At 38.9% G+C, this 203,135-nt stretch overlaps 17 protein-coding genes across 25 annotated transcripts; 7 read left to right on the top strand and 10 right to left on the bottom strand.

Annotated features, from left to right (window-relative positions):
* The first annotated feature begins 17,701 nt into the window (after positions 1-17,701).
* prickle2a (prickle homolog 2a) lies at positions 17,702-59,363 on the top strand. Of its 2 annotated transcripts, none has more exons than XM_004070528.5 (9): positions 17,702-18,206; positions 49,316-49,500; positions 53,829-53,942; positions 54,040-54,177; positions 54,293-54,496; positions 55,422-55,608; positions 56,118-56,272; positions 56,385-57,180; positions 57,256-59,363. In XM_004070528.5, exons 2-9 carry the CDS (start codon positions 49,369-49,371, stop codon positions 58,206-58,208), a joined length of 2,679 nt encoding a protein of 892 aa, XP_004070576.1. In that variant the 5' UTR covers positions 17,702-18,206; positions 49,316-49,368; the 3' UTR covers positions 58,209-59,363. The 2 variants fall into 2 exon arrangements, with proteins under 2 accessions (XP_004070576.1, XP_078806624.1); XM_078950498.1 differs by lacking the exon at positions 17,702-18,206 and adding an exon at positions 18,427-18,576.
* A 971-nt stretch (positions 59,364-60,334) lies between these two features.
* LOC101168782 (uncharacterized) lies at positions 60,335-68,847 on the bottom strand. Its single transcript, XM_004070529.5, has 6 exons — positions 68,521-68,847; positions 66,929-67,035; positions 66,602-66,852; positions 63,831-63,889; positions 61,524-61,682; positions 60,335-60,830 (listed from the first exon to the last, which is right to left on the bottom strand). The coding sequence occupies exons 1-6, from the start codon at positions 68,557-68,559 to the stop codon at positions 60,648-60,650; spliced, it is 798 nt and encodes a 265-aa protein (XP_004070577.1). The 5' UTR covers positions 68,560-68,847; the 3' UTR covers positions 60,335-60,647.
* Positions 68,848-69,762: 915 nt separating this feature from the next.
* Positions 69,763-73,797, top strand: LOC105354401 (receptor-type tyrosine-protein phosphatase V-like). Of its 4 annotated transcripts, none has more exons than XM_020704746.3 (11): positions 69,763-69,942; positions 70,268-70,337; positions 70,571-70,670; positions 70,758-70,848; positions 70,945-71,021; positions 71,127-71,261; positions 71,986-72,108; positions 72,188-72,345; positions 72,441-72,576; positions 72,686-72,747; positions 72,841-73,797. In XM_020704746.3, exons 3-11 carry the CDS (start codon positions 70,572-70,574, stop codon positions 73,046-73,048), a joined length of 1,089 nt encoding a protein of 362 aa, XP_020560405.1. In that variant the 5' UTR covers positions 69,763-69,942; positions 70,268-70,337; position 70,571; the 3' UTR covers positions 73,049-73,797. The 4 variants fall into 4 exon arrangements, with proteins under 4 accessions (XP_020560405.1, XP_078806623.1, XP_020560406.1 ...); XM_078950497.1 differs by having other exon boundaries at positions 69,765-69,942; positions 72,441-72,557; XM_020704747.3 differs by having other exon boundaries at positions 69,765-69,942; positions 72,441-72,557; positions 72,838-73,797.
* Positions 73,798-73,801: 4 nt separating this feature from the next.
* On the bottom strand, positions 73,802-82,500 carry LOC101169034 (transcriptional regulator QRICH1). Its single transcript, XM_004070530.5, has 12 exons — positions 82,240-82,500; positions 81,320-81,609; positions 79,884-79,982; positions 79,668-79,808; positions 78,805-79,593; positions 78,547-78,721; positions 77,718-77,872; positions 77,207-77,321; positions 76,750-76,858; positions 76,484-76,632; positions 76,300-76,390; positions 73,802-75,152 (listed from the first exon to the last, which is right to left on the bottom strand). The coding sequence occupies exons 2-12, from the start codon at positions 81,572-81,574 to the stop codon at positions 74,966-74,968; spliced, it is 2,265 nt and encodes a 754-aa protein (XP_004070578.1). The 5' UTR covers positions 81,575-81,609; positions 82,240-82,500; the 3' UTR covers positions 73,802-74,965.
* A 993-nt stretch (positions 82,501-83,493) lies between these two features.
* On the bottom strand, positions 83,494-91,188 carry qars1 (glutaminyl-tRNA synthetase 1). Its single transcript, XM_004070531.5, has 23 exons — positions 90,964-91,188; positions 89,673-89,823; positions 89,470-89,579; positions 89,303-89,378; positions 89,149-89,213; positions 89,016-89,069; positions 88,672-88,729; positions 88,523-88,597; positions 88,347-88,432; positions 88,172-88,258; positions 87,982-88,081; positions 87,824-87,902; positions 87,503-87,742; positions 87,174-87,266; positions 86,950-87,087; positions 85,825-85,912; positions 85,578-85,724; positions 85,340-85,441; positions 85,139-85,231; positions 84,857-84,984; positions 84,710-84,776; positions 84,484-84,609; positions 83,494-84,055 (listed from the first exon to the last, which is right to left on the bottom strand). Exons 1-23 carry the CDS (start codon positions 91,072-91,074, stop codon positions 84,005-84,007), a joined length of 2,325 nt encoding a protein of 774 aa, XP_004070579.3. The 5' UTR covers positions 91,075-91,188; the 3' UTR covers positions 83,494-84,004.
* Positions 91,189-91,521: 333 nt separating this feature from the next.
* Positions 91,522-94,719, top strand: ogg1 (8-oxoguanine DNA glycosylase). Its single transcript, XM_004070532.5, has 7 exons — positions 91,522-91,809; positions 91,880-92,202; positions 93,047-93,226; positions 93,676-93,854; positions 93,933-94,080; positions 94,170-94,219; positions 94,302-94,719. The coding sequence occupies exons 1-7, from the start codon at positions 91,697-91,699 to the stop codon at positions 94,494-94,496; spliced, it is 1,188 nt and encodes a 395-aa protein (XP_004070580.1). The 5' UTR covers positions 91,522-91,696; the 3' UTR covers positions 94,497-94,719.
* A 3,744-nt stretch (positions 94,720-98,463) lies between these two features.
* LOC105354422 (uncharacterized) lies at positions 98,464-115,291 on the top strand. Of its 2 annotated transcripts, none has more exons than XM_023956685.2 (4): positions 98,464-99,275; positions 107,501-108,378; positions 108,966-109,238; positions 111,387-115,291. In XM_023956685.2, exons 2-4 carry the CDS (start codon positions 107,577-107,579, stop codon positions 113,378-113,380), a joined length of 3,069 nt encoding a protein of 1,022 aa, XP_023812453.1. In that variant the 5' UTR covers positions 98,464-99,275; positions 107,501-107,576; the 3' UTR covers positions 113,381-115,291. The 2 variants fall into 2 exon arrangements, with proteins under 2 accessions (XP_023812453.1, XP_023812454.1); XM_023956686.2 differs by lacking the exon at positions 98,464-99,275 and adding an exon at positions 106,066-106,197.
* Position 115,292: 1 nt separating this feature from the next.
* On the bottom strand, positions 115,293-118,460 carry LOC101169780 (cytosolic sulfotransferase 3-like). Its single transcript, XM_020704750.3, has 8 exons — positions 118,358-118,460; positions 117,939-118,077; positions 117,683-117,811; positions 117,492-117,592; positions 117,295-117,421; positions 117,101-117,198; positions 116,852-117,026; positions 115,293-115,456 (listed from the first exon to the last, which is right to left on the bottom strand). The coding sequence occupies exons 2-8, from the start codon at positions 118,075-118,077 to the stop codon at positions 115,344-115,346; spliced, it is 882 nt and encodes a 293-aa protein (XP_020560409.1). The 5' UTR covers positions 118,358-118,460; the 3' UTR covers positions 115,293-115,343.
* A 1,532-nt stretch (positions 118,461-119,992) lies between these two features.
* Positions 119,993-122,922, bottom strand: LOC100125514 (cytosolic sulfotransferase 1). Its single transcript, XM_011477262.4, has 8 exons — positions 122,778-122,922; positions 122,219-122,357; positions 122,012-122,140; positions 120,917-121,017; positions 120,644-120,770; positions 120,470-120,567; positions 120,199-120,373; positions 119,993-120,115 (listed from the first exon to the last, which is right to left on the bottom strand). The coding sequence occupies exons 1-8, from the start codon at positions 122,886-122,888 to the stop codon at positions 120,003-120,005; spliced, it is 993 nt and encodes a 330-aa protein (XP_011475564.2). The 5' UTR covers positions 122,889-122,922; the 3' UTR covers positions 119,993-120,002.
* Positions 122,923-124,473: 1,551 nt separating this feature from the next.
* On the bottom strand, positions 124,474-130,192 carry LOC101170268 (cytosolic sulfotransferase 2). The gene is made up of 8 exons (XM_078950495.1): positions 130,090-130,192; positions 129,763-129,901; positions 129,546-129,674; positions 128,434-128,534; positions 125,404-125,530; positions 125,227-125,324; positions 124,929-125,103; positions 124,474-124,841 (listed from the first exon to the last, which is right to left on the bottom strand). The coding sequence occupies exons 2-8, from the start codon at positions 129,899-129,901 to the stop codon at positions 124,729-124,731; spliced, it is 882 nt and encodes a 293-aa protein (XP_078806621.1). The 5' UTR covers positions 130,090-130,192; the 3' UTR covers positions 124,474-124,728.
* Positions 130,193-131,129: 937 nt separating this feature from the next.
* On the bottom strand, positions 131,130-154,830 carry LOC144994086 (cytosolic sulfotransferase 3-like). 4 transcript variants are annotated; one of them, XM_078950492.1, is made up of 8 exons: positions 154,718-154,830; positions 148,512-148,650; positions 148,305-148,433; positions 132,307-132,407; positions 132,025-132,151; positions 131,852-131,949; positions 131,582-131,756; positions 131,246-131,498 (listed from the first exon to the last, which is right to left on the bottom strand). In XM_078950492.1, the coding sequence occupies exons 2-8, from the start codon at positions 148,648-148,650 to the stop codon at positions 131,386-131,388; spliced, it is 882 nt and encodes a 293-aa protein (XP_078806618.1). In that variant the 5' UTR covers positions 154,718-154,830; the 3' UTR covers positions 131,246-131,385. The 4 variants fall into 4 exon arrangements, with proteins under 4 accessions (XP_078806619.1, XP_078806618.1, XP_078806617.1 ...); XM_078950491.1 differs by lacking the exon at positions 154,718-154,830 and adding an exon at positions 149,057-149,221; XM_078950493.1 differs by lacking the exons at positions 148,305-148,433; positions 154,718-154,830 and adding an exon at positions 149,057-149,235 and having other exon boundaries at positions 131,130-131,498.
* Positions 150,148-159,661, top strand: wdr46 (WD repeat domain 46). Its single transcript, XM_004070537.4, has 14 exons — positions 150,148-150,277; positions 150,514-150,696; positions 151,327-151,407; positions 151,490-151,602; positions 151,687-151,774; positions 152,943-153,004; positions 153,418-153,522; positions 153,633-153,783; positions 154,074-154,309; positions 154,642-154,795; positions 156,392-156,539; positions 158,295-158,485; positions 158,588-158,701; positions 159,235-159,661. Exons 1-14 carry the CDS (start codon positions 150,179-150,181, stop codon positions 159,352-159,354), a joined length of 1,845 nt encoding a protein of 614 aa, XP_004070585.1. The 5' UTR covers positions 150,148-150,178; the 3' UTR covers positions 159,355-159,661.
* Positions 159,662-163,542: 3,881 nt separating this feature from the next.
* On the bottom strand, positions 163,543-164,502 carry b3galt4 (UDP-Gal:betaGlcNAc beta 1,3-galactosyltransferase, polypeptide 4). The gene has a single exon (XM_004070775.5). It carries the CDS (start codon positions 164,500-164,502, stop codon positions 163,543-163,545), a length of 960 nt encoding a protein of 319 aa, XP_004070823.5.
* An 8,992-nt stretch (positions 164,503-173,494) lies between these two features.
* nr2c2 (nuclear receptor subfamily 2, group C, member 2) lies at positions 173,495-183,425 on the top strand. The gene is made up of 15 exons (XM_023956689.2): positions 173,495-173,691; positions 175,741-175,825; positions 175,960-176,055; positions 176,177-176,377; positions 176,505-176,610; positions 176,746-176,925; positions 177,806-177,962; positions 178,052-178,142; positions 178,263-178,408; positions 178,569-178,746; positions 178,870-178,991; positions 179,090-179,229; positions 179,617-179,754; positions 179,868-179,973; positions 181,225-183,425. Exons 2-15 carry the CDS (start codon positions 175,766-175,768, stop codon positions 181,397-181,399), a joined length of 1,896 nt encoding a protein of 631 aa, XP_023812457.1. The 5' UTR covers positions 173,495-173,691; positions 175,741-175,765; the 3' UTR covers positions 181,400-183,425.
* A 484-nt stretch (positions 183,426-183,909) lies between these two features.
* On the top strand, positions 183,910-185,819 carry mrps25 (mitochondrial ribosomal protein S25). The gene is made up of 4 exons (XM_004070538.5): positions 183,910-184,139; positions 184,488-184,594; positions 184,685-184,772; positions 185,366-185,819. Exons 1-4 carry the CDS (start codon positions 184,006-184,008, stop codon positions 185,553-185,555), a joined length of 519 nt encoding a protein of 172 aa, XP_004070586.1. The 5' UTR covers positions 183,910-184,005; the 3' UTR covers positions 185,556-185,819.
* Positions 185,820-186,500: 681 nt separating this feature from the next.
* On the bottom strand, positions 186,501-194,885 carry rbsn (rabenosyn, RAB effector). The gene is made up of 12 exons (XM_004070777.5): positions 194,746-194,885; positions 192,647-192,919; positions 192,278-192,412; positions 192,095-192,195; positions 191,978-192,023; positions 191,729-191,890; positions 191,375-191,637; positions 191,201-191,271; positions 189,647-189,733; positions 189,452-189,554; positions 189,197-189,301; positions 186,501-189,111 (listed from the first exon to the last, which is right to left on the bottom strand). The coding sequence occupies exons 2-12, from the start codon at positions 192,807-192,809 to the stop codon at positions 188,014-188,016; spliced, it is 2,334 nt and encodes a 777-aa protein (XP_004070825.1). The 5' UTR covers positions 192,810-192,919; positions 194,746-194,885; the 3' UTR covers positions 186,501-188,013.
* Positions 194,886-196,072: 1,187 nt separating this feature from the next.
* On the bottom strand, positions 196,073-197,681 carry trh (thyrotropin-releasing hormone). Its single transcript, NM_001104734.1, has 3 exons — positions 197,634-197,681; positions 197,130-197,334; positions 196,073-196,714 (listed from the first exon to the last, which is right to left on the bottom strand). Exons 2-3 carry the CDS (start codon positions 197,320-197,322, stop codon positions 196,095-196,097), a joined length of 813 nt encoding a protein of 270 aa, NP_001098204.1. The 5' UTR covers positions 197,323-197,334; positions 197,634-197,681; the 3' UTR covers positions 196,073-196,094.
* Positions 197,682-203,135: the final 5,454 nt, after the last annotated feature.

Raw genomic sequence — 203,135 nt, 5'->3', positions numbered from 1 at the left:
CCAGCCTTATGGTGAATGTGTTTATATAGCCCATCACACATGTAAACATTTAAGGAATAAATAGTTGGGGACATTCTTGTACCAGTGGAGGAGGAAAAACGGTTTCCTTAACCCTTGTGCTATCCTAGGCACTTTAACATTGGGAGTTGGGTCATCTAGACCCACTAGACAGTGCTCTGAACCTTTTTTCTTCAATGATTTGTGATCTTCACTGGTGTCCATGGATTACAAGAAATCTTTCCACCTTTATCCACCTTTGTCATGGTAGGAAGAACACGTCAATGTGAGGGTGGGGTCATCTAAGATAGCACAAGGGTTAACAGATTAAAAGAAACAAAGATTGTTTGAGTAATTTTTTTTTTTTTTATCATGGGATGAAGGGACCTGGACAAAGTCTCAAGAGAAAGCAGAATATGTTGATCAGGGCTTTGAAGGTGTGTCAGTGGAAAAAATAAAGTGACTTCCAAGCAATCTGAGAATAAAGGAATGCCATTTTAGTCAGACAACTTATAGAGTAAAGAAAATTTATTTCCATATTTCCAGAAAGAAGCGTCATTTTTAACTGTTCAAAAAATTCATGTAAATGAGACAAAAAAGGATCACACATAACAATAATAATATTAATGAATTGTATTTATATGGTGCCTTTCTGGGCACCCAATGTCGCCTCACAGGTACAAAACAATCATACAAAACAGTTACAAGAACAAAACAGTATTAAAAGTTTAAAGTAAAAAAAATACATATTCATTGTATAATGTTCAGGCTTGCTGGCTCATTATGAAACCCTGTGAAAAATTAACAAGAGCTACAAAGTGTGAAAACGGTTTGAAGATATCTAGGGGTTGACTTGAAAAAAGCAGACAGATTTCTCCACAGAAGCATCAGGACCCCGCAGCTCCACTATTGTATTCTCGGGCCTGTGTGATGATTGACATGGCACTTGGCCAGCAGGGAAAATGATAGCTATGACGAAGCAAAAACTAGAAAGCTTTTGGCAGTTAGAAAGATAGCACTCTCAAAATTAAACAAGTGTATTTCTTACTATCTTAGGGTACTGGAAAAACTTGGCAAGTTACAAAAAGACAGGACTTTAAGAAAGAAACATTTTGCCAAAATTCAGATTCTTTCATAATTTAACAAAACCACATCTCAGGATATAGAGAATTGGAATTGTACATTTTTCTAGTGTAACTTTTTTTCCGCTTCTTCCTTTTAAATTAAAATATTTATAAATCCCTGTTTTTCAGATGGCAGGATCCATGTACATGCTGATAGAGACTATTTTTCTGTCTCTTCCTGACTGACAAACTGACCAAAAAATGTCTGACCACTTTCAGTAATTTGGGACTACCATTTAGGGCTTGGTAACACCACCAAATTTACAAAACACTTGACCAAATTACAGACTACAGTTTAACTTCACTTTAGTTTTAACATCCACGAAAGACACGACAGTATGTAAAACTACTAATTAATTTACCAATACAAAAATAATGGATCAATACATACCTGTTTGTGCTGTGATTATACGTATATGTTTAATTCTAAAGTTCTGCTGAACAACACAAGTCATTACTTGTGGACACTTTTTTAACTGTGCTACCCCTGAAACTGTGTTGTGTAATAAAATGACTAAATAAAAATAGTATACCTTCCAGGGATAACAGCCACGGGTTGGTATAAAAATTCACTTAAGTTGTCAACAAATCATCATGTCTTTAAAAAAGAGTTGAAGCATGTAAATATGAATTATGGAGACCTTAAAACAATTCGCTGTCTCATCTGGACGTATGTCACTGAAGAGACAGACTTGCGGACTCAGACTTGAGCTGCAGTTAAGTTTCACAAGCAGTTAAGACTTATTTGAGATGTAACCTTTGTGCTATCCTAGGCACTTTAACGTTGGGAGTTGGGTCATCTAGACCCACTAGACAGTGCTCTGAACCTTTCTTCTTCAATGATTTGTGATCTTCACTGGTGTCCATGGATTACATGAAATCTTTCCACCGTCATCCACCTTTGTCATGGTAGGGAGAACACGTCAATGTAAGGGTGGGATCATCTAAGACAGCACAAGTTTTAAGGATTTGAACTGAAAATGAAGTTTAGTTAAACCACTTTCCCATTTTAATGATAATTTGTGTCAGCAAAATACACAATTTTTACTATAAATTTTAAAAATTTAGACTGGATTTGAAGTCTTTGCATGGGCTTGCAAAAAGGGACTTTTGAGCATTTCTGTCTCACTGGGACTCCAAACTTTAAGCCAGGCCTGATTGGGGCTTGCAGGTGAGTGCCTGGTAGCTTAGCATTGTCCCGATTGACCTGAGTTCAAGGGATTGCCTTCCTGTCAGCCCAACTCCCACAGGACAACTCACAAGGGCCACTGAACTGTGGAATTTATTGTTCTACTAAAAGACTTCAACACACATGAGAGCAATGACCTTAATACCTGGTATTAAGATTCGCACCGATGACCTGTCTGACTTGAAGATGATTATTTTTTTTCTGTGCCAGTAACAGTTTTCCCACAAACACCAGCACAAGATGTGTCCATCTGTGCACAAGGAACTACGTACCCTTGGCAGGAGGCCAATGATTGACTTTGTAGTTGTGTCATCTGACCTTCAGCAGTATGTCTTGGACACTCGGATGAATAGAGAGGTGGAGCTTTCAACCTGCCATACATGGTGGTGAGTTAGATTCACTTGCAAAAGAGAAGGCTGGAAAGATTCAGCAGATCAAAATGCCTTGTTGGAGTCTGCTGGGAAAGGTGAGGTTGAGCAAACTGTCAAAGAGGTCTTTCTTGGTGTTCCAGCCACTGCATCAAACAAAAGGCAAAGCTCTTGATTTACTGGTCAAGCTATGTTCCTATTTTCACTAATGGTCATGAGCTTTGGGTAGTGACTGTCACTACCAGACACTAGCACATGTACTCACAGTTGGAAGAGGCTTGGTGCAAAATGTCAAAGCAGTGCAAATCTCATGACTCTTGCTCCTGGCTTTTTTTTTTTACAGCTCTATTCCAATGTGTGAAAAACTTGGTGTTGTGTACTTCCAGCTGGGCATAAATCGCTAGAAATAATTTTTTCCTCCTGATCAATTTTTATACGGTTGGCACTTCCTTGAATTAAAAGGAACGTCATCCAAACGTCACTACCAAATCGGAGTCGCTGATTGGTCAAAGTTTAATTGGTTTAACTTTCAGCACACTTTTAATGGCCATGTCTTCTGTATGTAAAGTCCAAAAATAAACATGGCAACGCATGAATGCAAGGATTTGAACAAGGGAGCTAGAAGCGTGCAAATACACGTATTTACATAGACATTTCATTAGAAGTTGTCGTTTAAGTTTCCGAGCCCAGGGTGAAGGTAGAGATAAGGTGAGGAGCTCGTAGTGGAGTTTCTGCTTCTCCATATTGAGAGAAGCCAGTTGAGGTGGTTTGAGCATCTACTTTATTTTATTTACCTACTTGTAGTCTTGTGCTAACAGGTTTTTATGGATTCAATCTTCTGAAACGTGCACACATCCCACGGGCTGCTACTACATTTGGTAAGTATTTTGCTTTTGTGCTACAAGCTGCTTCCAGTGTTGACGCCTCCTCTCACCCAGTTTGCCTGTAGTCCTGAAGTTGAGTCATGGCATCTGGACTTATATTGTTCTCAGTTTCAAGATAACGTCATCTGGATGAATGAGAGTTTTTATCAACAATCTGTCCATACGTCAAGTTTTTGGGCTGTGATTTATTGTTATTAACTGAGTACCGTCAGAATAGACATCCAAATAAGAAATTAAAGAATATAGCAAAATAAGGGAAGCATATGTTCACAGTTAAGCAATTTAAAATCAGTGAGGGGAAAGGAAAAAGTAGATACTGCATTATCACAACAGGTGTTAGAAGGGTGACCACATGCACACTATCAGACGTGTATCATTTTGTCTGGCTTTCTGCCTTTGGAGGATACTGTCATCTCGAACAACAACTCCTTTTGCCTGTTCACAAAAGCCAGACAGGCTTTGAAGACAGTCATGAATGACAGATGGTTAAAACAGACTCAGGTGTACATTTGTGTTTTCTCCCTGACTGCATGTATTTGTTTGTGATAAACGAAGCCCCATTTTCTTAGTCATTACTAGAAGTTGATGATAGGATCCTCCGCTTAGTAACTAAAGGTATTCATTCATTGTGGTCATTAAAATGTTTTACTTTGCACTCGATTCATGAAGTGCACAAAATTTTACCGTTTTCACTTCTTCACAAACAATGAGCACAAACCATTGCTTCTTTTAATTCTTTCCCCTCGCACTCCTAAAAGCTAATTTTAGACTAGTCCTTTTAAAGGGAACAAACAAAATTATGACAATACAACAATCCCTGGAAGGCTCAGAAATAGCCAAATATGATCATCCAGAACTTAGCTGCATAAATGTTGATGCTGACACAGACAACGATCAGGACACTGTCTTTCACCCTTGCTCATGGTACTTATAATCCGACACAGTTTTATCTGTGTATTCTGGTTATTGCACAACACTCCCCTAAATCTCCGAGCTCATCCAGGAGCTCCTCACTGCCTGCTACAGTGTGTCACAGATCATGCAGAAACAGGGTGCTCATGTTCTTAACAGAGTGCAGAATCAGTCTGTGCAGTTTAAGCCACAACACGAGCTCCTGCCAGAAACACTGGCTTTATTTGAGTCTTGTTCTGGCTTTGAACTGGATTGCAGCAACAAACAGAGGGTTTATCTGCTCTGTTTAGTGAGAAAAGCCTCTGCATTGATGCACCAAAATTATGAAAAGAAACAGAGAAAATAATCCAGTGGTTAAAAATCTTACTGTAATGAAACAAACTCTAAAATACAGGAATACTTTGAGTTAACCCCTGTGTTATCTTAGATGACCCAACCCTTACATTGACGTGTTCTCCCTACCATGACAAAGGTGGATGACGGTGGAAAGATTTCATGTAATCCATGGACACCAGTGAAGATCACAAATCATTGAAGAAGAAAGGTTCAGAGCACTGTCTAGTGGGTCTAGATGACCCAACTCCCAACATTAAAGTGCCTAGGATAGCACAATAGTTACATGAAAAAATTAAATCAGAAATCACATTAGTTTAGTTGATACACTTCTTAAACTGTTTTTTAATAAGTGGATAATGATAAACACAACTTTTATGCTTTTGACAATACAAAGAAATAAAAATAAAAAAAATGCTCCAAAGTTCCAAAACTCTAACTGTTGATTCTAACTTCCTATATCTGTTAGTTATATGTTCTTTATTCAGACTTTCACCGGGCTTTGAGTGTCTGAATCATCAGACACTCAAATGTCTCAGATGCCTCAGATGTGCATAAGGAGCTGTGTTAAGGTTTATTTGTGCCTCTAATGCCAGCAAGCATTCAAGTGAGCTTATAAGGCCTTGATATTTGGCTCTTGGCCGCAGAAATAAAATTTTTCCATCAGCTAAATGATACCAGAAAAAAATCCAAATTTTACCAAGGTTTCATTAGTCCTGATCAACAAAAGCTAAAAAACGTTCCTGTTCTCTCTTGCCATAAAAATTATACAAAGAGAATAACATGAAGGCATTTAAAACATACTTGCATGTAAAGGTAGTTGAAACTACTTTGACAAAATGCAAAAAAGTCGCCTCAATCAGCTTTTTCCTTCGTTGGATGGCCAACATATTGGTTCATTTGGTTTGGGTTCAGAGACAACCTCACTGCCATTTGCATGCTATTAAAACCTTTTATGAGCATGTCAGTGTTCCGCAAAAAACTGAAAAACAACAAAATACAGGCAACCAGTAAGTTGCTTATTTAAGTTGCAATTACTTTGAATACATTCTACCAATCTGTCTGTTTGAGTTAAATTATTACGCAGTTCTGAAGTCATAAAAGCATATTTCTGATTGCTCAGTTGTTAATTTTGCTTATAGATCTCTGTTGGTATCACACTACAACATTTCTTCATTATTTTCCAATCAATTTGTGCTAAATATCTTACCCAAGTATGTATTTGTTTTTTGTTTGTCCTCTTTTATCTTGTTTACAAAATTATTGCAAAAACCATAACTGATACTCCTTGAAAGAATATTATTCTTTTCCAGTGTTGTTTACACAAGGGAGGGTGCAGCTACTACCTCCTACTTGATGATTTTAATGGCTTTCCCAGGTGATCATTGTAGCATCAATCTTCTGTCATTAGCTTCTCCACCCAGGACTGTTAGAGGATGCAGTTGATTCAGCTTATATGAACTGCAGCAATGTTCACTATTCCAAAAATAGCAAGTATGGCTACAAGAGAGCTGCGATGAGATAGCCCATTTGGCAGAAGATGGGATGAAGCCTTTTCCTATAATATGATCCCTCTGCTGTTGATCTAACACTGTTAGGGTCCTCTGCTCCTCTGGTTATTTTACTGAAGCTGGCAATCTGTGGCAGTCATACAGACATGGTAAAAAAAAGATGTATATGAAAATACAGCTTCATCAATTCTTGTTAAGAAATCTGTCCCCGGGGTCTTTTGCTTGCTACCTTCTTTTGCACAGTATAGTTTGTAATCTAAATAAAACTGCACAAGAAGTTAGGACTTTAAAGTTGCTTTTTGCAGTCTGTGTCACCCCATGAGAGGGTTAAAATGTTTTGGGTTGCAGTTGCTAAATCAATTTTGTAGGAGACTCAATCGGCTGTGATTTGCTGCTCACACCACCAGACAAATGGCTTTACAATGAAATAAGTCAGCTGTTCTTTAAATGCAACACGTTTCAGTCCAGCACTTCACTATATTGTGAATCTATTAAGCATATAGCAAATAAAGAAGGGCTTAGAGTGGTTTTGTTGGACTAATTTGTGAAATAAATAATAAAATAAATTGTGTGTTACTAGAATTTTTACACGCCAAAAGGGCCAATGACAACAAATATTTTTTGGTGAAAAATATTTTTTTGTTGTTGGTCAAGCAAAAAACTGCTTTTGCTTTTTCACTCCTTTATAAATTTGATGTGTTTTATCAGAGGATAGCTCATTAATATGATATATAATATTGTGTGTAAGGCAGCCATGTTGCAGAGATAGAGTGGTCGACCACTGATTGGAAGATCACAGATTCAATTCCCATCCCTGTGTCAATGTCTTTGGGCAAGACATTGAACTCCTGATTGCTCCTGGGGGTTAAAGGTTGTTGCCAGTGTTAGACAGCAAAGCTGCCAATCAGCGTGTGAATGTGTGTGCATGGGTGAATGGGACTGTGACTGTGAAGTGCCTTGGGCCTTAAGGTAGTAAAGTGCTAAATAAGTATACGCCATTTACCATTAATAAAAGCAAGTTATTATTAATTCATCCATTTTACAGGGTTTTTATTTGGGAAGGAACTGTATCTGGTATTTTAGAAATGTTTTTGTATTCTATTTTAATTTATTTAGTGTTTTTTTATTTTATTTAACTTAATCTTGACTTAGAGACCCAATGTTAACTCACATATGTTTATAATGTGATAATATGTTTATAAGAACCAAACAAAGAAATCAAAACGGAACTCTATTCTCTGTTAGGGGCAGGAAGGGAGCTCAATCATGGATGAGAGCCAACAAAGACATTTTGGACATCTGGTTTGGCAGTGGGAATGGGAGCCCTGGATGTAGGACTCTGACTGCCGTCTGCCGGACTAGGAAAAATTGAAGGTAGAATAGTGTAGCGACCTGGGGGTTGGCCCCGCCTTCAGCCCCTTAGGCTCATGGGAAGTGGGGAGTTTGGGGGTGAAAATCTTGAGTGAGAGGGCTGGAAGCAGAAGTGACCTCCATGCTGTTTGGGCTGTTTGTATGTGCTTTTGAAAAAACGGGCTTGATGCTGAGAAGGAAACTTTGGTTCTCTGCCTGTTGATTTCCCTTTGAGACTGTCTGGGGTCGTGCGGTGTATGGGGCACAGACAGTTCTCCAATGAAGCCATCCAATTAGCAGCTTGGCTTTTACTACCCAGCTAAAGTGACGGTCTGGCTGGGTTGTTACATTGGTGTCAGAAGTGGGATGCTTAGACGCTGTGAAGCTCCTGTCCCTAGGAGTCGGGTCTTCCTTCCAACGATGGACCATCTGGAGCAGACTGTGATGACGGTGCACAGCCCAGCTGAACTTTAACGACGCAATGGCTTAACACCGCTGGAACCACACCTGGCTCAGGTCAGCCTGGCGATTGACCATGAGGGCTGGAGTCCCAAGGAGACTTGTATCACACCCAGGCCTGGCGTTGGAGGGCGCTACACTCCTGGCACTGCTGGACCTCTCCTCTGCGGAGCTGCAAGACCTGTCGGCGCGGACAGCAGCATTAGAGCTTCGGTTTGGGGAGCAGGGTTCGACCGACGCCGACAGCAGCTGGAGTCTCGTCGCCGTAAGGACGAAGATGAACGCCTGGGAATGCCTGGGAATCTTCGCTGCTGATGTGCAGCTCTTCGCTCGGAGAGGGTCTGCTCCCCCAAGGTGACGTGCACCCTGTTGGTGGTGCTTCCACGGAGGCTGGGACTGATTCTCCTGGCTGGGCACATACTGACATGGGACTGTGTCAGTGACAGATGTGCTAACCCGGCTAGTTGGGAGGAAGACTGTTACACTGTGATGGTTGGAACCCAAGATTGTGCGAAGGAGTCTTCAGCCAGTGTGTTCATGTGTTTTGATGTTTGTGTTGTTGTTCAGTTCTACAGCTATGTGAGGGTTGTGGGGACACTTAACCCTCTTAGGTGGGGGCAGTGTAGCGAGGTGAGTGAGAGGGCTGGAAGCAGAAGTGACCTCCATGCTGTTTGGGCTGTTAGTGTGTGCTTTTGAATAAATGGGCTTGATGCTGAGAAGGAAACTTTGGTTCTCTGCCTGTTGATTTCCCTTTGAGACTGTCCGGGGTCGTGCGGTGTATGGGGCACAGACAGTTCTCCAATGAAGCCATCAAATTAGCAGCTTGGCTTTCGCTACCCCGCTACAGTGACAGTCTGGCTGGGTCGTTACAATAGAATAAAATAAAAAGAATGGTAAAGTTGTTAAATGCTGACATGAACTCAAAGTATGACTTGAAAAAATGATTTTTGTTTTTACATTACAAAGCAAAGGGTCACTGCTCATTTTGCCTTACACAAAAGTTAGTGAATCCTATATCTAAGCTATTCTTACCTGAAACAATTAACGTAGATAAAATCTGATGTAGGAAAGTTTGACTTAAGACTTCACAGCAAAACTCCAATCTCTTTCTTTCTAGCCCACTTTTTAAGTTCATCTCATAAATTTGAAATGCAAATTTTTGAGTCAAGCAACTCTTTCAAAGTTTAATAATTCTGTTTTATTGACAGGGCATGTGCATGTTGTGTTTGTCTTTTAGGCTCTTTTTTGTGGCCATGGAGTTATCAAGCATTTTGCCACAATCTTTTTTAGCTTTATTTCATTTGAGCCATTATAACTGTAAAGAATTTTTTTTTCTTGCTTGGGCTAATACAAGTCAAAGGTGGATGTACATGTAAAACATGGTTTTACATATGTAGGTTGATTGATTACTGGCAGGAAATGTTAGAGTCATGCTGTGTAGAAAAGAGAGGGTATTCTTGCATTTTTCCTTCCTAAAAACATGTTTTTAACTTATAGCAGTGTGTTGTACGCCTTCTATCGTATAACAAGCTCGCATCCAATTCAACTTAAAAAAAAATTTGATTTGAATTTCTTGATTTGGGTCATTTCTTTGACTCATCAAGTGGATTATGTTTTTCCAGTTTTTTCTCCTCCTCCTCTTTTGTAGCTGTGCAGTTGTGCACTGAGTCACCAGGGAATTGATGGCTCATCTTCTAAAAGCTCTAAGAGGTTTAAACATGGGTAGTTTCACAGATTATAAACCCCATGAGAACCTCAAATTTGACATGATATTTACTGGTTTTAAAATTAACACCAGCTGTAAACAAACAAGTATTTTTATTCTCTCAATTTGTTGAAACAAGGACCCAGGTATTGTACAGCATCTTTAAATGAAGTGTTTAAATTACCTCAATATCAAACAATGTTCCAACGTGAATCTCAGTGAAAAATAAAATCCCTCTTAAAATGAGTGTATTAGGAGGAAACGTTTGTTTGTCTGTATTGTAATTTGTGGGGTACCGCATCCCTCAATCTTCTACATTAATTGGATTGGTGAAATGACTTTCAATTAGAAAGTCTTTGTAATATTCCAATCAAAAGTGTCTTCAAAGAAGACGTTACTTCATCCAAAAAAACAAATGCAGACACAGACTGTTCAGGTCTGCTAATTAGAAAAGGGATGCTGGGACCTCATCACTCCCTCACAGTTGTGGTATGGCTTGTAAATATTCACACTCTGGTGCCACAACATAGCGTCAACTGGAAGTAATGATGTTTTGTTAAGATGCTTGGGGTCATCTATAAAAAGCAGAAATGCAAAAATGAGCACAGCATGTGTCTCAGGCCACACTTTCACAGCAAAATGTGTTTTCACCCAGAGGAAATTCTTCATGTTGGTATTTTTACGTATTGTATTTACAGCTTTTTTCAGGGATACAGATGAAAAGTCTTTCACCCATTCAACACTGTGAATTGTGCGGGATCTCAGCTGAATAGTGGCAGCTTTGGCTAGCCGTTTTTTGTTGTGTGTTGGATTCAGAGTTCAGAATAACGGTTGCTACAAAGTCTCATTGTGTATTTTTTTTATATTTAAAGTGAACCTGCTCTTACTTTTCCTGAATGTTTTAGAATGATAATAAAAAGTAATGTTGATTTAATTGTTTTAAAGTAATGATAAACCGTAGGAAGGAACTTTAAAAAAAAGCTGAAAAGAGCTAATATATATATTTCATATATATATTTGCTTTTATGACAGTTTAACCTAGATTTTTTTTTGGAGTAGCTGTCTGATATCTTTAGAGAATTCTGACATTGGGAAAAAGACAGCAGTTAAGCTATTCTGTTGTGAATATCTGTGAGAAAAAACATTGTATTAATTCTGTTCCTATAAGATGGCAACATTTTATTAGTTGCCTTTTTAGGAGAACTAGCTCATAATGAAAAAAGACGTGGAGAGTATTGCATAACATTGCCATCTGTCATATAAATGGTTATGTGTTTTATGTCCTAAACCTTTATCACAAACCCTAGGTCTCAACTGTAATGTGATAATAGAAATTCAATTCTATTCTTTTATAAAGCAGTCATTTACAGCTGAGGAAAAGAAAAAACATCAAACAGAGCTTTGCAGTTGTTATGCTTCTTTTTAATCCAAATCTATTTCACTCCAGAACATTCTGAAAAGGTCAGACTGTCTTAGCTGTCTAATAAAAGTTTAGTTTAATCCCTGAATTTTGAAAACAAATGGGACAGTGGAGAAATCCATATGAAGCACAATACACTTTCCACAAAATTTCAAAGTTAGATAGAACCTCCAAAACGGCTTCTCACACAATATTTCTGACATGACTGTACAGGTATCCCGTAGGTCCCAGTTTACTAGACAAAAATACATTAGTATTGCATTAGTAACCAGCAAACCAGAAACATGTTTCTTGTATACAAATAGTAAGATGTTTTAGGTACAGTTTGGGGATTGTTGCTTGTCAAAAACGTAAATTCAGAAAGGTTTTACATTATTATTACGCTTGGATGTACAGAAATTGTAGATTTAGTCTGTGAGTTACCTTGTGACAGACTGGCTAAAGGGATATTGCCGGTCAAGAAAATGGATGAATAGAGTTCACGAGTATAAACTATCAATTTTGGTCAACTAAATTTTGACTCTGCATTTACCTAAATGGTTGTTGCCATAACATTGTACTGTGTAAAACAGTAAAAAAAGGTCATTCCAGGTACACAACCCTGAATGGACAGTTGTTACACAAAGCAGTGAGTGGGAGTATTTTGACATTTTTACTGTAGATATAGTAATTAAAACAATACCGGGAACAAGAATTCTCTCTGAGTGGGTTTCTCAGAAATATGCTTTTAAGAAAAAAAAAGTCTGCTGTCAAAATAAATAAATGACAAACTTTGTTTTACAGTGAAATTCTGAGACAATTGATTGATTCTTTTGGGAAAAAAAATCAAAATCATTGATCCTATTAAACAAAGGAAAACTCACAAATTACTTACAAAAGAGAGGTTTAACTCAAGGAGATTTGATAAAAATTCTTTCCCAGTATACATGTGCATTTGTTAGCATTATCAATGCTTTTTATGCCCTGTTAAGCCTTTGTGATTATTTGTATAATCGAACTGAAGGGCATGCAGCATGACAAAAGCTCCAGTAGATGAAGCACATCATTGTCATTCTCTTTATCTTGCTGTGTTTCTTCACCCCCTCTGTCACACTTCTTCAGAAATGTGGAATTGAATAATGCAGCCAAGTGGAAACGTACTGTATGCTGCCTATGGTAATGGTAAAAAGGAATATACTGTATAAAAAAACAAAAGAATCTGTTAAGTGATTCACATTGAAAAAAAAATGTCAATGTTCTTTTTTAAAATTACAAAATGTTAGATTATCTGACATTTTCTAAAACATTTACTTTAAAAAGTTTCATCAAAAGAAAAAAAAACACCTTAGAAGCAGTGACGTGCAGTCAGGAGAGGCAGGTGAGGCACAGCCTCACCTGTCATTATGGGAAGAAAAGAGAAAAAATAAATTCAATTATTATATTTAATCAGTAAGTTGTGCTTTGCGGTCATTTTCCATTTAAATGTACCATTTTTGGGTGTTTTTTCTTTTCAAAATCGCTGAATTTCCGCATTTGCCGTTCAGATACTAAGTGACCTGCGATGAGGCACCAGCCCGCTGAGCCTCACCTTGGATTGCGCAATACCTATGCAGTCAGACGGTACTGCTGTCTCTCTGTATGTCGGTTCAATCACTTGTACTATATGAGCTGAGTTTAAATAATTTAGCAGATGTATATGATGCACAGTGCTTGTTTTTATAAATAACTGTATGTGAGGGACGTGTTTCTTGTGCTGAGCGCTAAACGACGGCGAAAAAGCCGCTGGGTGAGGCCAGACATTCTCGTGCCTCATGTTGCAGTTCTCGTGCCTCATGTTAGGGGGCGCCGGTGAGCCCTGAGATTATGACGCTAAAAAATACTAGAAGAAGTGATAGCAAGCGGCAAGTCATTTTCTTCAGAAGGAGCGGCATATGGACTTTATTTACAACTAAAGGTAAGACGATAATAACGTTTGTGCTTTTTTCTATGCTGCAGTTTGTATATGAAAAAAAACATGTTGAAATTATATTTTAAACAAAACGTTAACTGTTGTCAATCAAATGGTGAATAAGTTACTCAGTTATTTATACTCATGGTTCATATGTTTGTAAATCTGACTGATGACGTCAGTGCCTCACCAGCCATTAACCTCACCGCACGTCACTGCTTAGAAGCAATACTCAATTAAAACTTAGTAATCCAGAGAGATGAGTAATGTCTTTACTTCATGGCAGATATTTTCAAGCCTGGATTCTAAATGTCAAACAAAGTTCTACTGGATTTGGCTGCCCAACCATCTCTCACTCTCAGTTGGATGTTTTTACATGATCTTTTGTTGCATGGAGAGGAGGAAAAAAAGACTCCAGCAAGACTTGAGAGTGTGAGATTCAAGTTCTTCATAAAAAGCATAGTTTATCACTGGCGCATAGCAGAAAGCTGACTTGAGTGAGACTCCCTCTTTTAGTGAGTGCAGAACCTGCAGGAGAATCAGTGCCGGCTAAGTTCTGGTTTGACCTAAAACTTGTGATTCTTGGTGGTGGGGATTTGTTGGGGGAGTGGGGAAGGAAAAAGCGAAAATTAAAAAACTAACAATTCAAAGAAAGGCCAAAAGAGTAATCTGTAAGGTTACTCAGGTTCGATAACAAAAATGCAATGAATGTGAACGATGGCAGAGACTTGGTCAAGGACAGAAAATGAGGTCTTGATAAGAAGAACCGGCTTTAATCTGCTGGTACCACAACCTGACCAGTCAATGACTAGGATAGGAGACAGCATTCAATAATGCAACACACACACGTGAACTGGCTATGTGGATGGGATACCAGGAGGACCATAACAAATGCAAAGAGTAGAATAACCTGACAAATAAATAAGTATTAAAGATTTGTTGATTGTTTTATTCATCCCCTTTATCTGTTACATTTTTCACATGTTATGAAACTCTAAACCATGAAATCTATGGTTTTGTAACTCATTTGGATTTTTCTATTCAACGCAGGTGTGGGTTCCACACAGAAGGGTCCCAGCAGGAATTCAAACCAAAACCTTGTAATTGTGAGGTGAGGGCACTAACCACTACACCATCCTGCAGTCTAGTGGAAAACCATAAAAATGTAAATTGAATCAACGAAAACATTACATTACGCATGACCAAACTTCAACTCTGATTTAACTGAAAGATGACAGAGTATACAGAAAATTGTAACAAGAAAGACTGACCACCTCAAACTACAGATCCAAATAAACTAAGACCCAATCAATGAATGGCTGGCAGCTGTGGTGATTACTTACAGAAACCAGGCGTGATGGGGGGGGGGGGGGGGGGGGGGGGAGGGGAGTAGACATGCTACCCCAGGGGTGTGGAAACCAAGGGGTGTGGAAACCAAAACAACATGGTGATTTTGTTTCTGTTGAGCGCAGCTCCTTTTCATAATCACACCTGTTTTGCATTCTCATCATCACAGCTGTTTCTTGTATCCTAATTACTCGCTCTATCAATGTAAAATCTTCAGTTTATTTCTTTTCAGATAATTTCTTATTTTTTTATTACAATTGGTTTCTCCAGGTTTTCTGCTTGACACATGTAGTTCCGTTGTCTATTTTTTTCATCATGCTTTAGTTTGTTCAAAAAATAATAATAGGGTTGTTAGGTTACAGTGTTCCACCAATCAAATGTTTGTCATTGTCACTAGGCCCTATCCCTAAATCTAATCCAAATCTAATCTTAACCCTAAACATTCCATGGCGGGATGCTAATACACAAGTATTTATAAAAGTTTCTATATGCTACCACAAGACATTCTGCAATATTGCCATCAAAACATGACATGCTCTGGCTGCACTTTAAATGTATGTGCAATAATCATTCATTTTACTGTGCAGTCTTGCTTAAATGTATAGGTATTTATTTAAAAGAGCTGCGGGAAATAATTTTGTTGTGCACTGCATAATGATAATAAAATATTCTGATTCTGATTCTGAATATATGACAAAACGTAAGCTGAGCAGATATTGACATATTTATTATTTAACTGAATGGGAATTGTCTGCTTAAATAGAATGTGACCTGAAGGCCACAGTATTTAAATATTTACATTTCTTTGTCTTTTTTTGTCTTTTACCCTTAATCTCATTTGTGTTCATTCACACTTTCATTCATTTTTTGCTTTGCCATTCAAAAAAATCTTAAGTAGGTGATAAATTGATCAAGTATAATAAGTGTTTAAAATATTTTAGATTAAAGCTGAATACTGAGAAAATTGTATGGCAAGTCTATTTGCACAGCTTTACGTGTTTCTGTTTTAGGGCTAGTGAGGGATCTATCTTGTCGAATATGTGGCACCTTTTCAAAAGAGGCACACTTAATGAAAAGAGGTGACATGGACAAAAAGGATGATTTTTCTACTTTGTAAATCAGTTGCATATAAAAAAGGTACATGCAGATGCATGGACATTTCAGGAATATTTGGGCTTTAAAAGGCTCTATTATCTCTTTAAAGTGGTTAATGGGTAGCATTTATATCTTCTAGTCTACTCAAACACTTAATATATTTTAACACTAAATGGCTCAGTGATCTTGGATCAACTAGATTTTTCTGTACACTGTACAACATTTTTCCATTAGTCTATAAGTGCCAATTTATCACACTCCCACAAATGCCACCGTAGAAGGTTAAGTATTTTACCAAAAGACACCATTGACTCTTGGTCATGAATCAAACCAATGACAATTGGATCCGTACATGACTCCAATTCCAACTACAGACATTTCTCAGCATCTTCCTCGTTTACCGGTATACTTTTTCATGTAGACCAGTGGAAAGTTAAAGTCCCATTAGTTGTCGCACATTTTGGGGTGTGAAGTTTCTTCTCCGCAGTTGACCTATCCCCTGGGGAGCAGTGAGCTGCTGTCACAGTCGCATTTGGTTTAGTGGTTTAACACACAACCCCCCCCAAATCCAACAACTTAATCCTCTAAGTGTCAAGAGAGGAGGAACTGAGTCCTGTTTCATTAGCCTTTGGAATGAACTGACCGTGGATTAGAACCCACAATATACCAGTCTTGGGGTGGACACTCCTCCACTTGGCCAGTAAGTGGGCATAAACTGTACAATTCTTTTAAAAAGGGCAGTAGGTAACAGTACCAAGCAGCTTAGTTAAATAATGTGTTTTCTAGTATTTAAATATTTTAAAAGCTCCCTTGTGAATAAGTGTTAAACAATATTAGTGTTATTTATAGTTTAATAAGTACATTTCCTTAGCTGTTTTTCCCAGCATTCGTCTTTAAATTTTGAAATACATCCTGAAGTACTCAGTATGTGAATATTTCTTTTGGAATTTTGTTTCAGAGTCATATCCTATTCGACTTGATTTTTTCGTAAAATAGACGATTTTGCATAAATAAACTGTACATGTGTTTTTCTTTAGATTTACCTTGAAATACATATAAGTAGCTGAATGACTCAGTTTGCTACATGTAGAACTGGCACATGGGAAACCAGGGTTTGTTTCCCTGGGGGGGGGGGCGCAATGAGCTTCATCCAGTGTGAGTCCTTGGGTAAGACCCTTCACACTACTGCCTAACTATGTAGCCTCAACCCTCTTGTGGCCAAGTCTGGGTCTCCCTGTGCCGGTCCCCAGCCCGGATTAAATACATTGTTGTGTCAGGAAAAACATCCCGCATAAAAGTCTCTGTCAAACCACCTGTGCAGATCAGTGAAAGCTGATTCATTGTGGTGACCCCTGAAGGGATATGCCAAAAAGTGAACAACAACAATGATATACGTAAGTAACAAACTCCCTAGCAAACAGTTATGATTCAATTTCTTCTTCTTCAACCGAACCTCATTTTAGTCATAAATTTATAAAAGACAGCTGGAAGAATTATAAATCTCAATTGTAAAGCATGAATTTCTAAAATAAAGCACATTCATTTTTACTTCTGGACTCCCGAAATAGCTCCTCCCACTTGATTACACACATCTTTGTTGGTCAGTGCGTAGGTACAGATTGCACAAGCAGTCATAAATGGTTTTATCTTTTTTTAGTCATTTTCTCTTAAGTTTTCAAGGTAAAATCTAGTCATGACTGAGTGAATCATGTCCCCTTCAGCCACATCTTTAGATGAGCTTTGATCAACACAAAACTATTTTCATACATAAAGAACAAAAATCTTTCAGCAGAATGAGAGCCTCCTTGATCACAACTCATACTTTCTTAATCACACACACAAAAAAATCTGTTCTTTTAAAATAAAATGCGAGGTTTTCATAAAACATTCTACGGCCACTAAAAATTAAATGACACGCTGCTACACAGTTTTTCCATACAATTTTAAATTCCTAATCAGACAGCATGAATACTCTTGTTATTTTACTCTGTGAGCTGTGTGCGTTCACATGATTGGCTAATGGCTGATGACTCATTTCAACAGGCTGGTGTGGGGCTGACAGGATGCAGGGAGGGTAGGTGGTTGTGAAAAAGGGGGAGAAGGAGGTGGGAGTGAAGCTCTCCTTCTAATGCCCACATGCTTGTATGCAGCATTGTTTTCAGAGCACATAGTCACACCTCAACACACAACATAAGTACTTGTAAAGAGGATCAACAAATCTGCATTGTCCTCGCCGTTTTTATCTTTATTTCCTGAGCCGTGGCTGTCTGAAGCCATACTTGAGGAGAGTCGGAAAGCCTGGAGGAGAGGCAGAAAGAAGAAGAGGCTGGTGCTAATCACAGACTCCGCAGCCCCCAGCATTCCCTCTCTTGCTGCTACAGTACGTGTGAGAGGCAGGGAGGGAGAACCGACGGAGGAAGAGCTGCTGTTTGCCTCTGACACTTGCAGGAAAGAGGAGCGAGCTGAGCAAAAGGAGAGCACAGCAGAGCACGTCAGGCTTTTCTCCAGTTTGGGCAACTCATCCCAGCATCTGCACATCTCTGCTGCTGTCTGCATCGCTCACCAGGTTTCAACCACACAAACAGGTGAGTCGCGGCAGCCTGGGGATGAAGGGCTCAACAGTGCAGGGCTGGTCTGACTTGTTTTTGTTTTGATAATCATCAATGAGCACTGATTATGTAAACACAATATTTATTTATGTTACTATATTTGTATAAGAATTTACAGTTAAAAAAAAATCCTACATGGATGAAACTTAAGATTGGAGGTTTATCAACTTCTTATTTTATTGACAGGGTGTGACTGTTTTTTTTTTTTTTCTATGCGTCCTCCTGTGTCTCAGAAGAAAAAAAGACAGCGTCTTGAGGAGGAAAGTGTTCATATAAAAATGTATTTGATTTCTACCTGGTTTCTCTGGACAAAAATCCATGAGTTATTCACATTAAATATTGAGTGGTGAGTGGATTGCTTCTTTTTTTTGGCATTATTTTTGCTCTTGATTTTGTTCACATTATAAACAGAACCAGTCAATATGATGTGCTCTAGTAGGATTTCATTAGGTTCCAGACTGCACGTATGTGTTAGCCTGTAGAGTGTCTGCGAGGAGTTTTCCGGCGCTGTCAGGAATATCTGCAGGTGTTTACATCTTTTTTGAGCCTATTGTGAGCTTATGATCTCAGCTGCGCAAAGGAATGGAGGAAGAAAAAACTGCTGCATTGATTCCTAACTGTTGTGGCACTGACACAGTGAGAAGACTGCAGTACAAGCCTGTAGCCAGTTTATTACATAATAATTATCAGCATATCTAGAATCAGAGTAAAGCTGCTTTTTAAATTGTTGTTTTTAATTTTATATAGAATCCTTTGCACAGATCATTTGTTAAGAGTGGATGTTGCCAAAGATCCATTTTACTACACAAACACATTATTTTAAACTGCAACAGGTGACAGCTTTGATTTATTAATGTTAATGCAGTTTGGTTTTTATGATTCATTCAGCTACAACTGAATGCACATGAGCATGCTTTGACTTTGCATCTTCTCTTTGTTTTTAATCATTTGAAATGCTTAATGCAGCTCCGGGCTATTTGTGACGAGGAATTAACAACATTTTCTTTTCTGTTCCACAACTTGTTGATTCCGTCTCATTACGTTTATCTCTGACATAAGTCTGCATTTACTTCTTTGAACCCTCTATGACGTGTGAGAACAGAACAGATTTTTGAAGAGAGGCATAGGACTGAATAAAGTTTCATAGTTGGTCATTGTCAGAGTCTGGATGCTTTAACCTCCTGAACCACGACTGCTGTCTCAGCTGCTGCCGACAGTGAAAAATGCCCTCAGTGTTTGTGTCTTTAACTGGCCGCTGTTGTTGTTCGCCTCTGGCTGTCAGTCTGTCACTGACTGGGATGTTGAAGGATCAGCCTCAGTTCCCCATTGACTTTCTGCCAAATCCCTTTATCACCCACCCTTCAATATAGCTGTGCCCCCATCAGTCTCTATCCGCCCCCCACCCCCCACCCCATGTTTCCACCACCAGGTTTTGAAATGTTTGTCTCTCCACTTTTAGCGAGCACCTCCCTCCACCCCTCTCCGCTCTGGTCGCCACAGAAACGGCTGATTCAGGAAAGGTGGGCGGGTGTCTCTGAGCTTTTTCTGATCTGCCCCATGCAGTGCTTTCACAGTACATTGCTGCTTCTGTGCTGCTTTTACGGCTCTGACGTGCTGACAGTTGAGGTGGCTCAGTCAGATGTTACACAATTTTATTAAATACACAATGCATGTTTGTTTCCCCAAAGGACATGCTTCGGGATTCATTTGTGCCTTGATTTCCTTTGTCGAGGACTACCAGGTTCCTCTCTACTGACCAAAAGTGAAACTATTTTTTATCTTAGCTGAATTTATAAAAGCAGGAATAATTTGCGCAACCTCAATTTCTGTCTCCTTCAAATCTTCCAAAGTGATTTAAGACTTAACAAAGACTTATTTTTACTTAAACATACATGACAGCATTTTTAGTCAGTTTTCTTTGAAGCTGTGGTAGGCTAATCAATAATGTAATATACTGGCACTAAGATATTCAATAATAGATAGTCTATGACCTTTCTCTTACATAAGGTTGATGAAACAGAGGAAGAGTGATGAACTGCAGGATTGTAAGGACTACTTAGTCCAGAGTACAATTTCATCTTGTGTAAACTCATTTTAAAATCATCATCATCATCAAACAGAAACGACCAGATCAAACTTTGGATTCAAACAACAATTCTTGTTAAATGGCCATATTTTGGGTTGTTGTTGTTCGTCTTTTGGTGGTTGTTTTATTTTTTTTTTACAGATCTTTCTGGTTGCCATGGCAATAGTTTGTACAGTAAGCACTGCTTTTTTAGAAAAGCCTCCTGGATAAGGAAATTAAACCTGCATTGCTCTGCAGTCAATTCCAAACAGGACCCTATGAGTTTGCCTGCAGTGCCTGATTAAATTAAAGTGGGAGCTGGATCCACGGCCGCGATAACAGCTTCTGTTTATGTTTTCATGCTTTGTGGAAATCAGGCTTTGATGTTACAAACAGGTTATTGATCCAGGCTTTTTTCATGTCATATTCATGACAAATTACCTGTGTAAATACTTCCTTTCAATTGATTTTGCCCTTTCAAATTCCAGCAGAATCTGTATAGTGGGCTTCCCAAACTATTTCGTTGTTGTCCTGTTTCCTTGAAAGCGTTACATCTGCTGAAAATGTATTTCATCTTGAGAACAACCTGTAAAGGTGCAAGTTGCAGTAATATTTCTACTCTGCATTGTTCAGCCATTACAGTCAGTAGTGACGCAGATGGAGACTCACACTGCAGACTCGTCACAGGACTCAGACAGAACAAAGAGAGCTGGCTGTCATGCAAGTGAAGAACTCCATGCAGAGACAACCTTCACGCAACAACAAAAAGAAAAAAAACATGGCCATGAGAAAAACAAAAGGTCTGACACACAATTGTGACACTATGTGCTTAAACCTCTACTTTCTCTAAGCCACGGCACACAGTACCTTAAGTAGAACATTTTTAGAACACATCGGAAACATTGACTCATGTATAAAAAGTGCTAAGGTTGTTTAAGGACATCAATAATTGGTTAAGTAAATGTAGCTGTTTTAAGAAATTATGCAACACCATGATTTAAAATGTAAACTAAAGCAAAATGCGAAAGGATTGTCTGAAAAAAAAAAAAGCTTCTTGCTCAACAAAGAAATCTAGAGGGTAAGCAGCTGCCATGGCCTGAAAAAAGTCTTTGATTAGTTGATCAACAGAAGGGCTTTAAAGTACATTTTGGCTGCTCATCGGCTTAGAACAAAAAATATGTGTGTCAACAAAATGCCAAGGGGACTTCTGCCAGTGATGATGTTAGAAAAGCAATTGATACCGCCTACTTATGTAGGAGAAATTATAAAATTGTTTCAGTAGTTTTACACTGATTAGTCAGGCTTTGATTCTTAAGGATCTTCTCAAGGTCACCACAAGGTTATATCATGGAGTGTTCTTTAGAGTCCTACTCCAACCATCGATTCTGAGTACATGGATCTATTTGTCTGCAAGTGGATGCATCAGAATGGAGCAAAGCAGGGAACTTGCTGTTTGCCCAGTATATTTTCTACATGAAAAACAAGCTCTTTTTCAAACATGTTTTCATCTGCTTCTGATTCACAACAATTTAAATGAAGAAATACTCAGAGAGAAACACAATTTTAGGGTTAATTTTCTGTATATATGTCCTCCATGATGAGAACATGTTAATAACAGCAAAATTACAATTTTCATTACATTAAGTCTTTAACTTGTTTCAATCAGAGAGCAGCTGGCAATCACATTTCACTATGAAATCTTTCTAAGGCCATCATTTTATTTATTTTTTTAAACAATGTTTTTTGTTTCATAGGGTAACTAAGCCAGACAGAGTATTTTAAATTAAACTCTTGGAGTAAAAATAACAACGTAAGAGACTTATAAAGTAAAAGGGGACAATACATTACATTGTAGTTATCATACATACTATAATATTTGAAATGTTTTATTTTTGCACCTCACATAAAGCGAAACACTGTTCCAATGCCCAAACCAAAAAACAACAAGGCAAAAACTTAAATAGGCTCTCTTACCGTGTCCACACCTGCCTTTAGGAATTGCTCGATGTCGTTTTGATCTTATTTTAATTGAATGGTAGGAATTCAGCATCACAAAACCTGGGTTTTGTTTTTGGGGAAACTGGCCTGGCAGTTGTGATAAAACAAGATGCAGAAAATATTACAGGAAAACTTAAGGACTCTAAGTAAAATTGAAACTAAAAAACCCTCAAAATGATCAGGGTTTCAGTCTCAGTTGAATTATTGTCTAAGTATCGCATGTTGTAAATGAACTGTTTTGTGTTTGGTATCTGAGGTGCTTGTAGATGACCTCTCATGTCTCTATAGAATAAAAGGTAACCATTCACCCAACAATGGCTCTTCTATATTCAAGCATCAAATAAAATGGACCGTGGACGAGTTCCTGTGTCTCATATTTGACTGATGTTCTACCAAACGTTACTTTTGTGAAAAATCCCTAGTTTTGAAATCTTGATTCCAAGGGGGAGGCTCTTTGCTGTGGCTGAATTGTTTTCATCATGTATATTTTTCTGATTTAGCTGAGTGGCCAAAGAATCTGATCTCCAACCTGCTTCTTCTCTACTGATCAGTTACTATATATGAGCTTTTATTCTAACATAACTTATTCTTTCATTTGTTGAAAAACGTTACTAATCTGTAATAACAGAATATGATCAAACTGATAGATGTGAATTTGACTTGATTACTATTTAAATTGGGATATCTTTTTGGCTTGCTGTGTCTTGACTTTTCTATTGTTTCCCAAAAAGTGCTGACTCATTTATAATTTGGATGACCGTAATAACAAGTCACTCTCAGTCACAAAAAGAGCATTTCCCTTAAATTAAAAGCTACAGCGAGAATACGTCCAAATGAAAGAGTATGGATTATTGCCAGCGGACAGGGGCAGCACTGTTTCTGCTCGGGGATTGATTATGATTCTGCTTTGGCCTCACTCTTTGATATGAGAAAAGTGAACTCAGGGGTAATAAACTACAGTGCCGCTGAGCCCTGGGGTTTATTACTCTTTCTGCGCACAAATGACTTTTCTGAAGTCATTTTTGTACGCATGGAAGTTCACAGAAAATCTGAGAAATGGACAAAGAATGCCCTAAAATACAAACTGCATTAGTCATGCTAGAAGTTCCTGATTTGGTTTTCTTCTAATTATTTTCACAAGTATGACAATTGTAAGGGGAACCCTGGTTTTTCTCTTGAAATACCATAGCCACAAAATATAATGTTGGGAACTTGGAAAAAAACTTTATTACTCTGCAGTACTATGTTTAATATGAGCTCAAACACAGTGAAAAACAATAAAATGGCTGTCCGTTGAACGTACCATAACACACACATTTTGTTTGAGTTTTACATTGAATTTGAAGGAGCTAAATTACATAGAGCCAAGAACACCTAATGTTTGGCTCAATCACTAATCTGCAAGGGGATAAATGCAGACTATGATCAAAAACATTTTTGAGATAAAATCAAATCTTTCACTCTTCAGGCTTGGTGTTATCCCTAAACTCATTCAAGTCTACAAAAATTGGTGAGAAAAATTAACATATTGACATTTTTATGCACCTACTATGTTCTTATGTTAGTATTCTCTTTTTTGATTTTATATTGTTTGTGTTTGTAAATTAACATAATGACCTTTAATGTCTTTTTGTCGGTCTTGGACTTTAGTCTTACTCAACCTTTGACAAACATTAACAATTTCAAATTTAATGTAAACATTAAGGAAAACAATAAAGATGTTAAATTAATTCTATTTTGTCAAACCTTCAAAAACAGATCTTTCCACTTGTGTGCAGAGGTCTGTGAAGGCAAAATATGTATTGGTCTGGTAAGTTTAAGTGTGTGCTCATACAATGCCAAGAGGCAAAGACATGATCAGTACTCTCAGAGGAGAAAATTGTTGCTGCACAACAATGTGAAAAGGTTTTTTTTTTTTTTCGAACTGTTTGGAGTCTTGGAGATTTTTCAGAAGTGGAATTGATTCAAAGGCAAGGGACAATCTTGTAGGCACCAAACATTCAAGCAAATTAACCCCAACGCCAACATAAGAGTTTGAAAAAAAACGAGAAAAACATTATTTTATAACAACTTGACCAAACAACTAAAAGAACAAAGATTTGGTTGGTTAGGGACAATTTCTTGTATATTCTCTACACTGAACTAACGTTTTTAGCACAACTGCATCTAAAAACAATTAGTTTGAAACAATGTCTTACAAACAAAAATGTTCAATAATTGAAACAATTCATCAGAATTAACCCAGAAACCAGAATGATCTGAATCATTTATGTGGTTATGTTATTGTGTCATTAACTGAAAATGGTCAAATGTAGGTCACAGCCATGTGAGGTAGGAATAAACCCATAATAGAAACCACTTCTAAGCTTGTTTATATGGGTTTTCTCAACTTGTTCTCAACACGTTTTTTGAATGAATGAATTGCATTTATTGTCACTGCAGCATAGAACAGGTATAACAAAATCTTTTTTTTTTTTTTACTTGTCCTGTCCAACAGCTGGGCAAACAGATGAGAGATGAAGGCCTCTTGTGTTGGACATATTTTATTTTATAAACAGGGGTTGTGAATCTTCTGACAAACCAGTGTGTCTGAAAAAACCCCTTTAGTAATCGAGGCCAAACTCTATTCATTTTAATCATTTTTGAAAATCTTTTGTGTTGGACCGGACGGAAAAGGAAAGGAGAGAAGAAGAGAGAGGGATGTTTGAGAGGGTGATTATAGGGGGGTGGGGGGTGGGGGGTTAAAACCATGAAGCAGCATAAAGCAACAAGTTGCTGGATGTTTATAATCATTACAGGGAGGTTCAAATGTAATAGAATTCTATAAGGGCTGGGCCTGTCCACGCACACACTCCAATGTTATAAAAATACCTGTAAACATACGCAAAATATTAGTGCAAAGGTGAGCTAACACCTGTGCTAGATTGAGTGTTTATGTTCTTCTAAAATGGATGAAGGAATGTAAAAAGAAGGAGGGAGAGTACCAAGCATCCCCACACCAAGACCCCCGCCGTAGCAGCATAGGCAGCCAGAACCCCCCAACACCCGTACGGTAGCAGATAGAGAACAACCGCCCCCCGGGCGATCATATCCGCCACCCAGACCAGGGCCAGCAGGACCGCCACGGGGGATAGAGAGCAGAGGGGCATGGGGGGACAAAGAGTGCAAGCTCCAGCCCAACCAGGAGAGCAGCCCCCCCCCCCCCCCCCCCCCCCCCGCCACGCCTGGAGGGCCCAACGCGGGGCCCCGCCCCAGAAGAGCCCCCACAGCCCCAGACGAGCACCTCACCACCACCCAGGAGTTCCGGGCATCCCCCCACACCAACCCCAGGTACGAGCCAGGACCCCCCAAGGGAGACCCGCCCCACGCTCCAGGCAGCCACCCAGTCAGCCCACGGTTGGTCCAGAAGAGAGCAAAGCTGGGGGCCAGCCGTCCCCGCCCAGGAGGAGAAACACGCAGGAGAAGAGGGGTCCACAAGAAGTGTTGCAAACATGGCCCAACCAGGCTCGCCCACATTTGGAAATTTGATAAGGCCCAGTGCTCAGGGGCAAGGACCAAAACCCACACCCCAGGGACACGGACACCCCAGGTTCAGATGTAATGTGATCCCCAGCTCTTGGTCTTGCCAGAACTCAAGGATCCCTCTTCCTGCGTGGAGAGAGGAGTGCCGGGCCCAGGAAGCCAGCACCCAAGGGACACGGCCGCCGGTGCAGAGGGCGTGGTACAGATGGTCCGAGGTCCCACCTTCCTTGTGAAATGCATGTATGTGTGGGTGTGTGTGTGCGCATATATGTGTGTTTGTGTTGGAGTGTATATTTTGAGGGGTAAAGGGGGTGTGTACTATAGGGGTGCAGGTAAAATTGGCAGGTAGGGTACTGAGAGGACATCTCCTAATTACTCACAGGGATGCCCCATCACCCTCCCCACCAAGGAGCCCTAAATGTCTAAGGTGCAGTTAAACTTGGGTAGGGCGCTGAAAGGACATCTGCTCCTTGCTGGCAGTGTTGTCCAAGCAACCCCCCCCCCCCCCCCCTATCAAGGGTCCTACATGTCTAAGGTGCAATTAAAACCGAGAAGGGGGGGCGCTATTCCATCTGGCAACCATGGGAGGAGGACCACTGCCATGTAGCTCCTCCCCCCCAAGGTGCATCACAGGCTGAACATCCCAATCACCCTAATAAAAGATTATATGAGGAAGAGGGTAAGTCGGGGACAGCTGGTAGACTGTCGCCCCCCCCAGCATAGGGCCCACCATGGGGTATAACGAAATTTTAATTGTCATTTATGGAGAGCGGGGTTAAAATTTTGGTTACATAAGTTTCAATGTGGAAAGGTTAGGTTTGTCTAAAGTTGCATTTTTTCATCAGAAACCTCAAAACAAGCAGATCACGAAACATAATTAGACTACACAGACACTGCCCATGGCAGCGTGCGTTAAAGCAGCCAATTTCAATGAAAATGCCAACGTCAGCAACACAAGTTTCGGGCTATAGTGTTAAAAAAATTCATGTTCACACGTCGCTACGCACATACAAAATGTGTGGCCATTGAACGTGCAAGGCCAGCTAAACCAGATTGAACTTTGACCAATCAGGGACTCTGATTTGGTAGTGACGAGGTTAAACTCGCCAAACTCAGAGCCTAGCTTGTTTATATGTTAAACCCAGACACAGCAATGAGCCTGACAACAACTGTGTTTGTATTTCAAAGATAAACCAAAGCCATGCTCCTTACATAAAGGTTATCCGTACCCGCCTTTCCAAGGAAACAAGCAATGAGCCAAACCATGTCATGCTCAAATCGTGAGGGTTGCACCACTAAGAAATTTCCACGAACCCTTTTCCAACTGTATGTGCTAGACATGTGCTAGGAAACAGTAGAAAAAGAAATAAAGGAGGTGACCCTCCCTGTCCAATGTGAACACCATGGGCTAAACGTATGTTCAAGAACGTGCACCAAATATCCTGCCTGCGTAGCCTTAGAGAAGAGAAGGAATAACTTTTGAATCTGTACTATATGTTGTGCACCACAGAACAGAATATGTGACATTAACCTCACGGGGTTAAGCCGCAGATGTGCAGAGCCATTATTTAAAAGGTTTGAGGGAGCTCCCATAGAGACAAACGGCTGCTTTTCACTTTTCAGCAAAAATAATGGCTGAAGTTTTTTGTTTGGGGACTTTTTCAATGAGGGGTAGCAAGGATGACCTGATGTCAAAAACAACTGTGGATCAAGTACATTTTTAAATTGACAAATAATTCAATCTGTTTTTGATGCTCAGGCTCGTTTCTCATAATACAGAAGAGCTTTCATGATTTGCAATAATGCAAAAACTTGGCTCTTGAGTCCCAGCTTATGTAAAAAAAAAAAGATTCTTCTAGTTTTTCTTTTCTTTTTTAAATTTAATATAATAAATCATTTTCCATTTACTTCCATTTTTACCATCTCACTTTTAATTAATTTTTTTTCAGGGAGAATGTTGAATGAATGTTACATGGCAGTAGTTTTATCCCTCCATTTCACAGCCTCCAAGAAAAGATGAAGCATCTTTAATAATAAAAGACAAACCAAGTTCGACTGGCTGCTTTTCTACCTATTACTTTGGTTGAACAACTCTGGATGAATAAAAGGCTACACAGATAATATCATCAATTTAACGGTGCATGCCATTCAAAGTCAATACATTTAATGAATTTGATCGCCTTTAAGGAAAAGTTATCAAGGTGGAAATATATATCTCTAAGCAGCTTGAACATTAAAAAAATCTGGGGCTTTTTTCAAGAAGCCAAAAGATTAATTCTGTTCAGAGTCTTTAACAGCTCCACAAAGGTCTAATTTGCAAAGTAGATTAGACAAATTAACCCCACTGAAGTGTGCCACTCCTTTCCAACAGCCTTTGCAGGAGTGTGTGAGCTGCCATGCTGGTGGAACAGCTGTGTGGTGCAAAGCAGCTAAGGAAAAATATTCTTGTGGCAAAAACACCAGCTAATGTCAAACACCTCATCTGTTTTTTTCTCCTTTTTTTTTAATTTGCGGTTTGAAGAGCAGTTGTACAGCTGTGATTCCATCCCATTGTTCATTCACAGCTTTGGTCCGAAACAACACAGAGAGAACCAGAAAACAGCAGTTTTAGGTGAATTGGGTATGCTTTTTGCAGTCTTAATTCTAACTACAATCCAGGGAAAGAGGGCTATTTTATTACTGATCATACATAACTCAAAGTTCCATTGGCCATTAAATTAGTTTTGGCCTTCCAAGATAACAAATGCAGCATGAATAGCAGAGTTAGCATTTTGCATCACAGTAATTTCACTAAGTCCACAGGGAAAATTAGTTTGTAGAAACATTTACACCAGTTTTATGCCAGCTGAGAAGCTGGAACACGATGATGCAGTGACAAGGCTAACAATTTAATCTCCTTTGTCAAAATTACACATATATTCACTCTGCAGCCCTCCACCTAACGTCTCAGCAGAACGCGATACATGTTAATCCTTTTGGCTGATCCCATGGTGTAACAACAATACTGCAGGGCTAAGCTCTTCCCTAAATGCTACCCAGAAGCAATGACTACAAAGAGGGACTGTCTGTCTGCACACTGATTTTATGTCTCTCTGTCCAACCTAAAGTTTCTATTGCTTTTTAAGTCCAACCTTGCTCTTTCCTTTACTCTATTTAGTTTATTTGTCAGCCATGGGATTGATGGAGATGTCAGGTCCTTACAAAATACTTGTCTTTATGGGAACATAATCACATCTCAAATGAGTTTGACAAATTAAATGAATATACGGTGTGTTAAACATATCAAATCTATTTTATTTTTTTTTACCTAAGAAAGGATATGGATTATTCAAATGAAATAAGAAAAATTTGGCAAAAGTGAAAAAATATTCAAATTACATTAAGATTTACATAAAAAATTTCTTGATATCTTGTTAAGCATTGTCACCTTTAACCCTCAGTAGTTTTAGGGCCTTCTTGAATGTTTTCTTACTTTACAATTTGTTCTAATAATTTACCTTTAAAACTGCTATTTGTGGCACTACTTGACACCCATCTGTCTCATACAACCCTAGCCTCTTTTTTTACTGATATTTTTTGCACAATAATTCCACAATCAACCTGAACCTGTACAAAAACCTAAATTCCGAGTGGCAAAAATGATAAAAGTTGAGTTTAAACTGTTTTTATGTTTTATAACAAAGATCTAACATTTATAGATAAAATGAAAAAATGTAAAACGGAAATAAAAACAGTACAAAAGTAAAAAACAGTCAAATGTTTTTAAAAAAAAAAAAGGCTCCAACGATTTATGCCAAGGGGTATTACATATGTAATATAATTCTTGTTATGTTTCTTTTATTCCTAAATTTCAAAGCTAGTGTCTTTTTTGAACCCTACACGTTAAATTTTGAATGAAAACTATCCTACTAGTGAGTCAATCCTACATCATTGCAAACAGCCTGTAGCCTTTGCAAATGCACCAGTGAATGTAAAGACTAAGGTGACATAAAATGTGTCAGTAAAGTCGATATTTTAACTCAAAATACTTTATGAAAGAGGTGTTTTTCTCCCACCTGGATTTCGTTGCAAACTCCCAATTGTGTTGCTTTATTGATGAAGGCCCCTGATTCCTGCTGACTTCTGTGTCACAAATGAAGGGGGGTTTCAGAAGTTATTTTGGCCATCGGGGCCATCAGTGAGTATCAGGATCAAATAAATATTGAACGTGTGTTTACAGCTGATGATTTTCCCAGCACCATGACTCTGGGGAATCTGTCTCATGACAGCCCTGCAACAATCAGAAAAACTTTAGGGAAACTAAGCGCCCCTCTGTCTTTTAACGGGCATAAAGTTGTTAAATCTTGAGCGCCAACCCAATTCAAACAAATTCTTTGGGTATAGGAGCAGAACAATACATGTTAGATCACTCTTTTAGTAAAACATTATACTGCAAGACAATAGTTTATTACTATCTATAATTTTAAGCTCTGTATGACCTGCATTTTCCTCAGAGTGACAGATTTGTTTTCATATTACCTTCAACATTGATTTATTTAAACTTGTAACTTCTCAGCTCTAAAATGGAGAGGCCTCTCCCTCAGGCACCTTGTCTCCTTGCCTCCTTTGTTAGCCTTTCATCATTTTCATGTTGCGCCACATAATCTGTTTCACTTTCTGTCTTCACTTTCACTAATTCCCAGTCTGTTATCTTCCCTCTATTAAAATGTCTTATATATTTATTTTCTTTTTCCAGCTCAGGAGAAGCTCTTATCACAAAATGTCTTAGTATCATATTTGTTCCTGTTCGCCTCAGTTTCAGCCCTCAATTTTAACACACACTCAACACACACACATAGCCAGCCCTGCAGGTCCGTAACCCATTTAGGTGCGACATCTTGTCGAAGCCTCTCAACTGCAGAGACTCGGCTCTAATGGCCACCAAGCTTTTCTCATTAGCTAATCATGCTGTGAGATAAAGTGCATAGCTTTAGCCCATTGCCTTAATTTGCTTCTGGGCTTTTTTGTAACTTATCACCTCTGCACACAGACTAAACCGTGTCCTTTTCCTACCTCTGTTTGTCTTTTTTTTCTGCCCATCGTCTGTGTCTGACATTCCCCATTCAGCCGTACAAAGAAGCATCTGCATTGGCACAAAGCCAAGCGACTGAAGTTAGAAAACACACAGAATATTAAAGATTCGTGTAGACAGTAATGACAGCCGCTGATCTGGATGCTAGAAGTGACATTATGTAATTTCTAATGGATTCAGATGGAAAACTAATGAAGGTTCTGCAGTCGGTGAGGCACTTATAGCTCATGGCGGTAGCACTTATGTGTTACTCAACCCAGCCATGTTAATCTTCACAACTTTGAATTTGTTAAAAACGGTTAGTCCTTGTTAAACAAAATTCCCCTCTAGTCCTTACAGCAGTTTAGAAAGGTTCTACTTTAAATGGAAACTTTATGCAGGTGAGATCTATTGCTTCTAAGTCAGTTCCTTTGTTATTCTCTAGCAATTCCCACCATTTAAAAAAATATAACACAAAAAATATAACACAAAAAATATAACACAAAAACATTAAAGTCCCACTCCAGTCATCTTTTTATCTATTCTCGAAGCGTTTCCAGTGGTCTTTTAATTGTGAACATGCTGTTTTAAGGAAAAAAAATTAAAAAGCTGTCATTTTCTAGGACATAGTTTCTCCAGAGCAGCAGTGGTTCATCAGAAGTTTGCCTCTGAGTTGTGGGCAGGACTGTTGGAGCAAACCAGGTGTGGTCAGCCAATTGGAGCAACTACGTTGCTGCTAGAAGGTTTTTCTAACTGCTTTGTTGCTGAATTTTCTTCATGTATGTCTTGTCCATGCAATTAAATGCCACAAGAACATGTTAAAAACACCAAAAGTATGATTTTCATTGGAGTGGGTCTTTAAACTATAGCTCACTGCAACCAATAAGACATATCATAGCAAACAATCACAGCAAAGTCCTTTCAAGGAACCTCTTTAGAATTTCTTACCAAACAACCACAACATGCTGAACAAGACAATATTTAAACTTAAAACAGATGCCAGAAAGTTTAAAGAAGCTGGTTTTATTCTTTCCCTCCAGTTTCAAAGATTCCACTAGAAGATTGCATTTGACCAATTAAAAAAAAAACAAGAATCTGTCTTTGTATTTCTTTGGTGGAAGCAACAGGAACACCGAATCCCCAAATGACTTCCGTTTTGTCAACACTGACCTGAGTATTAATCAGTTTAATGCCTTTGAAGCTGGGAGCTCTATGTCCTCATAATTAGCTAAGCCGCTAACATTGAAGCTTTTTCTGAGCCACAAAAAAACAATTCAAGTAGCCTTGTGAGTGCTGTGCTTAAGCTTGCATTTGCATTTTTAATAAAGCAGCATAAACATTCTTTTTACCATTTCGTTTTTCACCAATAGTTAACCTGATGTCCTAAATTTTTTTAAGTGTAACCATTAAATCAGCTCTCTGATAAAATATATTTTAAAAAGTTAATTGCTTTAAATTTATAAATGGAGTTTTTTAATGGAAGATGGCAAAACATTTAAACCACATTCACGAGCCTGCTGGTATTTCTGTAAATAGCTGATTTTACCAGGACACAATGTGTTCACCTCAACACACTTGATTGGTCCACTTTCCGGCCACAATTGAGTGCAAACACCTGCGACGGCCACACAATTTAAAGACCATCAACTAATTTACTGAGAACTGATCGATTTGTCCCATCTCATAGTCTGCCCTATTTTGCGCTGTCAAAGTCAATTTATATGTCTCTGTTTGCCTTTGAACGACTGTCATGAGTCATCATTGGCCCATTGTTGACTTTTTTGCTTCACAAAGGAGCTGTTTTTTGGTGACAGCGGGTGTCAAATTAATCATGCCTTCAGTGGCAGCTCTCTGTGTTACTTTAAACCTAGGTTGATACCCCCTCAACACAGAGAGTTCTGGCTTTCTGGAGTCAGTATTCACTCTAAATCCTGTGCATATCTTTAACCCCACAGATAAACTGGGATTCATGAATGCACGAATATCATCGAACCCTCCAGACTCATAAGTTTGATATGGTGAAATGGAAAAAGAAGACGGTGACTGAAACAAAACCAAGCTAAAATGATGAAATCGAAAAGTGAGACTGGGATTTTTCTATTTTACTTTTTGTATTGCACTACATTCAAAATATGGCTATTGTGAATGCGAAACATAAGAAAAAAAAGTCTGTCTTAAGATGGTGTGCAAAGAGTTTTGTAATGTGGCTTTAGGAGGAGAAAACATTTTGGGATCCTTCTCAGTTTCTGGCAGCAGATGACAGTTGGCCCGTTGAGAATTCACAGGACAATCCAAGTACAGCCAACAGTACTTCGGACATCTGTGCCTTTCTCTTAATCATAACACTGTTTGATCCAACATAGAGGTGATGTGTTTATCAGCTGAAAAGTGAGCACAAGCCTTCTTCCATCTCAGTTGTTTTGAACTGACGCAATTTTCCACCTATTTTGGTATAATCTTACATTTTATTTGTTTGTTTCATGGTTTAGCTTTTTGCTGTTGGCTGAAAAAACTGAACAGTTCTGCTTTACTTTCCTTTTTCCTTTTTTTTGTTTTGCTGCTGATTTCAGAAATCCAAAATCTAAGAAAAAATTCTTATGTTCATTTCTATACAAACAGAGGCACAGATTAATGTTTTTTTAAAGAATCTAATATTTGTAACAGATGGATTTTTGTTATACATCATTTTATAGATACGATAATGGACATTTTTTTTTACTTTTCTCTAGGTTACTTTGGTTTATTTGCTTGCTCTAAATCTTCTAAAAGGCATACTTTCCGAATTGCTGATTATTCTACTTTGTCCTCTGAGCAATCTTGAAAAGTTTCAAATAAAAGTGTGCCACTGCTATAGACTGAACATCAAAAAGGCCCATATGTCTGTCAGATGAACAACACCCTCACTCATGCAATGACAGGAGAAAATGTGTCCCTTAAAGCTGGATCCACTTCATTCCCTCCTTTCTGTTGGTAAAAAAAAAAGAAATTTAAAGCAACTCTACTGACGTCAGAGAGAGATTATGGAAATCTATTTAAATAATGACTATAGTTCCAGAAAGAATATGGGGAATGTGGAAGTCAGATAGTTCTCCCAAATTATTTATGTCAGAGAAGGAGAAAGAACGTTTGTACTTGAAATAAATGAATCTCTTAATAGTTTATGTCACCACTTTTATAATATTAATTCTTTGTTGTGTGAAAGTCACTGTAATTGTGAGAATATATTAGAATTGCAATATTTTTTTTAAAAAAGTAAGAAGATTTACATCAGGAGCACAGAACAAAATAAAATTCTTTTTCAAAATAAAAATGACATTGTTTTGTAAAATGCTTTAAAAATCATGCATAATATTAGAATACATTTGATTTTGTCTTTAGGCTAAAACCAGTGCAAATGGCATTGTCACCTATAGCAATTCCTCATTTTTAAACATGCAAAAAAAAAAATTAGGAGGGTCATTAGCCAAAGAAAAAATCATTTCCTATCTGTAATAACTTCATAATCTAATGTGAAAGGGAACACACAAAAAAGGTAATCTATTTTTTGTAAATCAAACTGAAGGAAATTTATGAAAAAGTTTGAAACCAGAAAAAAACGGGCTTTAGCTTTTGACTGGTAAAACTAAATAATGTTCATACTCTGGCCAAAGGTTACTCATTTACTTCCACCAAAAGAATGGTTGATACCTTCAATGTTCATACTCAACAAAGGGGATTAAACAGCTGCAGGTTAGTTTAGGAAGGCGTAAAGTTTAGACAGAAGTGAGATTTTGTTTTAATTTAAGCAATTAAAATTAGAATTTAAAGGAAAATCCTCAGAAATGCAATGACAGAAAGCAAACAATAATACACAATTCACAGTTTCTATAAATGGCAGTGATGTAGCAGACATTTGTATCTGAAGAAACTGATATAATCTGGTACACCTTAACAAATGAGTGTTGCTTTGGCCGTTGACCAATTGCTACTTCCTAGCTTGCATAATTACACAATTTACCTCCATGACGCGAGTCTTCACTACATTTTGAGGATTGATCTGACAATAAACCCCTGAAATCCTTCCTTTTGTTCTAAACTTGGAGTCCATCAAATTAATGGAGGGATCTAAAAGAAACAACAGCAAGCAATAAAGGGGTTCAAGCCCATATTCCTCAGAGCATCAAAATGGCTCAGAAAATGCTTTGATTGCTCACACGATGGTGCATCGCAGCGAATCGGCCCTGCTACGTGTTTTCAACTCTTCTCTGCCATGATGTTTCATGTGAAGAGACCAGTGGGAGGATGTGTAAAAATGCATAGCAACAGACTCTTTCTCTTCTGTTCCTTCTCTACCTCTCACATTCTCACACAGGCACATTAACACACACACACACATTTACAGCCGAATAAATACATGCCTATCCGGATTTAGCACACATGTACCCTGCACCCCGCCAGTGACACAAGCCTCTGAGGAATCATAATAGCCTCATATTGAAGGGTAAACCCCCCTGGGCAAATGATGTAAATGGTATCACACAATAGGAATTAGCCTCAGTTTATAAATCAACAGCAGTCATCGAGTGAAATTGTGTGCTGCTGGCTGCCAGGCTACACTGCACACAGGTCACAGTGTGGACACCGATCCAAGTGTGTATAGATGTTTTTGTTTTGCCATTTCGGAAGGCTTCTCTCCTGTGGCAGCCCGCTGCTCTTCATCCTCGCCTGTCATCATACCTGATCGCGCTTGTCTGTCAGATCATTTGGCACATTTCCCACAAAAATGGCCGGCTTTCAAACAGAGAGTATCCATTTCCCTTAGCTGAGCTGCAGGATGGTGCCTGCAAGTGCAGTGTTGTGGAGTGTGGTTTGCCAGTTAAAACCCTGCATTTCTATTTCAGGCCATCCCACACACAGTGGGAGAGGAAAAGAAACGTGGCACCCTTTAATTACTGCAGTTCAGGTCTTTGTGAAGGTTTGAGCTTTTGTAGCTAAATGAGTCCTATGTTGGATTTAAGGAACACACCTCCAGCAAATAACACGTTAGAGACATGAAAGGTGATGTGTGTGTTTGCGTTTTAATTGGTTTCTTTTAAGCTTTTGTATTTACAATTCAAATCCGATGCTTCTGAACGTTTCTTCATGGTGCTGTGATGTGTTTGAAATGATCTTAACAGTAGATTCTTGCTGAGCTTTCCTCACTCTGTTCTGTCAGCTGAACTCATTTCATTCCTATAGATTCAGCCTCTTTCAATTAGTTTCTTGTTAGTCCTTCTCCAAATAAGCTGCAGTAAGAATTTAATCCTCATAACTGGATTATGAGATGATCAGCGCCACAAGAATGCTGTTTGTTAATGAAATGAGGGGTTGTATAATTTTGGATGGTTTATTGACAGCCTATAGGAATGGATCAGTTCATGAGCAGTTGCGCGGTTAAAATAATTGGCTTTTATTTTACATACACTGTCTGCTTACATGAGTGTCCTTGAAAAACAGACTGAAAGGTGTACACACAAACCCACACGGAAACACGCACAATCACCTCCCTTTTTCAGGAACAAGATGGAGGAATGAAGGACATGAAACATACATGAAAGATTCCATTTTAAAATGTGAGTCCAGTGCAGAAACCTTTTTGATTCATCTTGTATTCTTGACAAAGAACACACACACACAACGTGCAAACTCTTTTATATGAAGGAGTTTTAGGGCAATGTCACAAACAATTTCTTTTTTAATTTACAAGAAAAAAGTCATACAAAAATCACAAAAATAAAGTTGTCTATGACTTTCTATTAAATTTACGAGAAAAGATTTATAAATAAAGATTTATAAATTAAAGAGGAAAAACACCAAAGTTCTCTGTTTATCTGAGGCTTGCTCGAAGATGAAAGATGTGCAGCGTTTTGTGAAGGTTTATTTCCAGATGGGTTTCAAAAACAAAGAAGTTCTGAACCTTTTGGCGACTCAAAACCAAATTATTGTTAGGTTAGACGGCTTTCCGGGGTTTGGTGTCGGTAAAGCAGAGTTTTATATGTAAATTAAAGAGCTCAGAGACTTGTTTGAGTGTAGAGAACTGCTACTTTATTCTCCCCTTTTCATTCACATGCCCAGAAGTCCATCCAACTCTCATGCGAACAAGAAATCCAATTCAATTTTAATAGCCCAAAATCACAGCAACAGTCGTCTCATTTTTTGTGGCCCTAAAACTCTGTCGTACTTTTACACCCCCCCCACCACCATCTTTATAGACCAACATTTACTATCTGTCTATTCTCCTACTAGGTTGCCACATTATCACAGAAATGTTACTTCATGTACTCCAGAAAGACTCAGACATGTATTTGTTCAACCAGGTTGATTCCATGGCGACCAGTTCTCATGCCATCATTCACCACAGAAGGTTACTGTGCTCCGACACATTCGCTCCCTGCTGTGCAAGACGATTCCTCCATCACAGGGGGAGATGGGAAAGGAAAGCCTTTAAATTGTGTCAGTTATTCATAGCGTTTGGATAGGTGTGTTGGTTTCTATGCTTTATTATTAATCAGGAATAACTGTGAGGTCGGCAGGGGAGGGAAAAGAGGCCAAGGGTTGACATTTTGGGCTGCTGTTAGTCCAGCAGGGAGGCTCACACAGCAGCGTCAGTGAAGCAGTGGGTTACAGTTTATGTCCTTCAACACTGCTTTGTTCTGTCCCTGCAGATGCTGTGAATGCTCTATTTTGGTCCTAGGTCAAAACATATTGGGTGACATCAACGACAACATTACCCAGCAGTAAACTTTGAGATTTGTCACAGTCCAAAAGTATTGATGAGTGAATACTTGAGCTGCTTGAAAAGAAAAGTATAACAGGGAACTGATGGAGAGGAGGAGGACGCTGGATTCAATCATGTTGGTCATGTTAAATTGACCATATCAGGTGATTATCTAGGACGAAGGAGACATTTCTACACTTGTTTCAGTCTATAACACATTGCATGCATGAAGGGTATAAATGTCAGTGAATGAAGCTGATATTAATCAAGTCCACAACAGAAAGAGTCAGTTCAAACGCCTTTTATACTTTATAAAAGCTACATTATAATCCGAAATCAACTCCCTCTGTTGCACTGTGACTCCAAGCTTCCTGCAAATGTGCTCTCAGCCCTGATGACCTTTAGAAGTGCTTTGCGATAACAAAAGTCAGGTGCACCATGTCTGAATGTTTTCCTCATAAATGAGCTGGAAGATGCACAACTGACTTGGAGCTGTTCACTTGTGTACTGAAGACAAATGAGCAAAACCAATAAACAAACAGTTTGAGATGTAAGCAGTGTTTGATCATTTTTTTTTCTCATGTTTGCAGTTTGGAATTTTGATTCAAGACTTTCTGACATGTTTTAGTTTTGTCATGAGGGCTGAAGAGATGCACACACAGGTGGCATTGTTGTTCTACTTTGTAGGCCGCTTTGTCAGACTCATTCCAAACATGAGCAGTTGGAAGGCACACAGAGGAAGAATATCCTTTCTCTTTTTTCCTTTTTTTCACAAATCATTGCACATTTGGTAACTTTTTTTAGTCTCTGGACGTGCCTTCAGAAACCGTTAATTGAAAATTGTCAAGTTGATATCTGTTTTCTCAACATTCCATCAAGCATGCTAAGCCTTTAAAAAGTGAACTGAATATGCCGATTGTAGCCATTTTGTGCAACACAGTAGAGTCAACACTGTTCATCAATGTTTACCTAAGTCTCTCTGCTGTGTCTGTAACAGGCAAAGGGTGATTAATTATTGTATGTTGCACTAACGATCCCCCTCATTGTTTGTTTTATGTGACATAATTGCCTACATGCAGCACTGACAGTCGCTGAAAAACTAGAACCTGCTGGGACAATTAGCATCCTCTTTTGTTCTGCCTGTGTGTCGGGGAAATCAATCTACGATTCTGCCAGTTTTTTGTTTGCCTTTTTTGTCAGAAATGTACTTGAAATAATAATGTGCTCATTTGTTAGCTTAATGATGTAAATACAAAACACCATGAACATTTGAGTTGCCAAATAGATATGAAAAGTCCACTTTGGATTCATTTTTTTTTTTTTTTTTACATATAGGCTGGACACTGGTTCAGTACCGACTATAAAGGGTTAACAAAGCCTCAGTCCAACTTCATCCAAGCAGCTTCTCTCATGTCAGCTTTTACATAAATAAGAGCTTATTCTCTCCATCACTCTTCTCCTTCTCTTTCTCTCATGCACACCCACACAGAGCCTGTCAGCGGCACATGAGTATGGGTGGAGGAAGGAGAGGAGGTGGGTGAAGCCTGACACGTGAGGAGGAACAGCGTTCCTCTCAACGCTGCATGTACAGCCTTTTATTTGTTTTTTTATCGGTATTATTGTTTTCCTCCATTTTTTCCTTTCGCTAAATGCGTTCAAAATAATTTCGCTCAATAGCTATTAGCTGTTCCAAGCCTAACCCCAAAGCCTTTTCTCTGAGTTATCAGAGAGGAAAAACACATTTTAAATGATCCTCTCTTTTCTGCGAAAGAAGTGTTGATTGGTCTCAGTTAATTTAGTTTGTAGACTCTTTTTAGACAATTTGATTTACCTGATGGAGAGGGCAATGATTAGGACAAACTTTTACAGGTGATGAGAAGGACACATGATGTGGTTTACATACAAATTCCTCCTTTTTTTCATTCATTAAAACTGTATAAAATGTATTAACTTTCCAACGAACAGCATTCAGGACAAATTTTTTTTGAACATATTACTTGTCTGTTTCTATGATACTATACTTGTGTTTTATCTAATAATACTTGTTTTATCAAATCTGAAAAATCATACAATTTTACAGACCTTACTTGTTCAAGACTTTGAAAGCCAGTGGGTTGCTGTAGCAACCAGCAGATTTTCCTTTCAGCAGGACTGCAGTTAGCTGACTGATTCCTCACATGGTACACTTAAGATGAGTTGTGTGTACTTCTGTGTAAAAGTCATTGCACTTGGCTACAGGATTTCTTCTATCTGTATCCCATATTAGTAAGAAATGTACCTTCAGGTGTCATCTAAATTTCTTTGAAAGCAGCTAAAGTTGGTGCAAACATATTTTAACATATCTTTTTTAATATTTTCTTGTGAATTCAAGAATGGGAAATTAACCTGAAACGGTGTATTTTTTTTCTTTAAAGTCCCACTGTAATCATATTTTGATCTATTTTGATCCCTGGTGCTCCTTTAACAATGACTATTCATATTATTTTTTTGCAAAATAAAAAAAAAAATGTTGATTTTTCTAGGACAGTTTTTGCAGAGTGGCAGGAGTTCATTAGAAATTCGCCTCCGAGTTGTGGGCGGAACCGTTGGCGCGGAGTGAACTTGACCTCATTACCCATCATCCTTTTTTTACACTCTCCAGCCCCTCACAACCCCAACCTCAAATTAGCAGTGCCACAAAAATAGCGAGCAACATTAGAACTATCCAGCTGTACAGTTTTGAGCCAGATGCCAGCTCAGACAAAGAAAACGAAGACGTATGGATCTATTTGTCTGCAACTGAATGCATCAATTTGGAGCAAGCTTGTAGTCTGCCGACTGTAAGGCCTACATCACTGCTATAGACTTTTTCCAACAGCATTTTTTCATCTGCTTCTGATTCACAACAATTTCAAGAAAGAAATACACGGAAATGCAATTTTAATCTTAATTTTCTTTATATATATCCTCTATCATTAGAAAAATTCCACAAGAACACGTTAAAAACACCAAAAACACGATTTTTCATTGGAGTGGGTCTTTGAATTATTCATCAGAGAATTGTTTTTTATTAAATATCTATAGAAATCTATTAGAAGATAAAGGTTTTGTCATCCACCGATGGTAAAACTTATCGTTTACTCTAAACGATAAGTTGGCAAAGTCTGGAAATAGACACCTAAAAACACAGCCACAATGTTTCCAGTTCATTGGGCACCCCCTATGTCCAGTCAACTAAATTATTCATAAACAGAAAAAGCATCTAAATAAAGATATCCATTAAAATCTAAACAAAAATAGAACTGTGATGGAGAATTTTCATTTAGTAACTTTGATGCTCAATGTCGCTCAAAAGCAGTTTTATCTTTGTGCTTCATCATCTCTTCTAGTTTCCATTTCCCTGCCTGTGGCCTGGAAATTAACATCTGTGATGTCATAGAGCAGAGATGAATGCATGTAGTCTTTGCAGAAGATTTCTTGTCTGCCATGAAGCATGAAAAGGAAGTGACATATTATTTCACGCTGCTCTCAGAATTAAATGCAGATAAATAAGATGTCCTCAACAGTGTGAATGTACACTTTACAGCAGTGGGATAGGACAAAACATCATGCTGGCGATATAGCCATGCCACATGTCGAATATATTTATTGTGCTATTAAAAAGACGGCTGTGTGAAGGCTCATTTATCTCATCAGCCTGGATTTCAAATAGAAACAGCTTAGATGTTGGAGGAGGAGGGGTGTGATGTGATACGTGATGAGAGGATTGACACTGAGAAGTCATCTTCTTTCCATTACCATTTTCAATATCAAGATAAATAATGTAATTTCTCTTGAATGGCAGTAAAGATTCAGTAAGCTCTGCTTATCTTTTAACTTGAACAACTAAGATAAATGGTGTCACATCTGTCCATATGGTTTATGGACAGATGATGACTGGTCAACGTTGTGTTAAACTGGCTGGCACTGGTAAATTTGTCACGATTAGCTCTTAATAATCTGTTTTATGTTCTCAGTGGCTACTGGGATGTGTCAAACTTTAGTCCTGGAGGGCCGTTGTCTTGCTGGTATTTGGATTTATCCAGTCTAACTGCTGCTGATCGCCTGGATCTGATGTGTTTTTTGCCAATAAGATGTTAGGACACACAGCCTGCAGGGACTGAAGGTTCACCTGTTCATGAGGACTGGGTGCCTTACTGAGAAGGCTTTCCATTTTGATGTGACCACCACACTGCATGCTGCTGATATGTAACAGAACAAACTAAAAGAACACAAAGATCAACAACATTTACATTTTCCATGAATAGAAAAAAAATTGCTTAAACAGTTTTTCTGTGACAAATTGACCAAAGAGGCAACCTGTCACAAATTAAAAAAGGGAAGATTGAGTTATTTTTGTGTTTATCCACAACTTTGTCTAAGGTTATCACACCCAATATTTGCTGTTTTGTATTTGTCTGGAAAACTGCCAGAAAACATAAGGTTCTCACCCATTATTTGTGAGTTTACCTGGTTACAGCACAAATTTCTGAACACACTATAATGGTTCAGAAAATAAACTTACTTTTTTGCATGTGGTAAAGTCTTCAGTTGTATTTAATTGTCTAATCAAGTTGATGGATCAATATTTAAAAACTGTACAGCCAAAAGTGGAATTACATTAAATTGAAAGCAATCACAAAAAAAAAAAGCATGGCCATTCCAACCTAAACATAAAGTATATCCTTTATGTAGCAGATATTTAGAATCCATAGACCACTTCATTTCACAGCTATCCCAATAACCACTGTTTACTATAACTGACAGGTGATTACTAAACACTACAGACAAGTAACATTTTCTACAATAAAAGCACTTGAGTTCAATTATAAATGGGCTCAAAAAAGGAAGAGACGGAAAGAAATTAGAACTTATGATCAAAAATGTAATTTTTGTACTTTTTACCTTCAAGTCAGAAGTTGATGGTGTGCATGAAGATAAACCTGTAATTGCTGGAGATAGAGACTGTGACAGTGAAAAAAAAATAATTTTGTATTGTACCCCTTTGCTTACAAACCCAAAATGTCACCTAAAAAAGGCTGTTCAAATGTGGCTCAATAAACAAATATTTTTTGACTGAGTTTGATTTAAATCCCATCCAGCAAGACTATGATTTCAATTTCTTTTTACATGTTGCATCCGTTCTAAAACTCAAAAAGATGTGGCTCATCATCAGTTAACACAATATCATCTATTGAACCATGAAGGTGTTTTGGGGTCAAGCATTTAATGAAAACCTGGGGGAAATCAAGAAACATTGTTAGATGCCTGTCAGCAGTTGGTTTAGTGAAGGACACCGTCTCCTTTTACTGCAGCCAGTCACACCTTGAGGTAATTTCACTGATTAATTCTGTGTAGCAAGCTTGAATTGTGTTGATTGGATGGGCAATCACTCGGCACCTTGCTAATTGAAAAAACGCGAATCCTTTCTCAAACCCCCCCCCCCCGCAGCTGAAGTTGAACACCTTAGGTGAGCTTCACAATACATTTTTTATATTTTCAAAATGACTTGTTCCAAACATAAAAAATGTGTCATGGCATTAAATTAAATGACTTCATAAATGTCACAAAAGTTTCTTCAGCTTTTTTGGGATGTTCTCAATTAATAAAATGTTCAGATACTGTTAAACATTGAATAACGCAGATTGATTTAAAATGCATTTGTCAAAAGCAGTCACCTCCAGGAAACAACACTTCTCGACGTGTCTCTGTCCTGTCCCTGTGTTGCCGGGGAAGAAAAGAAAAGAGTGTGATGACTAACCAGTCGGCCTCCAAGTGTTTATTACGTCAAAAAGTCACACACTCATCAGTAGCCTTCTGTACAGTCCCAATGTGTATTCAGTCAAAAAGTTTGGGTGCAAAGATGACACATTTCTTTGAAACCATTGGACATGAAAGCTGTGTGTAACAATGTGCAGCAGTACATCTACTGGAAAAAGCACTAAAGCTCTTGGATTCTACAAGATTTCTTTTGTTTTTTTACAAATCCTTGCAAGAGAAAGAAAGGGCTACATTTCGAAACACAACAAAGGCTTCAACAGGTTTATAGTCTCTAACATTGAAGAGCAGAAAGGCATCTGAAATACATTTCTGAACCAGCATTGCTCTTGTCTCCAGTTTGTGCACATTTGTGGTTTTCATGTACAAATACTTACCCACATGTCCCTTTTATTTACCAAACTTTATATTTTTAGAGATTCTTTTCTGAGAAATACTCACTTTAAAGCTGCTTGCATTGTAAATGTACTGAAACTTTATTCCATTAAAATTACACTTAAATAGCAGCATGTAAAGACATGTTTTACCCTTTTACATCTTATTTAGAAAAGTTTTTTTACTTGACTTGTACATTTTTTCTTTTTAAATAATGACTGATTAAACTGAAAAGATTACATTTAATTGGGGGGAAAAAACTTGAAATTTGCCTTTTTGCTCCATCTGAGTATAAAACCTGTTTCTTGCCTTATTATAGCTGTTGTAGATGTTTTTAAAACATCAATATATATATTCAATGGACTTTTCTGATAAATTTGTTTCCCCAGGAAAGATCCAGCTATTGTGCTGAAAATTACATACATTTTGTTGTGTCATGTCAAAGAAATCAATTTAATAAAATATTTCAAGTTGTAAAATGAAGATGTTTATTGTCTTCCTAACCTTACGTTTTATGACTTTACACCAGCAGTTGACTTTATGATAGCTTAAAAAGTGAAACATTATTTTGGCTTGTTTTTGTCTTCCAGAAAATACCCCAGCCAGGCTCAGAATGAGTCTCTAAGGTGTTGATGTAAGCACATTACCGTTAAAGCTCTTAATCAATACTGGCTGTATTTTGACTGACAGAGGTGGGGCTGTCTATCTTCTTCATGCATAGAAACATTATGGAAAGAAAAACTTGAAATAAAAACTTGCAATATTCATTTTTCTGAAGCACCAAATGAAACTATTTTGCCCCAGGTCCTATTAAACGCTGTAAAATTTGTCTTAATTTTGAAGTGAAAGTTGAACAGTGTCAAAGAGATGCACACATCCTCACATGCATTCTTTTTTTTTACTCAAAATACCCTCCAATTTGCTGTCAATTCAGCTTCCGTTGAATTTTTGTTGATATATCTGTAATTCATGAAGCAAAACATGAATCTGACCATGTTTCTGTCAGATTCAAATAAACTGCATCCACTGTTGTACTGTAGAAATGTATTTTGGTAACAAACTGCTTCTCCTTCCTAACAGCCTAAGATTTTGCCAAGGAAAGACTAACGCCTCAGTCACAACTGCCCTTGTGGCTAAATACAGGTTGTCTGTGAATTGTGGGTGATTTATGGGTAAAGAGGGGGTGCAAGGAAGGTCAAAGATCTTTGACACCCCCCACCCCTTCCCCTACTCAAATCCAGGTGACTGTATCAAGGAGCCATGAATGTTATTCACATGTTAAGTGTGTGCTTCTTGCATGCATCTTGACTGTTAGAAAGAAGGAAATTCAGCAATCAGAGCATGATTTGTGTGGGAATCCTACAGGCATCCCATGGGCAGTTACATATCATGTGCACACACCTACGCATGTGTGCGGCACTCTAGTCGCGGCCGAACGACCAGAGTGTGCCATAAGGACACAGACGATGACAACGTCATCTTTACATCATAAATTATGCAACACACAGTAGCCTAATGAAAACTCAGAGTCCACCTATGACAGTTTTTTGTAAAACATTCACAGTGGTGTTTTAATTATGATTATGACGTTTTAATCAAAATCCCACAAGCTAAATGTCTTAAAAAGCCAAATTTCATGTCCATCTGAATCCACTGTTTCCAAAATCTCCTCCACATGGGCGTGTCCATTGGTGCTGAGTAGCCCCGCCCTTGACCCCCCCCCCCTTTTCTGCAAGCTATGTTTTGCATGAGTGAAGAACTTGACACAAGGGGGGCACAAATGACAGTCTCAATTCTCAAAAGCCTGCCTTTAGTCATAAAGAAACGCTGAAAAGTGACATTTTTGCTTCCAAATCGACACGTTGCAGAATGACAAAACAAAAATGCATACCAGACACTGCCTTTAAAAAAATTATACACTAAAAAGAACTTTGAAAAGCCCATGAAAAAAGCTTTGAATGACATAATTTAGGATCCATTGCATTAGCAAGCACTGGCTGTGGCTCAGAACTGATTAGATGCTGGCACAAGCAGTTTGAGGTATTCAAATAAAATGAAGTGCCAGAGAGAAAGTGACTATTTGCACGCAATTTTAGGAATACATGTGGTCAGTGCTGAACTTTTTTCTTGGCCACACAGACCCAGACGGGCTTCAAACTCGGTCAGAGAGAGAACACAAATGCAGAGAACACATCTGGACTTTAAGTTTAATTTTAAATACGTGCGGCCAACAACAAAATCCAGCCTTGGACGCACTTAAAATCCGTGCAGGAAATGCAGCAATGTGCCATCTTATCTTCTCTCACACCCGAGCTTTTGCACGCCAAACGGGGCAGATCTGGGAGCTTGGACAATGTGCATGCACTTCTGGACCGTCATGACATTACAACGGCTCATTAATTCAAACAGAGCATCTTTGCGTCAGTTTATGTTGACAACGATTTAAAAGGAGGAATACTCAGAAATGCAAATATTAAATGATTTTTTATTACATTAGTCACAAAAAAATGTTTTTAACATTACACCTGTGCTCCTCTTGAGATGTGGCCACTTCTCTAAACAACTCTCTACAGTCCCCTGGCAACCCAAAAACCCACAACACCCGTACAGCCCCTCTCTATATGGGTGCATGTGACTAAGGCTTAAGGCAACCATCTCCACTTTGTCCTGCTGTTGCCTGCTACAAAACAACGAGCCTAAACAGCACATCGTTTTTATTATTTATTGTAGTGGATAGAATTCATCACTTGACAAATATCAGCCTGTCCAAAATGGCTGATATCTGCCATCACCAGCATATCGTAATGAAAACCATGAATGACATTTTTCATCTGAAGTGGTCGATGCCAGAGTGCGGTGATTATTGTCAGGCTATTCAGCTCTAAATCTCTCATCTGGCTTCATGGTGCCAGTAGAAGTCCTGTTTGAACTGATGGCAGTGAGGCTGCAGGTTACCCAGCGGGAACATTTGCCCGGTTTCTATAGACTAATGATGAAAAGCCAGAGGCCAGGCTTGGTACTCAAGGTTACATACCAGCAATTGTTTTTCACAAAGAGCTCTGCAGCACCCATCTTAGAGAGATAAACCGCACTCATCTCTGCTTGGATGGAGGCTGACTCACAGGCTCAGTCTTTGGAAATGTCTGCTCCTCGACCAAATCACAGCAGTTCCAGTAATATCTCATCTGTGGGAAATGATTTCCTTGTATCAAATGTCCAGAGGGCTCCTATTTTGTGGGTTTGAGAGAAATACTTTTGAAATCACAGATGTCAGGACCTTTCTGCACTTTTCATCCAGTGATGTTTCAGTCTCTGAACTGTTAATACCCTCATACGTGACCTACAGACAATAAACAAACACCTCATCTGTTGTCATAAAGTCCCCACTATAACATGTCAGATAGCACTCTGAAATGGCAGCCTCAAGGTATACAGTCACCTTTAGTTATTTTCTCCTTTTAAAAAATGAATGAAAGAATTTTGGCAATTCTCGATCCACAGAATAAAAATTCTGAAATGTCTAATTATTGTAATCCAAATCTCACTAGAGGTGGATATTTCTTGCTATAAAATCTATTAATTTTTTACATTGATGGTGGGGGCATACCTGTCATGTTCATTTTTCACATGTCAGGAGTATTTGCAGCTACGCTCCAGTTAAATAAAATTGAGAAAAAGACATAATTGATCTTTAGTGAGCATGTTAAAAAAAAAGTAACTGGAGATTCCGTGATATTTGCAGTGATGGTGTTCTGTGGCAGCTTTATATCGCTTTTATTAGTAATGGAAATCTTTCAGTTGGCCCATTTTCTCTGGGTCTAAATGAAAAATATTTGGAGACAACTTGATGCAGTCTGTTTTTGAGATGCTATAGGCCTTTCTGCTTTTCATCACATCCCCCTTTTCTATGATCATCTGAGATTCCCGCTATGCTGGAAGCAGAGTCTGTGCCAAAGAAGTAGGGGCTGTACTGGTTTTCCTGGGCAAGCAGAAGAACTAAATCTAATGGGCAAGCTCCCTGCATCTATTACTGTTGAACTGTGATCAGTTGTCACTAAAACCCTCTTCTAGCATTCCACCTCAAGCAAAAATAAGTCATGTGTAGTTTAAAGTGACATTTCTAAATACCTAAAGTTGAGAAGCAAAAAGGAAACAACTGTTGTTGTTTGTGTCTGAATAAATCTTTGATTGTTTCCTTTCCATTGCCTGTCTAGCTGAGATCTTTAGTCGCCACATCCAAGTATGTAGTGGTTATTCTGAAATTTCTGGACCATAAAGTATGTGTACCGCTGTTCTGCTTCCTTTTGAGGCAAATCCTCTCATCAACTCTGTTCCTGTGTGTAATAACCAGGATGGGCGAACTTGTGAACTTGTCTACAGCTGCACTTTGTGGAACGCCTCACATCTATCTTTGAGCTCAACAGTTCTCATGGTTGTTAACCCAGTGTGGCAATGTCGTGAACATATTTACTCGAGTAGTTACTCCAGGCTCTTTTCAGCTCTCGTACATTGTCTAAAGGGTTTCAGATTGTAAATTGCTGACACTTCAGCTGAGTCCAGTAGGATGTCAACTTTGTTGATGACCGGGGAAGAATAGCTCTTCATTTCGTTGACACGCACATGTCTATTTTAGGTTTCAGGCCAACTGACTCAAGTCACTCCAATATCTTGTCCCTCCTCTGATAAGCTATCTCAGATCCCCTCAACAATGCATAACAATTTCATACGTATGAAGAAAACTGCAACTCCATGTAGACTTTCTAGAGTCTCCAGCATAGTTTTGAAAAATATAAACTTATTGTTTTTTATCACTTAGCAATACACTGAAACTGATCAAAGATGGAAATAAATAAATAAATGAGTATTTTAGAAAGCTTTATACCTTTTGGAAAAAGACAACAGCAAGGGTGTCTGTTCCTAAATGAAAGAGGTGCTGACTGAACTAAGACATGTATTTTGGTTTAGCACCAAAATACATGGCTGACCTCCTGACCCAGTATGTACCAGCCAGACCTCTCCGCTCTTCTGGATCCAGTCTTTTATCAGTCCCTAGAGCCAGAACTAAGCATGGCGAAGCTGCATTCACTTTCTATGCTCCACAGATCTGGAATGGACTTCCAGAAAACATCAGATCTGCTGAAACACTTAGTGTCTTTAAATCCGGGTTAAAAACGTACCTGTTCTCAGCTGCATTTAATTAATATGTATTCAAAAGTTTATGTCCGCACTGTTTATTTATGCTTGTTTTTAATTCAAATCTTGTTTACTATCTTTTAACTTTATTTTAATGATCACATTTTTACTATTTGTTTTTAATTGTTCTTTTAATTTTTTATGTAAAGCACTTTGAATTGTCTCTGTACAGGAAATGTGCTATATAAATAAACTTGCCTTGCCTTGCCTAAACAAGCCCAAAAAGATAAAAACTACAATGTTTACATTTTTTAGATACAAAAAAACCTTTTCAATATTTTCAAAACCATTTTTTTCCTCCATCCTTTCCTTGTGCTTCATACTTAGTGTCCGGTCTGTTCTCTCAACAGGATCACCTGTCTCTACTGAAGCAGTCTGTGCAGCGGAGCATGTTGTGACAGCCATGTCTCTGGAGATGGAGAAGACCATCACCAAGCTGATGTACGACTTCCAGAGGAACTCCACCTCTGATGACGACTCTGGATGTGCACTTGAGGAGTACGTCTGGGTTCCTCCAGGCCTCAGCCCTGAGCAGGTGCATGGCCTCACTGCTATTGCAATTTACATTTGTCATTTTTTTACAGACTGGGACTATTTATTGCTTCTTCTTTTTTAGCATTTCAAGACTATTTCTAATCAAACCAAAGCTGTTGGTAGAAACGTTTATCAGGGCTTCATGCATCATTTTCCTGATAGCATATGAATTTTTATATACAAGCAATAAATAGTGATTGTTGTATGTCAGCAGTATTTTAGACTGTTTGGACTCTAAATAGGGGAGAAAGCACAAGCACAAATCAAGGCTGTCAGGCATTTTATAGACAAGTAATTGAAAGGACATTATTCAGCTGTCAAAGTTGTTGTGTAGGAACTAAAATCAGAGTTAGACAGGATGACAGCCATAACTGAAATCATGAAAAGAAACCACACAATGAATAATTAATGACATGCTCTGGGAAATGATTTTTAAGGTAAAATGCTCGATTCCCTCTGATTAAGAGTTCATCCAGTAAAAGTTTACAGTTTCCGATGACAGCCAGCAAAAGTATGATTACCTTTTTAGTAATTAGATATCTAGTTTAAGGTTTTATGACTTTTTGCATTTTTTCCCCTTTCGCTGCTTTTTTCTTTCTTCAAAGCATACGTTTGCAAACTTAAACCCAGTGGAAACTAATTAGAGTTGGTAAATGTTTGCTTAAATCTAATTGAATTTTTGTTAGTTTGCAGGTCTCATCTGCAGTTTAAATTAACTTTAATTGCATGCTAAATGAATCGCGGGAAAATATTTCCTCTTAGGTTTTTTTTTTAAATTGTCCTCTTTTTCACCCCTTCCGCCATAAAAAAAAACACATTATGTATTAACTATTCCCATTCACGGCTCATTCAGTAAGAGAAACCCGATAATGCAACAGACCTCCTGTAGGGCTGTGTTAAGAGATGACAGGATGGGCTGATAACAGTCATTTTCTCCCGTCAGCCATCTCGATGGGATGCTGAAAAAAGGCTACAGCCTTTGTCTTCCAGCAGGAGGTGCAGGAAATTGTAGCTGTCTGGTTTTTATTTTCAACTCACTTCAACTGTTTCAGCCTATTCACTTGCATGTTCTGTCTTTACATTGACATTAAAAAGGAAGTCACAATAATATTTTTTCAAGTGCAGCAGCTCATTGAGCTGTCAGAGGTCAAAAGTGCTTACATTTACTTTGTCTCCAATCTGCAGCGATGTTGAGTCCTTATGGATGTGTTTTCTTTATTTATTGACTTATCATTTCTTCCTTTGTTGAAATTAAATATTTCATAAATGTTCAACATCGTGTCAAGAACATTTAAATTAAAGAATCTCACCCCTGAAATTCAAGAGACACTTCTCTTAGTGTCTCTTCCTCATTTCTTAGTGATATCCTAAATGCCTTTTTTGTGTAATACAGTCAGGACCATAAATATTTGGACAGAGACATTCTTTCTAATTTTGTTTCTGAACATTACCACAGTGAATTTTAAATAAAACAACTCAGATGCCATTGAAGTGCAGACTTTCAGCTTTTATTGCATGGGTTGAACAAAAAGATTGCATAAAAACGTGAAAAACTAAAGCATTTTTTTAAACACAATCTCTTCATTTCATGGGCTCGTAAGTAATTGGACAAAGGAAATAACTGAAAACAAAATGTTCATTTCTAATATTTGGTTGAAAACCGTTTGTTGGCAATGACAGCCTGAAGTCTTGAACTCATGGACATCACCAGATGCTGGGTTTTTCCTTCTGAATGCTCTGCCAGGCCTTTACTGTTGCTGTTTGTTTGTGGGCCTTTCTGTCTGAAGTTTAGTCTTCGACAAGTCAAATGCATGCTCAATTGGGTTAATATCAGGTGACTGACTTGGCCATTCAAGTGTACACTCTGTTATGATGTATGTTTTGGGTCGTTGTCCATCTGTATTATGAAACGCCGCCTAATCAGTTTGGCTGCATTCACCTGGATCTGCGCAGACAGTAAGTCTCTGAACACCTCAGGATTCATTCAGCTGCTTCTGTCCTGTGTCACCTCATCAATAAACACTAGTGTCCCAGTGCCACTAGCAGCCATGCACGCCCAGACCATCACACTGCCTCCACAGTGTTTTACTGAGGATGTAGAGTGCTTTGGATCATGAGTTTCTCCACGCCTTCTCCATACTTTTCTCTTGCCATCATTCTGGTAGAGGTTGATTATGGTTTCATCTGTGCAAATAATGTTTTTTCAGAACTGTGCTGGCTTTTTTAGATGCTTTTTAGCAAAGTCCAATCTAGCCTTCCTATTCTTGAGGCTTATGAGTGGCTTGCATCTTGCAGTGTACCCTCTGTATCTACTTTCATGCAGTCTTCTTTTGATGGTAGACTTGGATATTGATACGCCTACCTCCTGGAGAGTGTTGTTCATTGGTTGGCTGTTGTGAACGGGCTCCTCTTCATCATGGAAATGATTCTGATTCTCATCCACCACTGTTGTCTTCCGTGGACGTCCAGGTCTTTTTGTGTTGCTGAGTTCACCAGTGCTTTCTTTCCTTCTCATGATGTACCACACTGTTGATCTTGCTACTCCTAATACTGTAGCAATTTCTGGCATGTTTTTTTACTTTTTTTTCAGCTTAATGATTGCTCCTTTCACCTGCATGGAGAGCTCCTTTGACCGCATGTTGTCTGTTCACAGCAAAATCTTCAAAATGCAAGCACGAGTCCTCTAATCAACTCCAGGCCTTTCATCTGCTTCACTCATAATGACATAACACCTGCATGCAATAGCATGGAAGTCAATTGTGAAATTACTTACGAGCCCACGAAATGAAGGGATTGTGTTTAAAAAATGCTTTAGTTTTTCACATTTTTATGCAATCTTTTTGTTCAACCAATGGAATAAAAGCTGAAAGTCTGCACTTCAATGGCATCTGAGTTGTTTTACTTAAAATTCACTGTGGTAATGTACAGAAACTAAATTAGGAAAAAGGTGTCTCTGTCCAAATATGTATGGTCCTGACTGTAAATGGACCCACTAGATTTTAGAATTTTTGATCAAATTTCACTTGTCAGAACTTCCAATTTGAGCAGAGCTAGTGCGCCAGATAACAGAACAAGTCCAACTCTGCCCCTTTTGTCTTCTATGAAAACACCGGGAGAGGTCTCACTAAAAAAAAAGGCTTTCTATTAGCGACATGCAAAAGAAACCACTCTGAGGGAAACATGACCAAATAATGGATCCATGCACCATGGATGTTACAATTAATTTAAATTGTTGTGCTCATTCTGCAAAACCTTTGACTGTTTACTTAATTTAATATGTTAGTCGTGCTGCACAGCCTTTAATAAAAAGAGTACATTCAAGGGCAGAAATGTTGTTTTTCTGTTCCCCACTGCACCTTGCGTATTATGCAGACAAAATCAAGGAAACCTGGCTGAACACAAACAGATTTCTATCAAAATGTAAAAAAAATCTCTGAAGTAGCAGATCTGCATTTCCTCCATTTTACGTTTCTGCTGGTGCCTCACCTGCAAATATGCAAGGTAAAAACTGGGAAACCAGGGAAACCATGCTCTGGATGTGCTGATTAACTATTCATTCTGATGAGAATGGGTCACTGTCATTTTTCTTTAAGTAATGTGTACACATGATGCTAAAAGTAAGTATTTTAAACTCTTTGAGAATTTTTTTACATTCGACTCAGAGCCCAATATGCTGCCTTGCTTTTCTATTTTCCAAAGGCAGACATGTGAGGGCATCAATCAAAGCATGGACTACAGATAAAATGTGGCGTTTTATTCAAAACAATGTTCAAATTCACACCTATGGTTCTAATACTTTGTGCAAATAAGTATGTTTAAAAACTAGCCCATCTTTATCTTGTTTTTCCCACATGCACCAACACCATTGTGCAAGCCTCCTCTTTTATTTTCTGGCACTGGCTCACATAACAGAGTGTACAGTAACAGGGTTGCTTATAATACTCTGAGCTGAAAGAATACATTCTCTGCAGAACAGTGGTTCTGATTGCTTCCCTGTGTCCTGCTGCTTCACTGTCTCAGTTCGATCAGAGAGATGAGGTTATTCACATGTTCAGTGGAGCATTTAGTTCCAAAAAAAGCTTTTGGAAGACACAAACATTCAGATGAAAGAGTGTTTGTATTTAAGCTGCTCTTATGAATTTGCCTTGACAAGCTTGTAATGGCAGATAAAATGAGTTCATAAAAGCAGGTTGCATAAAGAAGCTTCTGTAAATGATGATGTAAATGATGTATAAGTTTTAAAAAAATGTTTTTAAAAAGCTGAATCCTCTAACTGTAATAAAAAAGATACTTTTTTAACAAATATGTAATATGTTGTGTATTTTTCAGGTGCATCAGTATTATAATTCCCTTCCAGAAGAGAAGGTCCCCTACATCAACAGTCCTGGAGAAAAATATCGCATCAAGCAGCTGGTTCACCAGTTACCACCACATGACAACGAGGTAAGACATTCTTAAAGCTAAATGCCTTATGAAAGCATGTCTGACTTGCAGTCAAGCACCTTTTTCTGCTGCTTGATGGTGGGTCAAAATGTTCCAGGTACGCTACTGTAATGCCCTGGATGAAGAGGAGAAACGAGAGCTCATACTGTTCAGTAACCAGCGAAAGAAAGATAACTTAGGGAGAGGAAACGTGCGGCCTTTTCCCCATAACATCAGTGGAGCGGTCTGCGACAAGGTAAACAACTTAGATTACTTTTATTTTCTTTGTAAAGTCAGAAAAACTATGCATTTTGGTTAATTATTTTCTCCTGGGGTTTTTTTGTCTTTTTTTTCAATTCCATTTTTAACAGTGTGGCACTCAGATAAACGGAGGGGACATTGTAGTTTTTGCTGCCAGGGCAGGACATGGAAAATGCTGGCATCCCCATTGCTTTGTCTGCTGCACATGTGAGGAACTGTTAGTGGACCTTATATACTTCCACCAGGATGGCAAGATCTATTGTGGCCGGCATCATGCGGAAAAGCTGAAACCCCGCTGCTGCGCCTGTGATGAGGTAAGTCTGCCCGGCCCTGCCTGGAGCTCTTCATGGTCGGACGTGGCTGGGTAGTTCCAAGCTGGCAGACCTAAATGGGGTTTTAAAGAAGATATGTGTTGGAATTAAACAGGCTGCCTCTGAAATAAATTGTTTTTTTAAAAATGGTGTAGTTACTTTATAAAAGTGGCCTTGTGATAGAGTGTCCACCCTGAGACTGGAGAGTCGTGAGTTCAAATCCACGGCAGAGACATAAAAACTGGGAGCCAATGCCTCCCTGCTTGACACTCAGCATTAAGGGGTAGGATCGGGGGGTTCAAACAACAAATGATTCTAGAGCGCGGCTGTGTCTGCTGCTCATTGCTTCCCCAGGGTATGGGACGAATGCGGAGAACAACTTTCACACACCTAGTGCGAGTCTTCAACTTAACTTTAACTTAAATTCATGATAAATCAGTCTATGGACTACCATATTAGCTTGCAAACAGTAAAGGTCTTATTTGTACCTTATTTATCAGAGTCAGAAACCTATTTGAATGCATTTACTTTTTTTTTTTTTTTTTTTTTTTTTTAAATTTTTTTGTAAATGCATTTACTTTTGATTAAAAAAAAAATCACACCGTTTCAAAATAACAACATGAAGTTCTTCTCAAAAGTTTTTAATGTCTTTGTTTCTGGGATTGAACAGAATTGGATTATCCCCAAAAGGGGACTTGATCACTTGTTCACCGACATGCCTCATCATGAACACTAAAACCAAAACACCTTCCTACCAATTCATCCCCTCCCCTTCATTAAATGTGTTAATTAAATAAACCAAGTGATCAATTTACACAGTTTAGTTTAATTGCTTTTCCCCTTTGGAAAAAAATCTATTTTAGGAACATCATTTGAAACTGTCACATGCTCCATGTCCGCTGACGGTTTTAATGTCTGGATCCAACAGATTATCTTTGCTGATGAATGCACCGAGGCTGAAGGAAGGCACTGGCACATGAAGCACTTCTGCTGCTATGAGTGTGAAACCACTCTCGGCGGCCAGCGCTACATCATGAAGGATGGACGTCCTCACTGCTGCAACTGCTTTGAGTCTCTTTACGCAGAGTACTGTGATGCCTGTGGAGAACACATAGGTATAACCCTGTTTGTGAGCTTTTCTTCGTAGCAGAAGTGGCCCAACAAACTCTACATGTTACCAAACACTTTATTTTCCATTAACCTTGTATAAGACCTCGAACAGCCGCTTCATGTTAGTATGGTTGTGACCAGCTTTGAGACTTGTATGCCACAGCTGCAGGGAGGCGGTGCAGTGTAGTGAGAAGTGGATGATTATTATCATCTCAAGCTCCAGTAGCAGTGGATGAATGTGTTTTAGAGAGTTCTCCCAGATGGGAGCTGTGTAAAAGCTCGAGAACAGAGCTGATTAAATGAATTTATGTTGTTTTAGAATGATGTGACATGGTATGGGCATTTTTTTGCATTTATTTTGTTCTGTTAAAATCAAAAAAAGAAAAGCAAAAGGGTTAGCTTAATTACAAAGGACATAACTTTTGTACATAATCTTCTATAGATTTTAATGTAGGAATTTCTACGTGTGCCTTGTATGATGAATGATAGAAACAACTCTCTCTGTATCCCAAAGGTATTGACCAAGGCCAGATGACATATGATGGGCAACACTGGCATGCAACTGAGGAATGTTTTTGCTGTGTTCGTTGCAAACGCTCTCTGCTGGGCCGTCCCTTCCTGCCAAAGCAGGGGCAGATCTTCTGCTCACGCTCCTGCAGTGCCGGACAGGTAAGGGAAACAAAAAAGGACTTCAAACTTGATCAGACTGCTTTAATAACTGGTTATGTCTGTTGAACTGGACATTTGACCTTTGAATTCTCATGTCATTGTAATCAATTAGGATCCAGAGGAGTCAGACTCCTCAGATTCCGCTTTCCAAAGTGCTCGGTCCCGTGAGTCTCACCACAGTACAAAGGTTGGGAAGAAAGAACGTAAAAATGCTGAGCAGGAGCGGCGAAACGGCGAAGCTCGCCAAAATGCGCCTCCGCCTTTGCCAGACCGTCTTTCTGCTGAAATCGATCCTCTTTCTGTTCAAATGGATCGACTGAGCCTCTCTTCTAGCCAGACTCCAAGCAGGACACCCAATCGTACACCAAGTCGCACTCCGAGTCATGCCCCGAGCCTTAACCAGGTATGGATGAGCAGGGATGAACCCTACATCCCTCCCAACTATGAAGGCCCACAGAGGGATCCCTCCCCCACTCCAGCACCTATACATCTCTTGGGTCAGTGTAATGCCAGGCAAGGATACAATCTCAACACAAATGCCACTGGTCAAAATCCTGCCAACCAAGGGAAGAGGCCTGATTCTTGGGGTAAAGAGCAGGGCAATGCTAAGAGGACCCCTATGGCTGCCCTAAGAGGGCACTCATTTAATGAAAACTGGATCCAACACAGCCAAGATGACTTCCGCCCCAAAAAGCTCCGTACCCAGATGAGTTTCAATGAAATGTCTAACCAGAATCAAGGCTTCTCTGACAAGAGGAGCATCAGTCTGCATGGATTCCAGAGAAATGGTAGACCCCCACTGACCAGGAGGAATCACATCACTGCCATGAGCTTTAATGAGCCCCTCACTCCTCTAGAGCAGACCCCTCGCGGATCCATGGACTCACTCACAATGTCCAATGCTACAGGTAAGAGCTTTTCCAACATTTTTCAAACCAAAGTGACATTTCAAAAGATATAAAACGTTTCACTTTTTTTTGCAGGAAACTCTCTGGATGGAGTAACTAAGCGGCAGGAACATCTCTCGAGGTTCTCCATGCCTGACCTGAGCAAGGACTCTGGTGTTAATGTGTCAGAAAAAAGCAACATGGGGACCCTTAGTTCCTCAGTCCAGTTCCACAGCACAGAGTCCCTGTCCTCCTCTCGTCCATATAACAACAACATGTACACTCCACAAAGAGGTGGCTACCCTCAGCAGTACTGGGACGGCCCACAGCAGCTCAGCTTTGATGGAAAAGGGCGTGTTGGAGTGATGGGCAGCAGTGGTAATCTACGAATGACCCCCATGAGTGACAGAATGCCCCGCCGCCGCATAAACGGTCAAGAACCTGCATCACAGCCACAGCAGCCACAACCAAGGCACCGTAAACACCATCGTGGAAACCATGGTAATGGGCAGCACCGCAGCGGTCGCCACCACAAACGCTCTCGCCGTTCCCGCTCTGACAATGCTTTGCATCTGGTGGCAGACCGTCCCACTCAAATGGTGGAGCTTCCCTACAGACGCATCCAAGAGGATTATGATCGTTTCCCCTCTGGTCATGCTGCTCGAGAGTTTTTTGGTCTGGAGCCTGGGGGTTACAGGCAGCAGTCCCATCGGCCTTGCCCACGCACCACCTCTGATCTTACCTTACAAAATGCTGGCTGGCAGCCTGTGGGACTGGGTGGGCCATGTTGGGGTGATGGGTATATGGAGGCTCCTGATCCTTGGTGCTCAAGCTGCTCCTCATCCTCCGAGTCTGAGGCAGATGAGAGTTATTTCATGGGTGAACCAATTCCTCGGCCAGTTCAGTTGTGTTACATCAACAACGACGACCTGCGTCATCGCTACAGCCCCTCTGGGATGGCTAGCCATCATGGACCTTTGCACGGACCAGTTCATGGCCAACTGCACAACCGCCAGAGGAGGAAGAGCAAAAACTGCATAATTTCCTAGCTTCAAAACATGAAGAAAATGGGGAAAGATGAGAAGGAAACTGAAAGAGGTTAGAGAAAAACAAGATGGTAGAGGAAAGCAGCAGAGAAGGAGCGCAGGGAAAAAGGTGAGATTGAGATAGTTGAAAGTGAGAGTGATCAGTGTGTATATGTGTGTGTGTGTGTGTGTGCATTTGTGCCTGTGTGGTAGGGTTTAAAAGGAAAAAAAAGAGACACATTTATTCTGCTTGTAAGCTTACACAACTCTACACTGGATAGTGTTTGTGTACACCTACACAGGATGATCTAATAACAAGCGGAAGCTCAGCAGGCTTACACAACCCGAATGTTTACAAGAATGGAGATCATCTCCAATGATGGAACCAGCACTGATGGATTTGACCGCTGACCATAATGTGGTCAAGGTGTACAACATGATGTATGTCTGTTTGTGAGTTTAATCGTGTCACGGAGAGATTCTTTTCGGTCTGAAAAGGAAAGTAAATCTGGTAAAACTGCAGCGTTTCAGCAGTTTAGGACACAGCTCAGAGCTACAAGTCCTGAGCAGTCAACTTATTTAATGTAGACAAAATGAGAAATTGTGTTGGGATAGTAAAAGCTATGTGCTAGATTCCAGGCTCTGTCATTGTTTACCTCAGTGGAATGCAATTGCTGCTGGAATATAGTGTTGGCTTGCTAGCCCTCCTATCACCTTGTACAAAACTAAAAAAAGTCTGTTGAACTTTGTGCTCTACATAGCCAGCTCTCCATGCTTTACCAAGGACAGAGCGCTCGGCAGCCTCTGCTCCTTGACCATTCAGGCGCAGTAACGTCAGGTATGGTCCCGTTTTCTCTTCTGCAACATGCTTTGTTTTTGGAAGTTACCTATGGATTGCTACCTATACCAGTATTAACAATAATAATAATCATATTAACAGTAATGATAATAATGAAAAATTAAATATGAAATATTAAAGAAAAATACCTGTTAAATGTATATTTAGAATTAAATAATAATAGATGTAATGCTGTAAATGTTTTGTAAATATAGTCTTAAATATTTATATATTTTGTAACTAAAGAATCATTTGTATAACATGGTAGACATAGGGAAGTTTGCATGGTAACTTGTTGTTGTTCTCTCATACTGAAGAATAAAGTGTACTTCAAACAAAAAGGAAATCATTTCTGTAAGCTGTGCTGGGTTTTGGGGCCTCTTCAAAACTGAAAAATCACTTCTAGTTATTAAAGGAATGTATTTGTTCAACAGAAATCACCATTTCTCTGCAGGTTGAACAATTATGAGTCAGAGAATCACACCCAACACACATTTTTAATCAAAACAGAAATGCAAACACAGCAGTTTTCCGCACAGGGCTATTATTATGAAGGCTTTGTCACTTTTTTTCTTCATTTGATTGATCTTCTGTGATTTGGTATGGACCAACAACCTGTCCAGAGTGCACTGTGGCCCTTGCCTGATGACAGATTGCTACTGTCACGTCAATTAAAAAGTCTTATCCAACGAAAGTCTGGATGACTTCAGGCCAAATGAGCACAACCATTTTTGTACTAAAGATTAATAAATCAACTTTGAAGGAGACTGCGTAATATTTCAAGGGATTTTAACGACCCACTACAATTAAAATGGTTTCGATCATGTTCTTTGGCAATTTTGTCATGATGGAGGACAAGAAAATTAAGTTTGAAATTGCATTTCTGAATGCTTCTTTGTTCAAACTGGAAATCAGGAGCAGACCAAAAAATGCTGTTTGATAACGTACAATCTACAATCGGCAGACCCCAAGCTCCCTACTCTTTCCCATTCTGATAAATCCTCTTTAGGACGAATAAATGTACATCTTAGTTTTCGTCATCGAAGCTGACATCTGGCTCAAAACTATAAGACTGGATAACTCCGATATTGCTCGCCATTTTTGATTGCACCGGTAATTTTAGGTTCGGGGTGTGAGGGGCTGTAAACAAGCCACTCTGCAGAAACCATGTCCTAGAAAATGACAGTTCTTTTTTTTAATTGTCTAAAATGGCATAATTATAATTAAAAGACACTGAGACCACTTTAAAAATATATAAGAAATGATGGGAGTGGAACTTTAAAATATTTCAATAAGTCACTGCAAACAAATGTTTATGTTTTATATAAAGTTTATTTATCAAACATCGGCAACAGAAAGAATAAATTATGAAAGATATAAAATTATTTTCCAATATACTGATTATGACATTTTTAACCATTCAAATGTAGATTTCAACCTGATAAATCTGTGAAGTCTCTATTTAATTTTCCACTGGCATTGCTTAATGGTCGTCTTAAAAGAAAAATGTATAAGATGGTCCACTATACAAAAACATCACATATAGGGAAATAAAACAAAAAGTTCTTTCACATGAAATTACATACAACATCTCACAAAAAAAGGAAAACAAGGCTAAAAGCTGTTTAGTTCAGAAGATCCCTGGAGTCATAGTCCTCAATAAATTTCTTCATGGCCACCACACAGCGCTTGCCAACATCCCGCAGGTTTTCCTGCAGGGAGGACTGAATGGGACCTTCCAGGGATGGATCTTTGGCGATCAGCATCTTCACCACCAGGCTGAACATTTCACACTCCTGATAGTACACCTAAGAGACAAATATAATTGTGGATTTCGGGAAAAGGATGAAGGAGAAGAGGAGGCACAAAAGTGGACAGAAGCAGAAGTGAGATTGTTGAAGGAAAAAGACTAACAAGTGAGGTATGTGAGGAGTCTCATCATGTATTACCACTGAATGGATTCACGATCCACAGAGAAACTCACATGCATGCAAGTGTCAAGTGTGTGGAAGTTATTGGCTTTTTTTGCATTTATGCAACGAAAAAGACATCTTCACTATTAAGTGGGTAGAAACAGAGGAACAAACACAGGAAGCTCTAAAATGATGTCTGTCACACTGATGACAGATTAAAGCATTTGTCAAAAGCTTATGGGATGCAAGTGAGTTTGTGTCACTGTCTGGTTTAATGAGCAATTCAGAAGAAAAACATCAACAACCATGTCAAACAACATCTTCTCAACCAGACTTAATAATGTAAAACCAATAATGACATCTAAAAGTTGCCTCAAGTTCAGCACTTCAAAATAAATGCTTTAGACTATAGAAACAAACGTTGTTTTCAATGTTTTATTGATTCTCAGAGCTGTCTAAAGGCCGGTTATTCACACTTCCTTTAATCTCAGCCTGTACGCTTTTTTTTCTTTCTTTAGCTGTGTATAATCATCCCTTCTCTCAAAATGTGTGTGTGCATGTGTGTATGTGTAATTACACTTCCCCCACCTCATCTATCTCCCTCCTCTTCTGCTGGATGGCTCTGTCTCTTGCTGCTGTCTGGCTTGCAGTTAAAGGAAGCTCCATGTCTTTGCTCCATTCTCTGTCTTTACTTTTGGATGCTCTCTGATCTCTTTCGCTGCTTTGGTGTCTGTCACTCAGAGAAACCTGTGAGACAACAGGGTAAAAATCAAAATAGATATGGATTTTAGCCATTTGGAATATCTCAGCGAAATATATGAAGTAGAGCTTTCAGCTTTAGAGGGTTATGACATAACGCTCTGCTGTTTGCAGGATGCTTCCACCACCTGCAAGCGAACAAAACAATCCGTTAATCCAGAGATAATGAGTCCCTGACTTCCTCACCTCTAATTAGCTTTAGGTCAGCAGTTTATGACCAAGAGGAAGCAATAATGGAAAAAAAAGTATGCAAACGGTATTACGTTTTTTATTTTTAATGATTACAGGAATAAAATATAATTAAAAGAGAATTAAACTAGAAGAGGAAATGCCTTTAGAAATATCTCACAAACTCAACCTACCAAGTCATTTCTGATACCTTACCTGTCTAAATACAAGCATGTTTTGCAATTAATATGTGTATGAGGGCAGGTATGACTCATTAGTGCTTGACATGGAAATAATTGTTGACACATAATGCCTCTAAATCACCAAAATCTAACACAAAATTGAACACAAGTATCATACTGTAAGCAAGACATGAAAGGTTCTTTGCATGTCTTTCTAACAGTTTGTAATGGCAATGGAAAATTATTCTCCCATTGGAACCTTTGTGCCCTTAAATTTGAACTGCTTTCATTTGTTTTAAGCCTGTTAGGTTTGTTTGTGCAGCGAGTACAAATTTAATGAATTTGCTACACTTAACAGTCTCAGCAGGCTGTATTGTCCTTCTGAGAACAGAAAATGTACCCTGTTGCTCATTTTAGCAGCAGTGACATCAACAGCTAACAGCAACGAAGACACGTTTGACCTTGTTCTGCTGGCCTTCACCACGTTTGACAGTTGATGTGGTACACTTTGGATCATTCCCACCTTCTCTTTTTTCTTTCCATGTTGGATACCCTCCCATCATTTCGCTCCATCTGTCTAAAAAAGCTGGTTGCAGGACTACTCGGTAGAAATCAGGAAGGAATACTTGGATTGCATGCTTAAAAAAAGATTTTGTCTACAGGGGTCAATACTTCTGCCTTGTTGAGACAATAGCATATTTATAACCAAAAGAATTTCTCAATCTTTTGCTTTGGTTGCCTTATATGCTCAGTTAACTAATGAATGTTTCCTAATTGTTAACCTTTTTAGAGCTCATTACCAAAAATGACCAAAATTAGCAAAAATGTATCCTTGGTATGAAAATTCACATCTGTAGAACCATAACTAATATTTATTTATTGTAAAAGCTAATACAATCAGTTAAAAGCACTAAATATAATCTATTCTTGTTTATCTGTTAGAACTTTAATATTCATAGATAAATAAAAAAATAAAAACACCTATCTTAATTATTTGCTCTGCTCCCATATAAAAAAAAAAGCTTTTGAAAATCTTCTGTAAATATATTAAACAATATAATCAGAATACATCAGATATAACTTTTTTCTTATAGCTTTAAACTTTTTTTAATAAAGGACTGAAGTAAGCCACTCAGCTCCACTCCTCTTTTTTTCTGTGAAGTGTGTCTCATTTTGCATCCGTCCTGTGGATTCAAATGACAAAAATAAACCTGGATACATATTACTTTCAAGAACCCTTCAGGTTTTTTGTGTCACATTAGGGAACATACAATACGTTGCTAGAGAGCTGCATTAGCTCAGAGAACACCACTACCACACCCCAAAATGACTGATCATGTTATTCTCAAGTACCTGCAATTCTCTCATCTTTAGAAACAAATTAACTTTAACTCACAAACTGAACTGATTGGTGTTTTTTTGTCCATCATAAAATGTGTTTAAAAAATCTAAACGATAAAAACAACAGTTCACTTCTACTATTCGACAAAGTGTACATCGACCTTGTTATCTAGCTTTTAATCAAACAAACCAAACTATTGCAGAGCTAAAGGAAAAAATAAATAAACTAACAGCAGAGCTAAAACTAAAGGAAACACTCCAAGCAAGCGCTTTCAGAGTGGCTTCCAATCTAAGGTGATCCTTGAGCTGCCAGCTGCCCAGGACGCTCTTCCCGTGGACTCTGCAGAATGTGCTCGGCCTTTATCCTGCTACACACCAGGAACCGCTGTCTGTTTGAATTGCACAACTTTGGAGTTAGAAAAACTGCGCCTGCTTGTAAACTTACTGTAAACTGCACGTCCTTGTCTCTGCTGGAAGTGGCTCTGGTGAAGACAGGTCTAGGAGCTGGAAGACAAGCAAACCACAAGGTCAGCAGCACAGCAAGTGTTCATGCGTAACGTAAGCCAAGTCACTGACTCATTCATTTGCTTTTTTTATTTCATATTAAACAAAGCTTACAGGTATTTAAAGTTGTTTCTGTCACATCTAATATTATAGTATAGACTTCAGATGGTTTGTCGAGTGAAGGCGGTTTGAGTTTTGTGTGAATCCGTCAATATTCTGTCCATCTGCCATCAGTATTCCCATTAAAAGCCATATCTTTGTTATGGTTCATGATAGGCTGCAATAAGCGCTCCTTCTCGTCTTCTCTCGCACTCTCATATACACACAAAAGTCGGCGATGAGTCACCATCATCGCACCATCACTCAGGCACACAAAAAAAAAACCTGTTCCCCTCTCACACATACACAAACACACTCCTCCACAGTGCTGCAGTATGTGCACATATAAAGCGGCTGTGTGCAGAAAGACGATCAAAGATACTCAATAGCAGCAGCAGCACACTTCATACTAGCAACAATCTGCTATGTGGATTTAACAATTAGTCTTACAACCACGGAAGCACAATGAATCTTTCCTGTTTACTTCCTTCCAACAGACTAATGATAGAGGGGGTTTCTTACGTACTTCATAAACCTACCTCCCACTAAATGACACCTTTAAACTGAGGTCGCATGCACAACACAAGTATATCACTGGTGACATAATGCATTTCTGGAGGAGGGACGGAAATATTCCACAACACTGGTTTGATGTTACCCGATTGTAAAGATGAATCAACCAACCATTGGACGTATCAAAAAGAAAGAAAAAACTGCCTTTCAATTATTTGTGATGGAAAGTGCTTGGAAACATTAGTGCCTCTGCTTGGTTATACTGCCGCCCAGTGGTTCAGGCTTATATTTAAATGCTACGTAATGCATAAGCATATTTGGTGGAGGTGGGGGTGTTTCAGGGGGTACACCGTCTGCAAGCTGTTGCAACACAAAGAACACTTGGATTTAAGCATGCCAACATGCATTGCAGCACTTCCTCTTCCAGCAAAAGCCTTCCCCATTTTGGTCTTTCTTCCCATTCAATCACAATATTTTTTAAACATGTTTCATAAAATAGATTTCATCTTCTTTGGCTCCTAGTTTGGTCTTTCCATGACTACAAATTCTCGGGTTAATATTCTACTTGCTTTTTTCTCACCTTCTTCCTTTCCTTTTGGCTTTTCCTTTCAGGGGTCGCCACAGCGAATCAGCTTTCTGATTCACATATTTGTGCCCTTCCTGGCACAAACCTCTGTAATTATCTGAGCTTGGGAGCAATGAGACCCTGGCTTGGACCCCCTGCTTTTACTATCATTTTACATCCAGCCCCCTGGGCTGGCTCTCTTTCTGCTTTACATCTCAATGCTTTATGTTCAGATTTGGTTTTTCATACAGGTTATTTTAAATATTTATCTACATGTTTTTAGCACAGTTTCTGCTTCATGATCAGCAAACACACGAGTATAATATACTCCTTAAGCTGAAGGCACATCTACATTATAATTTTTGGTACTAAAACAGTAGAATAACTCTAAAAAAAGTTCAAAATTGCTTTCTTTTTTTTATTTATCTAGCTTGTCTAATTTGTCTGATTTTGAATCCTGAAAATAAAGAAAATGCATGAAATTGGAGATTTTCTTTGGGACTTTACTCACTGAGAACATTCCATCCCTTTCGGCAAAATCATTTAGTTTTGTTGAGAGGCCGTGCCTCATGGAGAGCCATGTGTACTGCTTCACACCCATGATCTATGAGCAGTGCCGTGTTCAAACACAGAGCTGTTCGTAGTAACAATAGATGTGAAAACTTGGTTCCATAAGTGAGATTACACTTAACTGCAGATAATGCTGAGTCAACATTTTAAGTGCAGCAAGTAGTTTACATATGGGAGCAAAATATTCTGCTTTAACTCTGTGGTGTGAGTTTCCATTTTGTCATTAAAAATAGTCCTCAAGATTTTCAGCATTGCTGATTTAAAAAGTAGGACATGTTAAATACCCCTATTTTTGTCACTTTTTACTCCAATTACTGCAGTAGATTGCAGTATTTTGATTTGAAACCGTTTGAGAATTTTGTTTCTATGGAGAAAAACATTAAACATTAAAACATATATTTTTTCAACTATTTTATTTAATTTTAAAATGTCTTATATTAGGCTGCTAATTCAATTCAATTCAATTCAATTCAATTATACCATAATAATATACCATAATAAACGACACATTGAATTTTATAGATGTGCTCTGATGGGCCACAGTACTGTTGTCTTGCAGTGTTACAGTTTGTTATAAATGAGAACAAAATAGTTTTGGTGAAAAGCATTATTAAATCAACATTTCTTAATCAAAGAGAAAAAATATTTCTTAAAGTTTTACAGTTTTGCATATTAGACTTTATTTTTCAGTATTTGATAAACTCTGATATTTTCATCCAATGTGTGTGGACTGATTTCCAGTCTTGTCATCGGTGGATATTCAAGTAAGAATTTGAATAAAAGTGCAAACAGAGTATTTTACCAACCCTGAAGTTGCAAATGTGTCAATAAGCTTCAAATCAGAGCAGTTTTGTGTGGGCCCTGAAAGAAATCAATGCAGCAACAGTGAAAACATACAAAGAAAAAGCTATGTCTTTTCCAGGCATGTGTACTATAGCATGCATGTGCTGTATTCATCCACTTACTGCAGCTTTGTCTTGTAGGTGAATTTCTTTCGATAGTTTCTCTCAAATCAAAATGCTCCTTCCCCCTTTCATCCTTCGGTTTCTCTTTCTCTTTCCGTCTCTCCATGTCCGCCCTCCCGTCGTCCTTCTCCCTCACAGGGATTCGGTAAGGTTTAGGGGGGAGGTAATCTTTGCGAGAAATGCCTAACCGGGGTTTGAAGTAGTTATACTTATAACCTCCTTTGTAGAATGAATGGTCATCTCTTGGAAAGCTGAATGTCACAAGAAAAAAATACAGGTGAGCCAAATCATTGAAAGGTAAATTTAGGGAAAGAACTTCTAACTTACTGAGGTTTGTAAAATCCTCTTCCAATTCTTGGTTTGTGAAAATTTGGCGGATGCCATGCCCGTGGCCTGGACGGGCTCCGCACTCTCCTGATTGGTCTCTTTTCCTCCTGATTTAATAAAATACAAATAATTACACAACACTGTGACATATCATTTTTTTACTAACAATTTTCATATCTAATAGGGGTGAAGCAATTAATTGGCTTTATCGATGGATTGATTTATATCCCTACGTTCGATCTGTCGTTAATTAAATCGATCTATACAAACATAAAATCATTTCAAAATAAAATAAAATGATTTTAAATGGTACTGGAAATTATCATTTGGATAGAGGCAGGGTGGGTTTATATTATTATAACATTAAAAAGTGTGTTTTCCACTATGATGGCAGCAAAAAAATGATCAAGCCATCATTACAGTCCAATGTGTGGAAACACTTTGAATTTTACAGAGATGTGTGACCATACAGTGTGGTTCCAATAATGTTCCCTCTGGATTATTTTGATGTGGAAAAACAACTGTGAGCTGAACTTTATGAAACTAAAATGTGAATAAATTTGAAATTTATTCTTTTTGTTTGTTTGTGCACATATTTAATTTACCCTTGGTTATCTTGCAAGAAATACAGGGAATCTGGAAAACTGCACCCCCATTAAGTCCTCAGATATTTATCACTGAGTCACACTGGTTGAATTTTGGCCAGAGATGTCCTGGATCGTGAATCAGATCTAATTGGATCGCTCAAAATGAACCAATATTGTTAAAATGCATCATTACAGCCCTAAAATCTAATCTAGAAAGCGCAAAAGGTGTTCCAGAGGTGCACTTAAAAGATGTTTCGATAAAACAATGTTTATTTTGTGAGGATTTGTTCCTTTTCTTTTCTTAGCACATAATTAACATGCAAATGACTTTACAAAACAATTTCCAAGGAAAATAGACCCCCGACATTTCCACCAGCGGAATATTTCTATGCTATAAAGAGACTAAATGTATAACAGCCATAACACACTTTGTTTTGTTGTTTTGCACCCACATGTGCAGTGACTGTAGCTCATTGAAACCGTCACAATTTAACCCACCCAATGCAAATAGTGCTGACATGGTGCACATTTTTATCAAACTTCAACTGGACTAGACCTGTTATTGTTTAAAACAAACTGCCACTGGACTTTCTCTGGTATTTACCTGAGGAATCCTTGATTTAAATCATATAAATCACTAACACCTTTGGTCTTCCCACCCGCCCCCCAAAAAAAGAAAAGAAAGAATGAAAAAATGAAGAACAAGCTTGCTGCACATTGTTGTCTGGGATCAAAGTGTAAAAAAGATTCCAACAGGAGTCCAGGCTGTGTTTATGAGACTCATAAATAATAAGAGGCCTTCAAATGGCCTTTTCAAACCTGATATTGTCTTTCTCGTTTCAATCTGTAAAAAAAAATGCAGCTTTGGGGGTCCTGCAATGTATTTCACCTCAATGTATTTCACCTCACAGTTTATGTGGTTATAACAAAAGGTCAAACCCAATATTTGTTCATTCCTACACAAATGCAGATTTATGTGTGACCATTTTTTCTGTTTATTATTACCTCATTGTCCTTCGTGTTTTGCGCTCGTGGATAATCCATGTCGATCTTTGAATGAACGGCAGGTTGTTTATTCTTGTTGTGGTACTCTCACCTGGAGGAGCGTGCGACCTCCCTGCTCCCGTCCGTCCACATGGACGAGGAAGCGGTTGTTTAAAATGTCAAAACGACCAGCAGTCACTCACAAAGGTTCCAAATTAAAGTGTGCAGCTCAGACTCTGACGAACTCAGCATAAAACGTCCAAATACGATCGTTTTTCCCCTGGTTTATTGAACAAAACCATGTACCGCCGCACACTTCCTTATTCTGCGAGCAGCCAATCAGGATGCAGCTTTGCTGCTTCTGGTTGACGCTGCTGTCAAAGCGAAAGAAAAGAGATGATTGGCAGTGAAAGAGGCGCTGTGTGTAATGCGGCTCTACCTGATTGTGACGGAATAGATAAATAAGTATCGCCTTTGGGTGTACATGATGCATCTAAGGTTGTCAGACCTGTTTCCATAGATCTGTTGTTTTTTTAAGTTATTTTATTGTGAAAAACTTTTTTCAAGCATTCATTGTTATTACATTTTATTTTTATTTAAAAAAAAATTAAAGTAAGCTTTTTTTTACTAAAAGTAATTTAAAAGAATGTTTAGATGTATTCCTTTTCTATCTTCTACAAGTTTCGTGTTCATTTTAGTTTGGGTGTATTTTGTGTTCAAAAATCGAGTACTAATCTTTTTAATCCCTTATGCCTGCAGGGACACAGATTTCCAGATTCTTTTTCCTCCTTTTTTTTCATTAGTCTAAGGTGACCACGTGCCTCTGCAATAAATTCAAACAGAAAGAAAGAAAACCTAAAGAAATTGGGGACAAAATGAGCAAAATTATCAAATTAAAGAAGTTATCAATCATGTTTGTACTTCTGACTGCTCAAATGTATTTTCAAAGAAATCACCTGACAATCATAGCTTTTAGGTCAGAAAAAAAGTCAAATCCCATGATAATTGTTGGGAATTCTTGGCAGTGCAATTAAAAAAATAAGTGTCACAACACCAGTAAATGTTTTTAATCTTTAAACTAAAAGAGGTGCTTGTGTTTACATCCAAAATGCCTGCAAAGTTCAAACCAAGTATGCTGATTGCCTCGTATTTTTTAGCACGTTTCATAGAAGCAGGGACATTTTTTTAAGGTAGAAGACATAATAAGGAGGCAAAACAATACCTCCTACCATCTTGAATACTAACATCCCTCCCCTGACGTTTAGTGTTCCTGTCTCCACCCATTGTCTCCACCCACCATCACATTCCTTTTCCTGCCAGAGGACAGACTCAGAATCATAACCTGACCACTTTGGCATGAGTTGGATTGGGACAATTGTCTGCCTTTGCTCTTCATCCTCCTGTGAGTGACCCAATTCATCTACCCGGCTTCATACAGGAAAGGTAAGAGTAGAACTTTGTATGCCTCTGAAGCTGTTTTGTCTCACTGTTGCTGCTTGGGTTTCAAAGCTTGTTCAAACAGGTTTTTTTTCTGCCCAGGTGAGTAAAATAGTTATTGTGTTCTGTGAATGTGGAGCTTAGCTTCTTAGTCTCTCATAGTCTAAGCCTTCTTTTTCTTAAATGTAAAGTTTTTGGTTAACTTCTTTTAATAGAGAAAAATAGTTGAAGTATAGATAGATTAATTTTGCATATTCATTACTATTTTGAAGGAGGAAAGGATGCACAAATGTCGTTTCTGACTTTTCAATTTGACTTTTTTTTCTCACAGAACTTTTCCCATGATCGTCTCTAAAATCCCTCCAACTTCCTTCCTTTTCAAGTTCTAAGATTTTCTTGAGGTAAAATTGACAAAGTTATGGAATTCTCTTGTCTTAATGTTATTTTCATGCATTCTTGGCCTTCAACTGTAAACTCAGGTTAAATTATACAGTTTGTGTTATGCACATTTATTTAATATTTTTAATATATGCGTATCCATGCTTTTAAAATATGCTTTTCTTGAAGCAAGAATGGAATAATAAAATCAGTGTTTGAGTAAAAGCACTGGCTAATTTTCCTTCTTGCTTTTCAGGATGGAAACATTCTCCAGGTCTGAAATTTTGCAGAAGTTGAAATCAAGATGTGTCTCGCTTGCTGCTAACAACAACCGAGGCTTTAAACAAGAGTTCAGGGTAACCAAGACAAACAGAAATACAACTTGCATCAGATCCGTGGTTTGTGAGGTGTTCACACGTGCTCCCATCTTTGGCTTTATGCAGGAGCTCAGTGAAGTTGGGAAAGACCTCCCCACCAAAGCAGGCGCCGCAGACGCCAACAAACAGAAGAATAGATACCCTTTAATTTTGCCGTGTGAGTGTGAAGCCTCTGATGTTTGAAATCTTTTCGGGAAGTGTTCCTGACCAAATGTGACACTAATGTCTGTCCGCTCTCCACATTTGATTGTAGATGATCACAGTCGGGTGAGGCTGTCCATTCAAAACCAAGATCCAGGCTCTGATTACATTAATGCAAATTTTGTGCCTGTAAGATCTCTCACTTCCAGACTCATTGTTATGGGGTGTTGGTTTTACTACTCTTGCGTCTCGCCTGAGGTCATTACCAGTCTGTGTTTGTGTGTCTGGATTCAGGGCGGAGGGTCAGAAAGAGACTTCATCTGCACCCAGGGTCCTTTACAAAACACCTTGCCAGACTTCTGGAGGATGGTGTGGGAGCAGAACGTCAGGATAATTGTCATGGTGACATCACTGAAACAAAAACACACTGTACGACCCCTGTTTAAAACTCTACACTCAAAAGATGGAATATTAACTGAAGGGCTTAGTTTTTTTTTAAATCAACTGATCAAAAAAGAACTTGGATTCATTTGCTTTACAAAATCATCACAACTTCAATTGAAAATGACAAATCCCTTTTTAAAAAGACATTTTCAATCTATAAGGAGCAAGAGGATATGTAATTACTTTAAATATTGTGACATAACTTTAAACAATTGCTTTGGTCTGCTCTGACCAAACAAAACACTCTGGAAAAATCTTTAAAGCTCACCACAGACTTATCGGTTAAGAATGGGATTGCACTTTTAGGATTATGAACTAGACTGTATTTCAACTCTAAAGTGGCAAAACAAGTAGTAAGGAATCCCTGCACCCAGACAAAAAAGAAACACAGTCAAAGTAGATTTATGCATGTACACATTTTTATTTCTTTTTGTTTTGGCAGAGAAAAAGTTTTATTTAATGTATATCTGTAACGTATTTAGCTTAAGATGTTCAACTCGAGTCATCTTTAATTAATGAATATATCCCAGACATGTTTTGTATTCAAACACAAATTTGTTGAATTTGAATCTTGGTTACATTTATATGTGATATTACAAGAGCCAAGCACTGTCCTTTTTAAAACAAATGATCGTGGCATTCCAATAGCTTGGCGGATTCTTTTATTTTTTTGACTTTTACATCTCTAAAATGACACTTTTGTTTTCAGATTATGTGTGAAAAGTACTGGCCTCTGGAATCTAGGACCATGTATTATGGATCAATTCAAGTGACAACTGTGACTCGCAAACAGGCTGCAGATTTTTTCATAACAACCATAAACCTGCAGCAGGTGAGTCAGCTGCCTCCTGGATGTCTTCTGACTTCTGTGCTCGTCACCTGTGCATTCAAAATGTGCGCTAACATTTCAGAGAGGAAACCCAAATGACAGAATAATTACACATTACTACTATCCCACCTGGCCAGACCAGGATGTCCCACTCCCTTCGTCTCTGTGTGTGTTCACTGAGCATGTGCGGCAGCATTTGGAGGCCACTCCTTGCCTGGGGCCGGCCGTGGTGCACTGCAGGTGGGAGTTTGACCTCTGAAGTCTATAAGTTAGCCCCCATATTTGTCTGGTGTCAGTATTTTTCTGTAAATCTTGACTGTTTTTTTACAATACAGTGCAGGCGTTGGGCGGTCGGGGACATTTGTCACCTTGTTGTGGCTAATGCAGCTGTGTATGCGAGGGATCCAGCCGAACATCAAAGCTGCTGTGGAAGACCTGCGGCTCCATCGAATGTACATGGTTCAGACTCCTGTGGGTCAATGCTCTCATCATCCGCTCTGGTGGAATCTAGCCACATTTCTAAAATGAATGAGTTTTCCATGACTCGCTGTAGATCACCTGCTCAACTTTGTGTTCCCAGGATCAATATATACTAATTCATGACTGTCTGATACAATGGCTCAGTGGAGGAGCGATAGGAAGGTGAGAAAGCAGGACATGCTCAAAGAGCTCCAACAGGGAAGGCAGCATTGGTTAGTGCAACCTGTAAACCGCATCTCCACTTTCTATCAGCAGGCCTCAGAGTCAAGGAGCCAACCCACAAACTAAAGTCAGCCCTCAGAGCTCTTCAGGACGAGGAGACAAAGCAGGAAAGAGGAGACAATCCTCCCAACGCCCACCTCAACCATCACAGAATACAGTGCAGCAGATTTTAAAGCCCGGTAACCTGCTGAGGAGGCTACTGCCCTCCGTATCGAATATGAAGACGTCAAACGGCTCCTGATGGCATTCCAGAGGATGGCCAGACAGGATTCTGGCCCGCATGAAGCACCTCCAGTGGGGGCAGCGAAGATGAAAAAAAAAAGTGCTTTGTATACAATACAAGGACATTTCCTGCAGGCAGAAAACTGGCCTAACATTTCTGTTTAAAAGATTTGTACAAAAAGACATTAAATGACGAGCGCCATCGCACAACCATGACAGAACAATGAATGTATCAAAACTGTTTTCAGAAATGATGGCAAGGTTTTCACTGTTTCTAAGAAACTTTTTTTGGTAAACTCTCCTGCACAATTGTTTATTTTATACGTTTCTGGGCATGGCTGTTTTTTAATTGTGACCATAGCATTTTTAAACATAGCGAGGTCAAGAGGTCTCTCTAAAGGAACAATTACATATTTTATAATCGGTACAGATTTGCTACTTACAGTCTACTTGTTCCTTACGATCCAAGTGCAAATTTGAAGGTTTCTTTTGTTAATCTGATGTTGCAGTTCCATTTTGAATGTACTTACTCATGTGTCTGTGACACATTCGTTTTTATGTGAAGGGAAAATGAAATAACTTTGCACTTCTAGTCAGACCTGTTATTCTACTCATCCCTTGAGTTTCACAAGAAGTAAAGGTTCCTACGTTTGCACAAAGACAAAAAAAACTGCAGGCAGAGCAAGTTTCAGGCCATGAAGAAAGCCTTAAACAAGATCTGCATTGTGCTGCAAAAACAACTAGCTTTATTAAAAGTCTGCCCCAAAACTGCTTTAAAGGCTGTTCTTATTTTTTATTAAGTTCTTGTATTGAAAACTCATTGTGCATGAATTCATGTCACACAAATGGTTATCAGCACTTCAGGATGCACATGACACTAAAAACAGACACGTACAACGACTGTACAAAAAAAAAACCTGATCCATGTTCAAAAACATACAGGCACTGTCATTCATTTCAGATGATTAAAATCCATCAGAGTTTATGAAGGCGCTATGATTAATATACATTGTGGAACATTTTAAGGGCCAACAAATGATCATCTTTCTCCTGTTTTGCAGTGAAAATCAGAAAAGAAGTTCCTTTTCAGGAAAAGAAAATGTTGGAATTGGTAGCCTCCTGAGAAGAGAAATGAGGATCAAGCAGAGTTCAGCATCCTGCCCCTTCCCTGGGTCCCGCCTCCGACATACAGCAAGGTCTACACACTGCAGGATGACAGGTGGTGGTGGGTTTCCCTTAAAAGCACAAAATCCAAGGCGGATTTTTTGTCCTGATGTGATTTACTGCCCGAGCTTGGAGGAGAAACACCTTGAGCAGCATTTCCGGAGTCCAACAGGTACAAATGAGAGGTCAGTTCAGCAAAGACAGGAATATATCCATAAAAAAAGATTTTACACAACTGTACGAGTTTTTAGGCCAAAGCCTGGCTGCTCAAAGCAGCTTTAATACCACAAAGGTATTCACTGGGACTCGGGCTGTGATCAAAGCAGGAAGAACAGTAAAGAAACAAGAAGAACATGAATAGCAGCATAGCACAGGCCAGCCCAAGTGAGGATATATGCAAAAATATATTACACATTAAAATAAAGAAAATACTTATTACAAACTATTGGTGAGAACAACCAACTGTTAAAATAACACTTAAATTAGAGTTCAGGTCCAATAAAATTGTTAGACACTACATCCTTTGGCCGAAACAAAAAGTAAAAGGTAACTGAGTGACTGCCTGAAGGAGACAAATCATAATCTATATGTGTTGTATGCCTATGTACAGTTTGTGTAGAAGGTAAGGTAACACACGGTGAATATAAACATATACATGCCTCCCCTTAGCACAACAGTGTGTGTGTGTGGGGGGGATTTGATGAGCAATTGAAGGCTAGGTGAAGAAAAGAAGGAGGTCTCTTCATTTTTTTTTAATTCCCTTCTGGTCCCATTAATGCACATTTTCCGACATACTAATGGCTTCCTGGATTTCACGAACGAAAAGGATGCGAGCCAGCATCTGCTCCAGCTGCTCTTTCGGGATTGACTGGGTCGAGTACCAGATGGGGCTGTTTGGAGCCACCACAGGCTCCGGAGTCAGATAGAAGGTATCGTTGCGACCTTTGGCGCTCTGCGGACTGACAGAAAACAGAAACGTGTAAGAACATTTCTGGGATGCCCAGATGTTTTTTTTCTAAAAATTTCTTTAGAAACAGACGGGAAAAACTTAGAGAGAGCATATCAAATGGGTGGGGGGTCTGTCACCAAATGTGAGCTTTGAAATAAAAAAACTTTAAGTATGATTTTTCATCTACGTGGATTAAAAAAAAATTCAAAGACACAGCAACAATCAAAGATGCTCTAAAGTGCTAATAATTATGCTGAAAGTGAAAATACAATTACTGACCTTCTGGAGAATAACAAGGAAAGATTTCTTAGGCGTCCATGTTTTTCAGTTGCTTAGCAACGACATTTCTCACATTTAGATTTTTAGCACACAGTACAAGGTTTACTGCACCCACCATGCCAATTACACAAACTCAATGTTTTATTTAAAAAGCAGCAGCTCTTCTTCAAATAAACTAGAAAAACAAACCCTGACAGAGTAGAAGGTGAGAAATAGTAGAAGTGTTCTGCACTCAGGCCTCTGAATTTGCATTTGTACCTTGTAATTTAGAAGCTACATTTAATTATGTTAAATCATGCATCAGAATAAAGTGGAGCAGGGAGTTTGTGGCCGTAACAAATACAATATTTTTTTAAATATACTCCGCATTCACAATATGTAAAATATATTGGGTGGGCCACAAGCCCCCTGCCCCACTTTATCTGATGCATTGACTTGTAGACGATACACGTAAGTCTTTGGTTTCCTCCTCTGAGCTGAAATCTGGCTCAAATCTGTACAACTGGATGGCTCCAATGTTGCTTTTTTTTTGTACCAGTAATGTTAGGTTGGGGTTGTGATGGGCTTTAAGCTAGCAGGAGTGGCATTACGGGAAACTCTGAGCAATGGGAAGGGGGGGGGGGGGGGTGTTTGCTTTGCGCCAGCAGTCCCGCCCACAGCTCGGTGGTAACTTTCTGATGATGGCCTTCATCAGAAAAGTGCCACAATATGTAAAAACACCAAAAACATGATTTTCCTCTTACTGGGTCTTCAAAGCATGTTAAAATCTGTGGTTAAGAAATTTGCACGGTTAAATTAGCTAAAAAGCAACATTAAATGACACCAGACTTTTTCATCTTTTTTTCCCATGGATTCCTCATCATCTTCTTCATATTTACCATTTGAAGAGGTAGAAATCATAGAGCTTGATGGGGCATCGTAGTGGATTCTCTGGGTCTTCCAGCTGTTCTGCATACATGTCGTCTGTTACTGTACAAAAAGCAGAAAGGACGACATTGTGAATCAAAGCTTTTGCTAAAATGTGTTTTTTCTCTTAGACATTTGATCCTCTGATGCTTTTACCTTTCTGCCCAATGAACCTCTCTGTTGACTTGAGGTATCGGATGCTCGTGCTTTTATCTTTAGGGTTGTTGGGACTCTTTCTGGTGTGTCTTAACACTTTTGAAAAGGCCACTTTCAAATGCTGATCCACTGTTTTCAGATGAAAATACCTAGAAATGCATACATATTAGTTTATAAGGCACATATGTAAAGTTTAAGGGTCAATGGAAACAGCCCGTCTGATCTCTATCATAAGCAAATGACAGCACTGACCCTCTAAAACTCACTTTGTGTTGAAGAACATGAGAGTGGTGAGCAGTGTGGAGGGAGAATGAGCTCCCAGCTGTTTACATTCCCACAGCATTTCCTCCGTCACATGACTGGGGATAACGTAACCTGTTATGGAAACGTAAGGGAAGATGATAAAGAACTGCAGTGTGATACTAAGCCCACACCCACTTTAAAATGGACTCTGTAGGAATTGAGAACATGGGCATTAGCTACCTAACAAAAAAGTAAGATGTTAACAACAAATTATGTATAACTACACCTATCAAATAAAAATATAAATACATTTCCTGTTAATTAACAAAATAAGTTACTAACTGAACTGTAAAAGTAATAAAGAGTTGGGTTTTGTTTTACATTTACCATCCAGTTAGAGGAAAGAACACTGTGTTTTATGAGGAAAGAACATTGTAACAAATACACTGGCTTTAAAAAAACCAAAACATTTGGTGGTACCTAAAGGATGAACAGACGGCCTCCAAGGTTCCAGGATTTGGTGAAGACTGTGTGCAAAACGAGTGTAGTACTGATCTGAGAAGATGTCATCCACTCGACCATTATCGAACAGATACTACAGGGGGGAAAAAGAAACATGGTCCATAACTTTGATTACATCATAGCAGTCAGCAATGGAGGATTTTAGTGTGGTGGGTGTAATGACAGCCATCACCACAAATAAAGCCGCTAAATCCAACCAAAATCCTGCAATTACACAAAAACCCCTCCCCATTTTTAATCATTGGAAAGCCTTTCTGCTTTACCTTAACATGACAGAGAGAAACAAGTGACCCCTTGTTTTGTTAAAAAAAAAAAGAATTCAATATAAACATCCCACTAAATATTGGTTTTACCGTATCCAGGACTATTCAGTGTTTGTTAAGGGATTTCCTTCTTGTACAATATACATTACAATTACAAAATGTTATAATGAACAGGGTGTGTTTTTGTGTGCCTTTGAGGAGCTCACTTTTTGAATACACAAAAAGATATAGTATAGGACATCAGCCTCATAAGACTCCCCCTCCAGTCCCCGAGCCTCTGTTGTCATCAAAGACAGACCCATACAGAGCTCAGCCACCGCACAAGACACCAAGTCTTCCTGAAAGCGCAGTGCCTGCCGTCCTGACAGAAAAACAAAAACACCGTCCATCAATATCATAGAAAAGGGTGGAGGTGATGACAATAAGCAGCCAAGTGAATAAATATATATTTCATCTCTAATTTATCTGGAAAATAAACAACTAATTAGCCATTTCAGCAGCAATTTGTGGGGAAAAAACACGTTCTACGTGGTGTTTTAATGACATTACTACAACAGTGTGGACCTGACTCCATCGTCTCTACTCAACTTCTGGAACACATGAATGAACAAAAAGAAAACACAAACTGAATGAAACCAGTCAATCACAAAGCTTGAGGAATTCATAAATCCTCATAATGTAGGCTTTTTGTACTGGTGGGTTGGTGTGGTTGTGATGAACTAAAACAGTGCTTAAACATTTCCATTTTGCACATTTAATAGCTGTAGCACATTTCTTCAAATTCTGCCACATTTACATAAATTGTGTTGATGTGTTGATCAATTTGGATTGACCTTATTAAACAGACAATTAAAAATGGTATATAGATAGCTTTTGTTAGTCAACAACACTGGTAAATTTTGAGTTGTTTACCTGAGAAATGAATGATAAAATTCTTGTAAATAGAAGGGGTGCACTATATCCTGACATAAAAAAACACTTGCATAAAGTTAGATTTGCACCAAAACCATCTTTTTTCTTTAATCTTTAACTTACGGCCAATGGGGGCAAGTTTGTTCTTGTCCGACTTGTCTAATTCAGCGTTCTTGCGCTGCGCCCAAAGCCGCCATACATCCAACCCTTCCTCTGGCTTCAGTGTAGCAGGCAAAAGCAGCTCTTGGACCTGCACCTGTTGGCCTTGACCGTCTACTTCTGCCACCACCGTCTGACCCTGTTCAGACATATCAACTGTTCACTGTGCTGTCAGCATAAACGCATTTAAAGGATTTTTAAAAATGGATGCTAGATGCATACCTGTGCTATTACTTGCAGCTGCTGGGCTTCCTGTCCCGACAGACCCTGTGTGTGCAGTACCTGCTGCTGGGGGTCCCAAATAAGTGACTGTGTGGTGTTTGAGTAGCCCTGCACAGCCACAGGGATGTGGATGTTCCCATTCATCAGTTGGGCAGGAAACAGGGTGTTTGCGGACAGTGTGTGCACCACTTCCTCCTGGTTCCCCATGCCACCGGAGCTTGTTATGCTGGAAACAGCCTGTGCTGTCTGACTTTGACTAGTCACATTTTTAAGCTTGTCATTCTCAATCGTGACCTGTGTAGGCATTGTTGTCATCGTTGTAGTGTTTGCTCCAGCAACCTGCACTGTTCCATAGGCCTCTTGGGGAATGGCAATGTGTGTGACCTGCTCACGACCCCCAGATCCAGCAGGAGCAGAATAAACAGGGATGGTCCAGGTCTCCCCTGTAGGACTGGTGATAGTCCCAGTGGCGCTGTAAAGGTGTGAACTGTCCACAGTTAGGAGATCTGGTCGAAGGGACACATAACTCTGCTGCTGTCCCTGACCCTGAGGAATAGCCAGGACTGTGGCTACCTGCTGGCCGGGAAGAGCATAAGACACCGTGATGGGCATGTCCACCTTGCGTTTCTTGGCTGGCTGGAGAACACCTGCTCCCTGAGGTGCAGCTATTGTGGTCCCCATTACTCTTCTCTCAGTACCATCCTGTTGCTGAGTGGGAGAGAGGGCCCCTACAGTCTGGATCTGGATTTGTTGACCTCCTGCAACAGCTGCTACCAGCTGTGCTTGTAGCTACAACATAAAGGGTTGATTAAACATTTAATTTTTTTGTAATCAAAACATTGTGTTGCTGTTTGTGTGCAAACCTGTTGGTGCTGCTCTTCTGTTAGCTCCCCTGGCTGAATCAGCTGTGCCGTGGTTACACCTTGTAGCTGCTGATGTGAGCTTGAGGGCACTTGGAGAACCTGGCCCAGCATCTGGCCTTGCTGCTGACCTTGAATCTGCACCTAAAAAAAGCATTAGACGTGTGATTTAATATCCCAAATTAGGAAATACATCTCCAGATAGACAGAAATACAAACCTGCACTATCTGTTGTTCTGTATTCTGCTGCACAGACTGCTGCTGGGCTGCAGACTCTTGTATCTGCTGTTGCTGCTGAGGCTGAACCTGCACCTGAACCTGTATCAGAAGATACTACATGTCAAAATTCTTATACTCAGAGGAAGAACTTCTCATAGGATTGTTGGAGACTATTAGAACGGCAGTTTATTAAATAAAAAAATTAATTAAAAAAACTAAAATTAAGGTTTGTTAAAACTTAGTGAAAAGAGTTTTAATAATTGCCAGATGCTAGAGAATTACAAAGTATATAGAATTTTTTTTCCAAAATTTAAACTGTGTTTATGTCCTAAAAATGTGGAGATGTTCTGTCTAAAATGAGATTCAATTCAGTTGAAATATCTGTTAGCTGTTTGCACCAAGAACAAAACAAAACAATTTATTCTTGTGAGTATTACGCCAACATTTATGGACATGTCAACTCTCCACTGAGCCAAAAAAAAGAAAGAAAAAGTTTTGTTTAACTTTGTAAAATAAAAAATATCATTCTTAAATATTTCCAATTTCTTCTTGACTATAATAAACGCAAGTCATTTTTCTTTTTCGCAGCAAAAAATGCATAATTTATAATGCAATACAGCTCTATCTGATCTAATTTGGGGTCATGTGTTTTAAATGTAAACATTTTTAAATACAAGTTATTCTAGTTGCAAATGAGAGGTATATTTTTACAACAGTGTCAACTAGGGCTGCACGGTATGAAGAAAACTCACGATATGCAATATTAGTGATCAATGTTGTGATAACGACATAACCTGCGATAAATGAACAACTAGCAAAAACAACAAAAACATTTCCATTTCACTGCAAAAGTTTAATTTAAATAAGAGTCAAAATACCTTAAATTATTCTCCAAATGACGCTCGTCTAATCAGGAGGGCAACATCTAACATAAGAGCTCCAATTGGTTGGTCAAATGCATAAAGGGATTTGTTCAATTCATTAAATAGTTCAAGTTAATATAAGATTGTGACTACGTGAAACTATCATGTTTCCAGGTCATCAACTCGTTTTATTTTTTACAATAGATTTGGATAAAGAAACATACTTATCAATGAATAATGAGGGAAACCAATGTATGATCGCTTTGCCAAAGTAAATACCTAAATAGTCTTAACATTTACATTAAAGTGTTACAGATCTTAAAGAGTTGTTGCAAAAGGAAACTGACTCAAAACAAGGTCCCACAGAGAGACATTGCACAATTGCAACAAGAAGGTAGTTCCTTTCAACCAAGGCTAAACAGAAATCTTTAAAAACAAAGACAACCCCACAGTTAAAGTAGCAAATCAAGAGTTAAATGAAGACACTAGAAGTATACCAGCCAACGCTTAACCAAAGACTAAAAGTCTTTAAATCATTGTTTCATCTGATTCAATATTGTAACACTTATTTACCGGACATGCCAACTCCAACAGTGATCCTGCCACTTCTGTGCTGTCGGTGTAGATGCAGTTGGTCTCCTGATGGTAAACCATGGTGGAAGTGGTGGTTGTAGTGTCTCCACTTTGTTGGCTAAACTCCTGTAATGCATCTGGACCTTTGCTGGCCAAAGACTCCAGGAACTCCTTCATGCGATGCTGGGGGATGCTCCGAGCTTTCTGTCTCATTAGCTCTTCATAGGAGCCTGTACTATCCATAGAGTTGTTCATTACTGCTGATAGTGTCCTCTGATGTCAAATGCAACCTGTGAAGTAAATATGGGCTTCAGCAAACTTAGAAACTATTAAATATGACACGTATAAATGACTAAATACGTTTTCTTTTCTGTAATTAAAAAATTCTGACACATTATAAAAAAAATGACAAGAAATATATTTAGAGATGTGACATGAACCTGAACTACAGCTGAGCTAGTGTGCCGGTAATGAAACAGGGTAACACGAAAGGGTTAACCCTGCAAGTCAAAACGAGCTGGGACAAAAGCGCGGTCACTTTCCAAATCTGACGCAGCGAGTAAAGTCGGAGTAAAAACAACTGGCTAAAACACACCAGTTCAATGCTGCTTCTGCGTCATTTTTATCTAAGGTAACCTAGCATTACAACGTCTAATAAATACAGGTGATTACACAACATGCTAGGTTAGCTACAGTAAAAAGTGCTAACTAGCAACGTGTTGTTTCCAAATTAAATTCAAGGTGTAGCAGAACATTTTGTCAACGAGTCTATGGTTGGCAATCTGTTTGCTTCGTGATTTAAGGTACCCGTCGTAACAGCACACAATAGCATCAACCCTTCTTATTATAACGTTACGTTAACATTATGTTATTTCTTAAACGCTAACAAGCTAGCATTAGCAACTGAGCGCTTAGACTACCTCTTTCCTCTACAAGCCGAGGTTTGAGCTTCCAAAAACCGTTATCTGTCTCCGAAATGTCCCTCTTCCTCAAACGATAGGGGGAAAAAGTGGTATTATTGTTTTCCTAGTCTTTTTTATGCTGTACTGTTTTCTTCCGAAGGTTAATTATAGTTTTTTCTTTCTTCACACCACTAATATTTCTCAGGGCGCCATCTTACAACAAACATCACAAACCAATCAGAAATCGAGTTGTATTTGACAGTGCTCTCGCGATGCTTAAGACAGGTGTTATCGCGACATCTCGACGTTTATCTACTGTAATTTAAAGGCAGCTCACTCGGGGAAAGTAACTTGAGCAATAGCATAGATACCAGTCCACCTTAAAACGAGTTGTTGCCAGAGAGAGACTCGGAGTGGCTCGCTTTCTTAATAATCTTTTAAGGTGGCCTCAAGAAAATGCATTAAATTTTTCGCTGACTTGACTTTAAATGAATGAGTGTCTAAGGCCTCGGGGAGTTGAGAGTTAATTCCCACGCATTGAACCAGTGTAAACCCGCACGTTATTGCAAAGTGCATGCTTCATTATCTTAATTTAAACTATGCGTTTAACTTCATCTCTTTTCAAGAAAAGACCATTTTTGACACTTGAAATCTTCAACAAAAAACAGTTTATCCATTGGATAAATTAATTTCTAAAGTACTAACAATGTATTGAAAAGTTAACTTTTGTGACTAAATATTTTAAGGATTGGCCACTTGAAAAAAAGAAAAGTAGTATTATAATAATATAATAATAACATTGTTCACCTTTCGCCATAACCCTTCAGGGCTCACCACAGCAAATCTGCTTCCACCGAGTCACTCTGGTGGTTTGACAGAGTCTTACGCTGGATTCCCTTCCTGACACAACCCTGCATTTTATCCGGGCTGGGCACCGGCACATGGAGACTCAGTCTTAGCCCCCCCTTGTACTACATAGTTAGGCAGTTGCAAAAAGGGCGTTGCCAAAGGACCCACAGTGGATGAAGCTCATTGCGCCCCCTGAGAATCAAACCCACGTGCAGGTCATATGTTTAACCAATGGTGATATTATTATATAAATGATAATATTATACTAAAATGTAAAGAGTATTTAAATGTATTAACACAATTATGGGTAATAAATAAAGTTTTCAAAAAAAGTCACATCATACAAGTCCAACTCTGGATCAATTAATAATTACCTCCCATATCAAAATATTTCTTTTCAATAAATAAATATAAATCAGAAACTTTCTTTTTAAACAGATTCATTTATTGTTGTTTGTTATCAAAGGACCCCCTGAGTCTACAAACGGTGTAGTGGACCACTACACCACACCCTTTGCAAGAAATCGAATGGCATTTGAAAGCATCTTCTTTTGTAACACCAGCTGAGTCAATATCAAATTTATGAAAGATTAGCTGAAATGTGGAAAACAGTGGAAAGCACTTATTAATAAAGACGGCACTGATTGTACAGAACTGAGATAAATAAAGTTCTTGCAGTTAAGTTCTGCGATTGTGCTGCTTTGAAGAAATCACAACCAAACTAAACTGCTGTCATAAGAGCTTTAGAAATTTTGCAGTGGGAGGCTAAAACAAAAACAAAAATGATAGCAACATCAAATAAAGCTTAGTGTCAGCTAGCTTAAGTTTGTAGCTCACACTAAACAGGCTGGGGTTACAAAATAGGTGATGCTATAAAATTGCATATGTCTAAGGACTCATGGGAAGTAAGAAGAGCAGCTTGATCTAAAATTAATTAGATCTTTCCAGGGTCTTCTTTGAGAGTGACTGTTCTGTTGAAGATGAGCTGTAGTGAAACAAAAAAGATTTATGAAGTTAGCTCTCATCATGCATAAGTATTTTAATATTGACCTAAATCAGTGCTTCTCAAATAGTGGGGCCCGCTAGTAGCGGCTTTAGGCACAGGTAATACAGGCAATTGTCTGGGGCGCAAATTTAACAGGGGGGCGGTGGCGGCAGCAGCTCAGTGCTTGGAAAAAAATTTGCTCCACTATTGGTTTACTATTATATGTTATATCACAGAGTTTGTAACAGCCTGAAACCTGGAAACTGCCATCCTTGCAGCTGCGCTCCTGCCTCCTTTGCGCAAAACATTTTCTTTTTCTTAGGGGGGGCCTTGCAAAACATAATTGAGAAGCACTGACCTAAATAAACAACTATTTTGTAAAAGCTTAAACTTTTTCATTCAGTATAAAAAAAGTGACCCTTTATTACCTTGTTTGCAGTGCTGTCAGGGTCCAAAGAGAAGTATCCAACTCTCTCAAATTGGAATTTGTCAAAAACTTTAGCTGTCTTGACTGATGTGTCCACCAAGGCATTGCGGATCACTTCAAGGGAATGCTGAATTAAAAGAAAAAAAATTGAAAATTATATCAACTTTAAATAGAAACAGTTGGCCAGAGGCAATCCAAACAAGCCCTTTCATGCTATAGGCACTCACAGGGTTGATGTCGCTCAAGAAACCATTCGGTACTTCAGATGGATCCTCTGGGTGTTTGTGCAGGAAGCTAAAAAACATGACATTTTTAGATTCAGTGAATATTCCGAATGTAGAGCCATATGCCGGTAACTCTGATTGGAGACTTACAGCTTATCATACAGACGCACTTCGCACGCCAGTGGTTTGCTGACCCAGTGGATAAAGGCCTTTGGTTTTTCTGCAGTCTCAGAACTGCAGCAGGTCACCTCTAGTTCCGCCACTTTACCCTCAGCGTCCTAAAAAAATAAAGAGGAAAAAGTAAAAAAAATAAAACAGCAATGCTGATAAATTATATGAATATTTAGGTTATTTAAATGTACAAAAAAAATAATTTGAAAAATTCTCAACATTGGTGTAAAAGTAAAGCTGAGATTCAGCTCCAAGTCTCACCTTGATGATCTTTTGGATAGAAATGACGTACCCAGCATGTCTCAAACCAACGGGCTGCTCTGGAGTCAGGCGCTTGTAGCCCTTCTCCATCACCTGGTAATAGGGGGGGGGGGGGGGGGGGGAAGTGCAGTTAGCCTTTTTCCCAATCCAATGATTTTACAAAAAACTTGTAGGCAACAAATTGTATTATTATTTTCTAACCTCTCTGAAGTCACTCTGTTCAATGAAGATGGTGCGTGTGAACGGAACCGTGTGGCTTCCTTTGGCCTCATTGGCAGGAAAGTCTGGTACTCGAACATCTGACTAAGGGATCATAAAACAGGACTGGGATGATGCCGTGAAATCAGTCGTTGGGTAAAGGACATTTTATTGAAAGCTCAAAAGAACTTCTGTTGGTTGTCTTCTGTGAGTTTGAGTGCAATCAAGTTATTGTACAAACCTTGGCATTTTCAGGAAGGTTGGTTATGGTGACTTTGAGAGGTTCCAGCACTGCCATGGCTCGAGGAGCAGATTCATTCAGCACGTCCCTCACACATGCCTCCAGCAGGTGGGGCTCTGTGGTTGTCTGGGAAACTGTGACTCCCACCTTGAGCAGAGAGTGAAAAGCTCAACAACAGCATTGTGTTTCCAAGTTTAAGGTGCGTCTTCACCTTCAAGAACCTAATCATCCCATCTATTCAACGTACTCGTGCACAAAAGTTGTTGATAGCCTCTGGAGGGAAACCTCTTCTTCTCAGTGCGGTTAAAGTGAAGAGCCTAGGATCATCCCAGTCCCTGTTTCAAAGAAACATGTGACACTAGAAAACAGCAAACTGGGCAACAAAGCACTACATAAGGACTCATGACCAAAATGACTCAGAATTAGGAGTTTGGTAAAACGATGTGATGCACAATGTTTTAGATCCCTCTGCACCAATAGACATCAAAGATGAAGTGCATAAAAATGGTAAAGTAGCTTACATAAAGGTTGTTAAAGTGTCTTTTTTATATTAAAGAGTTATTTCTTCTTCATGAAATGAAAATAGTGAGACGGTTTACATATTTACAGCCCTGAGGGGTATTTCAGAAAATGTTAATGCCTCCAGAATAAGATAAAAGTCCTAGTTTCATCTTTTCTTATCTCATCCGGGTGACATGTTGACCAAACCAGGATAATAAAGATGCAGTTGAATTAAGCCAGATGCCCATAAAAGTAATACATTAATCAACTTTAAGACTACAGAAGTTCACATTTGGATTATGGATGGAAAATGGATGATAAAGAAAAAAATTATGTAGCAGCTTGTTATAAAGAAATATGAAAAAGTAAGATAAACTGTGCTCATCTGCGTTACTTACAAAGTCAGTTACAAAAAAAAAAAAAGAATTGTCACCGACAGTGATTTAACTCAACATTTAAAACACAAAGTACACAGCTGTGCCATTTATATATAAAAAAATAATATTCCTTAAGAAATCCTGGATGAAACTTTTCTCCTGCTAAAAAAATACAAAACATTTTAACATACTAGCTGAAGTCATCCTACTTTAATATAGGCCAGTCTGTAAGACAGCTGAATTTTATTTGTAACAACAGCATCAACCTCCAGGATGAGTAGACTTCATTGCTCTAGCCTTTGTGCTATAAAATAAAGGATCAGTTTGGTTAAGATGTCTGGAAAGTTCCGGCAAACTCACCTATCTCGGTCATTTATGACCAGTGATTTATTTGTTATGGTTGTAAGTACTAGTTATTAAATAATAAACAAATTTATGTATTTACTATACATCAATAAGACTGGAAAATATATATATATATTTCTTGTTTTTACCTGACAACACCGGTCTCAACCAGCTTGATGATTTTCCTCTTTGACACAACAGTGTAAGTGAGGTTAAGGCGTCCATATTCCCACTGAACAGGGCAGTACAGATCCAGAGCATTACACAGCCAATAATACGATGAACGTCTGATGGATGACAACCATGAAATGGTAAGAACAATATCATACAGCTTACCAAGAGGAAGATCTGTCATAAAATAATCTACACATACCTTGCTTGAAACTCTTTGGTACAGAGAGAATGTGTGATGTTTTCTATGGAGTCACACAGGCAGTGGGTGTAGTCATAGGTGGGATAGATGCACCTTCAGGAAATTCAATTCAATTTTATTTATGCAGCCCAATATTACGACACAGTTGTCTCAACAGGCTTCACTAATTGCACAAAACATAAAATCAGTTGTAAAATACAATAGGTAATGGCTAAACTAAACTGAGCATCACTGCATTTAACCCTCCTTCTCAGTAAGGAAAAAAAAAACAGTAAGTGAAGAAAGTCTTTTATAAATAATTTGGTTAGAAAAAGAAAAAGGTTTTATACCATTCATCTCCTGTCCGATGATGAGGTGTATACTTGATCCGGTAAGCCACAGGATCCATCTTTCCATCCTCCATTACCATCTTCATCCTGAGCGTGGCTTCTCCCTCAGCAAACAGACCTTTCTTCATCCTCTCAAACAGGACCAGCGACTCTTCGATGGGGCGGTCTCTCCACGGTGAGGGAGGGACATTGTGGCCTTTCAGCTCTTCGCCTTTCTGATGGCACACATAGGCATGTCCTCTGTTGAAAAGCCAAAAAGCAGAAGTCAGTGTTGCGACTGTTGGGCAACCATGCACACATACTGCACAGGTTTACCCCTACCTGCGGATAAGATCCACAGCAAGGTCGTAAAGCTTCTGGAAGTGGTCCGACGCGTGCGTCACATCGTAAGGAGTGTAGCCTGCATACCAGCAACACTGGTAAGAGATTGCTACATGCCGTGATAGCTAACAAATGTACATCAAACAAATGAAACTCACCGAGCCACTCCACCATGTCCTTGATTGCAGTGAAGTACTTTTCCTCCTCCTTCTCTGGATTCGTGTCATCGTATCTTAGAAAACAAATTCCATTGTTGGCCTGAAAAGAATTTAGAAGAAGTTGGGGGGAAAATGTGCTGAAGTGATTGAAAAAGCTTTTCTGACTGTTGCCTGACATGGTGGCTCTTACTTTAGCGTAGCCAAAATTGAAGTTAATGGCTTTAGCATGTCCAATGTGAAGAATGCCATTGGGTTCCGGAGGAAAGCGGGTACGGATCTGAAGAAAGTCACACAAAAAGATCAGATTGTTTAAGGATAATATTCTTGATAATGTGTTAAAGTAACACTTCGAAAACAGTTTCTACCTGCCCACCGGTGAACTCCAAGTGCTTTTTCAGCAGGTTCATTGTGTTTGGCGTGACCACATAACCCTCAGTTGTAAAATTTTCTCCTGCCAAAGTGAAATATTAGGACCAGGAATACATCAATATACTTTTTAATGCAACAAAATGTAACATGATCTAAGGTTTTCTATTTGTACCTGGTTTATGGAACTTGAGCGCCTCTCCTCTGAGCTGCTCCATTAGAGACTTCGTCTCTCCAAAGCCTACATCACCTTGGAGAACAGTAAACATGATTAAAGCTGCTTCAACAGAACTAACGGCGTGACTGACTTTATTTACTTCTTACCGTTCACCGACATCTCCTGGTTCTTTACGTCATTCTCCACAACTTTAGCTTTCTGTGGCTGATAGATTTTAAAAAGTCAGAGTGCAATAAATAGTGCATGTGAAACATGCATGAAAAAGAAACCAAAATTAACAATCAGTTCAAAAGAAAAAATATATTGTGACAAGTAGATAAAAAAAAGACATTTTTTAAAGTTATTGAATTGAATTCAGCTGTTAGGCAAATTGGCAGATCACTTAGAAGAGGCCAAATCTTTTCTAGGCTGCACACAGAAAAGTGCAAATTGATTAAATGGCCCACAAAAATGACCACACTTGTCTCCTGAAATTAGGTGCTTAATTTACCTTGGGCTTTTTCTCCAGGTCTGCCTCCGTTTTAGGTCCCAGGAGATGCAGCACCTTCGAAACAAGAATCAGTTTGTTGCAAAACAACAGACATTTGCTTTCAGTCATGTAAAAAAATAAAAATTAAAAAAACCTGCATGTCCACTTCATTTTTTATCACTTTTCCATCCGCCCACTTGAGAGCTGAACGCGCTTCACCTGCAACATACAGACATTTAGAAACCCCGCTGGTCCGTAAGGGTTCAATGGAAGTGATGACTTAGAACCAAACAAGTGTGATCTTATACCCATGAGCAACCCCATGTTGAATCGGTACCTCTCCTTTAGCAGCTGTTCTTTGTGTTTCTCGATCACAGACTCGACCTGCACATCATTTTGCTGTCACTGAACACACTACGACTCCGATAATTTGGGCAAATGTATAATTTTAGTCAATGAGGAATCCTGCACTCACAGCGTCCTCAATCTGCTCTGGCGTTATGACTATTCCCACGCCACATGCCTCGTCAAACTCTGACTGGCTGATCGGATCTTGGGGGTGTGACTTCAGAAACTCCAAAGCAGCTTTAAAAAAAAAAAGGGAAAGAGCCAACAAATAACTTGCTTTAATGTTGAAGTTATAACCAGAAAAGAAGTTGCAGTATATAAAAGAATTACCTGCGAGCTGCAGCTCTGAGCTGATTTTTCGTTGAGCTATATTGATACTGAGAAACTCGAGGCGTTTGGTGTCTTTGAGTCGAGATGCCATACTGTACAACAATGTCCCAATGGTTTTGTCCACCCCTGATGTACCGAGGACATTTTGAGCCTACAAAATATAAACCGCAACAATTGTTAGTTCTCTTCCTCAGAATCCTACTCCTTCCTTTTAGTTGCTTCCATCAGTGGTCGCTACAGAGAATCATCCATCACTCTGTGCTCTTCTTCCTCATTGACTATAACCATGAACCTCTTCTTTGGTCTTCTTCAAGGCCTTTTTTAGTAGACCTGCATTTCTCTCAAAAATATCTAACATGAGTTGTTCCTCTGATGATCCTATCCATCCTCATCATTTACAAAGAGAACCTCAACATCTTCAGCTCTGCCTCATGTCTCTATTCTCATAGCCACAGTCTCTAAGCCAACAGCATGGCTTCTTTCCTTTCATTTTTCTGTCCTTCACCCATTTCAACCTCCTTGCCCACGCCTCACTCTTTCCTTTCTTTTTTGATGCTCTAGCCTGTTGACCCCAATTACTAAAAGTCCTCCACCTTCTTTACTTCTGCTCCTTGTTACCTCACCGTTCCACTTGAATCCCTCAGTCACACACAGGTACTTTCTAGCTGTGGCTGATCTTCATTCCTCTTCTCCACCTTTCTAAATGTTCCTCTAACTGCTCCCTGCTCTCACTTCACATCACAATGTCATCTGCAAACATCATGATCCACAAAGATACTTTTTTTTTTTTCCATCCACAAAGATTCTTGTCTAACCCCCCCGGGCATTCAGTCCACCCATCACCACAGCAAACAAGAAGGAGCTCAAAGCTGATCCTTGGTGAACTCCGCTCTCACAACTTTACAGCACATCTCACCACTGTCTCTAAAACATGTCCTACACAACCCCAACACAATTCTCTGCCTCTCCACACCTTCGTATACAAACCACATATCCTCTCTCTGTATCCTGTCAGACTTTCTCTAGGTCTACAGAGAAACAATCCAGCTCCTTCTGACCTTCTCCAGAACCATTCAATAAAATCTACTTCAATTAAAATGCTAAAGATCTTTTTTAAGTGAGAAAAGTCCAGTTATGCGGGGGGGGGGGGGGGGGGGGAACGAAAGAGAAAATATGAAACTTTGTGTTGCAATACTGCGCGTGTTATTAAAATAGTATAAATATAGCAAGTGAGCTGTCTACAGTCTCATCAGTCTTATTCCACAGCTGACATGTTCTGCAAGGCTCGTACCTGAACTATTGCGTCCCTTAAGGTGGAGCTAAGCGCTCCATTTTTTAGGGTTTCTTTGGCTTTCTGCTCGCTGAGCCCAATCGAAGTGAAAAGTTCCAACGTATCCGCCATTGCTTCGCCAAATATACCAGCACCGCACAGCCACGCCGCTACTTTATGTGACCCGTCTACTCCGAGAAAGAGCAAAGAGCGACTTCCTGTGTGATGCGAAGAAATAAAAAACTGTCAGCAAATAGGAGACTTCAGAGCACGTGTCATTGACCAATTGGAAATCAGCTTTAAACGTGATACCGCCTACTTTGAAAAATAGAGCCAATCAGCTATTTGTTGACATACTCGAAGGAGGGGCTAGTAAAATTGTGGTAATGTTGCGTCAGATTTAATTTCCCTTTTTTATTTCCAACACTGAATTTCAGATTTTGGGTGAACAGTTTATTTTTTTAAATAAATCTATGCTAAAAAAATCATCTTATTTTAGAAATACTAAAATGTATCGTCTCTTAAAATCGTATGCTTTTAAATTTTCGTCTGTTGAACCCAGCAAAACTTTTTTGTTGTCCATCCAAAATGGTCCCATTAACTCCGCAAACGTCTTCCTGCTTTGCAGTTTTTACTTTACAATGATCTGTTTGTTTGTTTTACGCTTCGCAGATCGAAATTCTCTTCTCGTACTACGAACAGTTTGTCTGTCAGCTCATGCTTTTGAGTAGGCAGCTGGGGTATCAAAATTAATATGGCTAGTAGTCACGTGGTTTTAACATCGGGGGCCAAACTATGGAGATCTTTGCCTTGCCTCACTTCAGAGCTACGTCTGGATCTCACTCTTGCCTGTGGACAATCTTTCCGGTGGGTATGCCAGACATCTGACTCGCATCAAAATGCGCCTTTTTCTTACATGTTGCGTCTCATCCCGCAGCTGGAAGGAAACCGCAGAGGGACACTGGACTGGAGTGATGGGAGGGCGGGTGTGGACTCTGACTCAAACCGATGACCGACTGTGGTATCATGTCTACACAAACCAAAAGAAACGGGGAGGAAGGGAAAACAGAGCTGAGGAGAAACCTGAAGGTGTTCCGAATGTGGAAGAGGAGGCACCAGCTGTCACGGATGAGCAGCAAAGCACCATGGAAGCAGAGATGCTGAGAGACTACTTCCAGCTGCATGTGAAGATGGAGGATTTATGCAGGCACTGGGGAGCAGCAGACCGTCACTTCAAAAACACTGCAGATGTTTTCACTGGTCAGTACAGGTTTCACAGAGCTGGAAAAAGTAGTTTAAAAATGTTTACTTTATTTTAGATACGAGTAAAGAGTTTTTTTCTTTACATAGTGATAGTTTGAAGAAATATCATCTATTATCCTAAATTAATTGAATCTTGCATGTAAACATGTGTGTGTGTGTGTGGGGGGGGGGGGCAATTTCTGCTATTTCTTGATGCTAAAATAAAAAATATGAAACAACTTAATGAAAAAGGAATTTTCCCATGTCAGACTTCTTTTAGGGCTTTCATGTGTAGTATACAAATTATTTTCCGAAAAGCGGACACTATTGATAGTACTTAAACTTTCTCTTTAATATAGCACAGTCTCACCTATTTTTTTTAATAAATATAATTTTGTCTACCTTCCATATCAATACTGTTTTACAAGCAGAACAGCAAACTTGACCATCCCAAACACGTTCAGGTTTATTGCAGATGTGGTGATTGATCATGGTTGCTTAGACAAATTAGACTTAGACTTTAATGTACTTATGTCACTTTAATCCCACCTTCCAATACTGATGATATTGTTCCAATGTTATCATTCAGCCCTAGAATCAATGGTATGGTTTAAAACTTCATGAATGCAGGCTATTGCCGTTGAGTCAGAGTGATGGTTTAAACTCTACCCAAATAAAAGTATGGTACAGTAAAACGTATTCCTACTCTTACGTATTACTTACACAATATGTAATTTAAGTAAATACTACTAAGTGAGTCGATATTATCCACCCAGAGGTTTAATGCTGAATGCTAAATGACATTACTTCACAGCAGAATGCAGGAAAAGTTGGTGTTTCCTGAATACTGCTTTGCCTCTAGGTGTCAGGATGCTGCGCCAGGATCCCACAGAGTGTCTGTTCTCCTTCATCTGCACCTCCAACAACCACATCTCTCGTATTCAGGGCATGGTGGAGAGACTGTGCCAGGCTTTGGGGGCTCCACTCTGCCAGCTTGATCAAACTCCTTACCACGATTTTCCAACATTGTCAGCTCTTGCAGGTACTTCGTGCATTGCATCTCCAGAGATCTCACTAATATTTTTGTCCCGTTTGTGTCAGTAGTTAATGTTTTCCTAAATGATACAAAACAGAATATTTAAACGGTGACAGCTCAACCAAAAACACAATATTTCCTAAAATGGAAGATTTTAGAAGAAATAAAAAATTCACAAAAATGTAACATTTAAAGATCATTTGTAACCTATTCCTTGTGGGGTTTTGACCCTCCTGTTTATTTGTCCTTAAATAATACATAGAAAATATAGTTTCTACAAAGAATAATATAGAAAATACATGGATAGGCATAGTTTTAGTGTTGTCACAGTTTTAGTTTCTATTTGATTCTGTGCCTTTTCAGTTTTATTTAAGGCAAATCACCTGTTTGAATTTCTGTCCACGCTGGAAATGTTCTTGCTTTATTTCAGTTGTTTTCTTTTTTCTAATTAACAGACAGCAGTGTAGAGGCTCGTCTTAGGGATCTTGGTTTTGGATACAGGGCACGATACCTCCAGCAGAGTGCTAAAATGATCTTAGACAGCCACGGGTCCCAATGGATCGAAGGTTTACGCAGAGTTCCCTATCTGGAGGCTCGTGAGGCTCTCCGGACACTCCCTGGGGTTGGAGCAAAGGTACAGCTGGCCAAGAAGTTATTAGCCTTTGTTTATGTAGCGATTCATTTACGCTTAAGACTTTATATCTTATGATAGGTGGCAGATTGTGTGTGTTTGATGTCCCTGGATAAGCCAGAAGCTGTGCCCGTTGACACACATGTCTGGCAGATTGCCAAGCGGGACTATAAGTATGCTGCTGATAATGGACAAAAGAGCTTGACAGATAAACTTTACAAAGACATCGGTCAGTGTTCACACTCTATCAATATTATACTTCTAATGTTGTACTTGTTAATTAACACAACCCCAAATTATTGATATACATTTACACAGGAGATTTCTTTAGAAAGCTGTGGGGGCCGTATGCTGGTTGGGGCCAGTCGGTGAGGACTCAATCCAGTGACCTTTAATCTCTGACATTTTGTTTCACTTCTGCTGAAAGTTTTTTTTCTGTTCTTTTTTTAGGTGCTGTTCTGTGCAGATCTCAAGAAGTTCCAAACCCTCAAAGAAATGGGACACATGAAGCAGCCAAAGAAGGAAAAAGAAACACAGAAAAGGTGTAAAAAAACAAAGAAGGATTTTGATGGAAATAAAATCAAAACGGAGCCAGAATATAGGAAAAAGGCAAAAATTTCTGTAAAAAAAGAAAGTACTCTATAGAGTAGACCAAGTTTATGTCAGAAAAACACTAAACTGAATTAGGGTTTTGTTTTTCCACTCACCTTAACTCTTTTATGAAATGAATCATCTTACAACAAGTACCGGTACTACTGCTTTTTTACAACATGGGTATCTCTGTCTATTACATGTGCTGTGAATTCCTATAATGCAACATATTATAGATGTATTTATTTTTTACAAAAAAATAAATGTTTAAGCACAACTTTGTTTTTGTTGAAAATGTTATGTAGGAAATATTAAGACATCACCACTGCTGTGCTTTGCTCATAGGTCTGATGGATGTTTCCACTGCTGGCCTCTGAGTGGCAGCAAATATCAGGAACATTTTATCTCTTCAGATAGTTGTGTGCTAATTGCTTTAGCCAGCTCCCCTTCTTAAAAGAATACATTTCAAGGTTTTTAAATTTATATTCAGCCTTCCGGTCCCTACTTCATGACATTTGCCTGCACATGGAAAAAAAAAAGAACCAAGCATTTCAAAATGACGTTTTGTTTTTTTTTTCTTTTTAACATGATCAAAATCAAAGGAAATTTTATTGACTCTTTGATCTCAGCAAACAGTTTGGACAGTCATGAAGTGTCAAAGCAAGTGAATGTATGTTTATCTATAGGCACTGGTTGACTGTGTTAGCTGGTCTTTTTTTAGCAACCACTACCGTTATCTGCTGTCAGTGCTTTGGGCTCCTTTGAATGTCTCTGGTGATAGCAGGGTCACGTCTCTCAGGGCGTTTAACTCATTAACATGTCTTCAAAGCAGAGATTTTCTTGGAGAACATAATTCTTTAGAAATGGCAGCAGCGTGCCGCATCACAAGGACGTCATTTGAGAAATGTTTTCTGACCCGTGCTCAGCCAAACGGACACATTGCGCGCGTGGTTGTTCGGTCTGTGCATGTGCGTGCTTTACATCCATAGGAGGGGTTTATTTGTGGACCAGAGTGCAGCCATGTGAGCTGATGAATATGTGAGTCAGCTTTCATCCTCATTCCAGTTGAGCGGGGTGAAAGCTGGGGCCTTTAGGCACAGCAAAGATGCAGAAAAAGAAAGCAGAATGAAAATAGAGAAAGAGCAAAAACGGGGATGAATAAAAGGTTGATGTTGGTGAATGTTTTGCAGGAGGAAGCAAAGATAAAGGCAGTGGACATACGCAGAAGAGTGAAACACAGCAACATTGGCTTTTGTGCACCTTTGGGATTATTCATCTTGACAGCATTGTTTTGAACAAAAGGGTGTCATTACTTTTTATAAGCAACAGAAGGCGCTATTTTTTGGCACTTTGGCTGAAGTAAAAAGTCTCCACTGATTTCTAGAAAGTGACAGCTTTGCGGCAGACACATACATGAATAGCAGCTGTAATTCTGCGTTCCCTTTAAAGTGGGTCACAAACATTACATCATCTTTTATGATTTGCAGTCAAACATGATCATAGGATCTCGATTATAAGCACAATTCTGTAAACACATCAAAAACGTATACATGTTAAATGGCATAGAGTATGGAATTCATAAAAGCTGGAAACTTTTTTGCATACCACTGTGTGGCAGCCACTCTTTTGGCTTGGCTGCATGTTTCCTTCTGTCTCCATAGCAATGCAAATCATAAAAAAATAAAACATTTGCCAAACTTTACACCAGATACTCTCCAAGTGCTGGGTTGTAACCACGATTTCATTTAAATCGCCTATTTTGTGTTGTTGCAATTTATAAAGCAATAAAGACTGAATAACCTGCAGTAAGTGATTTAAAACAAACATACTTTTATACAGTAGTTTGGAACAAAGCTATATGTCAAATGTGGCCTTTGTGTGGCAACTTTAATTTAGCCTTTATGATTTCCATAAAGATTTGTTTTTTAAATTTTGTCATCAATGCACATCTCTGAAGAGCTCCAAGTACCCTTGACACTTGTGATCAGGTCCAGAAAAGACAGCACAGAATCAGTTTTAAATGTGTGTAGGACTTATCTTTGCCACGGAAAATAAGTCACTGTCACTCGTGATTATAATGTAAGATGAAGAATGAATCCAAATCAAGCCCATCCTGAGATTTGCTGCAATTTTTGTGTTTAGTTTAATACTAAAGAGAGGTTACTGGCCAAAAAATTGACATATTTCTGCGTAAGCGTTGCTCTTTTTGTATTTGGAGTTTCCAGTGCCTAACCTTCTGTATTTCATTCTGTATTCATTTAAGCTTCATTTGTGTCAGATCAAAGTTTGTGTCCAGGTTGAAAAAGCAGCATTTCAAGCTTTTACAACTTCAATACAACTTTATTCATGCAGGGAAGGATTGTGTTTCACATTAATAGTAACACAGATCATTTTAAAGGAAAATGATGTGACATATGGGAAAAGCTAAAATAGTTATTTTGAATTGTGTTTGATGTGGGGACATTTTGAGTCTGCTGAAATAGATCCTGATGGAGAAGGCAGTTCTCACATGGAAGTCTGTTTTGGGGCCCAGGCACTAGTGGGGGGGTGTACGTGGTTTTTTTTTTTTTTTTTGGGTGGAGAAACTTAAAGTACAGCCTTGGAAGACGTGCTTTTCCCACTTCTACGCAGTCTGGACCGACACAAGCATTTATGATATGAAAGAGGGGTTTTTGTGAAGGAAGACAAACATCTCACAGGGTTCCCTGCTTTTTCAACCCATGATTACCATCCACAGCTTCAATCCAGTGATTGTGGAGGAGATCCAGTTCCATCGGTTAAAATCCAGAGCTTCTGCTGAGATCAAGTCAAATGACAAAGTGGAGTGAATTTAAAAAATTCTTTGGACAAAAAGTGCTGCCAACTGTGAATGCTGGTGAGGGGGTAGTGTGAGTAACACATGTGTTATATAAAAAGGCTTGCATCCTTGTCAAAAAGCATTACTACAGCAACCTTGCTTACATTATTTTAATCTTCCTTTAATTTATAAACTAAACCTGAAAAGAACATTACATGTCTGACTCACTTCATTAGATGTAGCTTGAGTTACATCAGTAGGAAAAGTGTTCCACAACAATTAGATTTGTTTAAAGGAATTTTGGTATTTGAAATGATAACAAATTGTCTCAAAGAAATGCCAAATTTTCTTAAAAAAAAATGTTCAAAATCCTATAAAAACAACTGTGAGACATAAAATAACACATTTGATTACAAAACAAATAAATTCACAAACATTTTACATTATTAAAAATTAAACAAATAAGAGTAGAAAAAAACATTCATTAAGTGTAATTCAGAAAAGAAACCTAAACCAAACAAAATTACAGGTTAGTGAGTAACATTGCAGCTGATGTTACATTAAAAAGTAACTATATAAGTCATCTATGTAACTGGTTACACAGAAGAAGAGGCTCATTTAATGCCTTTGCAGAAACATTATAAAAATAAATCTGGCAATAAACAGATTATATTTTCCTAGAAAAAGTTTTACAGAAAGCCATAAAGCTAAGATATAAAATATTCCAGGAAAAGTTAAGTACAGGAAGACAGCTTCTAAATGTCACATTGTGTTATCTAATTTTAAACACATTTATTTTAGTTAAATTCTTTTTGGGCTATTTTGGTTGTAAAGCAAAGTTAAGCCTCGAAAGTGGAAGTGAAAGAGGATCAGTAAAAGACTATGTAACTCATTTAATTGTGGCATACATACACCCACATTTACACTAAATCTAATGGACAGTGGAGGGACAGGACACCCAAATGCCAGCTCTGCTAATTATATAAATGACAGGAAATCTCTTGCATAACAACCATATGTTGTTCTCATTAGGTGCTTTAAAGTGGATGTTTAATACTCTCCCTACATTATATTAGTCATTACCCGTAAATAATTATGTGATTACCAATAAAGTATCTAAGCAGCGAAAGCCCTAAGCTGGCTGTGTGCTCTGCTGTCTCAGTATTAAATTAATTGCCTTAGGACAATCCTCTGAGCAGCACAGGTTATTTTAGAATGGGGGATGCAGAGTTCAGGACACACAGTTGTGACAAACAGCCTGCAACTGGGTTTTTGGAACTGTTTGCAGTCATATGGAAGATTTTTGACAAATGTGTTTTTTGGTATAACCCGTGAAAAGAAGTGCAGCAAGTCCAAACAAGCCAATGTTTGTAAAAGAGACATTGTGGCGGGACACAGAGGTGCAGCAGCATGAGGGGGATGCATCAGCATGAGGGTGATGCATTGACTCTCCTCATTCCCAGGAAAGGAGCAGGCCGTCCACCTTACTGTCCTTGCATCACCTGCACTACTTTTCTGTATGCATAGGCTGCAACCTCTTATCACCTCATGTTCATATTGCATTGTATGTATTTTTAAAAAAAAACCTGGTTGGGTGCGCTTAAAGGAACGTGATGATGTCAGCGGCCGTGTCGTCGTTTTTTTCCCGGCCCTGCACAGGTAGATGAAGCGATAGGTTGCTCAAAGAGAAACTGCGCGTGTTGCGTAACAAGCGTTCCCCGCTGGGAGGTTGATAGGAAGACGATTGTGTGTGAGAGGAGGGGAGAAAACTAAGGAGGGAGAGACGAGTGAAAGGATGGGACGGTGGGAGGGAGGTGGGTGACGTAGATCTGATCAACTCCTGACTGTACGAGGCGGCGGAAGCTCCGTGCATGACCACAGAAAACCGGTGTATTTCATCTTTCCCGCTGCCAGTTGCCTCTCCTAAGGTGAAAAGCGCTCGAGCTCCGGGATAGCTGCCTTCTATCTCCTCATATTCCAGTCCGCGTGACCTACTGAAGCGGACGCCATTGAAGAGGAGGCGCTCAGTCCTTCAGGTACGTCTTTTTCTTTTTTTTTTTTTGTGGGGAAAAAGCGTCTAGTTGCGAGGAGACTGCTATGCGGCGGTGCTTTGCGCAGTGATACTGGCGTGTGACGCGGTGCTGTCACACCGACCCTTGGCTGCGTTTCACCCACTATACTATTAAAGAGAGATGTCGGTTCGTCGTCCGCTCACCTTAGGACTTACCTGGTTTTCCGCTGAACTTTGTATGAACAGTGGACTATTTTAATTCGCAAAGAGGCAAAGCCTCAACGTGTTACAAGTTTTATTTTAAAACATTTTTATCAAGAAAAAAATCATTAAGTTTTTTACCTTATAATATTAAATGGCACAATCCAATGAATCGCTTTATTAGCTTACTTAGCTAGCCATCTTCCTCATTATTTTTAAATTACCATCCAAGAACTCGAATTTTGTATAATATTTACAAATGTGATTGAATAAAAATTGCACGTTTGTGCGCAACAAGTGCACCCTTAAATTGACACTAGGGTGAGTGGGCTCAAATGTTTACATTATGACCTAGTTAAAGCTAAACCAGAGATTAGGGAATGATGCAGAGCTGCATTTGGGTTTAATATGTTCACCTGTACATTATATAGCAGAAGGAGATAAAGTGGTGAAACTGCGTCATGCATCTCTCAGAGAGTTCAGCTGCAGCTGATGCAGCAGGACACACATTCAGATGACTGCAGCTCTGGAGTAAACCTACTCACCTGGGATGCTAATAAAATAAGTCAAATCTATCTTTAAATCTGTTTGGATCTCATCCAAGCTGTGTTTTTCTGAAGTTAAAGTAGTTGAGAAAACGAAGAAGTATTTTCAAATATAGACAGGAAAGATCCACAAATCCATCTGCTGGTTAGAAGAAAAAAAACTGTTTATTATGAGTTTTTGTCAAAAGGACATCAATTATGTTTCAAATGTTTGGACTACAGATCTTGATTCCATCAGAAGAGTCTAAGGAAAACATTTTTTTTTTTTTTTTTGCTGGCAGGAGACCTGACATACCTCGACAAGCCTCCCAAGAACAGAAGATCCTAAATAGATAGTGGAAAATAAGGCATAACTCAAAACATTGCTGTGGGAATGTGTTCAGACCCAACTTATCGATCTGAAAGAAGCATAAACTCATTTATAAGTGTGAATTTAGTTGTAGTAAATGTACAATATGGACTTTCATTTATAGCTGAATATCTCATTCAAATTAAGTTTTCTTGATTACTAAACTCAACATAGTTTTTTTTGCATTTAGCAGTAAAAGTAGGTTTGGTGGAGTTCAAGTGTAGTTTATGGCTTAACTCTTTAGTCCCACAACGATGAAGATTGAGTTTTGGGTGTTTTAAACATATTTTTGTGGCATTTTTCTCATGATGGAAGACATAGGTAAAGAAAATTATGCTTTAAATTGCAACTTCATTCAGATCTTTGTCAATCAGGAGCAGATGAATAATGTTGGAAAAAGCTTGTAGGTGTGACGTAGAGCCTGCAAGAGGAAGCTGCAATCTCCCTGATGGATCACACTTGTAGACGTCTTCATCTGTGTATGTCTTTGTTTTCCTTGTCTGATCTGGCATCTGGTTCAAAATTTACGGCTGGATAGCTTCAATATTGCTCGCCATTTTTTGTTGCACCGCTAATGTTAGGTTGGGGTTGTGAGGGGCTGTACACTAGCAGGAGAATGGGTAAACAGATGGGTGATGGGAAGTGGGGGCGGGCTTACTCCGCACCAGCAGTCCGGCCTACAACTCAGGCATGAATTTCTGATGAACCACTGCTGCTCTGCAGAAACTGTCCTAGACAATGACACAGGCTTTTTATATTGTGGCTAAAAATGATATAATGATAATTAAAAGAATAATTTTACAATAGATTAAAAGATGACTAGAGTGAGACTTTAATTGGTTCTCATGAAGGTGCTGTACATTGATATTTCACATCAGTCTTGATCAGGTATGTAGGTTTTCTGGAAGCTACGTTCACTGTGCAATATTTCTCACGTACCCTCTTACTGTGGTCTCCTATGTCAACATCGTCTTTGTTTGCTCTGCTTGGCGGGTCTCGTCTTGTATTTGTGTGCAGTCACGGTCCGGTCAGAGGGCCCTTTGCTGACCTTCAGTCTTTGATCTCCAGTTATCTTGTAGACTGTCCGATTTGTTGCTGCACTTTTAAAGTTGTACATCTGCTTAAACTAGAAAATCAAAAGTATTGCTGCTTGCTTTCAGAATGCCGTATATGCCTGGAGCGAAATATGGTGTCAGTTGTGAAGCTGTCGTTTTAAACAACAGTTTCTCACACACACACATTGCAGAGCTTCACTTTAAAGACGTATTTAACTAGCTGTCTTTGTCTTCTGAGCTAAGTGGAAACATTTAATCATAGACAGTTTTAATGTGGGAAAGTTGAACACACCTGGAAAACCTTTTAAAGATTCCATCATGCACCTCTAAAGCCTGTGAATGTAGAATCATATGTACATTTTTGTAAATAACACGTTTTATTATAGAAAAGGATTATTATTGGAATTGCTGGCTACCCAGGTTGTTATTTCAAGGTGTGGAATTTGTTAACGGTTAAAGCAGACCTCTGCCATCACTCACATACCAGCATAACCACACATTACACCCCTTCTCTGTGTTTCACATTCCCACATACAGTCACCTCCTCACCAACCCTCCTCTCTCCATCCAAAGTGCAGTACAAACAAGCTTCACATGTGTACAACCAGCACTATTAATGCATGGACTTCTATGTCTTTCACAAGCATTTTGCAGTTCTAAAATTATCTCTGGACATGTAAAATAACTCTTGCTTCTGCAATTAAAATGTGTGTAATTATATTAGAAAAAGTGCAAGTGCTAAATAATTTGTGCTTTTGCACTACCAATTTGTCTTTGTGTAAAAAAAAAAAAGATTGCAAACAAATATTGGGGCATGTTTAAACACGGTTTACGCCTGGGAAAATAGTTTGAACTCTTGCAAAACAAACATTTTCCTTTTTTCAGAAATATTTTCCAGATCTGCAAAACAGCAGATTTACATGTTCAGGTGTTTTTTTCTTCAAGTTCTCACACAGGAACATCTACAGTCACAAACTTAAGTGACAACCTCGGACTTCTAACTATTCTGTCTAAACTGATCAGCCAACCAGCGGCCTCCTCCTATCATTTGACTCTCATGAGCAAATCAGCTTGCAAAAAGTTTTTCTGAGCAATTTAAATGATCTTTTCTTTTTGTGCTTAAATTTTGTGCTTCTTCTGACAATCACATACTGTTTAGTCATTAACATTCACTAAATGATGTAAGGTAAATGATCTTTTAAAAGCGTGTGGCTTGATGGTCCCCTTTTCTGTTCAGGAGAATGTGTTGATCAGTTTACATTGGACATTTGTTTCAAAAGTATGAGGTTGTAACTCGATTTTTAGAGCCAGTAGATCTATTGAAGCACTCAAAGAAAAATCCATTGTGCTTGTGAATGTGCTGTTTTAGAACCTGAAAATATTCAAGTTTTTTTTTTTTTTGCAAGTGTGCAAATACTTTACCAGCCACAAATCTTTTCTTTTTTTTTGTTTGTCTGTTTACAAAAAGACAAATTGGTTTTACAGAGTTTACAGATTTATTCTGAAGGTGCTAGTTTGGTTTTGTTTTCACAAATGCTCACATTTTGTTGCTAGTGCAAAATTTATTTACACGTGAAGACATTTTACAACCACTAAATATCCATGAAAGAAGACAGTCATGAAGTATAAATCCATATTATTGTTAATCAGTACAAATGATTTACACAAGTTAATGCAAAATATTTTCCTGGGGAATACCTTTCACCTTTCCTGTGACTTTGTTTTTTTTAACCTTTCATACACACTGTTTCTGTCTGAACCCTATAGAACTACATCTGTCATAACCTGACAGTCATGGTCAGCCTCGTGCTATTTTCCAATTATTCTTCTCTAATTCATCAACTCATCAGCTAACTGCCATTCTGATCACAAGTAATTTAGACTATTTTATAATTCAGACAGCTTAATGCTTGACTGCCAAAGACTGCATACCTGGAATAGTCAAACAGGCTTATTTTATTTGCATTGAGGTTTTTCTCACAAGTCAGTTCATGCATTTGCGACTCGCTCTGTGATTGGGCGACCTTAGGTTCTTGTGATGGTATTACTTCCTTATAAATATTCTCACATACCAGTCAAGGTGGAAGCTGTTATTTTAAGTTGTTGATTTCTTCATTATTATTATTTTTTTTGCGAATTGCACTTTGTTCCACAAACAAAGTTAAAAAAAAAGAAGACAGGGTCAGATTTACCATTTTATCTGCTATTATTCAATCTTTCAAATTAGTGTTCAATGTTATTTAGTTTATATGAAATTTAAGATATATACATTATTTTTATGCAAATGTATTAAACATCAAGTCATATTTAGTCATTTCGTTTAAAATTATGAAATTAATTTTTCCTAAGGGGCTTCATTTGGTTTTAATTCAAATGTAAAAAAAATGGCAAAAATGTTAGTTTTGCAAAGGTGAACTAGAAGATATGACTAAACTAATGCAATTTTTTTCAAAAAGGCAGACCCTATTTAAGGTAGTAATTATCAGTGGGTTTTAGTTTGCCATTCTTCCAGGAAGAAAAAATAATAAACTATTGTCAGTTTAGTGACAGATAATGCTGAGAGTTCAAAGTCAAGCGGTCCATTCCAAAGAGTTTCAACAATGGAAACTAAAATCATCAGACTGAAATTTATGGAAAATAACAAAGCTGAGAAGCACCGCACTTGCATCTGCAGTAAGTATAGCGGAGAAAAAGACAAAGGATGGATGAAGGCAACGCAGGAATGTAAACACACAGGGGGACTGACGGGACACAGGTATTAACAATTGAGACAAACCGAATAATCTCAGCAGCACACAAACAATGAAGCCAAGGTGCAGCAAAAATACACTTTCAAAATAAAACAAGGATCTACACTCATTCTATCACAGCACTTTTTAACAGATTCAACCTATGATCCAAATTAAGAGAAAAAAAAGGAAGAAAAAAATATAATGATTATGAAAAATCTGTTAAAAGTACATGACTGTTGTACATTTACAAGGTTTGCACATCTTCAAATAGATGCAATAGTTATGGTAGCTGGATAACCTTTTTATAAAATGTTACTTTTCAATTCCCAACTGACAGTTTGTTGGGTAGAGTTTCTTTGATACCAAGCATTTCTTTTTTTATTATATGTCATTGTTTATTAAGCCATACTAATGGGTTGAATGTATAAACTTTAGTACAATGCTACCGATTTAACTGCACTATAAGCACAGACCAAAGTATAAAAACAACAACAACAATGATTTCAAAGCTAAAGCAGCTGTGCAAGACATTTGCTCAAGTAAACCAAATTGTGATTTCATCAGAAACTGTTGGATGTGTTACCGTGTAAACATGACTACAGCTCTGACCAGACTGAAACTACCCCTCGTTAGTTCGCATTTTCCTCTGGCTTAAGCAAACCTTGAAAACATTTCCCACAAATCTTAGAGTGAAAACAAAAATTAAGCCTTAAGAGTGCTATTAAAAAGGCAAGTATCTTCTCTTTGTGCAGACAGAAATATTCACTCAGATCAATGGAGGCCATGCATTGCCAGACTGTCTGGAATCTGCTCAAAAGAGAAGGAACGTTTCCTCCAAAAAAAAAATGGAGAGTTATCACAAACTTGAGTGCATAGCTGATAACTCCCCTGCTGGCTTCCTCGTGGAAAGTTCAAACCTTAGCTTATTTTTCTAATGCCGAAGTGTAGACATGACATCAGTACCTGGGTGATTAACTGCTTATCCCCAGCTGCTGTAGTACTGAGTCATGTGGTTGTGTAACCAGCAAGTCTATACTGCAAGGAAAGGAGTTTATAATAATCTCCAGATTGTTGCTTGCTGCTGTAGTACTAGACATTACCCATGGATGCTTCCTGTTCTGGACAAAGCCTATATTGTGCCCAATAGAGGAGCGGCATCCGAACGACATCCATAGCACAGTGCAAACAGAATACGCAGTAGTGTCCCTTTGCTCCTGAGGGCTGAAGATGATAAAAATAGTCTGACTGTGGACACATCTGCCTCCTCCTCAGGGGCGGTCACAGAGGGACGACCGACTGTTTGTTTCTGATGGGTTTATTTTTCATTTTCCTTTTTTTCTATTATTTCTATTATTCAAGCCATTATTAAAGTAGCTGTTAATACAGGTATACGAAATATTTGGCAGGTGTTTATCAGCCTCCATTGAGTTTTTTGTGTTACATCGCTGTAGACCACACCCAATCAAAAACACTTTTAGACAATGATATTAAAACAGACAATATTCCAAAACTAGCCCCACAGTTTTTTTTGCCTTCTCACTTAATCTTATTTCTTTTTCAAACGAATTCATCTTTAGAATCAGTGTGGTACTTTGTATTAAGATAGAGTTATTTCAACAAAAGACTTTATTTCAAGTCGGGTAGTTTAATGCTTGACTCCCAAAAACTGCACAACTGCAATAGTCAAACAGGCTTATTTTATTTGCATTGCTTCCTAGAGATTGATTCCTTCTGCTCTCAGATCTTACACAAACTCAATAAACATAATCATCGTTTCTTCAAGACTCCTCCCTGTGGCTTCTGTCACTTTGGATCAAACTTAGTGCTTCTATTCCACACTTCATCACGCGCTCCGCTGTCAGCTTCATCACGCCATTTGTCCTTCACCTCCTCTTCTTCCTCATCAGCCCTCCCTCATGATATCTAATCTGTTATTCGCCTCTGCATCTCAATAATCGTACTCTTTTTCTTTATCCAGCTTCATGCAGCTGTGTGTCTTTTATTTTAGGAACTGAAGGAAAAGGGGGGTGCAAAAAGAAAGAGGGAACGGGGGAAATGGGAGTTGGTAAGTGAGAAGCTGAGACAGAAATGAAAATAAACAAAATAGCTGCTATGAGCGTCTGGAGCATTAGACAAAAATGGCCTAAACACATTTGTCCACTTTGAAGGCTATTTTCCTCAGACTTCTGTCTGTTTTCTACCAATGTGTCCTGTTTGTCTTCTTTTTCTTTACATTTTGGTAATTATTGTTCTATTCACACACATACACACATTCTAAAAAACATTTTCCATAGCCTCAGACAAATTGCTCACACTTCACCATGAGCAGAAATGCACATGGCAGCCCTGGTGTGCAGCTGCAGTGATTTCTCTGAGACTTACTCATCACGACTGTGAAAGGTCCCAGGCTGAGTCATATGCAGCAGAGTGAGTTCTCCCAAAGGCGCTGTTTTCATACGTTTTGCTGCCTCTTTGTTGTGGAACTTTGAAACATTTCTTCGGTTGAGTCACAGCTAGACTTTAGTAGGAACAATAAAGGTTTGTGAACATTCCAGAAAAAAAAAAGATGGGTGCTAAAAGACATTTCTGACAGTTGTTCAGTGGAATTATTTCTAGGATTGTGCCACTCCTAAAGGGTTTGGGGGTTTCCGTATGTCACCTGGTTCTCTGAGCTGCAGAACGCTCAAGTTACAGCTGTCAACTGGAAGCATGTTTTGCTCCTTTCAGTTGTGTACTGTTTTATGTTAACCTACTGAACCATAGGAAAACAAACCGGTTCTCTACGATCATCTCCCAGAAAAGATTTTAAATGACAAGGTACAAAAATGTCAGTGATTTTCCTTTTATTTTATTGTTTAATACATTTAGATCTTGCTGTTTTGTTCATATTATGGGGTATTTGTAGCAGGTTTGAAACCCTACACCTGACCACCCTGTTACTCTGCTGGTTACATACTGGCGAAGCTGGGAAATCCTGTGACCTAAAAAAGCATTTATATTGTTATTTTATGCCAGTTCAAATTTAAACAGTTTTTGACTGTGTAAATGAACAGACATAACAAGCTCATCTATCCATCAATTTTTTAAACCCACCGTATCCTTTTAAGGGTCACAGGATTACTGGAGCCTATCCTGAATACTGCTGGGTGAAGGCAGGACATCCTGGACAGGTCGCCAGTCTATCAATTTTCAGAAATGAACTTATCTTTTTGAAATTGTTACTAAAAGAAGTGTATTTAACTTTAAAAAAGTGGAGTCACTATTATTTTGGCTGGTGATGTAGTCTCTGCATTATGTTCTGCCTGCCAATATGAATGGTCTGTGATGTTGACATGTTTGCCATTCTGTCTCCTTGTGTCTTTGAACAGGATTTGAAAGGATGTTGTGATAAACAGACTGAGGTTTCCAGCTGGATCGTTGTTGCTCACCACTCTGAGGCTGAACATGGCTTTTACTACGCTCCATTTCCTGGGATTTCTCCTCCTCTTCCTCCATGTTTTGGATGCCCAAACTGTTATTGGCTATTCTTCTTCCTTCTCTTCCATGGATCTGCCAAGGAGTTCTTCCCCAACCAAACAGACCTTTCGGTTCTGGCCTTCTTTGCCTCCCAGAGGGCGCAGCGATGTGCCGATCAGAGTCACCATGCAGGACAGATTGACCACTATGAATGCAGTGGAACAAGGACAAAGAATAACCTCTGAGACAACACATTTCAGTCCCTCTTTCACAATGACCTCTTCTGCTGAGAATCCCATCAGTGAGACAGTTGTAACTGAACCTACTTCCTCCAGGCCCAGGACTGACACAGCTAGATTAGCTTTCAAACAGGCTTTGAGAAGGGGAGAGGCTGCTACAAAACACCCATATCAGCCTTTAAATGTGAGGTCTTCCACCACTGTTGGGGATGATGGACTGGGAACAGCTGGAAATTCAGACAAAGGATCAGTCGGAGACTCTGAGGATGGGGATACACAAGGCTTGGGGTCAGGAACAGTAGCATTGAAAAAGGATGATTTACTTCCTCCTCTACCGACACGGGGTAATGAAATGGCTCAATATCAGCTACAGGCACAGACCATGATGTCCAAAGTTTCTGATGTAAAACCTCTGACATCAGAGTCACACATGGCTGTTCTGACCACAGCCATTACATCCAGCACAGCCTCGACAGGGCAACATCCCGGAAAAAGAATCCCACAGCCTCTGAACACAACGCAGCAAATACCCCAAACTGTTGGATTACCAGGTAAAAAAAACGAATTCTAATAAAAGCAGTTTAATGACCCACTCTGATGAAAATCGGGGTTTTAACATGTTTTTGTGGCATTTTTCTGATATTGGAGGACATAGATCAAGAAAATTAAGCTAAAAATATATATTTCTTCACTGAAATCGGAGCTGGCATCTGGCTCAAAACTGTATTAGTGGATAGATCCAATGTTGCTCGCTATTTTTTTTTCACCGTTAATGTTAGGTTGGGGTTGTGAGGGGCTGTACGCTAGCGGGAGAATGCGTAAACAGATGGATGATAGGAAGTTGGGGCGGGCTTGCTTTGTACCAACAGTTCCGCCCACAACCCAGTTCTAATGAACTGCTGTCCTAGAAAAAGACATGTTTTTGTTTTTTTGTTTTTTTTTGGTGATAGTGGTAGTGGTGGTGGTGGTGGTGGGGTGGGGGTGGGGGGGGGGGGTAAAAATGGCATAATCATCAATAAAAGGCCTCTAGGAAAGCTTTTACAATAGATTAAAAGATGATTGGAGTGGGTCTTTAACAGTAGGTAGTTGTAAAATGTCCTATCCACTCACAAATGAATGTGCTTTGTCCAATTGTCAGGTAAAGTGGCATCAAACAATCCTTCTGCCGAAGGAGTCGGGCCAAACCAGGGTGCAGCTGCTTTGACATCTCTGCAGCCCACGTCGCCCAGTGCCAACCAGCAGCCGCAGACTGCAGGACAGCTTTTGTTAGCCAAAAACTCAAGCATTTTGAAAACACTATCAGCCGACGTCAGGCCTACGCAGAAGCCTGTTGGGACATCCACCCAAAACGGCAAAACAGTCCAACTAGGAAGGCATGCAGCAGGCACTACTGTGCAGTCCTCAAGGACAGGTAAGGAAAAAGGATCTTGTGTTCTGTGGTGGAACCGGTTGTAAGGTTTCCTTTATCCTCTGATAATTTAGAGCAGATTTATTTGTACAGCTGGCACTTTTTTACTGAAGGAATTTTAAAGAAAGAGGCTTCAAAGGAGGGGAAAAGGCGGAGATGCTTTTCCCCTGGAAAAATGGGGCCGCACTTTTGTGCGGGTGGACACTACAAGCGACAAAAATATGAACAGGAGGTGAGATGGAAGAACAAAAAAAAGAGGGGGCGCAGTATTTCAGCCAAGCAAAAAGATAGGGGGGGCAAAGGGGGAAAAAAATAGGGTCTGGAAAGGAGACGCTGGGAAAGCAGATGAAAGAGTATAGGGGTAGGGGGAAAGTATGGCTGAAGAAAGGTGCAGACATAGACTGGAGATGGTAATGAGAACCAGATGCAGAGAGAAATGGATGAAGGGAGAGGAGACAAAATTAAGTTGGAAAAGCATGACACTTTCAGCTGTCTTCTCCTGAATATAAAAACCAAACCAGTAAAAAAAACACACTTGATTTTTGTGAATTTCACAGGAGGCTCTTAACAGGCTCTAAATCAGATTTTCAGGTTCAGCCAGATTCAATGACCCCACTTTGAAAGGGTGACCCAAAGGGACAGGACTTTCACATCCATTTTATTCTCTGACACATAAAACTAGCATAGTAGCAGCTGCAGTTAGTGGAAAATCTCAACTCTAGTCAAGATGCTCCGCAAAGATAGTGAATAAATGTATGATTTGTTTCCTTTCAGATCCAACCAAAACACAAAAGCAGAAGAACGCTGGTTGCGATTGCAAACAGCTAACCTAACTGCTATAAAAGGCAACATTCAGCTGTGTTTGTGAATGCAGTATCGGGAGGCTTTCATGAGTTATGGCTGCAAAAGAGTCCTCACCACATTTCTTGTGTCAAATCTATTACTACAGACTCCCACCCACCTTTTAAAACCTCACAGTTGTTTTCCAGTGGATCTGGTTTGAGTCTGCATGTCCAAAATACAGCATCACATGTCCTAACCTAAAGCTTTTTTTCTTTCTAAATGTAAATGCAAACAAATACTCTTCTTATGATAAAAAGTCAGTCTTGTTAGCTGAATTTGTGTCAAGGAAGATAATCTTTTCAGAGTATTTTGGCTTATGTGTGACACACTAAGTCAAACCCACACTAAATGTGTATTACACTATATGCATGTGTGTGTCCCCATTTATATTTGGCTCATTTACAGTTGCTCACATTCAAAAACAAATTAGAGCAACTATTTTTGTGAGGCAGTCGATACATCAGGAACGTCTCTGGATCGTGTTCCTGTCAGGAAAAGTCAGAGGGGAGAAAATAAAAGTTAATGTAAATACAGCCCAGCTTCTCTGTGGAGCCCACCTGCTTTTGTGTGTAAATGTTAATGTGTGAGGTTGAAGCACACATTAACTGAGGAAGACTGGGGGAGTACAACAAATAGTGAAGTAAGCCCTTGATCAGTGGGACAGCTTTATGAGTGTGTTTTGCTGAATGAAGATGGGCCTTAAAGCCTTCTGACTCACTTATGGTTTGAGTGTTTTATCACTAATTGTGTCCATCCTCCATCCAGCAAATTTAAATGGTTTTTAACACCTTTTGGGAAAATTCTCCTACAAATATTCCATCAGAGCCACAGTTAGTTTTGTATTTACTCTGATTTATATACTTATTTGTATTATTTAAACATTTATTACTTAAATATTTTTTTTGTCAGTGCTTTTTTGCAAGTCTCTTTTATAAATATATTTTAATATAACTAAAAAAAAATAAATGCACCTTTGGTGTGAAACTGATATTTTATGGTTATAAATGAGCATGATCAAAGCTGTTTATATCAGTAGGGGATGTCATTTGCTCCTAAGGTGGATGTCATTTTGTGGGTGTTTATGAAACCTAAACAGTAACAATCTGCAAAGCCTCTAGACAATGCATCTCAGCAGATTTGGTTATTATAAGCAGCTGAGAGGGTCAGAGGGTGGATTTGTGACATTGATGTAGAGCTACACCCCTCTAGTGGCTCTCTGTGGTACAAAATGTATTTCATCATTTTACTTTGCAGAAGAATTCTGGGATTTGAACTGTTGAAAAGCAAAACTGTGCCTCTTTTTTTCAGGAAATTCCTCCCGCCTGACTCCCAGTGATGTTCCTGTCACAAGATCAAGATTTTCCCCTACATATCAGGCCAGTGTCGTTCAGAGGAACCACTCTGTCCAACTGAGACATCCTTACCAAGCTCCTCATTCCCCTTACAATCCAGCCCCATCTCCTAGTGCCCATCCATACCCTAACGGCACGTTTCTTTACTGGGGGGATATGAGCCGGACGCTGGCTTTTGCGTGGGAACTTCACGTCTACGGGTCTGCTAGCCTCTTCCTCCTGCTGTTTGCTGGCGCTGCTCTTGGTCTCACACTGTCCCCTGGAACCAACTGTCCTCACCGTGGTGCTCTTGCTCTTGCTAATGCTCTACTTTTTCTGGCTGGAGGTCTCAGGGCAGCTCTGTTTTTCATTGACCCGTATGGCACACGCAACGTCCTTCCTCACTCTGCAGTTGCAGCCCTCTATAACCTGCCTCTGCATCTGCTGGTCTGGACACAGGCTTCCTTGGTGCTGTTGGCTTTAAGGGCAACAGGAATCAGTGTCTTCCCTGTAACTATGGAGCATCCTCCTCTGATTGGGGTTTTAGCTGTCTTGCATTGTACCCTGATGTTAGGTGTGGATCTGTTGTCTGCTGCCCTGTCTCCTGTTGTACCTGTTACCCTGCAGGTCCTGTCCCTTTGTTGGGGTCTCGCTATATGTTTAGGTTTTCTCTGCTTTGTTTTCCCACGCATACGCTGCCCTACTGATCTCAGCCATGGAGCTGAAGTCAGGAGGAAGACTTGGACAGGAAACCAGAAAATAGGAGTCATTTTGGGGAAAGTGCTGGCAGTCTGTGCAGTTCTTGGGGCATTATGCTGTGGGTTGCATGTCCATGCTACCTTGTGGCTCTATGGGTTTTTAGGAAACTGGACAAGCTTCAACTGGGGGTGGTGGCTTGTACACTTTTGGGCCAGACTGCTTGAACTGGGATGGGGTTTTGCCCTTTTGCTCCTGAGTTCCTGGGTGTTCTGGAGGCCTGCAGGAACCCGGAGAGGGGAGGAAGGAGGACAGGAGGGCAGACCGGCAGGAGACCTGGCTACCCCAGGCCAGTCTGTTGGATCCCCTCAAAGGCACACATGCTGGTCCAAAATTGTGCAAAGCTTGAGGGGAAAACCCTGCAGAAAATCAGACAGCAATGGTGTGGGAGGGGGAACAGGTGATATTCCAAACAACTGGGCTGGCCAGGAGTGTGCTGGAACTGATATCAGCAAGAACCTAATTAAGAATCAGAACCATGAGCAGAGCACCATCCAGCCTGACTGTGGGAAGGACAGCAACCGCGGCCACAACCATAGAGACCACGCTGCGGAGCAAGGCGAGTCAGGTGGTTCCGTTGGCTCTGGGATGGTCCTGCAGCCACTGGGGCGACCCCTGCAGCGCTCAGTGAGTGGCGGTCTTGATCATGACAGGGATACTTCCATGTCTTTCTGTGAGTTTGACCTGCGACCCCCATCCCCCATTGACTTAACTCGAAGCATTGACGAGGCTCTTCACAGAGAACACCTGCTTGAAGGAGGGAGTCTCTTTCATCCTTTGAACCCACAGTCACGCTCACCTTCCCCACGCTCAGCTTTCAGTCAGGGTCCCTGGCTCCGCAGGAACAGTGACCCGCAGCTGCTCTCTGACAGCAGCGACGCTCCAACTGAGTCCTCCATGCCACTGGGGGGCAGCATTCTCAGCAGTGTACCCAGCAGGCAAGTGACTGCTCCCCCAACACCTTCCCACCCAGATAACAGGTGGGTGGATAACAGAGTCTTAAGTGTACCATCATCTGTGTCCTGCCCTGTGTCACTTCGACCAACCAGAACGTCGACAGGGCATCTGTGCGAGGATGACACTCGACCCTTTATTACTCCAGACTCTGAAAGGGCGCGAGGGAAATCCGGGAGGTCAGTGGGTTCCCGGAGTTACCTGGAAGTCAGTCGACACGACGATTCTATCAGTGCCAGCAGTGAAATTATTGACCTCTGAAAACAAACCGTGGACTGCAGTGACTTTGACTGCAAATCAAACACACTTACTTATTTAACACGGCTTTTCCACATGGAACTCCTTTAAACACTGGGTTGTAAGGAAAAGTCATAAGATTCTTTTCCAAAGAAGACGTATATAAGGTTAAACAAAAGAAAAAAAAACTGCCTTTTGCCTTGTTATGAAATTAAAGACATGGGGTTGTAGAAAAGACTATATTTTACTGCTGGAGCAAAGCACCAGCAGATATAGCACAGATTCATATAACCTTTTCTTTCTTTAGCAAAAATCCTCTTTCTTTTAAGTCTTAACCTTAAATACATTGGGACCACACACAAATAATACATTTGAAAGTCTCATTAACACGAGTTGTTTAAATGTCCTTAGAATTTCTAAAAGAGATTGGTTTTGTTCTTTCCACACTGTCCAAATACAACATTTTAAAAATGTTCGTGTCCCTGAAAGACAAACATTACTGCAGGCATCTTTTAAGTCACCTTTTAATCTCCGTAGAAGAACCAATCTGCATTTAAATGCTTTTAGAGTTAATTTCTTCATTTAATTTGCTTTTATGAGAAAACTTGTGCCAAACATAATCCCAACTGCTCTTCTTTCCCCAGTATCAGCATCTGCTTCACAGTGACTCAACTGTAGATTACAGTCAATATAAGCTGTTCTCGCTGGGCTTCAGGTGTGCCTGTCAGATCTGTCCTGTAGTCTAAAACCGCTTATGTAAAGATCTAAGCAACAACAGTGAAAGGGAGTGGACATACCAACACTTCTAAAGATTTTAGGAGCCGATAAAAGTACTGTTTAATGATCGGCTGTGGGGTAAAAGCATTTTGTCAAGTTAAACTGCTACCATAAAAAGCTTTTTCTATTAATAGCCCTGCAAAATTGATGCCTCTGACTGCATTCTATCCAGTTTGAATGCAAATAGCAAATGCATCAGTTCTTAAGTTTTTCTGGAATTGTGCTGCATGCTCCACCGCTTTGCAGGGCTGCAGTACACAAGAGTGGCTTAGCACACCTCCAAACTCACTTACTCAAACCAACTCTATAAAGACAGCACTTAGCCGTACTCTAAAGTATTTTACAGCTTTAAAAGCAAGCATTTCTGTTGAAGATATGACTATAAGAAGTAATGTAAATACTGTTATTTTTGTTGTACATGAACAAAGGTGTAGTTGAAATGTAGTCATAGCTGTTACTGTGAAAGACAATCGAAAGTTGTGTTGCTCATAGAACCGCGCTGCGCAGTTTTTGACGTCGGATTGTGGCCTATTTAGGACACAGAAGAGCTGTGACAGTTGATATTTCTGGGCTGTGCTCCGGACTGTGATAATGATCCAGGTTTTGCAAATTGTTTATTCAAGATCTGAAGAAGTTTGGAATTCTGTTTTTATGTTTTCTGTAATGAGATTATATGTTTGTTTGTTTGTTTGTTTTAAAAGACAAACCATTTCTGTGGAATCATAGTTAGTTTATTAATTTTGCTGCAAATTATTCCTGATCCTGAAAAAAAAAACTTTGTGGCACCCATCCAAGTTGTTGCGTTTCAAGCCACCTCTGGGTGATTTGCGTTACTTTATGGTCTAGTGAAATGATGAAGTTCAGTCTATATCAGAGCCTTTTACAGTCTTTTGTTGTTGTTAACATTCCAATTGAACCTTAGCTGTACTTCCAATTTCTGTTTTCCAACTTTGCCTCTGTCACGCCATTTGCACAGGTAGATTTGTTCCACAAAGCATCCTATGCCCTAAAAAATACAGTCATCATGTCCTCAACAAGCAGTAATCATTTAATGAAAGTACAGTGTTAGTTTTGTGTTTACTTTTCCCATTGAACTGTTGGTCATGTATTTCTGCTGCATTTCATGGCTGGATTCAAATAAACCAAATAAAAGAAAAAGTATGTCGTGTGATGTTTATTCGTTAACCAGTACTTGAAGTCAAACGCAAAATTACAGAACTGTCCGAAACTGAAGATCAGTGTCCTTCATCTTCTTGTCATAGTCTTCTGAAAACTGTTCGTTCTGTTGCACAGTAAAATGATTCTTCCAGTCACCAACTTTTCCTAAAGAAAAAAAATAAAATTAAAATTTTCCATGAACATTTGCAACCATAACCTTTAGACAATTGGCTTTTAAAAATTTGTTGATTGTATCTTATTCTATATTTATTTTAGTATCTTCACTGAGCAACTTGTTTGAATTTAGAAAATGTGATTTTAGTAGCATGCACCTAAATATGTAGTAGAATTTTCTAAAATGTGAAATCGGTTGGGAATTCTCTGCAATCGGTATCTCCAGGGAGATGACAGAATTGGGCATAGAGGGGGCTAAATAAAGGATGTCATCTTTTCAAGCAATGAAAGGCTCACAAATTTGTGTTGATCTCTGTCATAATCTCCAATAATAAATGAAAAATAAAAACCACAGTACATAATATTGTGACTGTGTCCAAGCACATCTATGTGTAAATCATAGACTATTATTTATTTGATTAAAAGAACGATAACAGAAAAGTATTCCTTTAAAAAAAACATTGGATTTAAAGAGTTAAAATCAATTATTCAGGCATAATTAGCAAACGCTCATTATTTGTTAATGGCACTGTGGATATTGAGGCATACATCAGAATTTTAGAAGGTAAATTTCTAAAAAAAAAAAAAAAAGACTTGGTTCCTTGGAAAAGAACCTAGTCTTATTTCTTTAAATCACATCAATCCCTAAACTAGGCTTTCTGCTTTAAGGATACATGGCTGCTTGCAGTCAACATCTGTCTTAACATGTGGGCAATCTCACAGATCATCATGTTTTTCTTGTTTAGCAAGAATAAACAACACTGCAGCAATTTGTATCCTCTGTTTTTAAACAAAGAGCCCTTTGGCATGATGGCAACCCAGATCCCAGATTGTTCAGGCCCTGTAATGTGAGGTGCAGTTGCAGCATGTAAGATAAGCAGAGCAGTTTTGCTTAATTGGTAGAGAACAAGCTCATTTTATGAGAAACCAGAAGGGCAAGTAACTGCTGCAACACAAGAAAAGCTTTAGTTTGACAGTCAAAAATTGCTGCTATGAAAAGTCTAAGGGGTTCTTTCTCTGAGATAGTCTTTTGTTTAAGAATTTGAGCAAATTCTCTAAATATTTGTGGAACTCTTCCTGTCTGCTCGCCATGGTTCAACAGCAGCAACAGTGGAAAACAACATCCACCGTTGGTGCTTTTGTGACTGGTCTGAAAGTGCGATTCTGCATCCCATCTAGTGGAAAAATATTCCTTAATTAAGTAGTGCTTTAGCTTTCTCCTACGCTCAGTCTGGCTGAGCCTTTAACATGTTACTGGCATAAAACTTTTGACTTGACCTTTTCTTGAGTTTCTGATCAATAAGCGATGAACATCTGTAAAATTTTGGCTCCAAAAAAAGTCACTTGAACATTTGTAAACAAAAACTACAACCAAGTATGGCAAACCTTTGCGCATGAAAGGAGAAATCTTAAAATCCAGGACTGCATCAGCTGAACCATTGGCCATCTTGTTGTTTTTCATGTTGTCAAATAGAGCTTTTTCCATGACTTGTTTTTTTGACTCTGAGGAGGGAGAAAGTCCCAGGAAGGAGCAAAGTTTGTCGAGTTCCTCCTCAGTATTCTGTAAGAAAAGGAAACCATTGGGCAGCACTGCTCTTATCGTTGCAATATTAACTCAAAAACTACTATACTGACCTCAATGAGATCCTCATAAAACAGATACAAGATGTTTGGATGGGACTTTTGCTTCTCCCACCAGCCTTTCACATGTTCATACCAGGAACCAAAAACCACTGACAGACATCAAAGTGTCAGATCACTAGGTATAAATTATCTTTCTTTCTTTTTATTTTATTTTTTTTTTTTTGCTTCTTTATCATGTTACTCACTTTTTCCATCCATGAACCTCTTGAGGTAACTGCTCCAGTCGCCAGGCTCTGGCTGGGCCTTGTTCATGCGATCGAAGTGGAAAAAGGAAACCACACTGTCTTTGGCATTGCGAGCCACATAGACTATCTGCAAGTCAGACAAAATTAGAAATCCAACTTGGAAATAAACATCTCCACAAACAAATATGCAGTCAGACCTTGGAGTTCTGCTCCCAGAAGGATTTGGAAAGAAACTGAACTGGCAGGTGTGTCTTTATAATGCGTGGGACAGTCGTTGACTGATTTAACTCATCCACTCCTAGCATTAGAGAGCACTGCATTACCACAATACTGCAATAACAGTGACTGATACTTAACATAGAAATAGTGTTGTTTAAAAAAAACGGACCCGAAGGAAATCCCGGCATGTAAAACTCCAGAAATGGCACTCTTTCATGTAGTGGGACAACCTCTTGTCGATCAGGTGACACATGGCTAAAATACAGAAGGTCCAGGATGTAAGACACCCATGTGTTTCCTAAAAGAAAATGTAAAAAAACATGGCTCTCATTCAGTGAACTTCATGGATATGCTTCAGACAGACAAACTAGTTACATTATAAAAGCAAATATGACCAAAACAAAACGGTAAATGCCAAATTGTACCTGCTTTAGGATAAGATGCTATTAGAATATCATCTGGTCTTGCTTTGAAATCCTGGATATTGTCCCAGTTGTCAGTGAAGTATTTTGTCATGGAAACTCCATGGAAGTCAAACAGTGCAGGCCGAGGTGGAATCTCCATCTGCAATACCAAAAATATTCATGTATGATGCTTTTCTTAAGGTTACTAACATTTGAACTCACATCAGGTACTACTCTACATCTGTTTTGTAACGACTGCAAAATGCAGAACCACTTGAGTCATGAATATTCTGCAGTTTAAGGTGAAAAAGTTTGATTTTTGCAGTTTGTCAGAGTCTCCAAATCAAAAGACACATGAGTGTTAATGTACAGGATATTCTTGTAAAAAGAAGACACTACCTCTGAGCTAAATAATGACCAAAACCAGAAGTTTTACTCACCTCTGAGTTTTCTGAATCTGTTGGTGTGTCTCACAAACGGTTCAAAGTCAGCTTCTTATCTGACTTACTGGATTTGCTTTTCAGCAATATCCGTCCTCACAGGCTATGTGAGAAAGGTGACGAAAATGAAGAAAAGAAAACAAATAGATGCACAGAGATCAGTCTCTTTCCAACAGAGAGCACACATACACAAAAACCTACAAAGAAAACACACTTTTAAGTTGTTCTGAGATCAAGTTTCCGATTAAGAAGGTATTTTAAAACTCCTGTTTACTGCATCCGCACACCAGAAAAGGACAAATTTGCATTACAGTGAGTCCAGAAGGAACCACCCATTGGTAGGCTGGGCTTTCAGATGGGCAGAGCTTTTCCCTTTTGCAGAGACTTTGCATAAACTGGTTCATTCCTACTCCGTCCTGAAGTTGTCAAGTTCTTAAGCTGAACTTCTGCACACAGCTGTTCTCTGCAGCGTTTCTTTTGGAACTGTTTGTTTAAGTCTTACCACTTGGCAATCTGAAGGGCCTCCTTCTGGCACACAGCCATGAAAAACATCACATTTCAACTTTCTCTCCAAACCTGGGGGTGTCTCTGTACAGTCTGTTTGTACTATTCACTCTAAAAATGAGCTGCAAAAAAGAGGATGAAACTTTTCCTGTGATACAAAAGGACCATCTCTTCTTGTGAAGTAAAATTTCCCACCTGCTAAAGATTTATTCATTACTATTCAGTTTATGATACTGTCCTGAGGTTTTGAATCAATAATTTTCCATGTTAGGAGGTTTACATGGTGTGGCGGTCAGCACTGTTGTCTCACAGGAAGGATGCACTGCTACAAGTTCTTTCTTTGGAGTTTGCGGGATCTCTTCATCAATTTATTTCACTCTATTGTCAAGATGACGTTCTGGCATTGACACAGCAAAGAAAAATCATTTCAATTATCTTATAAAAATAATGATCTTTGTGAATAATTTGATGACATGCCAGTTTTGATGAACAGATACTAATGGGAAGTGTTCTCATGTAACACAGTTGAGATTTTATGCTAAATTGACTTTTTGGGATTAAAGTTATTTTTCTAGTTTTAGGAAAGCACTGCGCGTGTCAGGATAACATAACCAGACTCTATGTGTCCAATGCATTTCAGGGATGGGCTGGTGAGCAGACCAGCCAAAGTAACTACACTAATGAGACGTTTGTTGCTCTGGAGAACTCCAATGTGTGATTGCAATGACTTAACAGAGCAAGAGTCTGAAAGGATGGAAACAAAAGTTGAAATAAAATTGAGAATATTACATTTTTGATTAATTTGATTGTTAAGTCCTGTTTCATCACAGCTCTTCTAATAAAGACTTTTGTCTCATGGGAATACAATGTAAAACATACACTCAGACACTTAACTCAATCTGGCAACAAAAAAAATTAAAATCCTTAAAAGTATAAAATCATTTATGTCCAGTTTAAAAGGTATATGACATGTCTTGACAAAAACAAAACTAAAAGCCTTGTCTGACATTTTGACAAAAGCAGTAACTATTACTAGAACCTAAAACATTTCATTTATCACATTAAATTATAGTAAACCTTTTGATATAGAAAACTGTGTCACTGCAGGACTAGACTCATCTTGGAACACACAGTGAGTTTGTCAGACTTCTGTGCGGAACTGCAGCGTGGGATCCGTCATCTTTTTTTTGTAATCTTCATCAAATGCTTCATTCTGAGCCACAGTGAAGTGGTTCTTCCAGTCACCAACCTTTCCTGCAGAGTAACAACAGTTGAGACTTTTTCGTTTTAATTGAAGGTTCAAGTCTTTTCTTGTATCAAACAATTGTTCAGCAAACCTTTTCTCATGAAAGGAGAAATCTTGAAATCCATGACTGGGGCGGTGGAATAGTTGGCCATCTTGTCCTTTTTCATGTTATCAAACTGCACTGAACTTGAGAGTCTTTCTACCTCTTCAGCTGAAGGAGATAAGCCAAGGAAAGAGCAAAGTTTCTCTATTTCATGTCCAGTGTTCTGGTTTAAAAAAAACAGACTCAGATATTGTCTTTGCTATGAAAGGAGAGTTTAAGAAACGTTCTGATCCAAAACATCTCAACAAAAGCCCCTTACCTCAACCAAATCCTCAAAGAACATGTAGTGGAGATTGGAATAAGACTCTTTCTTCTTCCACCAGTTGTTCACATGGTCGTACCAAGAGCCAAACACCACTGAGGAAATCAACTAGTGTGACTACAATTATGTTCAAAAATGCTGAAGGTTACGTCAATCCCAATTCAAACATACTTTTTCCGTCCAAAAATCTTTGGAAGAAGGAGCTCCACTCCCCAGGATCTGGTTCAACCTTGTTCATGCGATCAAAGTGGAAAAAGGACACCATGTTGTCCTTTGCATTGCGAGCCATGTACACAATCTGCAAAATAAAAACAAGACCCCAACATTTTCGGAATAAAAGCTTCTGGATAAAAATGTATTGTGTTTAATCGCTCTCGACACAGGATTTCAGCTTCTTATGACCATGCACTCACATACAGGCTATATAGGTGGAAGGTGCTTTACCCGACAATTTTGCTCCCAGAAAGATTTTGGAACAAACTGGACTGGAAGATGAGTTTTTATGAGCCTTGGGGATGTGGTGAGATTATCTACCAGGTCTTTGCCTGTATGTACAACACAAAGAAAACAAGTAAACAATCCTAACAATTATTTAAAAAGAAATGATTTGAAAGTATGAGACAAATGATCTTTAGAAACTCAAAATAATACAAAACAAGAATTTTACAAGTTTATACTAATTTAAAAAAAGAAAGAAAAAATACAAAATAGGATGTGGATAATATGAACAGGATCAAGTCATTAAAACCTTTATAGTGACTGAAGAGACCCATAGACCGGTTAAGTTAGGTTGCAAAGCCTACCAACACTGTTAGCTCAGTGTGTGTTCTTACTTGGTTTAATGTTCCATCAGCAAATAGTTATGATATAATATATTAAAGCCCTACTCTGAATATCTTTAAATCTATTATAAAAGCTCTCCAGCATCTTTTAATTATGATTATGCCATTTTAGGCAAAATAAAAAAACAACTGTGTCATTTTCTGAGACATAGTTTCTGTGGAGCGGCAGTAATTCTTCAGAAATTTGACTCCACTGGGTGGAACTGTTGGCGTGGAGTAAGCCCGACTTTACATTTTCTACTGATAGCTCACAGCCCCACAACCCCATCCCAACATGACCGTTGCAACAAAAATGCAAATTGGAGCTATACAGTCTTGAGCCAGATGCCAGCTCGAACAAGGAAAACAAAGACGTACGAGGATCTAGTAGTCTGCAACTAAATATGTCGCAATGGAGCTGAGCAGGGAGCTTGTGGCACGCTGCTTGTGGCACCTACTTCACTGCTACAGGCTTTTTCACAGCATTTTTTAGTCTGCTCCTGATTCACAATGATTTCAGTAAAAAATTACCCAGAAAGCTTAATTTTCTTTATCTTTGTCCTCCAATATCAGGAACACATTACAAGCACCTAAAACATAATTTATAGAGGAGTAGGCCTTTAAGTTTTTTGACTTTACGTCAGAAAGTTCCTAAATTTAGACTAGAATGTGGTGTTATTTGACATTCAAAGGTTCCAGTTTTGCTTGATTTTTCTACCTGAAAACAAACCCGGGATGCAGATTTCCAGAAAAGGCACTCTTTCATAGATTGGGATGGTGGTCAGACGATCCTCAAGTGACTCACGAAAGTAGAGCAAATCAAGAATGTATGAGACCCATGTAGTCCCTAGAGCCAGAGAAGGATGTGAATTACATCTCTTCTGTACACCTGTAAATATTTACTTAAAATATCCAGAACACTAACCTGCCTTTGGATATGTTGCAATGAGTATGTCATCGGGTCTTGCCTGAAAATTCTGATAGTTCTCCCAGTTGTCTGTAAAACAAGGAATCATTGAGACTCCATGGAAGTCAAACAGCTTTGACCGAGGAGGTAAATCCATCTACCAAAAACATGAAAGAGAAAAAGAAATCAAAACAAAATAAACCTAACTGCAAGATTTGGCTGACATACAAGTAAATAGCAATCAAAAGCACTCAGTTCTGACCTTTAAAATCATTAAGACCTGGGCAGATTTTTTAAGTAAATTTATCTAAATAAAAGTCTAAATTTCCTTTGCCTGAATTCAAAGAGGAAGTCAAAGGCCTCTTTCAAGAGGCAACGCCATTACTCAAAGAGTAAATGGGGAAACTGCCAACTCCATCTGTTTGCAAGAGTTATTGAAAGCTTGCAGCAAGTTCTTGCATACATAAGATGTCATCTCAACCCAGCATTATTTTTTTTAATGCTAAAATACATTGAAAACCAAACTTTGAAACTGAAGAAGAAAGCTGTTTCTTATTTTTGTGACATTCCAACATACCTTCTCGAGATTGAGAGACATTCTGCTGCTTTTTGTTCCTCTGGCTTCTCTTCCTGTTATGTTTCCAAAATCCCCTCCTCTCTTCTTGTTGCGTAACTTTATTGTCAGCATAGGTTCCGTCCCAGGTGTCCAATTCCAGCCCTCATAGGCCACTCTAAATATTTCCTGTGTTATCAGGTCACAGAATAGGAGGAACTTTATATGCATTTTTGAATGCAAAACTCTTTGAATGAGAAGGTGTGTCAAAACTTTTGGTCTGTACTATATTTGAAAGGCGGCTCTTAACAGGCTCTAAATCAGATTTTCAGGTTCAGCCAGATTCAATGACCCCACTTTGAAAGGGTGACCCAAAGGGACAGGACTTTCACATCCATTTTATTCTCTGACACATAAAACTAGCATAGTAGCAGCTGCAGTTAGTGGAAAATCTCAACTCTAGTCAAGATGCTCCGCAAAGATAGTGAATAAATGTATGATTTGTTTCCTTTCAGATCCAACCAAAACACAAAAGCAGAAGAACGCTGGTTGCGATTGCAAACAGCTAACCTAACTGCTATAAAAGGCAACATTCAGCTGTGTTTGTGAATGCAGTATCGGGAGGCTTTCATGAGTTATGGCTGCAAAAGAGTCCTCAACACATTTCTTGTGTCAAATCTATTACTACAGACTCCCACCCACCTTTTAAAACCTCACAGTTGTTTTCCAGTGGATCTGGTTTGAGTCTGAATGTCCAAAATACAGCATCACATGTCCTAACCTAAAGCTTTTTTTCTTTCTAAATGTAAATGCAAACAAATACTCTTCTTATGATAAAAAGTCATTCTTGTTAGCTGGATTTGTGTTAAGGAAGATAATCTTTTCAGAGTATTTTGGCTTATGTGTGACACACTAAGTCACTAAATGTGTATTACACTATAGGCATGTGTGTGTCCCCATTTATATTTGGCTCATTTACAGTTGCTCACATTCAAAAACAAATTAGAGCAACTATTTTTGTGAGGCAGTCGACAGGGCATCTGTGCGAGGATGACACTCGACCCTTTATTACTCCAGACTCTGAAGGGCGTGAGGGAAATCCGGGAGGTCAGTGGGTTCCCGGAGTTACCTGGAAGTCAGTCGACACGACGATTCTATCAGTGCCAGCAGTGAAATTATTGACCTCTGAAAACAAAGCGTGGACTGCAGTGACTATGAATGCAAATCAAACACGCTTACTTATTTAACACGGCTTTTCTACATCGAAACTCCTTTAAACACTGGGTTGTTAGGAAAAGTCCTAAGATTCTTTTCCAAAGAAGAAGTATATAAGGTTAAACAAAACTTTTAAGTCTTAACCTTAAGTACACTGGGACCAACACAAATAATACATTTGGAAGTCTCATTAACACATGACTTGTGTTAACACAATTATGTGTTGAAGTCACTTGAACTTTTGTAAACAAAAACTACGACCAAGTTTCGCAAACCTTTGCGCAAGAAAGGAGAAATCTTAAAATCCAGGACTGCATCAGCTGAATCATTGGCCATCTTGTTGTTTTACATGTTGTCAAATGGAGCTTTTTCCATGACTTGTTTCTTTGACTATGAGGAGGGAGAAAGTCCCAGGAAGGAGCGAGTCCTGTTCCTGCACAGCTCTTCTAATAAAGATTTTTGTCTCATGCGAATAAAATGTAAAAAATACACTCAGACACTTAACTCAAGCTGATAAAATTGCAACAACAAATATTTAATTCTTTAAAAGTATAAAATCATTTATATCCGGTTTAAAAGGTATATGACATGTCTTGACGAAAACAAAACTAAAAGCCTTGTCTGACATTTTGACAAAAGCAGTAACTATTACTAGAAATTAAAACATTTCATTTATCACATTAAATTATAGTAAACCTTTTAATATAGAAACCCGAGTCACTGCAGGACTAGACACATCTTGGAACACACAGTGAGTTTGTCAGACTTCTGTGCGGAACTTCAACGTGGGATCCGTCGTCTTTTTCTTGTAATCTTCATCGAATGCTTCATTCTGAGCCACAGTGAAGTGGTTCTTCCAGTCACCAACCTTTCCTGCAGAGTAATAGACAACCAGCACAGTCGGTTTAGTGAATATGGGCAGTCAAAGAAATGTGATTCTTTAATTCTTGTACATCAGACCTTTTCTCATAAAAGGGGAAATCTTCTGATCCATAACTGGGAGAGTGGAATAGTTGGCCATCTTGTCCTTTTTCATGTTATCAAACTGCACTGAACTTGAGAGTGTTTCTACCTCCTCAGTTGAAGGAGATAAACCAAGAAAGGAGCAAAGTTTGGCTATTTCACCTTCAGTATCCTAAAAAATATAAAATACAGACAATAAAAAAACGATTCACATGTTATCCTTGCACTAATTTAAACCAGCTGAAGAGTTTCAGAGATGTCTTAGTAACAAAAAAGCTAATTATGAAGTCATTACCTCAACCAGATCTTCAAAGAACATGTAGTGGAGATTGGAATAAGTCTCTTTCTTCTTCCACCAGCCGTTCACATGGTCGTGCCAAGAGCCAAACACCACTGAGGACACCCATTAATAAGAGTTAGTCAGGGTTGAACGTGCTTATATATCCATAGCTTTGTTACATTTCCTTCTTACTTTTTCCCTCTAGGAATCTTTGGAAGAAGGAGCTCCACTCCCCAGACTCGGGTTGAATATTGTTCATGCGATCAAAGTGGAAAAAGGACACCATGTTGTCCTTTGCATTGCGAGCCACGTAAACAATCTGCAAAGACATAATACCAGAAACAACCACTGTCCTCAAATAGAAATGTCTCTTTACACATCGACACCTTCTCAAAATAATTGCCTAAGTCGTTTTTTCAGATTTTTCAGGAAACGCAAAAAACTAAAAAGTTTGTTGAATATATGATAGTTACTCACAATTTTAATCAAAATAGCTATGTCCACAGATGCTTGTTGACATACAGACAACAAAGTTGCCCAAACATGGGAGAATTACATGACTTAAGGCCCGTACACACCGGGATGAATATTCGCCAGCCGTTATTCGCCAGCGTTTTTCAACACGTCTTTTGTGTTCACACATGGGCGATTTTCGCTGACGATGAGCCGAGCGAACATGCCATTTCATTTCCTGACGTTAGATGGCACTTAATGTAAAACAGAAATACTCCTGCACACAAAGTGGCGCTGCGCAACTTTACGCTTATTAAACTCGCTTTTCACTCAGAAGAAGAGAGCAAGTATTTACGCGCTTGTCAGAATCATACAAAGAAAACGTGAATATTTCCAGCACCAGTAGCTCCAGTTCCAGCGATGAAGAAATTATTGTTCTGTTGAATGATGAAAGAGGCCGGAAAAGACGCCGATTTTGGGTACATCCCATAGTTACAAGAAGAGAAGAACATGGGGAGTTTTATCGACTGGTACAAGAGCTGAAAATGTATCATGAGCGTTTTCGGGGATATTTTAGAATGTCCGTCATTATTTCTTTGCGGCAGTGTAGACGCTACTTGGCATCTATCTTCTCCGCTGGTATGTGTGCTCAGAAAGGCAGTTTTGTGTTTGAGCGCCCCCAAGTTGTGTTTTACTGTAACTTTAAAAGCTCCAGACACGTGTACAAAAGTACCATTCTCATTGGTCGTATTGTTTTTGACGCGGCGCGTCAAACCAAAAAAAACGAACCGGAGGCGTTTTTTAAAACATGACGCTTTGACGCGTGGCATTTTTCGCATTGGTGTGCGCACTCACATTGCTGCCCTTTGTTCAGTGACGAGGCGTTAAACGTCGGCGAATATTGCGCGCGAAATTCGTCCCGGTGTGTACGGGCTTTTAGGCAAATTTTTCAACATGCCTTTGTGATTTAGGCAATTTTAAGCCTTGTATTCGATAAAGAATAAAACATTACTAACAAACAGTGAACATAATGCTTAGGAGGAATGTGTTTTTCTTCACTTCTTTGTAGGGTTCTTGTCTAATGCTTATAAGTATGGGAAATTGTAAAAGAAGTGATAGGTTTCTGTCAGATAAATGCATCTAGACATTAAAGGAAAAAACAATTAGAAACAACAGACCACAACAAGAATCAAGTTTCTCATGCACGAAGGAGAAGAAGCCAGTGTGACAGAAAACATCCACCACGCTTTTCTTCTCAAAGGTCTGCCTCTCCTCGTGCTGCTTTTATTAAGAACACAAGTAGGAGGTCACTGTTTGAAGACAAAGAGAAAAGTTCATTGGGGGTGTCGTATAATAACCCATTTGGTGGATTCTAAGTTCAAACAGTATTCCTTATCAGCTCAGGACAGTGTGTCGTAAAAACCCCTCATCCTTGCTGGGGATGAGAACCAGATGAACAAACACACAAAGCTGTCTAAAAAAAAAAAAAGTCAATCTGAGTTAACATTTAAACACAAATTTAAACAAATACATAATGATAATAAAAAAAACAATTTCCTTCACAGTTTCATTGACTGAAGGTTCTGGAACTTTCTTCTTGATTGTGATTGCACAACATTCTTATCCATACCAATGCCCCATTTGTCATCTGTACCCTTTGTGGCAGTTCTTTTCATACAGAGGGTTCTGAGAAGGACAGTCTGAATGGATCTTGCCATCACTGGTAAACTGAACTTTTTTCAGAAAGACGAAAGGAAGAGGAAAAAAGTGTCTTGCGCACTTTAACACTTCTTTTCCATCTTTAAGCTTCAGTTGATGGAAAAATGCTGAATTTCACCAGGATTTCTCAGGAACTTTTTTTGTTTTATGTTAATTTTTGTGACCTAAGTCACAACTGGCCGTATGATTACTCTGAGAAACGTTACTTTGCGGTCTATTTTATTAAGCCACATTTAGGATTCTCACAATGGTTTGCAAGTTGCCTTTAGATGTAGCAGAACAGCATACAATTACACCAGTCAAATCATGTTATGATAACTGACTAAAAAAGCACAAAAGTGCAGAGGGTCCTTTGGGATTCTTTTTAGATTGTAGATTGCAATACAGTATAAAAATGTTAATTGGATTGTGGACTGTTGAGAAAATGAGACATCAAAATCCTACTGTTCATTCAAACATTGTTTGATAAGACATAGTATCACTTCTAAAACTCATTAAAAGCCATTTTACTTATTTCGTTTTTAGTTGACTTCCTAAACAGAAACTTTAACTAAAAATACTGATCAACAGATGAAATCTTACTGAATATTTTTAGCCTAGTGTAAAGCATAGTAAACATTTTTACCTACTAATGTGGGAGGAGCCATGAATTATGGAAATAACCTCAAAATCTGGAAAAAAACACTTCTATTTCTTGAATCAGCAGCCATCATGAAATGCTTATAAAATTGCCTAAATCACATTGACTCGTGACTTAGGCAAAATAAAACTTCCTAAGTCACACTCTTGACATAGGCAATTATACTAAAGGAGTAGAATAACATGTTCTGTTTAAATGAGGATGTAGGCGATTTTACCAGTGGTGGCCAGCACCATGAGGAGAGGATTTAGGCAAAGAAAAATCATTTTTGTTAAAAAATGACGTAGGCAATTATTTTAATAAGGTGACAACATCATACATCGAGCAGGTTTCCTAACCAAGAATCTATTGGAATATAGAGTTTGAGCCTTTTACATGCACATTTAGGGTAGAAAAGAAAGCGTTCTTACCCGACAATTTTGATCCCAGAAAGATTTTGGAATAAACTGCACTGGAAGATGAGTTTTTATGAGTCGTGGGGATGTAGACAGGCCATCAGCCAAGTCTTTGCCTGTAAAAATATATTTTAAAAAAAATATAAAATTTCCATGAGTTTATTGTTAAAAGACATTTAAAAAATCTTTTTTAAAACCATTGCAAAGGTTGACACAAACTAAAACCATTTGGTGGAAAATAAAAATGGAACTTTTAGACTTCATTAAAGGATTCATTAAAAGTGGTCTTAATGCTTTGGAAAATAAAATTATTCCAAGCCTTAGCAAGATCAGGCACAGCACTCTTCATTACTAGTCTCCAGTTTGGAGGAACTGGTGTGGTATTATTTATTTTGTAGTATTTATTTATTTGAGGATTTTACATTTTTAAGCTCTTGAACTTTTAGGGTCAAGTTTATACATTATGTTTTACTTGTGTTTTAATTCTGCTTTAAGACTTATGTACTGGATCTGGATTGCCCTTTGGATTATTTGCTGGATTTGCCTCACTACCACTGTTCCTCCTCTTGCCCAGTATTTTCTGAACATTCTCCTAAACCTCTTGAGAGCTCCAGAGTCTTGCATCTTCCATGTCTCCTCCACTTTGCTGGGCTCGTTTCTGCGACTGGGTCTCTGCCTTTTTGGGTTGTCCATCCTAAATCATCACAACTTTAAGCAAACTTTCACACGAAAGCTCAATAAAATTTGAGGATAAAAGTCCAAATTCTGGTCTCCTTAATGGAGCAAAACCATAAAGTGTATAAGGAAACACAAATGGGAATAGTTCTGCCTGCAGTAATGCCAAGAAGGACTGTTCCACAGTGAATCTGTTTTTCAAGTTTTTGTACGTCATGATGGGGACCGTGCCTTCAGCCTCAATTGCAGTCATGTTACAGTAAAATGAAAAAGAATGTGTATTTAATTTGAGCAGTAAATGTACTTTTTTCAACCTTATTTGGGTTGCAGTTCTACTTTGAAAGTGCTCTAAATATTTTATTTTTATTTTTAACTTGTAGAATGGTTAATCAAAACTTATAATTTTAAGTACAACAAACAAGCATGAACTTTATTTTATTTTTTATTCTGACCTGTCTCCAAGCCCGGAACAGCAAATTCTAAAAATGGCACCCTCTCATAGATGGGAGTGGATGTCTTCCGGGCCGTAGATGTCTGATCAAAGTACAGCAGATCGAGGATGTAAGACACCCATGTAGTTCCTAAAGACAATCACAGAGGTTGAACAAAAATCTTTTCTCTGACATCAGATTAAAATGTGCCATAGATTATAAACACTTGGACCCTAACCTGCTTTTGGGTATGTGGCGATTAGTATATCATCTGGTCTGGCTTGAAAGTTTTGATAATTATTCCAGTTATCAGTGAAATAATGAGTCATCATGACTCCGTGAAAATCAAAGAGCTCTGGCCGAAGGGTTGAATCCATCTGTGCAAAAAAACAAGAATTGTTATTCCTTCTTATAAACTGCAGGACTTTACATGTTAATGAGTTTAAAAGCTGTCCTGTATAATTATTGGATGCATCAAACAAATATTACTCAATAAACCATAAAAATACTTCAGAATGTTTTTAAAATGAATCGGTGCTCAAAAAGAGATGGTTTCTGGAGTTACCTTGTTGGAACCTGAAGAGAATCTGTTGCTGATGTTTGTGTTGCTTGGCTTCCTGTCACTTCCTATTTGACCAGCAAACCCTTTTCTTATCTAGCCATTACATAACCTTTGATTTTTCACACGTCTTACCACCAAGCCCCTCCCCACATTTCCTGGCCTCTTTACCGCCCAATCCAGAGAGGATGAGAGTTCTAGTGTAATCCAACTCCTCTCTCTGCAGGGCCCTTCATCTCCTCTCTTCAGTTCTTGTCTGTCTTTCTTTTTTTTTGTTTTTTTCTCTAAGTGACCCTAACCCACGCCTTCAGATGTAGGCTTAGAATGCTGGGATTTTTTTTTTGAACTATGGGGGCATTTCCCCCAACCTGACTGCATACATATCCTGTATATTTTCATTCCTGTCCTTCAGTGCAGGGGTCAATATTGCAATTTATGACCCTTTCCGTCTTATCAAAAACTTTCCAGTGATTCTGTCTGTCAATATGCTTTCCAACCCCAGTCGGTTACAGCAGGTGGTTTCTGAAATGGTTTTCCTCTCCACTGTCACTCTTTGATTCCTCAGTACAGGAATCAAACCAAATAAACTCTGAATTTAACATGTCGATCTTTGTTGTGGCTCAATATCAACATACAAATAAAACAATCTGGCCTTATTGGAATGATGTGGACGGAACTGATCAATAATGATCTGGAATGTTAGGAATGACTTTTATTAGAAAAATCACTTAAATTGATGTTTTTGTTTTAGTTGTGGCACCTTAGGGCAGATTGGCCATAAATTGGTATTGTATTATAAAATATATTAAAATGACATTGAACTAAATAAAATAAACATTTCCTCTGAGAGATACAGTTGCACAGAATTTTCAACAAATTTATCAACAACTCTAAATGTAATCATAGAAAAGTTTTGGTCTTACTAAAAAGTAAAAGGAGACTTTAAATAGTCTCTAATTATTTGGGTTTTTTTTTTCAAGCAAGTTATGCAAGCAGACATTGCATTATCCTCTGTGTAGTTGTCTTAATACAAAATTGCAAATTCCTTTTGAATTTATACCAATTTATTATTGATTTAAAAGGGAAATACACACATCTGAAATGTTTGTTCTGCATAACTACATTATTTAAATGTTTAATTCAATCACAATCTATGCAGTAATCTAGAATACAGTCTACATTCCTCAGTACACACTGAGTCAAAAAAGAAATACTGATACTCTTACATTATCAATATTTAGATAAAATATCATGTTTTTTTAATAGCAGTGCCATTTTCTGTGCAGAAACAGCATGAGTTCTTCAGACTTCTGTGCGGAATTGCAGTTTGGGATCCGTCATCTTTTTCTTGTAATCTTCATCGAATGCTTCATTCTGAGCCACAGTGAAGTGGTTCTTCCAGTCACCAACCTTTCCTGCAGAGTAACAACAGTTCAGACTTTTCCGTTTGAATTGAAGGTTCAAGTCTTTTCTTGTATCAAACAATTGTTCAGCAAACCTTTTCTCATGAAAGGAGAAATCTTGAAATCCATGTCCGGGTCGGTGGAATAGTTGGCCATTTTGTCCTTTTTCATGTTATCAAACTGCACTGAACTTGAGAGTGTTTCTACCTCTTCAGCTGAAGGAGATAAGCCAAGGAAAGAGCAAAGTTTGGCTATTTCCTGTCCAGTGTTCTGGTTTAAAAAAACAGACTCAGATATTATCTTGGCCATGAAAGGAGAGTTTAAGAAAAGTTCTGATCCAAAACATCTCAACAAAAACCCTTTACCTCAACCAAATCCTCAAAGAACATGTAGTGGAGATTGGAATAAGACTCTTTCTTCTTCCACCAGTTGTTCACATGGTCGTACCAAGAGCCAAACAACACTGAGGACCCAACTAGTGTGACTACAATTATGTTAAAAAATGCTGAAGGTTACGTCAATCCCAATTTAAACATACTTTTTCCATCCAAAAATCTTTGGAAGAAGGAGCTCCAATCCCCAGGATCTGGTTCACCCTTGTTCATGCGATCAAAGTGGAAAAAGGACACCATGTTGTCCTTTGCATTGCGAGCCACGTACACAATCTGAAAAATAAAAACAAAATCCCAACATTTTGTTTAAACCCTAATGTGATTTTACAGCTTTCTGATTAATTGTATTTCATTACTCTTGACACAGGATTTCAGCTTCTTATGACCATGCACTCAGATACAGACTAAATAAGTGGAAGGTGCTTTACCCGACAATTTTGCTCCCAGAAAGATTTTGGAACAAACTGGACTGGAAGATGAGTTTTTATGAGCCTGGGGGATGTGGTGAGATTATCTACCAGGTCCTTGCCTGTATGTAAAACACAAAGAAAACAAGTAAACAATCCTAACAATTGTTTAAAAAAATGATGTGAAAGTATGAGACAAATGATCTTTAGAAGCTCAAAATAATCCAAAACAAGATTTTTACAAGTTTATACTAATTTAAAAAAAAGAAAAGAAAACAAAATAGGATGTGGATAATATAAAGAGGATCAAGTCATTAAAACGTTTATAGTGACTGAAGAAGCCCAAAGACCGGTTTAGTTAGGTTGCAAAGCCTACCAACACTGTTAATCTGTGTTCTCACTTACTTGGTTTTGGAAGAGGCTAATGTTTCATCAGCAAACACTAATGACATAATGTATTAAAGTCCCTCTCCAATTATCTTTTTATCTATTGTAAAAGCATTCCCCCAGTGTGTTTTAATTATAAGTATGCCATTTAGGCCAAATTTAAAAAGCCTGTATCATAGAGTTTCTGCAGAGCGCCAGTAGTTCATCAGAAATTCACCTCTGAATTGTCAGTGGAACTGTTGGTGTGGAGAAAGCCTGTCTCAATTTCCCATCATCCATTTGTTTAAATGTTCTACTGCTAGCTCACAGCCCCTCACAATCCCAACCTAATGTGACTGGTGCAAGAAAATGCTAAATTGAAGCCATCCAGCCGTACAGTTTTGAGTCAAATACCAGCTCAGACATGGAAAACAAAGACATACTTGGATCTGGTCGTCTACAAGTGGATACATCACAATGGAGGTGAGCAGAGAGCTTGTAGCACCTACGTCACTGCTTCAGGCTTTTTCAGGCTTTTAAAGAGCAGCAATGGCTCAGGCAGTTAAGGAGGTTGTCCAATGATCGAAGGGTGTGCGCGGTTCACAGAATTCCAATGATCAAAGGGTTGGCGGTTCAATCCCTGCTCCCCCCAGTCAACTGTTGTTGTGTCCTTGGGCAAGACATTTCACCCTCCCTACCTCCAGTGTGGCTCCACTGGTGTGTGAATGTGCATGATGGTCAGAGATGCAAACTGGCAGCCATCCCTCTGTCATCACATAGTATGAATGAGGAGTGACTGAATATGGACACATTTTAAGAGCTACAAGCGTCTTGAAAATCGAATCCATCATTAGGGCCCGAGCACGGAGTGCAAGGACCCTATTGTATCTGTTAGGTTTATTATTATTATTATTAGGGCCCGAGCACGTAGTGCAAGGACCCTATTGTATTTACTCGGATTATTATTATTATTATTTTTCTTCCGACGGAACAGTCGCCTTTTTGAGGCCTTTAACATACCCCAAAACTCACCAAATTTCGCACACACATCAGGAGTCGCGAAAAATTTTATATTTTATGGGAGACTGACATGGGTGCACAAAAATGGCTCGATAGCGCCACCTACAAAATTTGTTTTGGCGAGCCCCGCCACATGCTTTGACATACAAGCTTGATTTTTTCAAGGAATGTCCATCAGATGGAAACCTACAAAAAAGTCTCTTGGGACCAAGCTGTCAGTTGCACAGGAAGTCTGCTATATTGATGTCAATATGTCATTTTTGCTGCATTTTGGACATTTGCAGGTCTCGTTCTAGAACGAACTCCTCCTAGAGATTTATGAATAATGACTCCAAACTTTGGTTTTGTAAACTAGACCCATGTCCGATGTTAAATTGCGAAGCTTTTAAGTTTTTACGGTTGTTTGTGACCGTGGCGGCGCGTCAAAATTCGAGGTCATTTTGAAAACACGCCATGAAAAGAAAAATGGCCATTATTCAGCCATGCATAATCCAATTTGATCCAAAATTTATGTGCATGATTGCAGTCTGACTCTGAACACATCTGCAGTGGAAGAATCCGGAACAGGTGTAGCGCCACCTGCTGGCAAGAGGAAATGACATGTTTGACTTGGAGCATCACTGCTCCAAGTAGGATGAGCCGACACACCTCAAAATGATATCCACCTGTTAAAAAGCCATTGAAGTTTACTCTGACAAAAAGCCATAACTTTCAATGCGGGGGTGTGGTCGTGACAGAGCGGCGAAGTTGGGCGTCTCGCCATGCACACAAAAGTTGCTCTCACGTGCACATTCCTTGTCCGATCTCACTTAAATTCAATGGAGATGATGATGCTTCCATTCTGAAACCATGGATATGACAATCTTGGACGAGCTCCATAGCGCCACCTAGATATAAACAAATACATTTTTTGTCACATTTTGACCTATCTTTTCTCTGTGCTTTGTCAGACGTTCATAAAATTACAACAGGAGATACTCACAAGGGTCTTCTCTCATTGTTTAAAGTTTCATGGGCGTACACCTGACGGTGCTTGCGCAAGCCACCGCCAAACAGGAAGTGGTTGATTGCGTTGCAGTCAGATAATTAAAAATTCATAAAAAATCAACCGTTTGTATCACGAGGCTGAGATTTCAGAATGAGATGTCTCTTACATATCTCCACCTTAGATATACAGCTCTCGCATGGGTGCACAAAAATGACTCGATAGCGCCACCTACAATGTTTGTTTTCGCGAGCCCCGCCATGTTCTTTAACATACAAGCTTGATATTTACAGGACATGTTCATCAGATGGAAACCTACAAAAAAGTCTCTTGGGACCAAGCTGTCAGTTGCACAGGAAGTCTGCTATATTGATGTCAATATGTCATTTTTGCTGTGTTTTGGTCATTTGCAGGCCTCGTTCTAGAACGAACTCCTCCTAGAGATTTGTGAACAATGACTCCAAACTTTGGTTTTGTAAACTAGACACATGTCTGATGTTAAATTGCGAAGCTTTTAAGTTTTTATGGTCGTTTGTGACCGTGGCGGCACGTCAAAATTCGAAGGCGTTTCGAAATCACGCCATGAAAAGAAAAATGGCCATTACTCAGCCATGCATAATCCAATTTGATCCCAAATTGGTATGCATGATTGTAGTCTGACTCTGAACACATCTGGAGTGGAAGAATACGGAAAAGGTGTAGCGCCACCTGCTGACAACAGGAAATGACATGTTTTACTTGGAGCATCACTGCTCCAAGTAGGATGAGCCGACACACCTCAAAATGACGTCCACCTGTTGAAAAACCATTGAAGTTTACTCTGATAAAAAACATATCTTTCAACGCAGGGGTGTGGTCTTGACAGAGCGGCAAAGTTGGGCGTCTCGCCATGCACACAAATGTTGCTCTCATGTGCCCATTCCTTGTCCAATCTCACTGAATTTCAATGGATATGATGAAGCTTCCATTCTGAACCCATGGATATGACAACTTTGGACGAGCTCTATAGCGCCACCTAGTTATTGTATGGGGCACATTCTGCCCTGTATTTTCTCTTTGCTTTGTCCGATGTGCATGAAATTAAAACTGGAGATACTCAGAAGGGTCCTCTCTCATAATCTGAAGTTTCATGGGTGTACACCTGACGGTGCCTGCGTAACAGGAAGTGGTCGATTATGTGCACCCAAATAATAGAAATTTATTATAAATCAGCCGTTTGTCTCAGGAAGCTGAGATTTCAGAATTAGATGCCTTTAATAACCTCCAGCTTTGATATGTAACACAATAGGGTCTATGAGAAACTTCATACCTCTTTTTTTCCTATACTATTTTGGACTGAACAAAGATTTTTAGCATAAATTCTGTTTAGGTTATCAGCACCAAGAATTCAACTTTCATAGGCATTTATGTGCTACTGCTTCCTAAAAAAATTCAGAATGATTGAAGTTACAGGTGAACTTTTAGACATCATTTCATCCAAAAAGGTCCGAAAACGTCTTTTTAGGCAAAACTGCAAACACCTATTTTTTTGCATAACTTATCTTTCAAATATCAGCACAAAAAAATTAAAAACGGTAGGGATCTGTGTTTGCTGCCTTCCATATTTTTTTCAGACTTAAAAGTGTAACAGATGATTTATAAAAAATCCTTTTTCATCCAAAAACCTGTGTTAAATCTGTCTAGACTCCAAACAAACATTTTTTTATGGTAACTTATGTTTCAACAATCGACACCAATTTTCACAGACCTATAGCTAAACATGTCCCATAGCTACCTGAATATTTTCATAGATATAAAATGAACTGGTCATTCTAACATCTGGCATTCTAACATCTAACATCTTACATGTCAAAGCCTCTCTCAGCCTGGCTCTGCTGAAGGAGTCGTGTTACAACCCCGCCCCCTCCTGCTGGGACCCCTGCTATGTAAATTAGCAAGCAGTGAACAGAGAGATGAGGAGTAAGAATGGCCATTATTCAGGCATGCATAATCCAAAGACAGCCAGTTAAACACTGAAAGACATATTTTTTCGGTATGTCTTTCATACATCTTTAGTATTAAAAACTCTCCAAGATGAATGTGCCTGACTCCACCTGCAGGTGGATCACAGACTTCCTGACGGACAGACAGCAGTATGTGAGGCTGGGGAAGCTCGTCTCAGATACTCAGACCACAAGCACCGGATCCCCCCAGGGCTGTGTCCTTTCACCCCTGTTACTCTCCCTGTACACAAACAGCTGCACAGCTGGTCACCTGTCTGTCAAACTCCTGAAGTTTGCTCACGACACCACACTCATCGGCCTCATCTCTGACGGAGATGAGTCGGCCTACAGGAGTGAAATAGCCAGGCTGGTGTCATAGTGCAGCGCTAACAACCTGGAGCTTAATGCTCTGAAGACAGTGGAGATGACAGTGGACTTCAGGAAGGCCCCAGCCCCCCTCCCCCCTGTCATCCTCTGTGACTCCCCGGTGACCTCTGTGGAGTCCTTCTGCTTCCTGGGAACCATCATCAGCCAGGACCTCAAGTGGGAGCAGAACATCAGCTCCATCACTAAGAAGGTCCAGCAGAGGATGTACTTCCTGAGGCAGCTGAAGAAGTTTCACCTCCCTGAAAAGATGCTGGTAGACTTTTACACCGCCATCATCGAATCCACCCTCACGTCCTCCATCACAGTCTGGTTCGCTGCGGCCACGGCCAGAGACAAGGCCAAGCTGCAACGCGTCATCCACTCAGCAGAGAAGGTGATCGGCTGCCACCTCCCGTCTCTCCAGGAGCTGCACATCTCCAGGACCTGGAGGCGGGCAGCCAGGATTGTAGCCAACCCCTCTCATCCAGGACATAATCTCTTTCGGCCCCTCCCTTCTGGCAAGAGGCTCCGGTCCATCAGGACCAGGACCTCGCGCCACAAGAACAGCTTCTTCCCCACTGCAGCCAGCCTGCTGAACAGAACCCCAACTCCCCCAGGTGACCCCCCCTCCCCCCCCCCGCCCACCAAAGGACTGTCGGTGCCACTTACAGGCCCCACCATCCCAGCCCATCTGTGCTCCCACTTTAATTCACCTTACTCTACTGTATATAGTGTGTTGTTGTTGTTAACTTAATTTTTAACTTATTCTTAATTGCACTATACACCAAGTCAAATTCCTCGTTTTGTAAAGTGCGTTCTACTGAACCTGGCAATAAAACTTTTTCTGATTCCTGATTCAGATTCTGATTCTATTAATCATTGTTTTTTATTCATTCAAAATGCAATTAAATCAATATTTTATTTTTTTTCTTTTCCTTTTTCTTTTTTTTTATCTCTTATATCCTTTTTTATAATCAATGTTTGAACTTCTTTTCCTTTCTATTGTCATGGTTTCAGTTTGTTGTCTTTTTTTTCGCTTTAGTTCTTGTTCTGTCTTGTTTGGTTCTGTTTCCTGTTTTATTTTGAAAGGTTTCCTGTCTTGTCATGTTTCTTGAGTTTTACTTCCTTTGGTCCCCATCTGCCCTAATCGTGTTCACCTGTGTCTTGTCTGCCCTGTCTGTATATAAGTCTTGTCTCTGCCTTCCTCCTGTGCTGGTCCATTAACTTCTGCTCATGTTGATCACGTCTTCTTGTCTGGCGTCCATGTCCCTTGCCATGCCACAGTAAGTTTTTGTTTTTAGTTTTGTCATCCTGCTCTGCAGCGCTTTTTGTTAGTTAAATAAACCCACTTGCCCTGAACCCGTTTGCCTCCCGTCTCTGCGCCTGGGTCCTACCTGCTCTCGAGCCTCCCCCCCACACGACATCTATACATCCAATGAAATTAAACTACAAATCAACAAACACAACTGATAACAAATGTCTCTAAAAAATGATGTGTATATTTGCAGAACCTTAAAAACACCAAACAAATAACAAATGCTTCCCAATTAAAGCACAAAAAATGGAACACAAAATGTAAAACCCAAGTTAGAAATTGCAATTTGAAAAAGATACTTTTTTCAGCAGCTTTTCAAAATCAATCACCAATTCTACTCTTCTGTGGATGAAACAAAGAACTCCAGAACAATGAAGCCATTTCTCTAAGTCTCTCTCACCTTCAGTTTTAAACAAGGTCTGTGAAAATCCACCATACATTGGTCACATGAACTCAGAGACCTGCTAAAAGTGCACAATTGTAAAAGCTCTTTTATATAGACAACTGTTTGTTTGCTTAGAGCTCTAAATATAAAAAAAAATGCTTTTCTATCACCTAGACACAGATGGAGAACCATATCAACTGGATTAATAACAGGGTGGCATGTTTAGGTTTAAACTTACATCAATAGACAACATGAAGCTGTCCATCACATTTTTGACCTAAACATGTAAACACATCCTTGGCTCTGCGGTTAGGAAATGGTATTTGGGAATCTCTTTATACCAGGAGCCAGCCTGGCCATTGGAACATCGCCACAGTGCCCATCCAGACTGGGACAGCAACGGGGTCCACTTCAGAGCCGTGAGCTGCTGTGTTTAACTCCAGCTGTCCCAGCAAGGGAGACAACTGCAGCAACATCCACTGACCAAGCTGACAAGCCCTGGCAGAAAAGATCCCCACAAGAAAAACACTGGCTCAGGCAGGCTGGTCAAAAAAAAATAGTTTTGCCATTGTCTTGCAGCTCGCAGATCAAGTGGTTTAGTTTTCCAGTAATGTCAGTCAAGAATGCAAGTTCAGATTCACAATGTTCATATTCACCATATTCAACAGACATCTCCTCCAATAGCACCTTAAAAATCCTGTGCTGTTTTGCTTTGCAGCTGAGGTTGTTTACGATTTTCAGAATAAGAGTCATTATATGTCCAGAGCCAATCACTTCTGCACATAAGGCCTGCTGGTGAATGACGCAGCAGTAATGCAGACATTTTGGAAAGTCTGGGTCAGCTTTACAGTGAGTGATGAAACCTGTTTGTCGGTCAATCATAGCAGGAGCTCCGTCTGCAGGTATGGCTACCAGCTTTTCTAATGGTACCTTTTTCTGCACAAAAACTCCTTCACCGTGTTATACATTTCAACTCCTCTTGTAGTTGTCTGTTAGGGCAGATGTGTCAGGAATTCTTCTCTTGTGGAAACCAAAAGCTATGCTGTACTGTTGCCGTCCACAGACTCATCACACTGGACGTTAACCACCTGCACTTTGCAAGATCCCGGTCCAGCTAATTGGCCAAGTTATCAGACATAGCTGACACTCATCTAGACATTGTAGTGGAAATTGAATGAGTTCTATTGTTCTCATCCTCAGGGACAGTGATAGCAATTATCATCATTGCTTGAATTTTTTTCATGCTATATGCAAAAGTCTTTGTCCCTTAAGGCAACAGATTACAGCCCCCCCCCCCCCCCCCCCCAGGCTGCTGTCGTATTAACATTAGCTTGGAGCTCCAGAATGGACAAGAAAAAACGACGAGAATGGCTCGAGCAGGGCGTTGCTCACGGGGCGGTCGCTCGTGCCATGCGGTCGCACGTGCTCGGGCCCGCTAAATGCTACTTGTAGCTTTAATTATTATTATTATTATTCTTCCGACTTTTCCGTCGCCTTTTTGAGGCCTTTAACATACCCCAAAACTCACCAAATTTTGTATACACATCAGGAGTCGCGAAAAATTTCATATTTTATAGGAGAACGGCATAGGTAAACAAAAATGGCTCGATAGCGCCACCTGCAAAATTTGTTTTCGCGAGCACCTCCATATGCTTTATAGTACAAACCTGATTTTAACAGGGCATGTTCATCGGATAGAAACCTACAAAAAAGTCTCTTGGGACCAAGCTGTCAGTCGCACAGGAAGTCTGATATTTTGATGACAATATGTCATTTTTGCTGTATTTTGGTCATTCGCAGGCCTCGCTCTAGAACGAACTCCTCCTAGAGATTTGAGAGTAATGACTTCAAACTTTGGTTTTGTAAACTATACACATGTCCGATGTTAAATTGCAAAGCTTTTAAGTTTTTATGGATGTTTGTGACCATGGCGGCGCGTCAAAATTGGAGGTCGTTTCGAAAACACGCCATGAAAAGAAAAATGGCCATTACTCAGCCATGCATAATCCAATCTGATCCAAAATTGATGTGCATGATTGTAGTCTGACTCTGAACACATCTGCAGTGAAAAAACCTGGAAAAAGTGTAGCGCCACCTGCTGGCAAGAGGAAATGACATGTTTTACTTGGAGCATCACTACTCCGAGTAGGATGAGCCGACACACCTGAAAATGACGTCCACCTGTTGAAAAGCCATTGAAGTTTACTCTGACAAAAAACCATAACTTTCAATGCGGGGGTGTGGTCGTGACAGAGCGGCAAAGTTGGGCATCTCGCTATGCACACAAAAGTTGCTCTCACGTGCACATTCCTTGTCCAATCTCACTGAAATTCAATGGATATGATGAAGCTTCTATTCTGAACCCATGGATATGACAATCTTGGACGAGCTCTATAGCGCCACCTAGTTATTGCATTGGGCACATTCTGCCCTGTATTTTCTCTTTGCTTTGTCCGATGTGCATGAAATTAAAACTGGAGATACTCAGAAGGGTCCTCTCTCATCATGTAAAGTTTCATGGGTGTACACCTGACGGTGCCTGCGTAACAGGAAGTGGTCGATTATGTGCACCCAAATAATAGAAATTTATTATAAATCAGCCGTTTGTCTCAGGAAGCTGAGATTTCAGAATTAGATGCCTTTAATAACCTCCAGCTTTGATATGTAACACTATAGGGTCTACGAGAAACTTCATCACTTGATTTTTTTAATGAAATTTTGGACTGAACAAAGATTTTTAGCATAAATTCTGTTTAGGTTATCAGCACCAAGAATTCAACTTTCATAGGCATTTATGTGCTACTGCTTCCTAAAAAAATTCAGAATGATTGAAGTTACAGGTGAACTTTTAGAGAACATTTCATCCAAAAAGGTCCGAAAACGTCTTTTTAGGCAAAACTACAAACACCTATTTTTTTTCATAACTTAATCATCATATATCAACACCATTTATTTTTTTAAATGTAGGGATCTGTGTTTGCTGCCTTCCATATTTTTTTCAGAAGTCCAGGTGAAACAGATGATTTTAAAAAAATCCTGATTCATCCCAAAACCTGTGCTTTTTCCGTCTGGACTCCAAACAAGTGTGTTTTAAAATTACTTATGCTTCAAATATCCACACCAAGTTTAACACGCATATAGTTGAACATGTCTAAATGCTTCTTGAATATTCTTTACAGATATAAAATGAACTGGTCAACTGTAGGATGTCATTTCCTCTTACATGGTTCAGTCTTTTTCTCATGCTGCAGCCTGCTCCTCAATCTTTCCTGTTGCTGGAGTCAAATTTCACCCCCCCCCCCCACACACACACACACCAGCTGCCTGTTTATATGCTAACTAACCCAGAAGTGAGGTGACAATAGTTTAGACACAAGAGGGAGGGCAGACTGCTTTTTCATTTGTTTTGTATGTCTTTCATAGATTTTTATGAATAATCATTGCTTTTCTAGTCATGTAAAATGCAATTAACTTAATATTTTATCTTTTTTTTTTTACAAACAAAACATATGAATGTGCTCCAAAACAAAACCCAACTCTCAGTACAGTTCTACAGATGTAACATAAGACTTAGACAGTAAATGTCTCTTTTATCCTTTTTTAATCAATGCTGCAACTTCTTTTCCTTAATATAAATCCAATGAAATTAAACTACAAAACCAAAAAACACAACCTATAGCAAATTTCTCTAAATAAATTATGTGTATATACAATATGTAGCACTTTTAAACAAAATAATAACAAATCCTTCCAATACAAGCACAGAAAAATGGAACACAAAATTTAAAACCCAAATTTGAAATGGCAATTTTAAAAAGATAATTTTTTCAGCCTGCTAAAAGTGCACAATTGTAAAAGCTCTTTTATATAGACAACTGTTTGGTTGCTTAGAGCTCTAAATATAAAAACAATGCCTTTATGGACGTGGCACGGATGGCACGGATGTTCAGCAGGGTAAACCCCAGGAAAGCGGCGGGACCTGATGGAGTTCCCGGAAAGGTTCTGCGGGCCTGCGCCGATCAACTCTCCCAGGTCTTCACAAAAATCTTCAACCTGTCGCTAGCTCAGGCTTTCATCCCTGCTTGCCTGAAGTCATCCACTATCATCCCGATACCCAAAAAGTCCTCATCCACAGCCTTCCTCACGGACTTCCGCCCAGTTGCACTCACTGCTGTAATCACAAAGTGTCTGGAGCGGCTGCTCCTGGGACACATCAAAGACTCCCTCCCTCCAATCTTCGTCCCCCACCAGTTTGCAGAACAGAACAGATCCACCCCCACTCTACATCGATGGAAACTGTGTGGAGAGGGTCCACAGCTTCACCCTCCTGGGCACCACCATCTCTGCTGACCTCACATGGTCTAACAACACCATGACTGTCATCAGGAAGGCCCAGCAACGCCTGCACTTCCTGAGAAAACTTAGGAGGAACGACGTCAGCCAGGAGCTGCTGGTAACGTTCTACCGCTCAACCATTGAGAGCATTCTGTCCTATGGCATCACAGTGTGGTTTTCCCACTGCACTGAAGCAGAACGGCAGAGTCTCCAGAGAGTGGTAAAGACAGCGCAGAGGATCATCGGCTGCCCCCTCCCCTCACTGAAGGACATTTACCAGTCTCGCTGCATCAGCAGAGTGACTAGCATCACCACTAACTCCACCCATTCTGCTTTCCCTCTGTTTGAACTGCTGCCCTCTGGAAGGAGGTACAGGTCCATCAGAACCAGGACAAACAGACTAAGAAACAGCTTTTTTCCATAGGCAATTATCATACGGAATGCACATACGTCCACCAACCACACCTCACTCTAATTTTACTACAATGCGTGCAATATCCTGACTGTCTAACCGGGTCACTGTGCAATAACTTGATATTTATTAAGCTGTGCTCACAGCAACTCATGTAATTCCTTTCTATTTTATTCACAAATATTTAATATTTAACAGTTTCTGTCCATATTGTTCATTTTTTGTTAAGAGTTGTAAATACAGTATTTCTTTTTCTATTCTATTTTTATTTTTATTTTATGTAACTCCTTCACTCCAAGGCTGCTGCAATTTCATTGTATCCCCATGTACAATGACAATAAACGATTCTGATTCTGATTATATCACTTAGACACAGATGGAGAACCATATCAACTGGATTGGTAACAGCAACAACCACCGACCAAGCCGGCAAGCCCTGGCAGAAAAGATCCCCACAAGAAACACTGCAGGCTGTTCCATAAAAAATATAGTTTTACCATTGCCTTGCAGATCACAGTTGAAGTGGTTTAGTTTTCCTAAAAAAATTCAGAATGATTGAAGTTACAGGTGAACTTTTAGACAACATTTGATCCAAAAAGGTCCGAAAACGTCTTTTTAGGCAAAACTGCAAACACCTATTTTTTTGCATAACTTATCTTTCAAATATCAGCACAAACAAATTAAAAACGGTAGAGATCTGTGTTTGCTGCCTTCCATATTTTTTTCAGACTTAAAAGTGTAACAGATGATTTATAAAAAATCCTTTTTCATCCAAAAACCTGTGTTAAATCTGTCTAGACTCCAAACAAACATTTTTTTATGGTAACTTATGTTTCAACAATCGACACCAATTTTCACACACCTATAGCTGAACATGTCCCATAGCTCCCTGAATATTTTCATAGATATACAATGAACTGGTCATTCTAACATCTAGCATTCTAACATCTAACATCTTACATGTCAAAGCCTCTCTCAGCCTGGCTCTGCTGAAGGAGTCGTGTTACAACCCCGCCCCCTCCTGCTGGGACCCCTGCTATGTAAATTAGCAAGCAGTGAACAGAGAGATGAGGAGTAAGAATGGCCATTACTCAGGCATGCATAATCCAAAGACAGCCAGTTAAACACTGAAAGACATATTTTTCGGTATGTCTTTCATACATCTTTAGTATTAAAAACTCTCCAAGATGAATGTGCCTGACTCCACCTGCAGGTGGATCACAGACTTCCTGACGGACAGACAGCAGTATGTGAGGCTGGGGAAGCTCGTCTCAGATACTCGGACCACAAGCACCGGATCCCCCCAGGGCTGTGTCCTTTCACCCCTGTTACTCTCCCTGTACACAAACAGCTGCACAGCTGGTCACCTGTCTGTCAAACTCCTGAAGTTTGCTGACGACACCACACTCATCGGCCTCATCTCTGACGGAGATGAGTTGGCCTACAGGAGTGAAATAGCCAGGCTGGTGTCATAGTGCAGCGCTAACAACCTGGAGCTTAATGCTCTGAAGACAGTGGAGATGACAGTGGACTTCAGGAAGGCCCCAGCCCCCCTCCCCCCTGTCATCCTCTGTGACTCCCCGGTGACCTCTGTGGAGTCCTTCTGCTTCCTGGGAACCATCATCAGCCAGGACCTCAAGTGGGAGCAGAACATCAGCTCCATCACTAAGAAGGTCCAGCAGAGGATGTACTTCCTGAGGCAGCTGAAGAAGTTTCACCTCCCTGAAAAGATGCTGGTAGACTTCTACGATGCCATCATCGAATCCACCCTCACGTCCTCCATCACAGTCTGGTTCGCTGCGGCCACGGCCAGAGACAAGGCCAAGCTGCAACGCGTCATCCACTCAGCAGAGAAGGTGATCGGCTGCCACCTCCCGTCTCTCCAGGAGCTGCACATCTCCAGGACCTGGAGGCGGGCAGCCAGGATTGTAGCCAACCCCTCTCATCCAGGACATAATCTCTTTCGGCCCCTCCCTTCTGGCAAGAGGCTCCGGTCCATCAGGACCAGGACCTCGCGCCACAAGAACAGCTTCTTCCCCACTGCAGTCAGCCTGCTGAACAGTACCCCAACTCCCCCAGGTGACCCCCCCTCCCCCCCCCGCCCACCAAAGGACTGTCGGTGCCACTTACAGGCCCCACCATCCCAGCCCATCTGTGCTCCCACTTTAATTCACCTTACTCTACTGTATATAGTGTGTTGTTGTTGTTAACTTAATTTTTAACTTATTCTTAATTGCACTATACACCAAGTCAAATTCCTCGTTTTGTAAAGTGCGCTCTACTGAACCTGGCAATAAAACTTTTTCTGATTTCTGATTCTGATTCTGATTCTATTAATCATTGTTTTTTATTCATTCAAAATGCAATTAAATCAATATTTTATCTTTTTTCTTTTCCTTTTTCTTTTTTTTTATCTCTTATATCCTTTTTTATAATCAATGTTTGAACTTCTTTTCCTTTCTATTGTCATGGTTTCAGTTTGTTGTCTTGTTTTTCGCTTTAGTTCTTGTTCTGTCTTGTTTGGTTCTGTTTCCTGTTTTATTTTGAAAGGTTTCCTGTCTTGTCATGTTTCTTGAGTTTTACTTCCTTTGGTCCCCATCTGCCCTAATCGTGTTCACCTGTGTCTTGTCTGCCCTGTCTGTATATAAGTCTTGTCTCTGCCTTCCTCCTGTGCTGGTCCATTAACTTCTGCTCATGTTGATCACGTCTTCTTGTCTGGCGTCCATGTCCCTTGCCATGCCACAGTAAGTTTTTGTTTTTAGTTTTGTCATCCTGCTCTGCAGCGCTTTTTGTTAGTTAAATAAACCCACTTGCCCTGAACCCGTTTGCCTCCCGTCTCTGCGCCTGGGTCCTACCTGCTCTCGAGCCTCCCCCCCACACGACATCTATACATCCAATGAAATTAAACTACAAATCAACAAACACAACTGATAACAAATGTCTCTAAAAAATGATGTGTATATTTGCAGAACCTTAAAAACACCAAACAAATAACAAATGCTTCCCAATTAAAGCACAAAAAATGGAACACAAAATGTAAAACCCAAGTTAGAAATTGCAATTTGAAAAAGATACTTTTTTCAGCAGCTTTTCAAAATCAATCACCAATTCTACTCTTCTGTGGATGAAACAAAGAACTCCAGAACAATGAAGCCATTTCTCTAAGTCTCTCTCACCTTCAGTTTTAAACAAGGTCTGTGAAAATCCACCATACATTGGTCACATGAACTCAGAGACCTGCTAAAAGTGCACAATTGTAAAAGCTCTTTTATATAGACAACTGTTTGTTTGCTTAGAGCTCTAAATATAAAAAAAAATGCTTTTCTATCACCTAGACACAGATGGAGAACCATATCAACTGGATTAATAACAGGGTGGCATGTTTAGGTTTAAACTTACATCAAAAGACAACATGAAGCTGTCCATCACATTTTTGACCTAAACATGTAAACACATCCTTGGCTCTGCGGTTAGGAAATGGTATTTGGGAATCTCTTTATACCAGGAGCCAGCCTGGCCATTGGAACATCGCCACAGTGCCCATCCAGACTGGGACAGCAACGGGGTCCACTTCAGAGCCGTGAGCTGCTGTGTTTAACTCCAGCTGTCCCAGCAAGGGAAACAACTGCAGCAACATCCACTGACCAAGCTGACAAGCCCTGGCAGAAAAGATCCCCACAAGAAAAACACTGGCTCAGGCAGGCTGGTCAAAAAAAAATAGTTTTGCCATTGTCTTGCAGCTCGCAGATCAAGTGGTTTAGTTTTCCAGTAATGTCAGTCAAGAATGCAAGTTCAGATTCACAATGTTCATATTCACCATATTCAACAGACATCTCCTCCAATAGCACCTTAAAAATCCTGTGCTGTTTTGCTTTGCAGCTGAGGTTGTTTACGATTTTCAGATTAAGAGTCATTATATGTCCAGAGCCAATCACTTCTGCACATAAGGCCTGCTGGTGAATGACGCAGCAGTAATGCAGACATTTTGGAAAGTCTGGGTCAGCTTTACAGTGAGTGATGAAACCTGTTTGTCTATTGATCATAGCAGGAGTCCCATCTGCAGTCACTGCTACCAGCTTTTCTAATTGTACCTTTTTCTGCACAAAAACTCCTTCACCGTGTTATACATTTCAACTCCTCTTGTAGTTGTCTGTTAGGGCAGATGTGTCAGGAGTTCTTCTCTTGTGGAAACCAAAAGCTATGCTGTACTGTTGCCGTCCACAGACTCATCACACTGGACGTTAACCACCTGCACTTTGCAAGATCCCGGTCCAGCTAATTGGCCAAGTTATCAGACATAGCTGACACTCATCTAGACATTGTAGTGGAAATTGAATGAGTTCTATTGTTCTCATCCTTAGGGACAGTGATAGCAATTATCATCATTGCTTGAATTTTTTTCATGCTATATGCAAAAGTCTTTGTCCCTTAAGGCAACAGATTACAGCCCCCCCCCCCCCCCCCCCCCCCCCAGGCTGCTGTCGTATTAACATTAGCTTGGAGCTCCAGAATGGACAAGAAAAAACGACGAGAATGGCTCGAGCAGGGCGTTGCTCACGGGGCGGTCGCTCGTGCCATGCGGTCGCACGTGCTCGGGCCCGCTAAATGCTACTTGTAGCTTTAATTATTATTATTACTTTTCAAACAGCATTTTTTTGTCTGCTTCTGATTCACAATTATTTCAGTAAAAATTGCCACAATACACACCTTCTTTGCCACAATAACATTTTCTTAGCACATAAAACACAATTTTCATTGAAGTAGGTCTTTAAGTTTAAATTTAAATTTAAATTTAGACTAGAAGGTGGTGTTATTTGACATTCAAAGATTCTGGTTTAGCCTGATTTTTCTACCTGAAAACAAACCCGGGATGCAGATTTCCAGAAAAGGCACTCTTTCATAGATTGGGATGGTGGTCAGACGATCCTCAAGTGACTCACGAAAGTAGAGCAAATCAAGAATGTATGACACCCATGTAGTCCCTAGAGCCAGAGAAGGATGTGAATTACATCTCTTCTGTACACCTGTAAATATTTACTTAAAATATCCAGAACACTAACCTGCCTTTGGATATGTTGCAATGAGTATGTCATCGGGTCTTGCCTGAAAATTCTGATAGTTCTCCCAGTTGTCTGTAAAACAAGGAATCATTGAGACTCCATGGAAGTCAAACAGCTCTGGCCGAGGAGGTAAATCCATCTACCAAAAACATGAACGAGAAAAAGAAATCAAAACAAAATAAACCTAACTGCAAGATTTGGCTGACATACAAGTAAATAACAATCAAAAGCATTCAGTGACCTTGAAAATCATTAAGATGTAGGTAGATTTCTTAAGTAAATTCATCCAAATAAAAGTCTAAATTTCCTTTGCCTGGATTCAAAGAGGAAGTTAAAGGCCTCTTTCAAGAGGCAACGCCATTACTCAAAGAGTAAATGGGGAAACTGCCAACTCCATCTGTTTGTAAGAGTTATTGAAAGCTTGCGACAAGTTCTTGCATACATAATAGGTCCTGTGAACCCAGCATTATTTTTTATGCTCAAAAAACCAAACTTTGAGACCAAAGAAAAAGATGTTTCTCATTTATTGTGACATTCCATCATACCTTCTCGAGATTAAGAGACATTCTGCTGCTTTTTGTTCCTCTGGCTTCTCTTCCTGTTGCGTTTCCATAATCCCCTCCTCTCTTCTTGTTGCGTAACTTTATTTTCATCATAGGTTCTTTCCCAGATGTCAAATTCAAGCCCTCATAGGCCACTCTGAATTTTCCTGTGTTATCAGGTCACAGAATAGGAGGGACTTTTTATGCACTTTTTAAATGAAGATTACATTTTGGGTTCCTCAATTTTGTCATTTAAAGTAAGCAGAACATTGAGGTTGAATTAAAATATATGTGTTTCCCTTGAACCATTCTAAATGATTCAATCAATTTTAAACTGGTTTTAACAGTTATCAAAATAACAGAGCAAAGTAACTAAACGTAAACACTAAGAAATTTCCAGAAACGGCTTGAAAATGTGGTTCACATTAAACTTTGTTGGTCTCTTGAGAATAGAAGTGTGCTTGGTTTAAGTCTTTGCATGTTCAGTTCTTTTTCTTTCCACTCTTCTCTCATGTTACACTTTGTCTAAAATTTAACTTGAGTGAATGCTTGACATAGATTTTATGCAGAGATTTGCCCTGCAGATAAAACTCTGCATTTTACCTAGGACCAAGACCCAGACCTGGGCCCCTTGTGGCTACATAGTGAAACAGCAGCAAGAAGGGTCTTGCCAACACTGGATAAAACTCTTTGCTATGCAACGTTTTTGGATAAAAGCTTTTAAAAACTAACATGTTATGGTCATATGGTTTAAAAGGGAATTAATGGCTGAACATGCCATTCCTGTATGTTTAAGATCCCAAATTTAACATTTTTAATTTTATTTAGGTTAGTGGGTGTTTAGTCCATTTTCAACCAATGATGTTCCGAATAGCATGTTTCTTTTTCTCAGGGAGTTTCTTGTTTTATCATATCTTCCTCAGGAAAAAAAGGTGGTTTCTTTGCAAAATATGTCTGGTTATAGCTTTATTCGTGTTTCTTACATTACATTACATTTTTTTGTTTACATTTACTCATTCGAATTTAAAAAAACGATCTTTATCTTTTAAAATAATTTTAAAATTCAGTCAAACAGCAAAATGAATCTTCAAAAAGGACTGGAAGCGGGATGTGGAAACGGAAGTGATGTCATCACGACACAAGCACCATCAAACGTACACAACAAAGATGGCGTCTCCCGACGAAAGTACAGTGAGTGTTTCACACGTGGGGAAGAAGAAAAAGGTAATTTAAATCAAATATAATAGCATTTAACTTATATTAAAAAATGTTAGCATTGAGTATTCAGCTGTGATATATGTACTTACAACATTTTAAAATAAACCTGCCTTAACCTACGTTTAGCCTCCTAACTAAGTCGTGTACGTATTTTTTCTCCTAACTAATACCAAGCACAGGGTACCATTCAAAAATATTGATGTAGTTCTTTAATGACAACACTGTTAATTCTCTCCGAACAGGCGCCCTCCCGTTACTGGCAGGAGCTGCAGAAAGAGAAAGATGAGGCGAAAGATGCCGGGGCTGGCGAAGGAAACAAGGAGCCGACCACGGAGGAGGCAGAAGAATCAAACACACCGAAACAGAAGAAGAGAAAATTTAAAGAAAAACGGGATCAAAATCAGGACAAGAAATGTATATCAGGGGTAAGTGAACGAGTGTTTACTCGAGGCCCTCTCCAGAATAAAAGCCATTGTCAATTTTTGTGTATTTTATCAAATTACACTGGAATGATTCACTTTTTTGATAATAGAGATTTGTCTATATACTTTATATTTGTAGATTTGGTTTGAAATGATATTGTCTTGTCCTCTCCTGATTCTCAATGATGCTTTTACTTTTCTTTCTAAGTCCTCCATCATCAGAAAATTGCCACAAGAACATGAAACACAACTTTCATTGGAGTGGGTCTTTAATAATTAACAATTAACCTCTGACCATGTCCTTTTACTTAAAGAAAGGACTTTATTAACTTTAAAATGTCAGCTCTGATATAAATCGACTTTTATGAACACACAGCTCCTACATCACATTTCAGTTTACTTGTGCGTCCACCTAACATGAATTTTTGCTCATGTCCAGGTGCAGCAGCTCAGATTCAAAGGCAGACCATGTCTGCTCAGATCTGCTTTCTTTACACTCAGTACTGTTCTTGTTTTTTAGCCAGCCACATTTTGGTGGATATTTGGCCATTTTCTAAAAGATGAGGCAAAGTTGCTTATCTAATGAAAATGTAAAAGGTGTATTTAACCTTTGATTTTTGTTGTTGTTTTCAGAAATCTGACCCCTTTCCTGGGAAAGCACGTATCCCAGAAGATAGGTTGCAAAAATTCAAAAGGAAAGAAAAAATTAAAAAGGTGAGAAGTGTTTCAGATGAATTCAACTACATTTTTTTTTCTACTAATCTGCATCTTAATTTCTTTATTCTGCCTGTTCCAGCCGCCACATCAGCATTACAAACTCAGAACAATGATAGCTCGCTCTGAAGAAGCTTCAGAAATGGCCCAGAAGCAAGCGGCTCGTTTTGACCTCCTGCTCCCAGAAGAAGCTGGGTATAGCCCTCCTAAATAAACCATCTCCTCATGAACTGTAACAATCTTGATGAAATGTCATTTTACATCACTTCCTTCTCTTAGTTTTCTAGAAGGTGATGAAGGTGAGGACACATGTTTGGTCTCACAGGAGGATATTGCAAATGCAGTGGATATAACATCTGGAGCCAAGGTACAGAGGATTTTCTTTTTTATATCAAATTTGGCAATGTTGTCAGAGGTAATAATTTTCACAAAATCCTGATTTTTCTTTCACTTTTATCAAAGTACAGTGCATTTATATGTAAATAAAGCAAAATAGCTGAATTAGTTGGCATGCAAAAAAAAAAAAGTGTAGAAAAGTTAAAAAATGAAAGCAATGGAGGATGATAAATGTTAAATTCTAAAACCTGATTTGGAAACTATCAAATCTGTCTGATATCTGCATTTTAGACCAAAATATTTTTGAGTAAATATGTGGAGCTCTGTATTTGGTTCAAGATTTTGATGTTTACTTGCTCTCTCTGAATTATTTTATTACAGACTTGTTGTGAAACCACAGCAAGTGAAGAAAGCTTAAATTTCAAAGAAAGAATAAACGAGGCTTTTCAATGGAGCTAGTAGATACTGCCAAAAAAAGAAAAAAAACAAAGTTTATTGAAGCAAATTCAAACCTCAATTTTAAATCAATTTTCTTAAAAAAGACAACAAAAATCCATCACTCCATGTGACTCTAGAGTATAGATTAATTGGTTGTGATTGTTCTGGGTTTGTTCTCTGGCTCAGACCACTCAGCTGGCCTGCAGAGGTGTGCTACGGCTCCGTTCTCTAGACCTGAAACTTTAGCATTGATGTGTCATTAATTGGCTAAATATAATATGAAGCCTTTCCAGTTGCAATACATACTTTACAAATACAACAACAAAAGGGATCTAGATGGTCTGTTGTGAAAGTGAAATCCAGGAACTGCTTGACAAAAGCCAATAAAGTTGGAGATTTACTCCAAACTTCACTGTGAATTCACCTGAACTGAAATCTGTATTTTATTTTTCAACTTCACCATAAACTAACATTTTATTCAATCGATAAAGACGAAACAACTCCCAGTTCTACTTTTTCTGTTTAACAAAATGTTTCCCCCTTTTTTTAAAGATATTTTTGGTTGTAATTATTTGTAAGTTGCTTTTGTCAGACATGCAGTTAAATGTGTGATTTTTGTTGTATTTGTCTGACATTTAAAATTAAACATGATAAACACTTTGGAAATCAAACACAAAGTCATTTTTCAATGTTGAGTGTTCAAATGATGTTCAACTTTTTAGCTTTTTGTTATATGGGAATTAACTTTTTTTTTTCAACAGCATTTTCATCTCAAGTTGTCTCAGTTTGGACCGTATAGAATAGACTACAGCAAGACTGGACGGTCAGTATTACACATATTAATGCTTGTTTTTGCTGATAGCGTTCTTATAATTAGTTGCATACAGTAGAAACATAATAGACATATTTGGGATTAAATATTTAATCTCTGCATTTACTGCCAACCTAAAGGAGCATTTTACTTTAAAGGAACTTTTCGAGCAACTCTGCAAACTCTTCTTACTGGACCGCTGCCGCTGAGGCTGCTGAACCTTCAGTGCAGCAAACAAGCATACAAAATCGGATAAAAGGGAACATGTTTTAGAACGACCCTTCATAAAAAATCAAAGTATAATCAAAGCCTTTTCTTATTTTAAATTGGGTTACCACAGCAAGGCACTTTATTTGTTTATTAATGAACTTGTGTTGTTTGATTTACTGATAATTGGTAATTAATTTTTACTTTTTTTCCCTCAGACATTTGCTTATAGGAGGGAGAAAAGGCCATGTGGCTTGTATAGATTGGCAGTCCAAACATCTAATGTGTGAGATAAATGTCATGGAGTCTGTCAATGATATCAAGTAAGTTGAGTTTATGTTTTACAGCATCACACGATTTGAGAATTTTTCAGTCCCTTTTAATGAATTCCTTCATCGGTTACATTTTGACAGACCTTTCTGTTTGTGTTTAGGTGGCTGCACAGCGAGAGCATGTATGCCGTGGCCCAGAAGAAGTGGCTCTACGTTTACGACTCCAATGGAATTGAACTTCACTGCATTCGCAAGTTCAATGATGTCCTTAGGATGCAGTTTCTCCCATATCATTTTTTGCTTGCCACGGCGGTGGGTTTTATATCACAAATATTAATGATGTTTGAAATTGAAGATAAAAATAGCTTTCAGTGAATCTTTTGAAAGCACAGCGCTTTAAAAAGTTCCGCACTATACTTTAAAAAATAGCAGTTACACACATATACATCTGATACAAGAGATACTGCTCAATATAAAAAAATTTAAAAAGCCTCTGCAGGGTTATTAAATTCTTATATTTGTGTAAAAGAAAAGTTGTGAAAGTATAAAAGCAACCCAAATTGATTTCCCTGGCAGTGACCTGGTCTCTGTGTTGTCAACAGAGTTCTACGAGTTTCTTGCAGTACTTGGATGTGTCGGTGGGAAAGGAGGTGGTGGCCATCAACACCAAAACTGGACGACTTGATGTGATGTGTCAGAACCCCCAGAACGCCATAATCCACCTCGGTCACCCTAACGGCACAGTCACCCTCTGGTCACCGAATCAGAAAGAAGCTCTTGTAAAGATGCTGTGCCACCAAGGGGCAGTGCGCTCCCTTGCCGTGGAAAAGAATGGAACGTGAGTGATGAATAGAAGATTCCAAAGATGTTCCATTTGTTTATACTGTCAGACAGCTAAGAAATCTAACATATGTAAGGGTTTTGCCTTTTATTTGATATCAATTTATTATTGATTAATCCAACACACGTCCTTCAAAATATGATTTTGCTAATTAATCAAAACTGTAATAGATAGAAATAAAGGAATAAACGTTTTAGGATTTAGGAAGTTTAAAAATCTCTAGGTTTTACAGTGACCTGCAATTCCCTTAACATCCAGCAGAGAGCAGCCTTTTCTAATATATATAAATGTGTGTGTGCTTGTTTGTGTGTGTGTGTTTTATTTGGCAGGTACATGGTAACATCTGGAATGGATAAAAAGCTAAAAGTCTACGACATTAGAGCCTTCAAGCCCCTCAAATCTTACTTCCTCCCAGCTGGAGCTTCGTGTTTGTCCCTAAGTCAGAGGGGACTCCTGTCTGCGGCCACGGGTGACATTGTGCAGGTCAGTCTGTCAAAGAAAAACAATATCTATCAACTCATTCTTAGTTTCATGTGTTGTATTTATAGAAAAGCCAAAATATTTACATAAAAAATTCATGACTAGGTTGGGAACAAATGGGATTCTTACACATGTCCTCCCTGCTGGGTTTAATTGTAGGGACTTTTTTCCAGTTATTTGTTTTGTTGCTGTTATGCAAATTTGCTTCAGGCCACTTTGGCTCCAGTATCACCTTAATCTAACATCTACTTGAAAGCAAAAACATAATTTTTTTTTAATACTTGTAAAGTAAATTCTGCCGTTGAGTGGTCACCACAGAACCAAGCGTTGCTATACCGGTGGCTCTCAAGTGAAACATTCTGTAGTGTCTTACAATGCACTTTAACCACATCCTGGCCATGTAATCTCTATATTTGCCTTTACGTCAGCAGAAAAGTTGTTGTGAGGGTAAAAATGGGACGTGTGATGTGAAGATGTAGTAGATTTTGTTTTGCTCATAGAAACAATGTGTCAATCAACACTGAGGGCTTGAAGAGGAAATGTTATAACGTCTGTCTCACAAAAACAATCAACTCACATTTAGTTTAAAGTTACCATTAGCAATATGCCGGTTAATTATTTAGCTTTTTGGGTCACGCAGTAACCAATTTAAAATTTCATTTGCACATGCACTACTCGCAATAACTTAGGAATACTGTTATTTACATGACTGCTTTTCCTATTTTGGTCGGAATTTTAATGAACTACGTACAAGTTCCCCTTAATATTACTAATAATGAATAAGAAGAAACAGTGTTTTCATTAGTTTGATTTTATTACCCCCAAAACTAACACAATAATAAAGATAGCCCCTAATAACAATAAGTCACCACACCAATAGCAGGTATCTCCACTATTTGCTGCTACGTTAGCGACATCTCCTGCTCCTCACTAGCCTCATGATTTTCTGAGGCATGTGTGTGCTACATACAGTTCTACCAGGTCACTCGGGGGCGTGGACACGATCATCCCGTCTCTGCTTCAGCTGGTCCCAAATGTTTTCCAAGAGGCTCAGTTGATTTAGAATTTTTTGGTTTTGTCACAGTGAGTCCATTATGTGGAAAACCCAAAATGAGGTGTCTATGACCCCAATACAATTGCCTCCCTATCCTGAAAATCTGTGAAGTGAATCAAACGTTGTTTATTACATCCACAGAGTTTTTTCCACATATCCCTCCCTAACTTATTGTGAGTGGTGTATTTAAAACTAGTGAAGCCAAAAAACTTCACATGTTAGATTTGCATGAGGTTTTGTCAGCTAGTATTCTTAGATAGACATTTACCTAATTCTAACTGAGGCACAAGTATTCCATTGTAACTAATGTAAATAATGAAATTCAAATTATGACACATTGACGGCGGGACTTGACATTTGAATCCTTTAATAATCACTAGTTATTTCATAGTCTGCCTTTTCTATTTCAATCAGGAGACACTTCAGAGCTGTGGCTGAAAAGCATTTCTTGCTTTTTCAATATAGTAAAATATCGTATTGAAGTTGTTATTTCAATCATTTATGTAATGTTTGGTGGTAATTGTGTGAAAATGCTCCCTTTGCAGGTGTACAGGGATGTGTGGAGCACACCAGTCACTAAACCATACATGGCTCACAGAGTTCGAGGGACAGTGTGGGGGCTACACTTCTGTCCCTTTGAGGACGTGCTTGGTGTTGGACATCAAGACGGCTTCACCAGCATGCTGGTGCCAGGTCAGACTAAGTTTAGCCTGGAATATTATAAAAGCGTTTTCATGCTTTTACTGTTGGAACAGTTTAGACAAATGTATAAAAAGCCTTTTCAGCTGTTGAGAAGGTACACCGGGCTACACGTCAGATGACTAGTTTTTTATGTGCACAGTGGTTAAAACAAAATAAAAATGTCATTGATTTACAGAAACACAAAACAACAGAGAGCAAAAACAATCACTCTTTAAAAGATTACAGAGGACTATTGGCCAGTTAGCGTCTGGAAATATGTTGCAAAGAAATGAAGATGTCAGGGTTATGTTAGGGGAATTGGGTGGGTGGAGGGGTGCCAACTGTTTGGGATTGTCCTGTGTTTTCTGTGTTAATCATTTTCATAATATATGGCTATTTTATTGGCTTTTATGTACAGCGCTTTGTGTTGTCTACTGATATGAAAGGTGCTATACAAATAAATAATAATAATGGATTGGATTTATCTGCGCTTTTCCAGACGTTCAAAGCGCTTACAATGTGTCCATTATTCATTCACTGTTCATTCATCATCACTATCCATCCTCATCACTCTCAAAAAGAACCGTAACGTCTTCAGTTTTTCTACCTCCTGCTCAGCCTACTGTTTCTCTAAACCAGGACTTCTCATTACGTTGAAGGATGTGATGGTAGACTGCAGTCCGTCAAAATAAATAAAACAAAAAATGTATTTTTATTTTTTAAAATGCCATCAGGGAAAAATCCTCCTCACAATCAAGTATGTCAGTTGATTGACATGCAGAACAGCCAATCAAATATCTTCTGAGACATACGTTACTGCACGTATGTATTAAGCTGCATTCTGGGTCCTCTGTCTGCCCGCTTTGCGCCGAGCCCCCAGCAGAGGACTACTTCGGCCCACAGAAGAGTTTGAGTCTTGGGCGGCCGGCCCAGCCATGGATGACCCAGCCATCCTGCCATGGCGCCTGCTGCTCCATGGTTCCCGACTGAGGGATCCTGTCACACCCACAGCACATCTCACCACTGTCTTAGACCACTCATCCGTGTCCTCCACAACTCTAATGCACTTCTCTGCCACAGATCTAACTCTTCCTCCTTTATGGCTAACCTATCGTGACCTTTGCACGGCCACATCTGCTTTCTCCTCAATGTCACACGTTTTCTTAGTTAACCATTGTCTGATAGCACACTCCTTAACGTTTTCATTCCACCAACAAGACTCCAAACCGGTTTTCCACATTCCAAATGATACAGCAATTACTGGTACCTTAGATTCACTCTCACTGATCATTTTAACTGTAGCTATTCAGTCATTTTGGAGAACCTCCCAGAGTCTGTTTCAATTAATCTTTTACCGCTAGGTTTTCTGCTCCGCCCTTGACCTCTTCCTCTTTCTCGCGTCCAGAATCATCCTCACACCACAATCCTATCCCGCCTGGCCACACGCCCCCCCAGCCATTACTTTGCTTTTGCTGTTCTCTTTCAGATTAAACGTCTGGACAAAATGAAATCAGCTTGTGTGCTCCTCCTTCCACTCTTAGCTAGAAAAAAAAGAAGGGATGAGCAGGTGGACCTGCTTTGATGGAAAAAAAACAACCCAGAAACAGTTCAGGAAGGAATTGAGAAGCAATTCCCCAGATCCCAGTCAAGTTTCTGAGAAATTTGATGGATAAACGAGTCTGATCTTAGATTGTCATATTCAGTGCGGTCCCATTGTTATTTTTCTACATTTTCTCCTTTTTGTGTGTGTTTTTTTTACTTCCACAGGGGCTGGAGAGCCGAACTTTGATGCTTTGGATGCAAATCCATTCCGCAGTGCCAAGCAGAGACAGGAGTGGGAGGTTAAAGCCCTGCTGGAGAAGATTCAGCCGGAGCTCATCAGCCTGGACCCAACAGAGCTGGGACATGTTGACCGAGCTACCTTTGAACAAAAACATGAAGACCGAGTCAAAGCTCTGGTCAGTGTTGAGCACAATTCCTACAGCACTTTTTTAAAGAAAGAATAGCTAAACTTTTGCAAATCTTGAAAGGTCAGTTTGTTAAGAATGTGTCTCTTTCAGGGGTTTGATCCACTTGCAAAAGTAAAATTCATTCCCAAGTTTAAGAAAAAAGGCCGTAGTTCTGCTGGCCATGTGGAAAAACGCAAGAAGCAGGTGGCTCATGAGGACCAGAGGGTAAGTGATCCAGAACAAGAGATTTAAGGATTGGTTGGTTTGTAGTTCTTTCCTTTTGTAATTCACTGATTCTTGAGAGTCAGGATAAAACATGTGTCCTATAAAAATGTATTTTTCATGGATAAATCAGTCTTTTAAAATGGATGTTAGATCTACAGGAATTGTGAATACACTGGTTATGTTTTAGCCTAAATCACTGGTTCTCAATTATTTTTTGGAAGGCCCCCCCTAGGAAAAAGTAAATGTACTTTGTTCCGTGAGGGATGTGTTTGGGATCATTGTCAATCCCAGTATTGAAAGCACCTTAATTTAGGAAATGAAAAATGGTTTCTGTTGATGTTTAGTAAAGTTGTCTTCTTCATTGACAATAAAGACAACTACATTATGGAAGGAAGACGACTTATTGTCATTTTCTTCGCTCCTTGGTGCTGACATAAAAAAAGCCTTTTACATTAATTCATTTATCTGTCATTGAAACACAATGTTTTTGGTCATTTTCTGATTGTTTTTTTTACGACTTATCTACGCTGCAGGACATCATCAGAAAAGCCATGGAGGACAAAAGGAAAACTGAGGAAGAACGAAAGAACAAGGAGCAAAAGAAGACGCTGATGTTGAGCCAGAAGTCCGCACTGGATAGATTCAAAAAGTAGAAAAGTCCCTTTGTTGTTGCATGACATTCAGTGGGGACTGACCTTTGAACTTCACATAAAGCATCGATGTTTTCCTGCTGCAGCCAACACAGCAACTACAGAGAAACCAGACGTAGGAGACGAATACGATCTTTTATCCTGACAGGAAATAGCTCATTGAAAAACAAGTGGAGAAGGGAGTCTATCTTTTTACATTTACAGTAAATGAAAACAGAAAACAGTCCAGACATATGTTGTCATGGAAACATTGTGCTATGACATTGTCTAATTGGTTTTCCATGGATACTAATAAACACATTTTTCAGTATTTTTTGTCAGATTTAATTTCGGTTTTTACATATTTGTCTTTTTTCTTTTTAATAAAATGAACAAAAAATATGCAAAGTTGAAATTATGTATTTATTTTATTAAATAAACTTAGTCAGGAACAGCTTTTAAATAATTCAACTTTTTTTAAGTGTCAGAAAGAAAAAACTGAAAAAAGGTACGTTTTAAAAACGCCATTTTAGTATGATTTGTTTATATGCTCTTTTTTTTAAAATCTGCAAAAAAATAGAATTGTTTGTGAATGTAAGGGGAAAAAATGTCATGGAAATGTACGTGTGATAAGGGTTTGAAAATACCTTTTTACAAGTAAAGTTAAATAAGGTAGGAAAATAAAGTCAGATCAAAATAGGTTTCCTTTAACACAAGAACAACACAACAATTTGGGGAGCAGCTTGCAGCTTGGTATAAACTTGTTGGGCTGAAAGAGGTTGTTTCTAGCCACGTCAGGAAGCAGGTCTATTAGTAAACGATAGGTTCATGTGAGGCTGCAGTTTGGTGGAAAATTACAAACCGGTAACACTTGCTTTGACAGCTGTGCTGACTAAGAAGTTTTATGCTCTGTATCAAATGAAGCTTTTTCACAGACAGCAACTTTTACAAATAAAAATGTAGAACATCAAATTATAAAATTAGATCTAGTGTATTCATTTTAAATCCTGTATTTTGTTCTGAGGTTAAATTAAAAAATAAAATAAAACAGACTGGTGAACTGTAAGAAGGTTCACCAACAATTAGACCTAAACTTTCCATCTACATTTATGAGCAGCATGCTGTACAAGGTTTATGACCTCTGGATGTGTTTATTTCCTATTTTGTTATGCCTTTTTTTTGTCTAGGGTATGTTGGTTGAGCATACTATAAAGCAGTCTCACTTTAAAAATAAAAAAGTTTTATCTGATACAGATCAGCAACACAAGTATCAACAGTCCTGTGGTTACTAGCTGCACACGAATAAAAACGTCCTCCCTTTATTTTTAACACCATTTTTAGTGAAGTACTGTTAAAAGTCTGGTTCATACACTCCAAATGAACATTAGTGAACTGAAACTGAAATCCTGGCTAAATATAAAGATCTGATTGTGCCCAGTCGAGTGGACGACATGAATTGCCAAGTATATTTTCAAAGAAAAGTCGTGTATGTAAAAGCTTCTCACTACAGAATTTCTCAGGCCAAGGAACAAAGGACTACTAGATAATAATATTCCTAAACTGGAAAAAAAAATCCTACTCTGCCCAGTAATCTAAATGATCAATTTGTGATAATGATCTTTAACAAACGGCTACTGTTATCAAAATTCTAATATCAGATGACTGCTCACACAAAGTCAAATATTGTCCAATCATTGATTTGCAAAAACTTGTTTTTAGAGTTTGTAGAGACTGTTAATGGGACAGATTTATTGCATGCTGAACACTAATGGTTACTTGGCTGCCAATTTTCCAGATTTGTCAAAGGCATCTTAATTTGGGTTGCGTTGCCATGTTATATTTTGATTTCAGACTTTATTTTTGATGTTATTATCCTAAGGATCTTTATCTGTCTTGGTGAAATTCGTCCCGGTGTGAACGGGCCTTAAGGATTGCAAATGCAAACTAGCAATATTGCTATTTTTGTTCCTCCCTTCATGGGCTTCCACGGTGAACCTCCTCCCAAATCGAGCATGGGATTTGGCTTCAATTTTGTGGCAGATGGTCCTCATCAGAACTCTCTGCATTTCCCCCTATTTGAAACATTGCCGAGGACATGTGGTTCTACAGCTCAAACTAGTGCCAGATATCTCCCAGGCCAACCGGGATTGGATGAAACCAGACTCAACTTTGACGAAATCAGACGTGTCCAGGAAGACATGGCTGCACTATTACACATCTGTTAATATGCACGGTCTCTACTAAAAAAAAGAAATTGTTAAGTTGTAAAAAAAAATTCTTGTTGTGACTGATTTCTTCTAAAGCTCAAGTTTCCAGGTTTTAAAGGTGTTTGTATCAAACAACTAATACTATTTTGTTTTTATTCGTTTAGAAAAAAATAATGAACAAATTTGTGCATTTTTCTCAGAGTTCATTGTTGCCAGAACACATGAACAAGCTCTGAGCTTGATGGAGCTTTGGAGGAAGCAGAGCCATCATAACGAGGCTGCATGTAAATTGTGTTCTGGATTTCTGACTCATTTGAATCCATCAGATGTTTAGGTATTTCAAAACAATCAAATCAAATCAAACGCTATTTATAAAAAAGTGCTTCTCATACCTTGCGCACCTCAATGTGCTTTAACATTTAAAACAAACAAAAAAAGCACACAATATTACAATAAAAACCCAACCCACCTTTCCCACTTCCCTCCAATAACACATATGACACATTATCCTATTGTCCTAAGTTTGATACATCTTTGTATGAATGTATAACTGCTGATTGTATTGTTTTGTGCATTATTCTTATTTTATTGCTTGAAATAAACTATTTCAATTCAAATCAAAAAATCAAATGACCCCACACGCAATGATTTAATATATAAAAGTAACTACTAAAAGAAAGTTAAGGCTTGGCTCTGCTGTGAGGAAAGAGTATTTGAGAATCTCTTCATACCAGGAGCTGGCCACAGTCCCCACCCATACCGGAACAGCAACGGGGTCCACTCCACAGCTGTGAGGCTGCAGTGTCGAAATCCAGCTGCCCCAGCAAGGGCGACAACTGCGGCAATAACCAACAATCAAGCCGGCAAGCCCTGGCAGAAAAGGTCTCCACAAAAAAAAACTGGGGTTAAAATCATAGTTGCTAAAATTAAATACAAAGGATTTATGTAAAAACATAAAATGGAAATAAGATTAAATACATAAAATGACATTATAAAACTAATAGAAAAAATAAGCACATAAGATTAACTAAAAGCAAAATTAATGTGCCTCTTCTTAAAAACCTCTACAGTCTCTGTGGCCCTGAGTCTCTCCGGCAGACCGTTCCACAGGCGAGCACAATAATGGCAGAACAAAGCCTCACTTTAAGTTTTGATCCTCAGCCTAGGGACAACTAAAAGTCCAGCCCTGGACGACATCAGGGTTAAATAAGAAGGCCCAAGACCATTAAAACATCTATAAAACCATTAAAAGAATCTTAAAATAATTTCTGAAAGGCACAGGGAGCCAACACAGCCAGAGGCGTATTATGTTCCCAACCTCTGGTCCTCGTCAGAACTTAGAAACAATGACTTAGCTGTCTCTAAGGCAAACTTTGAGGTCACCACTGTCAGCTAATATTGGTGATATGAAAACATCACATGTAGATCCAAACACTGTACCTATTTTAAATTATGAAAATATGTTTAGACTTTTTAAAGCATTAAAAATTATGCCTGTCAAAGAGCCAATTATATCACAACATTTACTCTATCTTAGGCTAATATTGTTTTATATAGGCACTGCAGCACATGGAGTGGACATGTGTATAACTTTATTAAAATATGATTTATTTTTGTCAATAATACTTGAATTTTTTTTACATCCTGAGAAAAAAATAGAAAACAAAGAATATCATCTTTACTCCTGCTTTTACAATAATCCATGGTTGAAGTGTAAAAACAAAGATATAGGTTCAATTCAAGCCATAAGCATTCAGAAATATTTGCTGAAGGAGTTGTATAAATACTTGAATAACAATTTTGTCATTCCGTGATGTCGTGAAAGGATAAATAAGTTGCAAATACCTTTATTTAGTGAAAAAAAGTTCAAGTAAAGAAAATATTGCGAGTTGTCAAAAGATAAATAAATAAAGCTCATTTTTCCAGTGCGCATGATAGTTTTACATCCTTGTACTTATGCAGTCAAAAATGGAATTGAGGCATTGTCCTTGATCCACATTAGCACTCACTGTCCTTGCTTCAGCCTCAGGGCTGAGCTCAGCATTGCTTTCACTTTGCACATTCCCAGAGAGGCCCTTAGCCTGAGCCAGGAGCAGGGGGGTGATGTATGGACTTCTGTCCAGTACCGCAGCATCTCTTTGGGTGAGATGTGGTGTATGGACACCATGGCCTGATAGCAGCAACGCCCGTATGGCACACCTGGACCACCAGAGAAGAGAGAGCAGTGCGAGGGCAGCACTCCTGCCGTCCGGGCGCAAAGACCCACAAACACATCCTCAGGGGGCAGAGGTGTGGACAGGGGGGACGCAGAAGCCGCCAGGGAGATTTTTAGCAGTGCGGAGCGGGACAAGACATAAGCTGTTCCACTGCAATAGTCTGGGAAGACTGACAGAGGGTAGGCCCCTGAAGGGAGGTAGTGTTTGCTGTCCGGGTTACGGTCAGGAGCAACATGGAGATGCACCCTACCCAGATACAAGTCTTCCTGTTCGTAGGGGTTACGACTTCTGTTCAGAAAGTGTAAGAGGGTGCTGGGGTTGAACAACACATCGTCGTCCACTTTGGCCACGAAGTGAGCCTGTGGGCAGAACCTGCGGGTCCAGCTCAGCATGGACAGGGTCTTCAGAGTGAGGTTGGAGTAGTTGTCCAAAAAACGCCCTTGAATAAGATCCCCTCTCTCCCGGGCTTCTTCTATTAGGACTTTACCCAGCCCAGGGTCGGATGTCACACCTACCATGAAGAAGGTCATGACACGGAGACCCCTCATCCCAACCTCCCCTCCCCAGGTGTCCCTGATAGCTTGACGGGCTCGCTGATTGGCAGGAGCTGAGGTAACCATGTTGATGAGGTATGGCTTCGCACGCTGGCACACCAGCGGGCTGGGCATCAGCAGGAACTCCTCGGGACGGGTGGGGGGCATGCTTTGAGCATAAATCATACCTGCACGCGTCTCCGCAGCGGGGTTCATGCCTAAAGAGGTGATCCATAATTCAATAGAGTCAAAAAAGAGCAGGGCGAGGAGGGATGCGCAGGCGACGATCGCGCAAAGATAAGAAAAAACCCCAAGTCTGTTTCCACGCTTAAAGATCCCCAGCTTGCACATTCTCCGTCCAACCACAATCATCCTCTGCTCCTCCCCTGCACCCGGTACCGATCCAAATAGGTTCGCTTCCGAGAGTTCCTTTGGTGTTAGGGTTTGACGCGCCTCTCTATCGCCGCATTGAAGGTGGATCCTCTGCACCGTAACATTTCTACGTGCCTTTAGTCAGCAGAAGCTCCGAGAGCGCGACTCACAAGCTGGTGCCTCCCACTCGCATTTGGAAAAGTGGGCCGTGCAGCTGCGCATTTAGGGCAGTCAATTGGGCACATGCCTGGAGCCATGCGTGCCCCGCTTTTTGGTGAAGCTGGAGCCGCTGATGCACCAATGTGAGACACAATAGACCAAATGAGGATGAGCTTTCTTTTTTTACACGCACCTGCAGGAAATTGCGATATAAGTGTAGGAAATACACGACGAGCTTCTGATTTGAAAATCGAAAAGACTGTCCCGTAACCCACCCCCACCATCCGACGCCATTGTTCATGGGGCGACTGATCCAATGCTTTTATTATCAATATTTACTATTTATGTATGTTAAAACAGTCCAATTGTTGACCCAATCATACGTACCAGCTGTTTAAAAATATATGCCAGTTGACTTCACTGTTTGAGATTAATTGAATTAATGAAATTGCTGCTAGGTTTGATTATTTATTTAGAAAAACTCATTTGATCAAGTGTAAACTGATAGGATCAGTCTCATGATGAGGAAATGTAGTGTATTTTTCCACATACACACTTCTTTATGTTGGTGCTAGTGACAACAATGAGAATATTGATCAGGAATGTTGGGAAACACACGTTCCTCTCTTGTAAAATCAGGTGTCAGATGAAGACTGCAACAGAACAGACCTAGGATCTTTACAGAGAGTTTTATCTCATGTATTTTCACTCGTTTGTGCGTTAAGGTTCTTTGAGGCATGATGATCAAGTAATCAAAAATGCAGGAAAATAAATAGGATGTCTCGTTTTATGTTGTGGCCAACACAAAGACTTGTGTTACTCTGTTTACAGTTACAGTACTTGGTATTTTGGAATAGCTACGGTATTGTGAGTGCTCAAGAAGACGCCTCTTTTTGATGCACAATTTGGACTATGGTTGTGAGGCAGTTGAATTGAAAAAGTAAAATATAAAAATCAAATGTGGCTAGATTAAAATTTAAAAATGCTTAAAATAATCTATAAGAAGTTAAAAAAAACACACAATGTAACAAATACATGCAAACCCTTTGATTTATTGTCCTTAAGTATGGGTTAAGGGACACTCATTAACTTTTACCTTTTGTAGAGCGACATCTAGTGGTCATGTTGTGTGAGCGGCTCAAAATATTTAGTGAATGAAACAATAAGCCCTGACACTTAAGATCTGCCAGTAATGAGCTCATCAGCAATGAGCGGAAAATTCTCTATTCATCTAAAAAGGCCTTAATCTCATTGTACCCAAGGGCCACTGGAGGAGTCAGGGATTCGAAGGAATACTTTTTGATATCCTTTAAATAATTTTGGTTTGTTTTTAACAAAAAGTGTCATAAAGATGAATGGAACATTAAAAGTAAATCCTGAACAGCTCTTCTTAACTTAGCAGTGCTTCTTTTCACATTTGTGAGCCACATTTGGCTTGAGAGAAGAAGCAGTTGAGACTTTCGGTGGCCTATGTATGCTATTTACTGCTCAAAATTGAACATCTGTTAGTCTGGACCTAAACTTGAACTCACTGAAGTTCAAGACGGAGAAGAACTCTTTACACAAATGAGTGCTCTCAAAAAGGCACTCGACTATTTAGGAAAGTGCTGATAAACTGGGATGTGATTCTCTCAAAAATGATAAAAGCCTGTCTACATTGCATTCTCCTGTCTGAACTTGGCTTTGAAGTCAGAGTTGCATCGTATGCAGGGCTGCCAACTTTTCATAAAGGCTTGGAGTGAGACTCGGTGCAAAATGTAACTTTATACAGAGCCAAGACACAAGACCAGTCAAGTGAAATGGTGAAATAAAGCACTACAAGGTAAAAAGAAATGATGACTTAAAAAGTAATAAAAACACTCCCTCTAGCTTATAGCACCGCACAAACTCAAACTAACAATAGCGTAGCAAATATTGGAGCTATCCAGCCGTACAGTTCAGACCCAGACTCCAGCTTAGACGAGGAAAATGAAGATGTTATTGGATTTATTTGTCTGCAAGTGATTCTGAATTGTGGGAGATCACAAACTTGAGCTTTTAACCGCGGAACACTACTTCCAATTATATGACCACTATATCCAGTTACACTCCTCCAAGTGTAGCCAGGTGGGGCACATCAGCATGCGGTGCCCCAAGCGTGCTGACTATCAGGGAAGCGGCCCTGGACTAGGAGGGACGACACAGACCTGGTTTTACATGTCCCGCCCTGCATGTCTATCAGTGGAGAGAGCCCACCTTGACAGCCGGTGGAGGGAGTTTCAACTCCCCCCAGAAGCAGATGACAAAGATGACAAGTGGTAGATGACATCTTTGCAATTTCTGAAGATTAGGTGGGCCTGACACACCCGGTCCAACATGAAATTGAAACTGGAGATCCACATGCCATCAAATCACGCCCCTGTCGCCTTCCCCCAGCTCAACAGGTGGCTGCTGACAGTGCAATTGAGGAAGTGCTGTGTGCTGGCATCATTGAGCCTTCCAACAGCCCCTGGGCTTCAGGGGTTGTAATGGTCAACAACAAGAAGAGTCAGAAAAAGAGGTTCTCTGTGGACTATAGGCCACTGAACAGTGTGACTAGGAAGGACTCGTACCCGCTGCCTCGCATAGATGAGTCTCTGGATTTGGTTTCTGGCTCCTGCTTAATCAGGAGGATTTTTTTCTGACACAAAATTTTATTTTGAAAGGAACTTGTTTGTGCTCCTGTCAGAGAAAAATAAATCAAAATTGTTGTATAGTCTATTGAAAAATATAAAACTGTAATTCATTTATTGTAAACATTTGAAAGCTATTACAAACAAATGGCCACAAAAAATACAAATAAAGTGCATTTTCATGTACAGTGTAGTAAGATTTTGCAGCTTGCTCTCAGTTTTGTGAGTAAGAAACTGGACCAAATGGTTCTTTTAGCGTTAAATGTTGCACACCCCTGTTGCATTAATAACATAATTCAAAGTACACAAATACACTCTTTAAGATAAATTGTGATCTCATTATCAACTCAGAGGGATACGGAAGTAAATGGTAAATGGCTTTCATTTATATAGTGCTTTTCTACCTACAAGGCCCAAAGCACTTCACAGTCACAGACCCATTCACCCAGTTGCACACACATTCACACACACATACACACACTGGTGGCGGCTCCGCTGTTGAACGCTGGTGCCAACCTGCCACCAGAAGCAAGGTGGGGTTCAGAGTCTTGCCCAAGGACACTTTGACACATGGGTGTGCAAGGCAAGAATTGAACCTGCAATTTTATGATTATGGGTTGACTGCCTTACCGCTGCACCACGGCCGCCCAAAAATAGAATATTTACAATGAATCCAGATAAGACTGTCCAGACATGTCAAATAAAGCTATAATTCATATTTTATAATTGATATTGAAATAATTCAAACTCATTTATTGGTAGGAAATCTGAATTTGAATTATTCTGATCCAGATCTCAGCCCATCAATACTCCCTGTGATTATTTCCAGGATAAATAAACTCCAGCATCTAAACTCTGGTCATTTTTTTCAATAGCTCCCAAACCAGATGACCCAAAGAGATGGAACATATACTGAATTGTGGCACTGACATCTCAACATCAGACCCACCAATTTCTTTTGCAATCAAAGATGCTAAATATTTTATATGATTTAATTTATTAAAATTCCAGAGGTTTGCATATTAAATCTGGTCAATTCTTTTAATAGCTTCCAAACCACCTGACCCAAAATATATGCCGAATTGTGGTACTGACAGTACCACAGTTCGGCACAGTTACAAAACAAAGTGGTGTGTCTGAAGTTGGGATGTTAGCACAACAATTCGGCACAATGAGGGTTGGCAGCCCTGTCGTATGCCGGTGGACTCATTTTGAAGCACAGAAGGATAAATTGCGCATCTAGGATAAAAGACTGTGATGACCTGTGTAGCCTTGTTTTAAAAGAAAGCTTTAATTTTGAAAGGGTAGCGGTAGTTTATTTTGATAATTTGAGTTTATTTCCTGCTTGGCTGTAACTCGTGAGAACGTCGTATTATCCCTTAAAAGACCCCAAATTGACGTAATCGTTCTTATTGTGAAAATGTCCGTTTGACTCGGGTAGTGTGAATTATTTTGTTTATCAATACATAAAGCATTGGGTGTGACACGATGCCACAGTTACTTTACGCTGCCTCTTTGGTGGGAATTAAAGGTTAGCCGGTTAGTCTAGCCCGACCTGTCAGAACCCTATGGTCAACCCCCTGAGGGAGGAAATATTATATTTTCAGATATAAATTATTAGTGTGGACACAAAATATTTGTGAGGCCATAAAAGAATGTACTGGTCCACCAGACGCATGTTTGTGACCATTGATTTATTTGAAAGCCTTTTTACATAAAAGAAAAAACAGATTATTTACATTTTTTTTTTTCTTTAACATTTTTCTGACTTTAATTGTTTTTTTTATGTATGTTAAAATGTAAGGAGTGAAACAAAATTTCTGTTTTTATTTGTCTTAGTCTAATTTCTAATTAAATATTTGCATATATAACTCTAGAGTAATTTTCTTTTTAAACTAACTAATTTAGAATCAGACATCATGACGTCACTCTTGTTTGGCTCGAGGAGACAGTTGGGGAGGGGGGGGGGGGGGTTCGGCAAGATGGCGGACCGGGAGCCTGTAGTGTTCTAAACTCTGCAGAAGTTTGCGTGCCAAACCCTAGTAACAAGACAACAAATGAATACAGTGACTGACTACCGGTAAGAGAGCTTGCTTAAATATAAAAAAAAAAAAAAAAAAAACGAACTCAACATTACTTACTCGCTCTGGGAGTTCCTGCTGGGGAAGATCTTTCAATCCACCACTAATAGCAATTGCTAGCTAGCTATTGCTAACGCCATGCCGAAACGAGATAAAATCAAAGGGAACATGTTAATGGACACAGATGAAGAGGGCGCAGGTTCTGCTTGTGCACTGCTGCTTGAATCTCCTGCTTCAAGTCCTCTCTCAAAGAAACAGTGTTCAGGAAAAAAAGAAGAACATGTGTCAAATGCTGATATTCTACACGCAATCCGCGAATTAACAGGCAGATTTGCTTCACTTGAAGAAAAGATCTGCAGAAACACTGCAGATATTGTAACCATCAAAGAAGTGGTGGAAGGATTGGATCATCAGGTTAAAAAAAGCGAGGAAAGGATGCAAGAGGTGAATCAGAGATTTTCAGATCTGGAGATGAAGACCGATGAGATGGAACGGTACAGTCGCAGGTGGAATCTGAAGATGTTCAACCTTCCTGAATCCACAAATGAAACATCGGAGGAAACAAGAGGAAAAGTTTTTGAGGTTTTTGCCCAGATTGCTCCAGAAGAAAGGCAGAAATTTGGCTTTCTCATTGACACTGTGCATCGCGTGGGACAGCGTAAAGATGAAAACAGGCCTCGACCAGTCATCATTCAATTCACAATGCGAGTCTTCAGGCAGAAAATCTGGAGGGCGTCAAAGGATGCTGCAGTCATGAAGGAAAAGAAGCTTCGCATTGCCGAAGATTTAACCTTTCGTGAAAGGCAGAACAGAGGAAAGATCTGGCCGTTGGTGGAAAAAGCTCGGAAAGAAGGGAAGAAAGCCACCTGGAGAGGACAGGATGCCATCATCGATGGAAAGAGAGTTTCAGCTGAAAATCTAAAAGACTGATTTATGTTAACTGTAAAGGTCGGTAATTAAGAAATATTCCCTTTGCAACAGTCATTTGTTGACTTAGAATTTACCTTATGAAGGCATGTCAAACTTTCGATAAGTTTTTGTTTCCAACTTATCCCTAAAGCTAGGTAAGTTGGTATAGAATCGTTATTTGTTCTTAGTTCTTATTTTCAAGTTCTGTGTTCTATAAGCTATGACTGATTTTAAGTTTAACTCTTTAAAAATAATTTCTTTAAATGTTAGGGGACTACGTGATACAACCAAGAGAAAAGCATTATTTCTTTTTCTTAGAAGAACTGGCGGAAATATTTTTCTGTTGCAAGAAACTCACTCTTGTGAGTTGGATGAAAAATTTTGGAGATCTCAGTGGGGTGATCAGTATTTTTTCTCTCATGCTTCTAATCATTCTGCAGGTGTTTCAATACTCTTTAACAAATTTACTGGGGATATTTTAGAAAAAAAGAGTTCTGAAGATGGCAGATGGATAGTAATGGCGTTAAAGCTGGATAATTCCATTTTCATAATCCTTAATATGTATGGTCACAATATAATAGCACAAACAAAACAATTAGCCACAGATGTTTACAATATTATACAGACTTTTATAAAGAAATATAAAGATGCAATTCTGATTATTGGGGGAGATTTTAATGATGCCCCAAATGATTGTGTGGATAGATTTCCAGTAAGAGCTCTAAACTCTCAATTTAAATTGACTGATTTCCTAATTGATAAACTTTCCCTCATTGATGCATGGCGTTTTCTCAATCCTAATAGCAAAGAGTTTACCTGGAGTAACTCTCGTAAAACTCTGCAATCAAGAATAGATTTATGGTTAACATCCTGTAATTGTCTACAATATATAACTAATATTTCACATTGTTATGCCCCATTTTCTGATCACAAAATGATAACTATCCAACTAAATGGTTCAAAACACAAAACAAACAATAAATTAAGAGGATATTGGAAATTTAATAACAAATTACTTGAAGATGAACATTTTGAAAATTCCATTAGACAAGAAGCAAAACATATATTTGGAAATAAAAGCATGAATGCTAAGCAGAAATGGGAGTTCTTTAAATTTAAAGTTAGATCCATAGCAATTGAACGTAGTAAAACTCTTAACATAAACAAACAGGCCAAAGAAAATATGATAATGGAAGCTATACAGTCTTTATTACACAAAACCTTTCTTTCTGATGATGAAAAGACAAATTTAACCCAGCTTCAAAATGAAATAGATAAATTATACATCGAAGCTGCAAAAGGCGCCTTCATTCGATCTAGAGCAAAATGGCTAGAAAATGGAGAAAAAAATACCAGCTACTTTTTTGCTTTAGAAAAACGAAATTATAAAAGAAATACAATTACAAAGTTGAAAATTGATAATAATATTTGTACTGATCCAACAGAAATCGCAAACCATGTAAAAAGATTCTATGAAGAATTATATATTTCCAAATTTAATGAAGAATACAGTCAAAAGTTTTTAGGTAACCTAAAAGAACACATCCCTTCTATTTCAGACACATTCAAATCTATCTGTGACGATCATTTAACTAAAGATGAGCTGCTTAATGCCTTAAAAAAGATGAACAATGGGAAATCTCCAGGAAATGATGGTCTTTCTAAAGAATTTTATTGTCACTTTTGGGATGTTATCAATCCTCATCTAATGGAGATGTACAAAGAGTGCATTGTACAACAAGAAATGACAGCTACAATGAAACAGGGTTTAATAACTTTAATACCCAAACCAAATAAAGACCCTGTTATGATAGAAAATTGGAGACCAATAACTCTTTTGAATGTGGATTATAAAATATTAGCTCTTGTTTATGCCCAACGATTGAAAAGTAATCTACACGAAATTATTAGCGAGACTCAATCTGGTTTTATGAAAAATCGACATATTAGCAATAATATAAGGTTAATTTTGGATTTATTAGACTATTCAGAACACATTGATTCTGAAGCACTCATTCTTTTTTTAGACTTTTACAAAGCTTTCGACACTGTAGAACATCCCTTTCTCTATAATGCACTGAAATTATTTGGCTTTGGGGAAAATTTCATTTCTATCGCTAAAATGTTTTATAAAGACATTAGCTGATATTCTCAATAAAAAATGCAACAATAAATATATTCGGAATACCTTAAGTGAAAAAAGACATATCACACCAAAAGGAGAAATATTTTGGAACAACCTTTTAAATGATATAAATTGGAAAAAAGCTTGGTTATTGCCAGATACATTTTGTATAAATAACAAAGTTAAAGAAATACACAAAAAAATTCTACATAACATTTACCCCACAAATATGTTTATATCCAAATTCTCAAATATAGAAAATAATTGTAGTTTTTGTATTGATTTCCCTGAATCAGTTCTTCATCTTTTCTACTTTTGTAAACTTTCCCTTGAATTTTGGAACCAATTAGAATGCTTTGTAAACAGCAAATTTAACTGTAACGTTGCTTTAAATTTGAAACAAATAGTTGCATATTTTAATTCGGATGATAAAAAAGTAGAAAAAAGTATTAATTTGTTACTTCTCCTTTCCAAATTTTACATTCATAAGTGCAGAATAAAAAAAACAACTCCCAACTTCACCATATTTAAGTTCGAGATGCTCCAGTTTTATGAATATATAAAAAAAATTAATACACCCAAAGCAAGTAACACTGAAATAATTTGTGCTTTTTTGTTTGATAGGTAATCCCCTCCTCTAAGAAAACTTTGTATTATAAATATTATTATTATCATTATTTTGTAATCCCCTTTTATATATTTTAAGTTAATTTATTTTTCTATCAGCATATTCTATTTTGGATATATTTCTGATTATTTTATTATTATTATTTTTTCTTCTTGAAATGATTCAATAGGTTTGGATTGATGACATTGACTATCACTGCTGATGCTCTGAGTCTTTGATGCTGGATTTTGTATGCTTATGCTTTGTTCAATAAAGTTGTAAAAAAAAAAAAAAAAAAAAAAAAAAAGTTGGGGAGGGGGTGTGAGGGTGGAGGAGGCACGCGGGGAAGCGAGCGTGAGGAAAGAGGGAAAAAAAAACATCACAAGTACGCTGGCGGAGAGGGGTCACGAACTATGACCTTTAACAGAGGAAAAAAACACCACAAATATATATATTTTTAAAAGGCCAACCGCCCTTATCGATGAACGGTCTTCTACTGAGGTAAGTGTCAGCTAAAACAATGAAAGGCTTTGAGGAATCTTGCACAGAGATTAGCTAATATTCGCATTAGCTTGTTGTTAGCTTGCGGATGCAGAGCTCCTTTCTGTCTGTCTCCTGCTGCCTTACATTCAGATAAGCGCATAAGCTAAGGAGACTCATTGGGTTTCTACCATGTACTAGGAGACAATATTTAGTGTTCGCCAAGACTGTCATCTAAAAGAAATCACCTTAACGAATAAAAAAAAATGACAACAGTGAGACTCAAGGATCCTGTCCAATATGTGAAGCAGCCGTAACCTGTGTTTAGCTAGCAGCGTACATTGATGAACTCGACCCTTTTACCTTTGCCATAAAGACAATTAGTTAAAATATACGAACATAATATTATTTGTCTCAGTTACATTTTCATTCATTAAAACCATCTTAGCCATAACACGTCTACTGTCTAGAAAGAAAAACGCTTTAGTATCTTAACATATCGTCTGCAGTACTGTTACTGGCTGACTTCCACAGAGTCTCCATTTTGTTCTGTGTTGTGATCTCTTCAGAGCAAAGTCATTGATTGACCTAATGTAGGGCCAATCAGTATACTATATGAAGCCGCATACTCCTCCTTTGGGCGGTTAGCCGGTGTAGTATTTCAGACATTTATCAGTCTTTGCTGACACAGTCCAATTCATACTTTATAGGTCACCTCTTTGAGCTGGTGAACTTATTCTTAAAGATTAAAAACACTTGTTTTTGAATTTTCTTTGTCATGGATTATAATCACAAATTCAGGGCTGATTTAATCTACAGCCATTAGCTGAGAATACATATAGAAATCACGCTTCACAAGTTTTCTAAAGAGTTAACAGGCTGTCAAATAATTTCTCAAAAGTCCAGTAGCTTTTGGCACACAAAGTTAAAGCAATTAAAGTAAAACACAGCTTCCTCACTTGGCATGTGTTTTGGTTCTGATTCTCTTCAAGTCTGACTGTACTAGAGCCCAGGAACCTGAAGGCCCTGAACAGTACCCTAGATGTTCGCAGGGCTGTGTTCTTAAGGATAGACTTCTTTAATGTTGTTCCTACAATCTGCAGGAAACATTCTTCCAGTTTGGGGTCACAGCTCTGTATGTTCCAGTAACCACAGGATCTTAGCTTTTTCATTCTGAGATCTTTCCCATCTAAACTTACACACCTCCAGCCCATACTTGGCACAGGTGTTTTGTAAACCGTACCAGCCACTTGGCGATGGTGTCCCATGTACACCTTGCCTACCAAAGCATTGTACACCCTGATGTTATGTGTTCACGGCGGTGTCGTTGCACAGCCAGAACCTGGAGTCTTGTCTGGTGGATCCTGGTCTCTACTGATTTGTATTTAGAGCCTGCAGCTGTACTGCCATAATCAGCGCCTCTGTGCCGTCTTTCGGTCCACATTTGTCCACATACTCGTAGGATTTTTTTAAAAATCAGCCACTGGTTCTTTTGCCTGTGGTACACACATGGAGGAGTTTGTCCTTCCATGCCTACTTTCTCCTGGCTTTCTGCTGCCTGAAGTGTTCACTAAGCTCATCATCACTTGCCATCATCTTTCTGATGTCTTCCTGTATCTTTGCTGTTTCCTCTGGAATTAAAACCTTGGCGCTTGCTAGCCCTCGCCTTCAAGACTAATTAATCCAAACGTCCCCTTCTGATATTTATTAAAATAACATTTTTGTTACTAATTACTTATATTTTTAAATATTTATGTTGGTATTTAATGTGTTGCTTTCATAAATTAGATGAAATAATTGTGTTTCTGAATAGGAGGAGAGTTAATTTAAAAAAAATCACAAAAAATAGAAAAATGTTTTATTATATATGATCAGTTTGGTCTGTGTATAACTTCTTTCCACAGTATTATCTGAAGGAATGCAGGTTTAAAGTACACAGATATGGCCTATTTTTTCATTTAGAGGTTTACAAACTATTTGTTGAACATATGTATTTATAGGAATCCTGAGTAGCATTGAGTTTTCATAAAAATATGTTGTAATTAAGTCCTGTGGTATCTGTCCAAACAGACTTCACTAATGACTTCCTGTCACCATGACGAGCAGCCTGGATCTGCTTTCTCAGCAGAGAGCAGACTCTGAACACGAGGCAGAGGTGAGTATAGAGAGGCAGAGTTTGATGGTCTGATTGGAATTAGGATAAAAATGTAGTAACAGCACTTCCATGCCCGATATGTGATCCTCATTTATCTGGATAATTTATTGAAATCCTATGTCAAACGTGTGTAGGGGGAATCTTCACCATCAGAGTCTGTGATGAGTGAGTCTCCACAGCGGTTTCAGCTCATCTCCACTGATCCTGCCTCAACACCACAGCAAATACACGTAACCACTGTCCTTCCTAATGTCAGAGATTGTCGCAATGCTACTTCAAGTTAATGTCATTCCCTTTACGAAAATATATTAAAATTACTGCAGGTGACTTGATTCCTCTTTACACTTCTAGATTCTAACTGATCAGCAGACCGGCCAGAAGATCCAGATTGTGACAGCCATGAACCCGTCCAGTGTTCCCAAACAGCAATTCATTCTGACTACGGCTGACAGTTCAGGGGCGAGCAAGGTCATCCTTGCATCACCAGAGAATCACAGCCCAAAGCAACTCATTCTCACTGCAGCAGACAGTTTAATGCCTGGAAGAATACAGGTACATTTGAATATCAATGGCATTTCTTTTATTTACAACAATATTTTCAAATATTAGACAAAGCAAACGGAAACTGTGTTAAAAGGATGTACAAGATTATTTTCTAAAGTTTCTCTGTGTTTCTCAGATTGTTACAGATCCACTATCAATGGAACGGTTGTTAAACCAGTCAGGTGATTTGAGTAGGCCGCAGCCAGTGGAATACTGCGTGGTGTGTGGGGACAAAGCTTCAGGTATTCCTTGAAGTTGCTGTAACTGAACACATGATGCTTTGCATGTGCTCTGATGAACTGATCCTGAAATCAAAGTGCAGCTCTCACTATTGGCCAAGGGAGTCCGATTTAGAGTTTTTCTTTTTTCTTTTTCAGGGCGTCACTACGGAGCCGTCAGCTGTGAGGGGTGTAAAGGTTTTTTTAAGCGCAGTGTGAGGAAGAATCTGACCTACAGCTGTCGCAGTAAGCAGGACTGCGTTATCAACAAACATCATCGTAACCGGTGCCAGTTCTGCCGTCTGAGGAAATGCCTTAAGATGGGAATGAAGACTGAATGTAAGTTTGGTTGGATTACAAAATAATGGTCTATAAACCAAATCATTTTTATTGAGACCAGGGGATGTGCCTTTAAAATACACGGGCATCTTTTATTCATTCTCACTTCCTTGCAAGCTGTCTAATTAAGTAGATGTAATTATTTTAATATTTAATAATAATTATGATGTCTCCTGCTCAGTAGAATGGTTTACTTAAAAAATGGAACAGAATTATTGATGAAACCTTGAATTAAATTACATTTAATGAATAAAGATCAAGATTTTTTTTTTCAATTCAAGCATTATGCGAGTTAATAATTTGCTTTTTTTAGGTGGATGAAATGTCTCTTTCTAAGATTTCTTTTTAGAAAGGGATATCAAAAAGTGATGAAGAGATCAGGGTTTGGGATTTAAGGTTCTGATTCTTTATGTTTTTACTCGGTTTTTGTTGTTTAAAAAGAACAAAACAAGAAAAAGTAACTTAAAATTTCGTAGTAGGAGTTTTTTAGGTCATCCAGAGATTCCAACGACATAAATAAATGGGCCAACCATAGGTTCCTAAATAACAAAAATAGTAACTCATTTAAAATGGCTGCTTAATAATCTAAGTATGGTATAGACATTTTTATGGTGTCAGATTATCAAAATCACAGCAGCTCACATCCTTTTGTTTTTTAAAAGGGTAAAAAAAAACCAATTCCTTTGGAATGTGTTCAAAAAGATGCTCAAACACACACCTTTAAGAAAATAAGTAAATCATTTTTTACAAAATAAATATGATCTTGCCTTTTTTTAACTTTAATTTTCATCTTGTGATGGACTACTTTTTAAATGTTTTTGTCAGATTTAGACTGTTCTCAGCATTTATTCATAACAATCTCCTTGCTGGTCATCTTCAGCTGTCCAGAGTGAAAGGAAGCCTATTGAAGTTGTTCCCAGAGAGAGGCATGCTAACTGTGCGGCTTCAACCCAGAAAATCTACATTCGCAAGGACCTAAACAGCCCGCTCATTGCTACACCAACCTTCATCTCTGACACTGACACAGACTGCTCCAGGTCAGTCCATATCAGAGCTCCCTCTTGTGGTTGTCTTTAAAATCTGATCAGTGCTTAAATGTTTTGGTGATGTTCTGTTCTTTGTGCAGATCCAGCCTGCTGGACCAGGGGATGCTGGTTAACATCCAGCAGCCTGTCATTCAAGCTGATGGAACTTTGCTTTTGGCAACTGACTCCAAGGTAGAGTACATGTGATTGTCTGACAGATAAAAGGGGGAGACTCAAATCTTTCATCATTGTTCTGTAGTTGGGTGTATTTTAGCTGATTAAAAATGGATCTATTGTCTGATTGATGTCTAGATGGATTCAGGGCAGGGAGACCTAGGTACACTAGCCAATGTTGTGACATCATTGGCCAACCTGAGTGACTCCCTAAAGGAAAGCCTTAACGATGGCGATACGTCAGACAGCCAACAGGAGGCCCATTCCGCCAGGGAAATTACACGGTCAGTAACCGGAGCTCAAAGTGGAGGGAGGAGTTAAATCCCCCAAGTCTTGGCTGTGCTTAATTGGCCTTATTTTATGTCTATTTATGGAAGTCATGTCATAAAACACATTTTCAACTTTGTAAAAGTCAGTTGTGTGATGTGTGTGTTTTCCATAAAGTGCCTTTGACACTCTGGCCAAAGTTTTCAGCCCACCTGAAGAAGGGCTGGAACAAAATCTGGCAGAGAAATCCCAGTGTGTCAGTGGAACCACAATCCAGCTGATTAGACGAGACCAGGAGACGCCCATCATTGAGGTGGAGGGACCATTACTCACAGATAGCCATGTCAGTTTCAAGGTGGGTCCAGGTCTTTTTCCAACTCCTGAATTAGCAGTTTTAGAATAACAATCAGAGCAATATGTAAATTCCTTCTGAAAGAGAATTGGTATTTTTCCTCTTCCATTTAATTTTTTGCTTTAGCTGACCATGCCAAGCCCCATGCCAGAGTATCTGAATGTACATTACATCTGTGAGTCGGCATCCAGACTTCTGTTCCTCTCCATGCACTGGGCACGCTCCATCCCTGCCTTCTCTGCTCTTGGGTTTGAAAAGATTTCATACATCCAAGACATTCCGTTCTGTAACAGCACTGAAATGTTTGTGCTTATATAATAGTTTTTTATATGCTTGTGTTTTTCAGTCAGGAGGCAAACACCAGTTTAGTGAGAGCTTGTTGGAATGAGCTTTTTACTCTGGGACTGGCTCAGTGTGCTCATGTGATGAACCTGTCAACTATCCTGGCAGCCATTATCAATCATCTGCAAAGCAGCATTCAGGACGGTATGGATAAAACTATTTCAAAATAAAAGTTAAAAAAAGAAACTAAAGCAAAACTTTTAGTTGCTTCTAAAAGTTTAAATTTATGGTTAAAAGTCATGGGTGCCACGTGAAGGCATTTTCAGTTCTGGTTTTTTGCTTTAAAAAAGGTTAAGATTTATAATTGTGTCACACAACAGTAGAACTCTTCAAAGTGTAATGCTTGGTGGATTGCCTTCAATAACTTTGAATTCATTTGTGAACAGAAAATCAAACTCAATTAGATTTACAAATGCAGTTTTACTAAATTTCAGTTCTGTCATATATATTTTTATTTATATATATATATATATATTATTGACCTTGGGTAGTTAGGAACTACTAAGCATTGACTCATCAATTCTTTTTCAGAAAAACTGTCTGGGGAGAGAGTGAAGCAGGTGATGGAGCACATCTGGAAGTTCCAAGAGTTCTGTAACAGCCTGACGAAGCTGGAGACCGACAGTTATGAATATGCCTACCTGAAGGCCATTGTGTTGTTCAGCCCCGGTGAGTTTGAGCCGAATTACTGGTGGAGTTACTATTAACAAAAGAAAAATACTTAACAACCCTCATTTGGATTTTATTTAGTCATTACATCTGTTACTGTTTTGATGAGTTAGATCACCCCGGTGTGGACAGCAGTGGGCAGATTGAGAAGCTGCAGGAAAAAGCTCTGATGGAGCTGCAGGACTATGTGCAGAAAACCTACCCTGATGACACATACAGGTATATATATATGAGTTCTAGATATTTATGTTGTGATATTTCCGAAAGTTGTTTTCCTGCAGACTGAAGCATTAAAAAAATATGTCAACATGTTACTGAATTAATGCTGATAACTATAATGACATTTTTATATGTTTAAATATAATCATAAACTTTCTGAATAATTTAGCAGAGTGTTGGGATCCTACAGGCCGACTGGATCTTTATTCTGTTGCAGCTGAGGCTTTAACAGGATTGTTGACCCAATAAAAACAAAGTGCACGCCATCGCAAACACATGACTGTAAAATGTGTTTCATGTATAGAAAGGAAACGTTTTTGTAAAATAATGAAAGGATATAAATACACAAAGTCATGAAGGCAATAAGGCTCCAGTGTTGTGTTTAAGGACAACTGGATTTAAACACAATCAGACTGTTTGTTCAAATGTTCAGCAACAGAAGTCTGCTTCAATGACAAACATTGCTTTGGTTCAATTTGGATAAAAAACGGGATACATTTAACCAAAATGGACTTGGAAATATTTGCCAGAAGACGACAAAAATGCATAATAATAGATTATTTAGCAGAATATCCCCGTACAACCATGGTTCCATAAAGAAGAAGCTTTTACTCTCACTCCTGTTAAAGATGTTATAGAAAAAGAACCTGTAAATTCCAGTCTGTTAGCAAATGTTGCTATAAGAAACTAAAGAGAACTTTTTATAAACATATTTATTTAAATATTTGGATAATTATTTAAATAAAACATGGACAGGCTAAAAAGTTTAATGCCAAGAAAATCCCTGCTGTGATTTTTAGTAAATCTGTCTTTCCTTAATCTCTAACAGATACTCGTAGCACTGAACATGGCTGGTTCTGCTGTTCTCTGACACACGAAAAAAACAGTTTTTGTTCTAGTCATTGACTGAACACAAATCATTTATAAATTGTTACATGTTGTTGCTCAGACTCTTTGGATACTGAAACAAATGTCTTTTTTTCAAGCAAACTCCTTTTCAAATAATCTTGCAATCAAATATGTTTTAATACTTAATTATATTTGGCAGTCTCCAATGAAATAATGACGGAATGTTATGCAATTAACAGTTATAAAATATTTAATTGGCTGCCCGGCCTTCATAAAAACTAGCATAGTTTACAAGTACAAACAAATTCCTTTTTAGAAACAGAAATGTTCTCTGCTCAGCAGATGTTGATAAACTAATAAATACAGTAGTTCTGGATATGTTAACTGGAAGTGTCTCCTCAGGCTGACACGCATCCTGACCCGACTCCCTGCACTGCGCCTCATGAACTCCAGCATCACAGAGGAGCTCTTCTTCACTGGCTTAATAGGCAACGTCTCCATAGACAGCATCATCCCTTACATCCTCAAGATGGAGACGGCCGAGTACAACAGCCAAGACTCTGACCCCGCAGAATGACCACATTCACAGCTCCACAACATTGCTATTGAAACTTTATTGATCACCTTTGCAGGTACACTCCATGTCTCTGAAGGTGTGTTGTGTCGAGCGACATCCAAAAACCCTGCAGCAGTCCTTTGTTTTTAAAAAAATGCATAATTCAGTTTAATCAATTTAATTTAAAGCATTATTAGATAGTGAACATTTGAATGAATGAGAACATCTTTGCAGCTGATGCTGTCAAAAGTACTTAAAAAAGAAATGTAATCACCTGCAGTTAAGTGTGCATATCTCTTTAAATGTAATCATTGCACTTCAGCCTCATTGCATTAACACCTGATTCATGCCTTTTAAACCTTTTAGTAAAACAAACCATAAGATGAAGATGGTTTCATAGATGTTGAAAAGCTTCTCTTTGATCCCAATTTATCAGATAATATAGAACATCATCATCATGGAAGGAAACATGCTTTTAATGCTTATGGTTCAAAGAAAGCATTTGGCCTTTTTAAAGTGAGACCAAAGTAAGTTCAGTGTAATTAAAAGCTGCAACGTTTTGTTTACAGTGGCTTTTTGCTCCTAAAGACTGTTTGAATAGAACCTGTAGAAAAAATTTCTACTGAAGTCCTGCTATGAATTAACAAATGATTCCTAATGCTGTACAAAACAAATGAATGGAACCATGAGTCTGACAGTTTGATTTTAGATCACCCTCACTTTAGGGTGGGAGGAACATTTAGGATGATGATTAAAGGAGGAAAGTAGACTCCTGCCTGTTAAAATATATGTGGGCTAAGTAAGATATTTGATCCTAGTGCTTTTAATGAACTATAAAAGTATTAAATTAGCTAGCACTTTCATTGTATTGCTTTTCAGTTTTGGCCTATTTTCAAAGACTGAAAACAAGATTTTTTTTGTGTGCTCATGTGTTTGATGCGGTACCTGCGTTTATTTTTGTATCATGCTCTTAAGTTGGCTGTGCAATCACCGTATCACTTTTTCCCCTATTGACAATCATTTGTTGTTTTCCTCTGACATATAGGTATCATGAATGTGTTAGCATTTTCTATTTCAAAGGCAAATATTTCTATTAAGAAACATTCTAAAGATTTCTGCTCAGAAGCCTTTTTTTTCTGTATGTAGCCCCGCTACTGTTTGCATTCTAGTGCACAATAATCAGCTTGAGCATTCAGGCTGACTAAACCTTTGTGTTGTTTATGTTTTGTGCTGTCATTAGCTTTTTGCATACAAAGTGTACTTAAAGTACTTTAGGGCAGGATTCCCGGGTTATTAGTTTAAAGAAAAGAGGAGAAGTAAGGCTTTGGGGAAAGCCAGCCTTGACTGTATTGATGTCTTGAAGACAGTATAGAGATATGCATCGGCTTTTCCTCAGGAGGAATGATTAAGAAGTCATTGCAAAAAACAACAAAAAAAGAAACATCTTAAATGGATGTACATAAGTAAACCAGAATCTTGTTTAGTGAAATTAATGTGAGTTGTATTATTAGGGTTTAAAACCTTAACAGAACGTTTGTTAAAGCACTATTGTGGAATGACATTTGTTTGTGTAACTTTGTTGAACGGAGTGCATGTTTTTAAGCAGGGTTTTTACAGTCCGTCAGCCCTTATAAGGATCATTGTTATTGTTTTTATAGTACATTGCAATGCATGAAAGAGTTGCTTAAGTACATTAAATGCAGTATGAAACATGTCTGTTTAAATGTTATGGCTTAAGTCTATTTACAATGAGCCGCTCTGACATTAGGATCTTGGAGCATTTTTACTCCTTTTCTTTTGTATTGAAAACCTTACTAACATTTTATACTGTGCAGTTATTCCCTGTTTTTGCAGAAATGTTTGTGTTTCAATTTTTAGACTGAGAATTTCCAACAGCATTCTCAGCTGACCCGAGTTGGTTACAACCCTACATTCTACCTCAGATAGAAATCTAATGTATTAATAATGAATGAGCTCCTCTGTCAGCATTCCCTGATGCCAGCTTCTCTGAAGCCACAACAAAATAAACAGTTCTTCATTAAATATACCATGACTCACCTTCTTTGTGGAGCATATTATTTATTTTCATCATCAGTTAACAATGCAGTCATAATAATTACAATTTAATGTATGTCCAGGATGCAACATACAGTATCTTGTAGTGTGTTATTTAAGGGGTTGATTACAGGCCCCATGATTAGGATTTTGGTAAAGCAATATTTTATTTTTGTAGATTTTTCTTTTCATTTCCTTTTTAATTTAACTGACAGGCCTATTTTTTCTTTCAGGCCTTATTTTAAATAATAATTATTATTTGGGTTAACGTATTTAAAACTAAATACAATTAAATTATTAAATACATTTTTTTAATTGATTAAAATTTAACTTTCACAAAAAGTTAATTTTAAATTAGATGTTTTTAGAAAGCAATAAAAATGTCTAATTTATTGTAATACATAAAAGTTGATTGTTTATAGAGGACAAACTTATCTGCAGCTCTGATTAAACCCTAGCTCCCAGCGGCGCATACGTCTGACGTAATCAAAGCGCGTCATAATACAGTGTGCCTTCCTGGCTCACGCAGACAAGTATTGACCGTATTGTAAAAGCTAAACAAGTATACAGAAATGCCTATGAAAGGAAGGTTTCCGATCAGGAGGACCCTTGATTACCTCCAGAAAGGTGATATTATTTTCAAAAACAGAGTGAAGATTATGACGGTGAATTATAACACACAAGGAGAGCTCAGCGAAGGAGCAAGGTCAGTGCTACAAGCTAACGGCTCCACTTCTTAAACTGACAGAGGACCAATACAATATTTACCCATCATGTGGAAAAAATGCTGCTGCAATGGCCTAGATTCGGTGTAGGCTATATAAAGATTATCATGTCATTCTATTGGTGGGTTCATAATGTAAATTCAACAACACAGTCCTTTACTTTGTTGGGAGAGTTAATATTAACTCAAAACATCAATAGAATGTTAGTGTTTCTTAGTCTCGGTCGTATTATTTCAAAATAGAATAATGAAGGGAAAATTTACATGTGCAGGTATAAATTCCACTCATCTAAATCATTTAAATATGTTCTTTTCTGCTTTGTTTTGCAGAAAGTTTGTGTTCTTCAATGTCCCCCAGATTCAGTACAAAAACCCTTGGGTCCAAATAATGATGTTCAAAAACATGACGCCCTCGCCTTTTTTGAAGTTCTACCTGGGTGTGTATTCCTGTGAGATGTCAGTAATGGGATACCTGGTATTTATTATTGTTATTATTATTTATTAAACTCTTTTGCAATTCTGTACAGATGATGGGGAGCAGGTGCTGGTGGATGTGGAGGGGAGGGATCACAAGCAAATTTCACAGCATGTAAAGAAGATTTTGGGTAAATCAGAGTAAGTGTTACTCACAGGATCAACATACTGAATTTTTTTAGTGTTTGTGACAGAGAAAAAAATACCCCTTTAACATCAATGATTGCTTCTTTCTTTTGATGTTCTTCCTGAACCTCATCAAAACTTCACTACTTGTTAAGTGTAAGAAATGGAGGTGTAACAATTCAAATTCAAAGTGTTTCCGCACATTAGACTGTGATCCTTTTTTGCTGCCATCTCATGTGTGTTGTCGGCTGTGATGCACTTGGTCGTTTTTACATCATGGATAGATAGATTTGCTTTTATTGTCATTGTCCATTGTACAATGAAATTGTATAGTAAAAGTAAAGTAAAGTTTTTTGGTCACCTTCTTCCTCATCAACAACATGCAGAGGCTGCAACCTCACAGATCTAATCAATTTATTTCATTTTGGAACAATTTTATAATGCTATATAGGTCGATTTGATTTGATTAACAACTTACCTCAGACAGAATGATCTGGTTGGATCGTAGGAATATCAATCTAATAAGTCACTGAATCGATACACCCCTGTCAACTGCTAACAAGAGTAGATAAACCAGTGTGTGTGTGTGTTCTTTTTTTCTTCAACAGAGATGTGTTATACGCTGAGGCTCAAGCCAGGATGCAGGCCTCCAACCCAGCAAACTTTGGCCCGAAGAAGTACTGTCTAAGGGAGTGCATCTGTGAGGTGGAGGGCCAGGTGCCGTGTCCTGGCACAACCCCACTACCCAAAGAGATGACCGGCAAATATCGTGCTAAGATGGCAGAGTCACAAGAATAAGAGACAGAAAAGGACGACAGACTCTTTTTTTTTTTTTTTTTTTTTACGTTGGACTATATTCTGGTGTTGATGTCAAAGATTGATTTTTTATTTCATTTTGAAAGCTCTGGAATCGGCTCCAGTCTAGAGCTGCAGGAATCTGCCAACAAAGAACCCCGTTCTTTTTACTCCATTTATCCATCATCCATCCATCCTGTAGTTTTACACCAAACTGCTCTGACTCAGAGCTGGATTCTGAATAAACTGAGATTACTTTCAAACAAAGGTTAAAATTTTTTTTTTTTTGCTTTGTTAAAAATATTCATTTAAAAATGTTTAGCCTAATTAAAATCTACAGTAAAGAGAGATGAGCCAAAAAGGTTCAAAACCACTAAATGTAAAAGAAATAAAAAACAAATTCAATGGGACATCTGATATCAATTCAGGTGAACATTTTCCTGAACTCTTGGTTTACAAGATAAAGGTACACATAATGGTTCCTTTCACTCTAACAAAAAAAAGCTCTCATGTGTGAGTAGAAAGGTCAGGACTTAGGTGTCCAAGAAAAAAGCCTGATTCACCAAACTAAACCGAACCTACAGCTTAGTGAGCCAAAAGTGGAAGAAGTCCCAAAACTAAAAAACAGTTTCTGTTCTGGCTGCATTGGGGGGTGGAACCTCAGTTTTAACCCTTGTGCTATTTTAGATGACCCCACCCTTGCATTGACGTGTTATTCCTATCATGATAAAGGTGGAAAGATTTCATGTAATCCATGGACACCAGTGAAGATAACAAATCATTGAAGAAAAAAGGTTCAGCGCACTTTCTTGTGGGTCTAGATGACCCAACTCCCAATGTTAAAGTGCCTAGGATAGCACAAGGGTTTTTATGACTTCTAATCACCACATATTTTATAAAGTTATATAGAAAAAGACACAATAATGGAAGAAAAATTAGGCTCTTACATCATTGACAATATTGTTTTTATTAGTGCCAGGATGACAATTTCTAAAGATGAACATCAGATGGTTATTGTGCAGACAATCTTAAACGCAGAGATGCCATTTCCATAACTAAAATAAACTAACAAATACTGAAAAAGCTTGCTGAGAAACTCACTAAATCATATCAAATTCCACTTAATTTGCGTGTGGTAGATGCCTCGAAAGAGCAGAGCAGGAAGATGCTATCATGTCGGTTTCTTAACACCGGTGGACTGAACTGACATAAAAAAAAAATTTGAGTTCGGTTAGAGTGAGCAGCACTGATCCAAAATACTTGCTGGCATTCATGTAGTGTTAGTATTTATCAGCTGGAAAAAGGTTGAAGCTGTTCATCATTTGAACAGTTAGACTCAAATATGAATGGGTTCTTCTTGAATTGAGCATGTCAATGTTTACCCAGTAACTGAGCTGCTCTTTGAATGTATTCCATTAACCATTGAACAGATACATCACAAAAACATCAGAACTGACAACACACAGCCAGAATGACATTTTTTAACAGATGTGTTCAACCTGCACATTAAAAAAAACCAAGAGGACTACTTTAAGACACTTAAAAATGTGATGGCCATTTGCAGACCTGTGTGCTTGCACAAACACCAACAGTTTCTTGGCTCTCAGTGGAATCACATGCATTTTTATGCTTACAAACGAGACTTTAAATGATGGAAACAAATCCAAAATGAATCCATTTAAACCTTTTAGTCTCTTCATGTTAGCCATCAAGGTTTTTAAGTTTTTAAATTTAGTTGTATTTATCAAAAAAAAGAGAAAAGAAATTACACGTGACGCCAAAGTTACATTCATTGGAATTTCTCTTAGGGGGCGGGGCTGAGTGCTGAAGTCAAGTGTTTGAATCCACTTTGAACATGAACACCTACATTTTGATCAGAGCTTTATTCAAAAACAAAACTTTGTTCACATATTTATTACCTAGTTAGCAAATACTTTGTTCTAGTGATAATCACATTGTAGTGTAAATAGTTATGGAAGTTGCAGTTGGTTAACATTGTGGAAATTTTTTAGTACTTACTAAAACTTCAAAAGTGTTCATCTTTGATCCAAAAGTGTTTTCCAAAGTGCAATTAATCCTTCAACTGGAGGAAAGCTCTTATAAAAAAAAAAAAAACGCTTTGCTAAAGTTTCTATCGTTAAAGTTTTTTTTTTTTGTTGCAAAAGATTTAAATCAAACCTTAATAATTCTTGAAGAGAACACAGATTAAACTCAGACTGGCTTCTGGATTTGACCTTAATTCAGATGTTTGTGTTTTTAGCATGCCTGTACAAATGAGCGTTACCTTTCAGTGCTAAACCATGTGCACGCTGGAGCAGATTCCAGCTCAGGAAACCATTTGTACTCTAATGTAATTGAATTAAGAGAATTTCTCTGTGTATTTGATAAACCTAATCCAAAGTAACGTTAGTGGGTTAATGACTCATCTATAGTGACTTGGTTTGAAGCAGGTGTTTGAGAGTCAGTGCTTCTTTTTCTTCTGCTCCTGCAGGGTGCGCTGCAGCTCTCTCAAGTTTTCCGACAGGAGCTCGACTTCGTCCAGACGGCCGTTGAGCTTTGCGTCGAAGATGTAGGCCCTAATATTGTCGATCTGCTGCAGCAACAGCTCTTCTTCTATCATGTCCACGTCAGGCAAGTCGTCGTCGTCCTCCCCATCAAAAGGGTTGGTGGAGACGTCGGGCGAATTCCCAGGAGCCTCCATGAAAGGATTATTCCCATCTGCGTTGTCCTCCTCAAAAGGGTTCCCCAGAGCAGTGTCAGGCTGTTTCGCCTCCTCTGAATCTGCATCTTCTTCGAACGGGTTGTATTCGTTCTTACCATTTGTTACCCCACTGCGCTCCCTCTTGATGTCCTCAAAGAAGGGGTTAGAAGAGTCCTCCTCAGTGGGAGTAAGCTCCTCTTCTTCAAATGGGTTTAAAGGGCTGCTGCTTTTGGTTTCTCCACCAGGGGGAGTTATATGACCTCCCAGGCTCCTCAGTCTGGGTGGGGAGTCCTCTTGGGATGTTAGGGTTAGCAGCTCTGTGACAGCAAGGGCACTTGTTTCAGCTATAGGAGTTAAGATATCGTCTGCCGTGCCCTCGTCTTCCTTCCAGCCTCCCGCCTGGCTGATATCCAAAGAGGGCTCCCAGTTGATGGAGGGCTGGGTGGAGCTGACAGTGGAACCCCAATGCCTCCTATCTTCCATTTCCTGGGCCTCAAGGCGCTGGAGCTCCCCTTGCTGCAAGCTTTCCTCTTTTGCCAGCTTCTCTGAGAGCACGATGGCAATGCAGGTCTGCTGCTGGTCATATTCGTCTTGCAGCTGACGCAGGTTCTCCTCCAACATGGCTACCTCGTCGGCTTTCTGGGCCTCGCGTGCCTGACGAAGGAACGACTGAATGTTCTGGATCTGTTGCAGAAGGGGGTCTTCCAGCTCGCTCCGTGAATGGACGGACTCTGCGGAGGGCAACCAACCGCTGGCTTTGGTCATGCGTTGGGCTCTCCGGGCCTGAGGCAGCTCGCCATTAGCAGGAGAACAGATTTTTTCAGCCTCCTGCCTCCTCTTCAGAGCCTCCTGGGCAGCCTGTTCAGCACATGAGAGATTTTAAGGAGCTTCATTCAGCAGCAGGAAACATGCATAAAAATCAGGAGCTGTTACTGGATCTCACCAGTCTCTCTTGCTGGAGTCTCCGCTCCTGTTCTTGTTTCCTCTTTTTTTTCAGCTCTTCATATTTCTCCTTAGTGGGTAAAGACATCAGTCCCAACAGTTTCTCCTAAAAGAGGAAAAACAAAACAGCCAAATCAAGACTACAGGATGTTTATTCTGAAAATGTTGTTCTAAAGCAACTGGTTTTTGTAATATCCTAAAAGACTTTTTGGTCAAATGTTGTGTCTCACTAGGTTTAGCTCAAAGATGTAATCACCTGGACAAAGAGTGTAGCAGAGTAGCGGATCATCTTCTGCAGCTGTAGCGCCTTTGGGTGGGGTGGGGGTTCATCTTTAAGCCCAAGTGTTAAAATCTTCTTACTGACAATAAAAAGAGCTCAAATAAACACACACACAGAAAAAACAAACATTTGTGCTCCACAATGGAGGCATCCTTTCAGACTGACACATACCTCAGAGCATCGATTAATTCGTAGTATTTCTGCACCTCCAGTCTTAGTCCACCAGCAGTGTCCAGGTTGTACGTGGTTTCTCCGGCGCTTTAAAAGTTAAAAAGTCAGAATATGTGTTAAATGCAAAGTCACGTACCTGTACACAAATATGTCATTTTTTTTAACCCTTGTGCTATCCTAGGCACTTTAACATTGGGAGTTGGGTCATCTAGACCCACTAGACAGTGCTCTGAACCTTTTTTCTTCAATGATTTGTGATCTTCACTGGTGTCCATGGATTACATGAAATCTTTCCAACTTTGTCATGGTAGGGAGAACACGTCAATGTAAGGGTGGGGTCATCTAAGATAGCACAAGGGTTAAAAAATCCAAAACGTCTGAACAACAATGATTTTTGGTTGTGGTTTAGTTTGTTTAAAGCCCCACTCCTATAAAATGTGTGTTTTTACTGTGTTTTTGTATCATTTTGTCTTATGATGGAGAACATATATTAGTAAAATGAAGCTTAAAATAGCATTTGTGATTATTGTTTTATTCAAATTGTTGTGAATCTGTAGCAGACAAAAAAAAGGGCGTATTTGTGACAGAAAATATCCTGGGCGGGTTACAAGCTCCCTGCTCTGGTCCTTTCTGATGCACTTGTAGACGACTAGATCCGTGTACCTCTATGTTTTCCTCCTCTGAGCTGCCATCCGGCCCGAAACTGTACGGCTGGATGGCTTCAATATTGCTCGCCATTTTTGTTGTGGCTGTGATGGGTTCTAAGTTAGTGGGAGAGCGTGTAAATACAGAACTCTCAGTTATGGGTGATGGGTAGTGGGTGTGGGGTTGCTCCGTACCAACAGTCTTGCCCAAAACTCAGCGGTAAATTTCTAATGGACTAATTACTACCGCTCTGCAGAAATTAAGTCCTAGAAAACGACAGTTTTTTTTTATTTTGCCTAAATGGCAGAATCATAATTAAAAGACCACTGAATACGCTTTTAGCATAGATCAAGAGATGATGACAACATTGGGTGAGCTATGGTACTCTCCGGGGAAGCAGGTGTTTAAAAGAAACTTCTGCTTTTGGGAATCTGCAAACGGCAAATGCTGCGGAGGACTCTGACAGAGGCAAACAAAACTTTTCCATTCTCTGGGATGAAGATTTGCTATTGTGCTTCACTTCAGTTGACAATTGCATGACTTTGAAAATGTTATTTGCTGTCAGAGAGTTCACATTTGTGTGAACGTACAAGGGAATACAGAATTTAATGACTTCAAGGTTGCAGAGTTCTGCATTTATAATCTTTCCTTCACTGGTTTTGAGAGAGGGAGCTGGGATGCTAAAAACTCTAAGTAGTTATGAAGAGCAGAGACCTGGCAGAACTAGGCAACTTTGTCTGGGTTCATCATTTTAATGCACAATCCAAAATAGTTATTGCTGATCTTTATCTGAGGTTACACTCACTAATTACAAGTACCCAGTATGGTATTATGAATATTTCTACACTAGTTAGAAAAGAAAAAAAAAACTTGTACACAAAACTGTAGGAACTTTTGAATCCTGCTTACTTTAGAGATTCAGCCATTCGAATATAGTCAGGAGCTTTTTCATCCACCTTCACCATGCACATCATCAACCTCTGTCAGAAAAAAAGACTTTATTATAAGCAACTCCCACCCCATGACAAAAGATGAAAGAAAGATCAAAACACAATGGTTTTAACCCATAATAATCAAACTAACCTCATAAAGTTTCACTATGTCTGGAATGTTGTCCTTCTCGTCTAACTTTTGCTGTTTCTTCAGCAGCGTGTCCATACAGTGGTGACAGCAGCGGATCTTCTCGTCATCCTTTTCCTCCAGCATTGAGGTAACACTGCTCAAGCTGCTGATACTGCCTCTGCGCGAGCCCATACCACTGCTGCCACCTCCAGCAGGGAGAGTCTGGGTCTGGCCGGGACTTCCAGGGACACACAGAGCCTCCCGAGTCCCGTAAATGAGCTTCTCTGTAACAAGATGAAAGACATCTGGAAATGAGACACCTCTGATCCCACCTGAGTGCAGAAGTCTGTACTTCTGAGGCATTTTGATGCATACGGGCCAAAGGTAGGGGGACGAACTCCATGCATCTTCGGCACATGATGGAGCCACAGAGGCGACAGTGGTGCCGCCTGTTGCGGATGTTGAACTTGTTTCCGCAGTCGGGGCAGAACGGGACATCAGAGTCATTTACCCAAGACACCACGGACTTCTCGATCGCTACAGAGAAGAATAAAAACTCAGAACTCAAAAAGATTTCATTCTTAATGTTTAGACCAAAGAACCAATAAGCAAATAGTAACACACCTCTGATCTTAGCCGAGTCGGAGTTGACTCTGTCAAATGACGTCAACTGAAACATCAAATCGGAAAGTTAGATCAAATGTCCCAGCCATAAGGAGAATGATGCTTTTGAGGGCGTACCTTCTCCAGTCTAATGATGAGCTTGTTGACTTCAATGACATAGTGATCTATTCTGGCAGCACGATGTTTCTTAAAGATATCCAGGTGACTTCTTGTTGCTCCTATTAGAGTAAACAAAAACAATTCCAACAAATAAAAAACACGAAAAATACATGTGCTGCTCTGATATTAATACTTTCTTACCCAGTTCCTGAGGCTCCCACATATAAGGATCCACTCCACCATAGTAGAAAGACTCATAACTGCCCGTGTCGAGCCTGTCCTCTCCATCTCTCTTTAAAAGTTTATCTTTGGCTTTTTTTGCCTTCTGAACCAAACCTGAATCACACAGAAAGGTAACAAAATATTGTAAATTCACATAAGATATCTTTTTTTTTTTAAAGTATGACAATTGTTAAGGAAAGCTGGATTTTTTCAAATGTTAGATAGAAAGAAACACCAACTCCAAACAGCTACATTTAAGCTTATTAGCTGGATTGTCATATTGCAAAAAAGGGAATTTTATTACGTTTTTTCTTTTTTTCTGAAGCTGAATTCTGACTCGACCCTTACTTTTGAGCTGGCCTCGGACATGCCGGTCATCCCCTGAGTGCTCCTCCTCATAGTGGCCTTGGAGTTGGTAGAAAGACTGCAGGTCCTTCAGGCACAATGGGCAAAGGAAGCCCTCTTTTACTTCACCTGTGCCCTCGAAGGGGGGTGGGTAGCTGGAGGCCATGATGAGAGCTGGAAGCCTTGTTGTTTACCAGAAAGTGAAGGGCGGCATAATGAAGCTTCAACCCGCTGGTCACAATGTGTACAATGTTAGCCTCCTTAGCTTCATGATTCCTGAAAAATGTAAAGAGTGAACAGAAAGACAAAGCAGACTGAGGTTACACATAACTTCAGGCTTAATTGTGAAATCTCAGATATTTACAGTTAGGACTGAAAGTGGTTTTAGCTTAGTCAAAAAACAAAAATTAATGTAAAAAAGCGTTTAATTGCAATACTGTAAAAAGTCATTGTAATAACAAAGTCACCCTTATCCAACTGAAATGAGAGCTGCAATAGGAGGGCCACTGACTGCAAAAAAGATCCCAACTGATGACTATGAAAGGTTGAAGAGGTTTAAAGGCAGTGGCTCATATTAACTACCCTTGCACTAATCATTTGTGTACAATCATCAGGAGTGCACAACCGTCACAAAGCCCTCTTCTCTGTCGGTAACACAAAGCTACAAGCCTGGCCGCACTGCTCCTAGCATGTGTCTCTTAGCAGCCGGACACACGGAGAAAGCAGTGACGTCATCGCCCCGCCTCCCCTCTGGAAATGCTAAGTCGAATTGAATTATGCGACAGTATTCGCAGGGTGGATGTTAAAATGAAAATGCAATCCCCTCTTTGCATTTTCGTTTTAATTACGACACAGAATAACCGGTTTTTAAGTAGAAAATGAAAAAGCATTTTGAAGTATTGAATTTTCATTTTAATTTGGAGTCATTTGATGCAGTTACATTATGAAAATGAAAAAGCATTTCTGTTAATCCATTTTAATTCTCAAATTAGACATTTCTAAATGAATTTTGCTACACATTTACCAGAGAACCTTTTGAAAATGAGATGTCAAATACCATTTACATTATCATTTTAATTAAGTGACAGAAAAAGCGGTGTTGAAGAAGAAAAGGAAAAAGCATTTTGAAGGATTGCTTTTTCATTTTAATTTTGAGTCAAAACATGCAGTTACATTTTGAAAATGAAAAAGCATTTCTGGTTTTGACTTTCATTTTTAATTATGCTACAAAATCGCTTCCATAATGTACAACAAACGTGTGAATGCATAGGGGAAAGAAAGACAGAAAAAAATTCAAATTCACAGAATTTATGTAGAGCCATAGTGCATCACATGACAAAACAAAAATTAACAAGGAGCCACAGAGATGTTGTTTTTTTAAGTACCTTTTTAACAATGAAATGAGTCGAAGCAGCCAGTTTTGTTGTCATTTGATTGATGTTACCATATTGCATTGGTTAAGTGTATTAGGTTTGGGGTTTGATCATTTCCTTTATGAATATGAAATGTCCCCAATAATAAAGTTAGTTGTCTTTTTAAACTAAAGTTCTGGTCCATTTCGTCATTATAACAGCCCGATTTATGCTCTGATAATGATTCATGTTTGTAATGGACGCTCTTTGATTACGTTTATTTACAGGGACTGAGATGAGCCCAAAAATCCCATCGGTCCATTTCTAATATTTATAACCAGAAGATTGTTTTAAAAATTAAATTCTGCAACTTTGAGAAAAAACGTTTTTCTTTAAATTACTATAACAAAGCATTTTTTATATTCAGAATAAAAACTTAAAATCTTGCTACACGGAAAGTTACAGCTGTGCTAGCAAGCATCCCTGTTTGACATTTCATATTAAGGTTTGCTTTAGTCTAAGGCGCGAAACGGAGGGAATTGCCAGAAGGAAAAGATCCGTGTTTTCAAATACAATGCGTTGAGTTAAAAGCAAAATTTTATACCGCTATTCCAAGCAACGAAGGAACGGTTTAGCCGTAAATGATGCTAGCATATAATGAGGGTTCGCAATCTTTACCGCTATTTTCCCTCTAATTTGCAGGCAGATCCAACAAAAACTTCATAACTAGATAAACATATAATCATATACCTTCCCCTCCAGACGAAGAAGAGTTCATATGCTGAAGTGTATCCGACAATAAGTCTGCTGTTGACAATTTTTGACAGCTCCAAAGCAGCAGATGCAGTGGCTCTGCCTTGTCATGTGATTAGTTGAAGATCTAAGGGATGATGAGAGGGACAAAAAGCACAGAAAAAACGCGAACTTACCTTTGGCAGCAGTCCAATTTCGGTTTAATGAATTCACTAAAACACACGACAAGTAAGGTAATTTTTCAGTTATTTAAATAGTCCTATCAGAAATAACATATATCTATAGTGAGTCAGAAATTATAGTTGAGGAAGAAAATGAAAATGGTTATCTGAAGTTAATTAATGTATGGACTAATATGTTAGCTAATCTTCATCGTGGAAATTTAGCAAGCTGATAAAAAATGCACTATATTAAACGGAAAATATAGCTATTCTTAATAGTCTTCATAGTAGTTAAAAAAAAAGTTTTGACATATACTTTTAATGTAACGCCCATTGACAGAAATTAAGGATAACTCCCCAAGGCTTTTCATTGGGCTTTGTAACCATTTGTAATTCTGTGAAATGTCGCCACCTATAGGTCACCCTCTGTAAACTCTGTGATTAATTAGCATATTGATTTAGAGACAGCTCGTGCCGATCCGAGCTAATTAAAAGGCTCAGTGGATGTCTGACACTGCCCATCAGCGGCCTTACCTCGTAATCATACTGGAAAAATATCAATTAGGAAAGTTATTTGCAGGCATAAATATAAAATCCAAAGATTAATGCTTTCAACCATTTTTATTTTTTCATTAAGTCATGACGTAATGCAGACAATTGTTGAGCAAGACATGTTATTTGCTGTGGTAGTCTTTATAATTAACTTGGATACAAAAGAATAAAACACACAAAAAAGTCAATGAAGGGATTTTCTGGCTTGAAACGAAATCAATTTTACTTTATTTCATCCTCACAGTGTGCCACACCTACGAGCCTGTCGCCTCACAGAGGGAACAGTAATGCTTTTAAAACTTATTGCAAGCATGAACAATCTAAAGAACAGAGTAGCCTACATATTTAGTAGATCTATTAATGATAAATAACTAATATATCTAAATATGGAAAAAACCTTTCGGAAAACTGTACAGAAAAGTTTAGAGAATTACGCACAAGCGCCGTAAAGAGCATTTCAGAAAAATACTTTGCGTTGAAGAAACAATATCTGTCTGCCAACGATAGTGGCACCAAAATAAAATAAAAAGGCTATCGTTTTTTGTTTTATTTTTGTAATTTATTATAGTGGCTTTATTTTTTACATCTATTTGTTTACAGGGAAGCAGTGCGCGCAGACCTTAACAGCATACACTATTCGCTATCCACTGCATCCTCCTCATTCTCTTTCAGTGCAAACCTTTTACCCGGGTGCTGTCTCTTCTCCTCCTCATGAACCTCCTTAATGTTGTCTAAAAAATCGAGCAGCAAATTTGTTTTACTGCAATTATCAGGTTCCAACGCATCACACGGGTTGCCCAATTCTGGATTGGAGTTATCCCAAAATCGTTTTCCGGGATGCTGACGCTTTTCCAACTCAGGTAGGTCAACCTCCTCAGCTGCTTCCCAGTCTCCATCGCTGTCCTCATCATCTTGGTAGCGTTTACCTGGATGCTGGCGCTTACTCTGCAGCACCAGGTAACGCTTTCCAGGGTGTTGGCGTTTGGAAAGTTCACCAAGCATAATGATGGGGTTGTCAGAAATGTGTCCCGTCAAGAAGCGCTTTCCCGGATGCTGTCTTTTTTGGAGTCCCATGCTAGACTGGATTTCATCTTCGCGCTTGCCTGGGTGCTGTCTTTTCTGCGCGTTCAAGTACTCCTCGTCCTCGTCTTCCTCTCTTCTGCCCGGATGCTGCCGCTTCTCCAGGTCCTCCCTGTATCTTTTACCTGGATGCTGTCGTTTTGCCATCCAATCCTGTTGTGCGTAAACCCCATCTAGGCAGAGACAAGCACACATTCACGCTCAACAAAACTTTATTAGGAACCAAGTTCATTTCAAGAATCACTCTACTGCAAGAATGCGTTCCATTGCCTGGTAGCGGTTTGCGTAATTACGTACGAACAGTTAATTTTTTATCCAGAATTAAACTGGTAAATAAATTACAGTTCCCAGTTAAAGTTCCAACACAGTATAATTAAAAAAGGGAACAACTTTGATTTTTAATGTTGATTAATGGATTTTTTAATGACATGAAGCACAGATATGCACCATGCAATAAATCAAGCCATAAAGTAAACATAAACAATCAATGTCCATATTAAATACACAAAAAGAGAACACTGATCTTAAATATTTTGAAGTAATAGTTTTCTCTCTGCATTTTGAAGACTCAAAGGACATTTTACGCACCATTAATGTCGTCTTCATCCTGCATCTTTTTGAGAAGGGATCTTAGGAGTAGACTTTCTGCTCTCCTCAGGATGATGTCGTCAGTTGTGGTGGTTCGGTCCGTCTCATCTTCTGCAGAGATGCTCTGCGCATCGGACACCGTGAAGTTGCAGATCGCGAGAGAAGCCAAAATGAGGAGGCATACCGACTTCATGGTAATTGTTGTCTGTTGAAAAAAATTGGAATACAGTTTACAATAAAAGGAACATAAATACCACATGCGTATGTAACAATTATCTACCGTGGGGTTTATTTTCAAACAGTTGTTTAATGCGTTTTTTTATACAAGCACTCGGGATTGTCTCAGAGAGTAGTACAACAAGCTGTATTCAAAAGTGTTTAAAGAGAAACTCTCTTCCTTCAATGTAAACAAGAAGGGTTCTTTTGACACTTTCAGAGACAATGAATTGAAATGCACATTCAAATACAAAAAGAACTTTTTTCTCTGAAACGCGCCACACTCACCTTAGAAGTATCCAAATTCTCCGCGCCCCCAGCTTCTTACACCACCAGCAGAGATTTTATTTTCGTAGAGTCTCACAGCAGTTTGTGACCCAGAAGGCCAGGTCTTGAGGTATGAACGAACAACTTCTCAGCCCTCCATTTATACTTCCCGGTTACTGTCGTCATACTAACGCTAGAGTAATCTTTCAGGATCCCTCGTCCCCATTGATGTCAGCAAATCGTGCGCAACTGGAAGCGGTGAAGGATTGTTTTTGTCTTGTCATTTCACAAAGTGAGGCAGACATCACTTTCCTGCTTGTCACAAACTTCTAAAAACATTCAAGTTTCTGCAAAATTGTTATATTTGCATAAGAATATGTGTGTTTAGTGTAATGTGCTGTTTTATTTGTACATTTTTCATGCGTTAGGGGAAGTGCTGGACTCATCTGGTAGCTATTCATGGTTGATGTACTTTCTAGTCACGATGCAACCCTGCTGAAAGTGTCAGAGGCAGGTCTGAAGTTATACATGAGTGAGTGGAGGCAAGCGATGCCCCAAGCAACCAGAACAGGCTAAACATGATGAGGCAGCGTTAAGGCGTGATGGCCTTTTCATATCCTTCACTCTTCATTGGGTTCAAGATTTTCAGTATCATTGTAATGCAAAAAGTTCTTGCCTCCCAAAATAATTTAAAAACACTCACTGAAGCAGTGAGATATTTCCATTGGCTTCCAGGAAATTTAAAGTCAAATTAAATAACTTAAATCTTTTGCACATTATATTTCTATTAAAATGTCAATTAAAATCTCAAAACATGGTAATGTTCAACAAAAAACACATAATTGGACATTTAAAAAAGTGTATAAAAAACTGTGGGTTTATCCTTCTGTGAGCAAATAGTTAAGACATTTTTTAGGGGCCAAAATCCCTTTGGGCCCCTAAAATAGAAGGCTAAATTTTTGCATGGAAAATAAATCACCATTGAAATTCTGTATGTCTGTACACCGTGTTCTTTTTATAATATACACAATATAATATATGTTTTTTAAATTTTGTGTAAATATTTGCACATCGACATAGTCAGTCATAATTGAAATAATCAGTCCAAATAGGTCAGCTTTCCATATGTGAAATTAGATAGATTAAAAGCCCCCCAAACAAACAAACAAAGACCACAAGAATATTGACAAAGTTAGTGTGTAAAGGAAATCTTTACAGCAGAGCTGGAGCAGTTTTATAAACCAATGTGACTAAAAGCACTCGACTGCACTCACAAAATCAGATTAGGTTTAAATAACAGAGATAATGGGAAGCATTGATCACAAACATACTTTTATTGTTCAAAAAGTCATTGTCAGAAAAAGGTTAATGAAATGGCAACAAAAGGGATAGACTGAGACATCCCATCTTTTAGTTTAATAAAAAGAAGTAAAACTCATTCTATATTTGACAGCAGCACTCCTGTAAGGGTCCTGATGGCTGATATGCAATATCATACTTTATCAGCTGATAAACTATGGCATTTATGAGCTCCAGTGTTGTTGAGAGGACATCATTTCTGATGGAATGAAAAAAAAAAGATCTGAAAGTAGCTCAATGACAAACAAATAAATAAAGGAAGGGAGGGACGGGGAGGGGGGTACAGGGAGGGATAGATCTGTTGATCATAATCAAGCAAAAACAGATTCCTGCAAGAAGGTTTAGTTTATTTAATTATTATCAACGCTGAATATGGAGGGCCACTCTCTGCACACACACATGCACGCACACACACACACACACACACACACACACCCACACACGCAAAAGGCAAGAGTCTTAACATAGATTCTGTTTAGCTGTTTAATCAAAGTGATGGGGGAAAGGCTTGGTGATTTGCTGTGCCATTCATGGTTCATAAAGATAAGGAGGTTTGTGTGGTGCTAAACAGAGAATATGTTTTTTCTTTAATAAATTGTATTAGCTCCCACCTATAACCAGTGCAGTCTCTCATTATAAACTGTTTATTCAGTTTTCACATGCAACCAAAACCTTAAAATGTTTTAACAACACTTTACAAAATTTTCAAATTTTGTGTTTGAGTAATTATTCTCATTAACATATCACTGAATCTCTGTTTTCCTCATTTCCTCCAGCTGACAGTATGAGGTAAACAAGCCTAAAGTGAGAAAGACATGAAAGACCCAACAGTAAATGTAAATGCAACTGAATCGTTTTTATTCACACAGCTATTGTCAGCATCAAGAAAACATCCGTGGGTGTTTTTATTTCCTTTTCTGTGCAGGAGGAAGGATGACAGAATCTGTTTGCAAAGAGGCACGATCACTAAGATGTGGATGTAAAAACACGCCACTGTTTATGTGAAACTGTCGGTACAGGAAGTAAAAATACACTGCAGCAAAACAACAAAGAAACAAACTGCCACAAATGACGCTGGACTTTGATTTTGAATGCTGCCTGATCTTCTAACAGATGTCAAAGCAACAGAACTTTTCCTTTATATTCAACTTGATCCTTTTCCTTGAAGTTTTAACGAGTGTAACAATTAAGCTCATTTCTACTTTGTAAATCTAAAAGAATAACTTTTATGAAGATTGGTGCATTTTAGGTTGACCTGTCATTTCCTGTTTCAGTCCCCTGTCACTGCACACCTGTTTCAAGTTTTTGATGACTCAGCCATTTCTTTTAAGGTTGATTACTGTCAGTCTAACTAAGTTTCTAGTTTTTTAAAATTCTCCTAATATAAATTGTGCTTTATTTTGTTTCTTCCTGTTATTCACTTTTCCTGCACAAGTTCAAGTACTTTGTGAAGTTTGGCTATTCATAAAAAGTTTTAAATTCTTTCCAGGAATCCCAGTTTCTTGCACTCTAGGTTTAACACCACCAATTCTGGACACTTGGAATGGTAATATTTGTCGCAATGTCACATTAATATCTCACACACAAATGAAAGCATTTATTTCTTGTGGAAACATTCATTTTTTTCAACCTGGCAACTAAAAACTCCTCGATCTTAGATAAAGACGGTCTGCGTGACCTAAACCAGGCATGTCTGGCCCGTGAGCCATTCGTGGCCTGAGTTGAAATTTCCTCCGGCCCACAGGCTCTTTTAAAAAAATAAATAATATGAAGCCGCCAGCACTTTATTGAAACTCTGTGTATATTTCTTGATTGTGGTTGGCTAAATTTTAATATTCACCATGAAGAGACACTACCAGACGGGACATGCCGTCTACGACAAGCTAACTGGGAATGAACGGTGTGAAAACTTGACAAATTGACAATCATTTTGGTAAAAACATATTAAGATGTATTGGAAGAAATGAAAAGTATGCTGTTGCAATAAAATGCTCATTAAACAGTTTAGGTCAGGCTAAATGATTGGCCTTCACATTTTCACCACACCAAATCCGGCCCTCTTTTCATGAAATTTGAATACCCCTGCCTTAAAGCAGAACACGCCTAGATGTACATGTCTATAACTTGTGGAATTTTAGTCTTTACAATTGTGGGAGATTTAAAAAAAAACAAGCAGGTGGATTGATTGCTGCAGGTGTGGCAGCAATTAAGCTGCTTCTTCTCATCCCTAAAAGGTTCTGATTAAAACGCTTTTCTTTTGATTCTTTAACTCCCACTCCTCCTGCCCAGAGAAAGCGTGGTATTATAGCCTTTCAGAGCGGGAAAATCGTAACAATTGGTATTCTGGTCAGGATATAATGAGGAAAAGGGAAGGTTAAGTGTGTACTGTGTGGTGTGAGAGAGAATGCTCAGAATCGTTAGCCTCTGATCTCTGTTTGTTCTTGACAGAGTCGAAATATATTCACAGTCATGGTGGACGTCTTGGGTGTGGGAAGAAACTTTTTTGCCAAGCATACATGCTGTGCTACATGTGGATAACGCCGCGTTGATCAGAAGCCTTTACCACGACGGAAGATTAATGGGTTAGCAGCTATCACCATGGCTACCGACTCTGCAAGAAACTTCCTATTAAGTATTTGCAGCACAAGGCAGTACAAAGGACGTTTGAAGAAGAGCCCCTCCTTTTTTTAATTCCAAATAAAAATAGGACTTTTCTAGGATGAAAACTCATCTATAATATTATTCTGCATCAACAGTCACTCATTAGATGCATTTACAGACACAACTGTCCTTTCGATTATGCTTTGATTTGATTCCTGGTCCTTTCAACTGATGTTTTTTGGAAAACCTGAAACACGTTTTTGAATGACTTCAGCAAAAAAAAAAAAAAAAAAAAAAAACATCTGCTAGATGTAACCTAATGACATAAACAACCATCATTTAGCTGCAAAATAAGCACAGTTTGTGTATCTTTGTCTAATTTATCCTTTTTGTACAAAATAAGTAACATAATTAATTAAAGAAATAGGATACACTTTTTACTGAATTTCCAGCACACACTAACCCAAGTCATGCAAAACCAAAATATTGACTCTTTTCAAAATCATTTATGCCTTAAAATTGTCCAATGTGGTTAGAAATCTACATTCCTCATTAAATTTTCTTTAGTTGATGCATTTTCATCCCATCAGTGTAGAGGCTCCATGTTGATGTGACCGGTTCTGTTGTTTAACACCATCATGATCTTTTGGCTTTGTGCACGACTGTAGCTCACATTCAGAAGCTTTCTTCAGTTGCCTCCTTCATTCACCCCCCACACCCTAAACATGGTGACTAAAAAAAAAACAGAGAGAAAAAAATACAGTAGATCATGTAATGCTCCCAAGTGAACCAATTAAAATTGCTGTGCAGTCCACAATGACCCATTCAAGCTCTGGAAAGTGCTTTTCAAAGGCTTTCATGTGGACTCCCCAGTTATGACGCGTGACACAGGAGCGCCAACTACCAATTTACAAACAATATTTAAGCCATAAAAAATACCTGGGTTACTCTGAGAAAGTAGCATGGCTTGCATCAAAACAAACATAGCTTTTTTGTTGGCAGTAATCCAGCTAAATATATAACAACAGTTGTTGCAATTTCTGCTCAAAAATGTTACCAAATGTTACAGCAAAGCACAAGTCAGCACAATTCTGCAGTTTTCCGTCCATTTTATTCTGCATGGACTGCAATGAGAGGTGTGGAGTGTGGAAAGCTGTCCCAGGAGTCACGAAGAATAACAGAGAAAAGAGCTGATAACAAATTTAGCTACAAAAGTTTGTTTTCACAAAGTTTCGCATATTTAATATTTCCCATTTAAATGGTAAAAGCCCACTCCAATAATTTCTAAAACTGAGATGACGTGTTTGTTTATTTACCATGCACATTTGAAACCACATGAAAGGATAAAAAAGGCATGTTTGTTATTTTGGATCACCTCTTCATTTAAATGCACTGTAAATTTTTGGGAATTGATGAAAAAAACCTGCTTTATTTTTGAAGCAAAAGGCTTTTTCTGCTCGATTCAGGCTATCAGCTGCTCAACAGGTCAGTTTTTTCAATCATGCTTTTCATTTTTAAAAATGCTCGTGTTTTTTTTTTGTTTTTTTTTAGCTAATAGCAGCT

This window comes from Oryzias latipes, chromosome 7, assembly GCF_053564925.1.
Source record: "Oryzias latipes strain Hd-rR chromosome 7, Olatipes_Hd-rR_3.1".
In the NCBI taxonomy this organism is placed as follows: domain Eukaryota; kingdom Metazoa; phylum Chordata; class Actinopteri; order Beloniformes; family Adrianichthyidae; genus Oryzias; species Oryzias latipes.
Note: the sequence above shows the minus strand (reverse complement) of the source record. Positions and strands in the feature narration are given on the sequence as shown.

Excerpts from the sequence above, each read along its gene's own strand:
- LOC101169034 (XM_004070530.5), bottom strand. The coding sequence starts at position 81,574 with ATGAACAACTCTATGGATAGTACAGGCTCCTATGAAGAGCTAATGAGA. Across the intron at positions 76,633-76,749 it reads CTCATGTTCTTCAACACAAA|GTATTTTCATCTGAAAACAG; the intron begins GTGAGTTTTAGA and ends ATGCATTTCTAG. Across the intron at positions 75,153-76,299 it reads GATTTCTACCTCTTCAAATG|TCCGCAGAGCGCCAAAGGTC; the intron begins GTAAATATGAAG and ends GTTTTCTGTCAG.
- trh (NM_001104734.1), bottom strand. The coding sequence starts at position 197,322 with ATGAAGTCGGTATGCCTCCTCATTTTGGCTTCTCTCGCGATCTGCAAC. Across the intron at positions 196,715-197,129 it reads GGATGAAGACGACATTAATG|ATGGGGTTTACGCACAACAG; the intron begins GTGCGTAAAATG and ends GTCTCTGCCTAG.
- qars1 (XM_004070531.5), bottom strand. The coding sequence starts at position 91,074 with ATGGCGGATACGTTGGAACTTTTCACTTCGATTGGGCTCAGCGAGCAG. Across the intron at positions 89,379-89,469 it reads CAGAGCAGATTGAGGACGCT|GTCGAGTCTGTGATCGAGAA; the intron begins GTGAGTGCAGGA and ends AATGATGTGCAG. Across the intron at positions 85,725-85,824 it reads TCAACAACTTTTGTGCACGA|GTGGGAGTCACAGTTTCCCA; the intron begins GTACGTTGAATA and ends TCTCTGCTCAAG.
- b3galt4 (XM_004070775.5), bottom strand. The coding sequence starts at position 164,502 with ATGAACCCCGCTGCGGAGACGCGTGCAGGTATGATTTATGCTCAAAGC.
- wdr46 (XM_004070537.4), top strand. The coding sequence starts at position 150,179 with ATGTCATCACGACACAAGCACCATCAAACGTACACAACAAAGATGGCG. Across the intron at positions 153,005-153,417 it reads GACTACAGCAAGACTGGACG|ACATTTGCTTATAGGAGGGA; the intron begins GTCAGTATTACA and ends TTTTTCCCTCAG. Across the intron at positions 154,796-156,391 it reads CCACGGGTGACATTGTGCAG|GTGTACAGGGATGTGTGGAG; the intron begins GTCAGTCTGTCA and ends CTCCCTTTGCAG.
- ogg1 (XM_004070532.5), top strand. The coding sequence starts at position 91,697 with ATGGCTAGTAGTCACGTGGTTTTAACATCGGGGGCCAAACTATGGAGA. Across the intron at positions 92,203-93,046 it reads CACTGCAGATGTTTTCACTG|GTGTCAGGATGCTGCGCCAG; the intron begins GTCAGTACAGGT and ends CTTTGCCTCTAG. Across the intron at positions 93,227-93,675 it reads AACATTGTCAGCTCTTGCAG|ACAGCAGTGTAGAGGCTCGT; the intron begins GTACTTCGTGCA and ends TCTAATTAACAG.
- LOC105354422 (XM_023956685.2), top strand. The coding sequence starts at position 107,577 with ATGGCTTTTACTACGCTCCATTTCCTGGGATTTCTCCTCCTCTTCCTC. Across the intron at positions 108,379-108,965 it reads CCAAACTGTTGGATTACCAG|GTAAAGTGGCATCAAACAAT; the intron begins GTAAAAAAAACG and ends TCCAATTGTCAG. Across the intron at positions 109,239-111,386 it reads TGTGCAGTCCTCAAGGACAG|GAAATTCCTCCCGCCTGACT; the intron begins GTAAGGAAAAAG and ends TCTTTTTTTCAG.
- LOC144994086 (XM_078950491.1), bottom strand. The coding sequence starts at position 149,167 with ATGATGAAAATAAAGTTACGCAACAAGAAGAGAGGAGGGGATTATGGA. Across the intron at positions 131,757-131,851 it reads TCTTTGAGGATTTGGTTGAG|AACACTGGACAGGAAATAGC; the intron begins GTAAAGGGTTTT and ends TTTTTAAACCAG. Across the intron at positions 131,499-131,581 it reads TTCTCCTTTCATGAGAAAAG|GAAAGGTTGGTGACTGGAAG; the intron begins GTTTGCTGAACA and ends GTTACTCTGCAG.
- mrps25 (XM_004070538.5), top strand. The coding sequence starts at position 184,006 with ATGCCTATGAAAGGAAGGTTTCCGATCAGGAGGACCCTTGATTACCTC. Across the intron at positions 184,595-184,684 it reads TTTTTTGAAGTTCTACCTGG|ATGATGGGGAGCAGGTGCTG; the intron begins GTGTGTATTCCT and ends AATTCTGTACAG. Across the intron at positions 184,773-185,365 it reads AAGATTTTGGGTAAATCAGA|AGATGTGTTATACGCTGAGG; the intron begins GTAAGTGTTACT and ends TTTCTTCAACAG.
- LOC101170268 (XM_078950495.1), bottom strand. The coding sequence starts at position 129,901 with ATGGATTCAACCCTTCGGCCAGAGCTCTTTGATTTTCACGGAGTCATG. Across the intron at positions 125,531-128,433 it reads TCTGGGATCAAAATTGTCGG|ATTGTTTACGTGGCTCGCAA; the intron begins GTAAGAACGCTT and ends ATGTCTTTGCAG. Across the intron at positions 125,104-125,226 it reads TCTTTGAAGATCTGGTTGAG|GATACTGAAGGTGAAATAGC; the intron begins GTAATGACTTCA and ends TATATTTTTTAG.
- rbsn (XM_004070777.5), bottom strand. The coding sequence starts at position 192,809 with ATGGCCTCCAGCTACCCACCCCCCTTCGAGGGCACAGGTGAAGTAAAA. Across the intron at positions 189,734-191,200 it reads CGAATGGCTGAATCTCTAAA|CGCCGGAGAAACCACGTACA; the intron begins GTAAGCAGGATT and ends TAACTTTTAAAG. Across the intron at positions 189,302-189,451 it reads CTGCTACACTCTTTGTCCAG|GAGAAACTGTTGGGACTGAT; the intron begins GTGATTACATCT and ends TTCCTCTTTTAG.
- nr2c2 (XM_023956689.2), top strand. The coding sequence starts at position 175,766 with ATGACGAGCAGCCTGGATCTGCTTTCTCAGCAGAGAGCAGACTCTGAA. Across the intron at positions 175,826-175,959 it reads ACTCTGAACACGAGGCAGAG|GGGGAATCTTCACCATCAGA; the intron begins GTGAGTATAGAG and ends AAACGTGTGTAG. Across the intron at positions 179,230-179,616 it reads GCAAAGCAGCATTCAGGACG|AAAAACTGTCTGGGGAGAGA; the intron begins GTATGGATAAAA and ends ATTCTTTTTCAG.
- LOC101169780 (XM_020704750.3), bottom strand. The coding sequence starts at position 118,077 with ATGGAGATTCCACCTCGGCCTGCACTGTTTGACTTCCATGGAGTTTCC. Across the intron at positions 117,593-117,682 it reads CATGCCGGGATTTCCTTCGG|GAGTGGATGAGTTAAATCAG; the intron begins GTCCGTTTTTTT and ends CTCTAATGCTAG. Across the intron at positions 117,199-117,294 it reads GAGGTTCATGGATGGAAAAA|TGGTTTTTGGTTCCTGGTAT; the intron begins GTGAGTAACATG and ends GATGTCTGTCAG.
- LOC101168782 (XM_004070529.5), bottom strand. The coding sequence starts at position 68,559 with ATGGATTATCCACGAGCGCAAAACACGAAGGACAATGAG. Across the intron at positions 61,683-63,830 it reads ACAAGGACGTGCAGTTTACA|GTTTCTCTGAGTGACAGACA; the intron begins GTAAGTTTACAA and ends GTTGTCTCACAG. Across the intron at positions 60,831-61,523 it reads AGAGGAGGGAGATAGATGAG|GTGTACTATCAGGAGTGTGA; the intron begins GTGGGGGAAGTG and ends TTTGTCTCTTAG.
- LOC100125514 (XM_011477262.4), bottom strand. The coding sequence starts at position 122,888 with ATGCTGACAATAAAGTTACGCAACAAGAAGAGAGGAGGGGATTTTGGA. Across the intron at positions 122,358-122,777 it reads TGTCTCTCAATCTCGAGAAG|ATGGATTTACCTCCTCGGTC; the intron begins GTATGTTGGAAT and ends TGTTTTTGGTAG. Across the intron at positions 120,771-120,916 it reads TCTGGGAGCAAAATTGTCGG|ATTGTGTACATGGCTCGCAA; the intron begins GTAAAGCACCTT and ends TTTATTTTGCAG.
- LOC105354401 (XM_020704745.3), top strand. The coding sequence starts at position 70,572 with ATGGAAACATTCTCCAGGTCTGAAATTTTGCAGAAGTTGAAATCAAGA. Across the intron at positions 70,671-70,757 it reads GCTTTAAACAAGAGTTCAGG|GAGCTCAGTGAAGTTGGGAA; the intron begins GTAACCAAGACA and ends GGCTTTATGCAG. Across the intron at positions 72,748-72,837 it reads AGTGGAGGAGCGATAGGAAG|CAGGCCTCAGAGTCAAGGAG; the intron begins GTGAGAAAGCAG and ends ACTTTCTATCAG.
- prickle2a (XM_004070528.5), top strand. The coding sequence starts at position 49,369 with ATGTCTCTGGAGATGGAGAAGACCATCACCAAGCTGATGTACGACTTC. Across the intron at positions 53,943-54,039 it reads TACCACCACATGACAACGAG|GTACGCTACTGTAATGCCCT; the intron begins GTAAGACATTCT and ends AAAATGTTCCAG. Across the intron at positions 54,178-54,292 it reads GTGGAGCGGTCTGCGACAAG|TGTGGCACTCAGATAAACGG; the intron begins GTAAACAACTTA and ends CATTTTTAACAG.